The sequence below is a fragment of the Salvia splendens genome, chromosome 16 (assembly GCF_004379255.2).
Source record: "Salvia splendens isolate huo1 chromosome 16, SspV2, whole genome shotgun sequence".
NCBI classification, from domain to species: Eukaryota; Viridiplantae; Streptophyta; class Magnoliopsida; order Lamiales; family Lamiaceae; genus Salvia; species Salvia splendens.
Window position 1 is genome coordinate 7,857,653 of NC_056047.1, and position 272,518 is coordinate 8,130,170.

General features: G+C 38.5%; 37 protein-coding genes, 2 non-coding genes and 2 pseudogenes across 59 annotated transcripts; 16 read left to right on the forward strand and 25 right to left on the reverse strand.

The window, feature by feature from the left end:
- Positions 1 to 5,436: 5,436 nt before the first annotated feature.
- LOC121772482 (REF/SRPP-like protein At1g67360) lies at positions 5,437 to 7,608 on the reverse strand. Its single transcript, XM_042169611.1, has 3 exons — positions 7,428 to 7,608; positions 7,111 to 7,347; positions 5,437 to 6,064 (listed from the first exon to the last, which is right to left on the reverse strand). Exons 1-3 carry the CDS (start codon positions 7,440 to 7,442, stop codon positions 5,615 to 5,617), a joined length of 702 nt encoding a protein of 233 aa, XP_042025545.1. The 5' UTR covers positions 7,443 to 7,608; the 3' UTR covers positions 5,437 to 5,614.
- Positions 7,609 to 10,141: 2,533 nt separating this feature from the next.
- On the reverse strand, positions 10,142 to 11,617 carry LOC121770125. Its single transcript, XM_042166918.1, has one exon. The coding sequence runs from the start codon at positions 11,615 to 11,617 to the stop codon at positions 10,142 to 10,144; it is 1,476 nt and encodes a 491-aa protein (XP_042022852.1).
- A 271-nt stretch (positions 11,618 to 11,888) lies between these two features.
- Positions 11,889 to 11,995, forward strand: LOC121773091. The gene has a single exon (XR_006044664.1). It is a non-coding gene; the product is annotated as a small nucleolar RNA R71 (small nucleolar RNA).
- Positions 11,996 to 17,215: 5,220 nt separating this feature from the next.
- On the reverse strand, positions 17,216 to 21,042 carry LOC121770745 (ELMO domain-containing protein A-like). Its single transcript, XM_042167513.1, has 9 exons — positions 20,792 to 21,042; positions 18,665 to 18,774; positions 18,508 to 18,576; positions 18,276 to 18,391; positions 18,133 to 18,187; positions 17,884 to 18,004; positions 17,758 to 17,805; positions 17,587 to 17,681; positions 17,216 to 17,515 (listed from the first exon to the last, which is right to left on the reverse strand). Exons 1-9 carry the CDS (start codon positions 20,889 to 20,891, stop codon positions 17,417 to 17,419), a joined length of 813 nt encoding a protein of 270 aa, XP_042023447.1. The 5' UTR covers positions 20,892 to 21,042; the 3' UTR covers positions 17,216 to 17,416.
- A 6,958-nt stretch (positions 21,043 to 28,000) lies between these two features.
- LOC121772717 (60S ribosomal protein L17-2-like) lies at positions 28,001 to 30,128 on the forward strand. Of its 2 annotated transcripts, XM_042169916.1 has the most exons (7): positions 28,001 to 28,085; positions 28,200 to 28,236; positions 28,331 to 28,371; positions 29,198 to 29,428; positions 29,519 to 29,621; positions 29,704 to 29,771; positions 29,888 to 30,128. In XM_042169916.1, the coding sequence occupies exons 1-7, from the start codon at positions 28,083 to 28,085 to the stop codon at positions 29,927 to 29,929; spliced, it is 525 nt and encodes a 174-aa protein (XP_042025850.1). In that variant the 5' UTR covers positions 28,001 to 28,082; the 3' UTR covers positions 29,930 to 30,128. The 2 variants fall into 2 exon arrangements, with proteins under 2 accessions (XP_042025850.1, XP_042025849.1); XM_042169915.1 differs by lacking the exon at positions 28,001 to 28,085 and having other exon boundaries at positions 28,191 to 28,236.
- On the forward strand, positions 28,684 to 28,816 carry LOC121773131. The gene has a single exon (XR_006044703.1). It is a non-coding gene; the product is annotated as a small nucleolar RNA snoR74 (small nucleolar RNA).
- A 3,239-nt stretch (positions 30,129 to 33,367) lies between the features above and the next one.
- Positions 33,368 to 37,480, reverse strand: LOC121772120. 3 transcript variants are annotated; one of them, XM_042169105.1, is made up of 7 exons: positions 36,883 to 37,480; positions 36,590 to 36,725; positions 36,230 to 36,288; positions 34,562 to 35,966; positions 34,334 to 34,479; positions 34,134 to 34,260; positions 33,368 to 34,063 (listed from the first exon to the last, which is right to left on the reverse strand). In XM_042169105.1, the coding sequence occupies exons 2-7, from the start codon at positions 36,708 to 36,710 to the stop codon at positions 33,492 to 33,494; spliced, it is 2,430 nt and encodes an 809-aa protein (XP_042025039.1). In that variant the 5' UTR covers positions 36,711 to 36,725; positions 36,883 to 37,480; the 3' UTR covers positions 33,368 to 33,491. The 3 variants fall into 3 exon arrangements, with proteins under 3 accessions (XP_042025039.1, XP_042025037.1, XP_042025040.1); XM_042169103.1 differs by having other exon boundaries at positions 36,590 to 36,796; XM_042169106.1 differs by lacking the exons at positions 36,230 to 36,288; positions 36,883 to 37,480 and having other exon boundaries at positions 36,590 to 36,706.
- Positions 37,481 to 37,595: 115 nt separating this feature from the next.
- On the reverse strand, positions 37,596 to 45,514 carry LOC121772119 (pre-mRNA-splicing factor ATP-dependent RNA helicase DEAH7-like). 2 transcript variants are annotated; one of them, XM_042169101.1, is made up of 18 exons: positions 45,367 to 45,514; positions 44,816 to 44,901; positions 43,699 to 43,752; positions 43,478 to 43,613; positions 43,157 to 43,381; positions 42,984 to 43,054; positions 42,392 to 42,722; positions 42,048 to 42,221; positions 41,840 to 41,955; positions 41,601 to 41,698; positions 41,402 to 41,510; positions 40,976 to 41,153; positions 40,642 to 40,871; positions 40,362 to 40,538; positions 40,168 to 40,239; positions 39,892 to 40,068; positions 39,539 to 39,600; positions 37,596 to 39,453 (listed from the first exon to the last, which is right to left on the reverse strand). In XM_042169101.1, exons 3-18 carry the CDS (start codon positions 43,702 to 43,704, stop codon positions 37,707 to 37,709), a joined length of 3,909 nt encoding a protein of 1,302 aa, XP_042025035.1. In that variant the 5' UTR covers positions 43,705 to 43,752; positions 44,816 to 44,901; positions 45,367 to 45,514; the 3' UTR covers positions 37,596 to 37,706. The 2 variants fall into 2 exon arrangements, with proteins under 2 accessions (XP_042025035.1, XP_042025036.1); XM_042169102.1 differs by having other exon boundaries at positions 45,360 to 45,484.
- A 1,187-nt stretch (positions 45,515 to 46,701) lies between these two features.
- Positions 46,702 to 50,052, reverse strand: LOC121772121 (receptor protein kinase-like protein ZAR1). The gene is made up of 2 exons (XM_042169107.1): positions 48,074 to 50,052; positions 46,702 to 47,528 (listed from the first exon to the last, which is right to left on the reverse strand). Exons 1-2 carry the CDS (start codon positions 49,599 to 49,601, stop codon positions 46,888 to 46,890), a joined length of 2,169 nt encoding a protein of 722 aa, XP_042025041.1. The 5' UTR covers positions 49,602 to 50,052; the 3' UTR covers positions 46,702 to 46,887.
- Positions 50,053 to 52,880: 2,828 nt separating this feature from the next.
- LOC121771583 (OVARIAN TUMOR DOMAIN-containing deubiquitinating enzyme 4-like) lies at positions 52,881 to 55,137 on the forward strand. Of its 4 annotated transcripts, none has more exons than XM_042168404.1 (6): positions 53,193 to 53,328; positions 53,955 to 54,076; positions 54,180 to 54,220; positions 54,294 to 54,392; positions 54,547 to 54,711; positions 54,801 to 55,137. In XM_042168404.1, exons 1-6 carry the CDS (start codon positions 53,271 to 53,273, stop codon positions 54,814 to 54,816), a joined length of 501 nt encoding a protein of 166 aa, XP_042024338.1. In that variant the 5' UTR covers positions 53,193 to 53,270; the 3' UTR covers positions 54,817 to 55,137. The 4 variants fall into 4 exon arrangements, with proteins under 4 accessions (XP_042024341.1, XP_042024338.1, XP_042024337.1 ...); XM_042168403.1 differs by having other exon boundaries at positions 53,199 to 53,349; XM_042168406.1 differs by lacking the exon at positions 53,193 to 53,328 and adding an exon at positions 53,359 to 53,623.
- On the reverse strand, positions 55,026 to 59,697 carry LOC121771582. Of its 2 annotated transcripts, none has more exons than XM_042168401.1 (9): positions 59,523 to 59,697; positions 58,477 to 59,176; positions 57,125 to 58,209; positions 56,743 to 57,010; positions 56,417 to 56,641; positions 56,053 to 56,226; positions 55,742 to 55,918; positions 55,529 to 55,642; positions 55,026 to 55,446 (listed from the first exon to the last, which is right to left on the reverse strand). In XM_042168401.1, exons 2-9 carry the CDS (start codon positions 59,122 to 59,124, stop codon positions 55,123 to 55,125), a joined length of 3,015 nt encoding a protein of 1,004 aa, XP_042024335.1. In that variant the 5' UTR covers positions 59,125 to 59,176; positions 59,523 to 59,697; the 3' UTR covers positions 55,026 to 55,122. The 2 variants fall into 2 exon arrangements, with proteins under 2 accessions (XP_042024335.1, XP_042024336.1); XM_042168402.1 differs by having other exon boundaries at positions 59,393 to 59,533.
- A 3,175-nt stretch (positions 59,698 to 62,872) lies between these two features.
- Positions 62,873 to 66,471, reverse strand: LOC121770083 (NADH dehydrogenase [ubiquinone] flavoprotein 1, mitochondrial-like). The gene is made up of 3 exons (XM_042166886.1): positions 66,317 to 66,471; positions 63,808 to 65,279; positions 62,873 to 63,223 (listed from the first exon to the last, which is right to left on the reverse strand). Exons 1-2 carry the CDS (start codon positions 66,317 to 66,319, stop codon positions 63,819 to 63,821), a joined length of 1,464 nt encoding a protein of 487 aa, XP_042022820.1. The 5' UTR covers positions 66,320 to 66,471; the 3' UTR covers positions 62,873 to 63,223; positions 63,808 to 63,818.
- A 2,032-nt stretch (positions 66,472 to 68,503) lies between these two features.
- LOC121770652 (putative ankyrin repeat protein RF_0381) lies at positions 68,504 to 71,965 on the forward strand. Its single transcript, XM_042167408.1, has 4 exons — positions 68,504 to 68,942; positions 69,778 to 70,053; positions 70,140 to 70,277; positions 70,359 to 71,965. The coding sequence occupies exons 1-4, from the start codon at positions 68,595 to 68,597 to the stop codon at positions 71,871 to 71,873; spliced, it is 2,277 nt and encodes a 758-aa protein (XP_042023342.1). The 5' UTR covers positions 68,504 to 68,594; the 3' UTR covers positions 71,874 to 71,965.
- Positions 71,966 to 72,233: 268 nt separating this feature from the next.
- On the forward strand, positions 72,234 to 77,627 carry LOC121772313 (probable pre-mRNA-splicing factor ATP-dependent RNA helicase DEAH4). Its single transcript, XM_042169354.1, has 16 exons — positions 72,234 to 72,554; positions 72,815 to 72,907; positions 73,000 to 73,104; positions 73,276 to 73,493; positions 73,634 to 73,686; positions 73,768 to 73,884; positions 74,125 to 74,216; positions 74,547 to 74,633; positions 74,998 to 75,212; positions 75,307 to 75,399; positions 75,540 to 75,663; positions 75,991 to 76,138; positions 76,313 to 76,382; positions 76,675 to 76,832; positions 76,917 to 77,092; positions 77,204 to 77,627. Exons 1-16 carry the CDS (start codon positions 72,340 to 72,342, stop codon positions 77,367 to 77,369), a joined length of 2,130 nt encoding a protein of 709 aa, XP_042025288.1. The 5' UTR covers positions 72,234 to 72,339; the 3' UTR covers positions 77,370 to 77,627.
- Positions 77,628 to 82,385: 4,758 nt separating this feature from the next.
- On the forward strand, positions 82,386 to 85,845 carry LOC121770953. Its single transcript, XM_042167731.1, has 4 exons — positions 82,386 to 83,284; positions 83,887 to 84,318; positions 84,494 to 84,803; positions 85,269 to 85,845. The coding sequence occupies exons 1-4, from the start codon at positions 82,811 to 82,813 to the stop codon at positions 85,403 to 85,405; spliced, it is 1,353 nt and encodes a 450-aa protein (XP_042023665.1). The 5' UTR covers positions 82,386 to 82,810; the 3' UTR covers positions 85,406 to 85,845.
- Positions 85,846 to 87,093: 1,248 nt separating this feature from the next.
- Positions 87,094 to 87,423, forward strand: LOC121770126 (calcium-binding protein CML38-like). Its single transcript, XM_042166919.1, has one exon. It carries the CDS (start codon positions 87,094 to 87,096, stop codon positions 87,421 to 87,423), a length of 330 nt encoding a protein of 109 aa, XP_042022853.1.
- A 385-nt stretch (positions 87,424 to 87,808) lies between these two features.
- Positions 87,809 to 91,298, reverse strand: LOC121772200 (cyclin-dependent kinase G-2-like). 3 transcript variants are annotated; one of them, XM_042169207.1, is made up of 7 exons: positions 91,149 to 91,298; positions 89,099 to 90,772; positions 88,795 to 88,930; positions 88,610 to 88,698; positions 88,316 to 88,427; positions 88,125 to 88,231; positions 87,809 to 88,036 (listed from the first exon to the last, which is right to left on the reverse strand). In XM_042169207.1, the coding sequence occupies exons 2-7, from the start codon at positions 90,733 to 90,735 to the stop codon at positions 87,934 to 87,936; spliced, it is 2,184 nt and encodes a 727-aa protein (XP_042025141.1). In that variant the 5' UTR covers positions 90,736 to 90,772; positions 91,149 to 91,298; the 3' UTR covers positions 87,809 to 87,933. The 3 variants fall into 3 exon arrangements, 2 of the variants coding, with proteins under 2 accessions (XP_042025141.1, XP_042025140.1); XM_042169206.1 differs by having other exon boundaries at positions 89,099 to 91,288; XR_006044284.1 differs by lacking the exon at positions 87,809 to 88,036 and adding an exon at positions 88,500 to 88,522 and having other exon boundaries at positions 89,099 to 91,289.
- A 5,989-nt stretch (positions 91,299 to 97,287) lies between these two features.
- LOC121769947 (uncharacterized membrane protein YuiD-like) lies at positions 97,288 to 99,242 on the reverse strand. The gene is made up of 5 exons (XM_042166728.1): positions 98,912 to 99,242; positions 98,347 to 98,503; positions 98,047 to 98,097; positions 97,878 to 97,970; positions 97,288 to 97,666 (listed from the first exon to the last, which is right to left on the reverse strand). Exons 1-5 carry the CDS (start codon positions 99,061 to 99,063, stop codon positions 97,589 to 97,591), a joined length of 531 nt encoding a protein of 176 aa, XP_042022662.1. The 5' UTR covers positions 99,064 to 99,242; the 3' UTR covers positions 97,288 to 97,588.
- A 1,590-nt stretch (positions 99,243 to 100,832) lies between these two features.
- Positions 100,833 to 106,646, reverse strand: LOC121771713. Of its 2 annotated transcripts, XM_042168567.1 has the most exons (7): positions 105,653 to 106,646; positions 105,411 to 105,519; positions 104,993 to 105,113; positions 104,161 to 104,889; positions 102,345 to 103,746; positions 102,042 to 102,251; positions 100,833 to 101,469 (listed from the first exon to the last, which is right to left on the reverse strand). In XM_042168567.1, exons 1-7 carry the CDS (start codon positions 105,846 to 105,848, stop codon positions 101,045 to 101,047), a joined length of 3,192 nt encoding a protein of 1,063 aa, XP_042024501.1. In that variant the 5' UTR covers positions 105,849 to 106,646; the 3' UTR covers positions 100,833 to 101,044. The 2 variants fall into 2 exon arrangements, with proteins under 2 accessions (XP_042024501.1, XP_042024500.1); XM_042168566.1 differs by having other exon boundaries at positions 102,042 to 103,746; positions 105,653 to 106,645.
- A 1,461-nt stretch (positions 106,647 to 108,107) lies between these two features.
- LOC121771445 (3-oxoacyl-[acyl-carrier-protein] reductase 4-like) lies at positions 108,108 to 111,433 on the forward strand. Of its 3 annotated transcripts, none has more exons than XM_042168233.1 (12): positions 108,108 to 108,440; positions 108,814 to 108,956; positions 109,394 to 109,447; positions 109,849 to 109,929; positions 110,014 to 110,059; positions 110,122 to 110,216; positions 110,301 to 110,333; positions 110,465 to 110,599; positions 110,682 to 110,775; positions 110,871 to 110,953; positions 111,127 to 111,186; positions 111,293 to 111,433. In XM_042168233.1, exons 1-11 carry the CDS (start codon positions 108,278 to 108,280, stop codon positions 111,157 to 111,159), a joined length of 960 nt encoding a protein of 319 aa, XP_042024167.1. In that variant the 5' UTR covers positions 108,108 to 108,277; the 3' UTR covers positions 111,160 to 111,186; positions 111,293 to 111,433. The 3 variants fall into 3 exon arrangements, with proteins under 3 accessions (XP_042024167.1, XP_042024168.1, XP_042024166.1); XM_042168234.1 differs by having other exon boundaries at positions 111,309 to 111,433; XM_042168232.1 differs by having other exon boundaries at positions 111,127 to 111,433.
- Positions 111,434 to 111,479: 46 nt separating this feature from the next.
- LOC121771444 (lysine histidine transporter 1-like) lies at positions 111,480 to 113,860 on the reverse strand. Its single transcript, XM_042168231.1, has 7 exons — positions 113,613 to 113,860; positions 112,812 to 113,195; positions 112,346 to 112,739; positions 112,154 to 112,259; positions 111,986 to 112,077; positions 111,829 to 111,897; positions 111,480 to 111,750 (listed from the first exon to the last, which is right to left on the reverse strand). Exons 1-7 carry the CDS (start codon positions 113,783 to 113,785, stop codon positions 111,652 to 111,654), a joined length of 1,317 nt encoding a protein of 438 aa, XP_042024165.1. The 5' UTR covers positions 113,786 to 113,860; the 3' UTR covers positions 111,480 to 111,651.
- Positions 113,861 to 115,915: 2,055 nt separating this feature from the next.
- On the reverse strand, positions 115,916 to 118,468 carry LOC121771443. Its single transcript, XM_042168230.1, has 2 exons — positions 117,526 to 118,468; positions 115,916 to 117,331 (listed from the first exon to the last, which is right to left on the reverse strand). The coding sequence occupies exons 1-2, from the start codon at positions 118,192 to 118,194 to the stop codon at positions 116,102 to 116,104; spliced, it is 1,899 nt and encodes a 632-aa protein (XP_042024164.1). The 5' UTR covers positions 118,195 to 118,468; the 3' UTR covers positions 115,916 to 116,101.
- Positions 118,469 to 121,177: 2,709 nt separating this feature from the next.
- Positions 121,178 to 123,860, reverse strand: LOC121771660 (glyceraldehyde-3-phosphate dehydrogenase, cytosolic-like). Its single transcript, XM_042168493.1, has 9 exons — positions 123,660 to 123,860; positions 123,398 to 123,498; positions 123,180 to 123,295; positions 122,825 to 122,924; positions 122,335 to 122,481; positions 122,190 to 122,250; positions 121,857 to 122,097; positions 121,596 to 121,769; positions 121,178 to 121,437 (listed from the first exon to the last, which is right to left on the reverse strand). The coding sequence occupies exons 1-9, from the start codon at positions 123,685 to 123,687 to the stop codon at positions 121,392 to 121,394; spliced, it is 1,014 nt and encodes a 337-aa protein (XP_042024427.1). The 5' UTR covers positions 123,688 to 123,860; the 3' UTR covers positions 121,178 to 121,391.
- A 936-nt stretch (positions 123,861 to 124,796) lies between these two features.
- On the reverse strand, positions 124,797 to 128,192 carry LOC121771659 (trihelix transcription factor GT-4-like). Of its 4 annotated transcripts, XR_006044189.1 has the most exons (6): positions 127,461 to 128,190; positions 126,147 to 126,185; positions 125,642 to 125,773; positions 125,343 to 125,567; positions 124,992 to 125,258; positions 124,797 to 124,914 (listed from the first exon to the last, which is right to left on the reverse strand). XR_006044189.1 is itself a non-coding variant. In XM_042168491.1 (5 exons), the coding sequence occupies exons 1-5, from the start codon at positions 128,023 to 128,025 to the stop codon at positions 125,056 to 125,058; spliced, it is 1,107 nt and encodes a 368-aa protein (XP_042024425.1). In that variant the 5' UTR covers positions 128,026 to 128,191; the 3' UTR covers positions 124,797 to 125,055. The 4 variants fall into 4 exon arrangements, 3 of the variants coding, with proteins under 3 accessions (XP_042024425.1, XP_042024423.1, XP_042024424.1); XM_042168491.1 differs by having other exon boundaries at positions 124,797 to 125,258; positions 127,518 to 128,191; XM_042168489.1 differs by having other exon boundaries at positions 124,797 to 125,258.
- Positions 128,193 to 128,960: 768 nt separating this feature from the next.
- On the reverse strand, positions 128,961 to 132,436 carry LOC121771658 (F-box protein SKIP14-like). The gene is made up of 2 exons (XM_042168488.1): positions 130,668 to 132,436; positions 128,961 to 130,190 (listed from the first exon to the last, which is right to left on the reverse strand). Exons 1-2 carry the CDS (start codon positions 131,628 to 131,630, stop codon positions 129,657 to 129,659), a joined length of 1,497 nt encoding a protein of 498 aa, XP_042024422.1. The 5' UTR covers positions 131,631 to 132,436; the 3' UTR covers positions 128,961 to 129,656.
- Positions 132,437 to 140,037: 7,601 nt separating this feature from the next.
- On the reverse strand, positions 140,038 to 144,374 carry LOC121770074 (protein MICRORCHIDIA 6-like). 5 transcript variants are annotated; one of them, XM_042166873.1, is made up of 10 exons: positions 144,189 to 144,374; positions 143,523 to 143,615; positions 143,094 to 143,174; positions 142,905 to 143,016; positions 142,571 to 142,731; positions 142,326 to 142,441; positions 142,039 to 142,121; positions 141,802 to 141,844; positions 141,178 to 141,320; positions 140,038 to 140,719 (listed from the first exon to the last, which is right to left on the reverse strand). In XM_042166873.1, exons 4-9 carry the CDS (start codon positions 142,919 to 142,921, stop codon positions 141,198 to 141,200), a joined length of 543 nt encoding a protein of 180 aa, XP_042022807.1. In that variant the 5' UTR covers positions 142,922 to 143,016; positions 143,094 to 143,174; positions 143,523 to 143,615; positions 144,189 to 144,374; the 3' UTR covers positions 140,038 to 140,719; positions 141,178 to 141,197. The 5 variants fall into 5 exon arrangements, with proteins under 5 accessions (XP_042022807.1, XP_042022806.1, XP_042022809.1 ...); XM_042166872.1 differs by having other exon boundaries at positions 141,173 to 141,320; XM_042166875.1 differs by lacking the exon at positions 140,038 to 140,719 and adding an exon at positions 140,784 to 141,072.
- A 2,988-nt stretch (positions 144,375 to 147,362) lies between these two features.
- LOC121770127 (importin beta-like SAD2 homolog) lies at positions 147,363 to 149,212 on the reverse strand (the record flags this gene model as incomplete). Its single annotated transcript, XM_042166920.1, has 6 exons — positions 147,363 to 147,524; positions 147,824 to 147,873; positions 148,180 to 148,332; positions 148,576 to 148,663; positions 148,764 to 148,887; positions 149,165 to 149,212. Coding segments are annotated over 6 exons (489 nt in total), but the record flags the coding sequence as incomplete, so codon positions are not given.
- Positions 149,213 to 153,687: 4,475 nt separating this feature from the next.
- On the forward strand, positions 153,688 to 155,362 carry LOC121771284 (annotated as a pseudogene).
- Positions 155,363 to 170,540: 15,178 nt separating this feature from the next.
- LOC121769978 (vinorine synthase-like) lies at positions 170,541 to 172,049 on the reverse strand. Its single transcript, XM_042166763.1, has one exon. The coding sequence runs from the start codon at positions 171,873 to 171,875 to the stop codon at positions 170,679 to 170,681; it is 1,197 nt and encodes a 398-aa protein (XP_042022697.1). The 5' UTR covers positions 171,876 to 172,049; the 3' UTR covers positions 170,541 to 170,678.
- Positions 172,050 to 177,266: 5,217 nt separating this feature from the next.
- LOC121770621 (stemmadenine O-acetyltransferase-like) lies at positions 177,267 to 178,740 on the reverse strand. The gene has a single exon (XM_042167373.1). The coding sequence runs from the start codon at positions 178,673 to 178,675 to the stop codon at positions 177,401 to 177,403; it is 1,275 nt and encodes a 424-aa protein (XP_042023307.1). The 5' UTR covers positions 178,676 to 178,740; the 3' UTR covers positions 177,267 to 177,400.
- A 5,019-nt stretch (positions 178,741 to 183,759) lies between these two features.
- LOC121772757 (MYB-like transcription factor ODO1) lies at positions 183,760 to 184,752 on the forward strand. The gene is made up of 3 exons (XM_042169972.1): positions 183,760 to 183,892; positions 184,005 to 184,134; positions 184,308 to 184,752. Exons 1-3 carry the CDS (start codon positions 183,760 to 183,762, stop codon positions 184,750 to 184,752), a joined length of 708 nt encoding a protein of 235 aa, XP_042025906.1.
- Positions 184,753 to 185,691: 939 nt separating this feature from the next.
- Positions 185,692 to 186,528, forward strand: LOC121770129 (small heat shock protein, chloroplastic-like). The gene is made up of 2 exons (XM_042166921.1): positions 185,692 to 185,902; positions 185,988 to 186,528. Exons 1-2 carry the CDS (start codon positions 185,692 to 185,694, stop codon positions 186,437 to 186,439), a joined length of 663 nt encoding a protein of 220 aa, XP_042022855.1. The 3' UTR covers positions 186,440 to 186,528.
- Positions 186,529 to 186,620: 92 nt separating this feature from the next.
- On the reverse strand, positions 186,621 to 189,591 carry LOC121772756 (two-component response regulator ORR26-like). The gene is made up of 5 exons (XM_042169971.1): positions 189,243 to 189,591; positions 188,486 to 188,638; positions 188,030 to 188,410; positions 187,871 to 187,947; positions 186,621 to 187,705 (listed from the first exon to the last, which is right to left on the reverse strand). Exons 1-5 carry the CDS (start codon positions 189,370 to 189,372, stop codon positions 186,758 to 186,760), a joined length of 1,689 nt encoding a protein of 562 aa, XP_042025905.1. The 5' UTR covers positions 189,373 to 189,591; the 3' UTR covers positions 186,621 to 186,757.
- Positions 189,592 to 195,679: 6,088 nt separating this feature from the next.
- LOC121769753 (regulator of G-protein signaling 1-like) lies at positions 195,680 to 199,462 on the forward strand. Its single transcript, XM_042166506.1, has 10 exons — positions 195,680 to 195,812; positions 196,438 to 196,558; positions 196,664 to 196,727; positions 196,835 to 196,919; positions 197,361 to 197,434; positions 197,621 to 197,812; positions 197,950 to 198,038; positions 198,128 to 198,366; positions 198,450 to 198,696; positions 198,766 to 199,462. Exons 1-10 carry the CDS (start codon positions 195,736 to 195,738, stop codon positions 198,970 to 198,972), a joined length of 1,395 nt encoding a protein of 464 aa, XP_042022440.1. The 5' UTR covers positions 195,680 to 195,735; the 3' UTR covers positions 198,973 to 199,462.
- A 5,754-nt stretch (positions 199,463 to 205,216) lies between these two features.
- LOC121770550 (photosystem II core complex proteins psbY, chloroplastic-like) lies at positions 205,217 to 205,935 on the reverse strand. The gene has a single exon (XM_042167280.1). It carries the CDS (start codon positions 205,832 to 205,834, stop codon positions 205,313 to 205,315), a length of 522 nt encoding a protein of 173 aa, XP_042023214.1. The 5' UTR covers positions 205,835 to 205,935; the 3' UTR covers positions 205,217 to 205,312.
- A 5,950-nt stretch (positions 205,936 to 211,885) lies between these two features.
- Positions 211,886 to 215,515, forward strand: LOC121772441 (ultraviolet-B receptor UVR8-like). Its single transcript, XM_042169555.1, has 7 exons — positions 211,886 to 212,094; positions 212,912 to 212,948; positions 213,094 to 213,374; positions 213,470 to 213,819; positions 213,908 to 214,309; positions 214,453 to 214,840; positions 215,019 to 215,515. The coding sequence occupies exons 3-7, from the start codon at positions 213,150 to 213,152 to the stop codon at positions 215,259 to 215,261; spliced, it is 1,608 nt and encodes a 535-aa protein (XP_042025489.1). The 5' UTR covers positions 211,886 to 212,094; positions 212,912 to 212,948; positions 213,094 to 213,149; the 3' UTR covers positions 215,262 to 215,515.
- Positions 215,516 to 218,922: 3,407 nt separating this feature from the next.
- Positions 218,923 to 222,198, reverse strand: LOC121772272 (T-complex protein 1 subunit epsilon-like). The gene is made up of 9 exons (XM_042169302.1): positions 221,880 to 222,198; positions 221,350 to 221,668; positions 220,552 to 220,900; positions 220,236 to 220,368; positions 220,083 to 220,135; positions 219,910 to 220,012; positions 219,569 to 219,735; positions 219,371 to 219,484; positions 218,923 to 219,243 (listed from the first exon to the last, which is right to left on the reverse strand). Exons 1-9 carry the CDS (start codon positions 222,076 to 222,078, stop codon positions 219,073 to 219,075), a joined length of 1,608 nt encoding a protein of 535 aa, XP_042025236.1. The 5' UTR covers positions 222,079 to 222,198; the 3' UTR covers positions 218,923 to 219,072.
- A 22,569-nt stretch (positions 222,199 to 244,767) lies between these two features.
- Positions 244,768 to 249,361, reverse strand: LOC121772185 (actin-related protein 3-like). The gene is made up of 9 exons (XM_042169186.1): positions 248,948 to 249,361; positions 248,230 to 248,695; positions 247,458 to 247,604; positions 247,027 to 247,119; positions 246,273 to 246,392; positions 245,953 to 246,063; positions 245,745 to 245,870; positions 245,551 to 245,649; positions 244,768 to 245,299 (listed from the first exon to the last, which is right to left on the reverse strand). The coding sequence occupies exons 1-9, from the start codon at positions 248,995 to 248,997 to the stop codon at positions 245,219 to 245,221; spliced, it is 1,293 nt and encodes a 430-aa protein (XP_042025120.1). The 5' UTR covers positions 248,998 to 249,361; the 3' UTR covers positions 244,768 to 245,218.
- A 140-nt stretch (positions 249,362 to 249,501) lies between these two features.
- LOC121770130 (vignain-like) lies at positions 249,502 to 253,265 on the reverse strand. Its single transcript, XM_042166922.1, has 6 exons — positions 253,161 to 253,265; positions 252,358 to 252,438; positions 252,092 to 252,185; positions 250,765 to 251,235; positions 250,466 to 250,698; positions 249,502 to 250,358 (listed from the first exon to the last, which is right to left on the reverse strand). Exons 1-6 carry the CDS (start codon positions 253,263 to 253,265, stop codon positions 250,002 to 250,004), a joined length of 1,341 nt encoding a protein of 446 aa, XP_042022856.1. The 3' UTR covers positions 249,502 to 250,001.
- A 1,209-nt stretch (positions 253,266 to 254,474) lies between these two features.
- On the forward strand, positions 254,475 to 258,338 carry LOC121770131 (annotated as a pseudogene).
- Positions 258,339 to 261,522: 3,184 nt separating this feature from the next.
- LOC121771155 (protein JINGUBANG-like) lies at positions 261,523 to 262,887 on the forward strand. The gene has a single exon (XM_042167940.1). The coding sequence runs from the start codon at positions 261,548 to 261,550 to the stop codon at positions 262,784 to 262,786; it is 1,239 nt and encodes a 412-aa protein (XP_042023874.1). The 5' UTR covers positions 261,523 to 261,547; the 3' UTR covers positions 262,787 to 262,887.
- The last annotated feature ends 9,631 nt before the right edge of the window (positions 262,888 to 272,518 follow it).

Below are 272,518 nucleotides of genomic sequence, written 5' to 3' on the forward strand. Positions count from 1 at the left end.
TCGTGGAGGCCTTTCATGAGTCCACTAACTCCTAGTTCGGTCGAATGCTGAGACCGAACTGCTGGACTTTACCGATCAGCTCTTGCCGATCTGAGAGGAGAGCTTGACTGGTCGGCTTTTACCGAGCTGTAGGCTGAGTCCGAACTCTTTGGTCGTGCCGAACTCTTTGGTGCCGAACAGATACTCTTTCTTGGGCTCTGGGCTGATGGGCCGTCACTGTTATTGGGCTTGCCATTAGGGTTTAGTTCGTACCCCATCATCGTTGTTCCAAAAATTTTAATTTTCCGCTACTTTGGATTCATAAATAGTTCGTAGAAAACTTTCTTGCGTGGACCAAACCAAAAATATGTATTTTTGGCCATTTTCATAAAAAACTTTTCGTTATATTCTTTATTCTCTTGCAAAATAAATTGATATACATATTGAATCTTTAGTAGTATTTCTTATTTAATATTCCTAAAGATTAGGAATTTAGGATGGTTGATTTTTTTTACCCTAAATAATTCTGTAAATAGATGGTATCATTTTTATTATTTTTGTAAAATATACGTAATTTGTAGCGTGACAATATGTCTTATGTATAATAATATTACCCGAACTTAGTAGATAAAAACTAGTAAGACATGGTACCATTTTTCTTCAAAGAATCGATCGTGGTTTTGATTATTAACTAACATTAAATTTTCGATTGTGACTGTATAAACTCCACGAAATTTATTTGGCTTGGCAAACTAAATTAAAACTATAGTTAAGTAATGCATCCAATGGAATTATTTATTCTAGTACCGTATGGAAACTAAGAAAGTCTATGTTCAATTGCCTTAACCTGACGGCATTAAAAAATCAACCCTTTTCTACATTTCTCTACATGATTTTTTAATATGCCACAGGCTACTTAATTTTATTATAGTAGTAATTATTGTTTTCTGTACTCCCCTAATATTTTCATGAATTTAGTTATGTTGAATTGACAGATTAGTTCGAATTAGGTTCAATGGCCGCTAATTACTGCGTTATTAAGTGTGATAGAGCTGAAGAAAAAGGATTAAGGAGTGCATTAATTGTAGGCACTAGATGCTCTTAGAATTTAGGTTTGGCTGTTTTTCTTCTTCTTTAGAGCATCTCCAATGCCGGCGTCAAAATCGCGACGCCGATTTTTCGCCGACGCCGGTTCTGACGCCGAACCATTGGAACCGGCGTCGGCGAAATCGGCGTCAAAATCGGCGTGGCCATGCCGATTCGCGCGATGACGCCGGTTCCGACCCGATCCTCACGGCGCCATTGTAGGACCCCTATTCGGCGTCAGATTAAAAAAAAAAAAAAAATTCCCACAGAAAACACTATATATACGCGCTTTGAACGTCATTTTCATTCGCACCACTTGTTTTAACGAGTACTCTCTCTACCTTACTTTCTGTTCAAGATCAATAACGAGCAATGGAGAACAACTACGAAGGTACTCCAGTGACTCCCGGGGGATGGTCTCAGACTCCCCCGCCTCCCGGTGTAGGGTCTCAGACGCCCCCGACTCCCGGGGTAGGGTCCCATACTTCCCCGGCTCCTGGGGGAGGTGGTTGGCCTCCGATGACCGGGTACTACAACATGTACCCGTGGCAGCAGATGATGCCGGGGTGGGCACCCGGCATGCAGCCCCCTATGCAGATGATGCCGGGGTGGGCACCCGGGATGCAGCCACCGGCACAGCAGATGATTCCCCCGGCGCATGGGACGCACGGGGGGGACAACGCCTATCGGCCGACTTTTGATTTTTCCACCGGTTCTTCGCACACATCGACCCCAACGGATGCACAGTATAATTGTTATTAGTGATGTGGATAGGTAGTGTGAAGGCTATGTGAGGGCTATTTGATGGCAAGCTGATGTGGCAGGAGAATTGTAGTGCTGATGATGTGGCAGTGTGAAGGCTATGTGAGGGCTATTTGACGTCCAGTCTTACTGGAGATGCTCTTATGAGGACTTTTTGTTCACACCATACTTAAAAAATATTACTCCACTAATTAGTACACTTTAATTAAATATAAACCATATTCATATTTTATGCTTTAATTATAAATTAATAATACTATAATTAGCAACTAATAGAAACTTCTGATATGGCAATATTAATGTTGATAAATATTATATTAATTCTACAATATGGTTGGTATTATTCTATTTGTCATGACATTATTAATTGTAGCAGTAGGATTTGAAATGAAAATTTGACTCCAACTTTTATTCCATCTACATTGTAATGCAACTCTATATTAAAGTCTAATTACATACATTAAATCAAGATCCCATCCATCATCTGTGGACCTTTCTAGTTAGTTTTGCAACCTCTATCAATTCATATACTCTTCCAAAGTTCCTATTATGCAAATATCTCTCTCTCTGTTTCTCTCCCACACACACACATCTTAATTTATTTGCATCTAATTATATTTACTTGGTAGATAACTTATCAGTTTTATTTCGGATGATTCTTTATTAATTAAGTAGCTTTCATGAAAAAATGTACTCATCACATCTTTGGATGCATGTTTGCATTTCAAGTACTATAATTTTTGAAAATTTCTTAATTTATTTAATTATGGATGCTTATACCCACTAATTTGTTCGGCGGTCTAATTCCTATATATAATTGATCTTAATTTGTGATTAGCTATCGTCGGTGCATCTTTATGCATATAAAGAAAAAAAACTAACAAATAGTAAGCTTTGGTATACCAACCTCTCTCCCTCTCTCTAGAAATATTATAACTTGCATAACTAAAGCTAATATAGAGTAAGGCCAAATATTTTCAAAATAGTGGGCATTTTATGTTTCCCTGGCCCAAATAGTTGATGCTTAGCTCTTTATTTTATTTTTTCTTCTCTTTGATTCCCCATTCCCATCATTATCATTAAAACCATGTTATAAATCTCCTTTTTGTCATTCACTTATTAAATTCCCTTGACCTTATTAAGACTTACTTATGTACGCGGAAATGTACAATTTATTTAATATGAAAATATTTTGTCTCCATGTTGATAATAATACTTATGTGAGTATTTATTGAAAATAAAAAATTAGGAACACAAGAAACATAAATGAAACCAAATCATATCTTCGAATTCAAGATTGAAGTTTTATTAAGGAGTGCTTTTTCTTGTAGGAAGAGGAGTTGAGTGTAGTTATTTTTAGAGTATTTTCTAAAAAAATGTTAATGGGTATTTGGAATGTGGGCTTAGTTTTAAATAATTGTATGGGCTTAATGAACGTTAGAGAAAGCCCATTAGTCTGACCATAAGTTTAAGACATTTTTCCCCGTTTTCGTTTTTCCTCTTGTAGATCAATCTCCTCTCGACTGTTCCAGCTTCAGGGTAAATCATTCACAAGCTTCATGTTTTCTCTGTTTTAATGTTGCAGATTTCGAATTTTCTCACGTTACTTGAGCTATAATTTAATCTCCCTCTCTTAATTTCTTCAGTTAACGTGATTTATGATTCAAAATCTAGGGTTTTTTTATTGTGATTTCAGCTCGTGCTCAATTTTAGTCTAAATGAAAATGGTCATAGACACGAGAATGTCAAAATGTGTGCTGAACTAAGCTCGTCCCTTCTCCTTACATAGATATTGATTTTCATATTGATTTTCAAATTGATTTTGATGAACCTGAATTCGATAAAGTATTCGCATAGTCGCGTTATAGCATCCATAAGTTTGATCAATTGGTTGCAGATGGGATTCATAATGGAATTTGCGGAGAATTTGGTGTTGCGATTGATGGAGGATCCAAACGAGAGAGACAGGAAAGCCAGGGAGAGATTGTACGAACGGAAGGAGCAGTGCAAGAAGACCATAGAGATGCATCGCTTGCCCCTGCGCCCCTATGGCTTCTGGACATTTGAGCGCCACAACGCTCAGATCTTCTGGGATGAGCAGATTAGCAATGTCCAAGGCCGCCGTGATCCATACGATGAAGTCATTGAGGAATACTCCAAATAATTGGTGAGCTCCTCGAACTTTCCTATGTAACTTTATTACAAAATTCAACACTGACATTGTCTGTGACTTTGTGTGTTCATATAGTTTGTATTTGTGGCACTTTAGGAGTAAAATACATAGGTTTCTGAGTTTATGTACTCTATGAGACATTAAATGGGTGAGATAAGTTTCCCCAAGTTAAAGATAATTATCTGGTCACACAGGCTATAGAGGATTTCTGCTTGTTCAAGATTAACTCTTAAAATGCAAATGGTGTGTGTGTGAGAGTGTACATCGGGGTATCTTTACACTCCCCATAGGACAAACAGATTTATGCATCCCTGCTCTTAAAATCAAGAACACCGGTTGATTACAGTTTAGCAACACTCTTCGATTTTTTCTTTTGCAGCTATCTCGTTCTATCCTTTGACAATGTATCATGTATTTGGCTGCAAATCTTTGGTTTAACGCCTTTTGTCTCAGTCTCGTTAGGAACAGGGGTTCTTGTGTTCATACATTATCATCTGGTATAACCACTATTGTCCACTTCTAATAAATGACATTGAGACCCAATTCTGGATTATCACCTGGAATCGTATAGTTTCAAAAGTGAGCAACTGTTCACTAGAACTGCTATGTTCTGAATCTGAATAGTCTCATAAGTCAATACCTCATACCCAGGTTTTAGAGTTTGATAAAATAATGTGTTATGTATGGGTTCTCTCTTGCATGTGTGTAAGGTATGCATTGCCGCTGCAATATGTGCCTTATATTCAGTTTAGGCCAAGTTTATCTCTTCTTTGTCCAACTCTTTAAGCTGTTTCCCAAGCCATTTGGATAATATGCATGTCCATGATTAACACGTACACTATGTAGAGCTACTGCCTAACCTCTGCATCAATTTGTCTATTATCGATTTGCTAGTTAATCATGTGAGGATTTGTGTAAGGAGCTGCGTCATCTAAGCTATTAACGTTATACTTATCTTTCTAGTCCCGACATTACATATGCTGGAATGTAACTAGAACTCTGCATTGTTAGATTTGCTACACCGGATAATTATATCTCTCTTCTTGCAGGGGATAAGAAGGGCATTCAGTTATACAGATGCGGGGTGACCTCTGTTGAAGACAATGATTGTATTTGGTGTTCACTGGCAGTGTGCTGTTAGATTCGAACTGATTTTCTTCAGCTTGTTCGTTGTAATAAATTGCAGAGACAAAAGTTAAACACTCAGTTTGCTCAAAGCCTCAAAATTACGCTCACAAGCTTCGACAAATTGTTAAAACTAAAAAATCTGTATTTCAACAAAGCTTTGATGGTTTTAAGTTCAAAATTGATCACGCTTTCAATACAATTTATTTTGAGCTGTTTTTTGTATATAATATAATATAATATATGTGATAAAAAAAAGCATGAAGTATTGATTTTGACCGAGTAGAGAGTCCAACCCAACGCAAAAAGAGTTAATATAAACCGACGACACCATCTTCAAATAGAGGGATTCTAGTACAGCTTTAGCATGAGCCAAATGTACAAGACAAAGAAGGATGATAATCAAGCTAACAAGTTGGTCCAGGAGTTATTTACAGAGGCAAACAAAGTCTGAAAACCTACTCATCACACACTTGAACAACCCTAAATCTACTCCTCCTCCTCCGAGTCACTCGAGCTGCCAGAGTCAGTCTTCTTATTGGCCGCCGCCTCAACCTGCTTATACGCCTTCTCCATTTCCTCGATGGGGACCAGCGGGACATAACTGAAAACAGTGTGCCCTTTGGAGCCCAAGTCTTTGACAATGCTGTTGTACTTCTCCGACCAATGTGTGGCTGTCGGGACAGCTATCTCCAAGACTCCGTGCAGGGCCGGGAACTGGTTGGCCTTGTACCACGCCATGGCCAATCCGCTCACTGCAACATCCTTTGAAATCTTGCCAGCATGGGAAATGGCTGCAACTGGACCCTCTACTTTAGCTTCCTCAACGAGCTCTAGCACGATCCGAGATGCTTCCTTTGCTATCGACTGAGCCTTTATGGCCGCGACCTTTGCTGCAGCCGGAGCACATTCTCCAAATTTCAAGCTTGCTTCATCAACCTACACCAACAAAAAAAGTAATACTCAAACAGAACTGACTGATAGAAATCCATGGGTTCCATCCTAAAACCAATTGGTGATAGGAGGAGGGCCCATGAGACTTATATACTAGTTTCAGTTTTCTCTTGACACCGATGTGGTGATAGGAGGAGGGCCCATGAGACTTATATACTAGTTTCAGTTTTCTCTTGACACCGATGTGGGACAGTTATATGTTATATTTTTAGCTTCAATTGTCAACACCCTCCCTCAAACCCTTCAAGGTGAAGCTTGGAGGGGTTGGACTTTTTTCTAATCAATTGGACAATCGGCCCAATTTTTTTCGATCGGTTGGACCACTTGGCCCAAATTTTCAGCCCAGTTATACTGCTGGGTCAGTCATTTGTTATATTTTTAGCTTCAATTGTCAACACCCTCCCTCAAACCCTTCAAGGTGAAGCTTGGAGGGGTTGGACTTTTTTCTAATCAATTGGACAATCGGCCCAATTTTTTTCGATCGGTTGGACCACTTGGCCCAAATTTTCAGCCCAGTTATATTGCTGGGTCAGTCATTTTTTTTCAGTTTCAGCCCAGATATACTGCTGGGTCAGTTAAATATGACCCACAGTCGGCGACCCGCTCTGATACCATGATAGAAATCCATAGGTTCCATCCTAAAACCAATTGGTGATAGGAGGAGGGCCCATGAGACTTATATACTAGTTTCAGTTTTCTCTTGACACCGATGTGGGACAGTTATATGTTATATTTTTAGCTTCAATTGTCAACACTGACGGACTAAGTATTGAGAAGAAACCAGTGAGAGTATTGAGAAGTGAAAGTAATACTCAAACAGAACTGACTAAGCTGCTGCTCAATGAGCTAAACTAAGATAAGCCAATAGATATGGGGGTGTATGATCTCTCAAAACAGAAAATAATATCTCCCAATTATACAATGATGAGTTGAAATTAATGAGTAATTTACCTCTAAGCAAAGCATAAACATGGATCCGAAGTTCAAAAACCCTAATTTAAAAAGAAATCGTAACACACCGAAGATTTTACCTTATTGTCGAGGAAAACGAGGATATGAGCAGGAACGCCTTTGAATCTGTCGAAAACGGGTCCAACGACGGCGGTGACGGTGCTCTCGACCTTCCAGACGGTGGATTTCAGGGGACCGGAGTTCTCCTTGGCGTATCCGTAGAGATTCGTCACCACAACAGCGGCGTTGATCGCAAGATACCTAACGAATCCGAGACGCTTCAGCTGCACATCACTCCTCTCAACCTCAATCTCAACCTACAAAAGGGGGGAAAGAAAAGGAATCACACAAAAAGTAAGATCAAAACATAAATCGAAAGCAGATCAGCTGCAATTACCTCGGCCGTAGCCATGTCGTTGGTGAAGAAATTGATTACTAGGTTTTTGTTTGCAGAAGAAATTGATAGGTAATGAATTGACGTTAGAATCCAGGGAGAGAAATGGGGTTTAAGAAGGAGGGTGTGGGAAGGGATCGACAATTGGGTGAATTGATGGTGCACGTGGTGACACGTGGGGGTTCATATGTAGCAAGTCGTTACAATTTAATAATGAGATGCTTTGGGAATGATCTTCGTTGCTCTAACTTCTAGCTTTTGCGACGAACTTTCTCGAACTTACCGACTCCCCCATCTCCCATTTATTGGTCCATTTAAGATTTACTTAATATTTATTCTATATATTTATCAGTTTATTATTTTACTAGTATTAACATCCGTACTATGCACGGCACATAAAAATTTCAAATATTAAATACAAAATATAATAAATATATAAAAATAATAAGAATTCAAGGCAATATGGAGATTTAAAAAAATATAATTGTAATTATCTTGTCTCACTCTAAACGAATGAAGTATAAACAATAAAATTAATGACTAAAAGAAGAAGTGTGACTAATGATCAAAGAGTATGAGTTAATTATAATAAGATATACAAATAAAGAAAATATGTGTGAGTAAAGATGTTTATTATCAGTGTTATGCAAGTCATTAATCCAAATAAAATGTAAATTAATATATAAATATAATAGCTTAATTTAACAAAATTAATTTGAAAAAAAATATATAGAATATTAAATATATCCACATTAAATATATGAATGATTTATATTGATGCGAAGCATATTTCCTATTCTTTACCCCGGTTTTTATGTTAATTGTAGCTCACCAAGTCGTGCTTTGAGTGTAGTTTCGGGTGTTAGAAGCTGGAAGTTCGTCGAAAATGCATAGCTGAGATTCCAGAGAGTTCGCCCGGTCGGGCGTTTTGAAGTTGCTAAACGCCCGGTCGGGCGTTTCCATTTGTGCATGCGGAGTCCAGAAAGTTCGCCCGGTCGGGCGTGCTGATTTCAACTAAACGCCTGGTCGGGCGTTTCCCGCGAAGCCACGCAGCAGCCTTAATACCCCCAAACTTGAACACTTGCTCGCCCCGAGCGAGGTTTATTTTCAGCACAAAAACTCAACACAAGTCTACCCCGCAAAGAAATTTTCATCACAAAGAATCATGTAGGGACGTGAGTGCCAAAATCTGAACCCCCAAACTTTCCAATCAAGATTTCCCACTCTCAAGAACAATCACTCATCCCCTTAAAACTTCAAGTCAAGATGCACTTCAAAGTAAGTCCAAACATACGATCAAACAACTCAAACCGTCATCATTGACTCATCAAGCAATACTAACCACATAGACTCACAGATTTCAAATCGAACTTCTTTAACTTTACCAAGTTCTTTACACAACATCCACAAGCATCAACGATAAGGTCCAAGGTCTTATTTCAAGGTTGTAATGGGGCTAGGGACGAGGTAGGATACATATGGATAGTGAGCTCGAAGGCTACACAATTGAGTGTCAAATTCTTCCCTCCTACAACTTCCTTCCAAAGAACAAACAACAAAATATTACAACCAAACTCGACCCCCCCCCAAACTTGAGATCTATTCTAGACAAGATTACATCAAACAAATATAGAAGCTCTATCTTTATTCCATCAAACTTTTTCTTTTTCTTTCTTTCTTTCTTTTTTTTTTATAAAGACCTCGACTTTTGCAAATTTGGAGGTCGTCTTTTTTTCTTTTTTCTTTCCTTTCTAAGAACTTCATTCTTTTCACATTACATCAAGTCTAGATATGTCTACTCTTTACAATTCACCACCCACACTCAAACTCAAACCACAAAGCTCAACTTGTATTTAGCACCCAAATAGTAGCAAGGTCTATCGATGAGGCTAAAATTAGGCTTATTTCAGTGGCTAAGTGTTTGGCTAAGTGTTTACACAAAGAATAAGAAATTAAGCTCAAGGTGGCTTCTAGGGGATCATTCGATGGACTAGGCATGTGATCATTTGGCCATGGAGTTCATCCTAGTGCCTTATCCTCCCATATCGTTAACACAAACGAACGCAAGCACTTCACTCGATAAAGTAAATCAATCCAAGATAATTTCCACAAGTCATGTGATTTTCATACTCTCCTCAACTCAAGAAATCGGTTGTAATCACAACATGCTCTTTCAATTAAATTCATGCACCCATTCCATTCATCCTAAGCTTCAAAGTTCAAGTAAAATTAAGTAAGATTTCCTAACCAGAAAGCCGAAGATAAAGCATGCACCCGTCAACTACATAGATTCAAAACATCTTTATCACGCAAAACACCCAAAAACATACATCACAAATCATTCATAACCCCCCCAAACTTGAATGCATCATTGTCCTCAATGCATGCAAAGAAGACAAATAAAGTAAAGGGAAAGGAAACTCCCCCAAACTTGGCATGACGTCCATAGTGCATTCGGGTGGGAGGGTGGGTGTAAAAATCCTTTGCAGGTGTGCTTCCTCCTAAGCTCCAATCCTAACTCCCAGTTGCTCCTACAAAAAGAACAAAAACTACAAAAAGAAACACTCAATTCAAAATAAATGTTAGAGGAAAGAATTGAGCAAACAAAACCTCCAACATATGAAATCAAAAATAAAAACAAAAAAAACTTGGGTTGCCTCCCAATCAGCGCCTTTGTTTATAGTCGTTGGCTCGACCTTCTTCATCCTTGTCTACCTCTATCCAGGCTCCAATAGGCGCTTCCCCGCCTTCTCTTGCTTGATCACCACATTCTCTCCATCTACTCGAAACATGACCGTATTTGTCTTGGTCTCTATCACAACATCACCGGTTGCTAAAAATGGCCTACCAAATAGGATAGGCATATCCTTGTCCTCTTCCATCTCTAGGACAATGAAGTCAACCGGGAGTACAAATCTATCAACCTTCACCAAGACATCCTCGATGATACCTTTTGGTTTCACAATTGAATGATCCGCCAATTGTAGGTCAATGTCGATTGGTTCAATCCTCGCTTCTAGACCGATTGACCGTGCGATTTTCAGAGCCATCAATGATATTCCCGAGCCTTGATCAAGTAGGCACTTTGGGAACTTCTTATCTCCCATCTCACATGGGATCACACAGCTTCCAGGGTCTCTTCTCTTTGCCGGCATCTTTCCCTTCACAAATTGTGAGCAAAATGCGCTCAATATCACCACACCATCGTATTGTATCTTCTCCTTTTTCGCAATAAGATCCTTAAAAAACTTGGAGAATTTAGGAAAGTGTAGGAACAAATCCACCAGGGACACATCTACATTAACTTTCCTGATAATGTTCATCATCCAATCGAGTCCTTTCTCTTGAATTATTTTCCTACCCTTCTTCTTATTCTCGACTGGGAAAGGTGGTGGCGGGATAAAATCTGGAAAATTAAATGGACACTTCGGGTCCATTGCCGGACTTAGTGGATTCATCTTGTGGATATCACTCATGGTTGACTCTTCTTTTTCTTGTTGACCTTCCCTAGCTTCGGTAGTAGCCCACTCAATCCCCTCGTCCGTCCCTGCGTGCGAGGTTTGTGAGCCAAACAACTTGTCCGCCCCTGCGTGCAAGATGTTCGAGCCATTTTGTGCATCTAGCATGATTGGAGACTCAAGATCCTTTCCACTTCTTAACTTAACTGCCTTGCACTGTTCAAAACCTTTAGGATTGGGCACCGTATCACTCGGGATAGCATTAGGAATTCTTGTGTGAGATGCTGTAGCAATCTGCCCAATTTGAGTCTCAAGATTCCTCATTGTAGCTTCTAACTGCCCAAATTTTTCCACGGTCTTTTCTTTGAAGTAGTCATTCTCCTTTTGACTCTTAGTCATAAACGAGAGAATCTGTCCCAATTGATCCTCGACTGATGGCTTCTTCTCATAACCCGGAGGTTGAGTGTTGTACCTCCATTGAGTCCCCGAAGTGTTGCTAGGACCAGCTTGATTCCAGGTTGCTTGTTGAGGCCTCCAATTCTGCTGATTGTTGTATTGGTTGCTTTGGTTGAAACCTTGATGATGGTTACCAATGTAGTTCACGTCCTCCACTGGTGGCCCTTGAAGACTTGGACATTGATCAGTGTGATGTCCACCTTGACACAACCCACACTTCATAACGGTCACTGCTTGAGGTTGAGGAGTTAGTTGAAGAGATTTCACTGCTTTCGTCATTGAAGACATCTGGGTACTAATGTCCGCCAATTGAGCCTCAATGGCTGTCACTCTTTCCGCATCTTTGGTAGCACCAAACGTATCTCATACCTTCTCAGCCGCTCTTCTTGGATTATGCCAATTCCTTTGATTGTTGGCCAACCTTTGGAACTAGGCTCTCACCTCATCATGCGTCAAATCATCCAAGTTCCCGTTTGAGCCTGCAGTGACTAGTCCCGTGCCCTCATTGTTGAGACCTTTGTAGAATTTTAAAAGGTCATGCCCCGGAGCTAGTCCATGACTTGGGCATTTCCTTAGCAATTCATTGAACCTCTTCCACGCTTCCGCAAAAGACTCATCATATTTCTGTCAGAAGGTAGTGATCTCATCTCTCAACTTCTCAATCTTCATCGGAGAGTTATATTCCAAGAGGAACAACATCTTCAACTCTTGGAATGTGGCTATGTTGTATCCCGGAATAGAATCATACCACACCCGTGCTTTATCCCTCAGTGAGAAAGGGAATAAGGCCATCTTAATCTGATGATGGTCCACATTCGGGGGTCGATGAGAGTTCGTCAATTCATAGAACGCGTTGAGGTGGCTCATCGGATCCTCATCGTCTCGCCCATGGAAGAGATTTCCCCCATTCACCAAGCTAATGTAATGAGGAGGAATGTTCACGTTATCATTCGCGTATGCGAATTCTCCTAGAAAGTCGACTCCCGACCTAAGAGTGTCACCGAACCTTCCTCCAGGTGGTGGGACAGCGTTGTTGTTATTATTGTCGGCCATCGACTCAGCTTCTAGATCACTGTCACTACTCTCAAACAATGGGTTATCTCTGATTGGACTCGGCGAATCTTGTTGAATTTCAAACCCGGCTGAACTTCCTGACCCTTTCCTTCTTTGATAACAGAGTAATTCGAAAGGTGGTGTACCCTGAGATCTCGTGTGCATTCACGACTTCCTCTTTTTTTTTAGTTTTAAAATTTATTAATTCAACCTACACAACAGAAAATACACCAAGCACAAGCACAAAATAATTCCTATTACCGAGAGCGAGACCTCTCGACAACTCCGGGGTAAGTACTCTGAAACGTGTGTGCTTAAGTGAAAACTAAACTACCTAAACTAAGAGTTAGCTAAATATTACCTAAAATAATACACTCCTTCGTCTTCAAGTCCGGATGTGGTAGATGACTATCACACCGTAGAACACGAACAATGTACCTAAAAAACTCAAAAAGAAAAATCAAACAAAACAAAATAAAAACTAAAACAATTAAGCATAAACAAGCTATTGCCTCCCCGGCAACAGCGCCAAAACTTGATGCGATATTTTAGAGTTCCCAAACAATGTATAAAGATTATCAAGTTCAATTATTTAAACTCTAATAATACTACACTACTGCAAGAATACAGTATCGTAGTAGTATTTCAAGTGTCGATCCACAGGGAGGCGAGATTGCTTACACTTAAAAAGACTACACAAAGCATGTAAAGATTTTGTTTTGATTTTGAGAAGGTTAACTAACTTAAGCCACTAAAGTGAGGTTTTTAACACGTGAAAGACAAGTCACTCCAAGTTGTTCTCTAAGCTTGCGTTGTTACACACCATTACAACGAACCATATGACGGGATTAAAATTATCAACCTAATCGCGTGCACTGAACATGTCTACGACGTATAGTTCACAGTCAGCTGAACACTTGTTCCATGAACCAGCTTTCAACGACATTTAATTCCTGCAGAAGCGCGGGAACAAATGTCGTCTACTATAATTACTTACCTAATCCACTATTAATTTATCCTCTGAACAGTTCTAAAACGATAGCATACCAACAAACGATCAATCCTAAGCTATGTTAAAGAGACGATAGTTAAGATTTAACAACACTACATCATTAGCCAAAAACGTAGCATTTTAATTATCAAACACATTGTTGGTATCAAACATACGATTCAAGGTGTTAAAACAAATGCACAAGCCTAGATTACAACTCGGAGCAACGAAGAGAGCCTAGCCTACACACATAGTAGAATGTAGAAATAAAACCATAGATGTGATGCTCTCGTCGAGTGGAGTCGGGATTCGGGAATGGATGGTCGGAATAATGGCCGGAATGCCTTCACCCTCTTCTTCCTCTCCTCTTTTCTCCCTCTGTCTTTTTCTGTCTCTCGTCTCGTGTGTCTTTTTCGCTTGTTTTTTTATACTCAACCGTCGATTGAAACTGCTGAAAACTGCTTGACATTCCGAACGCCCGATCGGGCGATATTAGAAGAGGGAATCGCCCGACCGGGCGAAAGGCTGCTGCGTGGCTTCGCGGGAAACGCCCGACCGGGCGTTTAGTTGAAATCAGCACGCCCGACCGGGCGAACTTTCTGGACTCCGCATGCACAAATGGAAACGCCCGACCGGGCGTTTAGCAACTTCAAAACGCCCGACCGGGCGAACTCTCTGGAATCTCAGCTATGCATTTTCGACGAACTTCCAGCTTCTAACACCCGAAACTACACTCAAAGCACGACTTGGTGAGCTACAATTAACATAAAAACCGGGGTAAAGAATAGGAAATATGCTTCGCATCAAATATCATATAAATTTAAAACTTCTTTGAGAAGTCAAGATAGAAAATTTTATTATCCAATAATCACACTTTAGTTGACTATTTATTTATTCCATTTAATTTCATACTATAGCATAACTTGATATACATGTCGAAAGACTAAGTGAATTTTTTGTATTGAAAAGAATAAATTTCTTGCTTCCCGCCACAAACACATATAAAAAGTAAATTATCACTTAAAATAACGATAATATTTTATGCATCTTGTTTGTTTTGAATAATGTGACAATTTACACTACTCTTTATATTAAGAAGTTATACAATCTTTAAAAGTTATATTTAATTTTAAATATATATAATTTCATTTTATTCCGTAATTTAATCTATAAATTTAGTAGTATTATTTAATTAATTAGAGGTGAATTAAAATATAAGAATTAAAAACTTTAATTGAGTAAATATAGGATGAAAATTGTAATCATTACATATTTGTATTTTCGTTTAGCTCGTGAATTAATTCGGAGAAAAAGTATTGCAATAAAGGATTAAATCTAAATTTTAACTTAAATGAATGGAAGATAAATTAAATTCTCTATTATATTTTGAACCCAAATATAAGGCTAATTAATATATAAATTTAATAACTTAATTAAAAAAATTAATTAATGGTATTGCTCTATTTAAATGTGTTTTAAAACTTCTTCAAGAAGCTAGCATTTTATTAGACCATTATTTGTCCAATTGTTTTTGCCTTCAAAAATTGTTTTTTGATAGAAGACACTCCATCTTTCTATTTTCCCTCCAAAAAAGGATATTAAGGTCTTTTCACCCAACTTGCACTTTAGATTAAGATAGATTACTCTTTGTTAATAAAATTCACTTTCTATTAATTTTATTTTATTTATATTTTAATATGAAGTATAAAATTATTATTATATTTATTTTTTTAAAATAGAAATTCTTTTTTTTGTCCGTTTCCAAATAAAAACTCTAATTTTTTAGAAAGTGGACCCCCCATTATCCACTAATACTAATTTTATTCACACAGTTCAATAATAGTGACAAGTGACAACATTTTTTTTCAGCATGCGATTTAAGAAAAAATGTATTAAGTGAGTTAAGTAAATAAAGGATAAAGTATGAAAAGAGAAAGAGGAGAGAAATGAAGAAAGAATAAAGTAAGAGATAGTAAAATAAGTGAAAAGAAATCCATTGACTTTTGACTCCACTATTATGGAACGTACTAAAATGACAAAATGACTCAACTACTATGAAATTAAGGGAGTACTATTTCTTCTACTTTTCTTTCTTACTTTACTTATTTTTTCTCCTATCTTTTTTTATTTACTAGTAATTTTTACATTAACCTCGTGCCGGTTCTAAAGTTTATATTTTTAGGAAACGGAGGAAGTATATGAAATTAGGATCCATTTTTTATAAAAAATTTGATTCACTTTTGTTATAGTATTTCATAAAATATGAACGAAGTTAAAGTGAGTACTCTATTATAGGAAGGTAGTACAAATATGTTTGGGTGACACTTTGTATTTATGACTATAAGGCTATCCACTACGCTGTCTCTATATCGTCCCTTAAACCGTCCCTTAACTACTATTTGACCACTATTTGAGGGCCCCACTGTCCTTTTTTCCTCCATCCCTTAACTAAGGGACGGAACCTGCAACGCTCCGTCCCTTAACCGTCCCTTATTCCGTCCCTTAATTACTATTCATTTAATTTCATTTTTTATTTTTTTTCCAACCCAATTCAATTTAAACAAACACAATTCATTAAAATTAAAACAACATTACAGCATAAAATAAAAATACAACTTAAAATTTAAAAAAAAAAACATATTTAAAATCTTAAAAAAATAAAAATGACATAATTTAAAATACAATTTTATACGGACATCCTTGAATGTTTTATGTTTCACTTTCGATGTGAGACAAAATCATTCTTGGTTCATTCAAGGATGTCGCTATAAAAGAAGAACAACCAAGAATGACTTTGTCCCACATCGAAAGTGAAACATAAAACATTCAAGGTTGTCTCTATAAAAGAGAAGCAACCAAGAATGACTTTGTCCCACATCGAAAGTGAAACATAAAACATTCAAGGATGTCTCTATAAAAGAAGAACAACCAAGAATGATTTTATCCCACATCGAAAGTGAAACATAAAACATTCAAGGTTGTCTCTATAAAAGAGAAGCAACCAAGAATGACTTTGTCCCACATCGAAAGTGAAACATAAAACATTCAAGGGTGTCTCTATAAAAGAAGAACAACCAAGAATGATTTTATCCCACATCGAAAGTGAAACATAAAACATTCAAGGTTGTCTCTATAAAAGAGAAGCAACCATGAATGACTTTGTCCCACATCGAAAGTGGAACATAAAACATTCAAGGCTGTCTCTATAAAAGAGAAGCAACCATGAATGATTTTGTCCCACATCGAAAGTGGAACATAAAATATTCAAGGTTGTCTCTATAAAAGAGAAGCAACCAAGAATGAGTTTCATAAATTCGCAAGCCCATCAAATATATGTGGGCTATTACGAATTTCTTGTATTTAATTATTTGTAAAAATTGTTTTTAAATATAAAAACGATTTTTATAAATAAAAAGTATTTTTTTTTTAATTCGATTTTTTTAAAAAAAATGATTTATTGCGTCATCCGTTACGACGCCCACTCGCGGGCCAGCGAGTGGGCGTCACGCATGCATCGGGGGCGCGCCACGTCGCCCGGGCGCGTGACGGGCCGGCGCGTCCCTTGTCTCGCGGATACGGGCTACGGGACGGGCTGGGGACAGGCTACGGGACGGGACGAACGTTGCAACGCGTCCCGCGGCGGAACCGTCCCTCCGGGACGGAACGCGAGCCCCGCGCGGGACGCGTAGTGGATGCTCTAAGGAGCCTACGCTTTCTTAGGTTTTTCAAAATATATCAGAGTTCTTAGCTTAAATCATTAAAGTTGCTAACATAAAAAACATACGCAAACTAAGAAGAGAGTTTCACTGATCCATTAGGACCATAACCAAAGATAACTCAAATACATGAATCATGATTCGACAGCTGTAAATCCAAACACTATTTACAGACAGAGGGCCTCGAGCATTGAACAAGTATAGCTAGTTTAGTTGGTATCAAATAGCTGAAATAATTTATGGGAAATATCTGGTATACTGTATACATTTACATTAAGATGGTCAGAATCATGAAAGGTTAGGGGAAGTGTGATGTGATCAACGCAAGAGGTTGTAGGATGGCATGTCTTCAATCAGCAACACATCATCCATTACAAATTCCCTTTCTAGCTGAGACCTCGTCGATCTTAGAATATCCTGTTTAAGGCCATTGTGAGGCACTGTCCGAAAGGAGATGGCAACGAGGCCAGTTAGGAGGTTTTGCTTACATTGAATTCCATGTATGTCGCGTGTTTGTCCAGCCACAGCTTGTCCATAACCATGAAAGCCACGCAGTATAGGAGGTCGAAAGCCCACTCGTTCTCTGCAAAACACCAAGTTGTTAGTCGACTCCATCAAGAAAGTGCGATGAAGACGATGGTGATAAGAGGTAGGCTCACCGGACAACATCTGAAGAAAAACGGCCCTGATAGGAGTTCGTGGTTTTACTGCATAATATTGAGGTTACATTAGCCAGCCTAGAGACGGAAGATAGTCGGTCTGAAAAACTCAGAAAGTGGACTTACTAGCATCGAGGTCGAGCATTTGCAAGATCATGAATGTAATGTTGACACCAGCAACAGCAAATGGATACTCCCACATTGCCCTTTTGCCTGTCTGCTTCCTCAATAGACTCTGAAATGAAAGCTGAAACATAAAAAACAAGTTGTTACTAGTATTTTTTTTTTGCATTTATGAAGTTTTTCAAGAAATTGGAGAGAATGGATCAGGCTCGACGTGGACAAGAACAAGGAAGAGAACAAATAGTATGTTACCGAAAAAGTCTTGGCAAAAAACAGCAAGTTCTCCAATGAAATAAAACCTGCCCCTCTGAAACAGAACAAGAAATGAGTATGTACGAAAGCGTTGAGTGAGTGAGTTGCGAAGAAAGATACATCATCAACAATGATATCAAAACCTGAAGTCTGTAGATGGATCATTTCCCTGCCATCCCATTTCCTTCCACTGGTCAGATTTCAAACTCTGCAGCTCCACGCCAGGGTACGTAGCAGACCATAACGCCCTCAGTGCTTCCTGAAATTCGAGTACAAAACTTCCTAGAATAAGCTAGTTTCCCCATTTTGAATCCGGTTGCAAAAAGTGAAAAGTACCAGTAGAATGAGTAGGCACTTTTCAGAATGCTTTCACACCTGATGTTCTATTCTCGAAGCATCAAACTGAACTTTAGTTCGGTGTCTCAACCGTTTTAGCCTCTCTTCCTGCCCAATTTAAGGCAGCAAAGAGATAAAGTAATGCGAAAACAAAAGCTACAGCACGTAGATTTCGAGTATGGAGCAATGGCCTTACCTGTAAGGGTGTCAAATTTAGGCAAATCCGCGTCTGGCTTCCCTTTCGCTTGAAGCAAACACAAGTGAGGTTTTTCCCTCTCCATGCTGTTGTGCCACAAGCTGCATAATCTGCACCAGTGCAATGCATTGTTATCCTTAAATCAGATTTTGACTAACATATGCATTGCCTTCTTCTTTTCCTTATAAGGACATGTACTTCTCACAATTTTATGTTGCTTTTGTGATTCATAATAGAATCTGATAGCTAAACTTCATTTTGCAAATCCCATTAAGTTCTCAATATACTCTATAAAATGTATGCTAGGAAAGGAAAGAAAAAATCAATTCAATTAAATGAAAATAATTATCTGTAGTTGATTCTTTCCTTATACAATATCCATTTCATTCTACAAAGCAATAAAATAGCGTATAGAAAACTATTTAAGACATAACTAGTTGTACAAGTTTTTTCTTCAAATATGAGTGGAATATTTTCAAGGGTAAAAATAGAGGGTAGTGATAAATTTTCAAAATTGTATATAGTATACTATTAGGATAATTTTGTGATTTTCATAATTTCTTTAATTAAGTAGAATTTATCTATTTTACTAGAATTTTTTAATCACCCTCCATGTTAATTAAGGAAAAGATAATGCTTAATAATACAAAAGGAAAATAAGCTATAGAAGAATAAAATGAATGAGAAAGAAAAATAGAATATTAAACTAAAAAGTTATCAAATAAAATATGTAAGGGGTGTTCGGTTTGCTAGATTGTATCCTGGATTAAATTTGTAGTGTGTTTGGTTTATGAGATTAATCTCACAACTCAATCCTAAATGGACAATCATGGGATAATTAGTCATACCTAACCCCCCATGACTAAAATAATCTCACAACTCAATCATAGATTATATCTTGGTATTATTTTATCTAGGAAACCGAACACCACGGTATAGTATTATATCAGTTATAAAAATAATTTAATGATTAAATATAGTAATTTAATTATGTAGTGTGTTAATATATATTGTACTAATGTTAATTCATAATTTGTTTCCTAAAGTGATATGTTAAATTTTTTTCCAAAATTATATACTAAAAATAAATCAGTCATGAAATTATATCCTAGAAATAAAACTAAATATTAAGAGGTATTATGTGTGTACAATTTATGTAAATTTATCTAAATTAAAATTTTTCAAATTTCGTATTCATTCCTCAAAAGTTGAAACATGTTACGCTTTTGAAAAGACATCAATAACTTGGGCTTTTTAAGATACATACATTTGTCGAGCTCTGATCGATTAAGATTTTTTAGCCTAATTGAGAATTGAGATACATTATCAGCCACTCATTTTTATTAAATGGGTGGTCCAGAATTTGTCACATAGAAAATATTTTTAGTTTAATTAATTATGAAAGAGCAGAATGGTAATTTCATAGTACATTTTATTCAATAAATACTTTTTTAAAAAAAATTAATTTTTTTTCCAACTACATATACAATTCATGTGAACTACACACATATAATGTCGACTACATGTCAACTATACACATATAATGTCAACTATAAGTTGTTGACATTTGATATGCAGACTATTGACATTTGATGTGCATGTCATTGATGATAATACCCCAAGTTGACATAATCTACTTGCAGTTGACATTTTGAAAATATTGAGAATGAGTGGCTGAAAATGCATCTCAATTCTCCTAAAAAATCTCAACCTAAGAAGACCCTGCATTTGCCTAACATTCGCTTCATAAAACTCGTAATCGATACATGTAGAAACGATTCCAAATTTGCTTATATCAGTAAAGAATAAAACAAGAGCAATAGCATATTATTACTAATCTTTCAATATAAAACATCCCCTAATTACCAAAAAGTAACGACAGAAAGGAGTTTTTTCGAAATAAAACAAAACAAAACAAAATGAATAGAAAATATTTATGCTTGACCATTTTCAAAACTCTGCAAACTTAGAAACTTTTTATTGTGACAAAAATCATGATCAATACAATTATTTTTTTTAAAGTAGTTTTTGGAAAGAATTAAGATGCAGATTTGAAAACTATTTGCCAACTAATTGCTCACAAAATCAGATTGATTCATCAAAAACTTTGTGAAAAAAGCGAATTACCAGGAATCGACGAGTGTGAAAGCGTGCACTTAGAGAAAGACGATGAATGCGTGAAGCTGCGAACCGCAACGCAGCCGCCGGAAATCCTCTCGTCGCTCATCTTCAGCTTCTGCAACTAATCCAGTGAAATTGGATACAAGGAGAGTGAGTGCATTGAGTTAAGAGAGATAATGCGGTGTCGTTTTGGTTGTCATTTTTGCTCTTTGTAGTCTCAGACCGATTATACCTAAGCCGGTGGCGTCACTGTGCTCTGTCGAAGGGGATAAAATCATTATTTATTCCTTATTTTAATTTTTTCCTCCCTTTGTCAGATTATTTAAGGACGAAATTACCCTCCACCATCAACGCAATTGACTCGTGTATCCTGATTTTGATGAGATTGATTGATTGGAGGTTTTTACTATTTGCTTTCTTTAAATTGATTACCTAATTATTTGGTTTCTTCGCCGTTTTTTCAGTAAATTCTGAAATGATATGCATATTCTCATAAAAGAAATTAGATATAATCGAATCATTTTGAATAAATTCTCATAGATATTTGAATAGTAATACATCTGATTCCACTTGATTGGTTAATAGTTGTAGTTATTGTCTTATTCAATATTTCAAAAGTACTAGTAAATAAAAAAGTATTATCATGTTTGCAATGGGCGCCAGATAAGAAAATGGGCCACTTAAAATTCTCAATTTATGACTTCAGTGATTAGAAATAGAATTATCAAAAGTCCAATACATAATAAATAATGCATTTTTATCTCTTTTAAAAATTTTCAGTCTCCATGTGATGCCATGCTGAATATTGAATTATAAATAAATTATTGACATTAAATGGAACAAGATACATTTTTGTTTTGCAAGTCTTCAATGGAGTAAAAGAAAACATGTCAATTGTTGTTGTCTGGGAATTTACAAACACAAATTATTAAGTTAAAGAAAGTGTGTTTGGAAGGAGACAAAACACTCCAGCTTCACTCATCAGTCCTCTCACATGGCCCGGCCCGGCCCGGCTCCATTCTCAATTTGTTAGCCAACTAGCCCCCACCTAACACTATATTTAAATCTCAATAGTCAGGACTTGGCTTATGTAAGAATGGAGATATGTAATTGATTAATTGGATAAAATAGATATGAGTCTTGCTTTGTGGTGATGGAGATATGTAATGGAGTAATTGGATAAATATAGATATAAGTCTTGCTTTATCAGCACATTAATGCTTTGCAGCCACAATATAGCCAGTCACATGAGAACACTTCAATAATTAATTCTAGAAGATAATGTCTAGTAAATTAATGATTTTAGATAGTGCTCAAATACTTTTAGATGACAATCAATTTTCTAACAATTGAAGATGTCAATTAAATTTATGCTCTACAGCCACAATGTGACGCGATGACATTTGAGTAAATAATTTTACAAGATAATAAATAATCTATTGATTCTAGGTAGTAGATAGATCACAAATGTTTTTATATAACCAGTTTCCACTAATTCTAAATAAACATTATACTTACTTTTGTTTTTAAATTTAAATATATAAATATTTTGTGACACGTCTTTTCTCCATAAGAGCATTTGTTGTGAATCGTGTTTGGTCAATGGACTTTGATCAATAATAAATGTGACGAGACATTTAATTTTATAAAATTAAATGTAATAACGACGATCTACTTTCGGAGTAGATGATTCATGATTGTGGTTATATTCATTTTCTCTAAACCGATTCCCGATGAGTGAGAAATTATGAATTAAAGTTTGTCACAATTGTGAGCTATGAAGGAGCTATGAAATAAAACCAAGGGATTAATTAAAAGTGTTAATTATCTCACATTGGTAGAGATAAACATGCCCACCGGTTCCGGTTCCGGCGGTTAACCGCCGAACCGGAACCGCCGGTTCCGGTTCCGAACCGGAACCGTGGACTTTTTTCCGAACCGGAACCGTCGGAATTCGGGTTGCGGTCCGGTTCCGGTTCAAGATATTTCGAACCGGAACCGTGACCGAACCGGCGGTTCCGGACGGTTTGGAACCGGTGGTTAACCGGCCGAACCGCCGGTTCGGGCGCTAATTTCGAGGCATTTTGATGGGGGAACCGGCGGCAGCTTTTCAGCTGAAAAACCGGCCGGTTCCGGCGGTTAACCGGCCGTTAACCGTGAAAACCGGCGGTTAACCGCCGGTTCAGGGCTTCCGGATGCGGCGCGAGAAACGAGGCGACATGACGCAGCTTTTGCAGACGGTTTCGTTGACTGAACCGGCGGTTCCGGCCCGGGAACCGGCGGTTTTGGCCGGAAAACCGGCGGTTTTCCGCCAAAAACCACCGGTTTTTGCCAAAAATTGAATTTTTTTTTTTTCAAATTTCAAATTCGAAATTCTTCCATTTTCCCCCCCATTTTTATCTATAAATACCCCCCTCTATCCTCATTTACATTCACCCCACTCTTGTGTTAATAAGAGTTTCTCTCTTCAATCTCCCAATTCTCTCTCTTTGTCTCCAATTTCTCATTTGTGCTATTGTGCTTCCATTTAATTACGCAAGTGCTACTCTTATTACGCATTGTTATACACTTATACTTGTTCCCGTAGTTCTATCTATAAGTTGTCTTCCTTTCTCAATTGCTAAAACAAAAAAAATATTATTCCATATTTCTACATTTCTACTTCTACATAGCAATATGTCTTCATCCCGAGAAGGTCGTGTTGATAAGGGAAAGGGAAAGGCCAAGAGGCAATCTCGGAGATCCGTTATTGATGAAATTTCTCAAATGAACATGGATGAGTGGCAGGTTAATATTTATTATCTACTAATTTAATTAATTTTGAATTTCATTTCATTATTGTTCATAATTTTATTTTGTATTTACAATACAAATATTATTTTGTAGGCTCGAGAAGAGCAAGATGTGGCACATGTTATTGCTCTCTCTCGCTCTCAATACCAAGGCGATGCTTATGTTGGTACCGGTAGTGGTGCTCCCGGTCGCGGTGCCTATTCCCAACAAAGTCCAACCCCTGTGAATGTTGATGAAGACGATGATGATGATGACGACGAGGAGGAGGGGGAGGAGGTAGAAGAGGTTCAAGAAATGCCACCCCCCACCACCACCAAGGAGTCGGCGTGGTCGTGGACAACCTCGTCCTCCTCAACCTCCTAGACCAGCTGACAGGTCTTTAACCTCCAACATCATGGTGAAACACTTCAAGAAGGTACAAGATAGTAACGATCCTAACACTTATAATGTGTATTGCAACTATTGCGAAAACGTATACACATTCCGAAGGGGTGGAGGATACGGTACATTTACCCGTCACATGGAGAAAGCGCATCCGGTCGAGTTTGGTATCGCTCCAACCCAAACTCAACTCAACTTTCAACATGGAGTCGGGACCGGTAGTGGGACGGGTTCATCCCAAACATCAGGTACGTGTAGCAATACTCTTTTGAAATATGATCACAAAAATGCTCTTAATGTGATGTCTAGATTTGCCGTTATGAAACATCTTCCATTCAATGCTTTTGATAACGATGCTTTTGAGTCGAGTATGCGGCAAGTTTATAATGCCGCTGCAAGAAAATTGAGTCGAACTTCAATGACGCGAGCCGTTGTTCGACAATGCATGGAAAAGAAGGCGCAATTAGGTACGTTTATTATTAACTTAGGGCATAAAGTTTCTATTTGTTCTGATGTGTGGACTGATTGTTTTTGTAAAAATTCGTATATGGGCATCACTGTGCATTTCGTTGATCACAGTTGGACTTTAAACAAACGTTTGATTGCATTTCGGGAATTTCCCGCACCACACACTGCACAAGCAATTGCTCAATTGATCATTCAAGTTTTGAATGAATTTCAATTGATCAATAAAATTTTTTCTATTGGTTTTGACAATGCTAGCGCTAACACTGCTAGCATAGATGAACTAATCAGTGCATGTTCTCCTGTTATTGATGGTAAATATTTTCATGTGCGATGTATTGCCCATATTTTGAATTTGTGTGTTCAAGATGCGATCGATTTGTGGCAAAAGTATGTTGATCCTATTAGAACTGCTGTGAAGTTGATTCATAACAAAGCTCCTATTGGTAGAGCTTGGAAGAGATATTGTCATGGTAAGCAATGCAGGTACACCAACTTTCGTTTGGATGTTTCAACTCGTTGGAACTCGACATATGATATGTTGGAGTCGACTTTGAACCACATTGAGTATTTATGTGATTTTTTTAGAAGTTGTCCTCATGTTCCTTCTGATTTGATTTTGATACCCGCTTGTTGGGACCACAGCATGGATTTATTTCGATTATTCCGCGCTTTCAAAAATGCCACTGTTGAGTTATCCGGAGTTTATTATCCTACTTCTGTGCGCGTTTTGGAGCATTACATGTATGTGGCAATTGGTTTTAAAACTTGTGTGAAAAATACTCAATTCATTGAGTTGAAGGCTATTTTGTTTTACATGGTTGAAAAATGGTTAAAATATTTTTCACGTATTCCAAATGTGTTTTTGATTGCAAAATGCTTGGATCCAAAGTGGAAGTTGCATGGTGTTTATAAAATTTTAGACATGTACTATGGTTGTTTGCACGCTTTGGATTTTTCTCAACTCCGCGAAATGGGCTTGACAAGAGGAGAATGCTTCGAACTAAGTATTCCGGATGTTGATGAAATCAAACTAAGGTTAGATAGTGCACTTCGTTCTCTCTACGCGGAATATGAAATGCGGTATAACACCGCTCACCAGGTACGTGCTCCTCCTAGTCCGTCTACATTTGATTTTGGTGGAGGGGATTTTACCAATATCATGATTGATCCCGACGTAGTATCACAATTGCAAGATCTATACGGTACTACAACCAATAGGACTAGAGCGACTAGTGAATTAGATATATATTTGGAATCGCGCTCTATTTTTCAAGATGCAGGTCCTCCTACTCAACAAATTGACGTCCTTAATTGGTGGGGAACACATGGCAAAGAGTTTCCGATACTCTCCATCATGGCTAAGGAGATATTCGCCGTTCCCGCTTCCACCGTCGCCGTTGAACAAGCTTTTAGTGTCGGCGGTTGTGTCCTAGACGACAGAAGGAGCAATCTCTCCGCCAAGAACATGGAAGCCACTATGTTACTTGACGATTGGGCAAAGGCGGACATGAGAGCACAAGAGCCGGATTTCGACTTCCGTGTAGAGAGTGATGGTGAAGAATTTTCTTCCGATGGCGATGACGAGGTCAGAAGCGAGAGCACTCAACATTAGCAATGAGTCGACGGGGGGCGGTGAACGGCGAGCACAGCCGACCAAAAAGGTAAGCAAGGTAAGAGAACTACGTGGGCTTTGATTCCTCAATAAAATTGTGGATACGTAGGCACCTCAACTTAAATTTGAAAAGTTTAACTTCGAAAGTTTAAGTTGAGCTCAAGCCCTTTTCAATTTTTTCCCCCCCATTTCATGTTTTTTTATTTGTAATTGTAATGTATCATTAAAATATATTCCCCATTTGATATATATCTTATTGGTGAAAAAGTGGATATCTTTGGGGCAAATGGTACTGGAACACAAATTTATATATGATCTTGAAGTATCATCCAGATTCCATTTATAAATTTGTGTTCCAGTACCATCTGCCTCAAAGATACCCACTTTTCACCAATAAGATATTTATCAAATGGGGAATATATTTTAATGATCTTCAAGTACAATTTACCTTAGGATCAACCATTTTTTCTTGCAAAATGTTACCCATTTTCTAAGCAAACACGTATCAGCACGCCATATACACATTGCTGCATTTCTAATAGGGGCAATTTGATCTTCCAAAGCAATCAATGTGTTCGAGATGCATTGATTGCTTTGGAAGATCAAATTGCCCCTATTAGAAATGCAGCAATGTGTATATGGCGTGCTGATATGTGTTTGCTTAGAAAATGGGCAACATTTTGCAAACCAATCATATCATTTGCATAGCTCTATCCCTCTCTTTGCATAGTCTTCCGTCGAAACTCTACCCTCGCTACCATCTAGTTCGTCGGAGCTTGTTCTGTTTGCGGTGCTGCAACGAACAAGACGAAGCCGCTTTATCTTTGGGGACGACACGCCAATCTGAGAGCACTACAGGAGCGTATCTCGTTTTGCGGAAAGATGACTTCTTGATTCTGCTTACATCTTTACGGTTTATTGTTTCGAATTCTTCTTTGTAATTTCAATTCAATTTATTTCCGTTTAATTTCTCCATTCTTCATTAGGTTGTATTACGTCCGATTAGTGTATCTTTGTATCACAGTCAATAATCGAACAAAACCAACATCCGTGCCTATGGGGAAGTAAATAGAGGAGTTTATTTCTCATTTATTTTCTTAAAAAAAAGGAATTATACATTTTTAAAAAGTAATGATTCTAAAAGAATAATAAAACGACAATAAAAATAATTGTGTAAAGAAAAAGGTAAAAACTCATTTTCAAAATATATAATAAATTCTCAAATACCTTCTCATTAGAGAATGATGTATATATATAAAAAAATATACATAATACTGTAATTATTTCTCTCTATCTTTTCATTTATCCATTTCCTTAGAGATGCTTTAATAACGACAAATTTGTTTGCCAAGAAAAACTGTTATGACTTTTGAATGTTGGAGCCGTGAGCATTACCATGTTCATACCTAAAAATCATAATTGACTTAAACATAATCGCATATAATGCTAGATATAGATTGAGTAAAAATAATTCTTGGTGAGATATAGGAGTGTATCCTTGTTGGGCCCATCTAATTGCATCTCAATCCACTTGTGTTAAAGAAATGGGTCGTGTTTACTCTGTTTTGCAAATTAGTTTTTATTTTTTTTTTCAATTTCAATTATGATTTGACAAAAACGTCCCTTCAAATATTGCATATTACAACTTAGCAATAGTATTTCTTCGAATTCGAGTAGAAGGAGAGAGTGGGGAAACAAAAGTAAGAGGGGTACATGACGATGCTCAAAATATGTGAATAATGCTTAAGATATGTGTATGTATGCCTTGTGCATCTTAGACGAGAAGCAATAGTACCCAATCTTTTTTATCGCATTTTTTTACATGGAATTAGAAAAACAAGCACCGCGGCCCAATAAATAATTTAGTACTTCTAGTTTCTTTATTGATGAGAGTTAAAACAGATCTAGGCCCATTATAATATAGCCCAGCCCATTAATCTAATTGGGGATTAGGGTTTATCTATAAAACTTGTGCAGCCTTCACTTTCTCCTTCGAAGAAGGCTAATCGACTTCCACATCTAGAAGAAACAGCCGCAGCAACAATGGTACCGTTCATCATCTAGTTTCTCACAAACTACTCTTCGATTTTATCCAATCGCGTTTCGTTTATACTATTGCTTATAGATTTCTGACCTTTAGTTTCTTCTCGAATGCTACAGGTGAAGTACTCGAGGGAGCCTGATAATATCACCAAATGTAAGTTTCTGTTGTTTTATCATGATCTATTCAGCTCCTTTTCTTTTATGTAATTGTTTGTTGATTTTGTTACGTTTGTATAATTTCGTTGCAGCCTGCAAAGCTCGAGGATCCGACCTCAGAGTTCACTTTAAGGTAAATTTCTCTATTACGTTCGTGTTTATGATTGGTCATGTCTTGTTTCATCTTATTTGCTCTATTTGTAACGCTTGAACTATATTTCCCGAAATGAAATCTAACGAGTGTGAAGTCGACAATTTAGATCTAGTTTTATGGTTCATGAAGATTTTCAGGGTTCATGGATGACTTTTTAGGGTTCGTAGATAGTTTTTGTATTCTGTAGACGCCAATTTTAATCTAGCGTTGGTATTCACGGAAAGCTTTTTGTGTAATTTAGTTAGTATTCCGGTTTTTGCCTTGTTTGGACCTTATACCTTCAACCTGATGATAAAAGCAGGGATCTATTGCCATTTGTGAATTGGTCTCTCGTAAACGTCAGGGATAAAAGTTGTGCAATGTTATTGGGTGAACCGACTTCTATTTTCTTATGATTGATGGTTCAGTAAACAATGCTACATGCTTGGACATAATCTTATCTGTCTTGCTTTTGTTGTTTACCTTCAATCTAGCTCTAGGTCATACTTAATTGATGTGTAAATAAACAAATTTTTTAAGGGCCATGTATCGAGTAAATTTTTTTATTTACATCTTTGTGCTGGTTGTAGTGTGGAGATTAAGCATTTTTGAGCTCCAGGGATAGAAGTTGTATAAAGTAAATCAGTGTTGTGGTGGATGTTGCTGCCCGTTATGTGACATTTTTGTGTACTGCTTGCATGTCATCTCATTTCCTTTTCCTAACTGCTTTCAATGTTGTTTTTCTCTGTTGTAAAACTGAATGGTTTATTGCTGATGTTGCTATTCACTACGATGGTTTAACAAATTATGGTGGTTTGTTTTTCAGAACACTAGGGAAGCAGCGCATGCCATCAGGAAGCTCCCTCTAGTCAAGGCCAAGAGGTACTTGGAGGACGTGCTTGCCCACAAACAAGCCATTCCTTTCACTCGTTTCTGTGGTGGTGTTGGGCGAACTGCTCAGGCCAAGAACAGGCATTCTAATGGTCAGGGTCGCTGGCCAGTGAAATCTGCCAAGTTCATCTTGGATTTACTCAAGAATGCAGAAAGCAATGCTGAGGTACATATGCTTCTCTTAATTACTCATATCTTTGATTTTTTCCCTTTTATAGTGCATATGTGCATATATCTAATGGTTTATTTTCAACAGGTGAAAGGTTTGGATGTGGATGCTCTATTCATTTCCCACATTCAGGTTAACCAGGCCCAGAAGCAAAGGCGTCGCACATACCGTGCTCATGGAAGGATTAACCGTATGTTTTTGCATCTACTATTATCTTCCTTTCACTAACTCTTAAATCTTGGGTGGAACTAATACTATCTTTTTATTCTCAGCTTACATGTCTTCACCTTGCCACATCGAATTGATTTTGTCAGAGAAAGAAGAATCAGTGAAAAGAGAGGTAACAATTTGTCCTTTGCATGTTTAGAAATCCATCTCTATTAGTGATGCTTATTCCGTATTTCCTATGGTTGATTAACCCCTGACCGCAATTGTTGTTTTCTTGTTTCATTGCAGGCTGAGTCGCAGTTGGCAACTAGCAAGCCCAGGAAGGCTTGAGCTATATTTTGACCTTTTGAGGGATCCTAAAGTAGTTCGGGTTATGAAAGTTTGTGTTTTTTTATTTTGTTTTAAACCAAAGTTCTGTTACCTGTGTTTTGGATTTTGGAGATTAATCTGAGTATTTATATCATTGTTTGGTTATGTATTTTGGATCCTAAATTATGAAATAGTAACACTAGAATTATACTTGAACTTATTTATCGATCTATTTCTTTTCTTTCATTATTTTTCCCACTGCTTTGAGATCATTCTCTTTTTACAGATTTTCCATTTAATAGTAGTTTTTTTCATGTTGGGTACGCCTTTTTATCAAATTGGTTTCTGTCTGTGAATCCAATCAAAATAGCGTGTTGAAACTATTTTTATTATTTTAATGAACCAACTTGTTATGAAATTGCCCTAACAATCTTGACTCTTGTTATCGCTTATCAATATCGCCATCTTTTTCTGCTTCATTTACTAAACCAGTAATCTCATTATTGTCTATTTTAGCAAAAATGGCCATAGAGCCATCGTTAACCATTTGGACTTGGACCCGTAACGATATCAAAATCTTTATATCTATATCAATAGGATCATGGTTCTATAGTAAGCTAATTTTCACTTTATTTGGTGAATGTGGACTCGTTTTTCTTTTCCTCTTACGATTATATGAATTTGAATAATACTGCGAAACAGCACTGTTCATCTTTTCCAGTTTATGATGTAATGACTCGTTTCAAATTTGACAACGCTTTACTGTTGATCTTTTGCAAAAAATCGAAAGTACCAACAAGAATGGAAAAGTACTATTGAATTCGTTATTTTACAGGGGGAAGCAAAAGTGATTTGATTTCTATTAAAAGTCACCCTAATATGATCCGCATTTTAATTTGTAATCTTTTAAACAAAATATGTAGTCCTGTCATTAATTCGAGACCCAATTTAAGAATTAATGGCTAATTATAATGTACTCCGTACCACTTTTTACTCAATCAGTCTATATTCAACGGATGGATAAATTATACAGGCAATTTGTATTCAATAAATCTTGGATTCTCATTTACCAAACTTGTCTCAATAATAATAAATCAATTTTATGAAAAGCATGAAAATATAAAGCCCAATTAAGGCCCAAAATTTCTTTTACTTTTCATAAAGTCCTTTTAATAACGGTAAATGCATCATATAACTGCAGCTGGGTCGTCTCTTCAGTCAAAATCGTGTCTTTCCTCTACACTGTAACTCTCCTATTTCTCCGGTGAGTAATCCTTCACACACACACGTACACACACTATGTGTTCGAGTTTCGATTGTGTATATGATCGAATGAGATTGTGATTGAGCTGTTCTATATCCATTCTTTCACTGATTAATTTTAGGTTTTCTTTTCTGATTGGTAAAATTGCGAGTTTTACAAATTGGATTGGTCAAAATTCTACCAAAAAAAATAGCCTCTGTGCGGAGTTTGTTGCGCCAGAATCCAGCTGATGCTGTGGAAATAGATCTGTTTTTTAAACGTGATAGTACGTGTGTATGCGTGTTTGATGGGATGTGGCGAAAATTAATGACATTGTCTGGTTTGTTGTTATGATTTTGCTGGAAACTGCCTTGATTTCGCTGAAACTGAAATGTAGTACTTCATTTACTTGTGGTATCTATTTTTTTTAATAAAATTTCTCATAAGCTATGAATCATGGAGATGGGGATGGAAACACTGCCTGAAATGTGTACATGTGCTACATAACTTAGTCTTGGAATTGAAAATTATCTTCCTTTTGCTACAATCCCTTTCCTTCATAGGAGGAAGAAGAGGACTTCCAAGGTTTCAATCGTAGGATAAAATTGCCTTTGTTTATCATTTGTCTTTTGTTGTCCTTATGCTTTTCATCTTGCCACTTGGTTTTAGGAGTTGATTGTTTTGTAGTTTTACCCTTTTCTTCAGAGCAGGGTAACAAGCATTTAAAGTAGCTTCCCTTATTCTTTGTTTCCCCTTGGCTTATTAGAGTGACCCGTCACATAAACTCCCCTCATCTCCTCAACAAAGGGAGGATAAAAATCTGCAAATAAGTTTTTTTTTTGTTTGGACTAAATTAGGAAAGAATGTATGGTTCATCTTTTCTAAGTTAATGCCAATAATTCTTTTTCATTTTCTTCTGTAGTATAGTTGTTTTGCCCTAATAATCAAAAGGCTAGCCCTAATTCGTTAAAAATCATGCTATGTTTATCACATGTGCCTTTTGTGTTGATATATGCGTTAGACTCTTATAATTTTAACCTTTGATGGATATCAACGTGTTTAAGGTAATTAACTTGTGTTTTAATGATTGGCCTGCAGATGGATTGGCAAGGGCAGAAGCTAGCAGAGCACCTTATGCAGGTCATGTTAGTGTGTTTTGCAGTTGTGGCATTTATCACAGGCTATGTGTTGGGGTCATTCCAGATGATGATGTTGATCTATGCAGCTGGTGTGGTGTTGACATCTCTGCTTACAGTTCCCAATTGGCCATTCTTCAATCGCCAAGCCCTCAAATGGTTAGACCCAAGTGAGGCCGAGAAGCACCCAAAGCCGCAACCTGCTGTTTCTGGCCCGAAGAAGAAGACAGCAAAAAAGTAGGTTTTCTCAGTTTGTCCCATGTTGAAAGACTACATACATTTTGTCGTACTATTGGTTCAAATGAATATTTGCCTTGCTGGTAGAATCATACGAATGTTCCAAGGACATGTTTGGTTCATAAGTTGTATGACTAATTTGATCGTATGGTTAATACATTAGTACTCTTGAGGTTACTGTTACATGAGCTCTCAATTTGAACATTTTAGTTGTTGTATTCTTCAGTCAGTTGGGTCATGCTATTAGTTGAACAGCTTAGTAGTGTTGATATGTTCTTCAAGGAACGGTAACCTTTGATTCATCCTAGGTGTACATTATAGCCAAATTCAGACAACCCCTTCTGAAACATACATTTAGGCATTTCCATTGGTTTGACACATTTTCGTGTTTCCTTCTCGGACAAGTCCGCTTCTCCATTCATATTTCATGTGTGGACCATCTGAACCATCTTGGTGCTCTGTGAACAATTAGAATAAAAAATAGTATAAAACCTCAAAACGGCTTTCTAACGCATAGACAAAAATCATAATGAATAACATCAAAGTTGTTGGTCGAGCAATACAATCAATCGTCAAGTATCATTTCAATCTCCACACTAAAATTATTTGAATCGCATCCATCAAAATTACACTCATCTTTTCGATACATTGTTCTAAGTATATTGGGATTCACATTCACTACAATAAAAACACATTTCGAAATAAAACTCATTATGAGGCCATAGATCGTGAATAACTAGAGAGAATCAAGGCCATAGTTTTATTTTACAGAGGTTTGTAGCATAATAGTTTCTTACGTAATTCCATCATTAATTATAAGCTGAATTGATATCCTTACAAATATACACAACGTATTCCTACTAACTGATGGAGATGGAAAAACAAACAATTCACTGCAACATGCTGGTTCGCATTCAACTCAACACCAAAAAAAAAAAAGATTTACACTATAAAGAAACCAAACTTGTCACCTATAAAACTGAAGCAGTGTATCAAGCAAAAAACCCTCCATCAGAGCTTCTGAAATATCAACCACAACACGCTCTTTATCGAATCGAATATCATCAAGCCACGGTCCACATTTCGCATCTCGTAAGACAATCTCATCCAAGCTTCTTCTATCTCTCGATGGAAGTAGAAAGTAATCAGCTTCTGCCAATATCTCATCAAGAACTACTTCAGCCAGTGGTACGGACCTCGTCTTGGGTGGGGCAAAAGGTGGAGAGCAAAGATGGCATTTGTATATCTCCAATAGCACTTCATTTATCCGATCAAACAGAAGCTTAGGGTCGTAGTAGCAGCCGAGGGGTGGAAGCTCGATTTCATCGAATAAGGATTCATGAAGGAGCATATGTTCTGGTTGGGATATGATCTCTGATAGGTGATCCCAATCTAAGGAGGATGCCTCAATAACCAACTGCACGTATTGGCAGAGGTGTTCGTCGCTGCAGGGATGAGCACTGGCCGGTGTGTGCTGGGGGGATGATATGAATGAGCACTCTTCGAAGTCAAGGCGATGTGGCTGCACTTGCTTTCTGCCTGAGAAATTGATTTGAGTAATAGTTAGTAAGATGCGAATGGGGTCTTGAGTCTTGACAGGCGAGCTTACCAGTTTGAAGTGAGATTGTTGGTGGACTGTCTACGAAGAATGGCTCAAGGACAGAAACTGGGCTTTGATGTTCTTCGTGAAATTTGATGTTTTCAACCGAATCTATGTGGTGATCATTCGAAGAAGCCTGCAAAGTTGCAACATTTTAGAAGGTGAATAAAAAGAAAAATTTTATGTTGGGAGAGGGATGTAGAATTTACCATCACTGAATGCATTGCTGTACCATCGCATTTCTGTTCTTTTACTGTGTCTGTCGTCTCCAAATGGGTAGTTTCGCTGAGGACTTCTCCTGACACGTGTGAAGCAGGTTGAAGGATGCTTCCCATTTCTGCAGTCTTTGATTCACCTAGGAATTATGCAAAAATATGGTAAATAAGCATATTGATAGAAAAGCTTATGATCAGATCAGAAACAGGACAGTTTCGTACCATCACTTCTCATTTTGTCTGCAGTAGAAACATTGGTATCTTCAGCTGTCTGCAACGAAGCAACCTCTGTTTCCGATCTTATTCCATTTCGTTCATGGCAACTGCTTTCACTGGCTCTAGGCAAGGTGTTGTACGGACAAAATCTCATCTCTGCAGAACCGGGACAGTATATGCTGTCTCTTCTCGGGCTGAAGGGCCAGGAGTCATGCTCGGGTGATGAGAGGATCCGCTCCAGGGTTCTCGGGTTTTTTCTACTGGTGTCTGCCTCCACAGAGTTCAGATTATTCAATCTTGTGGAGAGGTGCCTCTTCGCCTCCAAGATCACATCACATTCCTTTTTGTCAGAAGATCTATCTCTCGAGATGTATAATTTTTTACGCGTGGTATCAGCCACACGAGCTATATCGGATCCCCTACTGGATTTGGGCTCTTGTTTCATCGACACCTTTCCTTCCTTCTCAGCATTGGTAGAGGAACTGCAGCAGTTCCTGTTTTCCTTTTTGGTGACTCCAAATGAATGTTTCAGTTTTTTCTTGATCTCTCTGAAAGAGAAGGAAGCAGTTCTCTCTTCGGATACTCTTCTACTCGATTTGTAAGGAAGCTGCAATGACGAGCAGCTGGTGGTCAAGTTCCCTGAATGCTTCCCATTTCGGGGAGCTGGCTTCAGTATTACTATTTTATCAGGTGGCTGGGCTGTGAAATTTTCTTTCGAGGAGTACTTGAGCTGATTATCGATCTTCTGCCATAAGTAATCGTCCATGCTCGCTCCATCCAATGCAAACGTGCTTCCATACTTATCAGGAGCCCTATCCTTACCTAGCACTGACTTGATTGTATCTTTCTCAGCCATATTCTTCGAGTTCAACACTTCCAATGCGTTGTTAGAGAATAATTTGGACTCAGCGTCCATCCCTTCTCCAAGAACGAACCTTCTGTCGACATATATTTGATCAACAAGAGCCTTCGCCCTTGCGCGAACTTGCTTGATGCTAATATCATCATACTTTCCAAGATAGCTATTTCTTTGTAGATATTCTGAAAGCTGAATCTCTTTCTGGTGATTCTGAGCACAGGCTGCCCCTAAAATCGCAGCAAGAGTTATCTTATCAAGGGATTTTGTTTCAGCTGAAGTCGAAGGTAGCTCGTTCTTCGACCTAACTTCACTGTTCAAGCAACAGGAAGAAGATGGCAGATAGACGCCTTGGCTGGTTTTCCTAGTTGTCGTACGAGTGTTTGACAGCCGGTGATGTACAAGTTCACCATCAGTTTTACCATATTGCTGTCTCTTGACTGTGTCTCGTTTGCTCTTCTGCTGCTTAGCGGGCATCTCATCTCCAATGCAGCTCCTCACGCTTCTTCCTTCACCATCAAATCGAACGCTACCACTTCTCTGACCTGCCCCCTTCTGCAGCCAAACAAATGATGCACTAATTCAGTATCCTTTTCTTGAAATAGTAATCAAGATACAAACATTTTGGATACAAAAATCTGCAATATGGATAAACTTATATATTTGATTCCTCAAAAAAGAAAGATTACCACAGATCAGTGGAGTGATCTATCTGTTTCTTTTCACTTCTAATTACATATTTGCAAGAAAACAAAATTTCAAGACACCAAATCACAATGAAAGAAGAATACTAGACTGAGAATGGACTGAAAGCTTACAAGAATCATTTGACATTCTTCATCAAAACTAGCAACGGCGTTAAGTGGTCTTGGATAATCTGTCGAAAGCCACAGAAAGTCTGTAACAAATCATTGATAGTACAAAGGGACATGATGTTTTAAGATTGCCCCATCTTTACACAAATAGCTAGTTGCATTTCAACAAGGACCATACAAGATATGAGCATTTATAGCATAAAATCCCGTTGCTACACTTTTTTATCTCCATATTCATAAATACCACCACCCAACTATTTGACTCATAAACCTACCATCAGCAATCCCACTCCAACTTTGCCTAACCAGAGTACATAAAACTGAACATGATACGAATATAGGATGTAGTATACTGAATCTTACCGATGATGTTTCTGCTAGCTGGACAGCCTTGGCATGATTCGAGGATGCTGAACAATCCCCACATACAGCTCAGTTCACTTCCCTCGCTTACTTCACGAATTTGTGATGATCTTCTTGCCATGATTATGTGTCTGAACTGTATTGAATTCAATGGCCAAGAACTTATTCAGCTCAAGTAAGTTATACTAGTTCATGAGAATCAGAAAACTGCACACAATGATAAGAGGATTATTATGAGTGGAGACATTCCTCAAATACATGGAGTGCAAGATATAAAAAATGTAACAACTCACTCAAAACTGCCAATTTCTAAGCATCTTCCCCATTTTCATGAACTGCTTCCTAACCCATGTCATGGAGCTTGGACAAAAGACCTAATCACTATAACAAAAATTTAATATTTTTCACAGTTCCCTAACAACAATGCAAATCATGCATAGATTTCAGGGGTGTTGGGGTGGGAGGGAATACAAGGCATCATTTGAAGCCACTAAAAGGGCATAATTTGTGCTGATTCAAATAGGTATTTTACTTGGTGTGATATTGAACATAATTTAAGGCCAAAACAGCCATTTATTTCCTCCAAAAAGTTCAACTCATTTGTATTTTGCTTAGACAAGAAACGGCCTTATTTTAATATCAACACGCATGGAGATGGTGACAAGCTAGGTGCTGTCATATCCTTCATTATCTTTAATTCATTATCTTAAATAAATAAATAAATAATATCACAATCATCACCGAAGGGTGCTGGATTAATGTTATGATCAGAAATGGAAAATAGGTTGTGTTACTTATTGTACAAAAGAAAAATAGCACTCAAATGTGTAAAATAGATTTATATAGAAACGTTACTAGTAGTATTTAATTGAGGGTCGAGAAAACCAATATGTAAATAATGGTCAAATTAAATTATTTATATTTCCCTGCCTCCCACTAAAATTTAGTGAATTACTATCTTCTAATAAAAAAAATATTCACAGAATATACAGTTAAGGTATATATATGGAGAGTAAAGGATTGAATTAGATTGTTATTATAAATTTGATTTCATATAAGTAGATGGTTAGCTCTGTATATAAAATTTGGGCCACAAATTCAAGTGTCGAAAAAGAAGTTAGAGGCCAAGCCTTTTGGGTCTGAGATATGTTGAAGCCCCTCTCTTCAACCCAGGCAATGAAACTTGCTGTTGCTCCTTCTGCCTCTTCTTCTTCTCTTCCTCTTTCCTCTCTCTCCCCTTATCCTCTTGTACCTTCCTCAAACTCTCCATCTCCTCCTCCATCGCACTCTTCTCCTGCTTCTGCTTCTTCTTGTGCTCGATCATCGACGTATCCGAGTCCTTCACCGAGAAAAACATGGGTCCAAGCTCAGCCAGCCACTGCGGCTCAACAGCCGTGGCACACTGCATGTACTCTTTCGCCGTGAGGATCAGCTCATGGTAGACGACATAGTCCGGAGTGTACCCCAAGCCGTACAAGGCACTGCTCGGATGGAGGTGACAGGGCATCCCGTTTCTGCAGTTCACATACTCCCCGACACCCTTGAGGCGAGCAGAGTTGTGGAAGTACGCCGAGCATATGGCCATCCTCACTACATCCCAGTCGAGCCCACACGACGTGAGTGGGATCTTGAGTGTCTTGAGAATGTCGAGCAGCTGGGATCTTACTTCTCTAGCCTTGCGCAAGCCTTTCACGTGCAGGAAATGGTCGTTGCACCAGTCCCCCCGGTAGTTGTTCAACTTCCATTGCTTGTACACATTTAGGAGCGTGAGGTGGTCGGATTCCGGGACAAAGAATTTTTCCCTTGCAGCGTCGCTCTCTTCCACACGGTCCTTGGGTCGGAAGAAAACAGAGGGAACTGAAAGCATTGACACGATTGTTAGAACCTCGTCGATGCACTGGAGCTGCTCGCCCATTAGAAGCATCTTGGCCAAGGGGGGATCCAACGGAAACTCCACCATCTTCCAACCTATATCTGTCAGATCTCCGACGTTGTTGAGAGCACCCAACACCCACAGCTGGTACATGGAGTTGAGGATGTTTTCTTGTGGAGGAGGATCCATGAAGTCGAAATCTAATAGGTTGTCGATTTTCAAACTCTTGAGCAGCAAAACCACATTTCCCAGGTTGGTTCTCTGGATTTCTGGGACTGGACTGGGTAGCATTTCGTTCAGATAAGCGCTCTCTGTATAAAGACGGTAGCAAGTCCCTGGCCCAGTTCTTCCAGCTCGTCCAGCACGTTGATCAGCAGCAGCGCGACTAACAGGAAAGACTTGGAGAGCATCCATACCCATACGGGGGTTATAGACTTTTATTTTACCATAACCCGAGTCAATGACATAGAAGATCCCATCAACAGTCAACGACGTCTCAGCAATATTTGTAGCAACAATACACTTGCGAGCTCCATCTTCAGCATTCTCAAAAATCTTTGCTTGCAAGTCAGCAGGAAGCTGGGAGTATATGGGAAGGATTAGCAGCTTTGGAGCTTCCTTTTTGGAAGCAAGTTGTTCCATGCGTTCTTGAAGGGCATAACATGTCGCCTCAATCTCATCTTGACCGGTCATGAAGATTAGGATGTCACCAGGAGCACTCGTGATGTGAATCGTCATCGCCTGCTTTACTGCACCTTCAACGTAATCTTCACAAGGTGACTTACTGTACAATGTCTGAACCGGAAATGTCCTCCCCGGAATGTGAAATATAGGTACGCTCCCAAAAAAATCCGAAAACTTTTGAGCATTTAGAGTAGCAGAAGTCACAATGAGCTTGAAATCACGACGCCTGGCCACAACTTTCTTGAGGATACCGAAAAGTACATCCGTGCTTAGAGACCGCTCGTGTGCTTCATCCATCACAATGACACTACATGACAAAGATAAAAGGGTTAACACAACTATTTACACAAAAGACATTGCTCAAAACAACATTCAATTCAAGAAATGCATACCGATATTTTTCCAGGTCTGAATCTTTTAGCGTCTCCCTCAGCAACACACCGTCAGTCATGTACTGCAAGACAACAGAACCCTTGTTTTAAGAACTGTGAATTGAGAATTAGAGACTTCGACTGAGTATTCCAGTTTCTAGACAAATGTACTCGCAGATCAAGCCAATAGACGGACCAATCCACTCATATGCACGACCAGTTGCAGCAGATTGTGCATAGGCAGCTGATGTTCATAATTGAACGTGAAATGGAAGTACTTGTAGAGCATACTCTTGTATCAGAAAGATACTAGCCAGGACAAGCAACAAAAGCATAAAATCGAGTACAAATGACAAGGGATAAGAAGTCAATACCTTAATAACAGTGTTAGGCCCGGTGACATCCTCAAAACGTATGGCATATCCAACTAGATCACCAAGTTCGGTTTCCATCTCTTCACTGACTCTTTTTGCAACACTCATGGCGGCCACACGCCTTGGTTGTGTGCAACCAACAATGCCATTGTTCGTGTACCCATCTTCGTGAAGATACTGTGCAGGGAAAGTAAAGTCATGATTGAAACAAATGTCTTTAAGATATAGAAACACAAATTCAGACAAATATTTTTATAAATATGTCTTTGAACATACCTGTGTTAATTGTGTCGTCTTTCCTGAACCAGTTTCACCAACCACTACGATCACTTGGTTTTCGCGGATTACCTGTAGTTAAAAGATGACATTAAATAACAAATACCCAAATAATCTATCAAAATGCGGAATACTATAATGTTTCTACTTCAATCAATTAATCATAGCAGAAGAGCTCAACAAACAACTCATACCTGCAGTAACTCTTCTCGTATAGAAAAGATGGGCAAATATTGTCGCTGTTGCGCTAACGTTTTTGACTTAGCGAAATCACTGACTCCCTCTCCTTTTTTTAAATGTTGTGCAAATTTTGCATCCTGTTTGAAATCAATTTCACCTTGTTCGCCTACTTCAGCAGTATCTGCGTCAATCTAGTAAGCAATGCACAAAAGAGTTCAGAGCTTCACTGACAAATGCCAAAAATAATGACAGAATACCTAACAATGCATTATTTAAATTCTGAATGCTGCATACCTGTTCCGCAGTTTTCTCAACACCAAGAATATTGCCAAGATTAGAACCAGCAAGCTCCCAAAACCGTTGTCTGGACTTATTCATGCTTTGTTTTTCACGAATTTCCCTGACCAGATTGGAGCCCTTCCGTGATATTATAGCCATATCGGACGTAGGGTCTTTCAATGGCATAACAGGCTCAGCTTGCTTTGTGAAAACAATTCTCCCATCGAGAAAAGGGGGTTTTGTATCTGTTAAACGAGATATTAGAGTCTGAATAAAAAATATAACAGTTTTGCTTCAAAGTGAAAAATCAGGACATCATAGAACATCCAAGCGTAAAATTTGGGCATACCATGCACAAGAAGAATAACCTTTCGTTCTTCCTCATCATCAAACTCTGTCTGCACCTCAGTTCCTCTGACAGCACCTGATCTCATAAGTTGTCTATCCTCCCACTGAGCATTATCAGCAGTTAGCTGCGAAAGTTTTTTGCTCTGTGCAAGAGTCATCTTAGTCCCGTCTCTTCTCACCTACAATCCAATACAGAATTGGTTAGATGATAGAGTAGTAAGAGAAATAAAAACAAGCTATATGAATACTTATACTAGTTCTGAACTAACGTCTAAACCACATTACATAAGAACTGAATTACATTATACCCACATGCACGAACAAAAGTTAATAGTCACTGATTGTTAGAACTTAGAACTTAGAATGTAAAGGATCAGTTGGGCCACAAGGGAATACATCACCAAACTAAAGCCATTAAGAACTATACCAGTCTCTTAGCCAACTCTGCTTCTTTTTTCTGGAAAGACGCCTCATCACCCAGAAAAGCAGAGGAGCTATCAGCGTCATAAACAGTGCCGCCTTCTTCTCGATCATACCTGCAGACATGATTCATTTGTAATGAGAAATATTCAGATTATATAAGAAGCAACCTGACAACAATCAGAAAAATATTCAGATTATATTACCATGCACGATCAGAGTTGTATTCCATCTCTAAACGCATACTTTCTGTTATCTCATGATTCTGGTCTTCAGATGTACTTTCTGGTTCAATTTCGCCATCCTAAAACAAGAAAACATACATAGAAAATGGAAATGCGTTAGAATAATAAGATGTTACGGCAAGCAATAAATCATAACTGTTAGGAGGGGGTTCAGGAGAATCAAAAGAGAGAAAGAGTTGGAAAAGAAAGAGTCTTTATACCTTAAGGTCAGCCTGATTGGATCTCCCACCATATCGGGAACTTACAGACCTAAGAGATGTCCCAGATGCCCGAATTGGAGTAGGGGAAGGAGCATAGCTATCCCAAGGAGATGCAGCTGTTGTCCGCATGCAGAAAAGTCCTTTCAAGTTACTGAACAAGATATTTCAATTTTCAGCCTACGAGTTATAAAAAGTTTGTGAGACTTACCTGAAGAATTAGGAGTACGCCCTCCCAACCATGGAGAAACAAGCCGAGCATCAGGTGAGGCCCCAACAAGCATGGGGGATGGAGAAGGCCGATAATGTCTGCTGCTAGAATTGTGACCATCACGACGCGGGGATTCTTCCCACTCCCATCTTCCATCATCCCAGTCAGACCTGCCTATAATGATATGCATCACATTATGTTGAAAAACTTAGCCTTACAAAAGTTCACTATACATTCAATGCAAGAATTAGAAGATGTGAAATAAATTTTATCTCAAACATCTTAGCAAATAGTTCTTATATTCGTAAAAGCATTAAACAGTGAAAATAGAGAATAAGGCATACCAGGTGTTCTCATGGACCTGTCGTATCTACCTCTTTTTCTCCCATAGTCTCCACCATGTTCTTTTTCTTGACCACGAGAGGACTCTCTTGGGGTCATCCCTTCCCTGTCATAGCCATATCTATCTCTAGGGGTCCTCCCTTCCCGGTCAGAGCCATATCTATCTCTAGGGGTCCTGCCTTCCCGGTCAGAGCCATATCTATCTCTATGGGTCCTCCCTTCCCTGTCAGAGTTTCTGTGGTGCTCATCATATTTACTTCGATCTCTATCACTTCTGGCATAATCAGAACTAGGACTCCTACTCCTTGAACTTTCAACAGATTCAGTTCGCACCTAAAAATCACAAAAAGAGAATTAAATATACATCAATTAGCAATCGGCATTGACCCATCACCATTATTCATTATGCTAGCACCTGGGAAGAAAAGCATGTGCTTTTCAGTTCTAGAGTGCATAGTGCACTTAACTACTACAATAACTGTTGTTAAAAACTTTCAGATAGAAAGGCAGAATCAATAATTGGAAGTAGCATGCAGAACATGAATTCTTATACGCTTTTTGGTATCCAAAAGAACCAAAAGGAAAAAAATGTACATTCATATGTCTATCTGAATGATGCCGGGGGGATGCTTCAACTGCATTTGCTTCTCCAGTAACAACACTTCCTGAAAATGTAGGAAGAAAAGCTAAAGAACACAGAAACTACACAGAAAAAGAAGGGAGATTTTTATATAAAAAGACATACACCAATAATAAGCATCACTTACCTAAATTAGAAGTCTCGTTTGAAGCTGATTCACGGTATTTCCTATTGCTGTAACTCCGTATACTACTAGATGTGACATTCTCCACATCAGCTATTTCTGAAGAAGCAGGCAAATCCTCACCTTCATCTAGTGATGAAGCAATGGAAGCAACTCTTTCTTTTGGTTTTTTAAATGAACCATCAACCTTTGACTCCATTCGCTTTGCATTGGCAAGCATGTCTAGTCCTGTGAAATAATAAACAATAATATGAGAAAAGATAACAATTGTCTACTTTCCATTTTAAAGTACTGCTTTGAGCCAATAAATGTATAAAATCATACCTAAAACCGATTTTTTAAGTGGTCTAAAAACCACTCTATCCTTCCCTGGAACAAGCAAGCCACCAACAGTAGAGTCTTCTGGAGCTAGAGTATCGGTGATCTTATCCAAATCATATTCCTTGTTCTTTCCGTTTCCCTATATCAAAAGAAACAACTCAAATTTTGTTGCACAAATAAACAGGTTTCATTAGCTAAAGATCATGCTTAATTATTACACAAACCTCCATTTCTACTTGGGTGGCCTTTTTCTACCACAGCTCTCTTAATAACCTTATCTGCATTCAAGCACACATTTATCAAATAAATCCCAGAGACAACACTGATGGGCATCTAGTTATTATAAAACAATATCAAATAAAGTAAATAAAAATAGATACTAAATTTTCATAGTCATGAAAATTCCATAAGCTCGGTTAAAATTCCAAACCAAATCAACCAATCTGGTTCGGCATTCCGCATCCTATTTTCTCAGTTCAATTCTATTAAAACCTATTTGACAGAATGCACAGCCCTAACTGAAACTTCTACTTATGGTCCAACAATCAGCATACCAAACAACTAACTCATCTTGCACTACACCAGAGCTGGTTGAACCGAGCTGTTGGAGCTCACTTAGGGTTCAATGAAACTTTAATGCTTAACAAACTATCTATCAAGCCATAATCTGAAAGGTTTAGCACAACCGTACAAAGAAGCTGCGGTTTAGACCTATTCTTACGTTACGTGGCACAAACAGGCTAAACACCAAATTGTTCTTCTGAAACTTATTATGAGGCTAAAGTTCAATGGATTTTGATAGACTCGGTGAAGACCACTTTGGAATTCTGAGCAGCAAGAAGATACATCCCAGAATACTGACTACCATTTTCCCATTGAAGCATCAAATTTTTGACAGATCATAAGGATTCTGATGGAGGCCAAAGCCTTATCTCCTGTACATGGACAATGTATTCTACCTTAACTGAATCCCCTCTACAGTGCTTCGACCTAAGCCTAAGAACCATATCTTGAAAGAGCTATCATGCCATGCTCATAAACTGTCTCTTGACCGAGCAAACCCCCAACAACTGGATCAACATTTGATATATCCCATCAACAACAACACTATGAACAGAAATACACACCATTTTTTAGATAAATGCAATCTAGAACAGGAAAAAACACAAAGAGGCAGCAGATTATTCACATCGCCAAATAGAGCTAAGAGATTATTGATCAGATCACATCACACAGAGCAAATTCACTCGCCACGAAGCATAAAAGGTGATTGAAAGTGAACCAACACCAAATCATTCCATCCACGAAAAGTTAAATTCGAGACAAATTAAAGTTATTTACCTAGGTTAAATTGCAACGATGGAGTAGTAAATAGTAAACAGAGCTCCGGTTTCTCCAATCCTTTTACCAGTTTGTCATCTCATTGTCTGCAGTGGCATTTGCAGAGAATATAAGAGCGATATAATGACTAATCAAGAGGAGCAAGAGAGGGAGAGAGCAGATAGAAGTCCACTGATTTGAACTTTCTTTCACTGTAAATGGAGTTAACAATCACAGAATATTAATAGCTATTAATAGATTTGGAATTGATTTATATTTTCGTCTATTGAAAACTAAGTTATCAATTTGAACCCAAAGGTCGGCGCTCTCTAAGCTTTAATTTACATCATCGCAATTAATTCGTCAACAATTTGCAACTAAAACAAGTTACAGCATCATATCTTCAGCTCCTCAACGAATATATTGATGGCTTGAAAAAAAATATTTTGAATCAATCGAATGTGCAAGATCCAAACTTCACAAAAAAAAAACCACGGCAACTCCAAAATAACTGAAATAATTTATAACAAAAAAAAAAATAAGTACGAGTTAGAGGCAGAAACACCTCATACCACTTTGGCATCAAGCAGAGCAGCTGCGATTGAACCGAAACCACGAATATGATTACAAGAGCTTGAGAGAGAAGTACAAACAGCGAGCTGAGCATTCCTTATTTGTTCAAGATTGAGGGAAAGCACAGAGCGATGAAGGGAAGGAGAATTTTCTAGGGCTTGGGCTTTTCTATTTCTCTCTGTCCATATTATTTCATTAAGGCCCAACAGGGAATATATGTAGCCCACGACTTATTTTCTAAATTTTCCATGATTATTTGACGGTTAAAAAAATCCACGTATAAAAAATTAGTCAATCTTACTAACAATTAAAGTGTAATGATACATATTATTGAATTATTCATATATAAATAGAATAAATTTCTTGCATGTACGTTTACAGGATGTTACACTACTAATTCATTAGCTCATTATAGCAAAATTGGACTTATTTTATTTAACTATTCTTCTAATTTATTTTCCACAAACTAATTGTAATATTTAATTATAACATTTTTCTTTGTTTGGAAAATGAGATCACGATAATAGACTTCTTCTTATTTAAAATTCTTTTAGGTTATTTCAATTATTTATTATTCAAATTATTTTTTTTAAATAGACAATATCATAATAAATGATTATATACAATATTAAAGGTATATTTTATTTTAATTTTATTTTAATTTTATTTTATAATTCAAAATTTCTGTCCTACACTTAAGTTGAGGTGTGATCCGTTGCTAACTTTTCTTAAGTTGCTAACTTGTTAATTCATCAACGTAGTGTATTAAAAATGTCAACATATATTTGTGTTGACATTTTAATAAATTGTGTTGAAATTTAAATACATTTATATTTAAATGTCAATACAATGTATTAAAATATAAACTTAAATTTATGTTGACATTTTTAATACACTACGTTAATGAGTTCACAAGTTAGCAACAGATCACACCCCTACTTAAGTGACTATTATATGTAACTATAAACAATTTCGATTTAAATGGTAGTAATATTAACATAAATATACGTATATGATTTGGATTTATTGCCAAAAACACTAATAAATGTGTAGTTAAATTAAAATATAATGGTATTTTTGTAGATGTTCAAAAACATTATAATTAACATATTTTGTGCATTTTTAAATTTCAAAACTTATTTAATTTTACATTCTTTTATATAGTAATAAATTGTTATTTATACATTTGTGATTGTAGACCCCGTATAATGATATTGTTTCTCATTTCATAAAATTATTTCAAAGTTTGAATTTAGTGCAAAGAAAATAAAGTGGATAGTCGCACAAAGTGACACTAGAAACTATCTAGTCTAACAACTGCTGCAACATTGAAATGAAAATACAAACTTGAAATATTTATATATAGGCTCGGTTTATTACAAGAAAATACGTTAAAACAAGATAAATTACACCATAGCTAGTTTCCTACTTGGAAGATGCAAAATGAAGTTGTAGATAAAAAGAATTATATGGAAACAAAGGGGGAAAAAACTCTTCTTGAAACACAAATCCTCAGCCTCTCATCCTCCGACCTTCTCGAGATTCTCCAACACGGTTTTCATCCGCGGCCGGGAATCCGGGTCGCTCTCCGTGCATGCTAGTGCTACATGGAACGCTCCGAGCACTTCCTTTTTGGCATGTACCTCTTGGAGCAACACGGGATCCACCATTTCCGACAACGGGCTCTCCTCTTCGAACCCCTTCCTCACCCACCTCACTAGGTCTAGAATCTCCGTGGAGGTCGAGCTAGTTGGGGAGGAGATCTCCGGAGACTTCCCGGTAAGCAGCTCGAGTAGCACTACTCCAAACGAGTACACGTCCCATTTTTGTGTAGGCCGGCCACCGGGGATCCTCGCCTCTGGTGCCAGGTAGTTGTTGACCTTTTCCTGTTGAGGTGCTTTGATATACGGGAGGGCGCCTCCGATAAAGCCGCCGGAGGAGGAGGGGTTGTTCCCGGTGATGGTGATGAGTCGGTTGAGGCCAAAATCGGATACGTAGGGCTGGTAGTCGTTGTCTAGGAGGATGTTCGATGGCTTCACATCTGCGTGCACAAATTTCCTCGGGCTGCATTCGTGGAGGTAGGCAAGGCCGCGTGCTGCCCCCTTAGCGATTTTCAGCCGGATCGTCCATGATAACGATGACGATTGCTGCCCGGCCTTCCCTGTGGGAATACATTCACAAGACAAATTATTTGATTGGAAACATTTTATGAGTACTAAAGCATACTAGGATGACTGACATCAAAACGACCTCGTTTCAACCAACTAGAAAGCTTCAATATGTGATGTCATGGTTATCTAACTGATAAATTGGTTCATAGTCACTATCAGTCTACCTAAGCAATCTAGGATATGTTGGTATGCAATGATCTCTAACAATAGAGAGACAAATAACTTTTTTACCTAAATCCTAATCAAAATTATGTAAGGACTCAAAACATGGTTCCACAAGAATCATTGTCAAGTAGCTAACAAGGTACAACATCATTAGATAAGCTGATCACATAATCCCAAAAACACAAAATCATCACTTTTTTTTTTTGTTACTACTTGTCATTCACATTCCTCATCCTAACCACCAAGCAATTATTTACAAATAAAATGAACAAAAGCATATACTATCAAGTAAGGCCACAATTTCTACCTAACAGCAAGATCATGTAAACGCAACGCAATGTACACAAAAACGAAGAATAGTAGACATTACCACGAAGAGCAGAGGCCAAGCTACCATTTGAGATGAAATCGCTGATGAGAAGCTTCTCATCCGGCGCCCAATAATACGCCCTCAACTTCACCACATTCGGATGCTTCACCCTCCCGATCGCCTGCACTTCCGAGACAAACTCCTTATACCGTTGCTCCCCTCCTTCGCCCAACCTCCTAACCGCCACTGGCACCCCATTCCCGAGCACAACCTTATACACTATCCCTAAACCACTCTTCCCCAACACATAAGCCGAAGCCCTCAAAAGCTCGTCTAGCTCAAAGTTAAACCCCTTGTCTATGGCTACAAGATCACCCTCTCCACCACTCACCCCACCACTACCATTACCAACGCCACTCGCCCCCTTTTCTGACCCCACCTCCGAGTCGTTACTAGGGAAACCCCCAAACCCGAGGCAAGGAAAAGCACAACACCCCGCCTTCTCATTCCCCCCGAGCTTCCCTTTCCCGGTGCAACTACAACCATGAGAATCCTTCCTCTTCCAATACACATACACGATAACCAACCCTACAACCGCTACTCCCACTGCATCAGCCACAGATATTAGTATGATCATCCCCGGCCTCAGCCCCTTTCGCCCCCCAACCCCGTCATTCCCATCCGAACCATACTCAACACCGGGTGAACTATCTGAACTAGTGTTCTTGCAAGACCTCTGCAAAGGGAAGCCACACAAACTAGGATTATCCAAGAATGCAGTAGGCCCTTGATTCGAAAACGACCCCGTTTGAGGAATCTCACCACTCAAATCATTCCCTCTCAGATCAAAACTCACAGTTAGTGGCAAATCACCCAAACTCTTTGGAATACTCCCTCCAAAATGATTGTAAGACAAGTTCAATGTCCCTGACAATGACTTCAACTCCCCCATATCATCCGGGATCGAGCCATTGAACTCGTTCGCAGACAAATCGAGCTGCTCGAGATTAGCCAGCTCCGGGAAAATCCCCTCCGGAATCTGGCCGGAAAACTTGTTTCCAGCCAGAATCAGCCGCTGCAGCTGCCGGCAATTCTGCAAGAACTTCGGCAGCTGCCCGGAAAGCGAATTATTCGAGAAATCAACATTCTGCAAGCGAGGGAGGCTGCACAGAGAGGGGGGCAACGAGCCGGAGAGATTGTTTCCGTAGAGGAAAATGCTGTGGAGAGAAGAGGCATTGAACAATTGATCAGGAATTGCGCCGTAAAAATTGTTGTCGTGCAAATTGAGACGACGGAGGTAAATCAAGCTGCCGAGCTCCGACGGAATGTAGGCGCGGAGATTCTTTCCGGCGAAGGATAATCCGACCACGCGCGGATCATCGGAACCGGAGACGTTCATACACGAGATTCCCGACCATCGGCAGGGGGTGGCGTCGTTGTCGTCCCAATCGGCGAATAAGGCGGAGGCGGAGGCGTCCGCGGCCGATTTTAGAGAAAGGAGAGATAAGCCATCGGGGTTTAAGGAGGAAATGTGAAGGCAAAGATTTAGCAGCAAGAATGCCGACAAATGCAGCTTCTTCAACAACATTCTTCAATTCAAGAGAGAGAGGGATTGAAAAAGCAACGCTTTTTCTTCACTCACAAACACGAACAAAAAGCGGCCCTTTTCAGAATCAGAAAAAGCACCGATTTTTCCTTCTCTTTCTGCCGCGAACTAAATGGGAGGAAGGAGGGAGGGTTCAAGAATCGATCTTTATGGGGGGACAAGCAGAGCCCTTTTTCACTCGGCTCTCAATTCTGAGAACTGCAACTTTCAAGAAACTATTTTGAAGCGAAAGCGCAGCTTTAGCTGCTGCGGCCATTTGCAACGGTGGAAAAAAAACTGGAATTGAAATGGAATTGGCGACGTGGGAGTTGAGGAATTTATGAGATATAGACATGAGTAGGAGTCGGGTGGCTGTTGCTCGGGCCCACGCAGGGAGGGCTTCCTTTTCTCTCTCATCATCAAGAGGATGGAGATGACAAAAAGGAGGTGAAGAGAAGTAGAAGAAAAGCAAGATGGGCTTTTTAGTGCGAAAAATGTTCTTGCATCACTGATTTTATTTATTTTTTTGTCTCTTTTTGGATTTTCTGTTTATTTGTAGTACCGTTTCTGTCTCAAGTTTTTTATTTCTACAATGTAAAATTCACTAATTAATTTACGCTTGATACTCTTGGTGTTAATTTCAGAAATATAATGAAAATAGTTTGTGGAATTATACTGAGTTGATATAAAATCATCTGGCATTTAATTTATTATCTGTTCACTTCTGAAGTGCATTTAATAGGAGTGGAAGTTAAATTTCAAAACTCAAAATAATATTAATAATAATATTTTAAAAAACAAGCAATCACCAAAGTACAGTGTTTGGATATTCAATCGCTTTATGTCCAACAAAATATGCATGCAATCACATGAAATCAAATCATTAATACTCAATTTAACTACCAATAAAAATAAACAAATTTTATATGATGCAAATTTTTGTCCAGCTTACTTTTTTCTTTTAAAATTAATACCTACAATATTTTTAAAAAGATTAATAAATACAGTTTATAACTATATATATTCGTCGCTCCATCCATTGAGTTGGAATAATTTTATAGAAATAGTATACATATTTTTTAGTGTTTGTCTTTTTTTCATGGGGCAGGCCATATGTGATTGCTGATTATATTTGGTAGATTAGTAACTATGTATTTATTGATCATTTATGAATTGTGTGGTGATATGATTTAGCTTACCTATTTCTCATGCAGATAGGTAACACAACAACTAAACTAATGGTGTAGTATGCATCAGAATAGGATGCTTATTTAGGTAGTTATCTAAAATTGAACATACAAAATTAAATTTTCTATTTACCAAATATTTATGCCTTAATATTGTACCTTTGACTTCCATTTTATCTAAATCACGCAATCACGTTACTTGTTTCATTTTACAATTTTGTAGAAAACGAGAATTTTGAAATTTATTATCAATATTTGTGTTCGATTTATAAAGAATTTTAGTAAACTAAATAGGATATTTTTATAAAAAATCATGTGCAACGCTTTTCATCAAATATGTAGTAGCAAAACAAGATGAATATTTTCCCCTTATCCCACTTTGATTCGAAACATATGATTGTAAAATTGTGGAATCTTGATTGGGGTAGTATACATAAACAGTCGCCCCACACCACTTATAATTCACAATCATTTTTATCAGTGACACAAATTAAAATGCAAATTAATGATTATACATTTGTTTTTCACCTCAGTTTTGACCTTTTCACTGCCCATTATAAAAACAATAATACAACGATCCACTTAGTATGTTTTAGTGGAGAATGGATCATTACATCTAAATTTTAATCATGAAAAACATGCTTAGAAGCTAACAAAAGAGTGCGTGTGTGTGTATTTTATTCTAGTTTTATAATAAGTATATTTTTATTTATGTAGTTTTGGCTAGTGGGTTTAGACTTCAGAGCAGTTGGATTTCATTTGGGTAAGGTGTACTTAATTGATGAACATGACAGTATTAAAGTATTTGGATTAATTCTGTACTTAATTGACCAAATAAATGATCCAATACATATTCTTCATTAAGATTTGTATGATAATGATCATAGTCATATTATAAAAAATAAAATAAATATACAACCTCGATTAAATAAAATTTATTATTCATAGGCAATACCATTTGTGAAAAAATAAATTTATGGCAGTATTGCTGAAAACATAAAAACACCTAAAATCATTTATAGACAAATAATCTCTTTTAAGTACTCCATATATTTGCATTTACATATTTTTCCATTATTTCTGAGAGGAGGGAGCAGTTGGATATTGGGAATAGTACAAATGTTGTTGATGTACAATTGATTAATCGAATGTATGCAGCAATTGCATGTGCCTACTTCATTTACATACTGTTTTAATATGAACTATTATAAAATAATCAAGGAAATGTCACCCTCATTTAGTTATTGTCCACTATTACTATATGATAGCATAAAATATAAACTATCATTACGCACCGCTCAATTACACCGCATTTAATGTTCTTACATCTCATTCTTAAAAATATCTCAACCTAATAAGTGAAAACTGATTATCATTCAATTTTTTCAATGTATTTACTTCACATGGTATTTAAATATATAGAATGAATAATAGAGTCATCATGGACGTGGTCATCAGCAAATTAAGAGAAGGCTATGTGATTAGTGATAATGGTTTAAGATGAAGATGAAGATGAGTTATAAAATGTAGAAGCAACAAACAATCTTTAGCTTGATAGGAAAGATAATCTATCCTCTCATTCATATTGATATATGTAAATGAGTTGGAGGGCCCCATTTCTACACATAGGGGTATTGATTTGGCTTGGGCTTGAATTAGGTGACAAGCAAAGCTCCATTTTGCATTATTCTACTCCCATTATTATTAGGGCTATCATCACATCATGTATACTCCAAATTAGGAGAGAGAACAATACACCAACACAAGTGTCCAAACGCAAAGAAGCTCGTTTCATGTTTGTCATAAAATAAAATAAAATAGTTTTCCCTAAAAAAGGCAATTGGAATATATTGACGTGTCATGGTTGGGTTTTTAGAATAAGGCCCAATATAAAGCCAGAATCCTTCACACGTTTGGCGGGAATCGAATAGCCCATTCCGATTTTAACACCTGGTAAATTGGGATTTTTTATTTATTAATATCAACTAAATATTCAAATATGTGTAATCTTTGAGTTTGGGATGCTAATAGTACTATAAAAGCAACCTATTCCTACTAAAAAAATTTATGTGAAGAATCACACTTTTTTTCAAGACTAAAAAACTCTTTTTGAGGGAAAAAAGCCAAAATCTTGTGATCTCACTAAATTTGAAGAGTCAAAAATCAAGCAAAACTTTATGAAGCGGATAAACAGGTCAAACAACGAATCTCAGTTTCCGAACTCATTATCTCGTGGGGAACCCGGTGAGTCAACTCGTGGCGACCGAGTCACATCTCCTCTGCATAACGCCTGAATCGAATTTGATACCGACTGTGGTGAAAAAGGTTGAATCATCCACTTTACAGCAGAGACATTATGCTCACTTTTGACGACGTTCTGTAGCTACCATCGCCATCAAATATCGGGTAAGAATTTGCTAAAATGCCGTAGAATTTTGATTCTGGAAAAAACACGAAAGAGCTAAACGAATTCTATTTTACTAGCATGCCATTTCGTTGCTTGAAATCTCAATTTTCCATGCGGAGATCTGACATTTCGCTCGGTAACGATCTCCGGTCTATTTGTATGTTATCGACTTTTTTTTGAAAAAAATTTAATGTTTGTTTCATGTGAATTGATAATAAATGATTGATGACGCCATAGTTGTTAGGTTGCTTGTTTGAAGCTGAGATCATCTCGGCCACGTTTTAGCTTATTCCTTTCGTCGGATTCACACTATCTATAGCGTGTTTATGATTATTACCGGCTCGTATTTTTGGAAGTCAGCTTCAAAAGTGTTCTTCCCCAACATTTTGGGAAATTCATTGTTTGATTTTTGAACATGGATTTAAGTTCAGGTACGTAAACATAATAGTTCAGAAATTGTGTTGAAAAACTCTATTACTATAGAGAGGAGAGTTAAGCATCGTCTCTTAAATCAAAAATTGTTTTGGATTTTTATGACTAAATTTTAGCAATATTCTATCACTTTGTTTTGTGGATTTTTGTGACTGTTAAAATGGTATTGTTCCATAATTGCTGCTGTATTGGTTTCTTGAATAGCTAGGTGACAACTGATAAACATTGATGCTCCATTTTGTTGTTTTTTGTGACCATGGTTTGGCTCAAGTTTTGATTAGTTTATTGCATAGTTAGGTTGGGTGAGACAATTGATAAAATGTGATGCAGGGATACCGGGCGATGGTAGGTGTCTGTTCCGGTCTGTAGTTCACGGTGCTTGTCTAAGGGCCGGAAAGCCCTCTCCGAATGAAAGTCACGAGAAGGAACTTGCAGACGAGCTTCGTGCAGCTGTAGAAATCTCTTCCTTTTGATGTTTTGTCTGTCACTGAGGGATTCATGTGCTTGTTTTGCATTTTGCTTAGAAAAATGGGATCCCTTTTGTTTTTATTGCAGGTTGCCGACGAATTTATCAAGAGACGAGCTGATTCTGAATGGTATGGCTGTTCATTATAATAAGTTTGGATTCATTCATCAATCGGTAAATGGAGCTTTTCGGGTCTCTTTCAGGTTCGTTGAAGGTGATTTCGACTCTTATGTTGCGAAGATGCGACAGCCACACGTGTGGGGAGGGGAACCGGAGCTGCTAATGGCGTCGTATGTGCTACAGTAGGTTTTCTTCTGCTATCTTCTGTTTTGTTTCTTAGAATCCTATCTTTTGCACTCTTGAAAGACCCTCTTTATCCAAGGAGAATTTGCTTGTCGATTTGTCATAACGCTGTTGTTTCTTCGTCTGAGTTATCGATGAAAAATATGTTTTCAGGCTGCCAATAACTGTTCATATGTGGGATAAGAAAAAGAATCCCCTCAAGGTAATAGCTGAATACGGTCAAGAATACGGGAAGGAGAATCCGATTCGTGTATTGTACCATGGCTATGGGCACTATGATGCGTTGCAGAGCCCTTCCGATGGTCTGCAGACGAAGCTGTAAGTCTCCGTTGCTCTCTCGTGCCAACATGTGTGGCATTCGCCATGACCCTAAGAGATGAAAATGGTTTTTCTTTTCGACTTTGCAGGAGCAAGAGATGGTGACATATGTAACAACTGATTAGCATCACATTCAAGAAGGGCAGAAACATGTATAGGAAAAAGGGAAGATATAACTTCCCTTTGTTACTGTAATGATATTATCTGCCTCATTATTTAGAAAAAAGTTTATGCACTTATAACTCTATTCCAACTCTGACAAATGAAGGTAGCATGATTTGACATTTCATCATCCATAAGATTATGTGTGATAGTTTGAGAGATGAATTAAGACAATTTAAAACTGTCTTAGTCCTCAAAATTTATACAGATAGGTGTACAAACATATACATATAATAAAGTTATGAGACCCTATTCATCTTTCCATATCTCCCTCAATAGCTGATACCTGACAACACTTCTGCCTCCCTTCTCCGTTGCCATCGAGGCGAGCTTTGCCAGAGCAGAGCTCTGGAAGCTATCTGGGACGATAGACGTGAAAGAGGAGTCGAGCTCGTCTAATTCATCATCACTGTTGTAGGATTTCTTGAGTGATGATAGTCTGCTGCTCTGGATCACTTGGCTACCAACTTCTCCCACACATGTTAGTAAAGCTGCTGAAGGAGGTGTATATTTTGTAGGATTTGCAGTGCAAGGAAAGCTTGTGAGTATGTCTTCTGAAGCATCTGATTCCTCCTAAAAAACAAGAAATACCAGCTATAAATAACATAAACAATTGTTGTTACAATGATGAATAAACCATGGATCACCCACCAACCTCAGTTTCGAGGGCATCGATGATGCTATGTGGAATGGGATCTGGACAGAATTCATCTGGTACGAAGCTATTCAGCACCCGTTTAATTATTGTAGGACCAAATAATGGGCAGACCTTCAGATGAAAAGGAATGGGTATGAACGAAAAATGCTTAGTGCTAATGTAGAAATATTGTTGTTTTGAGTAAATGATCATAAGTTGATGTTGGCTTACTTCTTTTCTGGTAGAAGGGTCAGCAAGCATTCCGAAAGGTAACATCATGAGATCACTCAATGAGTGGAGAAGACGAAACGCCTTGAATGATTTCCCATCCCCACAAACACCCCCATGCTCAGGCGAGTCATCTTCTAGGCCAAAGAGATCAGTAAGCCATCTTGACCAGTTCCCAATCTGCAAAAGTTCACAAAATAAACAGTTAGCTAGCAGCATTTCCATGACATTAGTTCTTGGTAAGATCTGTCCAAATATGGCGTTAAGAAAACAAGTTTAGCAAAATAGGCTACATAATGAACCATGTTACTTACAGAGTTTTTCAGTTCCACACCAGCACCAAAGCTTGACTGCCCATGTGGTATTGGTAGCACTTTAGATTCACTGATCGGATCTGAGATGGGATCGGTAGGCATTTCTTCAGCAGATTCACGTAGAATAGCATTGAACATTGCCATATCCAGCCTATCAATCAATTGCTCCATTACCTGAACAACACAACCAAAAAATCCAAAACTACTTAATGATCCCCGATTCCTCACAACTAACTGGGGTCCAGTGATGAGGTTTTGGGCCAAAATCTAAGAAACTGAAATATATTAAATCTAAATCAAAAGTTTTGTATCTTCACTAAATGATGAGATGCTTGAATATTTGAACATGCTTAGCTTAACATACCAGTCGAACCAGCACAGACAAGCAGCCGCACTCATGTCCTCCTGCTCGCAGTGGACAAAGCCTTTCACGGGCTTCTTTGAATGCTTTCTCCCATAACTCGATAGAGAAATTCTGCTGTTCATGGTTACCCAAACTGTTTCTTCTTCCACATGTCTTCTTCGTCCCTGAGCGTGGGCTGATATCACTAACTTTTGCAACTGTGGGTTGCATATGCGGTGTAAAAGTCTGCAGTTCAGAGATGACCACAAATTATCTCAAAATTGTGCAGATCAGAGAAGTTATACATAATTAACAAAGCAAGGAGAAAAGAGAGCCAAAAAATCAACCTGCCACCATAAAGATTCTACTATTCGAGAGAAAAGCCAAGACTCAACTTTTTCTAATGCAATAATAAATGTTGAGACATCTTCCTTATCATCAGATTCATTAATTGAAGTAGATTGCTCTCCCTCCAACTGGGAGGAATCCTCCGATGTTAATCCAGACCAAGAGCCATTACTTTTGCTTTCTGATCTATTGCAATTCGATAACTCTGCAGCAGTTTGGCTGACAATGGCCCTCAACATTATCGAGTTTGATAACCAGAACGTCAACCTGTAAAGAAAATCTTCCACTTGGTGAGATGGTAGGCATGACTAAGAAGAAAAATAATGAAATTGTACTCAAACAGTCTCCATACTGTTATATACACAACACAAGCATAACTACCTTGGAACATCATGGCCACATGATTTAGAAACCAAAACTAATCCAGAGACCGCCGCTCTTGCTGCACTTGCCCTTTTAGCTAGAGAGCCTCCTTTGCAAGCATCTATATAAAATCTGGATAGACGCCGAGCTGGGGTGTGGACCTTATTTACTGAACTTGCATGTTCGGCAACTATGGAATACAATCCAACCTCAGTAGCTGCTGCTTCCCTTAATTCCTCCCGAAGCATTTGAATTGTTGTTTTCCATTCATCTCTGCAATCTGGGGGTTCTGTCGTTGGCTCTATTGCTACACCATGTTCATGTTTCTTTTTAGAGGCATACGGTAATTCAACTCTTGTTTTTGATTCATCTATGAAGACTGGTAGTTCCGTCTTTGGCTCTATTACTACACCAAGTCCACCGTTCTTTTGAGAGGCATGTGCCATGTCTGGGTTAAGCTCATTTTCCCCGGCATAAATGTCATCGGTTTCTTCAACGAAACTATGTTTACGGACAGATCTTACATTCTGAGCTTTCATACTGCTTGGTAGTGGAACTTCTGGAGCTTTCTCACTCATCCCTGTTGCCTGTCCTCCGACAGCATAGTCTGACACATGCTGAATTAATATATTCTCCGGAGAATATGCCATCGCCTCAATGATATGGTTATCGGGTTTCTTTTTATCCTCAGTGCTAACAAGTGGATCGTGTGTTTGATCATTATCCTCAAGTAACTCAGTTGCTTGAGTAGCATGGAAGCCTAGAGAGTTGGCAGAGTCGGATTTGACTGGCTTTTTTCCAATTCTTTTATGTTCATACTTAGGAATCACTTCATGAGAACTAGGGGAAGCACTTTCCTGCAAAAAAGATGCAACTACAGAGTTGGCTTTTGCATTTGCATCTTGACGACTTACAGATGAGGGAAAAGTTCTAAGGAGGGTGGTCTCAGAGCTCTTCTTGACAGATGTCATGCTTCGCTCACGAAACTTCGAGGGGAAATCATTATCATTTTCTTGCTTCCGAGTCTCTGATGATGTATCAGTGGGTGGTAGTCTCCCATTTCTCTTCTTCTCTGAGTCATATGCAGCATGTCCATATCCATTCTGCATTTAGCTAAAAATTATTGTACAAAGGAAAGCTTGATACAAATAGGTGTATAAGTTAAAATGGCTTTTTATCATGCTATGGATATAACAGATGGTACATTCATATCCTTTATCTATTTTCTTTCTTTATATACATAATCAGAAAAGTAAAGAACTTTGTTAGAATGGACTTCTAATGAAGCGAGATATGCAAGATAACCAAAGGAAGAATGGCAAATTAACAAAAGTCAAAGTGAAATATCCATCAATGAGTATGCTTCTTACCTTCTCACTCTGAGATGGTGAAGATGTTCCAACCTCAAAGGCAGATGACCCCGCTGTCCTTGATGATCGGGAAGAAGCATCATCATCGTCATCATCCGCAATCGAAGCAATTTCCAGGTCATCATTATCATTATCCAAAGATGTTTGCTTCGATAGGCCAACGCTAGGAGATGAGTTAGAGCTCTCCTTCTCAACCGGCTCCAAACCAATCACCAGAGCTGGTTGCACCGAGCCATTGGAGCTCCTCTTCAAGTTCAACGGAACATTAATGCTTAACAAACTCTCTATCACTCCATAATCTGCAAGGTTTAGCACAGCCGTCCCAAGAAGCTGCCCTTTAGCCCTATCCTTACGCGGCACAAACAAGCTAAACTCCAAATTGTTCTTCTGAAACTTATCTTGAGACTTCTTATCAGCAAAAAGAATCAATGGAAGCTTGAAAGACTCTGTGAAGACGACTTTCGAATTCTGAGCAGCAGAAAGAAACGACCCCGAATACTGACTACCATTTTCCCATTGAAGCAATACCTTTTGAACAGATCTTAGGGATTCTGATGGAGGCCAAGGCCTTATCTCTTGTACATGGACAATGTACTCTACCTTAACTGAAGCCCCTCTCCGGTGCTTCGATCTAAGCCCGAGAACCATAGCTTGAGAGAGCTATCAACAGACTGCCTCTTGATCAAGCAAATCCCAACAACTGCATCAAAATTTGATACATTCCATCAACAACAACACCACTATGAACAGATACACACACTATTTTGCAGATAAATGCAATCTAAAACAGACGCAGCAAATCATTGATCACACTTCAATCTATATACCTAAATCTAATCAGAAACAAGCAGAGATTAGTATCAGCATGCTATGAGATTATGATTATTAAAATCACCAAAATGAGCTAAGGGATTACCGATTATTGATTAATTCGCATCACATAAAGCAAAATTCACTCATCACAAAGCATAAAAAGCTGGTGGAAACCAACACCAAATCATTCCATCCACGAAAAGTAAAAACCGAGGCGAATTAAAGTGATGTACCTAGATTCGAGTGCAATGATGGAGTAGTAAATGGTAAACAGAGCTCCGCTTTCTCCAATCCTTTTATCAGTATTTCATCTCATTGTCTGGCAGCGGCATTTCTTTTGATCTCAGAGAAAGTAAGAGCGAGAAAATGACTAATCAAGAGAGAGAGTCCACTGATTTGAGATTCCTTTCACTGTAAATGGTGTTTACAATTACAGAGTAATCAATGAATAGTTATTGTTAGATTTGGATTTGACTGATATTCGTTTATTGTAAACTAAGTTATTAAAACTAAAAATTAAGATCCTATTTGTTTGGTTTTTCTTTTTTAATTTTTATTTGGTGTTGATCCGGTTTATATAGTTAAAAACTTAAAAAGTTTCTAGTCTGCCTAAAATACTACAAATGGAGCTTAAACCAAATTTAAATTTAGTTTAATAGTAAATGAAAACGAACACAAGTCATTCAATTTAATCAGTTCTCTTTGCTGATAAAAAAACATTATGAAGATAAATTAATTATTTCCTATGACGATATTAATACTAATGAAAGCAGGTAATGATCGCCGCAATTGTCGGCTAAAAGTTCATAAATGCTGACGATAATACACGTCAGATATTTTGAACTTGTTAATAGTTGTAATTAACAAATTCTTGACTTTCACAAATTATTATTCCATGTTTTTCTAGAAAAGTATTTTACATTAAAATTATAAATTTCACGTTGAAGAGTATTATACATTTGCAATTGAGATGCCGAATAAATAGTACATTTGAAAATTATTGATTAGTTAACGCGGTTAAGATTGGAATAGATCCATCCTTGCACGAGTCAATGCCAATTTATTATTCACACCCTAAGAGCATCTCCGGTGGGTGGATGTCCCACTAGGACATCCCAAAAACACCTCCTGCCACGTCACTAGGACTTCCCATCCCACTGCCACGTCACTAGGACATCCTCTGCACAATCCGCCCTTCCCATCGCCCTCCCACTAGGACTTCCCGCAATAAAAAAAATCACAATAATGTAATTACGTAAAAACGGAATTATAATTTTGACACGGAATACGGGAGAGCAAAATACGGGCAAAAATACATAGTCATAAAACATAAAAAAACATAGTTAGAAAAAAAATAAAATACATAGTCATTCAAAAAAAGAAAAATACATAGTCCAATATCCCCGGCTCACTCCGCGCTGTCCTCGTCGCCCGTGCCGCCCCTGTGGCCCGTGCCAGCCCCGTGGCCCGTGCCGGCCCCGTCGTCCCCGCCGCTAATCTCGGCGCCATCATCTCCAATGGGTGGCATCCCCAAATCGCGCTGACATCCATCGATGACATCCTTCAACATCCTCTTGTACACCGGATCGGTCGTGCTATGCCACCTATGCATGGTCCGGACCAAGCTAGTCGTTAACTGCGCGCGGGCGAGTCGGTCGATATCTTCTGGGGGAGCAGGGGCCTCCGATTGGACCTCGAACGACCCGCTGCTGCTTCCCCTAGCCCTCCGCTGCGCAGCCTTTAGCCCAACCGGACGACGACGGCGGCGAGAGTCTGATTGAGGTAGCGGGGACACTTCGTCGGCTTCTGGGAGCTCGTGCAAACCAGCACTGCTGCTGTATTCACCAGAAGCGTTGATCTTCGTCCGCTTCACCCAGCCTGATTCGACTCCCCCACAAAACTTTGGGGAATCCTTCACCACGAGAAAGGCCTCCCACTGATCGAATTGTTTGAACTTCAAGGCTCTGTCGGGGTACTGAGAAAAGGCACGGTTCCGGACATCCTCCTCGGACATACCGCTGCTTGCCTGGCGGAGATTGTTTTGGTAGAAGCCCGCAAATCGACTAAACTTAGGCCTCAACCGCTCCCACTGTTTCCGGCACTGTTCGGGAACGCGACGCTTCGCCCCAACCGGTTTGTGTGTGTGGTAGGCTTCAACGATGCGATACCACAGTCTGTCAATATGTTGGTTGGCACCGACATAGGGATCCTCGACTACTGAAACCCAAGCTTTCGCAAGCGCGACATTTTCCCACGGGCTCCATACCGTCCTCTTTCCCGTCTCATCCTCATCCTCCTCCTCCGCCACCGTTCGCGAGGAAGAGCCCGGGGCTTTCCCCTTGCCCTTGCCACGTCCCTTCCCCCTGCCTGGAGTCTCCCTGACTGGAGATAGCCCCAACTCCTCTAAAGATAAAGTTTTCAAGCTGGTGAACTGAGTCTCCGGAACATAAGTGGAGGGGGTATCAGTAGACAGCATATCGATAACTGGCCGATAGACATCGTCCGCTTGTGGGCACCTGCCACCCCCTCCCCCCGACATCATCCCCGCCATCATCCCCGACATCATCCCACCCATCCCCATCATATTTGGGGTCATGCCCCCCATCGCTATCCCCGGCCCCGGCATCATCATATTTGGGGTCATGCACCCATCCCCATCCCCGCCATCATCCCCGGCATCATCATATTTGGGGTCATGCCCCCATCCCCGCAGCCCTGGGCATCATACCACCCATCCCACTCATCCAATTGTACATATAAGGGGACATCATCCCACCCATTCCACCCATCCCCGACATTGTCGGAACTATTGTCGCATTTCCGCTAATGTTTCCCTCCAGGTCGATGGGAAACGCCGGAGTCTGCGACTCGCTCGTGGCAGGGGAGTTCCTATCGTTCTCCATTAAGTAGAAATGAAATTTGTAGTAAAAGAAGAGAGAAACTTGTTAACACAAGTGGTGCGAATGAAATGAAGTTCAACGAGCCGTATATATAGAGTTTAAAAAAAAAATTTATTACCGGACGTCCTACCCACTCCACAATGGCGGACGTCCGCCCGCCCGTCGCCCGCACGTCCGAGGACACCCGACGTCCTCACGGGACGTCCGTATCCGACCTTCGACGCCACAATGGCGGACGTCCCGGTCACCCGTCGCGGACGTCCGCCATTGGAGATGCTCTAAGGAAAGCTCAACTACCATTTTCTTGGTTTTTGGGTTAACCGGATAAGTATGCGTTATGGAGTACTAGTACTATATTCCAAAGGAAAAGAGAATTAATGTACAAATAATCTATATATTTAAATAAATAATCGCTGAGCTGAAACATGATAGATTTCAATTTGGATCATGATGGGAAACACTATGATATCTTGCTAGAATAATTAGGAATAGTACCTTTTTTTGGATAGTGCATGGGTTGTTTTTTCAAAGTAATAGTAATAAAATATCAATACATACATCATAAATTGATTAATTCTGCCGCATACTCAAAGCTAATAATCCACATCCACAAAACAACCCATCATGAGACGGATCGAACGATTTCGAATATGAAGATCATAAGCGTTAAAAAAGTTGGCACATTTTCTACAAAAAATTCAAAATAATAATCTGACATAGTCATCAACAGGTATCACATAAACATTATGTCCGTGAGATTCGAGCAATCAATTGTTTATGGTATAATAAAGATACGAAGATCATTGCCAGAATATCACACGGGTAAACTGTTTGAAAGGTTCAAGCAATAAAATTCCAGATAGAATGAAACTTCCAACTCACATGCAAATCCCAGAATGAAGAACTTGGAACTTAATAAAGTATAATTTTAATGCAAATCAAAGCTGTACATGTGGCTGGGAGGATGGATCAAATTCTGAAATCTGTCCTCTTCTAAGAGCTTATTCGATGTAATCTAACAGCAAATGCGATCCCTGCAAAACATGAAAATATGTTACACAGAAGCTTTGAGTTCGTTTTAGGATAGCAAGAAATCAATGAGAGGCCAAGAATAAAAATGCAGAAAACTGTTATTCAAGTTCAGGCTTATTTCTTCCTAGGTTTCAAATCAAGAGAGTAGAGTTTCAAAGAAAGGTAGATCCCAATCAAGGGCAATGCACCATAACTTGTTTGAAAAATCATGAAGATCACAAGCATCAGCCTTCAGATTCAAAATAGATCTAATGAACGTTACTTGACACATCATGGTAAATACAATTGCAGCATGACGGAAACTGTCCTAATGTTCTCATAAGTTAAGAATTCTTCTGTCTGGCCTAAAATCACATCAAATTAAGCACATTAACTGACTCAAACTAAGGTAGTAGGATCAGGTTTTAGGGGTTCAGGCCTCAGGGACAGTGAGAATCTCACCTAAACATCAAGGATGTGGGAAATCACGATTTTGTTTTCAAGAAAAAACGTTGAGGCGGCTACATTCTGCCTACACAGATTTTAACAACGCCCGCACATATCATACTATATAAATAGGCATAGGACTTTTTGTCCTGGCACCAACCTTCATGGTGATCAAGCAGCAGCAGCCTGCTGTAGCTCTCTGTCTGCCCTCTCCCTGATCCTCCTTTCCATTTCTGGCCTAAAGTGCCTAATAAGTCCCTGAACTGGCCAAGCAGCAGCATCTCCCAACGCACAAATGGTGTGCCCTTCAATCTGCTTGGTCACTTCCTGGAGCATGTCAATCTCCTCCAGCTTAGCATTTCCTACCTTCATTCTCTCCATAATCATCCAGAGCCATCCAGTACCTTCTCTGCAGGGTGTACACTGGCCGCAACTCTCATGCTTGTAGAAGTAAGAGAGTCTAGCAATAGCATCAACAACATCAGTGGACTTGTCCATCACAAGGACAGCAGCAGTTCCCAACCCTGACTGGACGGCTTTAAGTGCATCGAAATCCATGAGAACATCCTCACATAAGTGCTTGGGAATCAGTGGAACAGATGAACCGCCTGGAATAACAGCAAGTAAATTGTCCCATCCACCACGAACACCACCACAGTGTCTCTCTATAAGCTCTTTCAATGGAATACTCATCTCCTCTTCAACAGTACAAGGTTTATTTACATGCCCTGAAATGCAGAAAAGTTTTGTTCCAGAATTGTTTTTCCTGCCAAAACTAGCAAACCATTCCGGGCCCCGCCTCAAAATGGTGGGTGAAACAGCCACTGTTTCCACGTTCGTAACAGTTGTGGGGCAACCATATAGCCCAGCATTGGCTGGAAAAGGAGGCTTCAGCCTGGGCTTTCCTTGCTTACCCTCAAGGCTCTCTAAAAGAGCAGTCTCTTCACCACATATGTAAGCTCCAGCACCAAAGTGGATATGGACATCAAAATCATAACCTGATCCACATGCATTCTTTCCCAACAATCCAGCTGCATAAGCTTCTTTCCTGGCCTTCTCGAGATTCAGTCTTTCATTCACATACTCACCGCGAATATAAATATATGCAGCTCTAGCCCTCATCCCAACTCCCGCTATTAGACAACCTTCTAGCAGTTTATGAGGATCATGTCGCATAATTTCTCTATCTTTACACGTTCCAGGCTCACTTTCATCAGCATTAACAACAAGATAGGAAGGGCGTCCATCAGATGCCTTTGGCATAAAGGACCATTTAAGCCCAGAGGGAAAACCAGCTCCTCCACGGCCTCTTAGTCCGGATTTCTTCATTTCACCGACAATCCAATCAGCTCCTTTAGTAACTAAGTCTTTAGTCCTGTACCAGTCTCCACGTTTCATCGCACCTTTCAGGAAAGGATCATGCAAACCATATACGTTAGTGAAGATGCGATCCTCATCTTTCAGGCCGCCAAAGTGGGTTTTCTCTGGAGGTGGTGGAGGGGGCGGCGGCTGTGGGGTGGCAGAAGTTGTAGCAGCCTGTGTGCTAAGTAATCTACGCAAGAGGCCAAAATTCTCACTGGAGCGCTGGACAAAAGCAGTCTTTTGTAGAGAAAGGATGCCCTTCATAGGAGCCTGTTGAAGCATTAAAATAGTAACGGCAAATAAAAGGTTAGTTTTCAGGTCGTAATGTTTAAGTATATGGAAATTCCTCCTACAAACAACACATGCTACTTTAAAAACATTTACAATACACAAGCGAAACCAGATACACTATGAGAAAAGTGAACCAAACAGTATCATACACACGAGAATACAGGCAGTCAATGACTACAAGGATATCTGCTATCATCTATACTTAATTCAAGATCTGGATAATCAAATTCTTGTTGTCTCAACAAACAAGATATGTAAGGGGATAGAAGGCTTAAGGCAAAGGCTATTCTCTGATCGTAAATGTAATTCACGTCCGCAAGGACATCTTGTTAACCAAGTTTTTTTTATATTTTTAAACTCAAAGTTGATTAGACTAAGAGCTCTGTAATCAGACTCCATGGTCTCGGATGCAAGCACAATGAGTAAAGGCCCTTTATTATAGAGAAGGGCAGAGTACTAACTAAGCTCATACAGATTTTGAAATCACATGAAAACATCTACTTCATGTACAAGTAGAGACACTCAATCTGTTCCCAACACCAAGAGGAACCCCTCACAAGTCACACCCTCTATCAATCAACTGAATGAAACTCCACAGCACCCTAGAAATTAAGGAGCAAGCTACAAACTGCAATGTACCTCATATCTAAGACATGAATTCCAATACTTACAAAAACTTCATTTTTTCCTAAATAGACTATAACTCGATTCTAATTTAAATGGAATCAACGCGCACCCAAACTAGACCGTGCGAAAATAGGTTCGATCTATTTGCAGTGATAGATAAATCTTATCATCACAAATTCACTCGTCATCTATTTCCAATTAAAAAAAGGTTACAGCTTCGTTTCTGAGCTCCTCGACGAATAAATTGATATTTTTCATTTTGAAACAATCCAATGAGCTAGATCCAAATTTCACATATAACTAGAGAGCAATTCCAAAATAATTGAAATAATTAATGCAAAAATAAGAAAAAAAATGAAGTAACAGTTCGAGTCGGAAACAACGCATACCATTGCGGCATCAAAATTTACGAGCTGAGCTGCTGCAATTGAACAGAGACTGCGATGCGGGGAGATGAAAAGAGTGGGGGAGGAGGAGAGAGAAACACAAAATCGAATGCGAGCTGAGCAGTCCTTATGTGGTCAAGTCTACGATAGTTCCGATGAGGCTGACCATACGACGGTCTAGATGGGATTTTCTTACTCTATTTGACTAATGCGACGATCCAACGGTTCAAAAGCAGCAACACTGCGATTGTCGAAATGGACACGTGGTAATATCTATGTCAACAAAATGCTTAAAAACTAATTTTGGGCAAAATTCATTTTGGGCCTTAATAAATTGGACTGAGCTTAATTTTTGTCAATGGGCTTCTGCTTGAAGTGGGAGGAATTTCATTATGGACTATGCGTTATAAATTTTAGGCATGATCCTAAATTATGACATGTATGATGTATCCGACAGTACATTTTATTGTTGTCCGTCCATTAATAAGTGTCTCAATTTATCATTTTTTTCATCTATTACTTCTATGACTTTTGGTAAGGGATATCATATTTCACAAACTTTATATCACTTCCATTATATTATAAAATTAATATATAAAATTTGAATATATCTTTTATTATTATTATTTATTTATTTTTATTATATTTCTAAAAACATATATCAAGTCAAACTAAATTTATTATTCATACACAAGGGGTAAATTTTTTATTGACAAATATTTTGACGCCATTACTTACTTATATGTCAGCAATCTTGATTCTCAGCAGATTTTCATGGTTTAGCGCTTTAGCGGCAAAAAATACGTAAGCAGCGTTTCTTATAGTTGTTGGACTAGAAAATGATTGTAATCGTCGTTTCATTTTCTTTTATTAACATAACTAAATCTATAATATTAAGAATTTAGCATACGTTAATGATTAGTGGAGTCTTGGACTCTTGAAGATTAGAAAATCTGAGTTTGTGATTGGAGATTCATGACTCATTCTCATTTTCAGTTATTTATATCGACTTGTTGTAAATAATATAATTGCTACAAATATAAACAAAGATTCAAGTACACTAGTGGCTCTCTGCTTAAAAATTTTACGTCAAGACAAAGTTAATTAACTTTTTACTCGATATTATTATATGGGATTCGTGGCATGTGAGGAATAATGCAGGCCAAATCCGGATAAATGTGGTTGCCGAAAGAAAAAAGAAATCCGGATAAGTGTGATTGATAAAAAAGATTAGTTTAATTGATGACTATAGTGTTAATTATACTTAATTAATTCACCACTGATGCTATGATTTTTATGCCCCCAAGTCCCAACATACCTTTTAAGATACAAAATTTCTCTACTTTTTTCCTTAACTATGCTAAATTTTCGATAATAATGTAATAGAATACTAATAAAATAATTTAGTTTCCAAATATTATTTACACAGACTTTTTCTCGACACATAAGTATGTGTCGTATGTCGGAAAATAAGTAAGTATATAATAAGTTTATAATAAATGTGAATGAAATAAATTAATTGAATGTGAGATTTTTTATTAAAATCAATAAAAATAAAATGAGAAATAATAGACAACCAGATATTTCATATATTAAGAAATCTTTTTAATATTTTATAGATTGTCGAGTGAGAGAAATCACATTTCGTTAATATTCTATAATTTCATAATTTGAAAATGCCAAACTCAAAACCTAAGGGCGACTAGCAAGGACATTATTTAGGTCAATAATTCAACGTGATCAAATACGGAAATTGACAATTAAAATAAAATAGGAATAATTATATAGAAAACATATGAATATTATAAAAAAAATCCTCAAATATTACTATATTTTGTTTCAGTTTATTACTACAACAAAGTAACATATGGATGATAAGCAATTTAATTGGAAAAAAACAAAAAATCGAACTTTAAATTTACGAGTTTAATAAACCCAAATAACATTTGTTTTTTCTATTGATATGTGTGATGTAAATATACTAATACAAGAGCTGTGCGTGAATATTACGTACTGACTTTATTATGTGAACTCAATTAGCAAGTTTGATTTTGTCAAACGCCGATAAATCACAATACAATAGTGTCATTATCACTAAATCATTATACAATATTGTATTTAGAATTGTAAATTAGATATTGATTAACGCCTAAATATTAATAATCCAAATGCTTGTTTCATCAACTTTTATTCTGCTATACTACTCGAGCTTCTCTCTCCACAATCAACGCATTTTTCATTCAGAATCACGATATTTGGAACTAAAAATCAAAGACGAGCGATGACGGAAGTGTTCACCACCGCCGCTGGCGGAGGGCAGTACGTGATCGGAAAAAAACGGCAGGTTTTTCCGGTGACGAGACTTCGCGACGACGAGCCTATTTCTCAGCGGCTAATCGTCGCGGCTCAAGCCGACGATCTGCGCCTAGCGTCCGAGCTCGTTTCCCATCCGTACGTCAACGTTAATTTCATCGGAACACTTTCCCTGAAATTCAGAAAAACAGAGGTCGTTTTGAACGGAGAATCGGCGAGTGAAGTTCGCGTCGAGTTCAAAGAGTTCAGGACTGACGTCACCGCTCTCTTCCTCGCCGCTCATAACGGAAACCTTGCCCTCGTCAGAAAATTACTGGTAATTATGTGTTAATTTACGTTTCTGCATTTGATTTGAATGGCGTCAAAACACGTGGTTTCCTACTGATTAATTGATTCATTTGCAGCATTAATTATTTGCTGATTATTAGTAGAATTTGTTTGAATTTATCGTGTAAACCAATTCCAGCCTTTGCATCAAAAGTTCTTAAATAAAAAGTTTAAGCTGATTAAAGCTGAAAATGCGCTTAATTATTTTTAAACATATATATTAGTCTGAAATGAATTATTGTGTGATATCTGAAGCATTATTAGTCAAATGAAAGCGTTTATCTGACGCTAAAATAGCATCTGTTTCAGGTGTGAGGATTTTTGTTGTTTTATTATCAATCATCACAATATTAAGCCTTTTTGGGATGAATCCACATAGCTCTACTTAGATTTAATACTACTAATTAATACCTACAATTTTACCATGGCAAACAGTAATCGTATGATATTTGTCGGCACCAAATTAGATCCAAAACTCTTTAACTGCATTCTAGCGTGTTCTTATCGTAATTAGTGTAGATTTAGGACAAATTTGAAATTTACCGTTATAAATTGTCTCGAAGCCAAAATCATAATGTGTCTCAATTATTGGTTAGCATAATTAAAAAAATAATTTCTTAATTGTCTTTCTTATGCACAATAGTAGGCCTTAAAGTGTAAGTTGCTTTGGAGCGTGGTAATGAAATTGTTTTATGCAATATCTCTCGTCACAACAGGCTCCACTTGTTTCATCCTGTCTCTTGATTTAGACTAGCTAGAAAACAACATATCATTAATTATCAAAATCAAGGTTTCATCGTTATATATATTTTCCATGAAAACAGAACGATGGAGCGAATGTGAACCAAAAACTATTCCGAGGGTATGCGACCACTGCAGCAGTCAGGGAGGGTCACCTCGAGGTGTTGGAGACACTATTGAACGGTGGAGCGGCTCAGGCGGCATGCGAGGAGGCGTTGCTGGAGGCATGCAGCGTGGGCAGGGCCAGAGCTGCTGAGCTGCTAATGGCTTCGGACATGATCCGCCCTCACATTGCTGTACACGCCCTTGTCGTTGCTTCGAGCAGGGGATTCGTGGATTCTGTTGCAGCACTCATTAAGGTGCATTATGAGTAATGCATCATGTAAAATACTGTTAAATTGTGATTTTTTTGTTGATTTATTGGTGAAGATGGTTGATGCTGCAGAGTGGAGTTGATGCTAATGCAAATACAAGGATGTTGCTGCAGTCCTCCAAGCCTTCTCTCCATGCCAATGTAGGCTGCAACGCTCTTGTTGCAGCTGTTGTTAGCAGACAAACATCAGTTGTTCAGCTGCTGTTAAATGTAATCACATTCTATCTCACTTTCTATTTGAGGACATGTCTATTTAAATCTGTTATCTGAAAAGTGTGCTTGTGGTGAAAGATGGGATGCAGAAGAGATGCTAAGGTTAGGTTGGGAGCTTGGTTGTGGGACTTAGCCACGGGTGAAGAGTTCCGAGTGGGAGCTGGTTTGGCCGAGCCATATCACATCTCATGGTGCGCAGTGGAGTATTTCGAAGCAAGTGGTGCTATCCTGCGCATGCTCATCCAGCATTCCTCTCCAAACCTCCCCCATCTTGGGAGGACGATCCTCCACCACGCGATCCTATGTGGCAACGCGAGAGCTCTTGAGGTGCTCTTGAGCAACGGCACTGTTGATACAGAATCCTCAATCCAGACATCTCAGGTTGCAGACACTAGGGGCATACACTTGGCTGCACGTCTCGGGTTGGCCATAATTCTCCGCCTCTTGATCAACGCCGGCTGTGATGTCAACTCCAGAACGGGGTGTGGAGAGACCGCGTTGATGATCTGTGCACGACACAAGCAGGAGGAGTGTCTCAAGATTTTGGCATCAGCAGGGTCTGATTTCGGCTTGTGTAGTGATTCTGGTCAGTCTGCAATGTCGATTGCTGGACTAGCACGGTGGCACCTCGTGTTCCAGCAGGCCGTTTTGGAGGTGATTCGAACTGGGACAATAGCGCGATCAAGCAACCCCGAGGTGTTTTCGTCATTGCTGTTTGTGGCTAGAGCAAATGATGCTGATGCCATGATGAAACTGATCCAGCATCAAGATTTGGACATTGATGAGACATATGATGCTGGATTCTCTGCAGTGATGGTTGCTGCTGCAGGTGGTCATGTCGAGATCTTTAGACTGCTCGTGAACGCGGGAGCTGACGTGGAGCTACAGAATAACTACGGTGAGACAGCGGTCACCTTAGCAAAAGCCAGCCAGAAAAGAGATGCATTTGCAGAGATACTAATTTCTACAAAGGGTGATATGAGCAAGTCTGATCTGCATCGTGCTGCTCGCTTCGGAAACCAAGATTTGGTTCAAGAGCTAGTGAGTAAAGGCTTTGATGTGAATCTTCTAGATTGTGATGGATACACTCCATTGATGTTTGCAGCAAAATCAGGCGATGGAACTATGTGTGAGCTTCTTATCTCGTTGGGGGCGAAGTGTGGTCTCAAGAACGCAAGGCACGAGACCGCGCTATCTCTAGCACGTGGGGACGAGGCCGAGAGGGTGATACTAGACGAGCTTGCTCGCGAGCTAGTGACAAGAGGGGCTCGTGTGAAGAAGCATACCAAGGCGGGGAAGGGAACCCCGCACGCAAAGACGTTGAGGATGGTGGAGGCCAGAGGGGTGTTGAGCTGGGGGAAGTCGAGCCGGAGGAATGTGATCTGTCGAGGGGCCGAGGTGGGCATGAGCTCGACGTTCCGGTGGAACCGGCGGTGGAAGAGTGATGGGGATGATCAAGGGCTGTTTAGGTTGGTGACTACGAAGAATAAAGAATTTCATTTTTCTTGCTGTGGGGGAAGTGAAGTGGCGGAGCTGTGGGTGAGGGGAATAAGGCTAGTTACTCGTGAAGCTATTTTTGGGAGGAGTCAGTAGAGATATAGCGTATTTAGCTAACTGGTTTACTTTTTTTGGGTTGTATTTAAATTCTTGTTTATACGTTTTAAAAATTTAAATAAAATATAAGATTGGAGTATGGTAGTAAAATTTTAAGGTGATTCTTGATACTACTCCTTGATTAGCAAATGAATTATTCACGCTCAGGTTTATAAACCAAACATCTTGAATTTGCGGTAAAAGACAATTAATTCAACTGAATTAAGCGAATAATTTGACTTCCATAAAGAATTTAAACATTAGTTACTTCCCTCACAAACTGGAAAATAATCCGTTTTAACAAATTATAAAATTATAAAAATAAATTAAAATTGGCGTCTTAACAAAAAGGAGCATCAGTTCAGTTCAGAGGAGTCGTAGCACAGCTCAATAAAGGTTTCAGTTTAAGATTGGTAAACGCGGCAAAATTATACAAAACCCTAGTTTTAAACCTGTTCAATTTGAAATGGCAATCATTTCAATGGCGGAACTGCCGATTCTTCAATTTGAAGACAAAATCGTGGAAACCGTGGATAAGAATCCGGTAGTAGTTGTAATCGGTGAAACTGGATCAGGAAAAAGTACTCAGCTCTCTCAAATTCTTCATAGACGAGGTTACACCAAATCGGGTTGCATCGCTGTGACTCAGCCGCGTCGAGTTGCCGCTGTTACAGTATCAAGGTGAATTCCTCCGTTTAGGTTATATGGTGCTGAGATAATTTTACGTTTATGTTCTTAGAAGAAAATGCGGTCCCTTGCTTAGTCAGATTTTACATTATTTAGCAGTTTTTGATTATCGATTGAACTAAATCCTAGAAGATAACTAATAATAGCTGAATAATTTAACTGAATTACAGCTAATTTGCTTCATTTTATTTCAAATTATGTGTGTTTGCTTCATATGTAAAATAATAGTGCATTGAACGTTTCGTGGCTAATAGGCGTGTCTCAGAAGAATTGAATGTGCCGCTGGGTGATGAGGTAGGTTACGCGATTCGCTTTGAAGATAGAACTTCAGAGAAGACGATTATAAAGTAAACTCCCTTTTATAGAAAACATTGAGAACTACTACTATGTTTGTGGAAAGAACAAATCATTCTTATTCATTTATTCCGTACACGTGCAGATACCTAACTGATGGAGTTCTCCTGCGCGAAAGTCTTTCCAACCCGGAGCTGAGCCAATATTCGGTCATCATATTAGATGAAGCTCACGAGAGGAGCTTGAATACGTAAATCACTATTAAGTTACATAACTTGTCATTAATGAAATGCATTAGTAATTATTTGCCTGCATTTTATTCGGAGACTTTGTAATTGGGACCTCTTTTTTTATAAGCTGTTTTACTATTTTCTCTTGGTAAAGTATTTTTTGTTTCATGTGTGTCAATGTATTTGGCCAGGGATGTGTTGCTTGGATTGATGAAAAGGTTAATAAAGTTGCGTGCGTCCAATTTGAAAGTTTTGGTCACTTCGGCTACACTTGATGGTGAAAAAGTATCGAGATTCTTCTCGGATTGCCCAATCCTCAATGTTCCGGGGAAGTTATTTCCTGTTGAGATCCATCATAGCTCTGAAAAACCAAAAAGCTATATTGACGCTTGTTTGAACAAAGCTCTTGGTACAGCATCTTATCATGTTTTTTGGTATTTTACTTTGTTACATTTATCTGTCAGTGAACAATATAGTTCCCCATCATTGCTTGCCGTATTTTCTTCTTCTCTTGATTCTTCACTTAGAGAACTCATGCTTCCTTTGCAGATATACACACTCAAGAACCCGAAGGCGACGTCTTAATATTTATGACAGGACAGGTTAGTACCATATTGTTTTGGTTATAACGTTGTGTTGTAATTCTTGTTACTGTATAATATATTTGTGAGGTGACATTGTAGGATGACATAGAGAAGTTGGTCTCAAGACTGGAAGAAAGAATCCAAAGATTGGAGGAAGGGTCTTGTATGGATGCTGTAATATATCCACTTCATGGATCTCTGCCTCCTGAATTGCAAGTTAGTGTTTTCACTTCTTAATTACCTGATTTAACACGGAGGATCTTTTGTTCATTTGATCATCTTAGAGACTTAGAGCTGCACTGCTCAGCCTGTGGACTCACTTTCCCCCTCGTTTTAGTTCATCATCTAAAGTCTGTTTGTCTGTGATTATTTAATGTTTACCTCCTTAGAAAAAAGGACTAATAATTGGTTGCTTTTCTTTCTAACTCTTGTCTTGTATTTTTATTACTTGTGCAGATTCGTGTATTTAGCCCTCCACCTCCCAGTTGCCGTCGATTCATTGTTTCTACCAACATAGCAGAGACGTCTTTGACTGTTGATGGTGTTGTGTAAGATACTTTATGCTATTGTAAATTTGCATCATTTTCTATATTGTGCAGACGCATCATGCCAAACCCATTACTACTTAAATTGCTGAGACTTCAAATATACATCCAAGTTATCAAACATCTAATCTATTGAACTAGAGAATAGAGTGAAGTGTTAGTATTCTGTACTCTTAGCAATTCAGTTATTGATCATTGGTAGTGGGAAAAACTTTGCAAAAGGTTCACTTGGGCAACACATAGGAGTTTTAGATATAAACCATAGCAGGTTATGTCTTGTTGTTTAGAAACCTTTTCTGTATATAAGTTTTTAAAAACTGACTCTGACTGCAGGTATGTAATTGATCCTGGCTTTGTGAAACAACGGCAGTACAACCCATCAACTGGCATGTATTCTCTTGATGTTGTCCAAATCAGCAAGTATGGTTTTCAGATTAGTATTTTAGATGCTAGCTTGAGCTGGTCTTCGTGGTCTATTTCCCCTGCTACTTGTTAACATGTATATGTTGTATGCATGTGCTTTTTTTTGCTTTATTACATTCTAGAAACACAATATGTCCTCCAACACAAAATGAACTGGTAATATGGCTTATACAAAAATAATAGTACTACATCATTTTGTTTCCAGTTTCTGCACATGAGTAGATAAAGTATTTAAGAATGTACTCTTTTTTTGCTCACTTCCTATCAAGTTTTATTGCCCAAAACTAGTAGTGGTTCTTCAAAAAATAAAATGCAATGCATTTCTGTTTATGCATTCATTCTCAGACCACAAACATATTAGAGTGCAGGCTAATCAGCGTGCAGGAAGAGCTGGAAGAACACGTCCTGGGAAGTGCTATCGTTTGTACTCATCTGTGGCCTACAAGGATGACTTGCTGGATGCCACAATCCCAGAAATACAGAGATCTTCCCTTGCAGGAAGTATCCTGTATTTGAAATCATTGGACCTATCAGACATCAATATTCTCAAATTTGACTTCCTTGACCCACCTTCTTGTAAGAAGTTTTTCTCCTTTACCTGTGTTTTATTCAGCAGTGAGGTGTTTAGGAGTTTTCTTAACAGTGAAAACTTATCTCGCCTTTGCTGCAGTTGAAGCTCTGGAAGATGCCTTAAAGCAGTTATACCTTATTGATGCCATAGATGACGAGGGTTCAATCACGAGTCTTGGACGAACTATGGCTGGTAAAAAAATTTCCTCTGGATTAGAAACCCGTCTCAGGGTGATTAGCTCATTCCAGCCGTTTTTCTTGAATTTCATATTCGAAAATTTTTCCACTTATAATTGTGGTGTTAGTGAGTTTGAAAATTTCCATCCATTGCAGAACTTCCACTGGAACCTTCACTCTCGAGGACCTTGTTAGAGGCAAACGAGTGTGGCTGTCTATCTCAGGCTTTAACAGTCGCTGCAATGTTATCTGCAGAGACTACATTGCTCATAAGCCAAAGGTAAATCTTGAACTCTTTCATTTGTGTTTCTACATGTGTATACTTGTATGTCTGGGATTGTGAGTGTTAGAACTATTTCTTCTGCAACTAGGTTCATCTTAAAATGGGCTATAAGTTGCCTAGCAACAACACATTTTTCTAAAGGAGTTTTGGAACAAATGACACGCATCATTCTCCTGGAGATTGATACGTCCATAGAGATAACTGAGATCCACTGTCTGATACCCGTCATTATTTGTTCCGTCAAAATTCTTATTTTACTATGCTGTAGTGAGATCAAATTCTTCTTTACACTCACCCCACTAATTGTGTTTTTTTTTCATGAAGTAAAAGTGCAGATAAGAAGCGGAAACACACTCCTTCAAATCTTCCTGATGGTTCTGGCTTGGGCGACCATATCCAGCTCCTGCAAATTTTTGAGCTTTGGCACGAAACTGACTATAATACTGGTTGGTGCAAAGAGAATAACTTACAGGTACTAGCATTTGTTTTTCTTTTGTTTTGTTTTCTTTATTTATTTTGCTTGATCAATTATGTGAATATCCACTGTTTCAAGTTTGCAGTCTGAATATTAGGAGAGATAAACAAGAAAAGTATACAGGAGATGCTGAATAAATTGTTTCATAATTATTTTAACTCACTTATACAGGTGAGGGGGATGAAGTTTGTCAAGGATGTCAGGAAACAGTTATGCCAAATAATTCAGAAGATTGCCAAAGGTCAGTATCACACATATGCCATCTCCTTGTGATTTCTATGAAGTTATTGATTTATCGAACCTCTTCAAATTGTTGTGCATGCATCATCTGTTTCTCGTCTGAGGTTAAGACTGAAACATGCGCGGAATACATGATTAAACTATTAAACAAATAGTCCTTTTGCTGCATCTGCATCTAAATCACAACTAACCATATTGGCCATTAGTATGCTTGTATGTCTCTCTTGTGATCTTACAAAAGTTATTAACTCTCTATCTCTCTGCTTGCCTTTTTTAAATTTCTCGCACAACAGGACCCATGGATGTGAAAACAAGTAAAAGGCGAAGGGAAAATCAAGATTACAGATCCTTGAGGAAAGCTTTATGTTCAGGATATGGAAACCAACTAGCTGAGCGAATGCTTCGTCATAATGGCTATAAGACCCTTGGCTTCAAGTCACAATTAGTACAGGTAGACAATTCAAATTGGATTTTTACTGCTTGGAGGGCAGGTTTAGTTTAAAAAGGTCAATATCCCTAATCTTTACTGTTTCAGGTACACCCATCATCAGTGCTGAGGACAGATGAAGAAGGCATGTTTCCCAATTATGTCATCTATCATGAACTCATTGCTACCACACGACCATACATGCGAAATGTTTGCGCTGTTGAGATGCCTTGGGTCAGACCAGTCTTTGCTAAACTCCAGAATCTGAATGTCAGCAAACTCAGGTGTGCCAACTCTTTGCCTCTCTTAAATGCGTTTCATCTTAGAACTCTTACGTCACTCTAGAGACATCACATTCCTCTGTGTAACGTGTCTTGTCCTTGTTTGCGGAGCAGTGGAGGAGCCAACCAGTCTCGTGAAGAGGTTCAACCAGAAACCGCAGACGTGCAGAAGGATGATGGTGGTAATGCTACTCCGGCTCAACCTGCTGAGGACCGCGACAGTAAGATTCTTGCGGCCCGGGAACGATATCTTGCTCGTAGAGGTCAAGCCAATAAATAGCAGGACGTATGAAGCTGGGATATCAATACCAGGATGCAACAGCTATAACACATCTAATAGTGAAATGCCCCCCCCCCCCCCCCCCCCCCTAACAAAAAGTTTTCGAGAAGCAACTGCCGATTTCTTTTGTTATAAATCCAGGTTCTCCTTAGAGTAACTCATCATCAAGTTAATTTTACCATTCTTATGTGAATTTGATATTGATGAATATAGCCATTTGTACATACAAAAATGCTTATCCTTTTCTTCTTTTCGGTATGGAACAGAGAAATTCATGAATACCTATAAACTGATAGATCTAATTTAGGCACTGTCTAATTGAGGTGAGTTGTATTTGTGATAAAAATGGTATTGCATTTATTGAGTATAGTAGGGAAAGAAGCCGACAACAATAAATGACATGAAATTAATGTCATTATCTTTCTTTAATTTAATATAAAATCTTGAATTATTATACCTATTTCGTCACACAGAAAAATAAAAATCTTATTCATTAGATTGGGTCTCAGCTTCTATGTATTGGTTCCTTTCTATATTTATGGATAATTGCTACACTATTACTAATCTTTTCGAAATTAGTATCCTTTAACAAAATCTACAATTTACTTAAAACAAATACTCTTATATACTAACTCCTTCCATCCCAAGATAATTGAATTATATTATTTTTTGGATTGTCCCAATGTAATTGAGTCAATTGTATTTTTGGTAAAATTTTTATCTTCTCTTATATTTTATGTCTCTTCATTTCTTCTACTTTATTTTCTCATACTTTCCTATCTCCATTTTAAATTCCGTGTCAAAAAGATACTCTCAACTATTTTGGGATTGAACAGTATATCCTAACAATTTATTTATCATATTATTTACTATTCTTTTCAAAGTTCAAATATGGCAGTACACAAAATTCCACTAGCGACTAATTCGATTTTGTCATTGTAAAGGATTAAATTTACAAAGTTCATTTGTTAATTGACATATCTACTAAGAGCATCCACAGTTGGGCGGACAATAGTCCGCCCGATGTCGTCCGCCACTGTAGCCATGCGGACGATACCCGATGCATCGTCCGCCTCACTGCGGGTCACGCGGACGATGCAACACGTTTTCCTTTTTTTCGAAATTTTTATCTATTTAAACCCCCATTTCTCTTTCATTTCCCACACCAATAATTCTCTCTCATCTCTCACTTTCCCCACACACCAATATTTCACTCTCAATCTTTCTCACTGAAAAAAATGAGACCCGGTGACGACTGGAGTACCTCGGAGGGCATTACTCGGGCTTGACTCAGGCCTTATTCGATTGCGTTCATGAGGCTGCGGCGGAATGCTTGACCAAAATGGAATGCGAAGCGGCGGAGCAGGCCCAGGAGGTGCGGATCCCACGTCCGATTCGACGTCGGACGTTTGTCCGCCGCGAGCACGACGTAGCTCACCAACGTCTGTTCGCAGACTATTTTGACGAGCAACCACGGTGGGGCCCGACGGTTTTTCACTGCCATTTTAGAATGCCCCGAGATCTTTTTCTCAGCATTGTCCAAACGTTGGAAGCACGTGATGAATACTTCCAGTATCGGGAAGATGGCATCGACAGACCCGGACTTACGCCGTTACAGAAGTGCACGGTTGCGCTCCGGCAGTTGGCCTACGGCACCACGACGGACATGTTCGACAAGTACCTTCACTTCGGGGAGACAACTGGCCGCGAGTGCCTGAAGAATTTTTGTAGGGGAGTTGTGGAGGCTTATAGCAACACATATTCGCTGACCATCGGCTCTGGATCTGGCATGCTTACTTCGGTGTAGCGGGGTCGAACAACGACATCAACGTCCTCAACTCATCCAACCTCTTCACCGAGCAATGCAATGGCAATGGCCCGATCATCGACTTCACCGCCAACGGACGCCAATATCATATGTGGTACTACTTGGCCGATGACATATACCCAAGGTGGCCTGTTTTTGTAAAGACGATCAGCTGCCCAATGAGTGACAAGAGAGTTTTATTTGCGTAAAAGCAGGAGGCTGCGCGGAAGGATGTGGAGCGGACATTTGGTGTGCTCCAAGCGCGGTGGGCAATAGTGAAAGGCCAGGAGCGTTTCTGGTTCAAGAAAGTCATCGCCGATGTCATGTATGCGTGCATCATCTTGCATAACATGATAGTCGAACACGAAGGTGGAAGAGTCACCGATTGGGGCGATGATGAAGGTGGATCTAGCTCCAGCACGGCGACCCCGCCCCACGTTCGAGGATTACCGATGGGCTTTAATGAGGTTCTATCTAGACATGCCTCAATGCGCAATCAACAAGACCATGCTCAGCTCATGAACGACATGATTGAAGAAGTTTGAGACCGTAACCGCCGTTGAGAATTTGTAATTTTTTTTATTTCGTACTGTAATGTTTGAATTTTCAATGAAATGAATTTTTTTTCCAATTTTTGTAGTGTTTTAAATATTTAAATAAATAAAATGCTTAGGGCGGACTATAGGGCGGCCTATAAAGCATCCCACTACAGGTGAATAGGTAGGAAGATAAAATGCTGATGTAACAGAGCATAGGGTGCCCTATAGGGCGCCCATTGTGAATGCCCTAAGTCTAAAGGAGATGGGAAATCTACAACCAACCGATCAATTACATATGAATAATGATACAAAACAAGAAATACAATTGAAAGTTGTAATTCTGAATAGATTTAAATCACAACACTAAAATATCAAAAAATGCAAATAGTTAGGAGTAAAAGATGATTATATTATAAAAATAGAAATATATTTATTTTTATTTTATTCTTTCATTTATTTTATTATCATTATATAGTAACATATAAAATAATATTGTATAAAATCTTATTCCATCCGAGAGAAATGTTATTTATAAATTTCTCTATCATACAGAAGACTTAGAGCATCTCCAATGGCGGCGAGCGGACATGCTAGTCAATTCCCGGCGCTGGCCGGTCCGCTCGCCGAACCATTGGAACCGGCGAGCGCCATTTCGGCAAAAAAATTGGCGACCCGACGCCGATTTTTGGGCGCTGGCCGATCCGCTCGCCGGTCGGCTGAACGCCATTGTAGGCTCCCGATCGACGAGCGATCGGCCAGCTCAAAATTTTTTTTTATTTTTCGGAACACTATATATACGCGATTTGCATGTCATTTTCATTCGTACCACTTGTTTTAACGGGTTTTCTCTCTCACTTAATTTCTGTACAAGAACAATAAAGCAAAATGGAGAACAACAACGAGTATACTCCAGTGACGAGCGGGTCTCAAACTCCCACGGTACCCGTGGGAGGTGGATGGGGTTCGATGGCTGGGTACTACAACATGTACCCTTGGTAGAAGATGATGCCCGGGATGGCAGAGGATGCAGGGCGGGCAAGCGATGCCGGGCGGGCAGGGGGTGCCGGGGTAGGCAGCTGGGATGCAGATGATGCCGGGGTGGCAGCCGGGGATGCAGCCCGGGATGCAGAAAATGCCGGGGGGACAATGTCTATCGCCCCAGTTTTGATTTTTTGACTGCTTCTTCGCACATATCGACCCCATCGGAGACGCAGTTCACTGGGTGTGATACTTTCTCCTTAGAGGAGTTGGGGATAGATCTCGAGGATGCGGACACTCCCATTCAAACGGGGGGAGTAGGGCGGTGTCGGGGCGCACCAAAGAAGAAGAAGGGCAAGGGAAATGGCAAAAGGGTGGTCAGCGAGTCGTCGCAGCCGGCTGATGACGACAGCCCGGCACGGAGGAAGTGGACGGATGCGGAGAACGTCGCGCTATCCAAGGCTTGGGTGAGTGTTTGCGATGATCCCCTCCATTCGAACAATCAGAGGATCGTCAACTTGTGGGCTAAAATATCAGCAGCCTACAAGGCATTTTGCCCGGAGGGGAGGCCACACAGCGGGGAGGAGTGCCGGAAGGGGTGAGACCGAATCAGGGCTGCGGTCTCCCGATTTTCGAGCTTGTACACCAACGCCCTCCGCATGCAGACTAGTGGCCAAACTGACGAGGACTGCAGGAGGATAGCGGAGAAGGCCTTCCCCGTGCCCGGGCTTTATAAGGAGTTCACCTACTTGAACTGCTATGAGGTGCTGATGGACTCCGAGAAGTTTCGGGCAGGTGTCGATGCTGGCTGGCCGAAGAAGCAACGACTGAACTATGCCGGTGATTACAGCGGCACCAACAATGGTTCCCACGACCTCCCTGAGGATGTTCAGGAGTTCCCGTCCCCTCCATCGTTTACTCGCCGCACTCGCCCGGTTGGTCAAAGGCGGGCGCAACGGGCAGCGAGGGGGGTCGCCCAGGGGTCCCAGGAGGTCCAGTCGGTATCCCCCCTCGTTGGCAACTCGCCAACCGAGCTCGCCTTCTTCGCGCGTCAACAAACGCGGGTTCAGATGCACAAGATCTTAGCTGAATGGAGGGCAGCAACTGACCCGTGGAGAAGAGGTTTCTTCACTCAATGCTCGAGAGTATGCGGGTCGATTTGGATGCCGCCGCGGCACAGTTGGAGGGCTCAGACGCGGGCTCAGATGCCGCAGATTTGGGGGTCCCGGATAGCGGCGACAACGGCAGCGACGACGACGACGGCTACGAGAAGTGAGGCGGGGGCTCGTGTGTGGAAGAGGGTTTGTGATGTGATATGAGGAGTTTGTGACTAGCCTATGGCTTGTCCAGAACCATTGGAGATGCTCTTAGTAAAAATTAGGACAATATATATTTTGAATATCCGAGGCAAAATGTAGGGAAATAGGGAATCCAATAGCCTCGCGGGAAGATTGGCATCACGTCACGTGTATGATTCAAAGCGCAAACAACACTTGGCATCCATGGAAATCCAACACATGGCTCACAGTTTAAGCAGCCTCATCTCTCGTTTTCATTTCTTAATTACCATGCTTTTCCAACTTTCCATGGCCGATTCATTAATTCCGTGAAGCTTATGTTATGGTGTGGAATCGTGGACCACCGCCACTGGAAAAAAAACCCCTCTTTCAAACCTAACCTAATTCACTAAAAAATTAATATATTTACTTTCTATAAATTGATTGCAAAGCATTAGCAGTAGTTACAGCTGACATAAACTCCCAAATCCTAACTCAAAAGCCCTCAGCTCAGCTGGGAAAGAATCTCGGCGGCTAATTCGTAGTTGCGATTGTCAACATTTTATTTGTGGGGCATATTGATTTGGAGAATCAAACAGCGATCTTTAATATTAAATTCGTGTGCTCAGTTCCCACATGCAAATCTTGCTTGTTTAGAAGCGTATTGTTGTGAAACGTGCGTGTGAAGTCGAGCTGATCAATGATTGTGATCTGTTATTTGTGTTGGATCTTCATTTCCCCCCTTTTTAAACTTCTACAAAGCTGAGCCTCTTTTTCTCCCTTTTCCTTTCCCAGATTATTTGAATTGTCCCCCCCCCCCTTTTTCAATTTTCTCCGGAGATGGCTGAGGATCATATTCAAATAGAAGTGGAAGATTCGAGAATTTCACATGAGAACGCCCCCCTGCTGAAAAATTCTGATGAAAACCAGCAATCAGAGCCGTCAGGTGTTCGAGAAAATGACAAAGAGACTCTTTTGGACAAGACCCTTCAAAGATTGGATCTTTTTATCACTCTTTTGGGGTATAATCAGTCTTCTCTGGTGAGATTTCTGGTTTCATGGGGGCTATTTTTGGTATTTGGGGTTGTGCTTCCGGTGGTGATGCTTCAGCTCTCGAATTGCCCCGGGTGTGAGAAGGGTCAGATCATGAGCTTTGAGATTGGTATAGTGGTTTCTCAGGCTTCTTTGGCTGCTTCATCTATGTTGTGCTTTTCGCATAATTTGCGGAAATATGGTGTTAGGAAATTTCTGTTTGTTGATCGATACAGCGGGTATGTGGAGAGGTTCAGTGCGCAGTATGTGCAGAAGATCTCAGTGAGTAATGCTTCGACTGACTTGTTCTTATTGAATAAATGTGTTTCTTAATTTTCATATGAAGGAGAACTGAGTGAGTAATGCTTCTTTTTTTGATTGTTTCTATTCTTCTTTGAACTAGTTTGTTGCTTCGAAGAATGATGAATGCTTTGTGGAATATCCACCCGTAGTTGCAGAAATTGTCTATGTATTTTCGAGTTTGAAGTAGCCATGGCTTTATCTCATTGATTTGAGATCTGTGTATTGTTGGTATTGTTAGCAACTATCGTATAACTGTTTCTCTTTTCTTGAATTAAAATATGAATTTATGGGTACATGGAGGTGTTCCAATGAAGGATTTCATGTGATGCCCGGGTTCTCCATTGTGAGTTATAACATTGTTTTACGGCTTTCTTCTGAGTGTGTGCTTGCTTTGGTTGATATGATAGATAGATCAACGGTTTTGATTGATTTTGAGTTAGTTTTATCATCTAATTGTTCGAATACTCAAATCACGTTAAAACACCCTCTTAATGTTGTTGTGCGTTGATTATTTGGTGAATGAGTAATGTACAGTTGTTGGTTGTTTGGGGAAGCTTAATAGATACTATTATTCTGTGCAGGGTTCTCTACGCTTGCTAGTAATATGGGTGATCCCGTGTTGCCTCTTGAAAACTGCACGTGAAATCATCCGAATTATGTATGTTCGTCACGAGTCGCAGTGGCAGTCTGTTGCCATTTTAATTGCTTTCGTGTTGTCATGGACATACGTGACCATTATCATTCTTTCAGCCTGTGTCTTGTTCCACCTGGTGTGCAACTTGCAAATTATACATTTTGAAGACTACGGGAAACTTTTGGAAATAGAATCTGACGTAGTAGCCTTACTGCAAGAGCATGCTCGCCTACGCTACTATCTGTCCAAAATAAGCCATAGATTTCGAATATATCTTCTCCTGCAATTTGTGATTGTAACTGCAAGCCACTTTATGTTTCTATTCCAGACCACTGGATACAATGGGATAATCACTTTCATCAATGGGGGTGATTTTGCAGTAAGTTCTTAATTTCGTGCCACATATTCTTCCATATACCATCTCTAATACGTATACGATTGAGGCTTTTGAACTCGTGTCGTCTGCAGAAATTATTTTTTGGATAGCTTAGAATGGCCAAATTTCTCACTCATGTCTTTGTTTATTAATCTTTCTCGTTTCTTGAATCGTCTAGGTGACATCAATCGTTCAGGTGGCTGTGATAATTCTTTGCTTGAATGCTGCTGCAAAAATATCCCACAGAGCCCAAGGCATCGGGGGACTCGCAAGTAGATGGCATGCTTTAGTAACTTGCAGTGCTGATGATTCATCTCAGTTCCGTAATTCAAATTACTCGGGAAATTATGAGGCTACTGCAGAGAAGTTGGTTTCACTCCATGTAGACTACTCAGAAAGTGATTTGGAATCACTGGATTTTATGTCAACACCAACTAATATACAACTGGCTTCGTATATGTCTTCTTACCACAAGCGACTGGCACTAGGTACAGTTACCATCTTCAGCTTGCCGTTTTTCATTTAAGCAGACTTAAACATACTTTTTCACAGATGCTGTCATAATCACCTGCTTAATTTGAACTCTTTTTGCATTTCTGATGGTGGAATTTTTGTCCTTGACCGGTATTCTTCTTGTGTCCTGGCAAATGCTAAATATTCCAAGTTCCTAGCTTGGTGTTGTGTCCGAACTCTGATATGCATCCATGAACGCAACTGAAAATATCGCCTAATATTGCTGAGAATCGAAATAAAGTATAAGAAAACTGAAAGATTGCCAGAAAGTAAAGGAAGTAAGCTAATACAAGATAATGAAGAAAATCTCTTTGTGCAAAAGCGACTAACACACTCTTTTCTGTGGAAGTGCTTTCATTTTTCCACTGTGTCTATCTCTGTATATATTTCCCGAATTTATGCAAAAACTAAGCATTTTGAAGAAAAATCTTTCTATGCAGTGATGTATTTGCAGTCCAACCCCGGAGGAATCACAATTTTCGGATGGACAGTTGATCGTGGCCTGATCAACACTATCTTCTTCATCGAGCTATCACTAGTCACATTTGTGTTAGGCAAGACCATAGTCATCACATGAGAGTAGCTAGGGCACAGTAATTGTCTTTTTGCAACAGCAGTGTCGCCCGATTACACAATTTGCAGTTCTCACCTCATCTCCAGCCTATTTTAGGCTGTGAGCAGGCAAGCAACGACCAAGTGTTCGTTCCCCGACTTGCTTCTTTTGCCAACATTACTGAAAAATTCCTATATATAGCCCTGGTGAGTCTCATGCGCTTCCTGCCTTCGATTTTCTTCGAGTTTTTTGGCCTGTTTGTGCACTCCTTTGCAGCTGGGAGAAATTGAGGTCAAAAGAGACCTGAAATTCATCAGAAGCTATTCCTTGTTTGTACAAATTGTTTCATTTTTGCAGAGAAGAATTACAGAAATAGGTTTGCTTTAACATCTTCACTCATTTAGGTTGCTCATTGTCATTACCAAAAATCTATATAATCTCTTATTTTTTTCATTTTTTTTCAATATGGATGACAGGCTTCATATTCTTCGTATTTTATATCACAGTATAAGGATTTAAAGTTTGGAATTTTCGATACTCCCTCCATCCCCGATTAATTGTCACTCTTTTCCATTTCGGTCCGCCCCTCAATAATTGTCACACTTCATTTTTACCATAAATGGTAAGTAGGTCTCATATTCCACTAATCCACTTCACTCACATTTTATTACAAAAACAATATAAAAAAGTGGGTCCCACATTCAATTAACTTTTTCAACCAATTTTTCTTAACATTTCTTAAAATTCGTGTCCGGTCAAAGAGTGATAATTAATCGGGGACGGAGGGAGTAATTTATAATAATTGATTGATGTCTTATTTAATTGTAGAGGTCACATTTGTGTCATAGATTAGACAGAGTAGAAAATGCAACTGATTAAAACCCACTTGTTACCTTTCAATTTGGCACTATGTGACTAATTTTTAAAATAGCACTTGAATTTCTTTAATAATCAATTAAGTAAATGATAATGACGAAGACAAGTGAAGTAGGATGAGCTGATCAATTATTTTTATGGATTTCTTTTGTTGCTTAAGGTTTTTTAAAATTATTTAAAGCTCAATCTGTAACCTAGCTCAGTAGCTCTAAGTTGGGTGTTTTAGCCACCACATACCAAATATTATATTGCTTTGAAATTTTTTTATGATGTGTATAATAATCTTACTTGCATATTACAGCAAGCTGTTTTTTATTTGCAATTTGCTCCCTCATTGAATTGCATTTGTTAATAGTGTCGACATTAATCCAAATTAGATTTTCCAAACATTGAAACTTAGACGTAACAAAATGTCCACCAAACTACACGATCAGCAAGACTTTGTATAGGTTGAAATATTCCCAAAAAAAGTTGAAATATTTAATGAAATAAGGAAAAAAGGAAGTTGAAAATATTGCGACATAGGCAGGCTCAGAAATGACCACGAAATTTCATTTCCCCTCTCTTTAATTTTTTTTTCATTTAAATCTAGACAATATAGTCGTTTCTCGTGACATTCTTGCTAGATTCTTGGAAATTTACAACACTACTATTTTCGGAAAATTATTGATTTATTCCCAAAATTCTGGTTTACATAATTAAATAATCCATCCCGCGTCAAATAAATCATTCAACAAATACCTATAAAAACCTCCTCACAAACACCATATAATAACAACAAAAATAATCAAAATTCTTTGAATATAAAATATTCATATTTCGTCTATTTCATTACGATGAAATCATGCACAACATATTGCAAGAGAGTTTTCAACTCATTCGACCAGGACAGAGATGGCAAGATAACTCCCTCGCAGCGGCAGAGCTGCCTAGCGATGATGGGCGGCGGGCTGTCGGCCGAGGAGGCGGAGATGGTGGCTCAGCCTCTCCTCTCCGGTGGGCTGGTAGGGCTGGCCGAGTTTGCCAGTTTAGTGGAGGGCGACGACGAAGAGGAGAAGAAGAGGGAAGACTTGAGAAAGGCGTTTGAGATGTATAAGAATGAAGGGGAAGAATGCATTACTCCAAGAAGCCTGAAAAATATGTTGGGGAGATTGGAGTGTGGATGAGTGTGTTGTGATGATCAACAAACTTGATGTTAATGGAGATGGGGTGCTATGTTTCCAAGAATTTCAATTAATGATGATGATCAACTAGCATTTTGTAAATTTTTAATTTATTCTTTTAATCATAGGAAAAACTTATTACCGGTTGAGTTTTACTTTGTTTCTCATATATATCATATATGAATTCGAGTGATTTATAACTGAGTGATTTATTTGATTATGTATAGCCGTATAGGTCTTTATCAAAAACAAAGCCATAAAAATGGCTATACTCTCTCAAGGATGAACAGATTAACTACTGACTAAATTTTGAATGAATGTAAGTAGAGAGAAACTGAACATGCTCTATAGATTAAGATTGAGATTGAGATTGAGATTGAGATTGAGATTGAGATTGAGATATGAGATTGACTTTCAATATGAGAAAAAGGTTAAATTAAGAATCTAAACTCCAATTTCAGGCTGGGACTTTGAACTCAACAACTATGTTTTAATACAACATGAAAATGATGCCTATTGACCAAAGAGACCAGCAGTGCCCAGTTCTCCTTGTTGCAACTCTTTTCTCCGTTGCTCTTCCAATGGGTCGGGACTCTTCATTACTCTTCGCATACGCCTAAAATCACATTCCAAAGCATGGAACTGAGTAAAATGCAAAAATTTTAAACTTCAAGCAAGTATTTACATGACGAGAATGCAAATACCTGTCTTGTGCATGGTGAGCAGGAAAAGTAGGCATAAACTCCTTTGACTTTGGAAGAGGAACTTCGCGGAACCATTCATGATTGAGAGCTTCTTCAGCACTGATACGCTGCACGGTTTTCACATTCATGTTAATATACCTATTCAATCTTCTGCGGAATAAATCCAAAAACTAATGTAATATAGGAAATACCTTATCAGGATCGTATGTCAGAAGCCTGTTCAAGAGGTCGAATCCAGTATCGGAGAGAACAGGTGACCCGGTGAAAGAAGTTGCTGGGAACTTCCTCCTTAATAGGTTATACCTGAAATAAATGTTAGTGGTTAGAAGCAACAGAAAATCTAAATCAAGAACGATGGAGGTATGAAGGCCAAACCAGAATCACTCAAAGCTGGAAGCCTGGGAAACAGTGGCAAAAGAAAAAAACACATAAATTTTTTGAGATCAACTACGTAAGAATTGAATAAACAAGATATCGACACTTACTGATGCTTGACGAAGTTCACCTTGACTCCCGGGAGTTTTGAAAACCCAGGCCAGATTGTCTCATTTGGAGTGCCGAGGATCCTGAATATCTGCAGTTTCACCCCAAAAATAATATAGTTAGACCTGATTGGATTGATTATCCAGCAGTTAAGAAAAGACAGCCATGAAACATGAAGATAGATTACCTTGTCCAGTTGCTCAACCTCTGTCTTCCCATTGAATAGTGGTTCCTTTGATAATAGCTCAGCCATAATACACCCAAGAGACCACATATCTATTGCCGTGGAATATAGTTTGGCTCCCAAAAGAAGTTCTGGCGCCCTGAAAATGAAGATATGATTTAGTTTTCTTATAGAATCAGACCTACAAGATAGTGACATGGAAAGCTAACCAAAAACAGAGCAACAAAACATAGTAGGCTAAACTGCCCCCCCCCCCCACTCCATGTTCAAATGGTGACATAAATCAATTGCATGAGATGAGTCTAACCTGTACCAAAGGGTGACTACCAAATGGGTATATGGTTTCAATGGACTGCCATACTGACGAGCTAGACCAAAGTCACAAATCTTCAACTCACCACGATTGTTTAAGAGCAAATTGGATGTCTTCAGATCCCGGTGAAGCACCCAGTTATCGTGGAGATACTTGACACCTTCTAAAAGCTGAATCATCAGACATTTAACTTCACTTTGACTAAAAGGTTGCTTCATAGTCTCCATCAATGCCTTAAGATCATGTTCCATGTACTCCATGACCATAAAAATGCTGTCAAGGTTGCTTCCCACAACCACTTCTTTCACATCCACAATCGAGGGGTAATCAAAAGATAGAAGAATGTTTATTTCCCGGAGTGACGTTAAGGGAAACCCTTCTCTCTCTTTCTCCATCTTCACCTTCTTCAAAGCAACAATTTCTCCAGTTTTCTTATCCCTGGCCCTAAACACGACCCCATAAGTACCTTCGTCTATCTTGTTGAGTCTCTCAAACTCATCAACACTTCTGCATCCTTGAAGCATATTTACACTCCTTTGTGGGGGTTGTGCTGGATCTGGTGTAATAGGAGAATCAGGATAGTCCTCAGACTCATTGATGCTAGCACCATCATGATTGTGATTATCATCAGCAACCATGTAGTCATTGTTGTCATCGTTTTCTTGGTAACTATCTCTACTGGAAGACCTAATGTGTTCCACCGACCCTGAGGACCTCCCCCTAGTCGTTTCAGAACCTTCTCTTCTGACCTGCCCGATTTCTGGACTTACAGATTTACTATGCTCCCTTGTATCACCTAACTCTGAACTGGACTTGCTCCTCTGTTTAGGCATCTTTTTATAGTCAGAAATCTCACCTTCGTCAGCTGGAGACTCAGCATCACTAGCCCAACGAGAAGATACTATGGTTCGTGCGGGTGGATAATCATCTTCATCTACTTCCCCCATTTCCACAATATTAACCCGCTGATCTCCTTCAGATTGCTGTGAATATGTTTCCGAAGGGACTTCAGCTGTTCCATATCTCAAGTCAACAATGGAAGATGATGCTTCTAAATTAACCCCACCATCATTAATCTCATCAACATCTGTGGCTGAAGCCTTCTCATTAGCACTAGGTTTAAGCTGAGGCAAGTCATGATGAGACTTAACCAATTCTGGCAATTCATTGATAGGATCAGTATCCAAAGTACTCCTACTTTTGATAGCTCTACTCGTCTCCCTATCATCTCTATCCCAAATAATAGGCGAGAACTTCCGCTTCCTGGTCTGGAGAGGAGATAACTGGCTAGAAGTTTCCATAGTTTTAGAATCAGTTTCTCTACTAGCTTGAGCTCCCGAATCAACTGCCTCATCAGACCCATCGCTATAAAGCTCCCCAGGCTCTCGATCCACAGCTAATACTGCGGGCTCACATTTCCTTGGTTCACCACCACTATTTCCAGAATCACTTCGACTGGAAGTGGAGTGGCATCCACCATTCATTTCTTTGGCATCCTTCTGTCTCAGCTTGCCCCTGGCTTCCCAGCCAGCTCGACCCCGGGCCAGTAGCTGAGCTCTTTCATAGTCCCGAGCTCCATTCCTAACCCGTTCAACATCCCCTCTTCTATACCCATTTTCCATCTTCGACATCTCAACTTCACTCTCGCGGCCCCTATATTCATTTTCTCTGTAACCACCACGTTTTCCAGCAGCCATAAATGTATAATTATTTGAATTCGTGGATAAATATCAAGTACCCAAACCCTAACCACCCAAACAAACTCCCCGAATATTATAGTTTTCTCAACAACAAGAACAAAACCTAAATCCCCAAATTCAATACACCAGCAAACAAATACAGAAAATTGAAAAACAAAATCAAGCAAAGCAACTATATTTCCTTTTTTTAAACCCAAAACTCAACACAAATCTGAAAAAACATGAAAAACCATACTACATACACCCAGCGAGAATTGCCGAACGAAACAGAAAGCCCTAGAAATACAAACGCTACGAATCTTCCTCAGTCCATCCACTCTCCACGTCCAAAATCAGAGACTTACCGATCAATTAATCGGAGAGAAGAACAGCAAGGCGAAGCTCAGGGCGGCGCTCGGTGAATTCTCTTGCGATGAGCTCTGGGGGCGGGAGGGAAACAGCCAATGTAGAAAGGAAAGGGTAGAGAGAGAGAGTGTGTAATTATTGCTTCTATTTTGATAATTAATTAATGTTTATTTGTGAGCGGTGGATCGACTGGGCTTCGGCTTTTTCTTTCAAATCTAGACCGCTCAAACAGCCCGCGCAATTTGTTGTGTTAAAAACAGCAATATACCTAAATTATACTCGAGATACCATATTTAAATTTGATTTACTAATAGACATCAAAATGTGTCTTTCCTAAGTTATGTTCGACTCCTAACAATATTTTGATTTGTAATGGCAATTTTAAGATTGCATATATAATAAGTCCCAATCCTAACATATATATATAGGCAGAGAGAGAGAGAGAGAGAGAGAGATTGGGTAAATAATAATGTTAGGGATAATCAAGTTCATAGTGTTAAAATAGAAAAATATGGAGTAGTATACATTGCATGAATTTAGTGTATATATATAGCTCGATGATCTTTCACAAAAGTGTGACAATAATAGTATACTATACATTTTGTTTCACATAATTCTTATATTAATGCATTCTAATTTAAGAGGTTCTTTAGTTGTATTATTTCCAAATTTAATAAAGTGTTTTTTAATTAAATTATTTTCTTTTCTTATACTCCATTTATTATGAAATTATTTCAGTTACAATATCAACTTAAGAATTAGTGGAAAAATGAAAAATTGTAAAATCATAATGAAACTTAGTCAAAAGTGTGACAATGATCATACTTTGAATAAATTGAATTGAGTGCATTAATGGTATTAAAATATGGAGTAATTTTTAAGTGGGTAACTTTTGTACATGTATATCCTACATATATCCACGAAGCTAACTTAATACTCATTTCGTCATGATGTGATTGTATTTCGAATTGCTGTGCCAGATTAAGTTTTTTCTTAAAAGATCTGATTAGTGAAATTGAAAAATTATTTATAATAAAGAAAATGGATAACTGCCTTAAAAGTCACAAACTTTTGCCAAATTTTAATTTTTCCCACGAACTATAAAATTAACGTATAATGTCACGAACTTTGTCGGGTTGCTGGCATCTCCCATTTTGACCCGACCCTATGGTTTCTGGATGAAAATTAGCTTACGTGGCAAGTCTGAAAGCTGACATGGTGATAGCTAAAAATTCATAAAACGACGTCGTTTTATACGGCTAAAACGATGTAGTTTTATGTATAAACCCATTGTGGGTGGTAAAAAAATTTCGGCTGAATGGGTGGCGCCGCCGTCGGAGAAGGTTGCAAAGAGGGTGGTGAGGGAGGGTGAAGCTTTGAGGGAGGGGAGATCGAGCAGGAGATTTTACAAAGAATTGGGTTTGATGAATCCCGCCTCGCCGCCCGAGCCACCTCTGCCACCGGCGGAGGAAGCTCCACTGTCGGAATTCGAAGAAAGTGAGAAACGGAGCCGGGAAAGAGCGCGGAAAAGGAAGATGGGTAGAAGACAGATTTATAAACGTGTGAAACACAGAAATCTCATCGCGACGCCACCACCACCATCACCACCTCCGCCGCCGGCACAGAAATGCAGTAAGAGTGAGAGAAGACGCAGCGACGTATTCAACAAAGTCTTCTTGAATTCTCTGTACAGCAAGAAGAAGAAGAAGAAGAAGAAGAAGAAGAGACAAAAAAAGCGTAGAGAATATGGATTCTCTCATCCACGAAGCTCCTCCGCCGCTGAGTTTCCGAATTCCGCCGCCGTCGTCACCTCCTCCACCGACTCCCTCGCTTCAGCAACAGTCGTCTTCCACACTCTGTTTTTATCCAATAAACCCATAATAAAAAGAACTATAACCGTCAAAGTGAAGATCCTCCCACCATCTCCACCTTTCCCTATTGCTTACGGTGGCGGTGGAGATTTGGGGGATTTGGGTTTGTAGAGAGAAAGTAGTTCAACTGATTCAGGTGATGGTGGAGTCGGTGCCGGGATCGGAGTCCCAGGGTTGCCGGTGGCGATAAGGAAGAGGAGGAAGAGAGTACACGTAGGGATGAGGAGTGGTGGAGGATGATAAGACACGTCATCTTAAAATTTGGCATCCACGTCACCCACTCAACACACACTTGGAAGCCACATCAGCTTAAAAAGACACATCAGTTGGATTCATAGTCGGAACACCCGTCATAGGAAAATGACAACCGATCGTAAAGTTCGTGACATTACACGTCAATTTTATAATTCGTGCGCAAAGTCAGAATTTGACAAAACTTTATGACTTTTAAGTCAGTTATCCCTAAAGAAAATAAATTTTACTGTAATTAATTTGGATTGTCGTTATGTTGAGAGTTCATAATCCAACAATTATCCTAAATATCTAAAAGGTACTCCACTATGCCGTGGTGGGATATTAATGGGCTCGAGTATGGCCCAAAATATAATGGGCCTTCATTATGCCGTGGTTGGATACCAATTGGGCCCAAAAAATAATGTGGATTCATAGTTCAACAATTGTTATAACGGCATCCACAATGGGACGGATGTCCCGGCGGACATCCCGACGGACTTCCCAAAAACACCTTCTGCCACGTCATAAGGACATCCCACTGCACTGCCACGTCATAAGGACATCCCACTACACAATGGCGGACATCCCTAAGGACATCCCGACGGACATCCACAAAAAACAATAAAAAAATCGGGACGTCCGCCGAGACGTCCGTCGTGTCAACGCAATGGCGGACGTCCCGGAAAGCCGCGGAACTCCGGTGTCCGCAGCGGACGTCCGTATCCGTATGCATGCTGCCTAATGGCGGACGTCCTTGCACGCCGGTCCGACAGGACATCCGTCATGGTGGATGCTCTAATAAATACCACATAAAACTTAGTATAATTATTGATTAACAAGTTTAATTACAAGTGAAAATTGGTTGCTACCAACCGCAAGAGAAGTTAAACGAGAAAGAAGAGGAAAGATGGCCAATTCTTCTTATATAATCTCGTTTCTCCGAAGTCTTCATCGCATTCTCATTGAGTTTAGCTTCTGCGGCTGCGCGTCTCTCCTCGGTTACTCTTCGTGTACCTGCTATTTTTTGATTGAACTTTTCTTTTGCACGACTTTTCAGCTGCTCTGCTTTAACCTATCATATGTAAACTCACAAATAAGAGACGAGACGTCCTACTAGTACTACCTCTGCTTTCCGATTCTCCACCTCGGCCTTCTTTTTCTGATGATTTTCCCATGCTTCAATCCTCATCTCTTCGCGTTTGTACCCATACACCAAGTCATAGAGGAGATTATCATGTTTCATCTTCTATAATATTATTGGACGTAATTTACAAATTCAAAACTATTAAAAATGATTATCAATAATCAATTGAAAAAGAGAAATAAAAACATGTGATGAAGATGAAGTAAAGGTAGAGGAGCAATCAATCACCTTGCCGTGTAGCCGCAGCCCGAGCTTCCAAGGGAGAATTGTCATCGACCTTCACGCCATTCCTCAAATGATCGGTCGAGCCAACCGGCTCTTCCATCCTCGGAGCCGGGCTAGGAGACTACTAACCCTAATAGGAGTGAGAGGGCTCTTTACTCCCAATTGGTGTCATCTCAGTCCCCTCAAACATATAGCCCTCACCATTGATTTAGGGCTACTCTCTCCTTTACTCCCTCCTGACTCATCACACTCAACATTCTTATACTTATCCCCTCCATCCCCCGCCCACTCCTTCTGTGACGCAGATGCGATCAAATGGCAGTCATCGGCGTTCGAGTTGCGGGGAGAGGAGAGGCCCTGGCTTGATTCCTCTCCCCTCTAGACAGATTGACAACCCACTTTTGAGCATCGTCCCATTTCGACGGCGTCGGCTTCCCCAACGAAGAGCGGTGGTGAGGCGACGGCCGGCTCACCGCTCCGCCGCCCTTCTTGATCATGCAACTGCTGCCACCTGCATTCTCCTCTATGGGGCAGCTCTTCACACATCCTTTATCCATCACATTTTTTTGCTCAATTCTTGACAAACACAACTTCAGAATTGAGAATGTAAGCACTAATTAAGCTATTTCACATCAATCAACTCAACAAAATCTCACAAACATAAAACCGAGAAAAAAGCCAATCAAGACCAAGTGTGCGTGTGTGAGAGAGAGAGACCTTAAAACCAACAAACTCTTGAAAATGGCAGTGTCAGAGTGAGTGAAATTCAGATCTAGACTAATGCAAAGAACTGCACTACTTATAACATGCATGCCATAAAAATTAGTGTATGTCAGTATGTGCGTGTGTGCAGAAGCAGCATAAGAATATGGGCAGCTCACAGCTGCAGTAAAATACAAATAATTGCAAATTATAAAATAGTGTCTAAACATATAGACACTGCAGCATTTTGTCACCTAAAACAGAAAAATTTACTCTGTGATTACATCCAAAAGGCATCAAACCTTGTATTGAAAAAAATAGATTATCTTTATTAACTTTGTCAACAAGCAAAAATGTAAAAAAAAAATACAATTTTCCAACCTTTGCTACTAAAAGAGTGATATAAAGGACTCAAATTATCGACTAAATAATTCAGAGATTAATCTGTTTCTAACACATACCAATCTGTGAAAATATTATATGGTGTAATAAGTCAAAAGAACAAGATTATTTTATCGAAAAATTACACTAAATTACCACTAAACAGAGCATCCAATGGAGAGACATGTGAGAGGAATATGGAAAATTAATTTTATTTATCAACTATAATCAAATTTTGGTTGAAAGTGATGTTATTTTACTGTTTTTTTGCACATGGCATGGATGGGCAAGAAACTGTGATGTTCCTTCTGCTGTAATATACTCCTATTACTTACTAAATACTAAATGAATAATGTTTCATCTTTGCAAAAATTACTATGTCTACATAAAATGCATACTTAAAAGTTAAAATGGCATCGCCTGGCTACTAATTTTTGCAGCAATCCCTGATCTTGCATATGATAGGAATAATTATCTTATTTTCCAATAATAAGAGCATCCACAGTGGGGCGCCCTAAAGCCCACCCTATGCACCGCCACGCAGCATTTTATCCTCCTGCCCTTCCACCTGCAGTGGGACGCCCTAAACATTTTCTTCTATTTGAATACTTAAATAACTACAAAAATTGGAAAAGACCTTCATTTCATTTATAAAATTAATACATTACAATACGGATTACAAAAAAAATACGCAAACTCAACAACGGCGGTTACGGGCCCACACTTCTTCAACCATATCGTTCATGAGCTGCGCATGGTCGTGTTGGTTGCGCATTGAGGCATATCTAGATAGAATCTCATTGAAGCCCGTCGGTAATCCTCGAGCAGGGGCTCGGTCGCTGAAGTAAGCATGCTAGATCCAGAGCCGATGCGAGAAATGTTCGTATGAAAAATAGAATGACAATCAAGGTTTAAATAGACAAATTTCGAATTTAAAAAAAACAAAAACGCGTTGCATCGTCCGCGCTTCGTCCGCGGACTAAGTGTAGGGCGCGGACGACGCATCGTCCGTCGTCCGCGGAACCACAGTGGCGGACGAATTTGAGTCTTAGCATCAAACATGAAAAAATGGCCCCTTTAGATATGCTAGAAATGGCAGCCAAAATCGACCAGCAAATGAAATGAATGTTCACTAAAATCTGACTTGTCGCCCCAAATTGCAGTCCAATAATTAAATGTATTATTATTGTGATTAATGCAGTGGGAAAAAAGAAAATCATGTATAGAAAAAGGTTGGACGCATCTTTTTGGCAAAAAAATCTTCAAGAAACCTGTGAATGCCTCCAAAATCTTGCAAGAATTTTGTGTTTGTTTTGTTTTTGGTTAATCCTATTGTGTATACCTAATTTTCAATGTTTTTCAAAAAATGATAGGATTCTTAGTTGGATAATGGGCTAAGTTAAAGTGATCGACCGCCTAGATATTCACATGTCGCCGGATTATGTCAACGGGAACATGAATTGGACTTTTGCAAAGTCGGGGGGTTAAAAGAAAAAAGCACAAATTTGTTAAGAAAAATGTTGAAATATGAGGATTCAAAACATGATAAGTTGTGTTGTTTTATTTGAGAGAGACGGAAAATGATACTAAAAAATGACCTGTTTTTTATATTAAAAAATATGATCCACAATGTGCTATTTTCAATCACTGGATTATGACATGCTATGTAACAATGGTAGCTTTCTCCCTACTGCTATTCACATTTCTTCATAAACTGGAAATCAAGAAAATGCACTTTTAAAACCTAATACTATAATCTTCATTCAGAGAAATAGCAGATGAGTCTGATGCACCATGCCTTTGTTGGTTGAGGCAGTGTCGTCATCTTGAAAGGGTTCCTAGCCCCTAGGGCTTGACCGGAAGAGATTGCATTCAAGAATCATCAAGCTCGGGTGCCAGAGTTGAAGAGGAAATGGCCTGTTGCTGCTGTCACCAGTCCCAGCATCGCACCAGCAACAACCTGCAGCAAAAAAAATATTGAAGGCATTATTGGATAGAATCTTCAAATTTAATGTTTTTTACTAGTAACTAACAATATCTACTATGCACATTTGCCAGCAAAGGTTGGATTTTTGTCATGGCAGTTTGTGAGATGTACCTATGATGAATGGATAGAAACAATGTGGTGTCTTGCATTGCTCAAAAGTGATGAGGAAGGAGTAGAGTCGAACCTGAGGAGGAGTGTGGCCAAGAAGCTCACGCAAGGGCCTGCTCTCAGCAAGAGGGTGTTCAGATGGAAGCTCGTATATAATTTGATTCAAAACCTAATGTTTCCCAAAAATACATACGTTTAATTTTAGAAAGGATGCGAAGACAGTGGAGACGAAGCTAGGAACAAACCTCTGCTTGGCGCCCAGCGTGCAATCTTACTCCAGTGGCGTCGTACATCACCTGCCACAGGCCTCACCACGTGAGAATACGTAAAAAACGATAAGTAAATTGATGCAAAGTAGTATAAGGTATGACAATAAGTACTAAGATTTGTGATATTAATTTATGCTGAATAAATATTTGTAGAAGGAAAAAAGATGACAAATGCACAATAATGGATCCTAAATCATACAGCATCATTAGTACTGATTAACAGAACAGAATAATGGTGTTTATGGGATTAAAGAAAAGTAGGGATCAAACTCATACCACAAGTGCCAAGATTAGTGCAAGGCCAAATTGTGATCCTCCAAAACCTTGTTGAAAACCGATGGCCACTGCCAGAGCAGCAACGGTAGCTGAATGAGACGAGGGCATGCCCCCGGAGCCAACAAGTTGCTTGAAATCCCAATTGTTTTCCTTATACCTGGAGGACTACTACGGTCGTAAGACTGTTATAGCTAGAACGTGTCGTAGGCTATGTGTCCGATCCTTCCTATTTCTAGCATCTTATTCATACACATTCATGCATATAATCACCCAATAATACAAGTGAAATTAGGGCACAATCTTATTCAGCAAATATGATCACTGAAAGCTCTAGACAGATAAGCACTAGTGTGCCACCCCCCTAAATTCAGGTATTAAACAAACAGTTTCAACGAATTCTGTAAATTTTAATTTGAATTAACATTTTCCCCCATATCATTTCCATTAGAATCAAATTCCTAATCATTTCCTTTAACATAAATTCAACAATTTATAAAAATAGATGCGGAGATTTGATCGGAAAACGCTAAGAAGAGCAATAAAATTGGGGAATGGGGAAGTATACCATGTGGAGAAAACCTTCAATAGCTGCGCAATCGCGAAGGCGAAAAGAGCTGATAACAATGGATAGTTGGAAAAAATCGAATTCGAAGGATACGACGGCTCCGTTCCTGTCGCCGTCGCAGTTGAATTTAATGATCCGCCTCCTTCGTCCATACTAAAATCTCCGTTTGCGTTGTATCAATCTTAATCTTCAAATCTGTTTTCTTCCGAATTGACGATCAGAGGATTTCTTGTTTGGAGAGGGAAGGAAATGTGAGATGGTCAGCGCTATGTCGCTAACATGTGACGGTCAACAAACAATTCTTTGCCATAATTTTGTTAGAGAGATAAACTTGCAATAATTAGATTTATGAAGATAAAACTAAAATAGAAAACTATGATTATTTCTCATGACTGGATGTAATATTTTACTTATACTCGTGTCGGATTTATTTGTACATTTATTTTTTTAAATATTATTTTCTTCAAATTCATGTCTAAAACAAGAGCTTATAATAGGAGTATACATTTATTTTTTTAAATATTATTTTCTTCAAATTCATGTCTAAAACAAGAGCTTATAATAGAAGTATAGGATAGACTTGGGTAGGTACGGTATACCTTACCGTAAATTCGGTATGCGAAAAAATCATACATTTATCTTATCAAAATTCTCGGTATACCGAACTTCGGTATATCTTATTTTTAGTATGGAGAATTTTCATACCGATATCGTACCTCATTTTCGGTATGTCGCACCAAAGTTCGGTATACCATACTTTTGCGGTATACCTTACTTTCAATATCAATGAAAATTGAATATATGAGTTTTTAGAATACTATTTATATTTTATAGTAATTTAAATAATATACGAGGTATTAAATACTAGTATATTTTATTCATATTATATTATATTTCATAATAAATTTTATAATTTAAAAAATATAAAATACTTTATATATTATTATATTCATATTTTACGGTATATACCTTAAATTACATTATATACCGAATTTCGGTATGCCGTGGTATACCGCGGTATATAAAAATTCATACCTTTACCTTACCGAAATATTTCAGTAAGTTATCATACCGTACCGAAAATAACGGTATACCGAAATTTGGTATTTTCAGTATTTTTTCGGTACGATAAGGCCAATATTTCGGCATTTCAATATTTTTTCCCAGCCCCTAGGACAGAGAGAAGAAACATATTTTATGGCCCAAATTTTCTAGGGAGTGCTAATTTTTTAATAAATCGAATCTAGTGTTATTTAAGTAACTGTAACTCTCCATTCCAATGCCGAATTCTGAATTAGGTGACAAAATTGAAACTTGCTGCAAGGATTGAAGTTTTTGAAAAATAAATGAAAATGTTATGTTCTACTAGGAGGAATGATAAGTTGCATACTTCATGTAAGCATCACTCTCTTCTTTTTATATATTTAGTTTGATTCTAATACATTAAAAACTGTTATATGAATTTTTAATGTCATAAGATTCATAAAAATCAAAGCTTTATTTGTTAATTTACTAATTTATTTGAATTTATAGAGAAAACGAGCAAATGAAGCTTTGGTTTATATGAATTTTGTGAAATTAAAAATTCTAATAACATTTTTTAATGCATTAGAATCAAACTAAATATATAAACCTAAATGAACAACGTTAAATATGCATTAAACGAGAGTGGTGTTCACATAAAGAACTCACGTAGCATATCGTTTCTTGTTATACTACTACTGTGTTTTAAGAAAATGCTTCAACATTTTGACAATAAACTATACAATTTCATCATATGAAAACCGTCTTAAAAAATATGAGATTGTAACCTTGGCAATTTATTCCTAACAGAAACTGGGAGATTTCATACAACTTAATTACTTGCTTTCAAATCAAAGAAACCAATAGACCTTACAAAACTATGGTAATGGCAGCAGTATTAACAGTCAATAAGGACAAATTGCTTCTACAGGAATTAACTCGAGAAGATTTACAGCTTTACAAGGATTCTATAACATCATATATTTCTTACTACAAAACAAATGGTTACCAACAAAATACAATGCAAGCACATATCATATATTTTCCTGCAAGAATTCAAATTGCTACACATAACTACCCACGCAAGTCGTCGTAAGCGCCCGAGAAAACTTACATGATCAAGCAATTGCACTTGGATTCTAGCTTCGGAAGAGGCTTCATGCTGTCGCCATTATATGGAGCTCCATCGTCAGAAACGCCAATGGTGCATGGACTAGACTTCTCATCAGATTCAGCGTTGCATGATGAAGGTGCCGTTTCCGCCTCCAGGCTCTGTTTTCGAGCTTTCTGAGACCTGAAACCACATTTTATAGGACGTGCATCCCTTCTTTCAAAGTTGGATTTGCCCACAAGCGTTACTGCTGGTCGCGGAGCTTCCCCAGATAAAGCCTCTTTATCTATTGCGATATTTGCAGCTTCATAAGCCAGATTGTGGATTATGGAGCTGCAAAAGAGGATAGCGTCTGCTGCTTCTTCTAGGGTCAGGGTTTTAGCCTTCGCCTGACCTGTGTCTTCCAAGATAGAATGTGATTCTTCTGCGATTACAAACGAAGTTTATAGGTCAAAACCATGAGTGTATAGAAAGAAGTCAGGTCGATTCATACTAATGTTAAAGAAATTAATCATCTGCGACAGACTGCATGTGTTAAGGGCTACTTAAGAATGACTTGACAACGATCTAATGGGATGAGGAAATGAAGAAAGCGAGATACATGTGATGCTAACATCATAAAGTGTTCCTGTTTAAACGATTAATAAGAAGCATTGAGGAATATTAATCTGATTATTTGTTCATTTCCAAGAAATCTATATTTAACTGCTTGAGAGGAATCAGTTGATCCTAGATAATTAGGGATGGATCAACCGAACCACATATAAAATTATAAATTTGAATACGTAATGCATCAACTGCATGTTTTTCACCTTGGATGCACAAACATGTAATAAAGCAGACATATCCACATGGAAATTTTCCACCTTCTCAATTTTATCAGGAAAGCAGCTGAGAATCAATAAATTTGCACATTGTGGTTCTACGTTCTCCACAGTGATAGAATAAAGAGGAACGGACACATAAAAATAAAGGAACCAGCTGGTAAGTACTTACCCAGAACAATGTGTGCACGATGTGAGATTTCATATTCCTTGGAAGATACTTTTACAGCACTAGCATCTTGGACACCAGTGCAGCCTTTTGATTTAGGGGAATCAACATTGGAATGTGAACCGTAACATGCAGAATCACCGTTCTCTGTTTCATTTTCTGATATTGCACTAAAAGAATTTGGATTGAGAAATTCTGCAACATCCACCGCATCTGCACATGAAATTGGTGAGGCATCATCCACTTGATTAGAGGTCCGCAACTGTGCGGATGAAGTTTCACCAATTGACAGGTTATGGGAATTACCCATAGAGTTGTCCCTGTTCTCATGTGGCCCTGGCTCTCGAGAAGTTAATGCTGAATTGACTGAAGTTTCTCCTGAATGTTCATCCATCAAACGGATTGACAGTTGGGTGGCGGCTTCTAAGACAATGTTGCTTTCAATATTACTGCAAGTGCTTTCTGCTTCAGTGAATTCAGAAGCCAGCGACTGTTCACAAGGATCTAAGCGTGCTTCCTCAAAACTATCTTGATGACAACCTGGCGTCAAGCTTCGGACCTGAAACATATGGCCCGAAGCACTTGATGCGGACGAGACAGACCTTTTGAACTTGGAAGGCAACTCATATCGAAAATTTTCAGTATCTGATTTATGACCACTTGACTGCCAAGAATTACGGAATTCTGTCTGCCTAGAGGACCCCAGATCAATTGATGATGATACTGAAACACTGGTGACCCCAGTGGAGCTCCTCATGCTATTTAAACTCTCCGGTACGTAGGAGAAATCATCGCAGCTAATGGTACTTGCAGTGAAGCTCCTGCTTTGGACAACATGTCTTTCAGCACTGCTTGATCTCTTCAACAACAAAGATATCCCTGCACCATCTGAAACATTAAGCCTTGAGCTTGAGTTAACCTCATAACCCTTGTGGCCACTTATCAGCTGCTCTATCACTTTCTCGCTAGCTAAAGTAGGCTCCCCTTCCTCAAACAGCTCCACAGAAAAACTCTGACTTGAGCCACTGTACGAAATTTGAGTGTCTAGATTATATTTCCCTGTTGGACCATTACACATAAATTGGTCTAAAACCTCTTGTGATCCATGTTCTATAATTTGAACATCTTCCCAAGTATTGTTCTGACCAACCATCACCATATTTGATGGATCCATAATAGTTGAACGCACTTCCAAACATTTGCACTCCAGACAAAGTTGCTGACCTCCTTCCTTCACTACTTCAGCTGAGTGGAACACGTGACCACACTTTGAGCATGTTACAGTATCTGGGGCGCTGTTAGCATCCAAACAATCAAATTCATTGCTGCTTGCAACATTCAATGTAGAAACACCAATAGGCAGGGCATCATTTTCACGATGCTGATTTCTAGGTGAGTCATCCATGATTCTGTTCTCAATATTTTCATTTATATCATCAGAATGCTCTACGACAAAGAATTCATCATCCATAACTGGGTGGTTTCCCCTCACACAGTCGCTCGTTACATCGTCCTGATTTAGCTCACTACCTTCAGGGTCATGGGCACCACTTGCAGCTTGATCATAACTAGCACTACTGCTAGTTGTCATAGAAGAATTTCTGGACATCAGAGAACGTTGATGTGAAATCACTTTTCCTGCATGGAATGTCGAACTGGGAACACTGGACAACAGAGGCCTGAACATATTGTGAGGGCCCTTGCGATCCTGAACATGGTAATTGAGCAAGGATACATCAAAACACTACTAATGCAGTTTCAGCGGCACTTTCTGGAACCTCACAGATAATATTGCAGTGGCCAAAACAGAACTAGTTATTCTTCCATTTGCTTAACCCCAATTATCAAACTCAAAGGCACACTGTTTTCACATACATCTACCAGAGTATTATCAAAAGCTAAGTTGAGATTTTATTGGTTCAACTAAAAGTTACAGGGTTACTAAATATTTGAGTAGCGTCACCCAGAAAGTGGAAATCTTAAATACCAACTTGTAGAAAATAATAGATATTCAAGATAAACCATTTCAAAATAATAAATGCAAGACCAATGATAGAAGTGCCGAAATAGTTTCCGCATATAAAGAAATAATCAATAGAACTAAAATGAGAAAGGTGCCTACCAGTTGGCGGACCAAATCAAAGGATCTTTTAGGAGCAGAACTTGATAAATTTTGAGACGGTTTTCTGGAAAAGTTGGTGGCATTTTTACTAGGGTGAGCACCTAAGTTTCTTGGAGCTGATCGTTCTGAGCTGCTGAGAGGAATGGATTCAAGCAAGTCTACATCATTGTCACCAGAAGATGCAACTGAATCTTTGTTGTAGCTACTAAATTGATCCTGGTCATGGCTGTGAGATGAAGCAACACTCCTTGAGGCAATCGAAGACATTGATTGCCTGCCATACCTGGAGGTATTTCTAGATGCTGGAGAGGAACTTCTCACATGAGAAGCTGGCCTATCTGCCAGTGAGGTACAAAGATTAGGAGGCACCTCTGAGGAAAATCCAGGAATGTTAGCCTGCCACGCCTTTATTTTTGGTGAAACAGAGTTCCCCTGACTCGTCTTGATTGGAGAGGAACCTCTCACTCTTGATGGGGAAGAAGCACCAGTAGAACCAGTACTTATTCTCCTAGGCGTTGGCGAACTAGACCTTGGACCAGATGTTTGTTTAGTTGGTGAAGGAGACGATCTCCTAGCTGGAGAAGGATACTGCATGGTAGGAGGTGGGCTTGAACAAGAGGCAGAAAATGGCCTGCTTCGAGATTGCAATGTACTATTTCCAGACCGTGGCGATGGGCTGACGCGATGAGGACTTGCTTTGCCTCTACCACTTCTATAATCTTTTTCCATCTAAACATCAAAGAGATTTTTAATCATATTAAGACAAATACAGATTAGGACTAGGAGAACATGAATCATGACCCCAGGAAGCTGCTTGTGGTTGTAAAGTTACCGTGGGAGATCGTGAGACTGAAACAGGTTGACTCCTTGGCCTGCCCCTAGGTGCAGGTTTAACTGGTTGCGCCTCATCATTCAGAGAACGAAAGAGAGGTGTTTCTGGAGGGGTTATCAACCTATTATCAATGACAATATATTAAGAGTAAATAAGTCCAATATAGTAAATCTAGCAAGTTATTGAATCACAATCAATCTCCACAGTCACACAGGAAGAAAAAGTTTTGTTTCCCAGATATAACAGAGGCAGCATCTCTAAATACGTTTCAGATGCTGGATTAGAGAGAAAATATAGCTATAGTTGCACATCTATTCATTCCAGATATCACCAATATTATAACCAGTTCCAAAATACATTAAAGAAACTGAACGTAAGTCATAAAGGACTACTTCCTAAGGATAGCAAAACGACTGACCAATCATAGTCATTTTTATCTCGCTCTGTACTGAGCAGGTCACTACTCTCTCCTCGAGCAGGAGTGGATCCTTCAAGCTTATGAATCGATATGTCTCTCAACTTTGTTGCTGCCAATGCCATCAACAAACACAAACTGTAAGTGAAACAGCATAAAAACCTACAGGAGACACGCCAAAAGCATAACTAATGAATCTCGAGTAAATCTACTACTAGCATATAATGGGGGTGTCAAGAATTTACTAAAGAATTCGTCAAAGTTGTCATTCGACTGAAGCAAGAAACCGTCTCTTTCTTTGTTCCGCACATCATTGAACAAAGCAAGATCATCTTCCTTGTGTCGATAAACAATCCCACTCTCGAGGCTACGCCCTCTCCTGTGATTCTCAACCTTCAGCCCCCTCCCAGGTGAAACTCTCATCACCGGAGAAGGAGGCATTTTTTAAAACCTCAACCAATAAATTCAATCACACACCTCCACAAAACCACCTGAGCTGAAAATCATGAAAAAATTACACCAGATCATCCTGATTTCTTATGCATATTACACAACCTTCCTCCCTTACTCAATAAACAACGAAAACCTCTCCACTTTTGCATTACAGCCAAGGAAATATATCAAATTCACTCTTCACACAAACCACCCAAAATTCTCTTACAATGCGAAATCCCTAACTCCGAACTATCACATTAGTTCAAAACAATGTACTCAAATATCCACAGCTCTAAAACAACACCTAAAACAATTACGTAACCTTCAACTCCTGCACAAAATCCGAGCAACTCCTGAGTTTAAACAAACTCATTTACACGTAAACAACTGTCATTCACAATTATCTACCTCAAAACCCCCAAAACCCTCGAACCTCTCGAAATTACGCTCAGCAAAATGAACTAGATCTGCGGAGAACTGTCTGGATCAAAATACTTCCAAAATCAGTTGAGATTAAAATGCACACAAAAGGAGAACCCTAGAACCTTCAGCTAAAAGTTAAAACTAATGAAAAAATAGGTGCAACTAATTTTCACGTGAAGAGAAAAGTGAACTATGGAGCAGCAACACCGCCGCCGCCACCGCCGCCAACTTCACCGTGGCAGCAAGATGGAAGAGTAGAATGCGAAGGAAGACGAAATTATTTTATTTTCCGTTATTATTAAAGGGAAACCACATTTATAGATGATAGTATTTGTGACAATGGCGATGCTCTTTAGCTTCGTTTACTGCTCTACCTTTTTCCCTCTACTGTGCTAGCTTCTCTTCTTTTTGTTTCTTTGTTACTGTAAAAAGTCATTTTCTTTTTTTCACTCTTATCTTCTTTTATTTAGTTTTTCTTATCTCTTGTCCTATTCGAGAAATTATGTAGATATAAATAAAATAACATACGCCTATAAATTTTAGATTGGAGTAGTAGCACCTAGTGCCCGTTTAAAATGAATTTTTTAATTAAATTCAATGAATATAATATTCTCTTCATCCCTAAATAATGAAGTAGTACTAGTATTTTCATTTTTAGAAAAAAATTTACTACTGTTTTATTCTTTTGTTCTATCCATTACTTTATTCTGTTTTCTGCTTTTTTTTTTTCTTTCCGCCTCTAAACACTCAATTTTAATCTTAAAATTTTAAGTGAGTTTGTTGAAATTAAATAAAATGGATGTAATAGTCATTTGTTCATCATAAAATAATTACAGGAGATGCATAGCCATGTCATAATTGGTAGGTAATGAGATGCATAAATCATAATCATCATGTAAATTAATATCCGATCATAATGGATAAACCAGTAGACTTTCTCCTTCATATGAGGTAATTATTGCTTTTTGATAGGATTTTGCTATCGGCAAAATAAAGTTTAATTCGTGCCATTTAGCTAAATGTTCCACTCAAGTTTAATTTGGTGATAAATAAACATGCTAAAAGATGACGGTCTCTATTAATTGAAGAATAACTACCTCGACAATTCATTATTTAAGGAGATATTTGACACACCACACATCAAATAATTAAATAAATTACTTGTTCAGAAATAAACTCTGTCGAATATAAACTACAAAGTCACATGTAGCCTGTAGGATGAAGTTTGCTTTGATTAATGAAATAAATATAGGTTTTACATTTTAGTTATCTCTACAAATTATTTAATCAAATTTCAAACTCCAAAAAAATTTAAATTTAAAAATTTTAAATCATTTTTGTCACTCTAGCTCAAATACTGAACTCATTAAATCTCGTGAAGTGTGAAACTACAAGTCTACAACTGAACTTCTTAAGTTTAGAATTATATTTAAAAAAATCTCCGCCCAGTAAAGTGTGAAACTATTATTAAAATTAATAAAATGTGCCCAAAAAGTATGCAACTTTCATTTTTTGGTAAAAAATCACAATTATTTTTAATAAGTTATCGCTACATATACAAGGTGGTGTTCGGTTTCTAAGATAAAATAATACTAAGATACAATCTAGGATTGAGTTGTGAGATTATTTTAGTCATAGGGGTTAAGCTATGACTAATTATTTCAGGATTATTCGGATTGAGTTGTGCAGTTGATTCTCATGAATCAAACCCGTTACAAATTTAATTATGGATACAATTTTACAAACCGAACGCCTTGTTGCACCCATGTGCATAGCCTGTTTATCCATGATTCACTAATGAAAGGACAATTATTTTACATAATAAATCACAATTAATATATTCATCGTTAACAATTATTCCACCTAACAAGAAGCGTTGAATTCAGCGGCAACTCGACTCTGACACTGACACTGCCGCCGCAAACTCACTCCGTCGTCTCATTTCACCGGTGGCGATTATCAGAATATCTCGCCGTCTTCTCCATTTCCAGCTTCCTCGGAGCTCGCCGGAGATGGCTGCTGCTGCCGCGGCTGGATCGGCCGTCACCGTCTTCAAGTCCGCCGGAGTTTCACCGAAGAAATTAGCCTATTTCCGGGATGTATCGTCGCCGTCTCTGGTGAAGTTCCACAATTCTCTCAAATTTCAGCTCCGATCCGCTAGATCCTTCTCGTCGGGTATTATGAAGTGTCGAATAGCTTTTTTTCAGGCTTTGTTTTGCTAATCAATCTTACGAGGCACATGATCCGATGTCTATTGCACATATATCGACGTGTTACTATTAGAATATGCTCTCGATTTCGGAGATGTGGACTTAACCCGTAGTAATTTTGTCAGAACTCTGTGTATGCTGTGTATGTAAGTTCGTAACCATGGATTTTGTTTGTATGTTGAATCGTTCAGGGAGCGCTATTCATTTTGTTGTAGACAGACTAATTGGATTTTCAAACATATGTGTTTACGGATAGCGACTTCACAGTATGTAATTTAATGCATCACTAGACAACAGCGTAAAGAGGAGGTATCATTTTAATGAACTGCGTGTTGCAGACATAAGGGCAGCAGCTTCAACAATTGAAAATATTGGAACTGAAGCAGCACAGAATGTGGAATCTCCTGTTGTAGTTGTCACGGGAGCATCCAGAGGCATTGGCAAGGCAATTGCTCTGGCTCTGGGGAAATCTGGTTGCAAGGTTGCTTTCTTTGATTTATTTTTTGTTTAGGTTGGCTGTTTTTATTATTGGATTAATGGTTAATGAATTCGCAAACTGTATGTTGCAAGTGAAATTAAAGTGGAATTAAGTCATACTTAATAATAATGATAAATGATAAATGATAAATGATAATTGATTATCAAGCACGAAAGTTGCGATGTCATCTTTCAAATGACAATGCTGTATGCTAGCTTAAACTTTGGTTGAAAGATGCGGGGTGTGATTGATATCTGCTTTTAATGTCCATCAAATGGTTGCTAGAATGATGCTTGTAGTATTAATCACACGTTGTAATTACTAGAGGATCAAACCTGCTTAACCAAAGCTAAAACACTAATTGTTGCTGTTAACTAGAACAAAGTCATGTGTTTTGAGTCACCGGTGCCCTCAAATTGACTGTCGATTAATTGCTGCAGGTTCTGGTTAATTATGCGATGTCATCCAAGGAGGCAGAAGAAGTTTGCAAAGAGGTAATGGTAAAAATAAGGCATTCTGTATATTTAAATGACGAAAACCTGTGAACTATGTTCAAATTTAAACTGTCTGGATTATGATTATCTCCTTCCTGAAACCCTTAAATCTCCGAGAAATTGATATTAGCTTATTTGGACTCTGTATTTTGTTTGAGCTATTGCTGGAAAGAAACTAAGACGTTACCATGATTTAAAACTATTTCCTTGTATGAAATATTTATTGCTTTTTACTATCATGTCAACTTTTTAGATCGATTCAAACTTCAGTTTGGATTGTTGATATACCATAAGAACTTTATTTCCACCCCTTTTATTCACATGCTTTGATACCTGCTGATACCCTTTGGTCTACGTAATAGTACTAGAATTTTATAAGTATTAAGTTTTATTTCTTGCAGATAGAAGCATCTGGTGGACAGGCTCTTACTTTTGGTGGAGATGTTTCAAAAGAAGCAGATGTGGAGTCTATGATTAAAACTGTGAGAGATTTGTCTAGTCGCGCTGGTTGTTTTCTTATGAGCATATAGCATTGCCTCAGTTATGTGATATTGGCACGTCTGCAGGCAATTGATACATGGGGAACAATAGATGTTATGATCAATAATGCAGGTAGAAAAAATTGACTTATTATGCCTTCAAATCTACCATTAGATTTATTTTCAAGGTTTCAGGTATAACGAGGGACACATTATTGATGAGAATGAAGAAATCTCAGTGGCAGGAGGTCATTGATCTAAATCTCACTGGAGTTTTCCTCTGCACGCAGGTTGGCTTCTTAAATACTCCGTATACCACACGGATTAACTCCAAAATCCACGCAATTAATTCCTAGGATTTTAATTGTATGCAGGCAGCTGCTAAAGTTATGATGAAGAAGAGAAAAGTAAGCATATTTTTTTATCTCCTTGATTCCTCTCATTTTGTTTGCCAATCAGCCCTGGCCATAGTTCACGAGCTCGCATGGGTAAACATATGTGGAGCGTTAGACCTTCTCCTTACTTTCCTACTCTGCAGGGAAGAATTATTAATATCTCGTCTGTTGTTGGTCTTGTTGGAAATGTTGGGCAAGCCAATTATAGCGCGGCTAAAGCAGGAGTAATTGGATTCACAAAGACAGTCGCCAAAGAGTACTCTAGCAGAAACATCACTGTGAGTTTGCAGGACTTACTTAAATAACCGACTTTCCTAATTCCTAAACTTTCAAAATTTTTATAGATGCTTCCCACTTCAGGTAAATGCAGTTGCTCCCGGATTCATAGCTTCCGACATGACTTCTAAGCTTGCAGCAGATTTCGAGAAGAAGATACAAGAGGCCATTCCATTGGGTAAGTGAGCACTCTTCTGATCATAATCGAGATCATTCATCTCTCCGGCCCTATTTTAGCACAGAAATGAAAGCTCACCATGCTCCTGAATCTAGGACGCTATGGCCAACCAGAAGAAGTTGCTGGGCTAGTGGAGTTCTTGGCACTTAACCCCGCAGCAGCTTACATCACCGGACAGGTAACTTAACATGTCTGCTTACTAATCTGAGTCAGATATGTAATGACTATTAAACATACAAATGTTCAGCCCTTTGCCCAGGCCGCGAGTTTGACAACTTCAATTTTGAAACGGAGCTTATATATGATTTGAATTCGAGCACCCTCTCTTTAACTTTAGATTATATCTTACAGGTACTATCCATTGATGGAGGAGTGGCCATGTGATGTTGAACTTCATTTCTCCCACAGCAGGTTTGGATACTGTTTGGTGTGCTCTGAGTAGTTCTATTAATAAAACATTGGTTGCTAATACACTCTTCATTCTCCTCCCTTTTTTAAACAAATTGATGACGATTAGGAACACGTTTTTTTAGCTTATGCAGGAGAAGCTCACTGCTTTTGAACTAAACCGATTTGAAAGATGTAGGTGAAGTTTCGAATCGCCATGTTTGATTTTTGGTATTGAAGTTGGTAGTCGAAATAACATCTTATTATACTATTCGTCGAATATTATGCAACTCAAACGACAAATAACTTGGGAATCATTAAGAAAAATTTGAAATATTCATCATCAACAACAAAAAATGATAAGTTAAGCTTAACAAATGATGTTCTAGTCAATAAAATGCTAGGGCTGGAAGCTCAACCTATGAGCAAAAATAAAAAAAGTATCTGAAAAATTCTTAAATTCAAGGAACTTTTTTCGATCTTCAACAATCATTGGTAGAATTTGTACGTTTTGGCAGAGAGAATTATGTTTCTCAGCCCTCCAATTGGTGCCAAAACCATCAGTGTAACTCCAATCACAATGAATATCTGAAATAGTTTACAAAATTGAGATCAATTAATCATAAATAAGTGAGAACTCATCATAATATTCAATTTAGAACTTACCCAATTGATCCACCAAGAGAAGCTAAACCTCGTGGGCTTCTTCAACGTGAGCCACATGATGCAAGGAAGCTGAAAACAAAAAAACAGTATGGTGTGAACAATGAATGCATTGTATTTCAATTTTATTTTCTCAAAATGTATGGTATTTTATACTCACAAAGTATGTTGTTGGGGCCAAAGCAAATCCACCAAAGAATCCAAGCAAACCACCAAAGAAGGGGAATGTCATTCCTATGAACATGGTTATGCCTGCAAAAATTCACCAATATTAAAACACAAACAAATAAAAATACAGATACAAAAATCCCTTAGATTGAAGCCTTACCAACATATAGCATACGAGTGGTGAAACGTAGTACCCCCGAAGGCTTAAACTTCAATTGCTTCACCAACAAAGTCTCCAACATATCAAAAACAGGTATTGCATATATCTACACATATAAAACATCAATCAAATTTCAAGAGTCCTATTTTAGTATAAATACAATAGCTGGTATAATTTTGAAGGAGATGTAACCTGGTAGCCTCCGACAACATGGATGAATACAAACATGTTGGCCGATGCAATGAGCCACGTAGGCTTCTCGAGTGTAATCAAAATGTTGTCATCGACTTTGTCTCCAAATACGTAATATCCCAAAAATGCAACTGGGAAATAGCATAAGAACACCACGAAATAGGCCAGGATCACCCCCTTCCACATCGGCTTCTTGGATGGTTTCTCCGGCGTGGATGGGATGGTTGCCTGAATCTCTAGCACCACGCTGTGGCCAGCAAAGGCGAAGGCGATGTCACCTAGCGCATTGAAGAAGTTAAAAGTATTCTCCATTGGGTTCTTCCCCCTCAACGCGTACGACACATGCTGTGGCGCCCCCTTCGCCAGAGACGTGGTCCAGGCGATTGTGGAGTAGCTGAAATAGTAAAAGTTAAATGAGACATTTAGTGGAAGACGAAGAAAGTGTTTCGCATACAAGTTAACTTACACTAGGGACATGACTGCGGCAGCTAGGGAGACTGCAGATATGGAGTTGAAGTTGGGGAGAAGGGAGAGGAAAAACTGGACGGAGGCGAACATCATGATGAAGTAGGTGAGTTTGATTTCGTGGCTGTTCGGGCGAACGGTGTTATGGAATTTCTGCAGAGACTTGCCGCCGGTCACCATGTAGATGATGCACGTGCTAACTTGCACCACTATTTGTTGAGGCAGCACGATGCAGAGCCCAAGCTTCTCACCGAAGGCGTGTTGCCCCAACTCATGGTACCGGTCGAATCGTTTGCCCGGAACCATCTCGTGCATCTCCACCATTTGCCATAACGTGTACAAAGTGATGATCCATGATAGCACCATCATCACACTACCCGGTCCCCTATACAAGTAAAGGGGAACATGAAATTAAACTTGACCCTTAACTAACAAAACCCTTGAAAAAAATGGGCAAATTTAGAGAAACGAATGAAAAGAATGACCTATGTTTTTAAACTCCCATGACCGGAAGAATTTTATTTATTTGAAAACGACCATAAAAACGAGAACCCACTATTCATATATGTATTGAAATCATAAACATGAAAAAGTTATTTTAGTGTGATGAATTGTGATAAGAATTTTTTTGTTATAATCAAAATTTGAAGCTCAAAAGCGTTATATTCCGATACATGAAACATTCAACTCGAACAATCAAGAAAATTTCACAAACTAAATGCCAAAAAAACAATACATCCAAAAATAGACAACAATGTTATACTAAAACATGTTGAAATTAGATTTAAGAAGAAAGAGGTACCATCCCATGTTGGACATGGCATAGGGCAGGCTAAGGACGCCGGCCCCGACCATGGCGGTGACGTTGTGGAAGGTGGAGTACCACCACTTGGCCGTCCGGCTAGAGGTGATCGGAAGCCACGCATCGATCTTCTCCTCCTCCGTCATCTCTCTTTCCACTACCGGATCCTCCATATTTTCTACGTAACCAACAATCGATATTCTAGGATTATCGAACTAGCTGCCTACACACAAATTATTCAAACTATATCCTGATTACTCTGCGTATATAAATACTAGTTATGATCAAAGATTATATTTATAGAAGACTACAACAACAGATATCATCAAAAGATATGGGCTGATTATCTTTATCATCAAAAGATATGGACTGATTATCTTTTATAGATTCAGTTCAAAAAAAATTTAGTAATTTTAAAAATTTTATTAGAAGTTTTAGAATTCAAAATTTAAAAATTTTATTAGAAGTTTTAGAATTTAAAATTTATTAGGGGTACTAAAATTACTTTTTATTTAAATCTATATAATTAGTTTTATAATTCATATTATTTTGAATACGTAGTAGTACTAAAAATTACAAAATATATGAAAAAGTCAATTTGTAAATATAAATTTTGTAAATTGACATATTGGATTAGAATATTTAATTATGTTGATTTGTATAGTTTGATTTATCGCTATATATATGGATATAGTTGTTAAACATATTAGTAATTATTTTTATTAAAAAAAAGCATCATAGCATTGATACATCGTCATGAGCTTTTCATCAAAATACATATTAGTAATTATTTTTATTAAAAAAAAGCATCATAGCATTGATACATCGTCATGAGCTTTTCATCAAAATTTCAACCGTATCTGTATCTTTATTTCTTTATCCACTTTCACGTATCTGTATCTTTATTTCTTTATCCACTTTCACCCATCATATCAGGAACTACACCCTCCGTCCTACTGTATGATGGATGAAAGTGGATAAAATGCGGATAGGTTGAAACTGGGATGAAAAACTCCTGACAATCTTAATTAAGGGTATTAAGGTCAATTTACAACAAATTAGTTATAACTAACTTTTGAAAAATATCTCATTACTTTAAAACGCATATAACTTTCTCGATTTAAATTATATTTTCGCACAACATATATCAAATTAAAGATAATTTCATAAGGATTCTAACGAGATATCCTTGCATATGTTCTAATGTCAAAATTTGAAAAAATTTTCAAAAATTTTAAATTTTTTGTTCAGCAACAATGATATATCAATATAATACATGTAGAATGTCAATATAAGCAATGTGTTAACATTCTCAAAGCATTGTGTTGACATTATCAAAGCATTGTGATGATATTCGAAACACTATATTGACAATTTCATCCAAAACCCTAATTTGGTACTTCCTCCGTCCCAAGGAAGATGACCTCTTCTTAGGACGTCACGTGATTTTATGCATGCTAATTTTAAATTATTTAAAAAGGGAGCGAGAAAGTTGTAGGGTGTTTAAAAGTATGAGGGATGAATAAAGTAAAAAATATAAAAGGTTGTTAATGTTTAAAAGTAAGAGAGAGACTTGGAATCAATCTCCTCCACCGTGGGCATCGAGTCCACCCCTTCCTCCATCTCAGCTGTGGAGGTGTCCACTATAGTGGCGGAAATAGAATTTTGGGCTTCGGCCCTAATTACCTCGTATTCTAGTTATTTACACGGCGATTATTTAAATTACACTTGATTGAAACTAAAAAATATTTAAAAATGAAAATTGATTATAAAATTTGGGGACTATTGGAGGTGTCCACTATAGTGGCGGAAATAAAATTTTGAGGCCATGGACAACAAAATTAGGGCTATGGACAAAAATTGGGGCGGAGCTATTGGACGTGTCCGCCTTATAGTGGACACCCTAATAAGGTCCAATCCTATCAGGTTTCGGCCCCTACACAGGTTGTGGACTAATTAGATGCGGGTTAGTCGAATTATTACTTTATAGGGTTAAATTTTTTAAACCCTAATTCATTAACTTCAACGGATTATTCAGATCATCCCATAGATTATGGGATTTTCAAACTGAATTGATATCCTTACTTATGATGCTTTACTATAAATATTTGTAAATATCTGTAATCAACTTGAGTAAACGATGAGTCATAACACAATCAGAAAACTCTTCAAAATTTTATAAAGGGAAATGCAATTAAATATTACTTCATTCGTAAAATAATTACTTTCAATTGAACACGAATTTTAATGTATAATTAGTAAAACATTGTAATGCATAATTAGTAAAATAGGAGAAAAAAAGATTGATATTGAAAGGGAGGAGGAAATAACATTAATGATTAATTATGAAGCATCATTAAATAACACATGGTATGGATATTCGGAAACAAGATATAGTTGGTGTTTGGGTGGTCTCGTGACTTGAATAACAACTATAGTCGGTGTGCCATATATCACGATTTCATGACTGAAATAACCTCAAGTTTTGACTACACGACATCGACTAAACTTGGCTGTTTCTCCATTCTTCGTCCTTGCGCTTTGATCGACTTCTCGATCGCCAAGCCTTGACCACCAAAGCAGAAGTAGTTGAACGAGCTACGCTTCTTCAGCTTCATCTTGACGGGGGACTCGTTCAAGCTCGAGGGCCCCGCGCTACCAAAATCGACCGGAGACGACCATGATGAATGGGACATGGCGCTGCATGGAGAACCGAGGTTCGATTTCGGAAGCACCTGCCGAGCATTTGGTGGCAACCCTTCACCAAACTTCTTCTTCGAGGAAGGACTAAGAACTCTCTCCTGCACAGATACAATCCTCTTGTTACTTGGCGTTGCAAACTGCTCTCTCAGCGAAATAGGGCAGTTTTTCGTGTTCCGCTGGATTCCGTGTGACTCGGTAGAACAGCCACTGTCGATGCTCGGAGACGAGACACCACCACTTCTCTGCCGGCCTCTGCGGAGCATAATCTTTAGACGGCTCGTTGCACTAGTCATAGACCTCGACTTCTTGAGCTTGGACGAGCTAGGTCGAGGCGTGGACAAATTCTCGTCCAAGTAGCCACAATCAACGCTCACGAGCTCGGAGCTAAAGCGCGCTCCGTGCTCGAACCCAGTGTACAACACGATCTCCGCATCCGGGATCCGGAAGGAAGTGCCCGGACTTCCTCCGATCCCACGCATCCTCACGTGAGCACTCCTCACCGCGCCATCCTCACGCCTGCACACCCCTCCGGCCGAGACCAGCCTCCTGATCAAGATCTCGGACGAGGCCGATCTCGGCCGTTGCTTGAGAAGATCAAGAGGAGTGTTCCCTTCACCATCAACAAGGTTCACATCTATGTACCTAACCAAAAGCAACAGCTCAACAATATCAGATTGAATGTTCTCAACCACAGCCATGTGCAGAGCAGTTCGACCATCGTTGTTTTGGACATTGACGATCTCTTCGATTCGTACGAGGTTTCCACCAACTATCTCCCTCATCAGCTCCATCTGCCGGTCCACACGCCTAAAGCTCGGCATGTGGAAGCCCGCGACCGCCATGTGAAGGAAGGTGTCGCCGCAGTTGTTGTTGCCCAAAGCAGACGATGGAGAGGCGGAGACGAGCACCTTCATCACGGCTAGATGGCCGCGATAGGCCGCGACGTTCAATGCCGTGTTGCCTCGATCATCCTCGGAGTCGATGATGTCGTAGGAGGATATCAAGTTTTTTACTATCTGCATTTTTACAAGCAACACACGCATTCAAGATTGAGAATTTTATAGACCATAAAATCTAACAACTTCATAGTATCTCTATAATTACTCAAATTGATTAATGAAACTAGGTAAAAACAGCAATTTCTCATCAAATTAATGTAGTCAACATTGGGAATTTTATGATATAACACAAAATTTGACAAAGATTTCACCTGAATTTGCCCTCGGCCGGCGGCGGCGTGAAGCACGGTGGAGCCCTGCGAATCCCTAAATCCCAAGACATCCTCACCATCACCCAAAAGCTCCTCCAGCACCGCGGCGGCGCCGCCTCTTGCCGCCGCGTGGACGGCCCGATTCATCATCTCCCACTTGAAAACCGGCGAGACCTCCCCGCGCCTCCCCTTCTCCGCCACCGCGGAATCGAAAATCAGCCGGAAAACCTCCGCGGCGCAGCCGCGCGCGGCGGCGTAGAGAATATCCGTGATCCCGTATTCCCCTTCTCCGAAGACCAAGAGGCTGTCCCTCTCCAGCAGCTCCTTCACGAATTCCAAATCCCCTGCCGCGGCGGCGGAGTAGAGGAGCCAGCCGCCGTAGCCAGCCCTGATTAGGGAATTGTGGGCCCCGTTCTCGCAGTCGCGGAGGAGTTCTCTTGCGACGGTCGACCGGCATTTGGAGACGCCGGAGAACTCGTCGTCCCAGACGGATTCGAGGCGGCGGATTCGGGGGAGAGAGGTGAGCTTGATGAGGAGGTTGGGGTCGAGGTGGAGGAGCTCCCGGACGAGGTTGTAGTGGCCGTTGGCGGCGGCGCAGTCGATGGGGGAAGCGAACCACCATTGATCGCCGGTGCTCTCCCATCTCAGAGGGAGGAATTTCCGCGACATTTTGAATTTTGGAGACGAGATGATCAAGATTCGATTTTTATTTCGATTTTATAGGGAAATTGGATCGAAAAATCGCGTTGAAGGATTGTTGAGATTTGGAAGAGAATGTAAACAAAGATTTGTTTTTATTTCAATGTGTTGAGATAGAGAATACAGAGCAAATTTCTGCAAATGTAGATTCTTTGCAGGTGAAGTGAGAAATCATAACTTAAATTCCACCTTCTCTCTCTTGGTGGGATTGTACTGTATATTAAATGATTTGGATTTTGTTGAATTTGTGAAACGTAGGAATTATTATTGCAATGCGGTTTCTCCACTGAATTTATTAACCTCTCTTTCTCTCTCTTGAAGCCACACATGAAACAGAACAATAATTCCAAGAATAATGCTATGCACCCACGTTATGGCCAACCATAAATTAATTAAATAACAAAAAAAATTGATTTTTTTCAAATTTATGGTTTAATACTACTTGATTTTACTTTTATATCAGCTTTATTATATGTTGCTCAACATGTTAGTGTTGTTCTTTCGTAGTTTTTGCTCAACTTATTACTACAGTCATTTCTTGATTATTGCTAAACGTATACATTAATTCGTGATATTAATGTGTTTTACGTAATGGAATTCAAAGATAAGTATCAACTCACAAGTCCATTCACACACATATAAGTTTATATCGGTAATTCTAATTTTCTTATACATGTAAATGGACTAAATTAACTCTTTATGGCCGGCCACATTATGACCATTTAGTATAAATCGGCGCTTTCTTGGAAAATACTACTGTCTTTGCATGCCTCAACAACTAGTAATACTCCATTATTTTAATCCGAATTGGGCACTCTATTTATTTAATACGATTGATCTAATAATTATAAATTCGATCTGTCTTAGTAGTATAACATTAATGCGCATTTGTCCGATATTTATGATTTATACAATACGATTTACTTTAAAAATAAAGGGATAGTGGAAAAATGTTGTTTTTTTATGTAGTTCGTAGATAGTCGATTGAGAGTAAATCAAATTAATAGAATTTGACTTTGGAATTAGAAAATTGGTTGACAGAGGAGAGCATAGCTACGACACAAATAATTTTCAATTTTTCTAGGTATGATATTCACCGACAGTCTAAGAAATATTTATATTTGTCACAACGTCGATCCATACTCCTCGTCCTTTCGTGTTCACCTAAATTAGGTGCATATTATTTAATTAATATATATGTTTGTGGATAATTCAATTATTTGAATATAATAAATTGACAACATGAACTAAAGAATATTTTTTGAAAAGAATCTATCTTGCCCACAATTGCAATCAATGCTTTGGAAAACAGAAGATAAAAGGAAAGTATTGATTTAGGAGATACATAAAATGCTATTAGTGAATTGCACTAAATCATTGATTAGTCGATTGTTTATTGAGCATGACTTTGAGTTTATCTAGTTGGATAGATTTTGTGAATACATAGGTGATGAGAACAAGTGAATAAAGATGGCAAGAAAATGTCTAATAGACTTTTTCAGATTTTGGAAGGAAATCATTTGGATTTATGAATTTCATTAAGTTGTGACTGAATAATCCGTCAACGATAGGTAACTTATTGTTGAACATTCCATGTGAATTTCATATTTTAGTCTTTGGGTTATAGGCATGATCTTGAGTGATGTGATATTTCGTTTTCCCATTTATTTGTTGACTTGTGCAATGGCAATATCCATTCCATTATCACTTTATGGTTAGAAATTTGAGTATTCATGGGAGTAGATGCTATTGGACTAAATCCTCTAGTCCCATAGATTGGACTTAACTCTAAGTTCTAATAGGCTTAATTACGTGTAGCTTATGGAGGTCTAGTAGATAATAAATAAGCACACACAGGCCCAATTGCAAGCTCTTTTTTAATGTTGAAAATCACATCAATGGCTTTGTAAAGTGTATCATATTTTATGTTTTTGAACCGCAACAAGTCGTATATCCTCGAGTCCACGAATAGAGGTCTCATTTTTCTATTTTGGTTTATCTGTGAATATGGTTTGTTGTTATTATAAATGGTAAAAAATCTTGCATTCCACTAATTTATTCAACTTACATATCATTTAAAATTAATATATATACAAATGAGACCTATATTTAACTAACTTTCTTTAATTTCTTAAAATTTATACCAAAAATGAGATTTTAATGGATGACGGAAGAGGATGAAGGAAGTACATTGATTAAACAACATTAAATGCAAAATGCTTTTTGAATGTATAAAAAATTACATTTTAATCCCTTATTGTATAGGGATATATATAGAAAATCCGTGATTCTCATTTCTCATTGAAAATTTTAAAAATTTTACATGTAAATCAAAGAAAATAAGTACTCCATCCGTCCCACAATATGAGTGGCATTAATGTGGGCACAAGTTTTAAAAATGAAAGAATAATGGGTTAAAAAGTTAGTGGAATATATCCATTTTTTATTAGTTTTATAGTAATAAAATGTGAGTGAAGTAAATTAGTGGGATATAAGATGTATTTATCATTTATGGTAAAAGTGAAATGACACTTATTATGAAATGGACCAAATGAGAAAATGTGACTGTTATTATGAGAAATATTATAAACTGAGTTGCAAATTACTAAAATTAGCATGCAACAGAGTTGAAAATTGAAATAAAGTGATTTGTAAGTAGTCTTCATAGGAATAAAGGAAATACTATGTTAATTCAAAATCTTATACTACTTGAAAATGATTCTAACTATAAAAGAAGTTTCCGAAATTCGAAAAAATGATTCGAAGTATGAAGGAAGAGAGTGAGTAAATGTACAAAGATTTGCAACTCCTATCACTCGACTTTGCGGCAATGTGGTTAAGCGTTGAACACCCGTGTTCATGCTTCTGACTGACCCGACCCAACTCTGACCGGTGGGTCTACATTTCAAATAGTTATATTTTCGTGTATTATCCTAAATTTACAAGAATAAAGTGCAATATGAAACAGTATAGCACGAGTTCCTGAATAACAAAGTTGAAAATGATCTACAATGGCAGGCAATGGTGTGATACAAATGATAAACACAAGCTAAGCTTGCTGCTCCAACTAAGCAGCTTATTGTACAAGCTCAACACCATAAAAGCTCGAAAGGAAAGGAAAGAAGGAAGCAATGCCCGCCACGTAGACTTCCATGCTGGCAAATTCATCATGCTACCGACGCCATGTGGACGATCAAATCGACCACCCGAGAACTGCAATAACATTTTACAGTGATAGTACTACTTAAACCAATCCATATTTTCTCACTGTCTCTCTTATTTTATCAATTTTGCTTAAAACCCGCGTCGTGTATTTTTTATGGACGGAGGTAGTATATTATTTTACGAGTAGCAGAAGATTGGATTTTTACCTGTAACCCCATTCGTTGTCGTACCAGGACACAAGTTTGACGAAATTGTTGTTCAAAGCAATGCCAGCCTTAGCATCGAAGATGCTCGACCTGCTATCACCGATGAAGTCGGTCGACACCACATCGTCTTCCACGTATCCCAATATGCCCTTCAGCTTGCTCTCCGATGCTTCCCTGCCGAGTCCACACAAAACCAAACCACATCAATATTCGAGTCAATTGCTTCCTCCCAAACCAAACCAATTAACCAACCAAACTCACTTGATGGCAGCTTTGATCTCATCATAGGTGGCCTCCTTCTCTAGCCTCACAGTCAGGTCCACCACCGAAACATCAACTGTTGGGACACGGAACGACATTCCCGTTAGCTTCCCATTCAGTGCTGGAAGCACCTTCCCAACAGCCTTGGCTGCACCCGTGCTGCTGGGGATGATGTTGAACGACGCTGCCCTTCCGCCTCTCCAGTCCTTGCTCGATGGACCATCAACCGTCTTCTGCGTGGCTGAACAAATCGCACAATGAAAATTAGAGGAACTGCAAATCATGATCAAGAACATAATAACAAAAAGGCGAAAAAACTGCTGCTTATTATACCCGTTATAGAGTGGATGGTGGACATTAGGCCCTCGACTATACCAAACTTGTCGTTGATAACCTGAAAGAAGCCACAAACGTAATTAGCTACGCTTGTTGGGAAGAGCAGGAGAGATCAAGAAAAAGTACACTACTTGTCACCAACCTTGGCCAACGGGGCAAGGCAGTTAGTCGTGCAGCTAGCATTCGAGACAATGTTTAGGTCAGGCTTGTATTCTTTCTCATTCACTCCAACAACAAACATAGGAGCATCTTTGCTCGGAGCAGAGATCACTACTTTCTTAGCACCGCCCTGGTTTCAATCGATCAACCAAAGGCGCCCGTTAAGAACATAATACGAACCAACCAGCTGAATCGAAGGTCAAGAATTCATGGAAGCTAGACCATACTATACACAATCTACACAATCAAATCAAGTAATTTCACCCAAATATAGCAAGAATGGATATGAATCATAATTTCAAGAATTCATAGAAATTAGATTATTCATTATGCACAAACCAAGCAACTAATACACCCAAATATGGCAAGAGTGGACATGATCAATACTCACCTTGCCAAATTACTAAAGGAATGATGCTTATAATCCAAATCCAAATCCGAAAATCGAATACTAAAATAGAAAGAAGATAAACCTTCAAGTGAGCAGCAGCCTTATCTTTGTCTGTGAAGACTCCAGTAGATTCAACAACAAACTCAGCACCAGCTTCAGCCCATGGAATCTCCTCAGGATTCCTAGTAAATAGCAACAAACATAAAATCTCTTACCAAATAAAAAAAAATGTTACACATAGGTATGATTGAGTATAACTACACAACAACACATACATGTTAATATATTACTATATGTATTCTGTCCCACATCGGTGATGTGACATAGCCTAGCTTAGTCTCTTGTACTATATAATCCAAATATATCAACAGCCAAGATGATAAAAAAACATAACATAGGTTATAAAGAAAAAAATTGAGAAAAAAAAAAAAGAGTACCTGCACTGGAATACTTTGACAGAATTTTCACCAAAAAGAAGGGTTTTTTCATCCTTCACCTTAACTTCATGATGCTTCCATTGACCATGCACACTATCATACTTGAACATGTAAGTCTGCGCACACACACACACACACAAATAAAATATACAATCAATCACATAAACATTTCAACAATTTAAATAAATCCCAGCAAAAAAAAAATAATGTAAAATTACCATGTAATCAGTGCTGATAAATGGATCATTGACAGCAACGAGCTCAACATCATCCCTTTGCAGAGCAACTCTTGCAACCAAACGCCCAATCCTCCCGAAACCTGATGAAAAAATTGAAAAAGATTCATTTTTTATTGTATATTAGCAAAGCCCTTTTCAGATTAATCAGTAAAATGGCAGATCAATAGAGCAAGAGAATAAAAGCTCATATGAAAACCATCTAACAAATGGAAAGATACCAACTTGAGCTAGAAAATCATACCATTGATCCCAATCTTGATCTTTCCCATATTCTACAGCAAGAAAATGATAAAAACAGAGTCTTGAAATGAGTTTGTTTGTTAAAGAAAAGCAGAGAAGACTATGGAGATTTGTAGTAAAGGAAGGGAGAATTTATTAAGGTGCTGAAACCCGTTTTTTTTGGTTATTTCTTGGGAAAAAAGAATACAAAATTCGAGCACTTCTTTTAGACTGAGATTCGACGTAATAAAATACTACTCACTATCCAATTTAATTCTTGGAAAACAAGTCAGAATTTTCCATTTACAACAAATGTTTGTTAAGGATGCAGCCAATTTACAACATCCAATTTTAGATTCACTTTTCCAAATGTGAAATTTTATATTACTATATTGTTAAAACGGTGGAAAAATATGAAGATTAAGAAAAATGAAGAGAAATTTGACCCGGAAATAAAATTTCGTGATGGAGGTTAGGACACATGTTTTGTGACATGTTTTAATGAGCTTCTAAAACCTTCTTTTTCAAACTTTTAGACTATGTCATGTGACCAATTCCCCCTCAAATACGTTGTCGTGATGATATAATTTCGAGGTCGTAACTGTATATTAAATGTATGAATATTTCATTAATTGAATCTGTAGCATAGAATTTTTATGCAAGAAAAAACATGGGTTTTTTATTTCCAATAAGATTCCCAAATTTTAAAAGAGAATGATAGAAATAAAATATTATATCTTCTCAATAATTGCTATTAATTTATTTAATTATTTGTTAGCATGACATTTGACATTGCTTTTTATACGTTATACCTATATTCCACAGGTTATAAAAAAGTAAAAATGCTCTTCTAAAAAGATAGGCTTTCTTTATATATTGGACCTCTTTTATTAATTTAGTAATGTTAATTCGGCCCACTGCAAAGTGAAAATAAATAAAAAGATACTACCACTCCATTTTTACAATTTTTTAGTGTGACCTCCCACTGCTTTCCCAAATTATATTTTCTCTCTAATATTTTACTAATTTATACAGCCTTAAGACTATTGATAATAGACGGACGGGTATAATTTACTTGGAGTCACCCACCAGATTCGAACTTGAAAAAATAGCAAATTTTTTTAAAAAAAATCGACCGTTACCAAAAACCATTACTATAAGCGATAAAGACATTTTTATAATGAAGTAACAAGAATCAATTCAACAAAATCCCACATTCACACTAGAGTTTGAAGGGTAAAGAAATGCGAAATTCCATTTTTGTACAAAAGAATTACCTCCACATTTCCCACATTCACACTAGAGTTTGAAGGGTAAAGAAATGCGAAATTCCATTTTTGTACAAAAGAATTACCTCCACATTTCCCCTGCAAATCATGCTTACCCTAATAGTTGCAAATGTCGGAAACAACCCGCGGTCAATTGGCCCCACGGTAGATAGCTCCGGGCAACAGCTCCTCCATGCTATCGACGTTCCTGTATCCGTTGTACTCTCTCAGACAAGTCCACCCACGGCGTGAGAGGAAGTCACGAAAATCATCCTCCGTGTAGAAGGTCTTGTCCTCAGTGTGCACCGGCATCGGCCCAGATTCCTCGTAGAAACACACTTTTATCGTCAGCCCTGCATCCAGCAACGCGAATCCATCATCCAGATTCAAGAAATCTAATGAGGTTTAACGTTATGCAAAGGTCTCCTTCTCTCTACCTTCATCAACGTGGAGAGTGTAGTTTCCAAGAGGCATGTCTCTGTCGAGTGACCGGACCACATTATCTTCGTCTTCCAACCAAAATGCGCGTTTAGTCCTTAGCCTGAAAGCGGATTTGATGGCTTCCTTGATGGCATCTGCACTGCCATCAATCCCTATTCTCTTTGTATACTCTCCGAGTTTAACTGTTATCACCCTTCCGTCATACGTATTAGTCTGTTCGCCTGCGTAAGAACTCAAAACATAAAATTACATAATTGGTTAAAGATTGTGTTTTCAAGCACAACGTTAGACTAACCACTTCCGGGCGTCTCCCTCCAATTCCACGGAGAAACTCCACTTGCTCCAACAGCATCAGCAGCAGTTATAGCCAGAGGGTGCCCCTCATGATCCAAACGTCGCTCTAAGTTGAGAGTCGACCTGCCATTAGCTGTATCAAAATAGCATTTATGTCATCAATATTATTAGGATAGCTAAAACAATTCAATTTCTCACTCATATCTACGACACACAAATATTTAAAAACGCAGTAAAGCAGCATGTAATGACCCAAAATACCCCCATTTTTCGGGACTTAAACCAAATGTAGTTTGCTTGTTATAGTATTAAACAAGGCATGAAAATAACATATCGATAATGAGACAAATACATCTTCATACTTTTCACCATTTCAGCTTAAAAATCAGTCGTTACCACAAAATGACAAAATCAGTTGGATATAGCGACTTTGAAAAGACGACAAAACTTCAACTGAGATTGACCAAATCCGAAAGCAAGTGAAACCTAATGTGACTTTAACATACCTTCTACCGGCCCAAAAGTAAGACTGGCGTCATCAATACCTGTAGACGCCAAATAACATAAATGTATGCTAGTTAATGCGATTCATATAAATCAGGAAACTTTAATGCATTGAGATTGAAGGGAACTTATCGGCGAAATTCAGCACGTGGAAAGCGAAAAAAACACAAATACTCATAAATAATCTAGACCAGATATGGTAGTAGAATCACGAGCAGATACAAGAACCCCAAGGTGATAACCGCCACAGTGCTAAACTATTCAAGAATCATCTCAAAAATTAAACATAGATACTATAAAAGAAGATTTGAACTTCTTGCATTTATAATACCAAGAATGAACTAGACATATGAAACAATTTTTTTGAATAGGGTTTCTTTATCGTTGAATTCATATTCCACCAACAAAGTAGGCATTAAAAGGATGAGAAAATATATTTGCTAACTAATTCATGTCAAACAAATGGAGCTAACAACCAAATCATAAAACTTATCCATGATAAAGTTAGTAATCCAAACTTCAAATTTTCCCAAAGAATGGTGTGGCTTCCATGTACGAAAGAATACTATATACACGACAAACGAGTTCAATACGTATTCTACTCCTACTGCCACTGTTATATTGGAAACAATCTTGAATCCCAATCACCAACATAGAAACTTAAAAGCAAAGATGATAGACGCGACGAGTGCATGCTCCTTTGCCAGGAAAAATGAAAATGAAAAAATGCATACAACCAACAACTTACCATATCCATTTGACACGAGACTTATAACCTAAAAAACATCCATGATAAATTCATTAATCAAACACTAAGTTCCTTTTTTATGTCCTTAACTGATAAATACTGTAGAAAAGGGTAAAACACCAGGGGGGAAAACAACACACGAAGCGACTAAGGATATAACTCCATGCCACATTTCACATCCATAGTGAAAAAACACCCAAGTTTTGCTGCACTCCAATCATTAAACAAACACATGAAACTAGCAAACATAAAAACCCAAAACACCTCAAAATCACACATCTCGAACAAAAAACTCACGCCATGAATTCCTCCCTTTTTCACTAGACACAATCAAGAAATCATCTACATCTAAAACACAAAACACGCCTATCCACCAACGGCAACGCAATGCATAAATAACTCCACTTTGAAAAGAATAACATACACCAAAATTCAAATAAAACCAACTTCCACATCTCTACATCCCGACACACTGCCGAATGAAAACAACAAAAGTACTAAACAATCACCCAGCCAACGCATACCAAATACTACTAAACAATGTGAACAAAAACTCAAAAGATCAAACCTTTATCAGAAAACTGCATAAAGGAATCAACTTTAGGAGCCACAGCATCATTCCCACCTTCAGAACTCTTCCAATTAGGAGGCCCATCTCTGCCCCTCTCCCTCAAAATCTCCTCAATCTCCTTATAATAGTTCATCTTCGCCGACCCATTCTCACTCCCATCCCGATTATTCTGCTTCACCTTCTTGAATTCCTTCAACAGATTCCTCCATTTATCAGTGCACATAGTCGGAGACCTATCAAACCCTTTCTCCCTCATCTTCAAAGAAATGTTATCCCACAAGTGCTTGTTCGATTTCGAGGTGTTGAACAGCATATCTATCTCTTTCCGGAAGGAGATGAGGGACCTCGTCTCCTCCTGCACCCACGTCTCGGCCCTTCTCTTCGGCGCGGCGGGGTGGCTGGAAGGAGCCACGCTGGGGGGCAGGACGGCGTCCTCAGCCACGAGGGGCGGCGATCCGTCGTCGGGGATGATCAAGGCGGTGTTTTGGAGAGGCCCGGCTTCTGGTTTGTAGAAATCTACGGCGGATTCTTGCTGCCGTTGGGGTTTCTCGGACATGTACATGTTTTCTTCTTGATTTCTTAGTGAATTTTATGATTTGGGGGGGTTTTCCTTGGAATTGAATTTGTGATGAATCAATTCGATTTTGGATTATACATTATGACGATACGTACCTCAATTTCTAGGTTTTGCTCTATTTCTTTTGACATAGATTTGAGTATCATTTATTAGGATTAAGAAAAAATTTAGAAAAAATAATAAGCATAACATGCTTATTATAGTAACTAATTAATGCTCTGACTATGAATAGACATAATCATCTCGATTTAATCCCGTAGATGTTGAAAATGATGAGAGTAAATTGATTTTTTGAGCAATGAAGCATGTGTTGACGTTTAATGTAGACGATTCCATTCGATTTAATCATTTTGAAAGCAATTTTATCATGAGAACCTGATTCATCAGAAAATAAAATTTGATAAATTTTAGTTAACAAATAAATATGAAATGAAATTTTGTTTGGTAAAATTCAAGGAATTTCACATATTAATTAAATTCTCATATTTTAGAATTCCAATTAAAATTATGAAGAAATTTACAAAAAACCAAGAATCCCAAAATTTTACTTCGGCCTAAATATAACTGGTTTCATTTTCGGCCTAAATCAAGAGTCAAAGCCTGCATAATCAATCGGCCTGGTGATGGAATTAAATTAAAATATAATGAATGATTTAAAATAAACTTTCATAAGTGAACTACTAACTCTTTTTGCCATTAACGGCAGACAAAAAATAACATGACATAAACATCTTTATCGTCAACTATTAATCTCTATGCTACGCCAAATGCAAGTATCAAAAAATAGATAAACTTCAACAGACTAAACCACAAAATAGGCTGAGTTTATCATAAACATGCATCAAACCCAGGAATAATAAATCAACTTAAATCAAAGCAACAAATAAAGCAAACAAGAAATAACGCAGTAGCCATGAAACTTAGTTAAGTGTGCCATGAAACATCATGGCAAACTTTTTATTGATAAAAATTATCCACCATTCCTGAGGCAAATAGCAGCACAAGAAAATAACAAATAGAAATCAAGAAACACTCCAACGGGAGAATCACAGTTCCACAAGAGAGGTTGTTGATAACAAGAAGAAACAGAAACGATGTCGTCGATGTCGCCATAACCTATGTGATGATCCCTGCAAGAGCACAGACCCCACCAAGTATATATCTCCAATCTACCAAGAGCAGGTAGCATAAGCATGACCAGAAAGCAGGACACACATCCAGCACGATCAGCTGAAAGGCGGCAAGGCAAGCTCCCGCCTTGAGTTGGACATGTCAACTAATATCTAAAATCTTCACAAGGTCAGATCTCCATTTTGCTACAACTACCAACTGCCTTCAAGGACAAGTTTTTTTATGATGCCTTTTCCTCCTTTTTTTCCCTTCTTTTTTCCTCTTTTTATTTTTTATTTTTTTTATTTTTTTTATATTTTTTTCCTTTTCCCTTTTTTTGGGCGAATAGAATAGCCCTTTTTTCGAACATAATAATGGACATATCAAAGCAAGAAGAAAACGAGTAACCAAGAGTGGAAGCTCACAGGGTGACCTGGATAATGTTGGTTCTGCACCAAAGGCGGAGACTACAACGGCAAAAAATACAGTCTCATATGCATGGTCAGTCAAGCAACCACGCTCATGTGGTCTCCACATGGGTCAGCCTTCTCATTAAGCCCGTCCTGGTACTTGACAAGCTGCTTGAAACAATCTGAGCATACCAAATCTAAACAGAACGTCTCCTCATACTCATTGTCGTTAATGCAGGTGCCACACTGTGCGCACCTTGCTATGCACAGCGTGCATGCTCTGCAGACTTCAGATCCATTATCTTTCCCCTGACATCCCTCTGACGGACAATCATAAACCAACCTGAATTTCTCACATCTTGGGCACATTTCAATATCTATTGCCCGGTCATCATCATATGGAAGGTAATAGTTTCCTCGATGATAGAAGTGTGGCTTGTGATGACTATTGAGGGTGTTGTCATCAGTACCCAAAAGAGACTTCAACTCCTCAAAGTGTTCATGCGTAACCCCATAAAGGCCACCGATTCTCAGGAACTTTATACCTGGGGCATCTTTATTAGAGTTATGGGTCCATACATTTTTCAACATCCCTTCAACAGTGAGCCTTGTACATCCAGGAACAATTAGCTGCATTGCACTCACAAGAATTAGCACACAACATCAATGGAACACATGATATAAACATAATTTTGATGGAAAGCAGAAACAAGCATTAAGATACAGCTCCATCAGAATTGGAACAGACATCCATTGATTATCACATCTATTTACTGTCTAAAATTTTTTACTATAATATTAGTACTTGAAAATATCACAATATGGTCCCAAAGAATCAAGATTTAAATATCCATGCAATTACAATTCACTTCCAATACAATAATATAAACTACAAAATAGTCTACAACTGAAAATGCTTCCCAATTTTTTCCAGTTCAAAAGTTGCATATCAGTACTTATCATGCAACAAAAAGGATAAGATCATATTATCGGAAGTTCCATTAGCTCCAGCATTTTAAAAAATTTAAGAATACAAAATACCATTGCTCATCAAGCATGATCCAAGAAAACAAGTTTCAAAACCATTAACCACACAATAACACTTACCTTTGTTAACCGTGGATTGGTTTCAAGTACGCGCTTTATTCCATCATCAGTGATTTTCGGGCACTCCACCAAGCTCAGGCTTTGAAGAGTACCATCAGCCCTACAAGCCAATTCCAAAAGAATGTCATCCGTGATCTTTTCATTCAGAGGTGGGTCAATGTGGATACTCTTCCACAACAATGGTTCACCTCGAACCTCAGACCGAAAGTAACTACAAACTGTTTCCATTGATAATAGGTCTTTCACCCCCAGATACATTAGACAAAATTTAAAAGCATCATGGGGTGCTTCGTCAAATTTGGCAGCACCCTCCACTTTCTCTCCAAACTGCAACTCAGGACTGTAGCTAGTGCCCTCGTTACTGAAATCCATCATCCAACTTTCTTCGCAGGCTGGAGGAAATTCATTGTTGTATGGATCCAATGAATTCTCCATCTCTGTATCCTCCGCATAGTCATCGACATTATTGATAGCATCCAATGTCTCATCAGGTTTCACATAAACCTGAGGACTGCTTGAAAGGGGTAGGATACTAGAATTCAGATTCTCATTGGACTGAACACTGCTGGGAAAGGGCCGGGAATTTAGAGCATTGTTCCATAACATACAACACCCAGCAAGCAAATCATAATTCTCTTGATTGACCTCCAAGTCCTCAAGCCATCCCGTGAGAGCTGTGAAGGTAGTCTGTATATCCATCCCAAATGGATCAGAGGGCAAACGGTCAGCAATGTCCCTCGAGTTTGACTCCGGTGAGCAGCAGCGACCAACTGTATCCTGGCTAAGGAAATCCCATTCCTCCATCTCTTCTTGGCTCAGATGCCAAGGCCTTGGATAACATTCACCATAAACTTCAGAAGAACCCTCAGCAAGACAGCCGTTCACATTCCTCAAAGGTGACCACAAATTATTTGCAGAAGTGTGAGCCGGGAACACAGGCCGATGGGAATAGTTCAAGGCCATTTCAATATCTCCTCAAAACCTCTCCCTCCCTCTCCCCTTCAACCTCTTCCTCTCTCTCTCAGGCCTCAACGACTCCCTCTCCCTCCAATCTAAAGTACAACCAAAAGGCAGCAGATTTTTCACTTGCAGAGGTATATTATACTACCTCCTATTTTCCTTCTTTTTTTTCTTTTTCTCTCTTTTTTTTTTCTTTTTTTCTTTTTTTCTGTTTTTCTTTTATCACAACCTCTAATAGGGGTTAGACGAATTTCTTACAAAGATTCAAACAAGAAATCCCTCGATTTTCAATGACAAACTAAAACGGAGCACCAAAAACTTCACTGAGCCTTTCTTGTAACGAACCCAAACCTTTTTTAGTTTTTTATCAGCTAAATCTATGAAACCAATAAAAAAAACGCTACCTGCTATTATATACAAAAAAGAATCAAAGAATTCCAAAAAAAACTACCCAAAAATAGAAAGAAAGAAAGCGCAATCAAGATTAACCAAACCTAGGTTATCTGACAATCTCTCACATACCCTACCCAATCAATTTTTCAAATCGAAATACAGATAACAAAAAAACAAGAAATAAAAAAAAATCAGATACAATGAATACAAGAACCTGATCCCTTTCTTCAAAACCCAAACCCTAATATTTCCGCCGCAAGATATCGAGGGAGATATAGATATGGAGTCCTTGAATCATTCAAGGGGCTCGAAATCGCCTGCCCTGGGGGCGATCCGATCAGGAAAGCACGCCGAAATCGGGGGAAGGAACAGTATCTGCAGATCGAAGATTCAACGGCCGGAACGATAAAAGGAAAAAAATTTGAAGACGAATTGGTGAAGGAAAATATATTTATGTCGGGGAGGGGCAAAATCGGAAGAAGCGCCCAAAACGGGTGGGAAGCTTTGACACGTGTGCGGAGGGAAAATATTTTCCCGGTATTTTCCGGTGGATTAGGATAGCGGATTGTCGTTCCTATTTTTTCGCTTTTTCTCATATTTTTTATTAATTTGTTACTAATCCAATTTTTATTTTCACCCAAAAAAAATTTACTCTCGTCATCATAGAAAAATTTAGTACTTGTACCAATTTGAAGTAACGCATCCTAGATTTGGTTGAATGACAAAGGATGTCACTAAATGTATTTTTTATTAATTAAAAATATTCAAAAAGTTGAAAAATACAATGAGGGGAGTATTTTAATAATTTATGGGCCGGTTTAAGCCCATTTCAAGCAAGCCCATCCTGAAAAGAATAATGGGCCTAATGTATCGAGGCCCCTCCGTTCTGTGTGTTTGAATATTAAGTAGCGTACAATTGGGGATGAGATCTATACCTTTATTTTGTTGTTGAATTCATGACAAAACAATTCCAGACATAGAATGGAGTTTGTGTCAGGTATACTATTTAAACAATAGTTTCAATCTTATAAGAATATGTGTCACATGTGTGTTGGCATTAGATGTGTGCGTCAATCATAAGGCAAGTTAGCTAGTTTGGTGAAGTAGTCGATGAAATTAGCTGCCAATAAGGTAGTCGAAAAAATATATTATCTCGTTAATAGAGTTATTTTTCTATTTTGAAAAGTTTCAAGTTAATTGAGTCATTTCTATTTTTAATAAAAATTAATTCTCTCTTACTTACGATTGTCCATCAAAGTTAAGGTAGTTCCAGAATAAAACCGTTAATACATTATACATAAACTAATAGCATTATGTATGAATGAAATTGAAACTATATGTAGTATAGAGTGATATTATAACACTGATGTGCCGATGTATATCAGTATAACATAGAAAACTGTTGTGGCATATAATGATTTTGTGTAAAAGAAACTAAAATTCTATGTGAAAGAAATTGACTCCAAATATTCATTTGACTGGTTTCCGAAAATATATGAATTCAATATAAATCATACCAAATTTTTAAATCTGAACATATGCAATTGAATATTATGATTAAGTAAATTCAATGTTCACACGAGTATGTTTTTGAATTTTGTAATGCTGCAAATGACAACTGTCAACCACCCTTATCATGAAGTGTATTTTTGAATTTGTAAATTGACATAGGTGGGTAAATTGAGCAGTTTTGGAGGACGATATCTAATTTCTATCAATTATCTCTAATTTTCGGAATTGATATTCATATTTTTTAAGGAGAAAAGATAAATGTACATAAATTGTACATGTACATAATATTTTTAGGGCACCCGTAACACTGTGCCGTTGCGGTTCCTATGCCGTTCCGGCGGAACGGTTCTGCGACGGCACGCGTTGCAGGCTCCGTTCCGTCGCCGTTCCGTGCCCATGCCGTTCCTATGCTGTGTCGCGTTCCGTTCCGGAGGAACGCGGAATGAAACGTTCCGCCACGCGCCGAGGCGACGTGGCGGCCTCGCATTCGACGCGTGAAGCCCACTCGCTGCCCCGCGAGTAGGCTTCGTCCCGGTGACGCAATAATTCAATTTTTTTTAAAAAAATCGAATTTAATAAAAAAAAATTGCAACGGTAATGTGACCGTTTTTTATATCCGTTTTGTATTTTTTTTTTTATTTATTTACTCTATAAATACTCATATTTCATACTCATTTCAATCACAAACACACATCTATTCCTCTCTATTTCCACCCCAATTTTCATCTTAAATCAACTCTGCTTTCCTTCTCCCAAATTTAATCAAACTAATGGATCCTTTTGAACAAATGCGTCAAATATTGCAACAATCACTTGAAGAAGATCGACGACGGGAGGCCGAAGAAGCCGCTCCCCAACGACGCTCCCGTACGTACATCCATCGTAACCGGGAGGAAGCCGCTGCAAGGTTAGTACGCGACTACTTCTGCGATAACTCGGTTTGGGGAGATACGTACTTCCGTCGCCGTTTCCGCATGGGGAAACCTTTATTTTCTCCAAGCGCGCTTCAACATCATCAAAGCCCCGGCTCGTACGTGGTTCATGGAAAACATGGTCGACATCATGTATACGTGCATAATCTTGCACAACATGGTTGTCCAAGACGAAGGACCCGAGGCGGGAAATTGGTTCGACGACGAATCCCCCGGAAGCTCAACCGCAAGTAGTCCGTGTCACGACCGCGCCTTGCTAAGGATAGCAATGCTCGGGGAAACGTGACTAGGGGAGGGGAATAAGAAAAAGGGGATAGAAAGGGGATAAGGACAATGGAGCATCAAACACTTCTTGATAAGAAAGAAAAGGTTCATAAGACAATATGAAGGATTATACAATCCAAAAGAGAGTTTGCGGAGCGTCATCTCAAAACAAAGTATTGTCCTTATGACCTCTTTAGCACAAAATATTACAACGAGGCACAACGGAAGAAGTTGCAAAACACGGCGGTATGTGTGAAGACATATGCCACAGAAAATCCTACAAAAGATGTGAGACAACCACCAACTCCACTCAGCCACCATTTCATCATCAGCTCAACCTGCACATTTATAAATACATGCAGGGCTGAGTACGGGGTACTCAGTGAACACATTGCCGAAAATTACACATATATAATAAAAAGTCATTGTCATCATGCCATAGCAGTAACACACGGGGTTTTTCTTAAAGGCCCGAGCTTACTAAGTTCATTTTCATAAAGTTCGTCTGATCAGACTAAGTTCATCCTTGTAATCCGCCATATCTGATAATTCATAGTGTGTCGGGAAGGTGGCCACCTTCCACGATCACATTGACCGGCCAACCCTTACGATGACACACGGTCCATTCCTTTGTGTACACTAACTCGAATAGGATTTTCAGTCCTATTGGAGTCCGAATTCGTTTTATTTCTTTTTGGCATAGCCAAAACAGATAGGCATCATAAAATAAATAATTTATGGCACGATAACATTTGCAAACAAAAAAAGTGCGATTTTATCAAACAAAAATCCTTTCATATATGCTTGATAATTTTATCCACACTTAATGTGTTGGATATAAAGCCCACCTCGATGCTTCCAAAAATACCCTTCTCAAGCTCGGTTTCGAAAATCAACTCCTTGAACACGCCCTTCTTGAAAGAGGGTATTAATTCAATTAGTCGTAAGAACATTCATAAAAGATGATATGAAATGATCTTATATGAGGTATGCATCCTACGTTCAGGGTTTAGATTAAAAGAAAGTTCATTCGATTCAAGCTCGCGGCATTCTAAATAATTTAGAGACTTTTAATTACTTGGGAAAAAAAATAAAAACTCATTAAGCACATATTTTAACTTATCCATAAGAAATTCATCAAGAGATCAATATTAATTGACTCTAAAGATTAGAAAAGAAAAATAATTAATCGTGAGATTAATTATTTAATCAAACCGAACCATTCAAAATTATTTGGAAACCACCATCAAACCATCAATTAAATTGAAGAGCTAAACCTCTCTCATTTCCTTTCACTTCTCGGCCCAAAGAAAAGATTTAATGAAGCCCAAACAAAATATTAAAGTTTTGGCCCAACAAGAGCCCAAGTCCTAAAATTCAAAAGTGAACGCTATATTCACCATCCCAAATTCAGATTTGTCTTGCCTCTTTCTTCTCCCCTCTTTCTCTCTCACCGATCTCTTACTCTCTCTCGTTCTCCTTCGTTCACCGGGGCTCGGCCGGTCATTGCGTCGCCGGCGAACGACGCTCGCACCGCCGGCTGCACGCCGCCCACCTCACCGCTGTCAGCAGGTCACGCTGCTGCTCGTACTCCCACCGTCCGCTCCCTCTCACGCAGCTGCGTCGTCGTCCACCAGGTACATCTCTCTTTTCTCATTTTTCTCTTTCTCTTTAACACACACACGCACATACATGTACATACACATGCTTTCCCCTTCATCTCTCACTTCAGTTCTTCCAAAACAGGTCCGGCAGACCCGTCGCTTAATCTGGCTCGCCGGCGTGTGAGCCCAGCTGCCGTCGCGGGGTGGGGCAGCGGGGTCATTCCGGATGCGATGTTGCAGCCGCCGGAGCTTCGCTGGCAGCTGGTGTGTTGAGGGGCAGTGGCGACAGGGGTTTGGCGTGAAAGGCTGCCACCGTGTGACAGCAGTAGCAGCAGCGTGTGTGCGTGTATGGCTGCCGAGAGGGCAGCAAGGTGTGCGTGGCTGCCGCAGACAGCAGCAGCGGCACCGTTCGGGCAGCCCGGTGTTCTCCTAAGTTCACTAAAAGCTAAGTTCTACTATCTCGAGCTCAACGTTATTTCCATGGTTATCAAAATTCATAGATCTTGATTGCTTAAAAAATATATATATATATATATATATATATATATATATATATATATATATATATATAATCATGGTTCTTGGCTCTTTGCTTAAGGAAGTTTGTTCAAGAAATTTTGTTTATAAGCATGAATGTTTTTCTTACGTTCACGGCATACAAGAAGATGGTATTTGGTATGTGAAAATTCTAAGTGTTCATGTTTGAATGTGGTATGAAAATGGCTATGTAGCAAAATAGTTATTAGGAGGAATTACCATGAGGAGAGGAGGAGAAGAAGGATAGTGAGTAGGAAATTGAACTCCTCTTCTTCAAACACTTACATGCATCCTCATTTTGATAAAATTTTGGTTAGAGAATTTTGTGAAGGAACAAAAAGTAGAGGATGATATAGTGTGGTATTTATAGGGAAGAAAGGTGCATGGTTTACATGGTTAAAACTTGATCCATACGTGGAGGTATAATGTCCAAAAGTTATGGACTTTTTTTTTTCACTAAAAACAAAAATTCACGTCTTTTCGTTTCGATAAGACGACTAATTAATGCGGCCTTAGGAAAACGTGCTTGATGTGATGCGGTTCTTATTCACTTGTCGTCTTGATTTAATGTCGAAAGTGTATTTGATACGTGGTCTATCCTTTCGTGTAGGTATCGGGAGTGCAAAAAGTGGTGATCGAGCAAGACCCGGAGGACAGAAGACGGGCTGTCCAGGTGCTGCCCGGCACTCGGCACGGCTGTCCGGTGCGAGTCCATCCCGGCACGACTCTTGTGATGTCCGAAATCGTTTTCTTACTCTAATCTAGCATCGAACTCGTTGTAAAAAAAACGCTTTTGGACTTTTGCTGGATGTATAAGACATTAAAACTTTGATTATGGGTCTCGATTCTTTTATTGCACATATATATATATATATATATATATATATACTTATATATTATATACTTGGCTGAAGTTAGAAACAACAACGACACTCTATCGTAAACAACCTTCTATCGTAGTTTGAAATTAATTACTTAAAAAATCACTTATATAGGTATAATTACGCCAACACTACTGTTTCTAATAATATCGTTTTAGCGGGTCGTTACATACTATCTCCCTTAAAAGAAATTTCGTCCCGAAATTTACGATGGTCTATTCAAACAGGTCCGGGTATTTTTCTTTCATCTTGTCCTCCAATTCCCACGTGTTGACGGCAACGACCGATTTGGATTGATTACATTTTATTTTATTTTAGTTTAAATGTAGTTTCTACTTTTGGTTTTTACTGTATTCATTTTATTAATTTTCAATTGATTATTTTAAATAATTTTTTTTCTATTTTAAGTTGGTTATAAATAAAACAACTCGAGTATATGTTTCGTTAATAAATTAATTATAAGTAACTATAATTAATTAATATTTCATGTACTTCAACATGAATGTATGTGTGTTACATTCCATCCAGGCAAAAGTAATTCAATACTATAATTAACACTTAATAATCATTAATATTTCAATCTTCATAATTAATGATATTGCAACCAGCATGCATGCACCGTATATATATTTTTTAACGGATTGAACACTGAAGCATCAATGTTTAAAGCGTTGGCATTCGCGCGCCAAGGTAAAAAAAGTACTCCTATATAAGTAATACTTATCTTTCTTTTCTATCGCTATGTAACTTTTATATATTAATAATCCAAAATATTAGGAGTATTATAATATTCTTTCGACAATTTGTAGGCATCTTTTATCATAAAGATCCATGATATGATTCATGATAACCGATAATGAAATGAATCAAAGAGTATATAAATTGTAACAATAAAAAGCAATGTTTTTAAATTACATTTATAAATATTTTTATACTACATATACTTATTTAACATTATCGAAGTTCACAAATAATTACTTTAATTAATTATGCAAATAATTTGAAACAATAAAAGAATATGAAGAGAAATAATTCAGCAATAAGTAATACTATTAAAAACAAATTTCGAATAGTACAATATTTGTAATACTAATAGTAAGGTACTCCTACTTAATAGGGTGTAGCAAAACATTTGATGTGAGGTAAATAATAAAATATTAAAGGAGTAGATATCATATTGATAGAGGGAGAGATATGAGAGAAACTGCATACACAATTCTCGGCTAGAATGTGGATGAGAGAGGAGAGAGGTATATAACTACACTACATACACGCTTCCATAAAAAATGTGGAAGAAAAGAAGAGAAAAATGAGCTATTTTCAAAGGATTAATTTGTAATACACTAATTTATTTAAAATTAATTAAAAATTATGAACCGGTTTTAAATATGAAATACCTAAAATATCCAATTATGTACGTAGAATTATCACTCCCCTTAATTTTTAATGATTTCAACACTTTTTAATGTTTTTGGATTTAGTCTGGGACAAAATTTTGATTAAGAAATGAGGGATGGCGATTATTATTTAAGAAAAAAAAAGTGGAGTCACTATTAAAACATTTTAAAAATTGATACTACTAGAGTGGAGTCACAGTTTAATTTTAGGAAAATATTTTTATATTCTTTACTAATCATTATATTTTTTATTATGTGACTCAGCAGGCTGTTTAAAATTAAATAATATTGCTGAGGCAAAGCTATTAAATAAATTCATTGTTTTCCATTGCATTCGGAAAAGATAAATCTATCCCACGCATTTTAATGTCAAAATCTCGTCGACAACTGGTCCAAGCATAGGAGTATTCCCAGCCCAAATCTATTTATTATTGGGCCCAAAACTTTATAAATAAAGCCCAAAGTTGCCCCTTCTCTTTCAATCACTCTGCCTCCTCTTCAATTTCCTCTCTCGGTCGTCCGGCGCTGTCGCTGTTGCCGGAACTCCCATCTCATCTCTCCCCTTCATCTATTTCTCTCTCATTCTACAATTTGAAATCTTTTTTCTTGAAAGTTCACAATACTTGAGATTGTTTCAAGTTTGCGTACACACCTTTGATGTTATATGGGCTTTTTAAAAGCCTTATCACACATTTTTTTTCTCTAATAAACCAATTCTATCAAAATTGTCCAAAATCGTTAGACAAGTAAATGGCAATCGTAAGAAATTTGAAGGGCTGGAACTGAAATAGACACGTATATATTGTGCTCTAAAATTCACATAGAAATTGAAACAAATTATTGTGCTCTAATATTCATCACTTGTAAACAATATGTAAGAACCACAAACAGATACAAAGTTCCTATCAAATTGCAAATTAGGTGACGTCCTTCCATCACCATCGGTCAAAAAAAATTACAAATTAGGTGACGTCCTTCCATCACCATCGGTCAAAAAAAATTAAGAGAGAGAAGAATGAAAATGATATGCTCTCAAATCAAACATTAATAATCTATGAAAATAAATACTAAACATAAGACAAAACAAATGAAATCAAGTCAAATCCAAAAAATAAACAAAAAAAAAATACAATTCTCTGATTGTGGTATTGGACGCTGTTGACAAAGAATTCTGTGAGGTCGAGCTCCTTGAGCGTTTTGCAGGCAGAGATCGCTGCGGGTAGCCACGTTTGTCTTAAGTCGTGACGGTGGAGGTGGAGGGATTGGACGCCGTGATTGATGGCGTAGAGGGCGCAATCCTCCACGAATGACCTGTCAACTCCGCCGCCTAGGAGAGTATTGCTGCCGAATGAGATGTGGAAGGCGTGGACAGCGGCTGAGGCATGGCGGTGAGAGAGAAATTGGGAGACACGTTGGCAGTGAGAGAGGAGTTGGGATCTATTGTGTTCATAGGGGGGAGAGGTAGCTGTGTATGGGGAGGCTGAAGTGGAAGCGGAGGGCGGGGAGGGCACACCACAGCTTTTTCCATCGCTTGGAGAGAATAGCCGTCTCAACAGCTTGAAATATGCCCATCTTATCGAGGATGAGATGAATATCATCAGGGAGTTAGCTCATTCGGTAAGGGAAAAAGGGGAAATGGGCTAAAATATATACCTTACTTAATTTGCACAAAAGTACAGAAAATTACATAACTAAATGGTAAATGTTACTTGTTCCAACCTATGCACATTTTCTTGCATGTGCCCAACATAAGCATAATAAAAAAATTTGTCGTTACGTTATAAACAGGCTCATACTCATGTCCTCACGCCCGGAATCGGGCCCGTTTTGCACACTTGGCCTGAACTTGGGAGTACCATGTTTGATAACGGGCTCAAATTCTGGTCGCCCGAACACGGACATGGAAAATTTGCAAAGTGATGAATCTGTTTATTACTATCCTTATGTTGGGATACTATCATTGTGATGGGACAAGGACACGAAAACGCAAAGCGTGTTTAGATTAAGACAATTTGTAACATTTACCTTACCAAAAATATCAGCAGAATGATCAGGAATGTCTCATTTCCCTAATTGCCCTTTCCCTTTTCACTTTCTCCAACATTTTCGTTTCTAGCAGCAAGCGAGCGTACTCATGACGCTCTTTTTGTATTTCTTCCGTGAGTTTTGTAATCTGCAAAGAAAAGCATGAAAAACACTTAATTTCATGTCCACAAAGTTGATACTCTATCCCTCTATAATTGATGCATTTCTTTTCGGCCGTTGTTTTGTGAAGATGATAATAAATAGTTAAAGTGGAAAGAAAGTAAAGTAAGAGAGGAAATATTGTAAAAGAGAGTCGTATCTAAATTATTCTCTTACTAACTTTACTTTCTTTCCACTCTAACGATTTATTATCATTTTCACAAAACAACTGTAGTGGGACAAAGAGAGTATGATATAAAGTTCATGACAATATTTACATGAACTTTGAAGAGAGAGAAAATAGAAGTTTATCTTGGCCAAAATGCATCTCATAGATAGTGCATCATGGACAAGATCTCTATACCACAATTCAATTTTCATGTAATCAGTGAACAAACCTTTTGGTTTAAACAAATATTCAAAGGTTTAAACAAATATTCAAAATGTCTTAAACAGCAAAACATCGATACCTTGAGATTGAGCTCTTTGTCAGTCTCCTCAAATATCTTGAATCTGAGATACAGACAGGTGCAAAATTGTGTAAGCATGGGTATATACATTCTGAACTCACAAGCATATGACTTATTATCATTGATTGTGGAGGAGAATCAGAGTCGCCTTTGGCGGGGGTTTTTTGTTTTCATAAGTTGATATAAAGCTGTTTGTCATAGTCAACAAGCGCATTAGTTCTATGATACAAGACTTACTGAGCGTGGAGTTTTTGGTTATCTTGAATTATCTTAACAGCAGCATCAGCTACTGGAACCGCTCTGGCAGGATTAATAGCATGCTGCATCAAGGAAATAACAGATAGCATCAGGTTATACACGTCGGGATGGCTTTGTTATGAAAATACAGAACACTAAGTAATTAAAGCTATTTCCATAACCACACTGATATCATCAGTTTGGGTTCTAGAATTTGTTACCCTACAAATGAGAAAACTTGGATATATGCTACTGGGAAAGCTAATGATTATAAATGACGAAAGGACCTGTAGTACATCTCCGCCAAGAGCACTGTCAACAGGTCTCACCCCTGTACCTCCCATCCTATTTACCCTTCCAGGCTCCACAACTTGCTCGTTTCTTTTCCTTCTGAGAGTTCCTCCTGTGCAATTTCATTGCATAATGAGTTTCAAAATTGTTTGTTACATTAGCAGGCATACTTCAGTAAAGAGATAAGAGATTCAGAGATATGATGAAGGCTGATACATCAAAACATATTCTGAGTTCTTACCCTCTGCATTTTGATGGAAGGACGGTAAGGAGTCTCTAGTCAGCACCACAGGTTGATATATACCAGGTCCACGATCTGAATCAGGACTAGGTGTCACTTGATGTGTCATTGGTCGAGGAACTTTCAAAACTTTATAGCCAATGAGTCCACAATGGTAATCCCTGCCAAAGAAGAATATTATAGCATAGACGGCATGATCCATCAATGGCAGAATATTCATTGCAATTTATATAAAAGCCTTTAAAGTTAGCAAATAGAGACAGGAAAGCTCAAATTCCTTGATTTTGGGTATAAACTTCGTCTTCTTTTTTCCTTCCTGAAATTGATCACTAACCAGTATTCTACTGTCATATCTTTCAGACGGGCTTCAAGCTTCTCGAAAACTGGTGTTTTCTCAAAGTCCTGTTTGTTGTGAGTAGGCTTAATAAAGTTTGCTTCCAAAATCCCTGCCATGTTGTGTGGTATAAAAATTTATGCAATTCAGGAGGAAAATACAAAACCTGGCACTATACAAAATTCTTACCAACAACTCCTCTGCCTCTGTTTCTAGCATAGCATACAACATGCCAAAATGGCTGCAGTGAGAGAAACAAAATAGGTTTCGCTGTAGGTAGATAAAGCCAGTATTAGAGATCCTAGATTATATATTAGAAAAAAGAAAAGGATGTCAAAGGAGCAATTCAGAATATCACAATGCCTTTACTATAAGAAGTCTAGAGGGATGCAGGACTGACTGAATGACTGATTGATGGCAAAGCTATACGATAGTAAGTGGAAAGAGGGTAAATAAAATTTTCCTAACTAATGTAATAATGTCAGAATTAAGAGTGTATCATCTAAAATGGTCCATTTGCCTCAGGAAGCGCTACACTATACTTGCTTGAGTTCAGTTTAACTATATTTCTGCTAGTGACAATATCGAAAGATTGATTAATACAGTAAAAGCAGTCACCAGTATCAGTCTATTCTTGTGGTAGACATTAAAACCATGTACATTTACGGCTGGAGCTTCCTTCAGGAAGCCAATTGTTGTGATGACAGATTCCTGCAATCAGTAAAATAAGGATGACATATCTCCACAATTTAACCTGATCAGAGGCTAAATAACCAAAGCAAACAATTATTGGTTAAAAGGCCAATGCAAAACAATTTCTCTGATGAATCGAGATAATGCCAAACAATTATTGACATTATCTCGATTCAAATGCGACATTATTCAATTCATAATTACTTAGACAAATTTAATGTATTCAAATTAAATTTTAAACAAAGCTTATTTCATTTTACTTTATTAGCTACATCTTATAGTGAACTACTAGTATCATATAGTATTTTATTGTTAACGAATCCATGGTCACATAGTAATACTCATTATTTATTGGTTAAATCTTATAGAATACCCATCCTTTTCCTCTTTCGCTAAGGAAGGCTGAACAGAAGCAGTATTGAACAAAAATGGCAGTATATAAAAGAACAGGATTGATGAAGAACAAAGATTTATGAACCAGCACTTGATTGTTGATCAGCAACATATGGACATTGAGGTAAGAAAGATCATAACTGTCGACTCTCAATCATTTCTATCAGTTTGCTTAGGACAAACTGAATTTCCATTTACCATCAAAATCAACGTCACGTAAAGACATCTAATCCGGCTTCAGCCAAACGACCTCCCCACTACATAATTTCCTTGCTTCCACGGTAGTAAGAAAAAGAGCTGAGCATTGGTCGACAATTTATGTCATTGCTTTACGAGTAAACTTAAGGTCTCCATTGTTACCATGATTTTTATGCCTGTTTGATTCTGCAAAGAGTTTGCAAGAAATGAAAATGAGCATTAAAAAAAGAAAATGAAAGTGTATAGCAAAAAGAAAATGAAACATGACCATGAATTATTGTTTCCATTCCTTGGCTGTTGATTTGTTCATACTCTCTAAATTTTAAAACACAAATATAAGTCAGTACTTGTCACTTAAATATAAAACAACATAAAAAGTAAATAAATATAAAACAACAAAAAAAGTATAGCTTTGCAGGCATTCACGAACGCTTTCAACGCAAAGACAGAATCAACGTACACCGGAAGTTTTGGATGACGCAATTCAGAAACAATACTGTGCAATGCAATATAGAAGTTGTGTTGTTCTGAGAAATCGAAAGTTGCATATAATCGTGCAACCCATGCAGTCTACAATAACACATTTCCAAAGTGAACACCGACATAATTTACAATAGCTTGCACAAACAAAATAAAAGTAAATGTACCTTTGCTCGAACATGCCCAACATCACTGCATAACTGAGGAATAACATGTTGTTCAAGAATTTTCTCTAGATCATATTTGCATGCTTCCGTGTGCTTCATTGTATCAATCATAGCACTGATAGCAAGAAAAACACCATCTATTTCTGTGTAGTTTTTGTTTTCTGTTACTGTCCAAGCATTTCTAGTTTAAGAATAAACCAATAAAATCGATTGGACAATACCAGAAAACAAAAGCTACACAGAAATAGATGGTGCTTTTCTTGCTATCGGTGCTATGATTGATACAATGAAGCACACGGAAGCATGCAAATATGATCTGGAGAAAATTCTTGAACATGTTATTCCTAGGGCTGGGGAAAAATATCGAAAAAATGATATATCGCTCGTATCATATTGAAAAATATCGAAAAATTATCGAATTTTTTATATATCGTAACTTATATCGCGATATATCGTTATATATCGAATATACGATATATATCGATATTTTCGATATCGAATATACGATATATATCGTATATATCGGAACATATTGAAATTCAATACATATTAAAATTTAAAATTATAAATATATATAAATCCATTTAATTGTACTTGGTTGTGTTGTATTTTGATTATGGAGATAAGAACACTATTAATTTTATTGTGTAGAAGTTTTATTAATTTTTGTGTGAATTTTAAGTTTTGAAATTATAATTTTCGATATACAAGTATTCGATACGATATCGATATTGATATTATCCATATCGAAAGTTCGATATATCGATATTCGATATATCGAAACTTTCGATATATCGAAACTTTCGATATGATAACGATATGAAATTCTTTCATATCGATATTTTCGATACGATATACGATACAACGTTTTCGATACAATATCTTGTATCGACCCACCCCTAGTTATTCCTCAATTATGCAGTGATGTTGGCCATGTTCGAGCAAAGGTGCATTTACTATTATTTTGTTTGTGCAAGCTATTGTAAATTATGACAGTGTTCACTTTGGAAATGTGTTATTGTAGGCTGCATGGGTTGCACGATTATACGCAACTTTCGATTTCTCGGACCAACACAACTTCTATATTGCATTGCACAGTATTGTTTCTGAATTGCGTCACCCGGAACTTTCGGTGTACGTTGATTCTGTCTTTGCGTTGAAAGCGTTCGTGAATGCCTGCAAAGTTATACTTTTTTTGTTTTATATATATTTATTTTTTATGTTGTTTTATACTCCCTTCGTCCCGCACTACTTGCACTTATTTCCTTTCTGGGCGTCCCAAGTTATTTGCACTCTTTCCAATTTTAGTAACAATTTATACCTACAGCCGTAATTGTTGACTTTGTCTATCACTCAATCCTTAATCTCCGTGCCCAAAAGGAAATGTGCGAGTAGTGCGGGACGGAGGGAGTATTTAAGTGACAAGTACTGACTTATATTTGTGTTTTAAAATTTAGAGAGTATGAACAAATCAACAGCCAAGGAATGGAAACAATAATTCATGGTCATGTTTCATTTTCTTTTTGCTATGCACTTTCATTTTCTTTTTTTAATGCTCATTTTCATTTCTTGCAAACTCTTTGCAGAATCAAAGAGGCATAAAAATCATGGTAACAATGGAGACCTTAAGTTTACTCGTAAAGCAATGACTGAAATTGTCGACCAATGCTTAACTCTTTTTCTTACTACCGTGGAAGTAAAGAAAATATGTAGTGGGGAGGTCGTTTGGCTGAAGCCGGATTAGATGTCTTTACGTGACGTTGATTTTGATGGTAAATGGAAATTCAGTTTATCCTAAGTAAACAAATAGAAATGATTGAGAGTCGACAGTTATGATCTTTCTTACCTCAATTGTCCTTATGTTGCTGATTTATCTAACTTTTGAATATCCTCCTTTTCACATTCTGTCACCATCACCCTGACAAAATTCAGGGCAGCAGCTCTAGGACAATATGGGTCCTTATCTATGCCCACAAAAAATGTAAAAATATGAAAAATGGTTCAAATGTCCAAGCAAAAAAAAACTTCAACAGATGACAGTGTTAACTCACCATATCCCTTCCTCACAAATTCACGAGGGTCTTCATCCCAGAGCCTTTGATCATTGTCGCTAAAGCACATCTGGGGGAAGATGACCTTGAAAAGATCATCAAGTATTGGTCGCAGCTCTATGTACATGTTACTTTTGGAGATGCTGCAAAATTTTGGTTACATCATTCAAAAGTAGATAAAGTATGACAAAATATAAGAACACTTTATGAACTTGTTGCTTAGATAATCCAGGATAAGTATGATAACTCTGTCCGGCAAATAGCCTCCATCACGGATCCCATCCAACAAATGTAGATGGTAATTCAAAATCTTCTGTTCGTAATTCCTCTGGAACCTCATGGGGTTTTGGATATTCACATCCTTAAACCTGGGAAACACAAGAAAACAGGAGCACTATTGAAATAAGGTCCAACTGACCTAACATGGCCATAGAATGATGATAGATAAGAACCTACCATGAAAGATGGCTTAATATCTTAAGCGTCCACTTCTTTACTTTCCACCATCCCCATGTTTTTCTAAGCTCGGGATCTTCAGGCTGTCCTTCTGCAGGTCCAGGCCTCACCAATATCTTTAAGAAAAGAACCATCCAGTCATTGAATACAACTGGATCAAATAACAGCTTTGGGATCTCCGTCTGATACCAAAATAGTTGAGACGGATGAGACACATAAAACAGAGCATGAACCAAATGCATTAGAGTTAATATATTCATAAAGATCTATTACAGTAGGGCTTTCACATTATGTCATCATATAGAGCACATGGTCAGTTAAAAAAAAGAAAATCTAATTAATGAGCAAGTTCTCAGACATAAGGTATTTATCTCAACAATAGTTGTAAACTATCACCAGGAAAACTAATAAGAATTGCTCTAATGCAACAAACTGCAACCAGCAGTCTAGAACTAAGCATGAATAGAAGATGTGAGCTTACATATATGGATTTGGATGACCAGAATATTTTGCAAATCAGCTTGATCAAATCTGCTACTTCAACCAAAGGGTTAGCAACCTCAACAAGGAAGTTAAATGTGTTAAGAAGACTAGGCAATGTTTCTACCACTATGTGATCATTGATCAAGCAGTATTCTCTCATCATATTATCTGAACATGCAAATAACAAAAACAATCAGCACAAAGCATGACCATAATGCTAAAATATCTATCAAATTTTAAAAAAAGTTATACACAATATTCTTCTACAGAAGATAAATTCCTTTGAAACAAATCCGTATACTCTATGCTGTATTGAAGTAGTAAATAAAAATAGGGAACAGCATATGAACTCACTGATATTTCCGGACGAGAATCCTAAGCACAAACAGAGCTCTATACACTTGTTGCTCCTGCAAACTAACATTTACCCAATGCAAAAGATTTGGCAATTGTTCTGGAGAGAGCTCTGCATGTATAATTGTTTTCAAGCATTCCCCCAGCTGTGCTCTGTTTAAGGATGGAAGTTAAATTCCCAAGTTAGTATTATAAGCAGTCATTCTACCCAATTTATTCAAGTGCCATATGAAGTAAATGCACTACTGTCAACTAATCATATTGTATCATTAAATGGCACCAATAGCACTTGATAACAAGCTAACTGTACATACATGTGTGCTTGTGAAATGCATTTACTAAGAATTTCCTCTCCAGACTTGCATAAAGTACCAGTGGAGAAAAAGGTAATGATACCTTAGAATTGGCAGAACCTGAGCAATAAGGTCTGGTATGTTCTGTCTCACAACATGCTTGTCCTCAGGCAAAATCCTTGATGGTACGCCTACATCCCGTGAAACAATTAGATATTATCAAAAAGTATGAGTTCTCTCTTCATTAAAAATAACAAAACCAGTAATGATATTCTCTTGATTGTAGCCTACCTGCCCAGTCTTCAGCAATGATATTCTTTAAGGTAATGCTAGCGAGTTGTCTAATTGCTAAATCATAACTAGCTTCAACTACGATCTGCAACAATCTCACCAAATGCTGGGGTTCAAACTGATTCTGCAGAAGGTACACCATACACGAGTCAATTAAAACTGCAAAACTGAAGCAGAATCAATCAAGATCGCAATCAAAATAGAACAATCAATCAAAACTGAAGCAGAATCAATTGAAACTGCAAAACTGAAGGAGAATCAATCAAGATTCCAATCAAAACAGAAGCAGAATCAATTAAAACGGCAAAACTGAAACAAAATCAATCAAGATTCAATCAAATTGCACAATCATTCAAATCACTCTCGGCAGACTAATCCAAAATATGTGTAACAAAACGAACCTGATTGAGACTCAGTTCAGCTGCCCTCCGTTGGTCAGGATTGGCGCATCAGAGCCAATCTCGGGAGATCCATCCGCAAATCCGCAACTCGTGACTACCGCAATTCTAGGGTTTAGAGAGAGAAATGGGAGACAGCGAAAAATGTGTGCGCAATTATTAGGGTTTAATGAGTTACCTTCTGGTCAAACGTGATTTAACTAAATTAGTGACTTAATTATAAATCTAATTAATCAATTAACCTAACTAATTCAATTATAAAATATTTTCTTACCTATATCAAAATATATTGAAATTTATAAAATAATTTTTACCTATAATAAAAATAAAATTGAACTAAATTTATAAAATATTCACAAACTTAATAATATTAAATTTATAAAATATTTTTTTAATAAAAATATTCACAAATTTAATTTTTATTATAGGTAAAATATTTTACTATAAATTAGGGATGAATGTTTTAGAAGTACTAGTAGTAGTACTATAATTTTAATATCCTAATGCGGGCCTAGTCTTTTAAGGCCCATTCATAGCTGCGAAGTTATCACGCGACATTCTCGAGAGGCCCAGCACAGTAAGCCCACATAATCATAGAACAGTAGCCCAGTAAACTTTTAAAATTTAAAGTGATCGACAAATAATTAATTGCAGGCGGACATTGAATCTTTTAACTTAATAACACCACTAATATTTCATTCAAAGTATTAATTTAATGTTTCATAAGTATTGCTTATATTTCCCGTCTCTGTGGAAGATAATAAATCCAATTTGTTATAGTATAAGAAAATCAGTATGTTTTTTATACTAGTTATATTGGGTTGTATATTATAAATTATATATCAATTTCAATGGACTAATTCCTTGATATAAAAAGTTTCTATTAATGTTTTAGCTTGGTAGATAAAATATTAAATTTGCATAAATTATATTCTCTCTGTCCCGTTAAAAATGAAACGTTTTTTTTACTGTCCCATTAAAAATGGAACGGTTCCTAAAATGGAAATATCTCTATCCCTACTTTTTTTATCTCTCTTACTTTACTCAATCCTCATTAACTCATAAAACAACACTACATAAAAATTCGTGTCGATTCCCAAATATTGCATATTTAATGGGACGGAAAGAGTACAATATGTTTCATTATTATTTTAAATTAATGAAAGTATATTTCTATAAAAATAATTAATAGTACAAAAGAAGTGTATTAATTTACTATACAGATACAGAATGAATTCGATCAACTCTAAAATGATAGAAGCCTTTGTTTCTAAACATGTATTTCGTGTTCTTCATGTTGAATATTCTAACACGTATCAATGACTAAAGGTACACTTTCGCTTTACGTTGTTATTTCGTTCATCCTCATCCCCTTACTCTCCATCTCGTGGGCCAACAAGTAGGCTGGCCAATCCTAAACTCGTTCGATTCTCTGATAACTAATAGTAAAAGAAAGTGCAAAATAAATAAGTATTTTTTTCGTTCTACGTTAATTAAATAAGCTGGGACGATAGCACCCCAACTGGGAAACTTTTCCTTCATCACCATTCTTGATCACTCAAACTCATTCCAGGGAGTGGGAAATCTTGAAACACTAGAAATCTTGAATGTGAGCAACAATCATCAGTGGCATTCCAAGCATTCTGTCGTTTAATGTGTTGTACAACACCCTCACTGGTGCCCTGCCTGAAAATGAACATGAGCCATTCTCTTACAAAAGATTTTCTGTTTAGATTTCAGAAGCATAGGCAGCTGTTTGGAATTGAACATTATATGCTTTCGAGGGGAGGATTCCAAATTTAGCTCATTTGAGTATCCTCAACTACTTAGACCTCTCAAACAACAATCTTTCAGGGATAATCCCAAGTTTCTTGACAAAACTCTCCCCTTCCATCTCCTTAAATCTGTCCTTGATGGTGAGGTCCCTTCCACGGGCGTGTTTGAATGCCAAGCCTTGAAGAGCGACAGACACTACAACCCTGTCAAGGTGATAACTGCTTGTTCAAGCAATGATTTCCTTGGAAACAATTCCAAAGCACTCATTTATCAGTTTGTGTCAAATGGGAGCTTAGAAAAATGGCTACATCCACAAGAAAACACACCTAAGTTGAAAATTCTTCAAAGGATTAACGTTGCAATAGATGTAGCTGCTGCACTGCATATCTTCATCACCAATGCCAAACACCTGTTGCTCACTGTGATCACAAGCCACTTAAGGCCCTTCTTGATAGTGACATGACTGCTTGTGTTGGTCATTTTGGTCTAGCCTGAGTAGTTCCCAAGTTCGGAGCAAGATAAGTTTCAGACCAGTCCAGCTCACTTGCCATCCGAGGAACCATTGGATATACTGCTCTGGGTAACAACTGGTAATTCAAGAATTCACATCTAAAATCTCTATTCAAATACTCTTCGTCTAACTATAAAAACTATCTATTTGGAATCCTCTTGTTGGAAATTTTGACAGGAAAAGGGCCAGTCGACAACTTGAGCCGTCACCAGTTTGTGAAGATGTCTGTCCCACAAAAAGTCACAGAAATTGTAGACAACTCAGCTTTGTGTGAACAAGTAACAGGAAATGCTGAGACATGGAGTGCAGCTTGGAGCAGTTTGAGAAACGAGCAGCACGACTGCATCATCAGTCTCCTCCAAATTGGAGTTGCATGCTCGTCTGCATCACCAAAGGACCGGATGAGCTCGCACCAAGCTCATCAGCAACTGTTGGTCATTAGAGGGGACTTTCTTGGAGTATAAGAACATAGTAAACTTGCAATAATCACCACAAGGTTTATTTTTTCTTACATTTTAGAAGTATACATACACCTTATTTCTTGATCAAATAAGGATTCTGTCCTAACACAAATCATGTCTTGAAAGTAGAAGAGAACAATGTAATGGAAACCATCAATACTTTATATCAATCCATTTTTTCTTCCAAATTTATTGTAGCTAGACAACCCTGTTTACCACAAATTAATGTCCCTTTTGCGTTTATTATGTGCACTCTGATAATTAATTTGTATTGATGTCACAACTCTAACTACTAGTACATTGATAGGAGTAAAGGCAATTCTGAGATAAGCAGCACGAGTTGTGCTATCAGTTCACACGAATTTGAGGGGAAAGGGAAACTGCAAATATTTATTTATTGCTGTGAATCAACGAGAAATAACAATCCTCCGCAGAGGCCTACGACTACGTCGTCCAAAATACTGATCGCCTCAGTGATCATCTAATCTCCCTAGCTTACAAGTATTTATAGACTGTAGAAAATAGAGAATAACTAAATTGCATGAAAATAGGAACTGAAAACTTCTCTCCACGATTTGCTCAATCTACTTTTCTGTTTCACATGTTTCCTGATTTTTCTCCCCTGGCCAAACTACTCCTCTACCTCCTCGCGTATATATTTTCCACTCGTTGACCGTATCATACATTGAATAGTTTTGAAAGTACTAACATAGTTCACAAGAAAACGTATTATGTGATAATTTGTTTTGAATTAGCTTTTTTAAGTTTTAAAAATATGATGCCGATGCCCCCATATTGCATATGCATGCAATGTGGTAGTCTCCATCATGCAGGGGTTTCACCAAGCATGCATGATTGAGATATCCATCATTTTACATCCAAAAATACTTGCTATAGTGCTTCATTACAAGAACTTGTTATATAAAAATTCATGTGTTTTTTTTGTAATGCTAAACGACATCGCCAAAATGAGAAAAGAAAACATAAACATAAACAGATGACTATTTTTTTGGATTGTAGAGATTTAACCAAATTTGTAGGTACAAACAAAATTAGTTGGAACTTTTTTTTTCTGTTTCACAGAAATAAAATTTTCTTGTATACAAGGAAAATTTTGGTATATTGCTGACATCAATATTTGGTTCTTTAAATTGATGTTTGTTTAAATATGGGCAACAAACTCAAAGTGGGAAAATGATATGTACTTTTTTTTTCTTCGCATGCGCATCCATAAAAATGTATAACTCGGTTTCAAGTTGCATCACAATTCAAAATAAGCTAATTTTTCTTTTGCAAAATCAGATTAGATACTTGAGTACATATTGTGTGTGAGAATATAGGATCAGCATCTTGTACTTGGTGGGAATAACTCTGTTCCCACTACAACAGCACAATACATTTTCTATCTCATCAAATACAGTAGAAATTTTGATTGGATGCAACCTTGAATTAGGCACAAGTTAATGAATAAATAATGCAGTTCTATGTCACTGATTATTAAGGCATAATGATTACATTAATATAATATAATCCAAGCTAGTTTTGCCTTACTCAGATTGCCACCTTCAAGGAGTAAAAATGCTATCTTTTCTTAGTGGCATAACACGCCAAGAAACCAACCAACCAACATTAGCCATAATGTGATGCAAACCCCAAAGTTAATGCAAACATATTCACTGGTAACCATCCTTTTCTTCACTGTTTGTTTTCTCAGTGTATAAAAATGGCCATTTTCAAGAATCAGACAACACTGACACGCCCTCACATTCTTGTCTGAAATGGATGAGGAAAAACACCAACTTGTGGGAGAGAAAAATGGAGTAGGGAGTAAGCTGAAGCTTACAGTGGATGAGGTGGTGGAGGAATATGTGGGGTCGTTCGGATTCTTGCAGCTTGTGCAGGTAATCTTGGTGTCCCTGGCTAGGATATTCGATTCCCACTGCACCCTTGTCACCATCTTCACAGATGCTCAACCACAGTCATGGCAGTGCATTGGCCGCGAATGTGGTGGCACAACGGCTGCTTCTGTTTGTGGGTTGAAGCCAGGGACTTGGGAGTGGAGTGGTGGGAGTACAAGCTCCACCATAGCTGAGTGGGGGCTGGTGTGTGACCGTAGATTCCTCGCTGCTCTGCCAACGTCGGTTTACTTCCTCAGTTCCCTCATAGGTTTCCTCCTTTTCCCCACTTGTTTATTGTCTCAACTCAACATTGCTAAAAAGAGACAGAAAGCATATTAAACTTTGCATAAATGAGATTCAATAATGTTAAGACAGCATGCATCAAGAAGAGGTTTTTTTCCGAGTTTTTCTGAATGAGTTTTACCGTATGTGTTAACAGGCTCTGCAGCGTTTGGCCGCTTGGCGGATGGACGCTTAGGGAGGAAAAGAGCAGTGCTTGCTTCATGTCTCCTAACTGCTGCTACCATTTTCCTAACTTCCTTCTCCCCAAATATATGGATTTACTCTCTTCTCCGTTTTGCAAACGGGCTTTCCAGAGCAGGCATTGGTATATGCTGCCTGGTGCTCTGGACAGAAACCATTGGCCGGAAATGGCGCGGTCAAGTTGGCCAAATTGGATTTTTCTTCTTTGCAGCGGGGTTTCTGTCTATCCCCGTGATTGCTTATCCGACCAGAACTTGTTGGAGAACTTTGTTTACTCAGTCTTTATACTAATGCCCTTTGTAGCAGAGTCTCCAAGGTGGCTACTCGTGAGGGGAAGACGCGAAGAAGCTCTTGATGTGTTGAGAAGATATGCTAGAATCAATGGAAGAGAGTTGCCCCCGAATCTGAGTCTCCTGGAGCCATCGTCTACGAATGAGAAAATGGTCTCGGGCAAAGGAGATAATAAAGGCTCGCCTATTGAGAGACTGTGGAATACTAGATGGGCTGTGAGAAGGATGACAATGGTTATGCTCACAGGTTTTGGGATTGGTTTCGTTTACTATGGTGTTCAGCTCAACGTTGAAAACCTTAACTTTAACCTCTACTTTACTGTTGCCATGCCTGCTCTTCTCTGCCTCAGTGTTTCTCACCGGAATTTCATCAAAGGAAAGAGGAAGCTTACCTCAACTGATGATCGAGGCAGTTGGTTTCATGGCAGCTTCGACAGCATTTGATTTGCTGTACATCTACTGCGTGGAGCTGTTCCCTACAAACGTGAGGAACTTGTGTGTTTCCATGTTGAGGCAGTCATTGATGCTGGGGGCCTCGATTTCTCCCCTGCTGGTTGTGTTTGGGAGATCTAGCCCGTCTCTTTCTTTCCTCATATTTGGGGTTCTGTCCATAATCAGTGGCTTTTTGAGCTTGTGGCTCCCCGAAACCAGGAATTCTCCTCTCTATGAAACTCTGGAGCAACAAGCAGAGCAAGAAATGTTAGTCCACGGATATCGGAATGTAAATGTAAATATAAATGTAAATGTGTATCACTGCACCGTTTCTCCTTAGAAACAGAAGACCAAAGCAGCAGCATCCACAACTCTGCTCAAATGTGTGTACAGTTTCAAAGCTTTGCTCGACTTACCTTCAATTGCAATCCATGAATCCTGCTATTTTTACTCCCAACTTCAAATCGTATATGCATAGAGTATAAATCTGTTGGTTTCTGGATTACAAGAGATAACAAAACCGGGCGTAATACAACCCAAAAGAAAAGAAAAGGAGGAACTGAACTTAAAAATTACAACGTAGAATCGAAACTACTAAACCAGTATGATTAGCCGAGTCGAGGAGGCCTCTTCCCGCAAGACGAGATACGCCCCGGTAGTGCTCTTCGGTTTGGCGTGTCGTCCCCAAAGGTAAAACGGCTACGTCTCTATTGATGCAGCACCGCAATCAGTAGAGCTCCGGCGAACGGGATGGAAGAGAGGGCAGAGCTTCGACAGAAGGACAATGCAGAGAGAGGGAGAGAGCTTATGCAGAGAATGCTTGTATGTGTGTCCTAATGCAGTGGTATGGCTAGCCTATTTATAGGCCAAGCCACCATGCAGGGTCAACCAGCCATTGAAGGCTCATCATGGCAAATTCGTAACCGACGTCGGTTACAGGCGTGTGGCTGGAGTGTGCCACCCGTGTGTGGAGCGTGTGGATTTCTCACGTGGCAGCCGTGACTGTGCCTCGCTTGACGACGTGTCAAGCCACTTGGATTGCTGACTCGGCGGTGGTCCAAAAAGAATAGTTTGGGCCAAGCCCCAAGCCCAAAGACCACCCAAAGACCAATTGCCAAGATCCAAGCCCAAGATCAAGATCGGGCCAGGGCCCGAGGCCCGCGGCACGCGACCGCGACCGCGAGCACGTGCACGAGCACGAGCACGGGCTCGGGCTCGGGCGGCGGCGGCGGCGCGCGCGTGTGCGTGTGGGCTCTTTCACCCATCTTGGTCCACTATAATTATTAAGTAACATAAAGTCACTTAATTTATACACATTAAAAGATGTGTTAATCCTCCAATGTGGGATAATTAACACTAGTTAATTATTCCCTAAGCTCCAACTCCAAGCTTTAATTAAGAGCTAATTATGCCCAACTTTAATCCACTATTTCTCACTCACCGGAAATCGGATTTGAGAAAGTGAATATACTACATTTATCTACGTAAAATGTAGATCGACGCTATGTCATTTAATTTCACAAAATTAAATGTCTCGTCACATTTATTATTTGGTCAAAATCCATTGACCGGGCATATTTAATACCATGATTTCTACAATCCCCCACATGAGTGGAAATAGCCGAATGCATATGCATGCAGACACAAGCTCAACCCTCGAGAGGTATATAAGCATAAGGATAGGTAGTTGTTGACTTTGAACCCTCCATAGTCGACACCATCGGATACACAGACGGCTTAGTAGCGCGATGCTTTGAACTAATCCCCCACGGCGTGCACCGAGACAATGGTGTTAACGCTTAAACACCTCAACCTCATCCGTTCTCACGTTTTGTGTCCATTGCGGTCTTGGACACCACTTTGGATTCATAAGTGCGTTTTTTTATGAAGCGACCACACTTCGCACTTACATAGGTGATTCTTAGTCAAGTACCTTGCCATACTTGGTCTCTTTGAGAATTCCATCTCTTTGAGATCCTTAAGAACCATTAAAAGTCATAGACTTAGCCTTTACCACTAGGCAAGCTCTCCAACACTCTATTGCTCTCTAGGGAATAGATATAGTTTGAGTGTTTTTCCATGAACTCTCATAGCTTAGTTGTCCATTTGAACCAAGTTCTTGGGATCTCCAGTCATCATGGTTGGGTTACCACTATGACAATTCTTTAGTTTGTGGATTTCAAACCCATTCCCTCTAGCAACTTATTCATTTGATCACGGTTTAACCATTTGGTTAGCGGATCCGCTAGATTATCTATTGACTTCACATAGTCAATTGTAATCACCCCTGTTGTGATCAAATGTCTCACGGTGTTATGTCGTCGACGTATATGTCGAGACTTACCGTTATAGAAGCCATTGTTTGCCCTTCCAATAGCTGCTTGGCTATCGCAGTGGATCAGCACTGGTGGCACTGGCTTAGACCAACATGGAATGTCTTCAAGGAAGTTCTTAAGCCACTCGGCTTCCTCACCAGCCTTATCGAAGGCAATGAACTCCGATTCTATTGTTGATCGGGCTATACAGGTCTGTTTTGTGGATTTCCACGATACAGCACCACCCCCAATAGTAAAGACATATCCACTTGTTGAAAGTGAGTCTCTATTATCGGATATCCAATTGGCATCACAGTACCCTTCAAGTACCGGGGGGTATCTCGAGAAGTGTAGCCCAAGATTTTGAGTGTGTTTTAAATATCTCAAAACCCTCACAAGAGCTCTCCAATGCTCTTTGCTTGGATTGCTCGTGTAACGACTCAACTTGTTCACGGCACAAGCAATGTCAGGTCGAGTGCAATTAGTCAAATACATAATGCATTCGATCACCCGTGCATACTCTTCTTGTGCAACGGGCTCGCCTTTGTTTTTGCTCAAGTGAACGTCGAGTTCAATTGGAGTCTTAACCGGCGCGCCATCATAGGCTTTGAATTTATTCAATATCTTCTCAACATAATGTGATTGTGTTAAGATGATTCCATCATTCGTTCTTAGAATCTTCATTCCAAGAATTACATCTGCTAGACCCATGTCTTTCATGTCAAAGTTTCTCTTTAACATGGCCTTTGTATCGTTAATTACTTGAGTGTTGCTACCCAAGATTAACATATCATCAACGTAGAGACACACTATAACATGACCGTTATTAGTGCTCTTGATGTAGACACATTTGTCGCACTCGTTGATTTTAAACCCATTTGATAACATCACATTATCAAACTTCAAGTGCCACTGCAATGGCGCTTGTTTCAATCCATATAGAGATTTTACTAGCTTGCATACCTTTTTCTCTTGTCCAGGTACTACAAACCCTTCGGGTTGTTCCATATAGATTTCATCTTCTAGTTCACCATTTAGAAACGCGGTCTTTACATCCATTTGATGAATCTCAAGATTGTGCAATGCAGCAATAGCGAGAAGCACTCGGATAGATGTAATCCTTGTTACAGGTGAATAGGTATCGAAGAAGTCATGTCCTTCCTTTTGTTTAAAACCCTTTACTACTAATCGGGCTTTATACTTATCCACTGTTCCATCGGCCTTAAATTTCCTTTTAAGTACCCATTTGCAACCTAGAGGTTTCGCACCTTCAGGTAGATCTACCAACACCCAAGTGTGGTTTAGCAAAATTGAATCAATTTCGCTTTGAACAGCTTCTCTCCAATGCAGCCCGTCTGGGCCAGCAAAGGCTACTTTTATCGATGTTGGTTCTTCATCCAACATGTAAGCAATGTAGTCAGGACCAAAAGTTTTTGGTGTTCTGACTCTATTACCACGTCTTAGTACTGTATCTTTTGGATCGGGCCTTGCACGCTTGCGCGATTCAGGTTCCTCATCCGCTGATTTAGAACTAGTGGCTTCTTCTTCCACTGGTTTAGAACTAGTGGCTTCTTCAATTCTTGTCTCAGAATTGGTTACGACTTTTTCTTTGTCTTTGCAAGGAAAAGTATTTTCGAGAAATACGGCATTCCTTGACTCAATTGTTGTCCCTACTGTGATAGTCGATATTTCAGACTTGTGAACAATAAATCGATATGCACTACTGTTAAGTGCATATCCAATGAAGATGCAATCAACCGTCTTAGGTCCGATTGTAACTTCTTTGGGCGAAGGAACCATCACCTTTGCCAAACACCCCCACACTTTGAGGTATTTGTAAGATGGCTTCCTTCCCTTCCACAACTCATAAGGAGTGACATATTTTCCTTTGAGAGGGATCTTATTCAGGATATAGTTGGCTGTCAAGACAGCTTCCCCCCACATGTTATGTGGTAATCCTGAAGTTAGAAGCAGTGCATTCATCATCTCTTTTAGAGTTCGATTTTTGCGTTCTGCAACACCATTAGATTGTGGTGAATATGGAGCAGTTGTTTGATGAATTATACCACTTGCGTTGCATAACTCCTCAAACGGGGCTACATATTCTCCTCCTCTATCGCTTATAATCATTTTGATTTTACAACCAAGTTGATTCTCAACTTCGTTCTTATAATTTTTGAACGCCTCTATTGCTTCATCTTTACTTCTTAAAAGATAAATGTAGCAATATCTTGTGCAATCATCTATGAAAGTGATAAAGTACTTTTTACCACCTCTTGTTTGCACCATCTTTAAATCACATACATCCGTGTGAATTAATTCAAGGGGTTTTGTGCTTCGTTCAACCGAATGAAACGGCAACTTAGTCATTTTTGCTTCAAGACAAATTTCACATTTATCTTGATTATCCACTTCATTAGCCTTTAGTAAATCTAAATTTACTAATCTTTTAATGGCTTTTGAATTTACATGTCCCAATCTACAATGCCACAAATTTGAAGACTCGGTCAAATAAGAGGAAGTAGATGCTTTATTATTATTAGCCAATGGCTTTGCAACACTGCGAGTTGCTACACTAAGCTTGAAAAGCCCATCGGTTACATAACCTTTTCCGAGGGATTTTCCAAACTTATACAAGACAAACCTATCAGACTCAAATACAAGTTTAAACCCCTTATTAACTAGTATTGATCCTGACACTAGGTTCTTGCGGATGTCCGGGACATGCAGCACATCCTTCAAAGTGATTGTGACGCCAGACGTCATCATGAGAATCACGTTGCCAACGCCGAGGATTTCGGACGATGCTTGATTCCCCATGTTGATTTTCCTTCCTTCAACAGCCGTGTAGGAGGCAAACTTGCTCCTGTCGGAGCAAACATGAGCAGTAGCGCCGGTGTCGATGTACCAGCCTCTCTTGTTATCAACAAGGTTAACCTCTTCAGTGACCACTGCAATGAGGTCGTTCTCATCCCAGTCTTTGAACTCCTTCTCAACGACGTGGGCTGCCGGCTTCTTCTTCTTGATGCGACAGTCTTTAGCAAAGTGGCCTGGTTTGCCACACTTGTAGCAGTCGCCTTCAAACTTCTTTGAAGGCTGCTTTCCCTTCCCTTTGTCGTTTGGACGGTTTGGGCGAGGGCGTTTGTTGGAGGGACCGCCCCGCTCCAACAGGTTGGCTTTGGCTTCATTTGGGGTGAAGCCCTTAGCCTTTTGATCACTTTTGCGCACGTCGGCCTCAATGCGCAACTTCACGATCAAGTCTTCAAGGGTCATCTGCTTTCGCTTGTGCTTGAGATAACTCTTGAAGTCCTTCCAACTTGGAGGGAGCTTGTCAATGATCGTGCACCTTAGGAACTTATCGGGCAAGGTCATCCCTTCAGCCACTAAGGAGTGGATGATCATTTGGAGGTCTTGGACTTGCTCCATAATAGGACGAGAATCGACCATTTTGTAGTCATTGAATTTGGCTACTATGACGTTCTCGGTGCCTGCAGCATTATCTATGCTATACTTCTTTTCTAGGCTTTCCCACATTTGTTTAGATGTGGTTACATTGGAGCATACATTGTAGAGGCTATCATCTAATGCACTTAAAATAAAATTTTTACATAGATAATCCCCTTTTCTCCAAGCTTCATAGTCCGCCATGACTTCGAGCCTAGTCTCTTGGTCACTTGGCGCTGGCGGCTCATTTTCCGTGAGGAAGTTGGCGACGCCCAATGTTGTCAAGTAGAACAACATCTTCTGGTACCACCGCTTGAAGTCAGATCCTCCAAACTTTGGTGGCTTCTCGGCGGGTGGCATCATTCTTGGTGCCATAGGTGCCGCACTTGGTCCATTGAAGGAACCAATTCCGTTGCCCCCGAAGGAGCCAACAACTTAGTTGGGCATAGAGCCCCCCATGTTCGTGTTGGGCATAGTGCCCCCCACATTCGTGTTGATCCCGGAAGATCCAACACCAGTATTGAGCCCGAAGGCACCAACACCCGATCCATTAAAGGATCCGAAGGAACCACTAAAAGTGGAACCAACCGAACCACCAAAGGTGGAACCAGTGGACGCCCCGAAGGGGTTGTCCCAAACCCAAGGGACGGTGGATGAGGCAGTTGGGAAGCCGGGGGTTGGCATCATCGAGGGAATCGATGAAGTGTTGACCGGTCCAGTGGTCGCCATGGTGGAGGGAATGGCGGCGGCGGTGGTGGCAGCAGCATTGTTGGATTCAGTCGACATCTCCAGCAAAGGTTTTAATTGTTTCGAAAGTTTTAGTTCAGTTTAGGAGGTCCAAATCCCTTCAAAGGCAAGTTTATCTCGTCTTGCGATTGTTGGTTTCTGGATTACAAGAGATAACAAAACCGGGCGTAATACAACCCAAAAGAAAAGAAAAGGAGGAACTGAACTTAAAAATTACAACGTAGAATCAAAACTACTAAACCAGTATGATTAGCCGAGTCGAGGAGGCCTCTTCCAGCAAGACGAGATACGCCCCGGTAGTGCTCTTCGGTTTGGCGTGTCGTCCCCAAAGGTAAAACGGCTACGTCTCTATTGATGCAGCACCGCAATCAGTAGAGCTCCGGCGAACGGGATGGAGGAGAGGGCAGAGCTTCGACAGAAGGACAATGCAGAGAGAGGGAGAGAGCTTATGCAGAGAATGCTTGTATGTGTGTCCTAATGCAGTGGTATGACTAGCCTATTTATAGGCCAAGCCACCATGCAGGGTCAACCAGCCATTGAAGGCTCATCATGGCAAATTCGTAACCGACGTCGGTTACAGGCGTGTGGCTGGAGTGTGCCACCCGTGTGTGGAGCGTGTGGATTTCTCACGTGGCAGCCGTGACTGTGCCTCGCTTGACGACGTGTCAAGCCACTTGGATTGCTGACTCGGCGGTGGTCCAAAAAGAATAGTTTGGGCCAAGCCCCAAGCCCAAAGACCACCCAATGACCAATTTCCAAGTCCAAGATCAAGATCGAGATCGGGCCCGGGCCCGAGGCCCACGGCCCGCGAGCGCGAGCACGTGCACGAGCGGGCGGGCGGCAACGGCGGCGCGCGCGTGTGCGCGCGTGTGGGCTCTTTCACCCATCTTGGTCCACTATAATTATTAAGTAACATAAAGTCACTTAATTTATACACATTAAAAGATGTGTTAATCCTCCATTGTGGGATAATTAACACTAGTTAATTATTCCCTAAGCTCCAACTCCAAGCTTTAATTAAGAGCTAATTATGCCCAACTTTAATCCACTATTTCTCACTCACCGGAAATCGGATTTGAGAAAGTGAATATACTACATTTATCTACGTAAAATGTAGATCGACGCTATGTCATTTAATTTCACAAAATTAAATGTCTCGTCACATTTATTATTTGGTCAAAATCCATTGACCGGGCATATTTAATACCATGATTTCTACAAAATCAAGTAAAGAAAACTTCATTCAATATTATTTGAATAAAATCTCTATACGCGAATGTCGGCATTGACGAGGCAGGGGCGGGCGTCGATGAATCGGAGGACGTGTCCTCGTACGGGCAGGGGTGCTTGTGGTCGGGGGCGAGGCGGTAGTTGACGGAGGCGACGACGGCGGGGACTCGGGCGGCGAGGTGGGTGCAGAGGTGGTCGAAGACCTTGGAGTCGGGGGCGTATTTGGAGAATCCGCCGCCGTGGAAGTAGACGATCAAGGGGAGGGGGGCGGGGGCGTAGGAGGCCGGGGAGAAGAGGTGTTGCATGCATTTCTGATTCTATATACATATATGCATGCAACGTAATAAGGCAATGCAGCAGCAATGCAACATAGCAACAATGCAGCAGAGAGTAATGAAGATGTGGATGATGAGCTGGCGATGAGTTGGAGATGAGCTGACGAGTAAAGAGAGAGCTGACGTGGCAGAATGAGGAGTAGAGATGAGTAAAACAGAGTATCGGTCTTCATTAGAGCATCCACAATGGTGTCCGGAAAAGAAACCGGACACCTCCTGCCACGTTATCTGGACAAGAAACTGGACGCCACGTCATCTGGACACCCAATTCCACAATAGTGGACTAGCAACTTGACTAGCCACAATAAAATAAAATAACAAATTCATCTAAAATAAATTCACGCAAATACGAATTAAATTTACGACACAAATATGAGAAAATGCAAACATTTCATAAATTAAAAAAATAATTACATCCTAAAAAAATACAAAATAAAAAAAAGTACAAAATAAAATAAAATTACAATCTAAAAACCCCTTCAACTTCTACACACGTGGCCTCGCCTCACTCCTCGTCGCCGCCTTGGCCAGACCCGGCCACATCGGAGTCCCCGGTGCTTCCAAAATCTGGAGTCTTCAAATCGGCACACATACTCTGCATGAGATCAAAAAGCACCTCCTTCTCCATAGGGTCAGTCGCCGCACGCCATTCACGTATGACTTGGAGCAAGCTTTGATGATCCTGTTGACGAGCGAGACGCTGGAGCTCGGGATCCGGTGCGAGAGAAGGGGCTTCGATTGGACCTCATGAGACCCGCAAGAGGCTCCCCTAGCTGCCCGTTGCGCCCTCTTTTGACCAATCGGGCGAGGGTGGCCAGAAAATGAGGGGGGGTCGGGAACTCTTCGACACCGTCGGGGAGCTCGTGGGAACCGGCGCTGCTGCTGAAATCGCCGAAGAGGTTCAGCCGCTGCTTCTTCGGCCAGTTGGTCTCGACACCCGCTCGAAACTTTTCGGACTCCATCAGGATATCATAGCAGCTCCAGTAGCTGAACTCCTTATGAACCCCCGCCAGTGGAAATTGGGCCTCCGACTTCTTCTTCACATCCTCCAGTGTTTGGCCACTGGACATCATGCGGAGATTGTTGGTGTAAAACCCCGCAAATCGGGAGACCGCACATTGGTCCCACTGCTTCCGGCATTCCTCCCCGGTGTGTGGCTTCCCGTACGGGTGAAAACTCTTGTAGGCTGCTGCTATTTTAGCCCACAAGTTGATGATCCTCTGATTGTTGGACCGCAGAGGATCATCGCAAACACTGATCCAAGCCCTGGACAGCGCGACGTTCTCCTCATCCGTCCACTTTGTCCTCTTTGACTTTTGCACACCGCCTTCAGCCGACTGCGACGACTCGGCGACCACCCCTTTGCCTTTGCCTTTGCCCATCCTCTTCGGTGGACCACGCCCTACTGATCCACCACCGAAGAGAGGGGCATCGTCATCATTGAGGTTTATACCCAATTCATCGAGCAAGAAATTCTCGTCCCCAGTGAATTGAGTATCCACTGGGGTCGATGTGTGGGAAGAACCAGTCAAAAAGTCAAGAGTGAGCCGGTAGACATTGTCCCCCCCGGACTTCCCTGCACCCCTGCCATCCCCTGCGTCCCCGCTGGCCATCCTGGCATACCCGACTGCCACCCCGACATCCCCGCTTGCCACCCGACATCCCTTGTACCTCTGGCATCCCTTGCACCCCCGTCATTCCCGGCATCATTCCCGGCCACGGGTACATATTGTAGTACCCGCCCATCCCCCAACCACTTCCAACAGGGAACGTTGGAGTTTGCGACCCGGTCGTCGCTGGAGGAGAGTCGTTGTTGTTCTCCATTTCGCGATATTGCTCTTATATAGAAATTAAGAGAGAGAGAAACTCGTAAAAACAAGTGGTGCGATTGAAAACGAACTTCAACGACCCATATATATAGAGTTTCGGAAATTTAAAAAAATGGAAAATAGCGCTAGCCGAAGCGCTCGCCGATTGCACTGCTGCAATGTTAACTGTATTAACTGTGTTAAACGTCAAGCAGTAGTAGTGAACTTATTACTTCATTCAGTCATGTTATTACTTCATTCCGTTAGTTTATTACTTCATTCCATCAGTTTATTACTTCATAATGTGTTATGACATAATTGTCTCTCAGTTGAAATAAATTCAGTATGTAATGAATGCGAAAAATAACACAACATAATGAACTAAATGAACGTTAGTAATGAAGTAAATGTGACATTTTATTGAAATACAATGTTAACTGTGTTAAACGTCAAGCAGTAGTAGTAAACTTATTACTTCATTCAATCATGCTATTACTTCATTCCATTAGTTTATTACTTCATTCTATCAGTTTACTACTTCATAATGTGTTATGGCATAATTGTCTCTCAGTTGAAGTAAATTCGGTATGTAATGAATGCGAAAAAATAACACAACATAATGAACTAAATGAACGTTAGTAATGAAGTAAATGTGACATTTAACTTTGTTAAACATCTTATTACTTCATTCAGCCATGCTATTACTTCATTCCATTAGTTTATTACTTCATAACAAAAAGTACAAAAAAAATTAAAAAAATTAAAAAAAATTAAAAAAATTAAAAAAAATTAAAAAATATATAAAAAAATAAAAATAATAATTTAAAAAAAAACGTTTTTATTTAATAAAATATTAAATTAATTGTTAATTAATCATAACCACAAGATTAAGAAAAATGAGTGGCTTAAATTTGATCTCTAGTTCGGTCTTTTAGAAGGGTTCGATATTGATCACAACTCTCACATCATATAATCTAAATATTCACTTCAAATCAACATATAACAATCACAACATAATACATTTAAAATTAAAAATGTGATTTATACACACCTGATTATAAGATAAACATACTAAAACTCCTGATTCCGACTCTTAATTTATAACTCTCGATCAATTAGATTCCGAGTCTTAATTTATAACTCTCGATCAATTAAAAACCAAAGTGTATGTTGTGGTAAACTTCTTCCCTAACTGCCGAAAACTCTCTTCCCCTTTTTATTTTCTTCCACTCCACTATTTCCATAACTTTTATTTACATAAATATATGTACGGATGTAATTAAATGCAAACGCTAAATATTTTACACACTCCAAACTATGATTTAGATCATTAAAAAATGTCAAAAGATGATAAAATAATAGCAATAAAAAATGTCAATACAATGCCAACGGTTAATGCCGTGTTAAAATTTTGTTGACAGTGTTGACATTTTTTGTTGCTAATTTTTATTACCTGTTGACATTTTCTAATGATCCAAATAATAATTTTGAGTTTGTACAATATATAAAATTTACATTTTATCGCTAGCCAATATATGTATTAACATGTATACTCACGTCGGCTGCTTACCGACGTATACATATTACTAGGATTGTTATATATCCAAGTGGTATGTCCTTAGTTAAACACATGGTACTACACGTCCTGACGTCCCTTACATATCTAATTGTGAGGTAAAGATAACGTACAAAATAAATAATTTAATATTCTAAGTATAAAAATATAAATAAAACTCTCTTAGGAATTAGAATACTCATTATATTCACTTTGTGAGGTAAAGATAACGTACAAAATAAATAATTTAATATTCTAAGTATAAAAATATAAATAAAACTCTCTTAGGAATTAGAATACTCATTATATTCACTTTGTACCTATAGCATATAAGAACGTGTATGCATATTATATACTCCATTTCCAAGCGCTAGACACTTCCATGCACACATTCGCATTATTACACATGCACACACTTAAAAGTAATTATTCAGTATTTAAGGTAAACTTACACATGCACAAATACACACTTGCAGATATATATATCATATGATTATGTAAATAATATTATATGCAATGACAAATAAAAATATATCAATATGCAAAATGATGCTTAAGTTAGGGATGTCACAGACCATGAGACGGGAGTCTAGACTCTAGAAAGCTTACAAAATTCCCTTTACACCCTATTGGAGAAACAAATCTCAAATTTAATATAGTAACTTGGAAGACACATAAGGATTGAGCTAGAATTTGAAGGGAAATAGGAAAAAAAAATCCATATGAATTTTTCTCACCTTTTCTTCTCTCATAATGCATGCATTCATCAAACTCTCTCGTTTCCTATCCCACTGGTTGCTATGTTTTGCAACTCCCGTGCAGATCGGTGAAAATGAGCTCTGTTTATAAGAGAGTTGAGCTTTTCCTTTTATTCTTGATCAGCCACCCTATAGTAGTAGAAGAAAACTCATATAGGTTGCTTTATTTGTCAAACTGCATCAACGGAGACATTCACGGAAGGAAAAGATTGCAAGAATAATTGATAGGCAAGATTTATGGAATTAATGTAAAACATAGTATGTCCTAGAATAGATTGGTATATTTTCCATATATAGTGGTGGCAAATCCTCCCTATATAATGAGGGCTGTAATTCATCATAAAAGATAACGAAATATACAATCACCTTCTCTACTCCTAAATTCTTTGTGCTCCAAATGCCTAGCAAGAGGAGTTCCGCCTCTCTCGATTACCATTGTTAAGATAGTATCAGAGTAGGAAATCAACAAAAAGCCTCAAATGGAGGTCAGTCAAATACACACTCTCGAGCTATTGATCGAGTCTATCTCAAATCTAATTGATTTGTACAAAGCCAACACCAATCAAAACCAAATATCCTACCACCCGAAGAACTTCGGCGTAGAGTCCATTCCTACTGCAGGAACACCCGCGAGCCCCTGGCTTCCCAAGAAATCCCAAAATCTAAATCGAGTCCCTACTCCGAAGAAAACCAGCGGCGAATCTGCCACTACTCCGAAGAAGACCAGCAGTGGCGCTGCCTTCTGCTCGCGTAACCGCCGCAACGGTCAGCAGCCGGCGGCGCCGACGCTAGAGCTCTTAGAGGGTGAAGGAGCGTCAGTGGCTTTGCGGTGGGAAACGGGGAAGAAGCAGAGGAGGTGCGGGGCCAACGCACCGACGGACAGCGCCTATCCATCGTCCTCGGCTGAGCGGCCGGACTCCCGCCGCCTCTTTTGCCGGCCAGCAAGTCCTCCACCGTCCTCAGCCTCGGAAGCATGTCGGCCATACCTCCAGCCTCCAGCCTCGGAAGCATGTCGTCCTCAGCATCCATATCGCATAGTGACGACGTCTTCTCTGACAAGCGCCTATCCATCGAAGAGCATCGACGGCAGCTTTGCGATGAGAAACGAGGAAGAAGTGAAGAAGAATGAAGGGGAGGCGGCTGGGGTTTCCGAGAATGGGGGGATCTTCAATCAAATACCCAGACTCTTACAAAACCAAAATTCAACCCCTCTAATTTCCCTATACTACAAAACCCACCAACGAAAAATTAAAAACCCAAAACCGACCCCATTCCTCCCAAAACTGCCAAAACATTGCAGATTGCTCCTCAAATTCAGCCATTTACTCTGTGTAAAAATTCTTTTGAATCCCTGGCATGTTCTTCAACCTCACAATCACATACCAAAGACACCCAATGGATATTTGATTGCGGGCTACCGACACAATGTCATTTGATACCTCAGATTTTTTATCCATTTCAAAATCAGAAAAAACCTATGTCCAAACTGCCAGTGGAGACCTAGCGCAAGTCCGGGGGGCGGGAACAATTAATATTTCTCCTACTTTACGCCTGTCTAACTGCCTTTATGTTCCGTCATTATCACATAAGCTCTTATCCATTAGACATGTGATTAAGGAACTGAACTGCAAATTACTGATGCAACCGGAATTTTGTATGTGGATGGAGACGATAGTTGGGCGTGGCACTGAACGATGCGGACTGTACTATGTGGATGAGATAGCCCAACAGAATACTGCGATGCTGACTCACGGACTGACAGACAGGCAGACTTGGCTTTGGCATCGTCGGTTAGGACACCCATCTATAGGATATCTTCGTCTACTTTATCCTAAATTAACTACTTCTATGCAGTCTTTTCATTGTGAAACTTGTCTGTTGGCCAAAAGCCATAGACACTCGTTTAAGTTGAATAATACTAGAATGAACAAACCTTTTGCGTTGATTCACTCTGATATGTGGGGCCCTGCACCTGTTACTGGGGGTCAAGGATTTCGTTATTTTGTGTTGTTTGTGGATGATTATTCTCGTATGACCTGGGTTTATTTTCTGAAAAATAAGTCCGAAGTTTTTGAAAAATTCACAGATTTCTATACACTTATCCAAACCCAATACAATCAGAACATCCAAATCCTTAGGTCAGATAATGGGGGAGAGTTTGTGAATGGGAGAATGCAAGACTTTTTCCGAGAAAGGGGTTTAGTCCACCAAACTTCTTGTGCGTATACTCCAGAACAAAATGGGGTAGCAGAACGGAAAAATAGATACATCCTTGAAGTTACTAGAGCCCTCCTAATCGAGTTCAAAATACCTAAAACTTTCTAGCCCGAAGCCGTAGCCACCGTTGTCTATCTCATGAACCGCCAACCTACTGGAATCCTACAATTCAAAACTCCCCTAGATACTTTCTCCAAACATTTTGAATTACCCTCTTCACTGTCGCTTGAACCTAGAGTTTTCGGCTGCTTAGTCTTCGTCCATATTCCTAAACATGAGTGTACTAAGTTTTCACCTTGTGCCCTCAAATGTGTTTTCTTAGGGTATGGAAAAAATCAAAAAGGTTATAGGTGCTATGATCCGGCTACAAGCCGTATGCACACGACAATGAATTGTGATTTTGTCGAAGGAGAATACTTCTATAGCCAACGGAAAACTCCTCCCGTAAAACTCCTCCCAACGCCCACACAGCGTCTGAAACTCTGCCCTGTGATTCATTTGTCCTCAAGCAGGAAAGCCTTTCAACCATTGTTATGTTATTCCTTTCCTACTACTATACATTTATTATATTTGTTTACTAGGAGTAGTTAACAAGATGCCATGGATACTTTTTTTATACAATTAACAGTTTTGAGGAGCAGAGGCTTTCACGACAGGAGAGATGAAGAAGTCTGCGTATTTAAGTATACTTGTCGACGAACTCCAAAGTTTGCGTATTTATTTCTATTTTAGACCATCTCCAATGGTAATTTAAAATCCAAAATAGAGTAGATAATTAGTTCCAATAATTGTAATTTCTAGGTTTACACTAAAATAAATCTATTTCACTTTTTTTAAATTGTGCAAGAAAATATTATTTTAAATTTGAATTTAATGTAAATAGCTGGATATTTTTTGAACACATTCTAATTTTGGAATTAATAAAAACTCTTAATTATTATTCCAGTACAGCACATGATGCAAACACAATTTTGAGGCAGAGTCGAAACAACTTGATGGGGTGTTGAAAGTATGCATGAACCCATTACTTTAATTAGCATGGACTCATTACTTCAATAATGCATGCACCCAAAAATCCAAAGCATTAAATTCTGTGAAGAGGAGTGCAACACGTTGAGATAACAAGAAACTCAAAACAACACGGCATTTATAACATTATTGAATCGTACATGGCAGAATCTTCCGTTTATAGCTCCATGCCATAAAATATTAGTAAAAGGAAATAAATACTTATAGAGACATTTTAATTACAAATTACTACAAGTTACTCATGAAAAATGAGGCTTGAAATTTATCCATATCAGATTTGCTCAATATAATCAACGCCTCAATTCCACCACACTTTGCATCAGATAAATAAACCGTATTCATGAACGGAAACCAGCCCAGCCCGATCCAAACCGGTTTTCCCAACCCGAAATCCACCTCGTGAGCCGGAAACCCAACCAGGCTCGAGAAACCCAAGCAAACCACATTCTCATTATCAATCAGATCCGCATTCTCTTCCATAAAATTCCTACCAACGCCGTCCACCGCCTTCACCGCTTCCCGCATTTTCCGGACAACCTCAGCGCCGTCGTCTCCCGCCCCCGGAGTCGCCCTCGCTTGCCCCAATATGTTCCCGAAGCTATATTCGGACATCGCCGGGTCGACCCGGCTCCTTAGGTTTACTAAATGCAACAGCGCATAAGTTTTATTCGGGTCGAATCTCACGTCCGTGGCCGATATGAACCGGGTCCATATAAAAGCGGTCAAGGCCTCAGACCGGCTCGGCCTCCGCCCTCCGCCGGTTGAGTACCTTTCCCGAAGGGCGGATATCTCCGACTCCGGGAAAGTGAAAATCCTCTCCACGTGCTCTTCTTTTGTCAGGTCCGTGGCGGCGGCCCTGTCCACGGGAATATCCCGTGGTGGGAAATATGTTGCCGCCTCGAACCTGGGGATCGGCGTAGCGGCGGGGGAGGACCAGGCCTTGGCTAACATGAAGGCGGATAAGGCGTCTCCCACCTTGTGGGACATCGAGATTGCGACGGCGACGCCGCCGCAGCGGAAGTAGGTGGCCTGAACCGCCATGCAAAGGCCTAAGATTTTTTGGGGGTTTGCGAATTTGTAGGTGTTTTGGGGGTGTGGATTGGTGACGGCTTGAGAGAGGGAGCAGTTGGCTTCGGCTTCGGCGAAGGGGACGCCGGCGTCGTTGCAGTCGACGTAGAGGTTTCCGACGAGGCGGCCGGCGAGGGGGTAGTAGATGGAGAGGGTTTTGGAAAGGGATTGTTTGAGGTGGTTTGAAAATTGGGATTTGGAGATTTGGGGGTTTGATGAGTAGAAGTAGACGATGGGCATCAAGACTGGAGCAAAGATTTGATCAAGAAAGGAAAGGTAGTGTTTTTGGAGAGATTTTGGGGTTGGAGAAGATGGTTTGATGGTTGCAATCGATGTTATTTTTGTTTCAAGCTTCATAACTCAAAATTTAGTTTGATGGCTATTGGTTTAATTCTCACCACAACACAAGAATTGTATAGGTGCAAACGCAGCCTCCTCACATCTAAATAATTGAGTTCAAAATGTGTGTGCGCGTGCATTGGTGCCAACGCAGCCTCCTCACATCTAAATAATTGAGTTCAAAATGTGTGTGCGCGTGCATTGGTGCCAACGCAGCCTCCTCACATCTAAATAATTGAGTTCAAAATGTGTGTGCGCGTGCATTGGTGTATAGGTAGAATGATAATGTTTGAAGCAGCCAAAAGTTTCGGGTATAAGAACAGAAATAAGACTTACTTATTACCCATAAAATCCGAAAATAGATGACCAAGATCTAATAATTTTCAAAGATTTTGCGATATCATCTTAAGGGTATTATGTGCGCAGGGAAATAAAGGTGCATTAAATCATTTTTTGAGATAAATACGTGTTAATTTGTTCAATGATATGTTTGATTTAATATATTTATAACTGTTCAATAAAGATGTTTTTTTTTCAGTTAAAAATGCTTTGGATGATATTGTTTGGTCGATGCTATGATATTTTATTCAATGTATTGAAATGTTTTATTTTTATTCAACTTGATTTCTCCTATGATATACAATCCTTTATATAGGACGTGGATTATAGGTAAAGATTTATCTTAATTCTACTTGCCAATTACACGGTGATATCAATCAATTCCATATTTCCCTTGATTTCCTTCCTTGTGATTTGATCTTCTTTTATTTCTTTCCAACACTCCCCCTCAAGTTAAGTATGTGATCATCCATACGTAACTTGCCCAACACCTCATGAAAATTTCTTGAGTCCACAACCTTGGGGAGGATATCTGCTAGTTGGTCGTCGGATCTGACAAATGGTAGTTCCACAATCCTTGCCTCGATGTTATCCTTGATGAAGTGCCGATCTACTTCAACATGCTTTGTCCGATCATGTTGCACTAGGTTCTCTGATATGCTAATGGTTGTCTTATTGTCGCATAATAGTTTGCAAGGACTAGAGGGCATCAACTCTAACTCGGTCATTAGTCTCTTTAGCCATATGATCTCGGTTAGTCCGCTTTTGATCCCTCGAAACTCAGCCTCTGCACTTGACAAAGCTACAACCTTTTGTTTTTTACTTCGCCAAGTGACTAAATTGCCGCCAACAAAGGTAAAGTACCCTGCAGTTGATTTTCGATCATTTGGATTTCCTGCCCAATCAGCATCTGTGTATCCGTGCATGTCCATATGTCCATGCTTCTTGAACATGACTTCATGTCCTGGTGTTCCCTTCAGGTAACGGACAATCCGCAGAGCTGCTTCCCAATGAGCCGCTTGTGGTTGGTGCATAAACTGACTTACCACTCCAACGGCATATGCTATGTCAGGCCTAGTATGGGACAAGTAGATCAGTTTCCCAACTAAGCGTTGATATCTCGAACGATGAGTAGATTCAGCTCCTTCTACTATCCGCAAACCGTGGTTCTGGACCATAGGCGTATCTGTTGGCTTGCAGTCCAGCATTTCAGTTTCTGCTAACAAGTCGAGGACACACTTCATTTGATTAATGAAGATTCCTTGTTGAGATCTTAGCACTTCTATTCCCAGAAAGTACTACAGTAGTCCAAGGTCCTTCATAACTCAAGAAAGATTTGACCAAGAAAGGAAAGGTAGAAGTAGACGATGGGTGATACGATTATTATTATTATTATTATTATTATTATTATTATTATTTAGTTAGTTAATTATGGATTTGCATATCTTTTTCATATCTTTTATCTTGCTCATTAAGTTAGTATCCACTATTATAAATAGTGGACATTGTTAGTCATTTTGATCATTCAAGAAATATCAATTATCCTTCTATTTTATTTTCTCTTACTCTCTTTCCTTTCAAACGTGCAAAATGCACAAAACCCTAATTTTGAAGCCGGATTGATCGATGGGCAAAAGCTCCCGTGACGTTTATCGCAAAATCTACGAGTTAAGGAACTTCATTCTTAACAATTGGTGCTTTCATTGAGAGCTCTTCCTTCGAATCGCTGTCTACATGTCGTACGGCTACACTGGATATCAACTCCGGCAGGCGGATTACACCCATGGCAGCCCGTACCTCAACCCATGCTCCATCCGATCCGAGCGTTAGATCAACAACCATCATATCCATATCCACAGGATGGGAGACTCCACCCACAACACCATCCCTACCAAGCCCGTCAATCCACTTCTTGGGACCTGCCATAGCTGCGCCAGGAAACTGTGTGTCAGCAACCATCGTCCTACGAGACAGATTTGTACTCGCCACCACCGCCCTCTTGTTGGGACCCGCCAAGGTTGTGCACGTAGCAGGGATACTCTCAGCCTTATCAACCACCTCAGCAGCCACACCACACCGCGCTCAGACAACCCACTAGTTGGGATCCACCTGCCTACTGCGAGACAACGGGACAACGCCCCTTCCACGAGGTCTCGGCATACGGTCATCCGCTGCCCCCAACCATAACTCAGGATGGAATCAGCCTGCGCCACAGCCACCACCACGGCACATCCGACTCTCGCACAACTTCAACAATTGTTGGAAGCGTGCTACAGGATGGAGTCTCGCCTTGTTGCAGCCGACCGACGCATCGACAACATGCTTCCTCCCGAGCTGCCTGAACCTGCGCAGCCCTACGGCTCTCAAATTTTTGGGTTTGGGGACCTCGTTCAGCACCTTCCTCCATCAGGAAATAGCAAGGCTTCGTCGGGGCCGTCGGATTTAGTCCCCTACGACTCATTGGCTCCGCCGCAGCAGTCGAGTACAACACCACCACCCTTTGCGCTGCTTCCCGATACCGCCCTCGGGCCGCCGTATGCTCTGTCCAAGACTTCAGTTGGGAATGTTTTAGAGTGCAATAAGAAAGAGATTGTGATTCTTGACTGTGATCGAGTCGAGGAAGGATTTGATGATTCTTCGGAGAAGATTCTACATTCTTCTTCTCGTTTTAGTGGAGTTGAAAAGGTTGAGAAGATAGAGAAGTCCAGTCTGGATTCCGCACGCAAAGAGAAACCGGTTCACGGTTGCATCGAGATTCAGTGCGTGCGACAATTGAATGCTTCTCGATTCAAGATTCCCCAAGTCCAGATTGGTTTGGGTAGTTCCATTGTGGACAACGCATCGCTGAAATTATTGAGTGATTCATCTCATGTCAGGGTTGTCGCAAGTATGAATCATCGATCAATATCGCTCGACGCCGACGCCCGGTTGATTCCTCCGCAAAATGACACTCTATGCTTGAGCATTCATGGACGCATTGATACAGGGAGACGCTCAACTATTCGGTGTATGTTTGACCCAGGAGGATTCCTCGACACTCATCGTTGCTTCATGGTGCCCACCTTGAGGACAAGGTGGATTTCAACCGTGGGGGTTGATACGATTATTATTATTATTATTATTATTATTATTATTATTATTATTATTATTATTATTATTATTATTATTATTATTATTATTATTATTATTATTATTATTATTATTATTATTATTTAGTTAGTTAATTATGGATTTGCATATCTTTTTCATATCTTTTATCTTGCTCATTAAGTTAGTATCCACTATTATAAATAGTGGACATTGTTGGTCATTTTGATCATTCAAGAAATATCAATTATCCTTCTATTTTATTTTCTCTTACTCTCTTTCCTTTCAAACGTGCAAAACGCACAAAACCCTAATTTTGACGCCGGATTGATCGACGGGCAAAAGCTCCCGCGACGTTCGTCGCAAAATCTACGAGTTAAGGAACTTCATCCTTAACTATGGGCATCAAGACTGGAGCAAAGATTTGATCAAGAAAGGAAAGGTAATGTTTTTGGAGAGATTTTGGGGTTGGAGAAGATGGTTTGATGGTTGCAATCGATGTTATTTTTGTTTCAATCTCCATAACTCAAAATTTATTTTGAAGGCTGTTGGTTTTTTTCTCACCACAACACAAGAGTTATATAGGTGCAAACGCAGCCTCTTCACATCTAAATAATTGAGTTCAAAATGTGTGTGCGCGTGCATTGGTGTATAGGTAGAATGATAATGTTTGAAGCAGCCAAAAGTTTCAGGTAAAAGAACAGAAATAAGACTTGCTTATTACCCATAAAATCCGAAAATAGATGACCAAGATCTAATAATTGTCAAAGATTTTGCGATATCATCTTAAGGGTATTATGTATGCGTAGGGAAATAAAGGTGCATTAAATCATTTTTTGAGATAAATGCGTGTTTGTTCAATGATATGTTTGATTTAACATATATATAACTGTTCAATAAAGATGTTTTTTTTAGTTAAAAAATGCTTTGGATGATATTTTGTGGTCGATGCTATGATATTTTGTTCAATGATATATTCTAATTTGTAGAGTAGTACTTAATTTGGATTTATGATATATCGCATTCCGAAATGCAAAATCAAGGATGTATTATCGATTTGCCTGCCCCCAACCAAAGTAGAAGCAAATCACTTTGCGTTTCAACCATCCCTCGTTCATACCACTTTAACGACTTTCACGACGAGAGAGAAGAAAAAATTAGTGGAATCTAAGACAAAATCCAAAGTTTGTGTATTTACGTGTACAATTATTCATATTTTATTTCCTGTATTTGTACTATAACCAAAAGCTAATCATATCATATGTGATCCGAAAATCCTAACATGCTAATTGCTAAATGGTCTAACACAATCTTCGTATCATATTCGAACATAGTGAATAATCCTCATAACATTTGACACGTATTAAATCCTAATTAATACGGAGCGAAATTATCCTCATTTGAGTATTTCCGTATGAATAATATGAATACGAAGAACGATATGCTACACACCTTATGTGAGTTCCTTATGTGAGCACCACTTTCGTTTGAAGTACGTTTAGCGTTTTTTGTTTTGATTTATATATTTAATTTGATTCTAATATATTAAAATATGTTATTGAAAATTTTAATTTCACAATATTCATAAAAATCAAAGCTCAATTTACTCGTTTTCTCTACAATTTCAAATAAATTAATAAAATAACAAATCATGCTTTGATTTTTATAAATTTTGTGAAATTAAAAATTCCAATAACATTTTTTAATATATTAGAATCATGTTTAGCATATCAATCCTCGTATGAATACATACCATAAATCTTGATTTAATCATAGATCGAGCATTAGAAAAAAAGTTCTTCACACAATTAATATGTTTAGTTCCCTGTCATCAGGCCCATATGTTTACTAAATTACCGCACCACAACAGTCATTGCATTTATTATATCGATTTCTTAGTTTAATGAACATGAGATGGAATCAACGATATAATTCAATTCAATTAAGTATGTCATTTCAAAATAATTGTATTAATCGACAATATTTGAAAAGAGTAATTCACATTGTTATGCATCACACACAAACCATATGTAACAAACAAATAAATTTTTTCAAAACAACATATAGCTAGGGACAAAACTTTGCAAGATCAAAACAAAGGTGAAATGAAAGAAGTTTTATGATGTACTACTAAAAAGAAGCTTCTGCAGCTCCAAATCAGCCTCGAATTTCTCCATATCATCTCTCCTCAAATTAACCCACGCCTCGATTCCATCTCCATTTCTTGTATCCATAAAAGTAACCAAGTTTTTGTAAGCGAACCCGGCCGACCCAACCCAGACCGGTTTTCCCCACCCGAAATCCGCCTCATAAACCGGAAACCTACACAAACTCGTGAAGCTGAAGCTAACCAGCTCGCCCTTATCGACTTGAGCCATTTTCTCCCTCAACAAACCCAAATGTTCCCCACCCTCCTTCAGCCGAGCCACGTAGCCGCCGTCCACGCCTTTTATGGCTTCCCGGACTCCCCTCAGCAGCTCCGCGCCGCTGCCCCCAACCGCCGGCTTAGCTATCGCTAGCCGGCTTATGTTCCCGAAATGGTATTCGGGCAGGGGCGGGTCGGTCCGGGTCCGAAGGTTAATCGCGTGCTGAACCGTGTAGATCTTCTTACCCGGTTCGGCTTTTAGACCGGTTGCGGATATGAACCGGGTCCATATAAAAGCCGACAGAGCTTCAACCCGAGTCGGCCGCCTCTGCGGCAAGTCATCTCCGGCGGCGCCGTACCGTTCCCGGAGAATCTCGATTTTCTTCGCCGGAAATGTGAAAATTTTGGTGGCGAGCTCTTCCTTCATCATTCCGGAGGTCGGCTTGTAGCCGGAAATGTCCCGCGGCGGGAAGTGGGTGGCGGCGTCGAATTTCGGGGGCGGAGCGGCGCCGCCGCTAGCGGCGGCGGCCCAGGAATTGGCGAAGGAGAAGAAGGAGAGGGCGTCGGCGATTTTGTGGGAGATCAAGAGGCCGACGGCGACGCCGCCGCACCGGAAAAAGGTGGCTTGAACGGCCATGCAGAGATCTAGGGATTGGTTGAGTGTGAAAGGGAGAAATTCGGTCATGTGGTTAGGGTTTGGATTGGTGATGACGTGTGAGAGGTCGCAGTCGGCTTCGGCCACCGAGAAGGGGGCGCCGGCGTCGTTGCAGTGGACGTAGAGGTTGCCGACGAGGCGGCCGGCGAGGGGGTAGAAGGTGGAGAGGGTTTTAGACAGGGATTGTTTGAGGTGGTTTGATTTTTGGGAATTGGGGATTTTGGGGTTTGATGAGTAGAAGTAGACGAGGGGCATGAAGAAGGGTGGAGCTAGTTGATCTAGGAATGAGAGGTTGTGTTTTTCGAGAGATTTTGGAGTTAAAATTGATGGTGTGATGGTCTCTGTGGAGATTACTTTTGTTTCAATCTCCATTTTTGGTGGGAAAATTGAAGTGATGAAGTGGTTTTGGTTTCTTTTCTCTCGAGGCGATGATCATCCCTAGGTGTCGATGACACTTTTATAGGTGTGGCCGTATGAGTGACGATTTCATGACTGAAAAGTTACACGTCTGAATACAATGAAAATATGTACGTGTGCATGAGAAAGGGCTGGCAAAACAAAATTGGATAATATTATTAATTTGTCTTTATCATAATTAAGATCTAGCTAGTTTATTGTAATGAAGTCAATCTAAGCAAGTTGGATCCATTTCCTACTACGCGGTGTTGAATAATTGAGCAATGCCCCAAATTATTTGATATGATGTGAAAGTTAGAGTGGATGCATGCATTTCTTTGTTGAATGGATGGAAATCCCATGATTGGAAAAATTTCAGTTTTTTCCAAGTGCAGTTAATTTCACTCCAATTCTTTAATCATGTACGTCCAATACAATATTTTCACATTTTTATGAAAAATATATTTTCACTACATTTGTGCGTGTGTGAAAAAATAATAGTTGCATGAGAAGCTATAAAGGTTGACTAGGTTTCAAAAGGGTGTGAATGCATGGAAGTCGTATATGCAAGTGGTGTTTCTCTTTAAATTACGACGGTGATGTGTGTTTTATCAAATGTCAAAATGGAAAGTATGAAAAGATTGGAATATATATGATGTAAGACTTTGAATTTCACTCAAATCACACACTATAGTAAGCATAGTAAATCAATTATTATACCATTTCAACACTGTATCAACTTTTCCAGCCTAAATAAAGAACAATCAGCCGTAACTTATTCTATGTTGATTGAGATTGGATTGGGTGAGGATTATAGATGAGGATAGTATTAAAGGAGAAAAGGCATATATAGGTTAAATAAATAAACAAATTAATTTTCAATATCTTGTTACATATATAACTCATTCTAATTGGCGAGTTTTGAACCCATAACTCTTTAATTTTGCTAAATGGATAAGAACAAGCTCCCACTTGTAATAATGTAACTTTACAATATATAATCGTTCCTTTTTTGGAAATCGGAAACCATGATCTAGACATGTGGAAGGTATATATCATAGCTCAAAAAATAGTGTGACATATTAACATTTTCTTCCCTTATCCCGATAGTGCGGTTTGGTGTTTCCATTAATTAGTTATTCACTCAAATAAAACTTGCAACTCCCCTAACTTTGAATTCCTTCCAATTAACTGTATATTTTGTATAGTATTTAATTAAAATATATGAATAGGATTTTGATCAAAATAAGAATTGATTTTAATACAAAACGCATGTCAGATTTTCCAATTTGATGCTAAAAAATTATGCATCTTCTACTAATGTCATTATTAATTAGTTTTTAGATTATTTTTAAAATCCTGAATTTAAAGTTATTTTTAGTTAATTTTAGATAATTCTTTTAAAATGACCTAAAAATAAACTAACCATCACCTATGTTAAACCTAAAATTGACCCCAATATTTTTAGTTATGTGTTCTGGATTGAGTTTTGCATATATCATATATCTATATAAATATATGTATTCATCCATGATCACATATCTATGTGAATATATGTATTTATCCATGACAGTGATGATTGACAATAAGTCAACAAATTAGGTAGCACACGCAAGGATTAAGCTTATTCTCATTATAATTTGTCAATATGGAGTACTAGTAGTGTTATTTAATCCACAAGTCACACGGTTTTTCCTTAGTTGCAGCTTCATACTACAAACTAATTTATTATAATGAGCACTATAGTATAAAACTTCCATGATAGTCAGCCTTACAAAAATATAAATAATTAATTGATATGAAAACAAGGCCTATTTTGTGATGGCATCAAACATAAAAAAAGAAAAAAAAATACTACTACTCCATATTAAGAGTTCCGAGAAGCCCCGGAAAGAATAAATGTGAGCTCCCCAAACCATTTAAACCATAATTATGGGTTTGAGTCATGCTCTATTCATATTTAAAACCATCGTACTAGTGCAGTTGATTTCTGTATAGTTATAATTAAAGTTTATGAGGTTGAGAACGTTTCAAGCCCTCCCTAACTTTGTACTATCAAATCATGCTAGATCAAATTTTATCATGATGTGTTACGTCAATACTAACCAGTGGCCGATCCAGGAAAGTTAAATTGGGGGTACGATAAAAATTTATTTGGAAACTTTTCATTATTTAAAATGAAGATTCTTAGATATATAGTAGTATAATAATAGGGAATTTATTTTAATTTCGAAAGAGTTTTTAATATATTAAAATTAAATTAAATGCATATAATTTCAAAATTTTGCATAATTAGAAACCATAAATAATGTTTATAACCAACCATACATATTTTATTTTATTGTGTAGAAAACAAATGAGAGTATAAAGAACAAATTATTATATTTAATCCTACATTAAACTATTATGGAACAAGATGTAGACGACGGAAAAGAAAAATGCACATATTAAAATAAAATTGTAAATGAAACGAAGGGCTAATGAGGACTCGAACCTGGGTCTTAGGCTTGGATTGTTGAGTGTTCTACTACTAGGCCACTCCTGGTTTTGGGTACAAATACTAACTGAATCGTATTCCTACATATTGGACTTTGTCTTACCGTGTTTGTATAAGTTATGTAGTGCTTCTTAACAAGACATTTTTGCTTTTGGCATTGTCCTGTATTGTTACCTCATTGCCTCAATAACAATTAACCACCGCCAATGAACACTTTATTTGTCCAATAATGTAGGATTATTATTTTGTCTTTTTGCGATGTCTATGATTTAAAATTCTTTTTTTTTTAAATTTAGGTAAGTAGACTCACATTTCACTAAATCAATATACTCGCATTTATTTTATTATAAAACTAATACTCTATTCGTCCAAAAAAATAATCTATTTTTACCATTTTGGTCCATCCCACCACTTTTTATTTGTGGAAATTTTTTCAACACATAGAATTGTCAAATGTGTTGGGGTTGAGCCTGAGTTTTAAAAACGGCTCAATTGGAGTCTATTTCAATGATGAGCCTAAACTAAGTCCACTTTATTTCATTGATGGTTGGGACTGGGTCAGCCCGTGCCAAGCTTGGGCCATGCTTGCTTGGACCGACCTAGTTAACAACTCTAACCATACATTAAAATTAATGATGTGAGAGCATCTCCAGTGGGCGGATGTCCCACTCGGACATCCACTAGGACATCCCGAAAACACCTCCCGCCACGTCACTAGGACTTCCCATCCCACTGCCACGTCACTAGGACATCCCCTTCACAATCCGCCCTTCCCATCGCCCTTCCCACTAGGACTTCTCGCAATAAAAAAAATCATAAATTCACAAATAAAACAATTTACGTTTACGGAAATAAAATTTCAACACGAATACGAACGGGAAAAATTAACAACTTCATTTAAAAAAACATACATGATTTGAAAAAAAAGTTACATAGTAATAAAACAAAAAAAGTACTTACATCAACGTCAACCCTTCCGCGTCCAAACCTCTTCGATAATATCGTTCTGAAGTCGAACACAAGTGGTGCGAATGAAATAAAATTCAACGAGCCGTATATATAGAGTTTAAAAAAAATTAAAAAAAAATTAAAAATCGGACGTCCGACCCACGCCACAATGGCGGACGTCCGCCCGCCCGTCGCGCCGACGTCCGAGGACACCCGACGTCCTCACGGGACGTCCGTATCTGACCTCCCCTGCCATAATGGCAGACGTCCCGGTCGCCCGTCGCGCACGTCCGACCGGATTAGTACATAGTAAATAACTATCCTCGCTCAGTCGCTCTAAACAGTGGATGTTCGTGGACAAGCATGACAAGAGGATAACAGTATTTGGTGCGTGATTATTCATGTTGTCAAACTTAAATCATTAGGATTAGGTCGTGTGGTGTTATTTAGTTGCGGTACAAAAAAGCGCATATCATTATTTAATTGTTGACCAATTTCTAGGTTTGATTTGATAATAATGCTTAGTAAATTTTGCAGCTCAAGCGGCAATATTACTGGGTTGGGTAAGATTGGAGGATTCAAAATTTTGGAGTCAAGAAGAAACATAGTAAATCCCAAGTGGAGTACGCAAATGACATAATTCAGGGACTATTTATGAACTTCACTCAAGAAATTAATTTCTCAAACACCAGTCATATTGTTTGAGTTTTAACAATTAATCATATGTCAACGTTGATAAATTTATAAATTATTTTAAATCTCTCAGATTTCGAGTAAAAGAAACCGTGTTGTTTAAGTTTGTTCTCTGTAAATTTTATTACATACAATTAATTTTCTAGTAACAAATTGTTGAATATGGTAGCGCGCGATACAAAATTCAATTAAAAAAATTGAGACAAGAGTTTCATATTCAAAATTCCAACCCAAGCTTCTCAAGACTTTACGACAAGTGCAGTTCAACTAAACTAAAGTCGGCAAAATTTATACAAGTCATAATCATCGCTAATTCGATGTATTAATTCGAGCAAGTACTATGATTATTCATAATTTCCATACGAACTCGAGGGTGTCTAAAGTAAGACCACATATATATTTAATTAAAACACAATAAAATATTGCAACTCAATCACATAAAGATTTGGTACACAGAACATCTACAGAAAGCATGATAGATAAAAATAAGGCGAAAATTCCCCATAACCAGAATCAAAAGGTACAATAATTGCAATAATAAAATAAAAAATTGAAAATAAAAGAGTTGCCTCCCATGAACGGAGCTGGAGCTGCCTTGTTGTAAAAACTTTTGTTTCTTCCCACTTTAATTTTATGCGAACGTTTAATTACAATAAAAACCATGTCAACGACAACCAACTATCCTTTTTTTCTACTCAAAATGTGGCTGAATTCCAATCATTTGATGCAGTTTACGACACAAAATAATGTCAGAAATAGTTCTCAAAGCATGAACCGTGATCTTTTTTTCTTAGTGACTTTAAGCTCAATAGTTTTTAATTTATTATTAGCTGGAAGAATCTTGGTTTTGATATATATAAGGACTAGTTGCTTTTCTATCATTATTTTGCAGCATTCATTGCATTTTTCTCTCTCTCAAAACATGGGAAGACAACCTTGTTGTGAGAAAGTGGGGCTTAAACGAGGTCCTTGGACAATCGATGAAGATAATAAACTCATGAAGTTTATCCTTAATAATGGGATACAATGTTGGAGGCTTGTTCCTAAACTTGCAGGTAAATCATTAAAAAAGTTACTTGTAATTTGTAGGAATATTTATGCAAAAGTTAATTTGTCTTTTTTTGTGGAGTTTAGTTGCAATAACTTGTTATACTGATGTTAATGCAGGTTTAATGAGATGTGGAAAGAGCTGCAGATTGAGATGGATAAACTATTTGAGGCCCGATTTAAAGAGAGGTGCATTGACAGAAGCAGAAGAAGACATGATCATCGAGCTCCATTCTCGACTAGGAAATAGGTAAAAATACTTCTTATGTCACAATTAGAGTTGTCGAATGAGTCGGACCGGAAACTTTTAGCTGGCCCAATAAAACAATCTAGCTAAACCGGGTTTTGAGCCAAATTGGCACTTTAGTCCGGTCTTGGGGATTCTTATTAGCTTACAAGTGCGTTATGTTTGTTTTTGCTCAGGTGGTCTAAAATAGCCACATACTTTCCGGGAAGGACAGACAATGAGATTAAGAACTATTGGAACACGAGGATTAAGAAGAAGATGAAGCTCAATGGGTTGGACCCGGTAACCCACAAGCCGGTCCTATCCAAATCTCACGATTTCGAGACGAACACGGAAGAATTAATGAAGCATCAACAAAACCTTGGATTTCAAGAGACCATCTCAATCCCAAGTGTAGAAGCTTATGATCAAATGCAGCATAAGACAGAAGGGTCGTCGCTCTCGAATCAAAGCAACGACTATTCTTCTTGCATCACGAATTCGGACATGGGATTGGGATCTTCAATTGTGTTCCAAAACAAGGAATCTTTGGAGAATTTCACTATGGATTCTTTTCCAAATTTGATGGAGAATCCGTTTTTCTGGGATTGTTTCAACGGTCTGGGAGAGAGTTTCCCATGAGAATAAGTAAAAAAAATGAGATTTTTATTGGTATTGTTGGTACAATATGTAAAGCTCATTACAAAATTTTCATGTGATCGATATCACTAACTTAATCTGTTTTCTTTCTACTTAATTATTTTGTCACATGATACCTATCACGGGCAAAATATTGACTAAGGGCTCGATTTAATCATTTATTCTCTTTTAACTGTTGGATCCTAAGCAGTGCATGTTTATTAAACTACGAAATTGCTGGAAAAACTACAAAATTGCTGGAAAAATCTGATTTTTTTCCATAATTTTGAAAAATGCCTGGTAAAATTATGAAATTTGACATATGTTCACAATTTTTTTATAATAAAACATTTCACCACATACATGTAATTTTATTTTATTTATGTATATATGTTTCAAATTAATGATGAGGTGGTGGAAATAAGAGGTGTGTTGCCAATCATATGAAAATTATGAATTTGAAGATTTAGATAATGATAAATTATAAATTAATACTAATATTTATCGTCACAAGTTTCATAAAAAATTAAAACTCATATGACAATTACAAACAACATTAAATTTTATGATTTTTTCAGCAATTTTTTCCTCTGAAGTACATATGCGTTCTCCAGTCCAAATTTTCAAAGTTGCATTAACATTTTCGAGTAGTTACTCATTTGTTTTGTTCAAGTGGCGTAACTCAATTTTCTCGTTAGATACAGTACCACACAATATTAATTTCCCCTAATTTTAAATTGTAATTGTAAATTGTTATCATATATTGCAACAACTAAAATTCTTTTATATTTTAATCACCCCCTAATTTTATGTTTCCCCAAATTATATTAATACATAAATTTTAGTACTATAGAAGAAATTTAAAAAATAAATAAATACAGAAATTAAAGTTTTCAGACAACGACATGAAAACAGAGTGGACCGTTATGGTGTATAGAAGAGATGTCACACTGTTTATCCCTTTACACTCCCATTTCTCCCACTTCAAAATTTTCCTATCTCCGGAAAACCCCCATCTCCGGCAGAAATTGTGCCAAGTTTGCCGTCAGGGCGGCGGCGGCAGACGGCCGAGAAAATCTCGATCATTTGCAAAAGCAAAGTAGGCCTCAGCAGCAGGTCAAGAAAAGGGCCGCCCCTTCTGCCGCTCCAATTGGTACGTGCATATCTTCTTTTAATTTTCTTACTCATTAGATTGCCAAATTAGGACATTTCTTGAACTAATTCAGCCACATCTCCAGGTTTATGGGACATGTTTCCAACAGCTAGGACAGTGCAGCAAATGATGGAGACGATGGAGAGGATGATAGACGACCCTCTCGTCTACAGCAGCGGCTGGGCGGCCCCCTCGCCTGCAGCCGACGCGGTGAGCAGCTACGGGCGGGGGAGGACGCCGTGGGAGATCAAGGAGGGCGAGACGGAGTACAAGCTGAGGTTCGACATGCCTGGCATGACCAAGGAGGATGTCAAGGTGTGGGTCGAGGAAAAGATGCTCGTCTTGAAGGCCGAGAAGAAGGCCGGAGAGGGCGAGGAGTGTCCGGCTAAGAGCTATGGGAAGTACAACACCAGGATTGCCTTGCCTGAGAATGTTGAGTTTGAGAAGATTAAGGCTGAGGTTAAGGATGGTGTGTTGTATATCACTATACCCAAGGCTAGTATTAGTGGTAAGGTTTTTGACATTAGTGTTGATTAATAGAGATTAATGTTAAATGTAATCATTTTTAGATAGTTCAATAAAACATCTATTTCCATACTATTATCAATGTTAAATGTTGGAAAATACTAGAAACATAACAAGAAGACACAGCTGAAACATACAATCTGCTAAACCTTCACATGTAGTAGGTGTAAGGTGTGTGTTTTGTTGCAAGTGATGATAGAAATCTGCTCATTATATATGGTTAGTTACAGAGGCACACTTTTGACAAATGCTGCAGCATCCATATTAGGAATGTGTCACTCTCTTTTTTTTGACATTTCACAAGCATATATAGTCCTAACATAGCGAGGCTCAAGCAATGTACAGACCCTCGTCTATTACAGGGTCGATCAGGAACTTTAGGGAAGAGACGTCGGTGATGAGCTCTTGACCGTTGAAACAGAATGGGTCTATAGTGCCAAGGTAGGGATTTGGTGGGTATTGGGAGGTGTAGTCACTTGCGAGAGCTGATCCAGTTCCAAGAAGCGCATTTATGTGCCAAGGTTCATCATATAGATTCTGTTCGAAGCTCTGGCTGGTCTTGGTGCTCCATATGGAGCTCGGGATTGGATCAATGGTGTGGCAATCTGTAAAAGGTCTTTCGGGCTGAATACAGAACAATGCTGCAGTGCTCTCAACTTTGGTTGCCTTGCTCGATTGGCCCCTTTTTGCCTTGCTGTATGGAGGGTCTGTTGCAGTTGGTGATGGTTTATCGGAGGCTTTGTTATCTTTCCTGTGATGCACGGCCACAGGAGCGTGATCAAACCGGTGCTCTGCAACAAACAGTGGTGCCTGTTGCTCTTTCTTGAACCGGAGAGGTGGTTTCTGCTCTTGCTTGAATCCAATGGGTGGGGCTCTGGCTTGTGGCTTCTGCTCGGGTTTGAACTGGAGAGGCGAAGCTCCTGCGCTCCATGAGTACTGAACTTGGATCGTAGGCTCGGATTTTGCATCAGAACTCTCTACAAAAGAGCGATCAAAGCTGATACTCGAGGTGCTACTTTTTGCAAGATCACTGATCTCAGCAGCCTTGGTCTCTGCCATTGGCGTAGGACTCGCCTTGGCGATTCCTTCGCAGTTTCTAGGATCGTCGTGATGAACAGAAATGTTCTGCTTAGAGCTCTTAGTGTCCAGAGTTTGAAGGGACGCGTTTCCTGGACCAGCAGCAGCATCTTTCGGAGGTAAATCCGAGTGCATTGTCCCACCAAGCGTGGTTCTCAGCTCGTTCTCCTTTTGTAACCTGCTCAAGTAGAGCCGGTACTTCTGAAAGCATTAAAAGGAAATTTTTAGGACTGTGAAGCAACAGTCAGGGGTGCGGTTTGGAGAAGGGGCAACGAGGCCAGGGAACGAGCCCTTGGTCCCTATCCACTTTCCCCTTCAATCAAGATCAAGAAGTCCCTATGTTTCTAAGAGGGGGTAGTGTTTTACCTGTAGGTGACTAGCTACATTTTCTCTAGTTAGCCACGGAACGCCCATCAGATCGAGGATTTTCTTTGGGCCGACTTCTGCAACAAACATGGCAAGTGAGACGATAAGCAACAGTTGGTTTATCAGCAAGAAAAACAAGGGGATGATGAGAAAACTGACTCTCAAACCCAATGAGATTGACAGCTTTGACAAACTTCTGGTGAAGATCTACAGTCCAAACCACCCTTGCCTTCTTCAACGAGGAGGGATCGCCTCCCACGCGGTCATCACTCATGTGATCAACGTCCTTCCTCTTCTTTCCGGGAACTGGATCCCCACCGAAGAAGAAGCCATCATCCAAGAGGTCTGCTCCGCCTCTGAGCATCATCTCATCAAGGCTCTCGTGGCCTTCAAAATCCCTCACCTCGTGTATCCTCTTCCTGAACACATGCTGCCATATGTTGCGCAGCTCCTTCATCCTGATCGGCTTGAGAAGGTAGTCACAAGCACCGTGCTGGACGCCCTTCATAACCCTGCTCGTCTCCCCATCCACAGACATCACTGCACAGACACAATCAATTAGCTCCTGCCTGGTCATACGGAACACGACTATTTAAGGAAGCCAGTTAGACTCACTTATGACGGGCAGATCCATCTCCAGGCCGACATGCTCTAACAGCTTGAAACCATCCATGTCTGGCATGTTAACATCGCTGATCACAATATCAAACCCATCCTTGCGCTCGCGCAGCAAGTCGAGAGCCTCCCTCGCCAGATTACATGTTGTTACTGAAAATTCCACAAAAATACCAGTTCAAGAAATTGCATATTATGCCCAAAACCAGTTAAAAAATAGCTACTCAGATCTTCCACAAAAGGAAGGTACTTATCAATCATTACATCAGATAATGCATATTACCTTATAATCTCCAACAGTTTGTGCACATCAGATAAAATTCTTGGAATAGACTTCATAAACTAATGAAAAATGCAATCTTTTTCCTTTTCTTTCCTCTGATTTATCATAATTCAACCAAAATAAGTAAAAAATTAAAGAAAAAAAATCCAAAGATTCTGATATTTACAGAGTTTTATCATCTCATCACACAAATAACCAAGTGAAATTTTGCTATAGTAATTTAATATCAGACCTTATCATCATCTTAATATTTCTTTCAATTTTCTTCCTAAGCCCAAAATCACACCCTAAAGATATGCAAATCAAGAGAACAGCAGAGAGATCAAAACAGCACAAACACACAATCAAAACATCTATAAAAATCCAATCTTTATCAACCAAAACCCACATCAAGAAAAGCAATTCAACACAAAAGATCAAAAAGGGCAGTTGCATTTCAAAAAATCTTGGCAGAAAATAACAAGAAAAGTAAACCTTCATAATTGCACTTCTTAAGCATCTTTTCAAGAATCTTGAGCCACGTGGGATCGTCGTCCACCACCAGCACCCGGAGACCGGCCGGAAAACACTCGGTCCGCGGCGAAGAAAACCCGCACGAATCCATCAAGAGCAAAAAGGGGCCGGATTTGGAGCTCCGAATAGGGACAAAAAAAAGAGTGATGAGTAGCCTGTGGTGTGATGATACACTAAGATATACAAAAACAAGTGTGTATGTGTTGGTGCTGCGTATATATATTATTCCATGTTGACAATTATAGTATGTGAGAGAAAACTAGAGAGAGAGAACTCCAAAAGTCGAGTAATGTGTGGATTTTTATGGGATGGGAAGGGAAGGGAAGGGAAGGGAAGGTAGTGGCTTGGGAGTTTATATCAGGGAGCTTTCACTTCCTAGGAGGTCGCAGGTTCGAATCCTAGGAAGTGCAGATTTGGGGATTAATTTCTCCTTGGGCCTGTGGGCCCAGAATGACAACGAAGCGCACCTACGGGGTAAGACGTTTCACCTCCAACTGTTAGGTCGGGGGTCCGAGTCACATCGGAGGGTAGATGGGGAACCATCGTCGATCCTCTAAAAAAAAAAAAAAAAAAAGAGAACAACGAATATTTGGCGCCGGCCGTAATTTTTTGTTGTAGCTTCGGTCTTTTACCTTTTTCCATTAATTTTTTCAGCAATCCCAACATTTTGTAACTATTCCATCATTTTAAGGTAGAGTGATAGTACATACTATCAATTTCAAGATTTTGCTTCCAATTGATTTTGGCACTCGGATGTGGATCATTTTGGCTGTGTATTATCTTAGTATGTTGTTGATTGATCAAGATTGTCTTATGTTTGTTCAAGATTAGTCAAAATTTAAATGAATATTGTAAATTAACAACAAAATTAAGCTGTTTTAGATGTATTCACATCTTTTAACAATAATCAATAGCATATGAAAACGTAATTTTGTGAAAAATTACTTTTTTTTGTTGACATGTTATATTTGATTTTGTCATATTAATTTCAATTTTGACCAATTGCTGGACAACTGAAAATAATTGAAAATTTGATTTTATATTTCAGTTTCAAATGTTATGGGATTGATTAGAAGTTAACTGGAAGTTTGATTTAAATGACAACTACCCCTTACGTGTATGAATATTGTGTCGACTTAGAGTGGAGTATATTTTATCGATACAAATATTGTATCAACTAGTACATGTTATATTGGAGCCCATTTTCAAGATTAATCAACAAACAATCATCCTACTTAACACTAATAAATTTTAAACAAATATGCATTTTAGAATTAAGATAAGATCAATCCTAATTAATAAGTTCTACTATTAACTGAAAAAAAATCCTAGAAGATAAACAACCAAAAACAGTAACAGTAGCATAGAGAATCTTGACTAACAAACATAATGCACTAGTAAAAATTATAAATTACCACATGTACTTAAAAGATGCATCGTTACTATTTTAGAATATATTTGAGATGCAAAATAAGTGGCCTTAAAACTAATTATTGCATCAAATTGAAAGTTTAATTGGTTGATCAAAGAACCTTGTTTATTGTGCCCTGTCTTTAATTGAGCCAATATTTCATCAACAGCTAAACCTCTAAATGGTTCCCACTCCAAAAAATGCCATTACTATTTCTTTATTTATTTGATAATTATTAATTTGCAAGATGCCCAATCATTCACCACATTAGTAAAATCATATACCTAATTTATCTTTATAAAAGCACCTTGTACTAGAATGGGGCTAGTTAGCTATTAATCACCATTTGCTTAACGATTTAATTCTAATTATTGCAACCTCGTTTGATGGACGGAGCTAAAGTTTACCACTCTCTTTTGGGTTACGTAAATTTGTATGAGACTTTATGTCTTTATCTACGAAACAGATTAAAATTTGAATTTAAGTTTGTAATTTAATTAATTGCATATTTAGAAACAGATATGCTATTGAATACTCTAAATTTAGATTTGAGACTCGCCCCAATAATGTAGTCCATCATACTCCCTTCGCCCCATAAGAATATGTACTCTTTCCTTTTTAATCCGTCCCACAAGAATATGCACTTTCTAATTTTGGAAAGTCTTTTCATTCTATTGAGGTGAGACTCATTCTCCACTAACCATACTTAAATTACTTTTTTCTCTCTACCTCCTTCTTACTTTACCAATTTCACATTAAAACCCGTGCAGAACTCAAAGTGCATATTTTTCAGGGAGAGAGTATATGATTTTGGTAGTTGACGTGCCTTTCGTCATGTTTGATAAAAAAAAATTATGAAGCTCCCTCTTTTATATGACAACGCGAATCATATAATGACTTAAGAACAAAATTATAGGAGTATATAAGAAGATGAATCCAAATACGAAGGCAGAAAAGATAATTTCATTATGGAGGCTAGATTCAAGGATTAAAGAGTGATATCCAAAGTTTCCTATGATCGGGGCAAATATATGAGGAGTGAGTTGATTAAGATTAGAAGATGGTCCGATAACAAACATATAACTAAGAGTTCAATGAAAGACCACTAAAAATTGATGTGACATTTTCTTACCTTCGATTTGTTGTTTAGTGTTTTTACTTACTTTGTGGGTTTTGATGCATGCGGTGTGTGCTTTGCATGAGGGATTATGTGCCCTCTTTATCTGCTTTTTTTTGTCTTGTGCTAGTAGCATACTTTTTTTCTCTTTGGACTGGCTAGGTTGTGATTTTTTGTAGCACATGATTTTAGACTCTTATTTCCGTGATTTTTTTCTCATAATTGCACCATAACATGCTTGAGATTTCCAATTTAGTTATATTCAACAGTAGATCATATTTTATAAATTATTGTTATACTCTTGTTATTATTAGTTTTCTTTGGAAAAAGAAAGAAATAACATGAAATTATTCATTTTTCCCTTACAAATAAAAATAATCTATATTTAAAAGTACTACTAAATTGAACTCTTACCCCCTTATTGATCTAAACGTTAGGCCTTTAATTAGTTGTATATATAGCAAATTAATAATTTAAAAAAATTTTATTTTTTCGGATTTGAGATATGTCTATATGACTATCTCGCCAAAAACAATTCCTCGAGTATTTCTTTTGTACGAAAAAAAAAGTAAAAAATTTAATGAGTGGGTGAAAATCTTATGGTTTGACACATGCTAATTTTGTTTCCAATTATGAAACGACAAACACAATGTTTCTTTTCGTTAATTCTATTTTAATTTCTTTATATGTGGAAACCAGCGTAGGACATTATATGATTTATATCCTATTCAAGTCATGTTCGAAACCCTAGTTGTCGCCAACTTGTTGGAGCGTCACTTTCACGCACCTCTCCAACAACTTATCCCCCCAACTTTAAGTTGCAATAAGATTCCTAATTACTTAAAAATTAAACTTTTTACTAAATTTAATTTCCCAAGTGTTTTAAGAATCTAGAGAGTGTGACAGAGATATATGTGCATTTGTTAATTTATATTCAGAAGATTCTCGATTTTGTATTCCCAACACTTTTATTGGAATAATTTTAATTCCGAATAGCTACCAGACATAGAAATATTATAACATAGAAACCATCGAGTAAAAAATTCAAGTAGATGAATTTACTAGCAAAAAATATACACACTATTTAAAAGATTATATAATTAATGCTCACTAATGAACACGTCAAGTAATAAATTAATAAATCGTGACGATAAATCACACTTAATAGGTTTTGTGGATAAATTCCATTATTTCAATCAAAAGGCATGCTTAATTAAATGGGTTATTATACTATACTCCATTATTTAAGTGTGACCACTTTAGCAAAGGAAAATCTATCTTTATCTAGAGCAGCCTGAGTTAGCTGATAAGGTGGCAGCAGCCAAAACACTAAATATTTCCACTTTTCATGAAAATGTATTCTTTAATAATTTCAAACATAAAATAATTGTATAACATGGTTTGCACTATCATCTGTAAAATTTTCACCACACACTTAGCAGCTGAAGCACCTGTGCTGAGCATATTATGACTCAATTGACACTATGCATACTTTGTTTCAAGTACAAAAGTGGAAGAACCATTTCCGCAATATTATTATATTAATCTACTAATTCTAATCAACTTTTTCTCTAAAAGCACACATCTTATTTTTTAGTTCAACCATTTTGTTTTTTGTACAAATCATGTCCTGCATTAATATTATTTGACATATACAATCAATAACTAATTATACACATTCTCATTTTTCACATAAACATGAAACAGAAGAATCCAGAGGGTTTAATTTAGTCTTCTCATTTTTTTGCTTTGCTTTTTTTTGTTTTGCTTATAAAGTTGTGAAATTATAATTTTTAATTATGTTTGAATCATTGTGCAAAAGCATCTGTCCAAATTATTCGAAGTCTTTTTAAAATTTCAAACTCGATATATAGAAAAACATAAAAAAATACAGTCCACGTACAGTCTTTCCATAGACTTCAGTTAGGGAAAATAATATTTAAAAAGAAATTCAAGACTTTAGAAAATTATTCAGTTTTATATTGTTCAAACAGGGAGAAGGATAGACCTAACTTCAAACCAAAGGAAAATTGCCTATATACAAATACTAATTAATCATGGTCTAATCATCTCATAATCCATACATCTACGCACACTTTTGTTGCAAGATTAACGGTATATGGTGATTATCTTTATACAAAAAAGGCACCCCATAATATTAAATACATTGTTACTCACTCATATTTTTTTGTTTCATGTTTCCAATTAATATATTTAGGGTATTGTTTAAAGGCATAGCTTTTGAGAGTGGGGTAGGTTTTGAAAAGAAAACCCTAATGGCTCAAAAAAGGAAATGCCCACTAATTTGAAGTTCCTTTTGGCTAAAGAGAGAATTGGAGAATGATTGGGTCTTAACATATTGTGAGGATGAACTCCATGCAAATTCTCTTTAGTGGACTATTTCCTTTTCATTTTTTTTTATTAAAAAGTGAGCATTTTCAAACCCTCTCCTGTGAGTTTCTTGATTGCTAGCCTACACATGCTTATTCTTCTTAATCTAGGCATTTTCAATTCTTAACTATGGTGCTTTATATATGGTGATTGGTTCTTGAGTATATGCCTCTAGAAAAAGTAGAATTTAGGCATTCTGTTTTCTACCAGTTTCCTTTTATTTTAGCTTTCAAGGAGGGTGTGGGGGTTCGTTCTATCCTAGCTAGTAGATGTATACTACTCTTTTTTTTTTGTAATTAGTGTGTTTATGTTTTACTATAATGTTTCCACCTACAAGGCTAACGACACAATAATTTTGGATCCTTGCTAGGTTTACACCTTCAATGTTGATTGAATTTTATGACTTTATTTTGGTTCCAAAATCCAAGCTGTTAGAAAAACCATGAAATCAATTAACATATTGGTATAATGGCGTTACATGCAAAGGCCCAACAATTTAATGAAAATCAATTGGAAAATCAGGTCCACTACAGATTAGGCCCAAAACATCGTTTTGAGCACAAAACAAGTAGTAATAGTACTACTATATACATTTAAGTTTTTAACCATATAAAATAGTCACATTTTTTCCATTTTTTATTATCCATCCAATCTAATCTCTATCTATTTACAATAAGTAATTTTTATCTCTAATAAGGTGAGTCGCATTTTTCACTAACAATCAGAGGCGAAGTCGAAATTTTGACACTGGAGGCCCGATGTAGAAAAAGTGGCACCATTATAACTGCTGTTTAAAACCCATATTTAAATTAATTATATTAAATGAATTAGAAGATAAATTGTTTTATGATAAAAACTAAGAAAAAATCGTTGTCGCCAAGAAGAGTCGAACACAACCCTTTGGGAAGTAGGAGTACCAAAGACTTGCATTAGCAAGGATTTATGTATAATTATGCAATATATATAGATATAAAATATGAAATTGTTGGGGTCCGGTGGCCCAACTCCATGTGACCTAATCCCAACTAAAAATATTTTATTTTATTTTATTTTTCTTTATATTTATATTACTTTATTAATTTTACAATAAAACTCATATGGTCTATAAAATTATAATTTTATATGCATATATATCATTTTCAAATATTTAATAAGTATTAGTCAAATGTAATTAGATAGTCAAAGTTTTCAAATTTAAGTAACACATGTTATCTTATCATTACATATGTTAGAATTGTCAATGGCGGGCTTGATATTTCTTTTCTTATAAATCTTCAAAATTGTATTTATTTTTAAATTAACAAATATTTACTACTATTATGATTAAGCAATCTATACTTTTCAGACTAGAGACCGGCCAATATTTTCTTTATTTAATTACCTTAAGATAAGAAAATATTAATCGTGAAAATGACTACAAATTTAATTTTTATATTAAAATATACTCCGTACTATATTGTCGCGAGTAACCCAATTATTGTGAATTCCACGTGGAATTCGACATTTCTTCAAAAAGTTGGCGCTGAAACCTGACAATGGCGATTTGTGCTGTCAGAGGAGGCTGCCCAAGCGACTATGTTGCCGTCTCCGTCGCTATACTCTCTGTAATCCTGTAATTTTCCAATCGTAGTATTTCTCTTTGGAAACGTTGTTTTATCTTTTACTCGTGTTTGTGTTGTCGATATTTCTTCATGTTTTGGTTTATATGAATATGAAGTAGGATTTTGTTATTTCTGATCAATAGTTTCGTTTCTACTTTTGTCGTGGGAATGAAAATTAAGTATGATTTATTGTGTAGCTCGGAGGATTTGATACTGAATTGAGCTGATTTTGTATGCAGAATACTGTTAATTTAACGATTGTTTTAGGTTTGAATGATAATAGGCTTGGATGTAATTATATCCCAAATTTATATGGAGATAACATGCTACAATAAGATATTTCTAGGATTTTGTAGTTATTTCCTTATTATTAGTTGTTAAATTTGGGTGAAAAATGTGTTGGCAATTCATCATAGTGAAACATTTGAAGTTGAATCTTGTCACTCTGTTGGTGGAAACTGCCGTGTATCATAGTAGAGGAAGGAATCCGAGTCCAAATAGTGAGTTCCGTTTCTAATTAACCGCGTCCCTTAAGAACAATAAAGACTATATGCGTGTGGGAATAACGATGCTATCATGGCTGTTGCATGTATATATAAGACTTGTTGAGCTGAGAAAATTGTTTATTTGTTGCAGGCTTCTTGTAAAGGCTGGTGTGCCCTATATAATTCACAAGATCCCTAGACCTAAGGGCAGCGGCTTTTGGCTTGTAGCAATGCAAATTGTTGCTAGTTTCAACCTTTTATTATCGGTTGTGGTATTTTCTTTTTCTTCCCTAGTTCAACTTTTGATGTTTGAAGATGTACTTTTCGGTTCACCTATGTCTTTGTTCATGTTGAATGTGGTGGTGTGGTCTATACAGATGGCCCTTGGTTTTTTGAGGTTCAGAAGGAAGCATTGGTGGAGTTCTTGCTATATATGGGCTGGTAATTTTACTACAACATGACAATACCAGTATATTCGTGTAATATATTGTCCATTGATGGCCTTTTTGGTATGCATTAGTTTGTACCTAATTGTTCGTCTGCTCCAGTTTGGGTCGAAGGTCCATTAGGATTTGGCTTGCTGTTGAGCTGCCGTATTGTACAAGCATTTCAACTGTATAACTTATTTGTTAAGTAAGTAAATCTTTCTGATCTGTTGGAATGTAATGATGCTTTATATCATAGTGAATTTCCACATATTTAGTTTTTGAGTAATGGAATTAAAGGGCATTTGCATGCAAGAATACTCAATGGAAAAGGATGATAGAAGCTGGCGCCGAGTATATACTGATAAATTTGTATAGAAACAAGATCTATAACGAAAGAATCTATCTAGGAATTGTATTAATACTATTATTTTATTATGAAATAATCTAGTTGAGACCAATATTTCATAGCGTCTACCAAAGTGTAAGTTGTTCTGCTGTTGAAAGCTGTAGCATATGAACAACACCATCACTTCACCATCATATATCATTTTGTTTTTACCATACGTGTTCTATAGTATAAAACTCATAAAAGAAACTCGTTTAAGATCTTACTTATTTTATTCTCTTGATGCTCATAACCTCTCAGGAGACGTTTGCCACCTGTCCGGTCGTGTATATTTCTTTCACTGGTTCTCTTTCCCTGGATTGTGGGTTCGGCAAGTAAGTGTCTTGCAGTTACTTCGTTTGTTTGCATTTATATCCATGTGCTCTTTGCCAAGAATGTTAAGGTTCTTGAAGAGTGATTTGATAAATCTACTGCTCTCGTCTTGATTATTTGAGTTCATTTCTCTCTTAGTGTATTGCTACAAACATTTTCGCCTAATGAATTGAGAATTGGGAATGTAGTTATTCAAATCACCCAGCCTCTAAACCACCGTTGCCACATGAAAACTTATTGGATCATCCCAGTTATTTCCGTTCACGCTCTGTATATTGCTGCTTTGGTTGGATTTACTGGAGCAATACAGCATATCGAGTTTAGATTCCATGAACTTAAGGACCTCTGGCGAGGAATTCTCGTCTCAGCTTGTTGCATCGGTACATAATTTCTGCTTATACCTTCTACTTTACGACGTTAATATAAGTTTTCAAAAAACGTATGTTAAATATTTGAATTCATAACAGTTATCTGAGTCAACAGCTCACTTATTGCATCTACCTTTTGTTTCTCAAAGGAGTATGGGTGGTCGCTTACACTCTGAACGAGATCTATGAGGATAATGCATTGGTCCAAATCATTTCAAGATCTGTATTACTAATCATGGTAAGCCTAGCCAGTTTCTTCAGACGATTAAGATCCTGCTTTATTTTCGTTTCTGAGTTTTCATTTTCCACAATCATGAACTTTTACAGACAAGTTTCCTTCTAATGGCATTCTTCTCTATGTCAATATCACAACCACTTGCCTCACTTTTGAGCTCGATGAAAAACGAACAACAAGATTACACCATGATGGGCAATGCCCTCGGCATTCCTGATAGCGGGCTTTTAGTTCAACAGGAATCAACACAGTCTATAAATCCTAACGACCCTTTGGATAAGCTTCTTGCAGACAGAAGATTCCGGCAGTCATTTGTTGAGTTTGCAGATAGGTCAATTACAGTTCCAGAATCCATATAACTCCTCTTTTTTCCTCTGTGTGATGATATAAAACTGCGTCTGCATCCTTATGCAGCTGTTTGGCAGGGGAAAGTGTCCATTTCTACGAGGAACTGCTGCAGCTCGACAAAATCCCAGTTGATGATCATGTCAGGAGAATCTATATGGCGCGTCATATTATTGACACGTACATCACTCCCGGTGCAACAATGGAGGTGAACATATCTCATCGTTGTAGGCAAGAGATCCTATCAACTCCAGATCTGGCACACCTGGACCTCTTCAAGAATGCGTTGATTGAGTTGATTCAGTTGATGAAAATGGTTAGTCTCTTTTCCTGATCCGTACATACATTTGCTCTTATATGCCCTAATCCAACACGTTGCTTGAAGAATTTGGCCAATGATTATTGGTCATCGACTTTCTTCATAAAACTGAAAGAAGAGGAGATGGTGAAAACAGCCGACTATGAGCAAGAACAGAGCAGTTGGAACTCCTCTCAACGGCTGAGCTCTGTGCATTGTGCCGATGACCCTTTCCACCAAGAACACAGTCCCTGCAAGTTGAGTTCGAGTAGCCAGGAACTAGAGCTGCAGTGACCATCCGCCTTCCTAAATCACACACATAACACAAGCACTTTCTAGGTCTTCTTCCTGTGAATAGCAGCTAACATGACATGGCAGAAATTGGAGACGGGGGCATTTCTGCTGCCATATTCGAGATGTATGTTCTTCTTTACCTGCTAAAATTTTTAGTGTTCACTTATATACGGACTAGAATATGAGTTTAGCAGCTTTTTTCTTGGAAATTAATGTTTTGTGTATTTGTTAGGCATTTACATTTTATAGTAAAGAAGAAGGAAGGAAACCAGTTAGTGTTGGTAGATTTCTAGGTTTCAAGTGCTTCCGTTTTTGGTCTGGATGAACATAAAAGGCTGCTTCACGGTTGTGTAACCTTATGTAAATATCTTAGTCTCTATTAGGAAATGATTACTGTCGCACTTCGTTTTGGCAAAATTGATTCATCATGAAATAAAGTAGATGTCCCAAGTATAAAACCTTAAAATCATGTATGACATATGGTTGTTTATCTTTTTTCCTTTCAATAAAAAAGCAAGCCTAAATTATTTAATTTTCGAAGTGATAGGGAGTCTAAAAATTATTGTTATAGGAGTACAATCAAACATCCAACTATATTAGCTGGTGGTAGGTCTTAATTTGTACACTTAGTGCCCTTTCGGTTGCTGTTATTCACCCCGACAACGCCCGACATACCATGCAATCCGGCGTTCGGTTTGCAAAACTCGTTCTTATTTCGGCCCGCAACTGAGTTCCTTATTTTCAAGGCCTGATACTAAATGCAAGACTCTAGATCGGACCTCCCCCCTCCGACTAATATTGTCTTGGCAGAAGACAAACTTCTCCTCCATTTTTCTTTGCATTTACTTCCAAGTTCCACCTCTCTCTCTCTCCAAATCAACACGTGTACTTGCATTTATCTCATGAATGAAGATGTCATTGCTTGTGGAATTGCCGAATGAAATTAGAGAAAATCGAGGATGGCGACTGATAAGAGAAAAAAAATTAATATTTTATTGGAATATTTAATTAATTAATATTTATTTATTGTATAAGATAATGAATAGTTTTAAATTGTTTTGTACATTTTATAATAAATTAATTAATTAATTGTAACATTTGTATTAATTTCATCAACCAAACTTTTAACTTATATTGTGTCTTAGACATAGTCTCTTCAACCAAACATCAATATAAAATTTAGTAGTACTAATTTAGTCCAAGTCAAGGCCCATCTTACCTTATCCTATATTGAATCTCATATTATTTTATCTTTCAAACCGAACACTACCTTAATGATCGATTTTAATTTACTATAATGTGCCTGTTGTTCTAGGTGGTGGTAGGTCTTAATTTGTACACGTGATTATCGATTTTAATTTGCTATAATGTGCCTATTGTCCTAAAATATACTCCTTCCGTTCCATTACAAGTGATGGATTTCTTTTGGATGCGAGAATTAAGAAAATAATATATATTGAGTTAAAGTGGAGAGCGTAAAGTATGAGAGAGAAAAAAGTAAAAGAGATAAAGAGAGAATAAAATAAGAAAGAGATAATAAAGTAAAAGAGAAATAATAAAGTAATAGATAGTTGAAGTTTTGTTTTTAGCTAAAAAAATGAAATTGATCACTTGTGGTGGGACAACTCAAAATGGAAATTTGATCACTTGTGGTGGGACGAATGGAGTAATTTTATGTCCCAACCTAGAAGACAATAATTTGCCATAATTAAAACTGAAATATAGAGTATAAGATACTAGTACCTTAATTTCCAATCTCCTCTTATTTTGATGTCTGATATATTCTTTTACAAAATATTATAATCCACGTCCCTAATTATATAGGCTTATAATTTTCCTTCATTTAGGATGCCTTTAATTAAAAGGCAATGTTTTTACCCATTTATTATTAAATTCATATTAAAATCTCTGATTAAAGTATTAATTAATTAATTAAAGTATAAACAACATGGAATTGATGTGCAATGCCAGGTTGGTGAAGAATTATTAGAGCATCAATAGTGGCGCGGAATTCCCGGCACAATTTTCAAAAACACCTCATGCCACGTCATACGGACTTCTCACTGCACTGCCACGTCATAAGGACTTCCCACTGCACAGTGACGGACATCCCTAAGGACTTCCCGAAGGACTTCCCACAATTAAAAAAATCACAAATTCACAAATTAAACAATATCCGGAATTAAACAATTTACGGAATTAAAATTTCGACACAAATAGGGAAAAATCCAATAAATAAAAAAAAGAAAAGTACATTTCACCAAATTAAAAAAAAATATTTCAATAATTAAAAACTACATCAACGACGACCCCTCCGCTGCCATACTTCTTCAATAATATCGTTCTGGAGCCGAACATGGGCTTGTCTTTGGCGCATGTCGGCAAATGCACGTGGCTTGGACCCGCAGCACCAACATCATCATTGGGGTATCCCCATGTGTACATTGCTAGTGGCCACGCCGTGGCTTGGACCCGCAGCACCAATATCATCATTGGTCCAATCAGTCAGTGCTGGACCTTCATCTTCGACAATCATGTTGTGCATGATAATACATGCGTGCATGATGTCGGCGATGCTGTCAACATACCACAGCCGTGTTGGACCCTTCACTGCCACCCGTCGAGCCTGGAGCACACCAAATGCCCGCTCCACATCTTTGTGCGCTGCCTCCTGGCGACCCGCAAAATATATCTTCTTTTCATCTGCTAGGCATCTGATCGTCTTCACAAAGACGGGCCACATAGGGTATATCTCATCCGCCAAATAATAGCTCATATTGTGTTGGTTGCCGTTGGCGACGAAGTTGACGGCCGGACCAACGCCCATGCACTGCTCGTTGAAAATGAGCGACGACTAGAGGACGTTGATGTCGTTGTTAGACCCGGCTACTCCAAAATAGGCATGTCAAATCTACAGTCGGTAGTCAGCTACCGCTTCAAGGATCATCGTGGGATTCTTGGCCTTGAAACCAGTAGTGTACATCCCTTTCCAGGCAGCAGGGCAGTTCTTCCATTTCCAGTGCATACAATCTATGCTGTCTAACATCCCCGAAAACCCGTGCTGATTCCCGTGCATATCCAGCAGAGCCTGACAATCTTCAGGGGTAGGCCTCTGAAGATACCTATCCCCGAATATCTCCCTAACGCCCTGACAAAAATACTTCAGGCAATCGCGGGCAGTCGTCTCGTCGAACATGTCGACCTCACCTCCGTATGCCAGCTGCCTGATTGCGATAGTGCACTTCTGAATCGGCGTGTGGCCGGGTTTACCAGCCGCATCCTCTCGCACCCTGAAATACCTGTATCGACGCTCCAAAGCGCCCACGATACGCAGAAAGAGCAGACGATGCATCCTAAACCGTCGCTAGAACAGGTTCTCCCCAAACCGTGGCTCCGGCGCAAAGTACTCCTCATTCAACCGAGCGTGGGCAGCGAGGTGGTCCCTGGGTATTATAGTTCGACGATGGATGGGTCGAGGTACCGCTGGCGCCAAGGCCGCTTGTTCCTCCCTCTTCGCTGATTCCCGCACACGTGCATGTAGAGAGAGATACTCGTTAATACAAGTAGTGCGAATGAAATGAAGTTCAACGGGACGTATTTATAGAAATTTTAAAAAAAAACATTTAATGCAATAAACGGGAATTCCGCGCGAACGTCCGTGGGAGTCAACACAATGGCGGGCGTCCGCGCGGCGTCGCGACGGAATTCCGCGTAAACGCCGCGGAACTGTTGTGTCCTCTGTTGAATTCCGTATCTGTGCATACCATGCACAATGGCGGATGTCCGCCGCATAATTCTGGCACGCCGGTCGGAATTCTGCCGGGACGGACGCCATTGCTGATGCTCTTGACCAAAGAATTTTTTTTTAGAGATTTAACGAAATATATTTGATACTAGATTTTTTGCTTTTACATATTATCCAATTCAATTTATTTGGTATGGAGTAGGGTTCCATTTTTTATTCATTTTAGTTTCTTGTATTTTAGCTTACTACTCCCTCCGTCCAGCAATAGGAGTCCAATTTCTGCAGGGCACGGGTTTTAAGAAAGTTTTGGAATGTGTAATAAATGGTGTGTGATAGTGGAATTTGGGTCCCACCTAAATTGTTTTAAACCTTTTTCTTTAGCTTGCATACAACAAGAAGCCAAATTTTTTTGTTGGTTTGCATACAACAATGCAGCACGTTTCCATATCATTTAATGGAATGACAAAGTTAATTTTAGGCTGCCAAAATTAAAAATGGGCATAATATATGGAAAACTGAATTTAAAAGAACACTCAATGGGCTCCGCCTCAGCCATGGCCTCTGCCCTCCCCCTCCTCTACTTCTTCCTCGCCCCTCGCTTCCTCTCCCCCTCGCCAAATCCCCATTCCTCCCGACGACGAGCTCCACGACTTCTCCCTTTTCCACAAGGCCATTGCCATGGCATTCCTCTTCCTCACCAACTCCCCCTCCACTTCGCCCCCCTTTGGGAGCGATTCTTCTCCCCTGCCCCCTCCTCCCTCTACAACATTTACATCCATGCCGACCCCTTCTCCCCCCTCCCTCCCCTCCACGGCGTCTTCCGCGGCCGCCTCATCCCCGCCAAGCGTACTCAGCGCTCCTCCGCCGCCCACCGCCTCTCGCCACCGCCATGATTGACGATCCCGCCAACACCTATTTCGCCCTAATTTCGCAACACTGCATCCCCCTCCGCTCCTTCAATTTCAACTCATCAAATTGAACCCATAACTTTCAAAAATGACTCATCAAATTTATCTGTAAATTGAACCCAGAACTTCTTCAATTTCAACTCCAAAACCAACAAACCAAACAAATAGAAACAGAAGAAGAAAGCATCTGAAAACAAAAACTCCAAAGGTGGAACCAACAAAATCGAAATCTGTAAATCCCAGCGAGAGTTGAGAGAGAGAAGTGGTGGTCCTCGTAGGCGGCGGACACGTCGCCGCTGGTGTCGTCGGTGGCTGCGGTGAATCGGATCGACAGCGGCGTGTCCTCGATCTAGACGTCGGCGTCGGAGTGGAAGGGGAGCTCTAACACATTGGGGTGGGTGTAATTGAGAGAGTGGTGAGAAAAATTGGGGTTAGGGTGAGTGTAATTGAGAGAGCGGCGATTGGGAGAGGAGGAGGAGGGCGGCGATTGGGAGAGGAGGAGGGGGGCGATTGGGAGAGGAGGAGGAGGGTGACCGAGAGTGAGGGTGAGAGAATGAGGGTGAGAGAGTGAAACTAAAGTTGGGTGGGGGGTGTTTTTTTTATGGCAATTGTGTAAATTAGTGAGAGGGGGAGGGTAATTAAATTGTCCAAATATGGTAAGTAGAACCGGGACTCCTATTCCCGGACGTCCCAAAACGGAAAAACGGGACTCCTATTGCTGGACGGAGGGAGTATTTAATAAAGGTACACATATAGTTAATTTTTTATATTTAGACTAAAGTTCAAAATTGGACGGCTGCATATGCCCAAAGAATTGGATAATAATCCTACATTAAGTGTTTATTAGCACAGTTCCCAGAGACAATATGTTGTGATTCATATTTAACTAATTCGTTAAAAAAATTGCAGTCACATTTTATAGTCATGAGTTTAGCTAATAATCTTAAGCCAACAAGGGAGATAAATTATTAGAAAAAAGAACATCCTCAATACTTGTTACTTATTGAAGTTACAACTATGTTGACAGATCCCAATGTTGGTGGCAACAAAAATGTCATCTATAAGGAAAGCAAGCATCACTCTTCACACCATCTGCATGGGATGGATATGCCATCTGCATGCCTTATTGGCCTCATGCATTGCAGGCCTTCCTAATCTCCTTCGTCCCTAACCAACTTGTTGACAACCTTCTCTTCAGATATTTCGTCGGGATGCGGGCCCGGGGCCAGAGGAAGGATCAGAAGCTTCACCTTAACTGAATCGCATGAGCTCGATTTTATATTAATTTGGTGCTGCTCCTTGTCTACTGACTAGTAAGTATGACATTCAAACTCATCGTCATCTTTCAATTGTAAATTGGAAATTTATGAATTTTTTATTCTGAATTGTTCACTCTACCAACTAGCTTGATTTGATTTTTTAAATACTCCTAAGATCCGATTTAATTAATCAAATTTCCGAACTGGACTAAAGACTTTGCATCCTTTTGTCTGCAATTATATTATGAACAATTAAAGCCCAAGATCTTGTGGGCCCACGGGGCGTGGAACTTTACAAAACATTCAACTAAACATGCTACACAACATTCAAATTAAAAAGCAAGAAAGAGTTTCTATTAATAGGAATAGTACAATCACATGCACATGAAAAAAAGAAGATTTGATATAATTACACACATCCTTTATACTCAATCCGACCTCATCCTGTTAATCTGGTTCAAAGCCGGCTGCAAGATGTTGTAAAGCACCCAGCCAATCGCCGGCGCCACCACAAACAGCAGCAGCTGCCCCCTGTTGTCCGCCGCCGCCTCCGCCGCCTGCGGATGGAGGAGCCCCGCCGCCGCTAGGCCACCGCCGAGGCCGGCGATGAGGCCCTTGGTGACCCTCATCTTGTTGATCTGGTTGAGCGCCGGCTGCAGGATGTTGTAGAGCACCCACAGGATCGCCGGGATGATGGGGATCAGGAGGGCGATGCCGCGGTTGTCCCCCTCCGCGATCTCCGCTAGCTGCTGGGCCGCGAAGGCCGGGTCCGTGGCCGAGAGGGCCGCGAAGACGGCTCCCGCCACGGCCGGGGCGGTGAGGGGGGCGGGGGTGAGGAATTTGGGGAGGGAGAGGAGGGGCTTTGTGGGCTTGACGGCGGCGGTGGGTGTTTTGGGGGTGAAGCATTTGGGGTTGAGGAGTGCCATGGATGTGGCCATTGTGGCTGCCATTGGTGGGAGGTATGTGTGTGTTTTTGGGGGTGAATATGGGTGATCAAGGAATTAGTGCGATGTAAGTTTTGGAATTGGGAAATAAGGGAAATGGGGAGTTATATTTACAACCAATAGGAATGAAGGTTTAGGATTGTTTTCTTATCTTGAGGGTTTGATTGGTGGGTGGGATTTGGACCTCATGTTGGATGCCCCACTTCAATTTTCTTATCACAAACTTTCTTCTCACATTTTTTCATGTTTTAGTAATTTTTTTATTGTGATATTTAGTGGAATCAAATGTTGGAAGTAGCCAAAATACTAGTTTGTATAGTCCCTCTATCTGCCAATCAATGTTTTGTTTTTTATTTAAGAAATCGTTTAATTTTATAAAAAACTAAATAGAAAAAGTTAGTGAAACGAGAATTCTACTTTTATATACTCAATCTGTCCCATTAAAAATATAACATTTTTCATTTTTGGGTCATCTTACTTAAAAATGGAACGTTTTCCAAAGTAGAAATAATATCATATGTATTTTATCTTATCTTTTACTTTACTTTTTTCTTAATTTTAATCATAAAACATAAATATGATAAGTTAGTGGAATGTGAGATAATTTATTTAAAATAAAAAGTAAAAGTGAAATGAAACCGTATTTATTGAAGAATATGGGAAAAAAATGAAATTTTAGTAGCAAACAGATGAAATGAAGTACATGGCCTATATATGATACCAAGCCCAAGATTTCAAGGTCCTTTATTCCAATTTCCAAAAGCCCAAGAATATTCAATTGTTTTTGAGTCTCTGTAATTTCATTGGGCCTTTGGTTGGGATCCCTCTACGTTTTGGGCTACTTTATTAGGACCCGTTCAGGTTCCTAGATATAGCAAGAAATAGCTTTAATTAGGGTCAATTAATGGTGTTCAAGGAGCAAGATTAATTTGTGTGCAACCCTAGATATAAACAGGGCCCGCACTGTTGAGGTAAGGAAGGTGCACAAATTAATTCTTGCTATTTTGGTGGTATTTGTTTCTGCCTGGATATTCGGACCCAGAAATTTACGCCTATACCCCTCCAAAATTCACATCGTTCACGCAAACTTCCCCAATCCTCTCTTCTTCTCTCTTCTCCCACTCACTGGTAAATAGAGTCCACCATAGCTCCTCTCAGTGAATTTCATAAATTTTCCGTCTTCATTGAAGGTCAATTACAGACGGGTCGACCCGGATTTCTGGAGATAGTGGGAATAGTAGTGGTGGGGTTCTTGAGGCAGAAAGTCTCTATCTTGTTTTCACTTCGGGGGTGAAGCAGAGGGAGAGGGCGAAGATAGTGGTGTGCTTGGAGAGCTGGTCGTTGAGCTCCATCTCTGCTGCCACCACCACCGCCAACGGCAATGGCTTGAGCTACAACGAGGTCGCTCATTTCCACAACTCCATCTCCATGCTCACGAGCTTGGTAGTAATGGAACCTCTTCTTCTTGATGGAGGGGTGAACAAGTTCTTTTGTCCGATTTGCACAAGAAAAAGTGGTGGTGTGGTGTATGTCCGATTTACAAAAGATTGAAAGTTTGATATTGTATGGAGGTGTTTTTTGTCATATTAGGTTTCATGGCAGAAATAAAACTTTGAAGGTGAACACAGTAATTAATTTTCATTTTTGTGGGTCACACCACAACAAATCTGTCCAGATTCATATCTCGAGAATTCTTAAATGATAAAGTGAACACGCCCTTAGATTATTGCTTATACGATATGAGTACATCGATAGATAACATCATTTTAATACAACTATTATAAATAATACTGTTTCTTAATTTTATTAACAAAACTTGTCCAACATAGTTGGTGTTTAGATGTTACTCTTTCCCCCTTTCAAACGTTCTAATTTGTTGTAGGTCCACTCGTTTAAATTATTCTAGATAAGTTATCTAATATAATTAATAAAAATAATTAAAAAGATAGCACATAGTATATTCCACCAATACTCTCTCTATATATTCATAATACATTTATACAATTTTATAAAATTCATGTCGAAACTAAATAAAATATTTATTGGTTAACGGACGTACATCTCAAAAATAAAGAATTTTGAAAAGTCAAACATAAAAAGGTTAGAGAGAGGGGGGAGTGTATAAGATGTTAATAATAGCTTGTCGTATAAGTAAAAGCTAGCATACTAATTAGGGGTATTTAATTAACATATGCATGTTTCTTATACTCATCATGAATACTAGTACCATAAGTCATGATATCCACTACAACCATATAGTACTTCTAAACAAAATGAAAGCTGTTTCTTTGCCCATTACATTGGGGATTTTAATTCACTTAGAGATTATAAACTTCAACCAATACTTTTCGTTATTTCATTTTTTTATATGATGAATCATTATTTTAACATATATGGACTATTGTACCATTATGTTGACATTCGTTATGGACTATGTTGACATATGTACATTTCAATCTTGTCCATTGATTTTAGTACAAGATTTAACATAATATTGTTTTATAAATTGTGTAGAGAGAATTTATAATTAAAGAAATATGTTATTTTAAATGAGATATCTAAAAGGTAAAAATGAGTTTAAATAATGAAATAGGACGGAAGAAGTAAAAAAATTAAAGATTGTTATGACTTATGCAATTAAGTCGTGGTAACATCTTAGTAGGACTCATGACATTCGTCTTAATTATTCAAATATACTTTACACTAAGGTATGGTGGGTGATTAGGTCATATACATTTTTTTAGTGCATTGTAGGTCATAGAGTCTTACTATTGCAAGTAATGTCAGGAATCTTAATACTATTTGTTAAGTCGGGTAAAACAAGTTTTTTCTTTAATATAAATGATTGCTTGTGTTTATTTGCTTAATTGACAAACTAAATTGATTTTAATGGGTAAATAATAAAGACATGTTTAATTAAAACACAATTTGAAAAACATTGAATTGGGCATCGTGGCCAGCAAAAAACATGCAGATTGAGTGTAAATACCTCTTCAATCAATATCCAGAAATACTTTATGTAATTTAATAAAGACTCTACTATGTGTACATTAATACGTATGCACATTATTTCCTTGAAGTCCCTGAATTCAATCGTGTCAGAATTATTAAACCCTGATATTTAATGTGAATTTTATTACGCATTTTAGGAATATATAGTGAAAAATGATTAGTTAAAAATTAGAACGAATCATCGATAATGCAACTCCCCTTCCCTTTTTAAATTTTCAATTAATAATTATTCTATTAAAGCATTCACTGATTATGCTATTTAGTAGAAAAAAAAAATTAGTAAATGGTCAAAGTTCAAGAGGAAAAAAGCTCTATAATGTTTGAACTCAACATATTAGTTTGGTCTTCTATGGTGGCGTTCGGTTGCCATGACTAATATCATGAGACTATCCATATAGGATTAAGTTGTGGGATTATTTTAGTTGGAGGGGGAGGCTATGACTAATTATCATGAGACTATCCATCTAGAATTAAGTTGAATGGTTCAATCTTATGAACCAAACATGATACATATTTAATCATGGGATTTAATCTTGCCAACCGAACACCCCCTATATATATAGTAATATTACTTCCCTTTATTTTAATCAATCTCTCAAAATTAGTCAATTTTATTTTTAAATTTTTTTTATCATACATTACCCTACTAATCATATGAGTCTCATTATCAACTAATACTGTTTTTAATTTCTCATACTTTACCAATTTGTTTCATAACTTTTTTCCAGTTGCTAAAATCTCTATTATTAGGTGACAAATAAAATACACGGATTTTAAGAAAAGTAAAAAATAATGGGTTGAAAAAGTTAATGGAATATAAGAAGTTAAGAACCACTTTTTTGTATTGTTTTTACAATAAAATGTGAGTAAAATGAGTTAGTTGAAAGTGAGACGTACGTACTATTTATGGTAAAAAGTGAAATGTGATTCTTATTGTGGGATGAACTGAAATGACAAAATATGACTTTTATTATAGGGACGGAGAGAGTATTAGTCAATTAATTTTCTCATACTTTAACAATTTGTATCAAATAACTTGTGTCAATTGCCAAAATTTCTATTATTCGTGATGAATAGATTAAATTATGAATATACCATCCGTCACTAATAGCGTATCACAATTTCCATTTTAGCCATTCATTAAAAGTATATCATTTTTTTATCCTTTCTCCACCCACCTATGGTATGGCCCTTTTCTATTATGTCGAAGCTATGTGAACAGAGAGAGTTCTTTTCAGCTATTTCTATCTGAGATTGCAAATTATTTTTTATTAACATTTGGAGTTTCCAAATATATTCAACAAGACCAATTTATTTAGATCTCTTTAGGTGTTTACATAATTTGTGAAAATTGAAAAAGACCCAAGTGACACATATATGATCAATTTAGAATATCACCACCACAAAAGCAATCTAGCCACCAACTTATAAGCATCTCTACTCACATTTGTCACATTGCTATTTATAAATTAAGATGTTACATGTATTTATGAAACTAACTTTGTGCGCATATATACACTAATATTGCAATAAATAAAATAGTTGCTATACAAATTTAGACCAAATAATATCACATTCCCTTATCGGAATAATATATAATGCTCATTAGTTTTGGATCAAACATGACGTGCCAATTGAGATAATATGCTACCAATATTTAATTGGGCAAAGCTCCCAATAATGGATGAAGAAATTGACTCAATCCCATGGTCCCTTGTCACACACATTTAATATCACTGGTTTATTTTAATATGATAGCAATAAGTCCAAAAGTGGGGAAATTAGGCCAATAGATAGCCACAAACCTACATTTTATATACATATTTTTGTTCCTATCAAATAAAATGATTATGATAATCTAAATCAATTAGATCAACTGAGCTCCCTCTCATGGTGACACTTTTATCGTTGATTATTAATTAATATTAGTATTCTTTAAAATAAGGATTTTGTTACTTATTTGGGTACATATATTCGAATGATTTGCTATTTCAAAACTTGAAATTTATGAAATGTGGATATGTTGAGTTCTTGCTTTTCTAATAAACAAGCTTATATATATGCTTCTATCATTCTATGCACTAAATTTTAGATACCACAAAACCTTACAATTACTTTTTGTTCATGACTGTTTATTTATTCATAGCAAATTTAAGATTATACTACTAATAAACATGTAGTTACATTTACCTTGTGAGCAACTATAATTGGTTCTCATTTCTAAGATAGAAAATTTAGGTTTCCACTATCCTCAACTTTGTTATAATTATATATTATAGTCCCTCCGTCCCAAGTTACTTGCACTATTCTATTTCGGCTCGTCTCAAACTACTTACATTATTTCTAATTTAAATTAGAATTAATGTATTTAATTAATATGTTAGGTTAAGTTAAAAATCACTTTATTAAGTTATGTCTCATTACACTTCAAATTCTAATTTAATTATACTAAAAAAATCAATCCCAAATTTACAGCCTAAAATGAAAAGTGCAAATGAAAAGTGCGAGTAATATGGGAGTATGAAATGTTATAATTATGTTATGATTGGGAATCGTAATTTGAGGTCACCTAAAATTAGATTAAGTTATGAGTAGTAAATGACAATTCCACCCTTGAGATATCGAAAGGATATTCTCCATTACACAATCATTTATTTCATTTTCTGATACTAAAATATAATAAAATATAAACAATATATCAGTCGTAAAAGCTAATGTATATTTCGAATTTAAGAACTTAGATAATTAGATTGTTGTATCTCACAATACTATGAGATTTTTATAATAATATCTAGGGCGAGAACGTTATTAGGAGGATAGCATTGGTAAATTCATGAGTTGTTAGATTAGGATAGATAATAATCTCCCAAAATCTTGGGATTATAGTTAGATACAACCAAATTTCCTTATCTTCTTCCACACATGATGAAATTCACCATTTTGCATGTAAAGTAGTATAATTTTCACGCAGTAAAACGTGTGAGTGCGAGCAGAAGCCACAGAATAAAACAGGGTTGACACCTCATATCTTTCTGTTCCCTTCAATTTCAATACATTCCATCCGATTTATACAGAAAATAAAAGCCTTCTATATAACCTCACACACAGTCACACACATAGTATCGCTTTCCGAACAAAAACTCCTCCTTTTCTCTCTCTTCCCCTTCTCATAAAAGACGAAGAATTTCTACACAATTATCCCATCATCAAGATCAAATTTTTAATCATCTGCGAGGCTAAAAATTCAACCACAAGTAATCGCCTGAAAATTCCCTTTTGATCATTGTGAAACCCAAATTCAAGAGTGTTGATTTGTGATCGGAAATTTTGATGTGTTTTACATACGTGGGTTTTGGGGGCAATCTTGTGCGCCTATTGCATGTCAAAATTTTTGCTTTTCTGGGTTTTTTTTACCCCTTTTGTCTCTTGATCTGTTTATGTGTAACAATGTGTAGAATCAAGACTGCCCCTTGTTGGTTTTTGTGATAAAATCCTACTTGATCTTCAGTTTGTAAAAGAAATTTAACTTTTTGGGGCGATCGGATGTTGAAAGACTGGATTTTTTTAGCTTAATTTGTTTTGTTGGATTGCGATGATCATTTTTCTAGAATCATGATCATCAGCCAAATAATTTCTGGGATTTTTAGATTAACCCCCTTTTTGTGAGAATTCATTTGTAATTTTGGCTGCTTTTGGTGTGTTGGGATATTCTGTGGTGGTTTTGGGAATGCTTCATTCAACAGTATTCTTCATTTTTAGTATACGTACAATCTACGCTTACACCTTTCTTTTTCTCGTGGAGAAGATAGTTGCTTGTTAGATATCATTTGATTTGATGCTTTAATTTAGGTTGTTACCTTTTCTCATTGGATCACATATTGTTTTTTTTGTTGATTCTGGTTTGATCATTGATGTGTGCTTGTGTTTCTCACTTTAGATCTTTGTGATTGGTAGTTGTGACTTTTGGTATTGTTTTCTTGAGCATCTCTTTCTAGTAAAGAATTTGACTTTTCATTCTTTGCATATATTTGATCCTTGATTGTGTATTCATAGCTGTGTTTTGTAATGCAGGGTTGATTTTAAAAACAGAGAACAAGTAGCTAGAAAGGTATTGATTATTGTATCTCCTACATTTTACATTTTGTTGTGAATCTGTGATCTTTGAGTAGTTCGATTATCCGTTCTTGCCTAGTTAGAATGGTAGAAAATATCGAAAAAAGCTTACATTTTGTTGTGAATTTGTGATATTTCAGTAGTTAGACTATCCATTCTTGCCTAGTTAGGGCACTGCAGCGATAGAGCGGTGCCCATGGATGCCACGGCTAGTGGAGCGTCAAGCGTTCAGTACCACAACATCACCGAGCAGGCAATCGCGCCCCTTGCTCCACCTCCCCATGTTGCACACCAGAGGCAGCAACGGCATTGCTTTGGGAATGAAACCCCCGGGGAGTTCCCATTGTCTGCTAACCCCTCCATCGTCCTGCATTTCCTCTCTGCCTGCAATTTAGACCCCCAAGATCTTGCCAAACTTGAGGCAAGTGGGTTTTACTTACCGTTTCCCAAAGTTTGATCCTTGCTTGACATTAGAGTTGATGATACCGCTGATTGAATTCATAATGCTTGTTGCAGGCGACTTGTTCGTTTTTTAGGCAGCCTGCGCACTTCGCCCCTGACCACGAGCTCTCGTTGGCTGAGCTTGCAGCTCTTGATATGTGCCAGAAGAGGGCCATATTCAAGCCAATGACGAGAGAGCAGCAGCAATTCTTGAAGCAGAGTTGCGGTGGCTCGTGGAAGCTTGTCTTGAGATACTTGCTGTCCGGGGAAGCATGTACGAGGAGGGAGAAGTCGCAGGCAATAGCCGGCCCTGGCCACAGCCTCGCTGTGACCTCTAAAGGAGCCGTGTATTCATTTGGTTCCAACAGCTCCGGGCAGCTTGGGCAGGGAACCACGGCTGAGGAGACACGCCCTTCCCTAATTAGGTCTGATATCCATATCCTCTCTTAACTCTACGAGAACCCTTGATGTTTCAAAGGGTAAAGTTGATGATGCACACTTGTTTTGATGCAGATCTCTGCAAGGAATCCGCATCATTCATGCTGCTGCTGGGGCTGGACGAACAATGCTGATTAGTGATGCAGGACGCGTCTATGCCTTTGGGAAAGATTCTTTTGGTGAAGCCGAATACGGGGCTCAAGGGAATAAGTTAGTGACTATGCCTCAGCTAGTCGAATCTTTGAAAGATATCTTTGTTGTCCAAGCTGCTATTGGGAACTTCTTCACCGCCGTGTTGTCTAGAGAAGGCAGGATTTACACCTTTTCTTGGGGAGACGAGAGCAAACTCGGCCATCAAATGGAACCTAATGACCTTGAGCCCCGCCCATTGTTGGGAGATCTCGAAACTATACCTGTGGTTCAAATTGCAGCTGGCTATTGCTACCTTCTTGCTTTGGCTTGTCAACCTAGTGGAATGTAAGTTCCCTACTTTCCTTATTTAAAAATCAAATTTGTTGAGTTCTTGGCTTTGTTAGTCTTGTTGTTGTCCTTGCTAGATACTGATCTGTTGGATTTCGCCGCGCTAAAACATGACATACCTCGTTTTTACGTGATTTTAGGTCAGTATACTCTGTCGGGTGTGGGCTAGGTGGGAAGCTTGGGCACGGTACTAGAACGGATGAGAAGCAGCCGAGATTGATCCAACAGTTTGCAGCGTTGAATCTTCAGCCTGTTGTGGTTGCTGCCGGTGCTTGGCACGCCGCAGTGGTCGGGAAGGATGGAAGGGTATGCACGTGGGGATGGGGGCGGTACGGATGCTTGGGGCACGGGAACGAGGACTGCGAATCAGTTCCCAAAGTAGTTGAGGCACTGAGCAATGTCAAGGCCGTACACGTTGCAACAGGGGACTACACGACCTTCGTTGTCTCGGACGATGGAGACGTCTATTCTTTCGGATGTGGAGAGTCTTCGAGCCTCGGACACAACACCGCTGCTGCTGATGAGCAGGTTAGATCCTGTCCCAATCCGTGTCTCATCTCATGTTAGAGACGAGATACGGATTAGGATCTTATCTCTTTCTTTTATCTTAAAGAGGATCAATAATGGTTCTCTATCTACCCCTAAAAACGTCTTGCTAACTGAGTTGTTCTTCATTGACCTGACGTGTGTGTTTGCTCGATTGCAGGGAAACAGGCACACAAACGTGCTAAGCCCGGAGCTCGTGACCTCGTTGAAAGAGGTGAAGGAGAGGGTCGTGCAGATAAGCCTCACGAACTCGATATACTGGAACGCGCACACATTCGCACTCACGGACTCGGACAAGCTCTACGCGTTTGGGGCGGGTGACAAGGGGCAGCTCGGGGTCGAGCTCGCGGCGAACCAGACGGAGAGGGCGAACCCGGTCCGCGTGGAGGTGGACCTCAGTTGACTATAATCTGCATGTACTGCCCTTTGCCTTATAATCTTATTATTAACATTGCATTGTAGATATATGATGGTTTATTGGTATGTGTAAATAGAAACAGTGATTGTGAATAAGGGTAGGATTTAGGAGCTGCAGAATTAACCTCCTTTAGAAATTCGTTAGCTCTTTGTCTGAAACCAGTAAATAGTTTTAAGAAGACTCATCAAGATTTCTTTTTTAACTTATTAAGATTGGTGAAAAAATGCCTTTTTTAACCATTACTAGTGTCTGAATCTTTTGTTTGAAGCTGCTTTTTAAAACTTTTTGCACTTTTTGGAGTATGTTTAATGTGTTTTTGGTTTCTATGTTTGGAGATTTGTTTTTATTTTGATGTTTTGTGTTGTGTAGTTATGACTTATGAATGTATATTGTGTAGTGAATGTTAGAGAGTTGTATTTGTACATTTTTTGTATAATTAAATGCATGTTGAATGAAAGACGATTTTACAGTTTTGTAAACTTAAATGCTTGTTGAAAGCTGGATGATTTTATTTGGCCTGGAATTTTAAGAGTTGATCACCAGATTAAAATTATTCAGCCTTTTTTATAAAAGGCAAATTGCAAAATAAATCACATGAGAGGTTGAATTCTGACAGTCTACAAAATACATTACTTGAAATTTCAGCGATTATCCGCTACTGTGCAACTGATTTAAAACACACAGATAAAACAATGTTGAAAAAATGACAATGATTAATTATAGCATCCGCAGCCGTGAGCAGGACGTTGTCTGTCCGTGCCAGCGGCACGGCACCGCTGTACGCCGCTGCGCTCTTGCCGCTGGCGCGGCGCTGCTCGATGCATCGAGCACCTCCGTGCCAGCGAGCAGCTGACGTGGCGCGTTCTGATTGACCAACGGTATTTCCGTTGGAAATTTAATTTTTTTATTTTTTTAAAAATTGAAAATAATACCAAAAATTTAAAAAAAAAAAATTCAGAATCCCAAAAATCTGGCCATTTTTTACCTTTTCCTTACCTTTTCCTGGATTTTTTTATTTTTTTATTTTTATTATCCCCTAAATCATCTATAAATATACACACATTCATCATCCATTTTTCACATCAAATCATCTCTCATTCATCTCTCATTCATATATTTTCATACAACTTATATCTATATCTTCCTGTCTCACTTAAACCCTCAAATGGGTTTCACACATCTCATTGCGGAAGCGGAGCGCGAAGAACAAGAATACTATGAACAACATCGTGCCGCCTATGAAGCCTATGTCGCAGCGAATACCCCCACCCCTCCTCCTCAACCAACTAGATCAACTTGGCGATACATCCATCGTGACCGGAAGGGAGCCAACGAAATGCTCGTTGCCGACTATTTATCCGACCAGCCGCGGTTTCCGAAAGATTACTTTCGACGCCGTTTTCGCATGTCAAAACGCTTGTTTATGCGTATTGTCAACACATTGTCCGCCCGTGTTGAATACTTTCAAACAAGTACAGACGCAGCCGGTCGGAAAAGTCTCTCGGCGTTGCAGAAGTGTACGTGTGCCATCCGACAACTTGCTACTGGACAAACGGCTGACCTCTTCGACGAGTATTTGCATGTCGGTGAGTCCACTAAAATCCTTTGCCTTAAAAATTTTTGCGAGGGCGTTCGTTCAGCTTTCGCGGATGAATTCCTTCGGGCACCCACCACCGATGATTGTCAACGGTTGCTTCGTCTTCACGAAACAGTCCATGGTTTTCCCGGTATGCTTGGCAGCATTGACTGCGTGCATTGGAGGTGGAAGAATTGTCCGACTGCTTGGAGGGGGCAACACTTAAGTGGCCACAAAGGCGGCAGCCCAACACTTATCCTTGAAGCGGTCGCCGACTACCGTCTATGGATTTGGCATGCATATTTCGGTGTTGCCGGATCCAACAACGACTTGAACGTGCTCTATTCTTCACCACTCTTCAATGATGTGTTGAATGGTGTAGCACCGGCGATCGACTACACCGTCAACGAAAATACATACTACATGAGTTACTATCTCGCCGATGGTATCTACCCAAGGTGGTCGACTTTCGTGAAGACGCTCAGCAACCCGCAAGACCCGAGACAGGTTCTTTTTGCGCAACGTCAAGAGTCCGCTCGTAAAGACGTCGAAAGAGCTTTTGCGGTCATTCAAGCCCGATTCAACATTGTGAAGGCCGCGTCTCGGCTGTGGTACGTGAAAAATATCGCCGACATCATGTACACTTGTATTATCTTGCACAACATGATTATAGCCGACGAAGGACCGAGGGCAGCTAGCTTTTACGACGAGGATGAAGTCGAAAGCTCAACCGCGAGGTTTCCCCCACGCCGAGGTGTGCATACGACGGTGGGTGAGAGGATCGAAACAAGGCACACAATGCGTGATACCCGAACCCACGTTGAGCTACAAGAAGACCTAATCAAACACATTTGGACGAAATTCGGCCACGAGTAGTGGGTTTTTTTTTAATTTTATGAATTTAATTATGTAATTTTTAATTTTTAGGATTTAAATTATGTAATTTTTTATTTTTAAGACTTTAATTATGAAAATTTTAATTTTTAGGATTTTAATTATGTAATTTTTAATTTTTTTGTAATTTGTAATATTATTCCGGTTATTTTTAATGCATTTTAATATTGTGGAAATGTTTTTATTTAAATTGAATAATAGAATGGTGAGACCCTTGAGCTTGTCCTTGCGGAAGAGCACGGATGTGGGTGTTGTGCTCTTGTCTAAGAGCGGGGAGTAAAAGTGAGTCCGGGCCCACATCCGTGCTCGTTGGCAAGAGCACGGATGTGGATGCTCTTAAGTTCGAAACATCAGTGTTTAGTTAAGTTCGAATTACTGTTCGATAACTGCATACTGGCACATAAGATGGTAGTAATTTGCTGGAAAAAGGAATGATGAGATAATTACAAAGATTTCGCCTTCGATGATTTTTCGAATTTTGTAAAATGGGGGTGGATCAGTATTTGACTATCTATCATGATTTATTTCATGATTTATTATAAATTATATCGAGAATTGTTTTCCATATATCCATATATTTTTGCCATAGCATCAGCACCAATTAGATTTAGGGAACATGATCAAGATGCATGAAATTTTGACAATAATACCAAAATAAATAAGAAATTAATAGTAATGGATCCTTATATAAACATGCACTGCATCCATTTAAAACTTATAATTTCCATATTTGCTATTGGAACAAAGTATAGCTAGAAAAGTCGACGAGGGCGCTTGATTTCTCCTATAAAATTATAATTATATTTAATGTTGAGACTTATTCTTTTTTTTTTTTATGTATGTTCCAATCTGATTGACCCATTTTTTTATTGAAGCAATAATAACTTATTTTATTTTATTTTGTTATCTCTCTCTTATGCCAAATATGAAATATCTCACTGCCGGAACATGGGAGTGTTAGATTTGATGTCTAATTGAATCGCACAAGTTCAACTAACTTCAAAAACTTTAAAACTTACCTGCAATTTATTAAAATACAATAATCCTAGCCACATTTCAATTTACGGTCAAATAACTACGTTGGCTGCATTCTTGTTGAATTAGACTATATGATTAAATTTGGAAAATTTTGTATAAAAGCCCAAAAAGTGTAAGAGCGGGAGATTAGACGGCACATGAGAAATAAATAAAGCCCATCTCAAAGAGATAAAACCAAAGTTCCACAAGTCAAAAAGAGGTCCTAAAATCGACCAATTCCACAACCTAAAATTGTTGCAGCATTTGATAATAGCAAAATTTAAGATTCAAGCAAATCATGTAGAAAAATCAATACTCTGAAGGTGAGATAACATCATCAATCTTCAAAATCATCTTCACAACTTGTGTTGCAAGCAGAATCTGCTGCTGTTTCCCGATCAGAGTCTCAAAAACGTTCTGATAGCGCATGTCGTTTGTGCCAACGTCGTTGCAGTCAATACCGCAGCAGTTGTTGTTCTCCTACACATACATAGAAGATCATGTCCATGTTAGTATTTGTGTTTGCCGAAAGCTATAGAGTAAGGGAAGCCATTAACTGACTGCGATGAAAGGAATATGCGAGAAGTGAAGCAGGGTATGAAATTACCTTGATTTGCTGGGATTTGACAGCGGATAGAGTTTCTATAGGTTGGAGGCCGCTGTTTTCGGCCAGTGCCATCGGGATAGCATCTAAGGCGTCTGCAAAGGCTCTGATTACATACTGCAAAATTGAAAGATTATTGTTAAGTTAAAAATGTCTTGAAAGTGGAAACTGAAGGTTCAAGAGGGAAGGATGTGGGCTGACCTGCTCGACTCCGGGGTACTTATCAGCTGCTGCTTCCACAGCAATTGAGCAGGAAATCTCAGCTGAGCCACCACCATATACAATGGAGTTGTTACGGATGAGATTCCGAGCAACACATAAGGCATCATGAATACTGCGTTTTGTTTCCTCTATCATCATCTTGTTACCTAAAGCATTGTCAGGAAACAAGAATCAATCCGAGTCCATGTTCTAGCATTTGACATGAGAACACAACCAAAGGTAACAGAAAATAACAAGAAGTGAATCGACCATGGAAAATCTCAACTGCTTCTGATAGATTTAAAATCATATCAAAATGTAGAACTAGAAAGAATACCTACCACCACGTATAAATATGGTCACGGCCCTTGAATTCGCACAGTGTTCAATATATATCATCCGATCCTTAGTGGTGCCAAAAGCTTTTTCTCGAACCAAACCGGCCTGACATGAGTAATCAAAGAGTTAGGTCATATGGTTTCTAAGATGTAAGTATGACAAAGGACAAGCTTACCTTGCCCAACTTTTCTGGTGTTAACTCCTGAAATCTGGGAACAATTCTCCCACCTTATAACAAAGTCGAGAAAGAGTTTCATAAGATATGCCAACTAGAGAAAGTAACGTGAGTAAAAAGAATAGATCATATAATTGCAGATTTGCCAAAAACCTGTGGCTATGGCTATCAGCTCTAACTCCACACCACCAACCCATCGGACAGCAGGCAAATTCCTGTGCATCAGCAAATGGTTTGCCTCATCATCAAAACCCCATTGGCAGATCACCAGAGTGGCCCCAACATCCTGTGACAAATTGATGATTTTAAATTACACCAAAGTCTTTACTTTTAAGCATTTCAAGCATACATACCAAACATAGATCAAACCATGACAAGGATCGACATGATTTACAGTTGCCACAAATTTTGCAAAGATCGTAGAAAAAACAAAGATGACCAAATAATATAACATGCATAAAAAAGTCACCTTGCATTTTAGAACCATATCATCGAAGTACTTCTGCTCTTGGTGACGTAAAGTTTGGAACTTTTCCACAGTATCAATATCGACCTTATGTTTAGTCTTTGGCTTTGGTGGCTCAAAGGGGCAAGTCAAAATTGCAATATGTGCATCCTCAATCTGTTTTGGCATTTGGGGATGACTCATATCTTTGTCTACAACAATTCCATATATCAGTTCTGTATCCTCTAGCTTCCCGCCAACTTTCCCTTCTACTTTAATCAAGTCAAGATTGACATCCCTCCTCTCTAAATCTGCAACAGCGAGCACGGCTTTGACTGCAATTTCAGCCAAGCTGCGCTTGCACCTATTCACTCTGCAGAGCATATTTGACAATACAGAAACAAGTCAAAATCAGCAGGCTGAATATTATTAGGAACTTAACAATCCAATAACAATTGAATTTAAAGTCCATTAAGCACATTTTCACATGATCAAGACAATAATAACTTAATAAATGCTAAGAGCATAAAAAAGACAATGAACAAAATTTCATTCTCAAAAGTAGCAGCAGAGAGGAAAAGAGACTATTGCTTTAGCAGAACTCATCAAAACAAGTTCTTAAGCTTCCTCACTACGCACAATGAAAAGAACATCGACAACTGTAACTCAGATCTGGAACTCCTAAGATAAAAACAACTCCACTATAGTTCACAGTACCCATCAAAAATTGAAAAAACTTGCCAATTTTCAAAATAAGATAACAAAGATGCAATATACTCAAATAATAGCATGAGTTTCAAAGAAGGGCATATCAGCACTTACATCTTAGAGGATAAAGTAGTCATACAAGTCCGGATCAAAGGCTCCGCATCCGCGCTGCTAAATTCAAATTTATGCGCTATACTCTCCAAATGCTCAAAGGAAAGCTTCGAAGCCAGCTCATATCCCTCAGCAACCCTAATTGGGTGAATTCCACGCTCCAACAGCTTCTGAGCTTGTTCTAGAAGCGAACCTGCCATTACAACAACTCCAGTCGTCCCATCCCCTATCTCATAGTCCTGACTCCGCGACAGCTCAACCATGAGCTTCGCAATCTGGTTGTCAACATCCATCTGCTCCAAAATCGTCGCACCATCATTTGCTGACACCAAAAGCAACAATTTTTTTAACACAGAGAAAAAATCAAGCTGAAATCTATTAAAAGCAGAAAACAAGGAATAATTTTTACACGGAACCTCAACAAAATTGAAGCTCAGAGCTATCACAAAGCAAGTACATATTAAATCCAAAACCCTAGGAGTTCAGTTAAAAGCACAATATAAGGAATGGGGCAAAACAGAGTGAGTGCTTACTTATGGTGACCTCGCCGTCGGGGCTCTGGAGCATTTTATCCATGCCTTTGGGGCCTAGGGAGGTGCGGAGGATCCGCGCCACCGCTTTGCCGGCGGAAATGTTGGCCTTCTGCGCATCGAGGCCGCGCAATCTGGTTTTCTGCTCCTGCTCCCGTATGATGAAGAAGGGGCGGCCGAATTCGTCGAAGGACAGCGACATTGGGCGGGTTCGGGCGAGCGGATCGGATCTCTATGCGGGGATCCGAATAGGAAAATGGGGGAGAAGAGTGGAGGGAAGGAGAGTGATTTGAGAAATTTCTCCTAATGTTTATGATTTGTTTTTTTTTTCTTTTTTTTTAATGTTTATGATTAGGTTCTGTGCCCTAGTTTACTTCGATGTGTGACTCAGTGGCATTACTGTAATATGTGTTTATTCAACTAAAGTAAGTACAGTATATTTTTTTATGAAAATGAATGATTTATTTCAATGTTAGTTTGTGAGTAGTATTTGAAATTACGCTATATTTATTGTAAATAGATATAGGTAAGATTCATGAATTTTAGAGTATAATTAATTAAGCTTCCACTATAAGTTACTATTAATTACAATTATCACAAATTTAATTTGCATTTAGATGGTGTGATAAATCACCCTTACCTTAAAAATATGAACTTTGAAAAACCACATATTTTAATACTACAAAATTGGTAAAGTATTAAAGATATAAAGAAAAAGTGATTGAAGTATTGTTAGTGGATGATGAATTTCACATGGAGAAAAATAAGTTATCTGATATAGTTTTAAAGTACCGACTAAAATGAAAATAGTTTATGGAGTAATTTTTAAGGAATGGGTGACGTACTACTCAATAATTTATTAGTGATATCAATACGATGCATTATATCAATAAGGATTATTTGCCTTATAAATACAGACTTTTGATATTTTCTGAATTTTTTTTTTGCTTAGCTTTTATTTTTGGATCTAAATACATAAACTTTTGAGATTTTCTTATTTTTCAATCTATAAACATTTCCGGCCAAATCAAAAGCTGACGAGGAGTACACTTTGTATTATCATCTGCGTAGCAAAGGTGACATTTATGATACTATTAGTCTACAAATACACAACTTTCAACATATTTTATATTTTCCCTTAAATTTTTTTCAATTACATTGGACTATGTTTAATGTCTTGAAAAAATAAAATTTTAAGAGATTATGAACCGAAATATTTGCAATTTTGTCTTGCAAATTTCATTTTGTTAGGATGATAATTATTTTAGTTTTTATATATTAATTAATTACTAATGCTATTTTTTGTGATTTAAAATGATTATATATAAACTAATGATGAAATCCATCAATTGCACTGCGAAATACTGTAATATTATAACAAGGAAATCAAGTCCTTCTTTACAAAAGAATCACTATTTTCTGCATCTAAATACATATATAAAGAAAAACAAATCCTCTATGATCACTGAATAAAAAATAAAGTAAAATGAAAATTAACCACTTATTCCCGTTTATTAATTGTTAGAATCCACCGCTCCCTTATTTAGTAAAAGAAAACGGATCCAACAGCGGCGGCGGCGGCCACTGCGCTCGCCGCGGCGGCGTTGATTCCGTGCTCTGCGGCGCTGTTGGGCGTAGCATGCGAGGCGCCAGCCGCCGGTGGGGGAAGGCCGTGCTTCATGGCTTCGGGGGCGGCCGCAGCCGCCTGGTTGAGAGCGCCGAGCACGGCGTTAGGGTCCACTCCGGCGGCAGCGGCGGCGGCAGGAACGTTGGGTTCTTCGGCGGTCGCTTGCATCCCCACGGCTGCGAAGAAGATGATCAAGGCAACGACAATCATTTGTTGTTTTGCCATTTTTAGTATTTTCTTTTATTAATTTATTTATTTTTTGTATATTTTTTTTGTGATATTGGAAAGAGAATACCGCAGCTTGAATGTGGAGATGTGAGTTGCGGTGGTGGAAATGGTGGAGGAAGGAGGTAATTTATAGGGCGGAGGAGCGGCGGATGTTGCGGATTATTCATGCATGCAAAATAGGCTAAGTTGCGTTATTTCATCGAGACCATTGCTATATTTGGCATGAAACATGGACCATCCAAATATTTATCGGAAGGGATCACCTCATACATAGTATACTACATTTCTTAATACACTATTAAAAATTTGACAAATGGATCTCATTTTATGGAAATAAAAGTTATTGCATTCCATGTGGATTTTCTTTATAATAAAAAAATAAGGACTTCAATTCCAACTTTCCTAATATATCTTCTACTACACTAAATACAAAAATAATAAAATTCAACTTTCCCATATTTCATTAATTTTTAAAATTAAAATATAATAGAAATAAAATAAATAATGATAATAAAATTATCGCCAAGTCGTATAAGATAGGATGTGCCTATTATTTAACATTTAAAGTTATTTTCTACTTATTACAATATGTGCATTTTATAAATTAAGTTTGTATAAGTATCAATTTTATTATAACGAATCATCAAAATATTAGTAATTTAGTATTATTAATTTACTCAAAACTTGTATCAATTTTATTAAATGAATCATCAAAATATTAGTGCTATTAATTTACACAAAACTTGTGTCATCGTGCATATGGCCTTTTCTATTGTTTTTTTCAATTTTTATTATATTATTTAAAATATAATATAATATTTTTTTCCATTTTCTGTATAACTCATACGTATAAACAATTTTATTAGTATTCATTTTATTCAACGAATATTATTATTTCAGTTAATTATTAATACTTTTTAAATAATTTTATTAAATCTGGTAATTGCTCACAATTTTTATTACTACAATAGTATAAAATAGACATATGAGCAGTTTTTATAAAAATAAAAAGGACTAAAATTTTAATATTCTTATATTAATAAAATATGTTTAGTTCTTTATTTTCAATATAAAAAACAATGAAATTTGGAAAAATTAAAATTTTATTTTCGATTAGTGTAGTAGATGATGTATTAGGAAAGTTAGAATTGAAATCTTATTGTTTATTGATAAAGAATATCCACGTGGAATGCAATAACTTTTATTTCCTTAAAATAAGATTCATTTGTCAATTTTTTAATAGTGTATTAAAAAATGTAGTATATTTTGTATAAAGTGATCCTTTCTGAATATCCAGGAAATTTAGGACCATTTGAATTTGCTACTTTTCTCATTATTTCTTTTTCAAAGTCTTGTATGGAGTAGATATATGTACCCTATTTAAATTTATATACTACTTGTCACATTCACATATGCTCTAAAAAGTGCAAGATATATATATATATATATATATATATATATATATAGGGATGTATTCATTTCCTTTTCCTATATTTCCTCCTTTTTCCTTCTTAATATCAGCCATTAGATTAGAGAAATGGACGGTCAAGATCAACATTGGGTAATTAATCTCGTGTTGCATTATTTGTCCTATTTTGTGCATTATGAGGGTACAATAGTAATCTAATAATGGCTGGAAACCGCTACGAATAATGCACCACATGGTCACGAGTAATGCATATAATTGACTATATAATGCACAATATGTGAACTGCAATGCATACGAATAAGATGTACCATGTTATGATGTTTGGACACACGTTTCTTGTTTCCCCTAAGGGTTTAATAAGCTTAGGGGCTAGGGTATAGTACGTAGACACGTATGTAATCTTCACATGGTAACGAGTAATGGATATAATTGACTATATAATGCACAATTTGTGAGCTGCAATGCATACGAACAAGATGTGCTGTGTTATGATGTTTGACACACGTTTCTTGTTTCCCCTAAGGGTTTAATAAGCTTAGGGGCTAGGGTATAGTACGTACGCATTAATAACAAATTATAAAACGATACGAATAATTCACCAAATTGTCACGAGTAATGAATGTTATTAACTATATAATGCACAATATGTGAACTGCAATGCATACGAATAAGATGTACCATGTTATGATGTTTGACACACGTTTCTTATTTCCCCTAAGGGTTTACTAAGCTTAGGGGCTAGGGTATAGTACGTAGACATTACTAAATGCATGTATGTAATCTTCAATCCGTTGATTAACCCATATACACAATACCTCTAATAATGCATAATATACTGAGGTAATGACAATTAACAGCTACATAATGCACTACCTAAACCAAATAATGCACATACGTATATTCCAATAACAACAATTTGTTAGTAATGTCTACGTACTATACCCTAGCCCCTAAGCTTATTAAACCCTTAGGGGAAACAAGAAACGTGTGTCAAGCATCATAACATGGTACATCTTATTCGTATGCATTGCAGTTCACATATTGTGCATTATATAGTTAATAACATCCATTACTCGTGACAATTTGGTGAATTATTCGTATCATTTTATAATTTGTTATTAATGCGTACGTACTATAACCTAGCCCCTAAGCTTATTTAACCCTTAGGGGAAACAAGAAACGTGTGTCAAACATCATAACACAGCACATCTTGTTCGTATGCATTGCAGTTCACAAATTGTGCATTATATAGTCAATTATATCCATTACTCGTTACCATGTGAAGATTACATACGTGTCTACGTACTATACCCTAGCCCCTAAGCTTATTAAACCCTTAGGGGAAACAAGAAACGTGTGTCAAACATCATAACACAGCACATCTTGTTCGTATGCATTGCAGTTCACAAATTGTGCATTATATAGTCAATTATATCCATTACTCGTTACCATGTGAAGATTACATACGTGTCTACGTACTATACCCTAGCCCCTAAGCTTATTAAACCCTTAGGGGAAACAAGAAACGTGTGTCCAAACATCATAACATGGTACATCTTATTCGTATGCATTGCAGTTCACATATTGTGCATTATATAGTCAATTATATGCATTACTCGTGACCATGTGGTGCATTATTCGCAGATACCAAAATGTGGCAGTTACTTTTCCGTCAAATGTCAATAATAACCCTGTAATGCATACAACCACCTTCTATAATGCAACACGGAACCAGTTTTATAGAATCAATCTGATCCGTTGATGCCTTAGATCTAACGCGTAATATTAAGAAGGAAAAAGGATCTAAGATGTGAAAAGGAGAATAACGCTCCCCTATATATATATATATAGGGAGATGATCAATGTCGAACCAATTTTAAGGACCGAACTAGAGACCAAATCTTGTCCATCTATTTTTATAATCTAGTCTTGACTGAAATAATCTTGTGGTCATAAATAATGCACCATAATTACATTATTTTATTCACAAAATAGTTGCTGGAGGGTATTTATGGAAATTAGCATACAAGATCAGTTATTTCCTCCACACTTTAACTTCCAATCCCACACAATACAACAATAACCCCATCATCACCATCTTCTCCACCTCCAGCGCCGCCGCGAGGCACTTCACCGACCTCCGATGCGCGTCCAGCACCGCCAGACATTCATGGAAGCAACTCCCCTTCTCCCTCCTCCAGATCTTAATCGCCACATCGTCAGATCCGTTGAAGATCAGCTTCTCAATAGCCGCCAAATGCAGCACCGTGAATCTGTGACCCTGCAGAAATCCGCTGAGGTTGAATTTCCAGAGGTCCTCTCCTTTTGTAACTCCATATCGCGAAATCAGATCGGGCAGCGACTCGAGGTCAGTCTCGAGATGAAATTCACCCGCAACTCGACCCCAATGTAGTGTGCCACCGCCGCCGCTGCTACACTGCCGTCATTCAATCACTTCATCTTATAATCACTGTACCTCATCTTATAATGAAATAACTTCACCCGAGAAATGGAAACATTTTGGTTAAATGAACCAATTATGAATAGTCCAAAACAAATAGCTTCATCTTATGATAAAATTTCTTCATCTTTTAACGAATAAACTTCATCTTATAATGTAATTAATTCACGGTATATAGCTAAAATGAACCAAATTTAAACTATTAAACTAATCGAAACTCATATCTTGAAAACCACTGAGAAATCAGAACTCAACACAAATACACTAAAAATGAATCGAAATTAGAAATTAATTGTGCACTCACTTCATTTTATAATCACATTGCTTCATTTTATAATGAAATAACTTCACCCGAGAAATGAAAATATTTCGATTAAAATGAACAAAATTTGAACAGTCCAAAACAAATAACTTCATCTTGTGATATTAATATCTTCATCTTATAACCACGTTGCTTCATCTTATAATGGAATAACTTCACTCGAGAACTGAAAATAACTTATAATAATGTATTATGACTTAATAGCCCTGGGATGAAATAAATTGCTCTTAGGATGAATGCGGAAATTATTTGTGCAATATCTCATCTCATCCATCAAAAATTAGATCCAATGGCTAATATTTGGTCTCTAGTTCTACACTAAGGAGGTGTTGTGCATATAAGGGGACCCTATATATATATATATATATATATATATATATATATATATATATATATATATATATATATATATATATATATATATATATATATATATATGGTCCCCTTATTCCCACAACACCTTCTTAGTGTAGAACTAGAGACTAAATATTAGCCAATGGATTTTAATTTAGTGGCTGAGATTAGAGCTCCTACATCTTAAATTCGTAATTCATCTAGTGAATTAAATTGTTCAGCCAAAGGGCATCTTAGTCATTCTGTAAATGAGTGTAATTGGGTAAAAATGAATTTAGCGTCAATCAAGGGAGACTGTATTAGGGTAAAATCAAAAGTCACCCTTTCAGTCTTCCTGCTCAACGTTTCATCTTCCTCCCACTCTCTTCTCCCCCAACGCGGTGTATCTTACTCCCATTCTCTTCACTCATTCACCGATTACTTCCTTCCGTCGGCATTCTGAAGGGGCTGGCAGCGGAAGCGTGCGTTCAAAACGGATCACATGAATTTGATCTATTTAGCAGATTATTTAGACAAAATCTATTCGCGTAATTATCACATGTATCATGCTCATAACTTGAATTAAAACATGCTTTAGCACATAAAATTCCTAAAACATGCTTACTACGGAATTAGCCAATTTACCTCGTTGATTCAATCAAAAATCGATGATGGCTTGCTCTGTCTCCACGTGAAGATCTTCAATACAAGACCTCGGATCTTCTGACTGGTGTCCCGGACTATACGCTGATATTTGTGTGGGCAAATCTTATCAACGTACTAGGACTCGAATAATGGAAGACAGAACTCAGCTCATGGAGGGAGCACAATTTTCGAAAACTCTCTTAAGAGGGGGGACGAAAATTTTACAAAATAATTGTTATGTTTTCTGTCTCCTTTATTCTCCTATTTATATAAGTCACATATTGGGCCCAGTCAGGGATCTAAGGAAGAATCTGGAACAGGCCTCACCCAATTAGCTTTTTAATAATTAAATTGAACCCACAATTTAATATAAGCTTATATTGGAATATTACGAGCAGCCACTACAGAAGTAATATTGCACTGTCTTCCAAATCCGAAATCACAAGTATTCCGGGTATCCTTTAATTGTATTTGATTTATTTCCCGCACTTAAGATGGAAACATCCATTAATTAATCGATGTCTGCTATAGACTTAATTAATTGACATATTTCGAATTCCAAGAGTGGACTTAGCAAGAAACTCTTATTTATTATTCATAGAGTAATTAAACTCCAACTAGCTAGGTTCCGAATAATAAAACCTCGTTTCAAGCTCCTCTTGTGGATGTTATCAAACGAGACTCTCCTCGCGCACGTTTCAACATAATAGCAATCCTAGCACCTCTAGATAATGATCACCACTACCCAATATACCTGGATCGTTGGGTTACGAAAAACCCGCACCTTTGGTAAGTCAAAGTAGTAGATACTCAATATCGTATGCTCAATGCTAACGTACATTGATTAAGAAATTAATTCTCAAGACCTCGTCTTTCAGTAGATAGCATAAAGACTCGTCTTGCTGTTAGATCCATTCAGTGCTATACCACACCAACGCCATCTTATTTCAATAAGGTTTAGAAATAATCGGACTGACATTGCAACCTTTCGCGATAGGTAGTCTAGGCCTATCTAGGTTGTGAAATTCTTATTTTTCTTTGTTTAGAACTGACCGTGTTACCTTAAATTGGACGACGCCCACAACCGGTCTACTAAAACAAAGACTTAGACTTTGTTACGTTTGCTCATACATTTAAATATGCAATAAACAACCATTAAATGTAAAACATAACAACATTATGACAAAAAATAATCTGTTGCATTTATTGGAAAATAGCCATTAGAGTTTTACAGTATCCAATCACTCGAAAGGTGATTTCTAGTATACAAAACCCTAACAATCTCCCACTTATACTCAAAACAGCTTTCGAGTATACAAAATAGTAGTGCACACGTCTAAATTTCTCCCACTTATACTGAAAGCGAGTTGAGGTCTTGAATGAGTCGAACTCCCATCCCTTCAACGTGGCACTCGAACGGTTTTACCGCCAAAGCCTTTGTAAAAGGATCTGCCAGGTTGTTCTCTGACGCAATCTTGACCACTTTTATGTCTCCTCTCTGCACTATATCTCTAATGATATGATACTTCCGCTCTATGTGTTTGCTCGCTTTGTGGGCTCTTGGTTCTTTCGAGTTTGCCACAGCACCAGAATTGTCACAATAAATGGTGATGCTCTTGGGCAGATTCAAAACCACACCTAAATCCATAAGGAAGTTCTTGAACCATACAGCCTCTTTTGCAGCCTCTGAAGCGGCCACATACTCGGCTTCCATGGTCGAGTCCGCGATGCATTTCTGCTTCACACTCTTCCAAATTACGGCTCCATCTCCTAAGGTGAACACATATCCTGAAGTAGATTTTCTCGAGTCCTGATCAGCTTGAAAGTCTGAGTCAGTATATCCCAAAGGACAGAGCTCGGCTGCATTGTAAACTACAGCATAGTCCTTAGTCCGTTTAAGGTACTTGAGTATGTTCTTTACGGCAGTCCAATGTCATTGGCCCGGATTCGACTGATATCTTGCCACCATGCCAACAGCAAAGCAAATATCTGGTCTAGTTCTAAGCATAACATACACGAGACTTCCAACTGCCGAAGCATATGGAATCCTTCTCATTGCTTGTATCTCAGACGGCGTTTTAGGGCACATCTCTTGAGATAAATGGATGCCATGTCTAAAAGGTAAGAAACCTTTCTTGGCGTCCCGCATGCTAAATCGACTAAGTACTGTTTCGATGTAAGATTCTTGAGATAAGCACAACATCTTCTTCTCTCGATTCCGAAGAACCTTGATCCCGAGGATGTGTCCCGCGTCTCCCATATCTTTCATCTCGAACTGGTTTGATAACCATGTTCGAACTGATGACAACATCTTTTTATTGTTTCCAATTAGAAGAATGTCATCTACATATAAAACTAAGAACACCACATTCCTCTTATCAACTTTCTTATACACGCAGCTTTCACTTGGGCACTTTTCGAATCCAAACTTGCAAACAGTTTGATCGAAACATTGGTTCCACGATCTGGATGCTTGCTTGAGGCCATAAATGGCCTTCTTAAGCTTCCAAACCATGTGTTCTTTGCCCTTTATGGCATATCCTTCGGGTTGTTCCATGTAGATGGTCTCCTCAAGACTGCCGTTTAGAAATGCAGTCTTAACGTCCATCTGCCATACATCCCAATCCATATAAGCTGCAATAGACAACAGTATCCGAATCGATTTAAGCATGGCCACTGGGGAGAAGGTCTCATCATAATCGATGCCTTCCTTTTGGGTATACCCCTTGGCCACTAGTCTTGCTTTGAAGACTTTAACTCGTCCATCGGGTCCACGTTTACGTTTATATATCCACTCGCTCCCAATGGCAGTACAACCTTCGGGTAGGACGGACAAATCGTAGACGTCTTTGTCTATCATAGATTGTAGTTCCGAATCCATTGCTTTTATCCATTCGCAATGATCGATATCTGTCTGCGCCTCCGCAAAGTTCCAGGGATCTAATACATTGCTGTCCGAGGAGTGATCCATAGATTCTCCCAAACCAATGTATCTGTCGGGCTCATGTGAGACCCTCCCACTGCGGCGCGGCACTACAATATTTTGAGTAGAAGTTGAAGTTTCGGGAATTGTTTGTACACTTGGTACTTGTTCTTGGTTAATGGAACTTGTGACTGAAGTTAGCTCATCAAGAGCCACTTCACTGCTGGGTTTATGATTAATTACATAGTCTTCCTCTAAGAATGTCGCGTGAGTGCTCACAATGACTTTCGTATCTCGGAGACTAAAGAATTCATAACCTTTCGCTCCTTTGGGGTATCCTATAAACAAACATACCTCCGTCCTAGATCCTAGCTTAGTTGGATCCTTTTCCAATACATGAGCCGGGCAACCCCAAACCTTGAGATGTGCTAGATTGGGCTTACGCCCAGTCCACAACTCATATGGAGTTTTAGGTACGGATTTTGATGGTAAATTGTCTAAAATGTGACTTGCGGAAAGCAAGGCATGTCCCCAAAACGAAATAGGCAGACGTGCATAACCCATCAACGATCGAACCATGTTTAATAAGGTCATGTTCCTTCTTTCAGCCACGCTGTTCTGCTGGGGCGTGCCCGGCGCAGTCAGTTGGGATTGAATTCCCACTTCCGATAAGTAGTCCAAAAATTCGGCACTGAGGTATTCGCCTCCACGATCAGATCGTAGGAATTTGATATTCTTCCCATGATACTTCTCTACAAGAGTCTTAAAGTCTTTAAACTTGTCAAAAGACTCTGACTTGTGACGCATCAAGTAGACATATCCAATTTTCGAGAAGTCATCAATAAATGTGATGAAGTATCGAAAACCACCTCTTGCCTCAGTTGACATTGGTCCACATACATCGGAATGAACGAGCTCAAGTACTTCCTTGGACCTATTGCCCTTAGCCTTAAAAGGCCTCTTGGTCATCTTGCCTTCTAAGCATGACTCACACTTATGAAAAGGTTCCTCCTCTAGACCTTTGATAAGATCTTGTTGAACAAGAGAATGGATCCTCCTTTCATTGGCATGACCAAGTCTAAGGTGCCACAAGTACATTTCGTTCATTGAGTTTGAAGGTTCTTTTCGTTTCTTTGAAATTTTCGATGTTGTATTGAGTTCTGATTTGCGATTATTAAACTGTGTAGAAGTGATTGTGTACAGATTGTTTTCCATGATACCACAACAGATATAAGAACCATCTTTCTTAATAACGCAGTTGTCATTAAAAGAAATCGAATATCCATCATAAACCAATTTAGAAACTGAAATTAAATTTCTTCTAAAAGGAGGTATCAACAAAACATTCTTCAAAATAAAAAATCTATCACTACTAAAACGCAAATAAATGTCTCCCACTGCAACGGCCGCCACTTTGGTAGCGTCGCCCAGCTGGACTTCGATCTCACGATCATGTAGCCGTCTTGTCACCTGCAATAAGTCAGGATCAAAACAAATATGATCAGTGGCTCCTGTGTCAATAACCCAAGTGCAAATTGATGTCGAAGTCAAACAAGACTCGACAACTAGAGCCTGGTGCATACCTGTAGCCTTGCCCCGTTTAGGACAGTCTGGCTTCCAATGCCCCTTTTCTCCACACTTGAAACACTTCCCCGTGGGCTTCTTGTTAGCCCTCTTCTTATTCTTTCCCTTAGCTATCTTGGCCGGTCCTGAGTTCGGTGTCTGCCTTTTTCCTTTGCTAGGCTTTAAGCCAGAGGAACGAAGCGCCGAAATCATCATGGCCGCCTTAGCCTGGACCATAAGGTCCTCTGCCGACTGGAGTTTAGTCAACAGCTCTGCCAAGGTGTAATTCCTTTTGTTCATCTCGAAGTTGAGCTTGAACTGTTGGAAGCTAGGGGGAAGACTTTGAAGGATGATAGTCACCTGGAACTCGGGATCGATCGTCCCTCTCTAGACCTCAATTTGGTTGAGGTGGCCCATCATCTCGAGGACGTGGTCCCTCACAGACGAGCCTTCCTTCATTGTCTTCGACATGATACTCCGAAAGGCTTGAGACTTCACCGTTCGATTCTGAGTACCAAAAAGATTTTTGAGATTCTGCATAATCTTGGTGGCTGTTTCCATGGCTGAATGCTGATGCTTGAGTACTGAAGACATAGATGCCAACATGTAGCACTTAGCCATCTCATTCGCCTTATGCCACCGTCTGTGTGCATCTCTGACTCCTGCCGCAGCGGTAGCCGCGGGCACTGGAGGTCGCGGGGTGGTGAGCACAAAGATGTACTCATCTGCTGTGAGAACGATGTCCAAATTTTGTTTCCATTCTATGTAATTTTGGCCCTCGAGTTTATTTTCTTTGAGAATTGCGGAAAGAGGATTAAACGACATATTGACGATTTGATTTGCACTGCAAAACAAAGTATTTTACTATTGTCATAAACTTATGTAAGAAGTTTGATTAGATTAACCATAAAACTTTTCAAAATCTTACAACTGTAAAATTAAAATTTTGTACCCTCCAGAGGAAGTCAATACGCATTAAAATCTTACAATTTTACTGGTCACAACACCGACAAATAGTCCAGAGACCACAGAGTGGCATGACCGCCTAATGTTGCCTAAGCAAGACCACCGAATTTAGCATTACAGAGTCTCATTTCTACAACACACTCCCATAACAATGCTTGTGTGCTGCTAACAAGATCAAGCTATCTCATAAATCCTATATGAACTTCTGAATCTCGCAGTTTCTTAGGATTATTGTCCCCACAGAGTAGGTGGCGATAATGTTGGAAACTACATTCTAGTTCATACTATTTATATTTGAGAAGTCCGCCCTCATGAACTTGCTATTTTCTTAGGATTATTGTCCCCACAGAGCAGGTGGTGATAATATTAGAAAAAAGGCTTCATAAATTGCAGACCAATTGATGGAGACCATATACAAACGTTGAGTTCGTAATTATAGCTTAGATATTTTGGGTTATGGTTTTACTTTAATTATCCTTAGCCTTGAGGCAGTTTAAGGCTTAATTAAATTCTGTTGGTATTTAATCTGCTGGATAATTAAATCTTTTATTAATCGGTATCTTCCTTTAGGGAATAATTATTCTAGAATATAATTCTTATTCATGTCTACTATAAGATTTTACTAAAATAAATAAATTATTTAATTCTTAATAAGACATGAAAAATTAAATTCAAATTAATTCCATGTTCAAGATTAGGAAGAGATATTTCATTAATTAATGTATTCATGCATATCTATCCTTTTTAGGATCTTAGATATATAAATATTAGGAAACTATTAAATTATTCTTATTCATATCATCTAGGAATCAAAATAATATTATTTATTTCTATAGATATAGAAAATAATAAAAATATTCTTCAAATCTAGATTAATATTAGGAAACTATTAAATTATTCTCTTCTATATCATCTAGGAATAAAATAATATTATTTATTTCCATAGATATAGATAATAATAAAAATATTCCTAAAATCTAGGTAAATCTTCCAAAAAGATTTTATTTCCATTAAATAATAATATTTTAATGATATCTTTTAATAAAATAATTAAATAATCATTAAAATAATCTTTCATCGTTATCTCATCGTACGAGGTTCGAACGAACGATGAACGACGAAGATCTGACGAATTCGTTGTCGAATCACGACGCATGCAGCGTCTCGGACACCGGCGCGTAGGTGGCGCGCCAGCGTCTCGGCCGCCTGGCTCGTCGGGTGTCGCAGCTTCTCGGCCAGGCGCGCACACGGTGGCGCGGCTCCTCTCGGCCAGCGTCTCGTCGCCGGGCTCGACGGGTGCCGACGCTTCTCGGCCAGGTGCGCGCGCGGAAGCGTGCGCCTCTCGGCCAGCGTCTCGGTGCCCGGCTCGATCCTCCGAGCCGTCGGGTTGCACGAGCTCTCGGCCAGCGGTGCGCACGGTGGCGCGGCCGCTCTAGGCCAGCTCGAGCCTTCCGCCTAAGGTTCGGCCTGGTGTCTGCCGGTGTCTCGGCGGCTCTCGGACGAGCCACCACTCCGTGCCAGTCACCGCCGTGTCGACCTCGACCCGGGTTCCGTCTGGTGCGCATGGTCTCGGCCGGCGGCGCGCACGAGTCCCCACTCGTCTGCGCGTCGCCCCGTGATCACGGCTCCCGGCTCCCACTGTCTCGACATCCCTACCTCGATCGCACGTGATGCGTTTGAGCAATTCAAGTTCTTTGATTCGATAGTTCTTGAGTTCATCATGCATAAAAATTAAACAAAAACACCAAGAACATGCTTCGCAATCAAATAACACATGCATACATCAATTTCGTGAAATTTAAATCCAAATAATCAGAGCCAAAGACTGGCTCTGATACCAACTGAAGGGGCTGGCAGCGGAAGCGTGTGTTCAAAACGGATCACATGAATTTGATCTATTTAGTAGATTATTTAGACAAAATCTATTCGCGTAATTATCACATGTATCATGCTCATAACTTGAATTAAAACGTGCTTTAGCACATAAATTCCTAAAACATGCTTACTACGGAATTAGCCAATTTACCTCGTTGATTCAATCAAAAATCGATGATGGCTTGCTCCGTCTCCACGTGAAGATCTTCAATACAAGACCTCGGATCTTCTGACTGGTGTCCCGGACTATACGCTGATATTTGTGTGGGCAAATCTCACCAACGTACTAGGACTCGAATAATGGAAGACAGAACTCAGCTCACGGAGGGAGCACAATTTTCGAAAACTCTCTTAAGAGGGGCGACAAAAATTTTACAAAATAATTGTTATGTTTTCCGTCTCCTTTATTCTCCTATTTATATAAGTCACATATTGGGCCCAATCAGGGATCTAAGGAAGAATCTGGAACAGGCCTCACCCAATTATCTTTTTACTAATTAAATAGAACTCACAATTTAATATAAGCTTATATTGGAATATTACGAGCAGCCACTACAGAAGTAATATTGCCTACAGAAGTAATATTGCACTGCCTTTCAAATCCGAAATTACAAGTATTCCAGGTTTCCTTTAATTGTATTTGATTTATTTCCCGCGCTTAAGATGGAAGCATCCATTAATTAATCGATGTCTGCTATAGACTAATTAATTAACATATTTCGAATTCCAAGAGTGGACTTAGCAAGAAACTCTTATTTATTATTCATAGAGTAATTAAACTCCAACTAGCTAGGTTCCAAATAATAAAACCTCGTTTCGAGCTCCTCTTGTGGATGTTATCAAACGAGACTCTCCTCGCGCACGTTTCAACATAATAGCAATCCTAGCACCTCTAGATAATGAACACCACTACCCAATATACCTGGATCGTTGGGTTACGAAAAACCCGCACCTTTGGTAAGTCAAAGTAGTAGATACTCAATATCGTATGCTCAATGCTAACGTACATTGATTAAGAAATTAATTCTCAAGACCTCATCTTTCAGTAGATAGCATAAAGACTCGTCTTGCTGTTAGATCTATTCAGTGCTATACCACACCAACGTCATCTTATTTCAATAAGGTTTAGAAATAATCGGACTGACATTGCAACCTTTCGCGATAGGTAGTCTAGGCCTATCTAGGTTGTGAAATTCTTATTTTTCTTTGTTTAGAACTGACCGTGTTACCTTAAATTGGACGACGCCCACAACCGGTCTACTAAAATAAAGACTTAGACTTTGTTACGTTTGCTCATACATTTAAATATGCAATAAACAACCATTAAATGTAAAACATAACAACATTATGACAAAAAATAATCTGTTGCATTTATTGGAAAATAGCCATTAGAGTTTTACAGTATCCAATCACTCGAAAGATGATATCTAGTATACAAAACCCTAACACATTCTCCACCACAGCTTATCTGTGGAATTTCAACATGGTGGAGACAAGAACTAGAAAACTGAACGGTATTTGTTTTCTTAAGCATTTTTCACAATCTACGAAAACCTTACAACCTAACCTCGAAAATTTTGGTTTTAGATGTGCGGATGTTGCGCTCCAAAACTTCATTTGGAGTCAGTGAGTTCAAAGCATTTGTTAATTTTGTTTATATTTTGTGTATTCAAATTCTAGTAGTTCTTCAAATAAGTTCAGCGCATATGGTAATTTAGTTCATCCTTTATATTTTCTGATTCTCGCTTTAAAGTTCAGTGCATATGGTAATTTAGTTCAACATCATCTGAGGTATTTCTTTCTGATTTATGATTTATGTGTGTTGTTACTGGATTTGTGACATTTTGTTTTGAACATGTTGTACATAGAGAAAACAAATAGGCGCATCCTAAGGAGATTAGTGTTGATAGTAACAAAGAAGAATTTAGAGCTGATCCACAAGAGAAGTTTTTTATTTTAAAAAAAAATGTACTGTTTAAGTAGTCATTTTTTTATTTTCTGAGTGTTCTGCAACTTTTTTTGCTTAGAAACTAATTGTTGGTAAATATGCTTCATCCTAAGTTTGTAATGTGAATTGATTCCTGCATAAAATGAAGGGATTCCTAGATACTATGAATTATTTTTTCTGTTTGATGAGTTCGTAATGTGAATTGATTGTTGTATAACATGAAGGGATTTCTGGACAATATGGATTAATTTATCCGTTTGATGAGTTTTGTCAATAGGATTTCTCCAAAAAATTTAACACGTGTGGAAATTTGGTTCGAATTTTTAAATTTTTTGAAATTTAAAATTAGAATATGAAGTTATTAAATAATAAGATGAAGTAATAAAAAGTATACGATGAAATTATTGTTACGTTATGAAGTTATTTTTTGGAAGGTTTAAATTAGAATATGAAGTTATTATATTATTTTTTGGGGAGGTTCAAATTTTGAATATTTGATTAATATGTGTATTTTCAATTGTATTAAATCAGAAGTGTGATGCCAAGAAGCCTGTTGCGAAGAAGAATGTCAAGGCCAAGCGCACAGCCGCATATGAAGGGAAAAAATGGATGCATTGTAGGCGAAAATCAAAACAAGAAGATTAATTCAAGCACACACTATCCATTTTCATTGTATATTAAATCAGTCGAATAAGATTTTTTATATGTATTTGAAATCTTATTCGGTTCACACTGATTATCAATTTGGTTCTACTAAACTTCAATTGGTTTGAATTGTATATGTATTATGGTGAATCAAATTGCTAGTATTGTGGAACTAATTCTCAATTCGGGATTTCTTAGTGATCATCAATATATGAGTTTTGATTTGTTTCAATGGTTCAAATCTTATTCATTTTAACTGTATAAGGTGAATTGATTATAATAAAAGATGAAATGATTTTCTAATAAGCTGAAGTTATTTATTTTGGATTGTTGAAATTTGTTTCATTTTAACTGAAATGTTTCTATTTCTCGGGTAAAGTTATTTCATTATAAGATGAAATAATGTGATTATAAGATGAATTGATTGTATACCTTAATTTCTAATTTCGATTCATTTTTAGTGTATTTTGTGGTGAGTTGACTTTTAAGATTTGAGTTTCGATTTGTTTGATGATTCATTTTAACTATATACCATGAATTAATTACATTATAAGATGAAGTTATTTCGTAAACAAATGAAGAAATTATATCATAAGATGAAGTTATTTGTTTTGGACTATTAAAATTTGGTACATTTAACCGACATGTTTCCATTTCTCGGATGAAGTTATTTAATTATAAGATGAAGTACAGTAATTATAAGATGAAGTGATTGAACGGCGACATTGTAGCAGCGGCGGCGGTGGAACAATACATTGGGGGCGAGTTGCGGGTGAATTTCAACCCGGGACTGGCCTCGAGACGGTGCCCGAACAACAACGCTGAACCGCGAGTAGGGAGGGCCGAGGCGCGGTGTTGGGAGCCGAGTTATGGGCGGTAACCGACTCGAGGTCAGTCAGAGATGTAATTGCAGGCGTGAAATCAATGGAGATTGAATTGCAGATGGTGAATGTAATTGCAGGTGCTGAATTGCATATATTGAATTGCAGTCGATGGAGATGTAATTGCAGGCACCGAATTAAAGACTGGTGTGCGTTAATTGCAGCCGCAGAATGGAAATGTGTTCATCTACTTGCAGGCGTGAATTGGTGATGGAGATGTAATTGAAGGTGTGAGCGATGGTGTGAAGCAATGGTTTCTGAAGATAAATTTCAAATTTGTGTAGCATGATTAAGGAAAAAAACTAACCGTTGCAATATTTGTATTCCAATTCAACCCTTCATCTGATTTTTGGAATTTAAATAATAAGATTTCGTTGATTTATTATATCCACAAGATTATAAAATCGGATGGCTGAGATTTGGTCTTTAGTTCGGTCTTTAAAATTAGTTCGACATTGAATACAATCATATATATATAGAGAGATATGTATTCATTTCCTTTTTGTATCTTTTGTTCTTTGTTCTTTATAATCTCAGCCCCACGATTTTGTCATCCGACGGTTAGATTTGTGCCACGTGTAATTTAATAATGCAGATTTTCAGTTGAATAATGCACCATTATAGTGTAATAATGCAGATTTTCGGTTGAATAATGCACACCGACTAATAATGCACCATTATAGTGTAATAATGCAGATCATCTGGACCGTTGATGAATGAGATCTAACGGCTCATATTAAGAAGAATAAAGGATCTAAGGGATGAATAGGAGAATAACATATAGGGGAGCGTTATTCTCCCATTCATCCCTTAGATCCTTTATTCTTCTTAATATGAGCCGTTAGATCTCATTCATCAACGGTCCAGATGATCTGCATTATTACACTATAATGGTGCATTATTAGTCGGTGTGCATTATTCAACTGAAAATCTGCATTATTACACTATAATGGTGCATTATTAGTCGGTGTGTATTATTCAACGGAAAATCTGCATTATTACACTATAATGGTGCATTATTAGTCGGTGTGTATTATTCAACGGAAAATCTGCATTATTAAATGACATGTGGCACTAATCTAACCGTCGGATGACAAAATCGTGGGGCTGAGATCAAGGAAAAATGAGAAAATATGCAAAAAGGAAATGAATACATCCCTTATATATATATATATATATATATATATATATATATATATATATAGGGTAGTGTTATTCTCCTTTTCTCCCCTTAGATTTAAGTTTCTTCTCAATTTGGAGCGTTGGATCAGGAGGATTGACGATCCGGATGAGAAGCTTAGATATGATCCCGCAGTTCATTATTTGAGGCATTTCGTGCATCATGGGGGTGAATTAGTAAATTTATATACTCAAAACTGCCTAAAACGTCATGTGCGAAATTTAAGCCCACTACTGTCCATCTACTCTACACAGCATTAATCACTAAACGAATTAACTCACAATCTCTCTCCCGCTTCGTCTCCCCAATTTCCAACCCCTTTCAAAACCCTAGCCGTTCCCTCTCAAGTTCTCGCCGTTTTCTAGGGAATTCAATCGGTGTCTGCTTTAGTGTCCAATAACCCTTCCGATTTTGAACGAGATTCTCCTGCGGTCAAAGAGGTGGTAGGGTTTGTCGAATGTTACTGTACTGGTTTACTTTTTGAGTTTCGTAATGCGTTTTCCCTCATTTTTGCACGTAACCCACCACCCAAATCACGATTCACCCGATTATCACCATAAATCTGTTTATTAAATCTTAATGGGTTATGTTTGTATGCTGTTTTGCGCAGATTTCAAAAATGTCTAAAAGAGGACGACCGTCAATTTCACAACAATCGCAGAAATAGGGTGAGCAATCAATCTCATTTGCATTTTGAATACTTGGACTGTTGGACTGATTCTGTGCTTGATGTATTGGGTTTATATAAAATTTCATATGCGCATTTTGTAATCGCGTTTGTACATTATTTACCTAATTATGTGCATTAATTACCCTTAAGTAGCCATTATGTGTCTGCTACCGGAAATTAGTCTACGAGTGAATGCAATGTTAGTGTGTTCATGACTCTAATGGATCTGCGCATTACAACAGTATTTATATGCATTACAATATCCTGTGTCATGCATCATGTAACTGCTGTTTTTAATTGTCGAAGATTTAATGGAATATGTGTATGTGCATTACTTGTTGTAATCTCTGCATTATTTGCCTATATGAATGCATTATATTCACTGGTACAACCTTCAACCAACTGCCATTGGTCATTGGTTAAGTAGTGAATGCAATAGTTTTATGCTCATTAATTCAATGACTATGTTCATTTATTGTCTATTTTTATGCATTATATATCATGTATCATACATCATGTCACTGATGTTTTATATTGTAAAAGAGTACATGAAATATTTGTTTGGTCATTACCTGATATAATCTCTACATTATTTGCCTATATGAATGTATTATGTGCGCTGGTAGAACCATCAAGTGACTGCTGTTGTATAAGGTTAAAGAGTCAATGGACTATTTGTATGTTTATTACCTGATTTGCAAAAGTGCTTTGTTTGTCTGTTTGAGTGCATGCATTATTTATCCTATTTTGTGCATCATGTGACTGCTGTTGTAAATGGGTCAAAGAGTGAATGGAATATTTGTATGTTCATTACTTGACCGGATCTGTATATTATTTAGTTATTTTAGTGCATTATTTATCATGGTTGTCTGCTTTATGTGACTGTTGTTGGACATGGGACAATGGGTGATTGCAATATTCATGGTGCATTTGTTGATTTATCCTGAACATTATTTGATTATTAAAAGGCATTATGTATTAGTTTTTAGCCAGTATTTTGATGCTTCTGTACAAGAGTGTATAAGTGAATGCAGTAAAACTGTCCACATTAATTTATTAAGTTTGTACATTATGTAACTAATTGTATGTTATTATTCTGTATGTTGTACATCATCAAAGCAGCTAAGATTGGACATCGACGAGGCGGTGATGATATACTGCCAGTAGGAATTGGCCAGAAATTCCGGGAGCGAGTATCAGAGGCAGGGACTAGTACAGCTCCGGAAGATACGGAGGATAGGAAACTAAGGGGTAGAAACGTCGACCATCTGTATTTTCGACGAACCCCTACCGAGTTTCTGAATTGTATAAAGAGTTTAGATCCACGGCAGAATGAACCAGTCACGAAACTTGTACATGAGTCTAACATTGAATACAATATTTGTACATTATTTATCATGTTATATGCATCATTAGATTGCTGTTGTACATGAGTCTAAGAATGAATGCAATATTTGTATGTTCATTACTTGAGTGACTCTGTACATTATTTGGTTATTTGAATGCACTATTTATCTTGTTTTATGCATCACGTGGTTGCTGTTGTACGTACTAGACCCTAGCCCCTAGGCTTGTTAAACCCTTAGGGAAAACAAGAAACATGCGCCATACATCGAAACACGGCACAACTTAAATTAAACGGGTCAGGATAAATATTCATTCCATAGTACAAATAATGCATTACAGAAACTAAACAACGCATTATACTATACTAAGATGTACATTATGTATGTCTGTTTTAAAAAATACCTACGCGCTATGTATGTGCAACCCGAGATGAATTACTGCAGCTCGTGTATTTGGACAATGTTTTTTAGACTTAGAACATACTACACCCTAGCCCCTAGGCTTGTTAAACCCTTAGGGAAAACAAGAAACATGCTTAAAACATCGAATCACGGCACAACCTAAATTAAACGGATAAGGATAAATGTTCATTATATACCACAAATAATGCATTACAGAAACTAAAATACGCATTATACTACACAATATTTACATTATGTATATCTGTTTTAAAATATACCCAGGCGTTATGCATGTGCAACCCCAGACGAATTACTCCAGCTCGTATATTTGGACAACGTTTTTTAGACTTAGAACATACTACACCCTAGCCACTAGGCTTGTCAAACCCTTACGGAAAATAAGAAACGTTCGCCAAACAACGACACACGGCACAACTTAAATTAAACTGGTCAGGATAAATGTTCATTATATATAACAAATAATGCATTACAGAATCTAAAATATTCATTATACTATACAAAATATACATTATGTGCAACCCCATACGAATTACTGCAGCTCGTGTATTTGGACAACGTTTTTTAGACTTAGAACATACTACACCCTAGCCCATAGGCTTGTTAAACCCTTAGGGAAAACAAGAAACGTGCGCCAAACATCGAAACACGACATAACTTAAATTAAACAGTATAAATGTTCATTACATATCACAAATAATGCATTTCAAAAACTAAACTACGCATTATACTATACAATATGTACATTATGTGGGTCGACGACCGAGTTCACGTTCACCAGCACTTCAAAGTCCCCGAGTCGAACAATTCAACTCACCAGCGCAACCTCTTCTACCGCCGCGTTTGGCTCTACCTCACCTCCCTCCCGTCGCTCGAGGACTCCGATTTCACCAACCTCTGCGTCGGTAAAAAATCAAACGACATCATTTTATCGCTCGACGACAAACAGACGATCAACGACGATTTCCTCGGCGCAAGAGTCTCGTGCCTGAATCGCTGCAACCCCAGACGAATTTCCTGCTAAACAACGTTTCGGATCAGCGACTGATCTGAAAATAATTTACAAAATAAAACGTGGAGAAATGGAGAAGGAATGAAACAAAATCTGATCCACAACGATTTCCTCGGCGCAAGAGTCTCGTGGCTGAATCGCTGCAACCCCAGACGAATTTCCTGCTAAACAATGTTTCGGATCGGCGACTGATCTGAAAATAAGTTACAAAAAAACGTGGAGTAATGGAGAATGAATGAAACGAAATCTGAACATAATTTGGTAGAAAACCGCAGACGGAGGAAATTATGGACCTTCCATAACCAACTAAATTAGTGCATCTCTATTTTGCCCTTTTCACTTTAAAATATGATTAAATTTAATAAATTCAGCCAATGATTTAAACCATTGGATTAGGAGAAATCAATGCATATAAGATTAAGAAGGAGAAAGGAGGACCTATAGGAAAAGGATTTGAATACAACTCTATATATATATATATATATATATATATATATTCTATATTCAATGGGCACCATTTTTTTAGAAATAAGTTACAAGGTTTGATGAAATGTACAATGACATATCTATTGGCCACGAAAATTTCAGCTAATAAATAAAAGCATCAACTCCAGAGATGGTATATTCATCTTTCTAACCAGCAGCATGATGCGGAGGTGAAGCTACAGGGAGACGAATGAGTTGTCTTCATCGAGATTTTCCTTTCGAAATCGTAAAAGAAACTGCAATGGGCTGCTGCAATCTGATGGTCAGTAAGGAACACATGAAATGGTGCTGATGAAGGTGGGTTTGTGATTTTGATTTTGACCCGAAAAATTGTCTTCGCAGCTACAAGAATTTAGTTTGATTGGATCTTCATGTATATGAATCAATACATTCCCTTGAAAACTGGGTTTGTGCGGCATATGCTCGCTCCACATTCCTCATACTCGGCCTTCGTATGGCAAGCCTGTGTGAGGGGAAGATATTAAGGTTTAGAATTTAGGATTGAGAGAGAAAGAGACAAGAAGTCTACAAGACAGTAATCTAACATCATAGGTTGAATTTATAGAGATCAAAGTCATCAACTGACAGCAGTTCTTTAATTCTACTCTGAGCTAACTAAATTGAAGCCTTTATTGAGATACTGATGATGGTGCCAATTATTTCTGGGTATAGTGATGTTAAGCTTTGAGAGGATATGGAGGTAGTAAAACTTACCGTGAAAAACTCAGGAGTGGATGCAAGCACCGAACCTCCAAACCAAACCGCATATCTCTGGATTGGGTGGCTAACAACATTTACTTCCACAGGTTGCGACTGTAAGAAAAAGTTTGAGGCACTCAACTTCAGTAAATGGCGAATCACAAAATGTCGTCAACAATCAAGTTAGGAAAAGAGCTAAATACTGTTACCTTTATTTCTCCAGCTAGCCTCGCATCAGATGCAAGAACTCGGGCATCAACAATCTTCTTTATATCCCTTTGTAGCCTCCGGTTGAAGTCCTTGAACATGGTTGATCCTCCAGATAATACGATGTTCTACAATATTGCAGATCAGCTCTATTAAACTGAAAAAGGCAACCTAAGGATGGAAGTTTATAGCTATTTAAGTAGTTTTTACCTTATACAATGCCCTTCTTGTATCAATTGGTGCAGACTGAATACATTTATCGATGACATCAGGCAGAGGGGTGGTAAAATCAGTAGTGTAGATTTCAGGGTTAAAGAAGACCTGAACACGAAGCACAGAACATAAGTTTCTGTGTTATTCCCGTTGGATGTATTCTATACCATGAAAAAAACATTAATACAAAGAGATGAAAAAATGCTCATTATAGAATTTTGGGAACTATCAACTATGTGTTATGATAGATAAGGCATATTTTAACAGGGGATAAAAAGAAGAGTACAACACACATAATCAGAGTAAACGAAGCGAACCTCAGGACCGAGGAACCTTTCGTAGCCTATGTCACAAGAATACGGAGCCCCAGTCTTCGGCTTGGTACCCCGCCACTGCTTGATGTATTTTGCAGGCTCTCTGTCATGCTTATTGAACTCCTGACTTGTCAAACAAAACAGATTAGTACGAATACAAATTATATATATATATATATATCCAAACACAAACACGAACACGACACGAACCACTTCAGGTAAACACGACACGATAACAACACGTACATGAGAGGACATGATAACGACTCGATAACAACACGACCTGATAATAGTTAAACCTATTAAAAACATCCAATTGCTAATTACAAAATCTGATCTAAACATAAAAACATCAATAATTTCTTAGTAACAAAATCCAACAAAAATCAATAAAAATGAAAATAATAAGAATTAATAATATTATAATATTATTTCTTAACGGATAACACGAACCCGACACGAACACGACACGAAATTTTCGTGTCCTTAACGGGTCGACCCGATAAGGACACGAACCCAATAAGCTCTGACCCAAACCCATTAATTTCGTGCCGGTTCGTGTCGTGTTATCGTATTGTGTCAAAAATTGTCAGCCCTAATATATATAATAGAAATATTAGTAAAATTTTGCACATTCAAACTCTTTCAAAGTATGCTGTGGTATTTGAGAGATTGACTGTAGCTACTTTCTAGAGCTTTACGAGAGATTATACAAAAAAAATCCTTAGTTAAAAAGTTGGTATTCTTTAGACCATACCTTGACAATGTCTGAACAAGTGTAACAATACATTTCCTTCACTCGCCGGGCTACATCAAAGGAGTCTTCAGGTGGAACATGCTCCCCCCTTTCCTAGACGGAGCAAATGCAGAATTTGAGAAATAATAGTACTTGGCTCTGAACTAGGAGTATGAGCAATACTTTATCTTAATTAAGAATTCTGCAACCCCCCTTAAAAAAAGAACACCACAACCAACATCGTCTCACAAGAACGACAAAGAAACAAATATTTTTCGGTGTTAACGAACTAAACCATATACTACTTCTCATCATATTCTACGAACCCTCTTCAATGATGTACAATCCAAATCGACAAATTTCAGAGTCCATCATGGAAATACATGTATTTCAACTATTTGCAAACGATTGACCAATTGTAAATACTCCTACAAAGCAGTGTAGAATCATACTTTCATGAGCTGCTGGATGAACCGAGTTACGTCTTTCCCTGCAATTGGAATAGACTTAATGCTGCTCCCGATAACATAACCATCTGCAACAGGCACCACATGAGTAGCCCCATCTCCCACGTCCACTACAACTCCTGTCATCTCACACTAAGCGAAGTATTGAAGAGTAAGAAAAACAAGAAATCACGAACAACTACTCGGTTGTGTGGTAATAATGTTCATCCTATTGTCCACATGGCTCATCTTGCTTTATCAGTGGACAGTCAAAATGACAATAGTTGTGACTAACTATTCAATCTCAAATAAGTAGGTTACGTATGTGGAGTCAATCTGTAAAAGAAAAAAGAACAATGCCAATCTTCCCAAATTGATGACCGCATATTACTGTTTGGCAATCATTTTCCCCCTTACTAGAACCATCCTCAGATCGCATATGTCACTGAATCAATGACTCATATTGATAACTTAAAGATATAAACTCTCTGCACATGTTCAGCCATTACACAGACCAGTGACATCCTCAATTAACGAAGATTTGAAGTCAATAGATGCATCAAGCTTAACTAAACTATTGAGTAATTCATCTCACACAAAACTTTACTGAAAATCACTGGAAATATCAACACAATTTCAACTCCCATTCTTGAAAATATTAACATGTTAACTCATAATGTTAAACAAGTTATTTCTAAACAATCAATCCCTAAATTTCAAGGAAAAAACAAAAGCATTCCAATTCCGTTGTTCCAACACTGCTAGAGTTAGCACCAACCTTGGATGTGGTGTATCCAGCAGCCAAAGCAAGCACTGGCTGAACCGCAATATAGAGGCCTGGAATATTAAATGTCTCGAACATGATTTCTCCGGTGTACTCCCGACTCTCCGGTGCAGTCAAGGCGCTCTCCGTCAAACAAAAATAGTGATCCTCAGGATCGCACCGTAGATAGTTGAATATACAGTGCTGCCAGAACCTCTCCATTGAATCCCAATCATCAACCTTGCCTTGCTTAATTGGATAGCTCAAATTGTAAGTGCTGCTAGATTTAGATCTAGACAACGCTTCTTCGCCTATATAAAAATCCAGATCCGCCATCACCCCTGCATTATGCTGCCCTATCCAATTGCTGTTTTTGGTCGAATTCGGCCGCGGCTGGTTCAAGAACGAGTTGTTTGACGCAACTACAGTCGGAACTATAAAGCACGGCTCCACATTTCCAGCAAATCCCATTTTTGTATACCTAAATCCGATCAAAACACAGAAATTTTTTACAGATCGAAAACAACGAACTACAAATTTGATTCACTGAATATTCAGCGAAGTCAACACAACTGGACTCATTGACGCATTTCATCAAACAGATTCGCTTCAATTTCAAAAAGGGGGAAGGACCATTGAGCACAGCTGGACTCACCATTGACGAATTTAATCAAAAAGATTCACATGAGTTTCAATAGGATAAATCAAATACTAATTGAATCCATCAACTTACCCGGTGCCATTGTCGATTACCACAGCAGGGCGGGAGGCGCCGGAATCCATTAGAGAAAACTATCCAGTTGCTTAAAATTTGTGATAATTTCAAGGAGAAAAGCAATCATAGTCTTTGAAATACGTCAACAGCGTTTGGTGGGAATGAGCTTGACTTCTCAACTCTGGGTAGGTGAAGCAACAAACAAATCTAGTAGATGAAGAAATAGTCGCGAAATTCATCACCCAGACAAAAAAACAGTCGGCTTTCAGCTGGTATGAACTCTTATTTTAAAAAAATTGAAAAAAAAACAAAGGGTACAAAATTTTCTTCTATTTTTTCCTAATTCGAGCAATCAAACATGTAACGGTTGGAATCTGGATTCTGAATTAAATGCTGTTGCTCGATTTTGGTTGGTGAAAAGCGTACTCATTGATTTGGAGGGCATATTTATTTTCTTCATTTTCTTAACATGAAAGCAAATTTTAGTTGTTGAATTGAGTAATGATAATAGTGGACCTATGTTCTTGTTCATCAAAAAAATAAAAAAACTGGATTTGTAAAATATTTATTGATACATTTAAGAATATTTAGGTTTTAGCACGTTTATTATATAGAACCCATGATTAAATATTCTTATATCTATTATTTGTAAAAATATAAAAATATTTAATCATGTGTTCTATTTAATAAACGTGCTAAATCTGTAACTTAATCAATTCATATATGGGGTTTTATTCGCAGTACTAAGAAATAAAGTAGTCTACTGTATATGAGATATTTCCCCATACAGCAAGCATCGAATGACGACTAATGCACAATGCAACTTTCCCTAAGTATCCTCAAAGCTCATCCTTTGGTGGCGACGGTGGTGGTTGTGGATTGTCCGACGATAACTTGATAGGATACGAGGCATCCATCGCGATTCCACACAACCCTTCCTTTGCTTCAACACCACGTTGCATCCTAATATACCCTTGCTCGCCCCACTCAGCCCCCACGAGTTCTTCACTATTCAATATTTAGTTCCATCCATCCAGGGCGGATCCATAGCCAACAACCGCTACCCCATGGTTCAGCTCCGTGCCACATTCGCCCGTAAACAAGAAAACGTTTTATTTATCTGAAAATTCGACTTTATAGTTCTAACAAAGTGTGTCCCTTTTATGTAGGAATTATCTACCCTACCAAACTGCCCCTTATCATATATAGTAGTACTATATTTTATTGATCTATCATATAACTCAAAGTAAACGCCTCCTTGAAGAAAATTTGGAAATGTTAAGTGCACCTCGGAGTAAAACTGGAAATTAGAACCACCAGCATCTATAGCAACAGATACAGGTTGATTTGCAACGGCTTTCATCAACGCATCCTCTTCGTTTTCTGGCACGTTCTCGTAGCCGTCAATAGTAACCGCCAGTGCATTCATCTGCAACACAATATTACAAGTCATATAAAGAAACACAATATTATAAGTCAGATAAAGAGAGAGTAGTTAAAATAAAAGCCTCTTATAGTTTATTCATCTATGTTGACCTTGGTTACATCACAATTCCCATCATTGGCTATATAGGGATAGAAGCTCTCCGTTGCTAGGCCACCTTGTTTCTTGATGAAATCAAATGCATGTTCCATCAATCCTCCATTACAACCTTCATTATCTTGCTCACAATCAACCAATTCTTGCTCAGACAAAGACACCAACTCCCCACTTTTGATCTTGTTGATGCCCTCATCTCCCACCACAGTTGAGAAAGACCAACAACTCCCTAGAAAACACAAGATTTAAAATAAATACACTAAAAAAGTATATATGATCAAGAAAAGCCTCCTACCACAGCTCCCTTGATTCTTGACTCCAGTGACAGCACCATGAGCCCTCCAATCAACCGAGAGGGGAAGATCCCGGGCCTCCTCATGCATGAACCCGGTGCTGGCTCTGGCGCCGTGCAGCATCCGGTGGTGCCTGATCTTCGAGGTGTACGAGGCTCTGAACTCGTGGTTGGTCATGTCAGCATACTTGTTGAGCCTCAGCTTGTAAGGCTTGTCCATCTTGTTCACGGTGTGGATGTGGTGCACATTGTCCTTGAACACGTTGAATCGCCTCTGTTTCTCAGCTAGATCGCGGGAGATGGTGTGGTGACTCCTCCATCTTTGGTACAAGTCCCACAAGCTCTCATCCGAGCTTAGGTCCTTCTCTGTGAAGTCTATGCTCACTGTGAGGCTGAAAACTGAGGCAATGAGAATAGAGAGAGAGAGAGAGAGAAAAAAAAACTTTGCTATCACAATGATTTGAAATCTAGAAACTTAATTTGTTGAAAATTGGATGCATGAATGCTCTATTTATGGAGCTAAGATAAAGGTAGTAATCTCACAACTCTGATTACATGCAGACCTGGAGCCCTTTTCATCTTTTTTTAGGATAAAGTTATGGAAAAAGGTGGCTATTTTTGGAGGAGAGTTATGATATGGCTGCTTAGCATGAAAATCATGCTGTGTTTGTTTAGATTCTTCCGCAAATAAGTAACGATTTCTGTCATAAAACTGTTTGAAATCTCATCAATTTTCTATTCTGTGCAAAAATCCAACCTTTTCAAGAAACAGAAAGTGGAAAGCAGGCCATTTTAATTTGTAACTGCACTTCCCATTCTGATTTGTTAGCTGCTCACTCCCTATCTCCTAGTACAATTTGCAGCTGCCGAATGCAAATAAAAAGGAAACATAAACACTCTTCAATAGATTATTATGATTGATTCAGCATACTTAATTAGTTTTATTTGGGATTGTTAATGTTAGGAAAATTTTATACAACTATATAAAGGATGATCAGAGATTCAGAAGCATAAATATAAAAAGGAGATCAATCCCATACAGAGATTTATTTCATCAAGGTATTAAAAAGCCTTGTCATGTGACAAAATACAATATTAACATCAATGGTTCATTTTGAACAGAGAACAGAATGGCATGAAACTATGAATGTGAACACAAACCATTGGGCATTGGCTACAGAGCATATGATCTATTACTCCCAACGCAGAAAACTCATATCAACAACAGCGAAACTGTCAATAGTAATAAGGCCTATTCAGGAAGAAGCATTCAGATCCCAAAGTTTAGAAACAACACAGGCGTTCTACACAAAATATACCAGTGAGTTACCAAGCAAGATGAAGAAGTCTGGAATAACGAAGATCAATGGTTTCACACCACAGTGTTGATCAATCACAAGTTTTACAAAACATAAAAGGAATTCCTGAGAATGATAGATTGGAAGCACAAAAACTGTAAAGCCAATCAATATTCATTGTGAAACGTCAAATCAGTATGTATGGTACAAGATCCACACTTTATCTGAATACAGTCGAGCATTATTGCCGGAATTAAAAATGACAACAGAAAGATAGACCATGATAGCAAGATTAGACGCTAGCATCCTTCTCTCTCTGTTGCTTATATAGCTCTGCTTTCATTCTCCTTATCTCAGCTTCGTTCTCCATTCTCTCTTTCTGCAGTTAACAGCAACATCAAGGGAGAAATTGTGAGTCAACATTTTGGCAGTGAATCAATCTAAGATCATGCATACGTTAACAAATATGGAGTACAATTTACAGAGAATCAATTGGTGATCAATATCATACAATGTTAAGAAATTAACGGTTCAGGCCCAGAGGTCAACCATAATCCATATAAACGATAACGTTTGATGCTAAATATCAGAAGACAGCATTCACCAAGCAAAACAATAACTAAGGGAGAATTCTATTGATTACATTTCCCAAGCTCAAACTCCAGCTTCCAAACATTCCATGAGTAATTTCAAGGAACCCTAAAAAGTTAGGTTTTTTTAATAACGAATTCAGTAAAAGCATTATTCTTTGAATAACGAATTCAGTAAAAGCATTATTCTCCAGAAACAGGAGTCACATCTTTAAGAGAAGAAATCAAAGATCCAAAAGGAAAATTTCCCAATTCATGTTCAAAGATTTCTCTACTCAAGGAGCTGAACAAGTGAAATGCAATCTGAACCAAATCGAAAATGCCCAATTGAATAAACCCTGAATCTCCAAAAATCTTCAAATTCTAATTTCGAACAACATTACTCATTTTTCAGCCCTATATGGAACGAAATCACTCGATTCATAAACCGCAGATCCCGAACGAACACATTAAAATCATCAATCAGAAAAAAGCGAGCGCTCACAAGAACCAGAGGGTGAGAGAGAAATACCTTCTCATCCTGGTGAAGAGCGATCCAGACATGGACCTTGTCCATTGTTTCCCAGAAAAGGAATGCTCCAAATGACATGGCGAAGAACGTTCCAACTTTCACCATCTTCGAAAAATTGCAGCAAAATCAACGATTTTCCGAGAAGTTGAGTTCACATTACCTGTTAATTTTGGCCATTGTAATGATAAAAAGACTCATGCGGCATGTCAACCCTAAAACGATATCGTTTTCACATAAAATTTAAAACGACAGCGTTTAAGAGATCCCATTGAATTAATTACAGTATTTAATTATAATTGAGGGATGCAGGATTGACAAACTGCAATTTATCAATGGAAAAATTTGCAAAAAATTTTAGAGAATGTAATTTGAATAAATTTCAAAACCTTATAAATAATTAAGCAATAGAAAAGGATAAAAAAAAACTTCCAAATAATACATCGCTGATCGCTTCGATGTGACTTCCAAATAATATTCGTAGTTGAACTTAAATAATACTAGTAGGCGTAGTATTCTAGTTTTCATTTTAGTTTATATTTATTCGAAGCATATAGAATTGCAAAAATGCATTTGTTTTTTAACTTGTAAAAAATGTCTTTTAGTATCCGGGTTTATGTGAAATGACTATACATTTTACCAAAATTGTTGCATACAATGACAATCAACTAAAATAAAAGAAGTTGAATGTGACAAACGCAAAAAGAAGAAACTGTAATGTTCTTCAGTTTAGATATTAAAATTGATGGATAGATAATTTTTCTTTGGAGAAAATTTGTCATTCTCAGGTAAACTAAGTACTACTATTTGATTTTTTTTTTTCAAATATACATATCTACAAACAAAAGAAGAAACTGTAATATTTGTAACTTTGTAATATGTATGAAACAACTTGATGTGAAAGTTTTGGTTCTTTACAGTTGGATTTAATCTAATTTTATAAGAATAGATTTTGTAATTTAATTAGAATCTCATAAATAAGATTCTCATAGACTACTATGGGCTATTTCTTCTTCTTCTTTTTTGGCTGAGTGTGTATACATCATAAAAAAGTTAAAATATTTACTAAAATTTTAAGATAGGATTTCGATACATCTGCAGTCATTTGTTTGTTCATATTCTATTTATTCTGGTAGATGCTACCTATGATGACTTCGAACGTCTGTCTTCATCTTAATCCTGCAATCTAGCCAAAGCATTGTGCCTGCATATGATGTCTCCACTTTCATTATTTATACCAAAATCTAGAGAGAGAAGCTTTGATCATTACATGTATATATCAAACATTTGCACTACTTGCAATCTCAAAAGAAAAAAATGGGAGACCTTTTGAGTTGTGCTGATAGTGTTGACAGACTGCTCATGCTTATAGGTGCCGTGGCCGCCATCGGAGAAGGCCTGTTGTCTCCCGTCACCATGTACATGTTGAGCGGAGCAATAGACTCGTTTGGCAGCGCGGATCAGTCCATTTCCAACGGCGTAGTGAATAAGGTTTGATCAAAAAATTGTTTTTGATATGATTTGAATTATGCCTTTAACATACTTTTTTTTAATCTGTTCTTTTCTTGTGCAGTATGCACTTAGGTTGCTTTATGTTGGTGTAGGAATTGCATTTTGTGGTTTGTTAGGTTTGTATCTTTAATCGTGGCCTATTTTTATGACAAATAGAAATTTGTGAGCAAGATTGAATTTTTATGTAGAGGGGCTTTGCTGGACACAAGAACAGCTGAGAGGCAGACATCAAGAATGAGAGTGGAGTATCTGAGATCAGTTCTGAGGCAAGAAGTCGGATTCTTCGACAGCGAAGATGTTTCTTCCAGAACCTTCCAGATAGTCTCAAGCACATCCACAGATGCTCACACCATCCAAGATGTTGTAGCTAACAAGGTTGTAAAATTTCTTGAATTCTTCTCTTTGTTTGCTTTTTTATGGGAGTTAAGTGTATCTCTTCTCTTGCAGCTCCCAAATTCCCTCGTGCAGTTCTCCTCGCTCGTGTTTGGCGTTGCTGTCGCCTTCTTTCTCTCGTGGAGACTAGCACTAGCCTCTCTCCCATTGGTGATCAGCTTCATCATCCCGGTTTTGGCCTTTGGGAAGGTGATGACTGAGATAGGCATCAGGAGCAAAGATGCATACGGCGAGGCAGGCGACGTTGTGGAGCAGGCGGTCTCCAACATACGGAATGTCCACTCGTACGTGGCTGAGGCGAAGACAGTGGACAAGTACAGCAGCGTGCTTCAAGAGAGCACGAAGCTCGGGATCAAGCAAGGACTGATGAAAGGGTACATGATAGGGAGCATGGGGGTGATGTTTGCAACGTGGGCGTTTCAGGCGTGGGTTGGGGGCCTCCTCGTTTCACAAAAGGGCGAAAACGGAGGCCGTGTCTTCATTGCTGGAACCTGCATCATCCTAGGAGGAATGTAAGCTAAGCCCCAAAACATACAAGAAAAAACACAAGATTAGACCTGATTTGTTGTATGTCCATTTTTTCAGATCCTGCGTAACAGCTCTGCCTAATGTTCCATACATCACAGATGCATCGGCTGCTTCAAAGAGGATATTCGAGATGATCAACCGGAACACTGACATAGACGTTGAAGATGAAAATGGGAAGGTTTTAGCAGCTGTGAAGGGGCAGATTGAGTTCAGACAAGTTCATTTCAGCTATCCATCAAGAAAAGATGAGGCAGTTTTTAAAGGGCTCTGCCTCAAGATTAGGCCTGGCCAGAAAGTTGGCCTTGTGGGTGGAAGTGGCTCTGGGAAGTCGACAGTCATCTCATTGCTCGAGAGATTTTACGATCCTACAAAAGGAGACATATTACTTGATGGCCACAGGATCAAGAAATTGCAGCTGAAATGGTATAGGTCTCAATTTGGCCTAGTAAGCCAAGCGCCAGTGTTGTTTGCCACATCCATAAAGGAAAATATCCTGTTTGGGAAAGAAGATGCTTCTCTTGAAGAGATCATAGCTGCAGCAAGGGCCGCCAACGCGCACGATTTCATCATCGAGTTCCCTCAGGGATACGACACGCAAGTAGGGCAGCTCGGAGTCCAGCTGTCGGGAGGGCAGAAGCAGAGGATCGCGATAGCACGAGCATTAGTCAGGGACCCGAGGATCCTCTTGCTAGATGAAGCTACAAGCGCACTTGACTCACAGTCCGAGAGCCTCGTACAGGAGGCCATCAAGCAAGCTGCACAGGGCCGGACAACAGTACTAATAGCTCACCGGCTCTCCACAATTCGAGTCGTTGACACAATCATGGTTCTTGAATCAGGGAGGGTGGCAGAATCAGGCAGCCATGACGAGCTGATGGAGATCAACGGTGGGATCTACAGACGAATGATGGATCTCGTCGTCTATGCACAATGAGGCCACATCACACAAAATTGGTCATTTTTCACATAGTCTGATGAATTCCCAAAGCTTTAGATCAGGGTAACCCTGCTTCCGCCTTCGCGCCTGCATTGCCCCTAAGCTTGCTCTCGTCCATCCAAAACAGCTCGACCTCCTCATTCAGTGCCCCTTATGGTGGAGATGAAGGGTCAAATTGTTCATCTCCTCCAGATCCTCCTCATTCAGTGCCCCTTATGGTGGAGATGAAGGGTCAAACTGTTCATCTCCTCCATATCCTTCACTCTGGCAGTTGCTGCATATGAACTCACCAGAGTGGAGGAGAGCCTTACTAGGCTGCTTAGGAGCAATCACGTTCGGAGCAGTCCACCCCATAAATGCATATTGCATGGGAGCTCTTGTCTCTGATTACTTTGAGACTACGCCATCGAAGATCAAGTCAGAGACGAGGCTCTACTGCTTTGTCTTTTTAGGACTTGGAGTTGCCACCTTCATCTCGAATATACTCCAGCACCACAACTTCGCAATCATGGGGGAGAGGCTAACGAAACGCCTCTCCATAATGGTCCTTGAGAAAATCCTAACATTTGAGATCGCCTGGTTCGAGAAAAACGAGATTTCTAGTGCTGCAGTTTGTTCTAGGCTCTCCACGGAGGCGAACATGGTTCGTTCTCTCGTGGGGGACCGCATGTCCCTGCTCATGCAGGTCGCCACGAATGCCTTCCTTTCCTTCGCCCTAGGCCTAGTAGTCGCGTGGAGACTCGCTGCCGTGCTGATCGCCATCCAGCCCCTGATCATCACCAGCTTCTACTTAAAATCTGTATTGATGAAACAGATGTCGGTCAGAGCTCAGGAAGCCCAATACGAAGGAAGCCAACGAGCAATGCTTCACAGAAGCATCACTGCTTTCTCCTCACAGGGAAAGATTCTTTCCCTGTTTGAGGCCACCCTGGCAGGGCTGCGGGCACAAAGCCTGCGCCACTCCTGGATATCAGGGCAGGGCTCTGCGCCTCGCAGTTCCTGACAGTGGCTAGCATAGCGTTGGCCTTCTGGTACGGCGGCACACTGATGGTGCGAGGGCAATTGAGCGCGAGGCAACTCTTCCTCGCCTTCTTTATCCTCATGAGCACCGGCAAGACCATCGCCGATGCTAGCGCCACATCATCGTCCGACACAGCAAAAAGCCGTAGCGCGGTGATTTCTGTCTTCGCGGTGTTGGCCCGTGAAGGCAAGACTCACGGGGCAGGAGCAAAGGTAGACAAGGTTGAGGGTAAAATAGAATTCGACAACGTCTACTTCTCCTACCCGTCCCGCCCCGCGCAGGTGATCTTGCGGGGGCTTTCCCTTAGGATCGAGGCGGGGTGGGAAATCAACCGTCGTCGCGTTGATCGAGAGGTTTTACGATCCGATGAAGGGGATGGTTCTGATTGACGGCCGTGATGTTAGGACATATGATTCGAGAGAGATGAGAATGCAGATTGCGTTGGTGAGCCAAGAACCGGCGCTTTTTGCAGGAACCATCCGTGAAAACATAATCTACGGCAGAGATGGCGCCACGGAGTCTGTAATCGAGGAAGCTGTAACACTAGCAAATGCTCATGAATTCATAAGGTAAATCATTTGTTATTTTTCATCAAGGTTATGATTGGCAGGACTAGAGTCGTTGTCGCCCACCGCCTCTCGCGATACAGATGGCCAACAGCATTGTATTCATCAAGAACGGGAAGGTCGTGGAAGAAGGAAGTCACTCTGATCTAATTGCCCGTGGAGATGGTGGTTTCTACTATTCTCTAGTTAAGTTGCAACATCACTCTTTCTCCACATCCCTTTAGAATTACAATCCAAAAAAATGGAGAGCATGTGAATGAAGGGGTGTGGGAAGCTCATTGTTTTAGTGATTGTATTGCACTTTTTCTTTTTCTTTTTTATGGTCTTAGTAATTGTATTCGCAAATCATAATGAATACACGAACTTGATCACATGTTTTATGAAGGGGTGAGCAAATTAGATAAGTTACCTACCCTCCCCTAGAAACATTTCAAGTATTTTGAAAGCTTTATATTGTCGATATTTTGTGCGAAGTTATTGTCATAGTAGTATAAGACTGTCAAATAAAATCGTAGATAGTCATTAATTACGTATTGATCGAATTTTAAAATCAAACTGATCACGATTCTTGAGGGAGAATCGAAGAAAATCCAGTAGGTAGGAAGTGAAAGGTTTTAGTGAGCTTGTCAACGACATATGACGTGCTACAATTTCGTACTGAAAGATGAATACATGACGAAGGCGATCCTATTCAAGCCCATGCAAGGCATCATAATGTTGATGATGTGGAACGTGGATATACCATGTGTGATAAAGAACTCATGGCAGCCGACTCAACTACTTAGATTGTAGACCAAATGCCAAGTTGGAGAAATGTAGTATTGGGAGGCTCAATGATTTGTTTCGGTCATGCTCGAAAATCACCTTTATTTGATACACGTATTGATGATAGCGAAATCGATTGTTCATGTTACAAGCTGATGGAATCGTTTATTAATAGTTGCCATAACATCACATAATGTTAAAGCCAATGAACAAGGTGTTAAAAATGGATTGTTTCTTGATTAAGACACGTAAATTACACAATATACAATTATATACTGTACTATATATATAGCTGTCTCATTTGAATTTCAAGAAACATATTCTTGTTTTAGACATTCAGACACAACAATCTGTTTTACATAGTGTTTCAAGGCGGCAGACATATTGACTAACCCAAAAACTTAGATATCATTGAGGATTGATTCCGTGTAATTGTGTAATCTTGTCTAAATTGACACCATCAAGAATAATCACAAGTTTACACCTAACAACCTGTAAGTTAATGGATTAATTGTGCAGTTATTAGTTAATGGAATTTTTTGTCACACATGATTAGTTAATATTATCAAGAGCAGCGGCGGAGGGAGGTGGGGTCGAGTGGGGTCGGCCGAACCCACCGCCGTCGCCGGAGAATAGCCAAAAAAATCCTCCCATCGGTTCCCGACCCCACGGTGTTCGGAATTCTGCCCTTGATTCCGTGAATATGTGTCCGGAATTCTCCCCTTAACTCTGAAATCGGTGATACCCGAATGAGAGAGGATAATTGGGGAAGAAGACTATAGTTGGGCTTTTGCCTTGTGCTCTAATAATTAATACTCCGATAAAAAAGAAAGGAAGAGGAGTATTTATCAAAAAGAGATAAAATAAATTACTAGTAGTATATTTTACTGAATATCTTACTAAATAATTCTATGCGACGCACTAAAATGGAGGAGCGATTTTATAGAGTATGAGATTATATTTTATTGAGCATTATTTATAATAATATTATATAATATGATTTCAGATTTAAAGTAAAGTTTTTGAAAATTGGATTTGGTTCCAATTTTTTTGGGTGCTATTTGGTTTTTAAAAACCGAACATAACAATATACCTAATCATTTATAATAATAATTTTTCTAGATTGTTATGATTTTAAAATTTGGTTCCACTTCTTTAATATTTACTTTTATTTAGTAATATTTTTACCCTGATTTTAATAAATATGTCATTATCTTTATTTTTTATTTATTGATTTTAATTACCTTCCATTTAGATTGATGGATTAAATTTTCTTAAAAAAGTCATCGAATAACTGTTAGTTGTTCTAGGTAATGTTGAACAAGAATCACGACTAGAAGATCGTGGGATAGTTGATAATAATTCAAACAAGAATGAAATGTTGAAAGAGAAATTAATGGTTATCTCAAATTACGAAAATTTATTTATGTAAATATTCCGAATTGTACTAAAGAGCCAAGTATCGTGTTTAGCCTAAGATAAATATATTTTATATGTAATGTATTTTTATAAATATTTATTTAAATATTTTATTTATTATTTTGTTCGACCCCACGATTTTTAATTTCTGGATCCGCCATTGATCAAGAGAATATCATGCAACTTCAATTCAATTCCTGCTTACAAAAGTTGGATTCTTTAGCTGACAATAGAGGTTTTATTAGAAAAATATATTGCATGTCTTGTTGCTTTCTCTTAAGAGAGTAATCTTTGATTCTTTGGATGAAATTCATAAAAAAGACGCAAGATCTGAATTCCAATAATAATATACAAATCAACATTTTTAGCTGACTACAGAGATTTTATTAGAAAAAGTTACACACCTTTTCTCATTATATGTCCTAAGATGAAATACATAAAGCGGACGAAAGATTTTAATTCAAATATATTTACTCTGATTCCCAATAATTGTCTTGTAGACTGACGCAGACTTTAAAAAATTGTTTAACTTTATAAAATAATGAGATAAAAAAATTAGTAAAACGTGGTCTCCTTACAGAAAGTAAATGAAACAACCAATAAAGAAATAATCGAAATGGCAATATGGAACAAATAATGAGAATAAGAGGGAGTGACATACTACAAAATAAAATATTTCCTCTGTATCTTAAAAATAATTTCCTAAAATAAAATATTTTTATTTTTGGAAAACGGACTATAAATATCAATGTTTGGATCGGATTGATGTTACATGGGCATGACAAAATTAACTAATTAATTATAAGTAAAACTAATGCTTAATCATTATTAGTACTAGTATTATTTATCATGTAATCCAATTTAAATAAGAAAAATGTGTAATCCTTTTATATATTTTTTCTTATACTGAGATAAATATTTCATTGATACTGCATTGATGACTTATGATATATTTCTAAAACTTTAACAAAAAAAAGCATATAGTACTATATGAACTATGAAGTTATAAAATTATTATACATATACTTCTAAACTAATGAAATTATGAAGCTATAAATGTATGTTATTTTGATGTTTAATCTTATATCAAAATAACCCTACATTATTAATTATATGTTCCCACATTTCCATACCATAATTAAAACAAAATTGATATAATCTACATATACATACAAACTTTCCTTATCTCTCCTCCAGTCCCTTATTTACACTACAAATCTCTCTCCCTCTCCGCCGGCAGCATACAAAAATGAAGGTCCGATCTTGGCTATCAACATGCTCCTCCGCCACCTGCATCGCCACCTCCGCCGACTCCTCCGCCTCCCCATCCCCAGCTCCTCCACCAAAATCCCTATTTTCCGACGCCAGCAGCAGCTACTCCGACTCCCAAACCAACTCCACCAACAGCAGCAGCAGCATTCAATCCAATCTCTCTCTCCTCACCATCCCCTCTCTCCCTTCCCTCCAAAAGCTCACTCTCTCCCCTCTCAACCCCTCCGCCGTCCTCCTCACCTCCCTCTCCCCCACCCGCCGCGGCCAAGTCCACTTCCTCGCCCTCCACAACCACCTCCTCTACGCCGCCTCCGCCGACCAAATCCACGTCTACGAAACCATTACCAACACTCTCCTCGACACCTTCTCCGCCGCCGGAGCCTCCGGCGCCGTAAAATCAATAACCTTCGGCCGCGGCAGAATCCTCACCGCACACCAGGACTGCAAAATCCGCGTCTGGAAATTCACCGATCGGAAAAAGCACAAACTCGTCACGACTCTCCCCACGCTCGAGGATCGCCTCCGCCGCTCCATCCTCCCCCAAAACTACGTCAAAATCCGCCGCCACAACCACCGTCTCTGGATCCAGCACCACGACGCCGTATCCGGCCTCGCCGCCGCCGAAAATCTAATTTTCTCAATCTCATGGGACCGGAGCCTCAAAATATGGAACTCTGAGAATCTACACTGCCTCCAATCGATCAACAAAGCGCACGACGACGCGATCAACGCCGTGGCGGTGTCCAGCGACGGATTGATCTACACCGGCTCGGCCGATCGGAAAATCAAGGTGTGGAGCAGAGAGGAGAAGAAATTCGCGGCGATCGCGACGCTGGAGAAGCATAAATCGGCGGTTAACGCGCTGGCCCTGAGCGGGGACGGTTCGGTTTTATTTTCCGGTTCGTGCGACCGGTCTATTCTGGTTTGGGAGAGGGAGGACAGCGCCGGGCACATGGCGGTGGCCGGGAGGTTGAGGGGTCATGCAAAGGCGATCTTGTGTTTAATCAACGTCCGAGATTTGCTCATGAGTGGATCGGCTGATCGGACGGTCAGGATTTGGCAGCGCGGATTTGATGGGAGATTCTGCTGTTTGGCGGTTTTGGATGGGCACCGGTGGCCCGTGAGGTCGATTGCTGCGGCGGAGTGCGGCGGCGGTGTCAGAGTTTTTAGTGGTAGTTTTGATGGGGAGATTAGAGTGTGGGAACTTGGTTTTTGAATTTTCATACAACTCTAATTTGATTTTCATTTAAAACTCTGGAAATGTGTATTATTTTTTTTGTATAGGTTTTTTAGTTGGATTTTATTAGAGTAACATTGATGAAATTGAGGCGTTGGATCATACATACATCCACTTAAATTGGATGAATTGATTCGACACCTAACTCATTAAATATTTTTTAGAATTTAACACACATCTACACGAAGTCGAGTTTAGTAATCAGGTGATCTTGGATCACACAACAAAAAGTTCTAGCCAAGTTCGAACACTCACTTGATATGGTATGACTAATTTACCCCTAACCAGAGAATCTCACACCCAAACTTCGTATAATTAGCAATTGCTAACTAACAAAGCTTATATGTGTTAGAAAGGCCTAGAATATTCTGCAAGATCAACGAGGAGATCACGGAGTAAATGCGGAGATTACGTAGTATCTTTACCATGTAATTATAAAGATTTGATTGAGGGAATATCTTACCATGTATAGTGAGGATTCTAGTCTATATATGATGTGTAATACATTAGTGATATTCAAGCAATAAAATTATCGATTTCTACATGGCATCCGAGCAGGTTTGGCTCAGAAAAATATCATCATAGCCTTAGCCACCATACACAATTCTCGACCAAAAACCTTACCACCATATCCAATTCTCAACCAAAGATGACCGATGAAAATAAGAATGGAATCGAACCAATTGCCGAGAAGATTAGATCAAGCAAAAGCGTTACCGTGGCCTTCAAGTTAAACGGGTCAAATTACTCACTATGGGCTCGCCTAATGAAGGTGGCCATAGGCGGTAGGGGGGTCTACCGCCACATCACAGGAACCCCGACTCCACCGCAACCGGGAGAGAAGGGGTACTCCGATTGGGAAGAGATAGACTTGATAGTCTTCTCGTGGATAATCGATAACATGGAGACACATATCATAGCCGACTTCGCGCATCACCAGACGGCGAAGTCCCTATGGGATACGCTCGCGGTAACCTTCGCGAGTTCAGCCGATTCATACCTCATATACGACCTGCGAGAGAAAGCAAGCAGAATTGTTCAAGGAGACACAAGTTTAGAAGCATACTGGAGTAAGCTCCACGGATTGTGGATGGATATCGACCGGTGCCCACACAAAACCGTCGATTGCTGTGACAAAGGAGTCTCGCAATACCGAAGCATCAAATCTGAATTGAGGTTGTTTAAGTTCCTCACCGGACTGAATGAAAGGTACGATTGGGTCAGACGTGAGATCCTCAAAGAAGACCCGCATCCCTCAGTCGACGAGGCGTACGGATGGGTGAAACGGGAGGCAGCTCGATTGAAAATCATGTCACCGGCGTCCGAATCACCCACCGCCGCCGCTGGAATCGACTCATCATCGGGAGTAGGGTTCGGCTTTGGAGCCCGAGAACACCGGCCGACTCAACCCCAGCACCGGAACCAACCACCGCCACCACGACAGACCAACAACCGCAGGGGAAACAACAAACCGGATAAATCAAAGCTTTGGTGCTCCCACTGTGGAATGCACAAACACACTAAAGATACCTGCTTTCAATTAATCGGGTATCCCGATTGGTGGGAGGAGGAGAAGGCGGCCAAGGCCAAAGTAGCAATTGGAACCGAAGGAGGGCGAAACCGAGAAGGAGCAGGGGCGGAAGGGAACCGCGAACCAGTGCAATTCCAGGAGCGAAAGGCTGAAAACCGGTGGCCTCCAGACCAGCGGCGGTCGACGTGGCGACGGTGGCGGCGGGCGGACTGCCGAGGCGATGGTGGCGTCGCTGAAGATGGAGAGCGGCGCAGACGACGGAGGTAAAGGGTTGGGGGAAATAAACCCTAACCCTATGTTTAATTTGCCTCAATTAAGTCCCCATATTTCCGATTCCCCTCAATTAGGTCCCTCGAATCCTGATTCCCCTCAATTAGGTCCCTCAAATTCTGGAAATTTTCAATTAAGTCCCCGAGATATGCTTGTTCACAAAAATGACCCCCAGACCAAAGGAAAATTCGAAATGGACCCCCAGATTAGGAGAAACCGCGAATTTGACCCTATTGTGTGTAAAAATTCATTTGCCCCCCTAGAAAACTTATCTTATGCGTTTGAGGCCCGGGATTGTGATGAATTTGATGATACTGGTTGGATTTTTGATTGTGGGGCCACCGATACCATGACCTATGACAAAAAGGACTTCGTGAAACTTCATAAAACCCATAAATCGCATATCCAAACAGCCAATGGGGGGTTAACGCCAGTTGAAGGGGCGGGAACCATAGAAATATTCCTGAATGTGCAGATTACAAATTGTCTCTATGTGCCGAATTTATCTCAGAAATTGATGTCAATTAGTCATGTGACTAAAGAGTTGAACTGTACCCTGCTAATGCAACCAAACTTCTGTCTCTTACAGGATATCCGGACGGGGAAGATTATTGGACATGGCACTGAACGCCGGGGACTCTATTTTGTAGAACAAATCGCTCGACACGATGGTACGGCGATGCTTGCTCACGGACCCACCACTCAGGAGACTTGGCTCTGGCACCGAAGAATGGGTCATACTTCTCCGGGTTATCTGAAATCTTTATTTCCTAAACTTTTTGTTCCTAAAGACTTTTCTTGTGAATCGTGTGTTTTGGCCAAGAGCCACCGTAACTCATTTAAACCCAATGATACACGTGTTGAGACTGTTTTTTCCTTAATTCATTCTGATGTGTGGGGCCCGGCACCGATTGCCACTAGTTCAGGTTTTAAATACTTTGTGATATTCGTTGATGATTGCAGTAGGGCTACATGGGTATATTTTATGAAACATAAGTCAGAAGTTGTTGATAAATTTATTTTGTTTTATAAGATGATACAGACCCACCCAATTTCAAACAACCATTAAAATCCTGCGATCAGACAACGGGGGGGGGGGGGGGATTCGTGAATAATTCTATGTCTCAGTTTTTAGGGATAATGGGTTAATACACCAAACCTCATGCCCACACACACCAGAACAAAACGGGGTAGCAGAAAGAAAGAATAGGATCATCCTGGAAATGACTCGAGCGCTCCTTTTTGATTCTAAAGTCCCACCAGTTTTTTGGCCCGAAGCCGTTGCTACTTCCATTTATCTTCTCAACCGTCTTCCCACGAAAACATTGCATCGTAAAACCCCCTTGGATCATCTGGCTACCTTGACACAAATCCCTGCTGCTTTGTCCCTTCCTCCAAAAATTTTCGGCTGCACTGTCTATGTACACGTCCCAAAACAAGAAAGAACCAAATTTTCCCCGTGTGCTATTAAGTGTGTGTTTATGGGGTATGGGATCAACCAAAAGGGATATCGATGTTATGACCCTAAAACGAAAAGAATTATCACTACCATGAACTGTAACTTCCTCGAAACAGAATTCTATTACCACCTTGGGACTCAGGGGGAGAGTGAGAGACAGGGGGAGACCCAAGTGAGCGACTCCCTTCGGTGGCATATGCCAAGTCACTTCGATACGGGACCACCAGAGCAAGTTGGTACCATCCATGAGTCAATTTCATCTGCAGAAACGAGCTCTTTGACATCTCCGGTGCCATCCTCCTTTGATCCAACCGCACCGGAATCCGAGGTAACCTCTGATACACCTTCTGAGGATGAGATTATTTCATCTAACCCCCCTGATACAGAGGAAGAAACTACCATTGATCAAGACACAGGACAGTATGTACTTCCGCTGCGCAGCACAAGAGGAATTCCTCCAAAAAGATATTCACCTGAGAAGATCGGAAGAAGGAGTAGATACTCAGTGGCAAGCTTTGCTGAAGCTAACATTTCAAAAATGGCAAGGGCATTCCAAGTTGCACTGTACGAGGAAGAAATACCTCGCACATTTGAAGAAGCCATAAAAGACAGACATTGGAGGGACGCAATGCTAGTTGAGATGAAAGCCTTGCAGAGAAATCATACCTGGGAGATCAGTTCACTGCCTAAGGGGAAGCATACAGTAGGGTGCAGATGGGTCTTCACCATTAAACGGAGACCAGATGGAAGTATTGAACGATACAAAGCTCGGCTAGTGGCGAAAGGATACACACAAACTCAAGGTATCGACTATTCTGAAACCTTTTCTCCAGTCGCCAAAATGAATACTGTGAGAGTACTCCTATCCATTGCGGCAAATAAGGATTGGCCTCTCCACCAGTACGATGTCACTAATGCTTTTCTTCATGGAGAATTGAAAGACCCGATCTACATGGAAGCTCCACCAGGTTTTTCAGAAGAATTCGGGAAAGAGAAGGTGTGCAAGTTGAAGAAAACTCTATACGGGTTGAAGCAATCCCCAAGGGCTTGGTTCGGCAGATTTACAGAAGTGATGAAGAAATATGGGTACCAACAAAGCAGCTCTGATCACACACTCTTCATCAAACGAGAAGGTGAGAAGATTACTTGCTTAATTATTTACGTTGATGATATGATTATTACTGGAGATAATGAAGCTGAGATAGAGCGACTAAAGGACCACCTAGCTGCGGAGTTTGAGATGAAGAATCTGGGCGACCTCAAGTACTTCCTCGGGATTGAAGTGCTTAGATCTGGAAAAGGGATTTTCATCAATCAACGCAAGTATGTACTAGATCTATTGGCAGAGATCGGATTGTTAGACTGTAGGCCAGCAGACACTCCAATCGTTCAGAATCATGGACTCCAACTCATAAAAGGGGCAAAACCTACTGACCGGGGAAGATACCAGAGACTCGTTGGGAAACTCATCTACTTATCCCATACGAGACCAGACATTGCCTACGCTGTAGGAGTCCTCAGCCAATTTATGCACAGTCCTCAAGAAGAACATTGGGAAGCCGCGCTGAGAGTGGTACGATACTTAAAAGGAACTGCTGGACATGGGGTACTATTTCGGAAGAATGGACACCTAGACATTCACGGGTATACTGATGCTGACTGGGCAGGAAATTTGATGGACAGACGATCCACTGGAGGATATTTCACCTTTGTTGGTGGAAACTTAGTAACTTGGAGGAGTAAGAAGCAGAAGGTAGTGGCACTCTCAAGTGCCGAGGCTGAATTCCGAGGAATTAGGAGTGGCTTGACTGAAATACTTTGGCTCAGAAGGTTGATGAGGGAGTTGAACTTGGAGTCACAGAAGACTTGCAAGCTGTTATGCGATAATAAAGCTGCAATCAGCATTTCAGAGAATCCGGTGCAACATGACAGAACGAAACACATCGAAATTGACCGACACTTCATAAAGGAAAATCTCGATGAGAAGATAGTAAAGATACCATATGTAAAATCAGAGGATCAGCTAGCAGACATCCTGACTAAGGCCGTTTCTGCAAGGAACTTCCAAGAAGTGTTGGGCAAGTTAAGTTTTGGAGATCCCGTCACTTAACTTGAGGGGGAGTGTTAGAAAGGCCTAGAATATTCTGCAAGATCAACGAGGAGATCACGGAGTAAATGCGGAGATTACGTAGTATCTTTACCATGTAATTATAAAGATTTGATTGAGGGAATATCTTACCATGTATAGTGAGGATTCTAGTCTATATATGATGTGTAATACATTAGTGATATTCAAGCAATAAAATTATCGATTTCTACAATATGGTTATGATTCTTCTATTTAATTTTGGGTGTTGATTTTGATTTCATGGCTCCAAATATTGGTTCTGTCGATGTAGGCTTAATGTGAATAGGTATATCATATTTAATCACTGTATTTTAATATTTTATATGCACAAAACGAAATAAATAAATAAATCATTTATATTTCTGAGCACTCATGGATTTTGGCTTAACATTCATCTAGATCGGCACAACTAATGAAATTCCCCAATGCAAGTTTCAGATTCATTTATTAATCTTTAATAGTACTAAACAAATTACGATGCACAATAGAGTTTTATAGATAATAATTTATATATATACATGCTATATACATTTTAGAAAGAAAGAAAAAAAAAACTCATTTTTTCTTAATAATACATTATATCTCAAACAAGCCTTGCTACAAAGATGATATTTGTCATTTGAAATAACAATAACAATACGAGTACTAAAGAGACTATCTATGCGACTATTTTGTTAGTTTGAAAGACTCCACTTGGCATTTATATCATCTAAATCCCAATTTTTAGAGGTAGTGAATGGGACTAACTTTGTCCTATCTCACCAATAAGGAATCTATGTATATACTATAGGCTAGTGGGACTGTGGGAGACTTCATATTTGGATTTTATGGAAAGATAAAATTCAAACTCTTGCATAGTTCTTGATAGTCTCAAACGTTCTTGATCGTCATGGTGAAGTGGACGAATCTATTGTCAAAACCTATTAGTTTGAATTCATCTAATTATATTTTCTCACTTTCCAATATATATACTACTACTTTAATAAGTACTTTGTGATTTTTTTTAATATATATCAGTTGTCAGTTGAGTTCGAATTTTATAATGAAAATTTCATTTTGTAAGTGGAGCTAATTCCACGACAGAGGCAATGAATACTACTCCACGACCATATTGTTGTGGTTGGACCGCTGATCTTGCACACAATCGATAAACAAGAAAATAAAGCACACGAAGGGTTTACGTGGTTCGGCAAAGGTTGCCTACGTCCACGGAGAAGATGATCGGAGTTTATTGATCTAGGTCACAAATACAAGACTCTCACACTCTACAATTGAAACGCTTATGACTAATCTCAAGCAAGGCTTCTCCTATAAAATGTGTGTGTGTATGTGTGTGTTCTCTCTAGATTCAATCTCACAAGCTTATATATGTGTTGTGTGATTACAAGAATGAGAAAACTAACTAACTACTTGAAAACAAGAATAAGTTACAACCGCCGCCTCCCAACGGCTATTTCCAGCTCCTCAGTTCTTGATCTTTCACTCGAGCTTCAACTGCTCTTTCTCTTCAGCTTATCAATTCATCTCTTCAGCTTGAACAATTAAGGTTTTCAGCTTGAGCAATTCAGGTTGCACGAGCATAACTCACGCATATTTTGTATGTTTACTAAATTTACACAATAAAATTAAAACAATATGTAATGTAGCCATCAAACAAAATAATGGGCGTAACGTGGATTGCGGAATCAGCCTTATGCATTAAGAGGAACTGAGCAATTTATTACGAATAATTTAGGAATCTAATCAGATGCTAATTTCTTATATTAAATGTTAGTTATGCTTAAATGCCAAAACTCGAGCACTAGCTAGCTAGGTAGCACGTGCTAATCCATCGTGATTAACTGCTGCTTTTAAGGTTAATATATATCATTAGCATGCAAACTTTTTGTTTGACTAACTAAATCTGATTATATTTAGTTACAAAAGGTCGTCCATAGAGACAAATCAAACCTTTTTTTATCGCCAGTTTACTTCATTAATTAATTAACTTTGTTTAATTAATAGGAGTACTAGTATTCGTTTCTAATAAGTTATTGAAACTTGAAATCTACTGTTTTAGGCTTTTATGTTGTAAATGGTGTATTTTAAAAGTACTGTGAAAAAAAAATCGGTGCAAAATTTTATGTATTTTTCTATAAATCCCTTAATTATATATGTCATTAAAGAATTACTAGAATGAAAAATTTAAATGTATTCCGTCAATTAACCTCTTATATTTTGATGTAACATCACTTATTTGATTCTATAATAATCGAATAAGGGTGGTTATAATAACGCTTTTATAATAATCAAATAAGGGATGTTATTTGTTAATATATAACCACAAATGGTGCGCATAGATTTCTTTGCAGCAATTGCAAATTGCCTAAGGCCCATGGCTCAAAACTATCAATAGTTGAGAGAGAGAGAGAAAGTGGTAGGACAGTCGTGCCGCAAAAGTTGGTGGAAAAATGTAGCTTTCTCAAATTTGCTTGCTTAAAAACAAGCCAACAATGCTTAGAAAAAGGGAGAAAATAAAATAACAAGCTAGCTAGCAAATCTTGGACGAACTTGAATAATAAAAAGCATAAACTATGATATCCATTTTGTTTCCCTTAGGCAACTTGGCAAGTTGAATTTGACAACGGGTAATTAAACACATAAAATTTATTTTATTTCTATAAAGTTGTGAAGAATGTTGAAGTGGTCACCATTTCAATCCTTGGTTCAATCTATATTGGAAATCCTACGATATCACTATATATATGCGTGTCAGTTTGTAATGATATCATGGATATGATTAAATACAAACTCTAAATATTGTACAAACTTCAAACTATAATTTGGATCAGTGGCGGACGCACAATATTTTCTGGGAGGGGGCTGTACAGTAAATGTGTTTAGTTAATACTTCTTTCGTCCCACAAGAATATGTACTCTTTCCTTTTTAGCCCGTCCCACAAGAATATACACTTTCTAATTTTGAAAACACTTTTGCTCTCTAATGAGGTGGGACCGATTCTCCACTAACAATACTTTAATTATTTTTTCTTTCTATATCTCTCTTATTTTACAAATTTTGCATTAAAACCCGTACCAAATCCAAATTGCATATCTTTTAGGAACGAAGGGAGTATATACTTCTTTAGTCATTTAAGAATAGAGATTTTTGCAGCGACACGAGTTCTATAGTGAAATTGATATAGTATGAAACATAAATTGATAAAGTAGTTGAAATAGTATTAGTTGTAGTGGATGGAATCCACGTCATTAATAATATAATATATGATAAAAAGGTTATCAAAATTTTAAAATGACTAATAAATCAAAAGATAAATATTTGCACTTATTGTATTTAACTATATTTAATAAGAGTAGTGAAAACATGTACTCCTTTAGTCCCAACTAAGTTGAGTTGTATTCCTCAAATGTTCTAACTAAGTTGTGTCACATTTTTAATAAAAAAATAAAATATCCAATCAGTCTTACTTTATTCCATCATCTATTTTACTCTTCATTTATATTTCCAACTTTATTCCTTATCTCATACTTTTCAACAAAATTTCTTAATCTCCGTATCCAAAAGTTTCGTCTCAACTTAATTAGGACGGAGGGACTAATATTTTTAAATTACAGTGCAACAATTAAACATTTGTAAAACACTAAAACGTACTAATAAATGTAGAACATGTGATATGGGTGTAGCCTATAGGCATGGGACTTGACATTTGCAAATTTTACTACTATTATTATTAATTTAATTAGCCTTGGTTATCTCATCTTCTTTTTCCAACGGCAACGACCGCCATTTTTTTAAAACTTTCTTCTGCAATTTCAAGTTTCAGCCCCTCCTTCTTATTCAATCTTTTACATTTTAGACTTTAGATACAGTAGTTTGGTGAGGGCTAAAGACATTTTTTCAAACATTTTGAAATTTTTTGAAGTACAAAATATTTAAAAAATATATAATTTGGGGAGGGCTTAAGCCTTTCCTCCCTTGGTTGTGTGTCCGCCACTGATCTAGACTATTAGACAATGTCAACAAATAATAAAATAATAGCAACAAAAAATGTCAACACAGTGTCCACGGTCAAAGCGGTGTTGATATTTTTTGTTGCTATTATTTTGTCATCTGATGACATTTTCTAACGATCCAGATCATAGTTTGAAATTTATACAATATTTAGAGTTTATATTTTATCACCGTCCATTATCCACGTATTTATATTTAAGCCTTTTTACCCCTAAAGATCCAATCGAAAAACCTGGAACATCCTCCGCAACCCCCATTTGTTAGTTAATTTGATATTAAGCACTTAGTTGTTAAAATATTTCTCTTAATTT

Excerpts from the sequence above, each read along its gene's own strand:
- LOC121772482 (XM_042169611.1), bottom strand. Across the intron at positions 6,065-7,110 it reads TCGTTTTCCTCGACAATAAG|GTTGATGAAGCAAGCTTGAA; the intron begins GTAAAATCTTCG and ends TTGTTGGTGTAG.
- LOC121770125 (XM_042166918.1), bottom strand. The coding sequence starts at position 11,617 with ATGACGAAAGCAGTGAAATCTCTTCAACTAACTCCTCAACCTCAAGCA.
- LOC121770745 (XM_042167513.1), bottom strand. The coding sequence starts at position 20,891 with ATGAGCGACGAGAGGATTTCCGGCGGCTGCGTTGCGGTTCGCAGCTTC. Across the intron at positions 18,392-18,507 it reads CTTCGAGAATAGAACATCAG|GAAGCACTGAGGGCGTTATG; the intron begins GTGTGAAAGCAT and ends CTCGAATTTCAG. Across the intron at positions 18,188-18,275 it reads GATCCATCTACAGACTTCAG|AGGGGCAGGTTTTATTTCAT; the intron begins GTTTTGATATCA and ends GTTCTGTTTCAG.
- LOC121772717 (XM_042169915.1), top strand. The coding sequence starts at position 28,191 with ATGCTACAGGTGAAGTACTCGAGGGAGCCTGATAATATCACCAAAT. Across the intron at positions 28,372-29,197 it reads ACCTCAGAGTTCACTTTAAG|AACACTAGGGAAGCAGCGCA; the intron begins GTAAATTTCTCT and ends TTTGTTTTTCAG. Across the intron at positions 29,772-29,887 it reads AAGAATCAGTGAAAAGAGAG|GCTGAGTCGCAGTTGGCAAC; the intron begins GTAACAATTTGT and ends GTTTCATTGCAG.
- LOC121772120 (XM_042169105.1), bottom strand. The coding sequence starts at position 36,710 with ATGGCAAGAAGATCATCACAAATTCGTGAAGTAAGCGAGGGAAGTGAA. Across the intron at positions 35,967-36,229 it reads AAGAATGTCAAATGATTCTT|AAGGGGGCAGGTCAGAGAAG; the intron begins GTAAGCTTTCAG and ends GTTTGGCTGCAG. Across the intron at positions 34,480-34,561 it reads AGACAAAATGAGAAGTGATG|GTGAATCAAAGACTGCAGAA; the intron begins GTACGAAACTGT and ends CATAATTCCTAG.
- LOC121772119 (XM_042169101.1), bottom strand. Across the intron at positions 41,154-41,401 it reads CAGAGTTGGCTAAGAGACTG|GTGAGAAGAGACGGGACTAA; the intron begins GTATAGTTCTTA and ends ATTGGATTGTAG. Across the intron at positions 39,454-39,538 it reads TCAGACCTGGAAAAATATCG|TGTCATTGTGATGGATGAAG; the intron begins GTATGCATTTCT and ends TTTGTCATGTAG.
- LOC121772121 (XM_042169107.1), bottom strand. The coding sequence starts at position 49,601 with ATGTTGTTGAAGAAGCTGCATTTGTCGGCATTCTTGCTGCTAAATCTT. Across the intron at positions 47,529-48,073 it reads CTTGGCCTCTGCTCTTCGTG|GGAAGGCCGGGCAGCAATCG; the intron begins GTAATGTCTACT and ends GTATTCCCACAG.
- LOC121771583 (XM_042168403.1), top strand. The coding sequence starts at position 53,271 with ATGCCATTTCGTTGCTTGAAATCTCAATTTTCCATGCGGAGATCTGAC. Across the intron at positions 53,350-53,954 it reads TAACGATCTCCGGTCTATTT|GGATACCGGGCGATGGTAGG; the intron begins GTATGTTATCGA and ends AATGTGATGCAG. Across the intron at positions 54,221-54,293 it reads AGACGAGCTGATTCTGAATG|GTTCGTTGAAGGTGATTTCG; the intron begins GTATGGCTGTTC and ends GGTCTCTTTCAG.
- LOC121771582 (XM_042168401.1), bottom strand. The coding sequence starts at position 59,124 with ATGGTTCTCGGGCTTAGATCGAAGCACCGGAGAGGGGCTTCAGTTAAG. Across the intron at positions 56,642-56,742 it reads TAGAATCTTTATGGTGGCAG|ACTTTTACACCGCATATGCA; the intron begins GTTGATTTTTTG and ends TCTGAACTGCAG. Across the intron at positions 55,447-55,528 it reads TCGATGCCCTCGAAACTGAG|GAGGAATCAGATGCTTCAGA; the intron begins GTTGGTGGGTGA and ends CTTGTTTTTTAG.
- LOC121770652 (XM_042167408.1), top strand. The coding sequence starts at position 68,595 with ATGACGGAAGTGTTCACCACCGCCGCTGGCGGAGGGCAGTACGTGATC. Across the intron at positions 68,943-69,777 it reads CCCTCGTCAGAAAATTACTG|AACGATGGAGCGAATGTGAA; the intron begins GTAATTATGTGT and ends CCATGAAAACAG. Across the intron at positions 70,278-70,358 it reads TTGTTCAGCTGCTGTTAAAT|ATGGGATGCAGAAGAGATGC; the intron begins GTAATCACATTC and ends TTGTGGTGAAAG.
- LOC121772313 (XM_042169354.1), top strand. The coding sequence starts at position 72,340 with ATGGCAATCATTTCAATGGCGGAACTGCCGATTCTTCAATTTGAAGAC. Across the intron at positions 73,687-73,767 it reads TAATATTTATGACAGGACAG|GATGACATAGAGAAGTTGGT; the intron begins GTTAGTACCATA and ends GTGACATTGTAG. Across the intron at positions 74,217-74,546 it reads TTGACTGTTGATGGTGTTGT|GTATGTAATTGATCCTGGCT; the intron begins GTAAGATACTTT and ends CTCTGACTGCAG.
- LOC121770953 (XM_042167731.1), top strand. The coding sequence starts at position 82,811 with ATGGCTGAGGATCATATTCAAATAGAAGTGGAAGATTCGAGAATTTCA. Across the intron at positions 83,285-83,886 it reads AGTATGTGCAGAAGATCTCA|GGTTCTCTACGCTTGCTAGT; the intron begins GTGAGTAATGCT and ends TATTCTGTGCAG. Across the intron at positions 84,319-84,493 it reads TCAATGGGGGTGATTTTGCA|GTGACATCAATCGTTCAGGT; the intron begins GTAAGTTCTTAA and ends TGAATCGTCTAG.
- LOC121770126 (XM_042166919.1), top strand. The coding sequence starts at position 87,094 with ATGAAATCATGCACAACATATTGCAAGAGAGTTTTCAACTCATTCGAC.
- LOC121772200 (XM_042169206.1), bottom strand. The coding sequence starts at position 90,801 with ATGGCTGCTGGAAAACGTGGTGGTTACAGAGAAAATGAATATAGGGGC. Across the intron at positions 88,931-89,098 it reads GTAGTCACCCTTTGGTACAG|GGCGCCAGAACTTCTTTTGG; the intron begins GTTAGACTCATC and ends CTTCATTTTCAG. Across the intron at positions 88,037-88,124 it reads GCTCACCATGCACAAGACAG|GCGTATGCGAAGAGTAATGA; the intron begins GTATTTGCATTC and ends ATGTGATTTTAG.
- LOC121769947 (XM_042166728.1), bottom strand. The coding sequence starts at position 99,063 with ATGGACGAAGGAGGCGGATCATTAAATTCAACTGCGACGGCGACAGGA. Across the intron at positions 98,504-98,911 it reads TTGAAGGTTTTCTCCACATG|GTATAAGGAAAACAATTGGG; the intron begins GTATACTTCCCC and ends GTAGTCCTCCAG. Across the intron at positions 97,667-97,877 it reads TTGGCCACACTCCTCCTCAG|GTTGTTGCTGGTGCGATGCT; the intron begins GTTCGACTCTAC and ends TTTTTGCTGCAG.
- LOC121771713 (XM_042168566.1), bottom strand. The coding sequence starts at position 105,848 with ATGCCTCCTTCTCCGGTGATGAGAGTTTCACCTGGGAGGGGGCTGAAG. Across the intron at positions 104,890-104,992 it reads CAGTCTCACGATCTCCCACG|ATGGAAAAAGATTATAGAAG; the intron begins GTAACTTTACAA and ends TTTGATGTTTAG. Across the intron at positions 101,470-102,041 it reads TCGTGCACACATTGTTCTGG|AAGAATCACATTCTATCTTG; the intron begins GTAAGTACTTAC and ends TTGTAATCGCAG.
- LOC121771445 (XM_042168232.1), top strand. The coding sequence starts at position 108,278 with ATGGCTGCTGCTGCCGCGGCTGGATCGGCCGTCACCGTCTTCAAGTCC. Across the intron at positions 110,060-110,121 it reads TGTTATGATCAATAATGCAG|GTATAACGAGGGACACATTA; the intron begins GTAGAAAAAATT and ends TCAAGGTTTCAG. Across the intron at positions 110,776-110,870 it reads ACAAGAGGCCATTCCATTGG|GACGCTATGGCCAACCAGAA; the intron begins GTAAGTGAGCAC and ends TCCTGAATCTAG.
- LOC121771444 (XM_042168231.1), bottom strand. The coding sequence starts at position 113,785 with ATGGAGGATCCGGTAGTGGAAAGAGAGATGACGGAGGAGGAGAAGATC. Across the intron at positions 113,196-113,612 it reads GCCATGTCCAACATGGGATG|GGGACCGGGTAGTGTGATGA; the intron begins GTACCTCTTTCT and ends TTACTTGTATAG. Across the intron at positions 112,078-112,153 it reads CACTCGTATGCTATATGTTG|GCATAACCATGTTCATAGGA; the intron begins GTAAGGCTTCAA and ends GAATTTTTGCAG.
- LOC121771443 (XM_042168230.1), bottom strand. The coding sequence starts at position 118,194 with ATGTCGCGGAAATTCCTCCCTCTGAGATGGGAGAGCACCGGCGATCAA. Across the intron at positions 117,332-117,525 it reads CCGGCCGAGGGCAAATTCAG|ATAGTAAAAAACTTGATATC; the intron begins GTGAAATCTTTG and ends GTAAAAATGCAG.
- LOC121771660 (XM_042168493.1), bottom strand. The coding sequence starts at position 123,687 with ATGGGAAAGATCAAGATTGGGATCAATG. Across the intron at positions 121,770-121,856 it reads GAGATCAAAGCTGCCATCAA|GGAAGCATCGGAGAGCAAGC; the intron begins GTGAGTTTGGTT and ends TGGACTCGGCAG. Across the intron at positions 121,438-121,595 it reads GACAACGAATGGGGTTACAG|TTCTCGGGTGGTCGATTTGA; the intron begins GTAAAAATCCAA and ends ATGTTATTGCAG.
- LOC121771659 (XM_042168489.1), bottom strand. The coding sequence starts at position 128,025 with ATGTACATGTCCGAGAAACCCCAACGGCAGCAAGAATCCGCCGTAGAT. Across the intron at positions 126,186-127,460 it reads TATGCAGTTTTCTGATAAAG|GTATTGATGACGCCAGTCTT; the intron begins GTTTGATCTTTT and ends TGGCGTCTACAG. Across the intron at positions 125,774-126,146 it reads TACTTTTGGGCCGGTAGAAG|CTAATGGCAGGTCGACTCTC; the intron begins GTATGTTAAAGT and ends ATTTTGATACAG.
- LOC121771658 (XM_042168488.1), bottom strand. The coding sequence starts at position 131,630 with ATGGCCTTGAACTATTCCCATCGGCCTGTGTTCCCGGCTCACACTTCT. Across the intron at positions 130,191-130,667 it reads CCAATCCACGGTTAACAAAG|CTAATTGTTCCTGGATGTAC; the intron begins GTAAGTGTTATT and ends AGTGCAATGCAG.
- LOC121770074 (XM_042166873.1), bottom strand. Across the intron at positions 142,442-142,570 it reads CTTCCATCAAAATGCAGAGG|GAGGAACTCTCAGAAGGAAA; the intron begins GTAAGAACTCAG and ends GAAATTGCACAG. Across the intron at positions 141,845-142,038 it reads AACCAAAAACTCCACGCTCA|ATTCAAGATATTTGAGGAGA; the intron begins GTAAGTCTTGTA and ends TCTGTATCTCAG.
- LOC121769978 (XM_042166763.1), bottom strand. The coding sequence starts at position 171,875 with ATGAAGCTTGAAACAAAAATAACATCGATTGCAACCATCAAACCATCT.
- LOC121770621 (XM_042167373.1), bottom strand. The coding sequence starts at position 178,675 with ATGGAGATTGAAACAAAAGTAATCTCCACAGAGACCATCACACCATCA.
- LOC121772757 (XM_042169972.1), top strand. The coding sequence starts at position 183,760 with ATGGGAAGACAACCTTGTTGTGAGAAAGTGGGGCTTAAACGAGGTCCT. Across the intron at positions 183,893-184,004 it reads GCTTGTTCCTAAACTTGCAG|GTTTAATGAGATGTGGAAAG; the intron begins GTAAATCATTAA and ends ATGTTAATGCAG. Across the intron at positions 184,135-184,307 it reads CATTCTCGACTAGGAAATAG|GTGGTCTAAAATAGCCACAT; the intron begins GTAAAAATACTT and ends GTTTTTGCTCAG.
- LOC121770129 (XM_042166921.1), top strand. The coding sequence starts at position 185,692 with ATGTCACACTGTTTATCCCTTTACACTCCCATTTCTCCCACTTCAAAA. Across the intron at positions 185,903-185,987 it reads CCCTTCTGCCGCTCCAATTG|GTTTATGGGACATGTTTCCA; the intron begins GTACGTGCATAT and ends CCACATCTCCAG.
- LOC121772756 (XM_042169971.1), bottom strand. The coding sequence starts at position 189,372 with ATGGATTCGTGCGGGTTTTCTTCGCCGCGGACCGAGTGTTTTCCGGCC. Across the intron at positions 188,639-189,242 it reads TAAGAAGTGCAATTATGAAG|TAACAACATGTAATCTGGCG; the intron begins GTTTACTTTTCT and ends TGGAATTTTCAG. Across the intron at positions 187,706-187,870 it reads ATGTAGCTAGTCACCTACAG|AAGTACCGGCTCTACTTGAG; the intron begins GTAAAACACTAC and ends TAATGCTTTCAG.
- LOC121769753 (XM_042166506.1), top strand. The coding sequence starts at position 195,736 with ATGGCGATTTGTGCTGTCAGAGGAGGCTGCCCAAGCGACTATGTTGCC. Across the intron at positions 197,435-197,620 it reads CTGGATTGTGGGTTCGGCAA|TTATTCAAATCACCCAGCCT; the intron begins GTAAGTGTCTTG and ends TTGGGAATGTAG. Across the intron at positions 198,697-198,765 it reads TGATTCAGTTGATGAAAATG|AATTTGGCCAATGATTATTG; the intron begins GTTAGTCTCTTT and ends CGTTGCTTGAAG.
- LOC121770550 (XM_042167280.1), bottom strand. The coding sequence starts at position 205,834 with ATGGCAGCCACAATGGCCACATCCATGGCACTCCTCAACCCCAAATGC.
- LOC121772441 (XM_042169555.1), top strand. The coding sequence starts at position 213,150 with ATGGATGCCACGGCTAGTGGAGCGTCAAGCGTTCAGTACCACAACATC. Across the intron at positions 213,820-213,907 it reads ACACGCCCTTCCCTAATTAG|ATCTCTGCAAGGAATCCGCA; the intron begins GTCTGATATCCA and ends GTTTTGATGCAG. Across the intron at positions 214,310-214,452 it reads GCTTGTCAACCTAGTGGAAT|GTCAGTATACTCTGTCGGGT; the intron begins GTAAGTTCCCTA and ends ACGTGATTTTAG.
- LOC121772272 (XM_042169302.1), bottom strand. The coding sequence starts at position 222,078 with ATGTCGCTGTCCTTCGACGAATTCGGCCGCCCCTTCTTCATCATACGG. Across the intron at positions 220,901-221,349 it reads ACTACTTTATCCTCTAAGAT|AGTGAATAGGTGCAAGCGCA; the intron begins GTAAGTGCTGAT and ends TATGCTCTGCAG. Across the intron at positions 220,136-220,235 it reads GCTGATAGCCATAGCCACAG|GTGGGAGAATTGTTCCCAGA; the intron begins GTTTTTGGCAAA and ends CTTTGTTATAAG.
- LOC121772185 (XM_042169186.1), bottom strand. The coding sequence starts at position 248,997 with ATGGATTCCGGCGCCTCCCGCCCTGCTGTGGTAATCGACAATGGCACC. Across the intron at positions 247,120-247,457 it reads TCATCCAGCAGCTCATGAAA|GAAAGGGGGGAGCATGTTCC; the intron begins GTATGATTCTAC and ends TGCTCCGTCTAG. Across the intron at positions 245,650-245,744 it reads GGCTAGCTGGAGAAATAAAG|TCGCAACCTGTGGAAGTAAA; the intron begins GTAACAGTATTT and ends TTTTTCTTACAG.
- LOC121770130 (XM_042166922.1), bottom strand. The coding sequence starts at position 253,265 with ATGGTGAAAGTTGGAACGTTCTTCGCCATGTCATTTGGAGCATTCCTT. Across the intron at positions 250,699-250,764 it reads CAAGAATCAAGGGAGCTGTG|GGAGTTGTTGGTCTTTCTCA; the intron begins GTAGGAGGCTTT and ends TGTGTTTTCTAG. Across the intron at positions 250,359-250,465 it reads GGAATTGTGATGTAACCAAG|ATGAATGCACTGGCGGTTAC; the intron begins GTCAACATAGAT and ends ATTGTGTTGCAG.
- LOC121771155 (XM_042167940.1), top strand. The coding sequence starts at position 261,548 with ATGAAGGTCCGATCTTGGCTATCAACATGCTCCTCCGCCACCTGCATC.